At 49.2% G+C, this 288,358-nt stretch overlaps 2 protein-coding genes across 3 annotated transcripts; both read left to right on the top strand.

Annotated features, from left to right (window-relative positions):
• Window positions 1-91,199: 91,199 nt before the first annotated feature.
• LOC140425776 (sperm-associated microtubule inner protein 4) lies at window positions 91,200-199,536 on the top strand. Of its 2 annotated transcripts, none has more exons than XM_072510204.1 (9): window positions 91,200-91,403; window positions 128,232-128,411; window positions 139,486-139,557; window positions 141,521-141,550; window positions 148,002-148,192; window positions 149,205-149,287; window positions 151,472-151,643; window positions 151,952-152,043; window positions 198,582-199,536. In XM_072510204.1, exons 1-9 carry the CDS (start codon window positions 91,258-91,260, stop codon window positions 199,512-199,514), a joined length of 1,899 nt encoding a protein of 632 aa, XP_072366305.1. In that variant the 5' UTR covers window positions 91,200-91,257; the 3' UTR covers window positions 199,515-199,536. The 2 variants fall into 2 exon arrangements, with proteins under 2 accessions (XP_072366305.1, XP_072366306.1); XM_072510205.1 differs by lacking the exon at window positions 198,582-199,536 and adding an exon at window positions 152,749-153,047.
• Window positions 199,537-275,457: 75,921 nt separating this feature from the next.
• LOC140425308 (cytochrome c) lies at window positions 275,458-284,306 on the top strand. The gene is made up of 3 exons (XM_072509452.1): window positions 275,458-275,595; window positions 277,475-277,675; window positions 281,718-284,306. The coding sequence occupies exons 2-3, from the start codon at window positions 277,507-277,509 to the stop codon at window positions 281,864-281,866; spliced, it is 318 nt and encodes a 105-aa protein (XP_072365553.1). The 5' UTR covers window positions 275,458-275,595; window positions 277,475-277,506; the 3' UTR covers window positions 281,867-284,306.
• Window positions 284,307-288,358: the final 4,052 nt, after the last annotated feature.

Raw genomic sequence — 288,358 nt, forward strand, 5'->3', positions numbered from 1 at the left:
TTCACTAGTTCTACCTACCAGCTTTGTTTGAATCAGTAATACCCATACGTCCTGTGGCCATTTGATTTGTTTAGCTACCTTCTCAAATGAAATGAAAAAGGCTTCTACCTCCTTCTCGTCAAACCTTGGCAATGCTTGAACATATTTAAATAGATCCCCACCACGTCTTCGACTATGGCGCTCTATCTCACTAACCTCATCAATCACATCCAACTGTATGTTTCCCTTTGCTTGCGTCTGCCAATTTTAACTGATTTTCATGTTTCATAGCCATTTTATGACGTTCAAACGCTCTCTTTTTCCCTTTCCTCTCTATCTCTTTCTTTGTTTCTTTCTTCTCTCTCCTTTTCTTTTTCCTCTTTATCTCTATCTCTTTCCTTTGTTTCTTTCTTCTCTCTCCTTTTCTGTTTCTCTCATTGCATATTCAAGCTGCTTTGATTCTTTTTCATGTTCAAATTGCTTAATCTGCAACTGGGGCTTTGCCATTTCTAATGGGTCAGAATGGATCTCAGGCAAATTTAAATGCTCAGCTAATGCGGTACGTACCTCATCTTTTCGCATTTTGCCAGGCAATGTTAACTGCAATGCTTTTGCCAAAACTAACAGTCTGCTTTTAGTCTCTGTCTGTAAGGTATTGCGTGTTACCGTGTCCACCCCCAAAAACTCCTGAGCCTCTAAAAGAGCCATTGTCCCCAACACACTCCCCACTTAAACTAAAATACCACACCTGAAAAGCAACCACAATATGCTCACCCCTCACTGCCTTTAAGTTCGTTAAGCCAATCCAATCGATTGACTTTTATCCCGGACGAGCCCCCAATTGTTATGGGTCCGGGTTTACAGAACCCCAAAGTGTTTCATGGAGTTCAACCGACCCACAACTTTTAATAGATTGTGGTGTGGGAAGCATACGGCGTACTCTCCAGGTGTGGTACAGCAGAAATGGACTAGTGGCTTTTAAAACAAAACAATGTTTATTCTATGAACTCAAGTTAACCTTTTTAAAACAAACATTGAATATCTTAGCACCCATTGCTTCAAAGATAACCTCAAAAGACTACAACACTAAATAATCCTTCAAAATGTTCCTTTAAACATCCAAAAGACTTCAAACCTTCAAAAATAGGAGCACATTAGGTTACATTCAATATATTTATAGTCTTTGGATTTCAGAAATCAACAGACCAGCTGTGTTTCTTCATGCAGCTCACAGCAAAACACACAGACACTCCCAGCTGTGTTCTCAAACTGAAACTCAAAATGCTGAAGTGAGGTCAGCTTCCCGCACCCTCTGACATCACTTCATAATATGATCAGCTCCATTTCCTACAGGTACATTGCTTAAACATCCATTTCTTAAAGGTACTCTCAGATGACAAAATACCTTAATATACATTCTATTTGAATGGCATAATCATGTAATCTCTACAAAAATATAAAATTCTGTTACAAAGAATGCCCCTAACATTCATTATGGTAACCCGACCATTAATAATTTAATACTACAAAGAAATGCAATTCAATTTCCAGAAACTGAGAATAGATTAATATATGAAGCAAACAGAAGATTCATATCTATGATGCTTGACCTCTGTTTGAATTATTTCTAAAAACTTTGCAGTTCTGCAATCTGAGCAAGTAAATCCATCATTTACTTTATTGCATGAATTAGTAATTGTATTCGTGATACAGAAAATAGGGTGTCGGAACTGGTGATTTAATTGCAAATGCAATTTTGGTAATTTTTAACAAATACAAGCCATTTTCATTATTACCTTCTTATTCCCTTAAATTGGTCTATTCCTAACTCATTTATATCTAACAGATTTGTAAATGGAAACAGTCCTGATTATGTATGTACATCAGCTATCCTTCCAAAATCTTACTTCTGTTGATAAAATATCCAGTATGTTACAAAAATGTAAAATATGTGAGAGTTCTATAAAAAAAAGTCATGCTCTTAACAAGCAGCCCAGAGGCTGTGGGTTAAAATCCAGTTCTGAAATTGAATTCAGTAAACCTGGCAATTTGTGAGATTACATCATAAAAGATAGATTTCCTTCACTGACGGCCATTAAACAGCTCCATCAGATTTGCCCATGTATGACACCAGTGCAACAATCCATTGTTGACTCTGACTAACGTTAGAAGTAAGTTCTCAGGGCAGCACGGTGGCGCAGTGGTTAGCATTGCTGCCTCACGGCGCCGAGGTCCCAGGTTCGATCCCGGCTCTGGGTCACTGTCCGTGTGGAGTTTGCACATTCTTACCGTGTTTGTGTGGGTTTCACCCCCACAACCCAAAAGATGTGCCGGGTAGGTGGATTGATCACACTACATTGCACCTTAATTGGAAAAGATGAATTGGGTACTCTAAATTTATTTTAAAAAAGAAGTGAGTTCTCAATAATAATAATCTTTATTAGTGTCACAAGTAAGCTTATATTAACACTGCAAGGTGGTCACACTCCTTAGGTTAGGAAATCTTACAGGTCTGGTTAGTGGTCGGGGACAAGTATGCAACTGTCTCGAATACATCCCGTGAACCCATCCTCCAAATCACTTCTGATTTGTCCAGTCTGTATGAAGATTCAAACCCCCATGATTATTACATTAACTTTGTTACAAGTTCTTCTTATTTCTTGATTAATACTTCAACTGATTCTTCTTTATCTACCCTGCTAGTTACACCCTCAAAGCCACTAATGAATTTCCCTTCCTTCAAACCATGTTGACTTTGCCTAAATATACTAAATATAGTAAGTGCCCTATTATAATAATAATCTTTATCATTGTCACAAGTAGGCTTACAGTAACACTGCAATGAAGTTACTGTGAAAATCCCCGAGTTGCCACACACCGGCACCTGTTCAGGTACACAGAGGGAGAATTCAGAATGTCCAATTCACCTAACCGCACGTCTTTCGGGACTTGTGGGAGGAAACCGGAGCACCCGGAGGAAACCCACGCAGACACGGGGAGAACATGCAGACTCCGCATAGACGGTGACCCAAGCCGGGAATCGAACCTGGGTGCCTGCTGCTGTGAAGCAACAGTGCTAACCACTGTGCTGACAGATGCAGTTAAAGCAGATGACCTATTATCACCTTCCCACGGCAACAAAGATAGATACTAAATAATAAATAAATTATCAGCATCATACCCACCATTAATCCATTTCTAAGGCTTCACAAATTATTCAGCTTGAAGCAAATCAAGGAAATAGATGGCAGCAATCAATATAAAGAAAGGTTGCACTCTATGCATCAATGTTTCATAGTTATTTGAGAATGTGCAAAGCTCACTGCAAGATCTCGCAGTGGTTACAAAGGAGTCCAATACATAGACCTATATAGTGGTGTATAACTAATTTACAAAACCACAGGCTACAATAAAATGTATAGCAATTGCACAGCATCAAAGTGCTTGGGCCCAGATGGAATTGCTCTCCTGAACATACTGATTGATGTTACTGAGAATTTGGGCTGGACAGCACAGGAGTCTCTCGTGGTTGGATGAGAATTGAGCCAATGTGCTTCAGCAAGTGTAGGTATGGTGGGTGAATGGGATTTAATGAAAGTTAAGATATGGTCAGCAGAGCTTTGGATGAGCTCAAGGTTATAGAGTGGAAGCTGGGATGCTAGCCAGAAAAGCATTCGAATGGTCAAGTCTTGAAGAAACAAAGACCAGGGGCGTCATTCTCCGACCCCCCGCCGGGTTGGAGAATCGCCGGGGGCTGGCGTGAATCCCGCCCCCGCCGGTTGCCGAAGTCTCCGGCACCGGATATTCGACGGGGGCGGACATCGCGCCGTTTCGGGAGAATTTCGCCCCAGATCAGATCTTTGATCAAATTTAGCAGACAATGTAGTGACAAAGTTCTCAAATTTAAAATTCTTGCCAAAATCTCCCCATGACCTTGCTATTCCTTGCGTTGAATTCTCCCAAAACAGGGGCTATGTGTTTTTATTTTAATATTTTTTATTTTCCTCCTTTTTCACATTTTCTCCCAAATGTACACCCAACAATAAACAATAATCAGTAACGAATGCAATGTCAATCCCCATATCAATAACAACGATCCCATCCTCACACCAAACCCCAGACATTAGCCCGCATGTCAACATAATCAAATGACAAAAAGGAATCAGGAATCACCCATAGTCACCATTAAGACACACAGTCCCTCTCCCCCCAACCCTCCCAGTCCCTCCCCTCTAATGTTCGATGTGATCCAATTCGCGAAAGTGCATAATGAATAACGCCCATGAATTGTAGAACCCCCTCCATCCTTCCCCTCAGTTCAAATTTGACCGTTTCAAGCGTTAAGAATTCCAGCAGGTCCCCCCCGCCACGCCAGGGTACAGGGTGGAGAGGTTGATCTCCACCCTAACAGGATCATCCTTCGGGTGATCAATGTGGCGAAGGATACAACATCTGACTCCGCGCCCGTTTCCAACCCCGGCTGGTCCGACACCCTGAATATGGCCTCCGGGAGCCCGGGTCCAGTTTCACGTGCACCACTTTAGAGATTACCCTAGAAACCTCCTTCCAGTAATCCTCCAGCTTTGGACAGGACCAAAACATATGAACGTGGTTTGCGGGGCCTCCCGCACAACGTTCACAGACATCTTTTACCCCTCAAAGAGCCAGCTCATCCTCGCCCTTGTAAGGTGTGCTCTATACACCACATTCAGCTGTATCAGCCCCAACCTCACACTCAAGGTGGAGGTGTTCACCCTCCGGAGCACCTCACACCAGAACCCCTCCTCCATACCCTCTCCCAACTCTTCCTCCCACTTTGCCTTGATCCCTTCTAGCGGCGCCTTCTCCTCCTCCAAAATAGCCCTGTAAACCGCCGACACTACCCCCTTCTCCAGTCCCCCTGTCGTCAGCACCTCCTCCAGCAATGTGAAAGCCGGCTCTACTGGGAAGCTCTGTATCTCCTTTCTGGCAAAGTCTCGAACCTGCATGTATTTAAATATTTCCCCCTGCTCCAGCCCATACTTCGCTCCCAGCTCCTTCAATCCCGCAAAATGACCCCCAAGGAACATATGTTTTTGTGAAAACAGGAACTAAGTGTTGACGCCGTCGTGAAGACCATGGAGTTTCACAACAGTGTCGTCAGACCCCCAGGTGGAGCAATTCAACTGCCCACAAAGGGCAAGCACGGGCAGGTCATGCAGTGCGTGACGGACCGACCGCCGATTCCGTCATTGACGCGGAGCCACAGCCCCAGTTAAAAATTCTCCCCCACACACAGCCTTCGCAGGCAAGATGGCGGCGCGCAAAGCAGCGCCGTAACTTAGTGACAGGGAGCTCAAAACCCTCCTGGACACCGTGGAGGAGAGGAGGCAGGCGTTATACCCCAGACTGGGCCGCAGGACGGGTAGCGCGATTGTTCGCCGTGCGTGGGCGGAGGTGGCCAAGGCCGTCAGCGCCGTTGGAGCGGTGGCCAGGACAGCTGACCAGTGCCGGAAAAAGCTGCATGACCTCCTCAGGGCAGCCAGGGTGAGTACCCAGCACTGTGCCACTGGCACAAAACCCCTACCCCCCACACACATTGACTCCACTCACCAGGGGGACGGCCCCACTCCCACCCTGACCCACATGGCTGCACCAACCCATGCCAGGTGCAATGGCCGGTGCCCTGTGCACCAGTGCCATCAGAAATCAAACCCCTGGGCTGTATGCGCCGGGCCCGTCTAACACTGTTGCTGTTTCTGTTTCCCACAAAAGACCCCATCCAGACTTCGGGTCCGATGATGACACAGACTTTCCGTCACTGCTGTCTCCTCCACCCTCCACCATCTCAGAGACTGTCACCTGGGTGGGCAATTTTGTGGAGAGGCTTCTGGGACACTCACTTGTGCGCACCACACAGCCGTTCCAGTACAGCAGGTGGAGATAGGAGCAGCCGAGGGGGCCAAACGGTCGGAGGGCAGCTTGGCCCCAGCAACCAGCTGCCGCCCAGATGGGTCCCGGGCTCCTGGAAGATCCATTCCCACAAATAGTGCAGGCGCAGGCAGCAACCCAGGGGTTAGAGGAGGGGATGACAGCCAGCTTCCAGCATCTGTAGACGCAGGTGGAGGTGTCCAACTGCATGCAGGATCAGGGAGTGGGGCCGGTCATGCATGCCACTCAGGCCGAAACTGCACGGATGTGTTCCGCGGTGGAGACAATGGGGGGGGCAACGGTGTCGGACATGGGTCAGGTTTTGCAAGGCCTGGAGCATTCCGTGCAGACGGGAGCCGTGGCCCTGGAGAGGGCTACCCACTCACAGGCAGCGTGTGCCAGAGCCAGCTGCAGATTGCAGCGGCGTTCCTCAGCATGGTCCAGTCCCAGCAGACAATGGCTGAGAGCATCGGCGCCATTGCCCAGGTGCTGGCCAGCATTGCACAGTCCCAGAGGGAGGTGGCACAGTCCCAGAGGGAGGTGGCACAGTCTCAGTCAGGGATGGCCCACTCCCTGTGCTCGATGGCCTCGACCATACAGACGCTGGTCGATACCAGAGTGGGCCTCCAGGACTGGCTGCGCCAGGTGTCGGGGGGGCCTCGGAGTTTGTCTCTGCTCACACTCCCATCCCATGGAGAAGCCCAGGGCACCCCGAGAAGGAGGAGGTGCTGGGGCCCGTGCCAGTGACTCCTGCAGGGGAGGTCCCGGAACACCGCAGCATCTCGGTCTCCCCCCACTCCTGACCCTGCTGCATCAGGTGGGCAGTGGGTGGAATAGGTCGGCACCATGCCACCCGGAACGTCCGAGAGCAGCCGGCCTCATCCAGGCCTGGCCACAACAGAAAGCCTGCACCAACGGGTACCCTAGTCGCAGGGCAGGGTCACAACAGTCCACCCCCACTCCTGCTGTACCATCTGGGGAACCACCTAGGCATAGTGATAGGGCCCGTGAGGCCAGAAAATTAGATACCAGCTAGGGTGGTCTAGGTGCAGGGCACTTTTTAGTTATAGGGGCTAGGGCACAGACTGCAAATACCTCTTCACATTAAACACCGATTATCACTGTTGCAAGCTGCCTCTGTGCTCTGTCTGATGGGTGTGGGTGTGGGGGGTTCAGTGGTGGACACTGTGTTTGAGTGGTGGTGGACGGTTGACGATGACGCCCCCTCCCCCGACAGTGCCCATCACCCGCCCCCAGATATTCGACAGGGCTATGTGATGGACTGGCCAGCCCGCATGTGGTGCTCACCCTGGTGAGAGGTGCTACTGTGGGCATGGGTCTGACATTGTCTCATGAAGTGGAGCACAGGGCTCATCGCAGAGCGGGCTGTCATCATCCTCCATCCCATGGACCAGACCCACTGTCGCTGGCAACCCAGGGCCCCCCAGTTCGCTGTGCTGATGGTATATATAATGGACGGGGGTGTGCATGCCGGTGGTTTGGTGGTGTGGGAGGTGAGGGTGTTCGGTAGTGTGGGAGGTGAGGGTGCCTGGTGGTGAGATGGTGTGGTAATGTGATGTCTGTGCCCCTGCCGAGCAACCCCCCCTAGTTGGTGAGACGTGCGTCGCCTAAAGCGACCTGTGCTCGCTGGCCCTGCCAATGGCATAGTGTGGCGTCCCGTGCATGGCCGGCCCCCAGCAATTCTGGCAAGTTACGGATTACTGCTGGGTGGTTGAGACCAAAACGGTGCAAAATAGTTCCCGTGTTAACCTGCATTGAGCCTCCTAATGTCCACAAGGAAAGCATCTTTCTGAATGACCACTGCCACTGACAGCTAACTGAGCACTCCCATTGACAAAGGACCGGAAAAAAACTCCACTCGTTTGTCTGAAATCCCGTAAACCGTACTGCAACATGGTACAAACTTACTGCAGCTCCAATTCGCAATGGCGCACCTTCTTGGTTGACTACAAACATCACCAATCGCAAGCTAGTAACTGACCCGAGTGGTGAAATCCCAGGGTTCAACCTTCCATGGATAACCCTCAGCCACTCAAAGATGGGCCAGGTAAGATAGGGCTCCAAAACTGGAACAGAGGAACAGCTTAAATTGCGGCTGGCAAATTGTTTCAAACCATGACGCACGTGCGGAACCTCTGCCCTGCGAGATCCACTCCTAATGGTTTCACAACCATTCATACTGCATCAGCTGAAACCATTGAATGAATTGTTAAACTTGACATTTAACTATAACTGTTTCCCAGCCACACGAATAAATGGCAAGTGACAGAAATGTCATGGATAACATGACTGAGGGAGAGAAAAGCTTAGGTGGTTACTTTGAGTTAGATCAAGGACACAGAGCCAAGTCAGATTGAGATAATAATAGCACCAGATAATCAGGGAATGTATCACAAAAGCACCAGAGATAGTACAATGTTGATAATACTACTAACGTTTAGGGGTTTGTTGTTGGTCTGTGGCTTTAGCAACTCTATGTTTGAACAAATGGCTGAAAAGGTAGCTTTCTTAGGGTGACCTTATCTTTGAACAAAACCCATACAGTGATCTAAGTGATGAACAATATTTGTGGACAGAACATCTGCATTAGAGGGAAACTTTTCTGACATTATGGTAGGAAGTTGGTGGACTTTTCCCCCAAAATGACAAAGTGTCAGGTTCAGTCAGAAACCTGGCATGTTTCTCCATAGAGAAATGGGCAGGTTTCCTGACAAGATCTTCCCATGCTTTGCCATTTTTTTGAAGCGGGCATAATTTGCACCAGCAGTGTGAGGGATGGGGCCTAAACACGTCGGTTTTCCCAGCTTCACAGAGATCAGGGTGCCCTCCAGCATGGACATCGGGACCCACCCATCAATGATCACCGGCAAAAAACCCTTCCCCTTCAATGTAAACAAATAATCACTAACAGGTCCTATGAAGCAGGCAGCAGCAGTCTAAACCGCAAATGTTCCTAAATGTCAACGGGGCATGACATTGAATGTAAGCACAAAGGGACAAAAGCAGGCATACTGCAATAGTGAAACCACAGAGGCTCCTATAAAACAATGGGGCATGAAATTGAATGTAAACAAGAAAGTACAAAGGCATAAAAGAAGGCATACTACAACAGTGAAACCTCAGAACCCATTGAAACTTCAAGGGGACTGAAATGCTTCTCCAAGGGACAAGCTGCAAAATGGCTCAATTCAGTGAAGATTTTAGGACATACAGGTTGAGGTATGCTATGCGCTGTTATGAGGCGTTAAACATTAAAGGAAGCAGGCTTCAAGGCTTCGCAAACTCACTACTTCCCCCATTCCGGGGGAGACTCCTGACCTGACCCTCCCCTAGCCCAGTCTGAGCCCCCCCAACCCCCAGGCCCCTTGATAGGTCCCCCACGGCATTTGACCAATGGCTGGTGTGCCCTTGAGGTCCTTGGCAGTAACTGAAGAGTCGGTTCTCACCTCCTTCTTCCCTCTTGGAGTCCATCGCATTTGGTCAATGTTTGTAAGGACCAGTCGTAATTGGTGCCCAGCTTTCATCCTGCTGGTGGTGGGGGGAGGGCGGGGGGGTGGAATTGCGTGAGGCCAGAAGATCTGGCTTTAATTTCATTAATGAGATTTAAATTCATTCAAATACATTTAAAGCAGCTTCTCACCCTTTCTCAGGCGAGATCTGGTTTGCGGCAGTGGGAAGAGCCCAAGAAGGCCGCAAATTGTTCTGTGCCCGGCATCAATTTGGCCTCACGTTGAATTTCCCCAACATAGCGCTGGGCGCAACACAGCTGGAAAATCACCCACAGTGTTTTTAACATTTGTCCTTAATGATTTTAGTATTTGTGGGAATGGGATTGCATATGTTGGTGTGAATGTTTATGATATGGGGGTCAGTTTAGCTCAGTGGGCTAGACAGCTGGTTTGTGATACAGTGCAAAGCCAGCGGTGCTGGTTCAATTCCCTTACCTTCTGAGGTTATTCATTAAGTCTCCGCCTTCTCAACCTTGCCCCTCACCTGAGGTGTGGTGATCCTCAGGTTAAATCACCATTAGTCAGCTCTCCCTCTTAAAGGAGAAAGCAGCTTATGGTCATCTGGGAGAATGGCGACTTCACCTTACCTCACGATAGGTGTACTGATAGTAAGAGGATATGATATTGTTCATACATTTCTAACTTATATATGAATGGAATGTAAATTTTAGATGCCCAGAAAACAAGGAATACATTTGTCTTTAGTTTACCTGCCTTTACTTAGAACTGGAGTGACATCAGATGACATGCGTCCTAATGAAAGTGGTACATGTGGACTGTTCCCAAATAATGGATCCCAGAAAACTGAGAAATGGGGATAAAAGTTGGACAATTGGAATCTTAATTGGCACATTGTTACCATGGTTTCTGGGGTATGATTTTATGGACACAGTTCAACGTCACTTCAGAGATATGGGAAGAAAAAGACATTGGGCGGAATTCAACGTTAATTTGTGGCAGGTTTTTCAGGAATTTCCCACTGGCTCTGCTAGTGAGCTCCCCGGTGCTAGTCACTTTTTTGGGCCCTGGGGAGTTTCTCACCGGTTTAGCCCACACTTGGAATTTTTTTCAGCACTGGGGAGCTGAACTCAGAGATCGGGCTGCCATTTTGAAAGGGTGCCCCGATCTAAGTGTGCTTGGGGGTCCCCCACACTCCCCACCCATGGGTAATGTCACCCCCCACACACATGGGCACTACCCAACACCCCAAGTGAGCATACTCCGCTATGGGGCCCCTGAGGGTACCCATCTTCAGGACCCCCCACTCCCCTTTCCGCGACTCCTATCATCACCCCCTTCCTCCCAGAGACCCCAACCTACCTGCCATGAACACTCTCACCCTTGAAACACTCCTCCCTCCTCCTTTCATGATGGCCCCCTTGGCAATGTCACCCTGGCACCTGGGCAGTGCTCTTGCCAACTTGGCAGTGCTACATGGGCACTTTGACAGTGCCAGGGTGACATTGCTCCGGTGCTGGCTAAGCAGTGCCAAGGTGCATGTGTTCCAGGGGGAAGGGCAGGGAGCCACCCTGTGCTGACCCTGAACACCCAGGTGTCCCCAATGGCCTGGGAGACCCCCCGGTGCTGTTCCGCCTGGTCCATGTTTGTTGAACAGTGCTGAACAGTGCCCAGCTGCAGCCTCGCTGGGGAGGCCGGTAGATCCTGGGAGTCCGATAGTTCCAGGGTAAGCTCGCCGCAGTTATTTTAAAACCGACTTCGACAAGCACCGTTTGGCTTGCCCCTTTTGGGCATGATTCTGACTCCAACGCCTTGTTGGATTTGGGTTGATCCTGTGAGGTGTGAAGGCTGCCGGAAACCCGCAGGAGGCCTATCCTGGCATCCAACGGCCATACCGCACTCGGGCAAGAGCACAATATGGTCGGTGGACCGCGCCCATTGGATGCAATCATCCTAAAATTGCACATAGTGTTGGATCGGGTGAGAAAAGCTGTTTGAAACATGCTGGATTCACAGCGGCTTTTTATGCCTGATTTAACAGCAATTTCAAAGTGCTGGTGTGAATCACAACCAGTTGGAGGGTTGGGGCCATGTCAGGAACCTGAGAGGGCGCTCCAATGTCAAAGTTTAATTACAGGATCCCCATGTAGGGACATCGGATGCTCCCCCATGGACATTGGCCCATGGATATTGGCATCTCCCCCAACCCACCCTTCCACCGACATTGGAGCGCTCCCCCACCCCCCCCAAGGTGGATAAGGGGCACACCCCCCACTCCCCAGGTGGGACCGCCCAAATGGAAGAGAGTACTCCCCCCCCCCCCCCCCCCCCCCCCGCCCCCCCCCACCAATGTCCCCTGCCAGAAGCCCCTGGCATTGCCTGGATGCCAAGGAGCAATGCCCAGCCATCTCCCTCTACCTACAGGGGCCACAGGCACCTCTGCGCCCCCGGCATGGTCATGACGACTAGTTTTTGCATTTGAAAACCAGTAGTGATTTGCGTTGGCTTGACGTCACGCTGCCGGGGGTAGGTTACGCCATGGATGGACGTTATGGCATTAAGCCCGATAATTATATGGTAATATACTGAAATGATCATTTCACTGGCAGGGTGAGGGGAATATCTCAAACTCAGATCTCACCGACACAAATCCCATTTTGGGCCATTTGTGAGAATTAGCAGCCATAATGGGATTTGTGCCCGTGATCAACGAGGTCAGACAATTCCACCCACTGCCTGTGCTGGCAGCACCTAAGGAATCGAAGACACTTGAGGGATGAGGAACTTCCATGTTATCTTCACTCCGTTTATTAAGTATATGTAAAATCTTGCTTAATAAATAACATTGTATTCATACATACTAGATATTATACCTTATTAGGTCAAGCACAACTGAGGAGCGAGAATTTGGAGATTTTAATTAGAAGGATTTGATACCTGAAAACCCTCGGTGCGATTCTCCGCTCCCGCGACTAAGTGCCCACGCCGTCGTGAATGCCGTTGAGGTTTACGACGGCACTAAACGACCCCGATCCCGACCGAAAATGGGCTAGGATCGGGACCGCGAGAAACTCGGGGGGGGGCGTGTCGCGAAAGCCGCGTCGTCACCGTGCGACGCCCGAATGACGCAGCGCTGCGTCATAAATGGCGCGATCTGCGCACAGAGGACCCGGAGGAGAAGAGAGAGGAAGAGATGGCTGAGCCCCGACGAGACGCACCGAGGTTCTGGGACACGGACCTGGATGAGGTCGAGCACAGAAGGGACACCCTCTGCCCAAGACATGGGCATCGCCAGCCATCCAGTGTGGTGAGGCGCGGTTGGCGTGAGGTTGGCACCGCTGTGAATGGGTTTGGGGGGGTTCAGGGTGCCCAACGATTTACTTGACCCACATGAGCCCCGCGACCCCCCCCCCCCCACCAGAGCGATGCCATGGCGTGCTGTCTCCTGAACCAGCAGAAATGTAGTTTATACCTGCACGCCCTGATGATACCCACCTAATTGTGATGCTTTATCCAACCCCCACCCCCAGGACAAGACAGCTCACAACCAGCGTGAGCGTATGAGGACCGGAGGGGGTTCTCCTGTGCTGCACCCCCTAAACATTCACGGGCGGAGGGCCCTGGACCTCGCTGGGGGATCCGCCACCCGGGAAGTCGTGACATGCCAGCTCGGAGGCGCAGAAGCAAGTGAGACAACCCTGCATGTCCTCACCCACCCCCCAAAATCGTCATCGTCTCCCTCACACATTGCCCACTGCAGCCTCGATCCCCTCCCCCCTCACACTCATGCCACTGCACCCTCGCTCCCCTCCCCCCCTCATACTGTGCACCCACGACCATACACCCGGGCCACCGTGTCTAACGAACCCCGAATCTTTATGTTCCCCAGAGCCAGCCGCCGAACGTCCACGGACGTCTCGGCCAAGAGACAGCGGAACATCGCCAACCACAAGTGCACCCAGGGACGCACAGCAGACATTGGCAGTCGGTCGGACAGGAGGGCAAACCTCTCAGTATGGGACGCAGGACCGGGACGCTCACACCACCGAGAGAGACAATACTGAGGGGCACAGGGTAGACATTCAAGAAGAATCGCACATCACGGCCACACACTCGGTGGAATCACTTGGAGGTCAGCACGACATGGCCCGCATGGAGCATACGCCGGGCCATGAGTGGGAGGAGAACAGACCAGAATTCCTAACGGACGATGACCTCGAGCTTGCGGCACTGCTGTCTCCCACACCATACACCATCACAGAGACACCCACCTCGGTTGGGCAGGTAAGTGATGAGGCTCCCGGGTCACGGTCTGGTTCACACCACACAGCCGAGTGGAGTTTGGAGCAGCCGAGGGGCTGGACGGTCGGAGGGCAGCCCAGGCCCAGCAAACAGCTGCCACCCAGACGGTTCCCGGGTTCCTGGATGTACTTGACCCACCCGGACAACCGATGCATGTGGACACCCAGGGACTGAATAACGGGATGGGGGCCATCTTCCAGGACCTGCACATGCAGTTGGAGGAGTCCATCTGCGTTCAGGAGCAGGGAGTGGTGCCGCTCATCGCAGCCACCCAGGCCGACACCGCACGGGTGGTGTCCGCGGCGGAGGCAATGGGTGAAAGGGTTTCGGCCATGGGTCACGTTCTGCAAGGCGTTGGGCTTCACGTGCACGCGTCATCCATGGCCCAGGAGAGGGCTGCCCTCTCACAGGCAGCCATCTCACAGAGCCAACAGGACATTGCCACCGCTCTCCGGGCCCTGGCCGAGTCTCACCATGCCATGGCCCGGTCCCAGCAGGCCATGGAACAGTCCCAGCAGTCAGTCGCGGAGAGCATAGACCGCCTGGCGCACGTGATGGATGGCGTGGCGCACTCACAGGTTGAGATCACACAGTCCTTGGCAGGAATGTCGCCCTCCCTGGGCTCCGTCACGGCGAACATTCGGACCGTGGTCGATCACGCTGCAGGCCTCCAGGACTGGCAGCGGCAGGTGTCGGTGGGGAGACGGGGCATGTCTCTGATCGCATCTCCGTCCCACAGTGAGGCCCGCGGGCCACCGGGCTCCCCGAGGGAGGAGGAGGTGCTGGGGCCCGTCCCGGTAGCTCCATCAAGGGACGTCCCGGTACACTCGGCCTCCCCCTATTCCATCCCTGGCGCATCTGGTGGGCAGCGGGCAGGTCAGGGTGGCACAACGCCATCCAGCACGTCCGCCGAGCAGCCTGGTCCATTTAAGCCGGGCCGCCCAAGGAAACACGTGCCGATGGGGAGCCATGTCGAAGGGCGTGATTCTCAGCAGTCCACCTCCACTCCTGCTGTACCATCTGGGAACACACCTAGACGTAGTGGTAGGGCCCGTAAGGCAAAGAAGTTAGGCACGTAAGAAGTTGGCACGGGTGCAGGGCACAGTTTAGTTGTAGTGGGTAGGGCACCTATGTTAATCACACAAATAAACTCACTGTTGAATTTGACTTGTAAGACTGTGTGCTATGTCCGGTGCCAGGGGGTTCGTGAGGGTGCCCGATTGGCGTAGTGGTATACGAGCCGTTCAAGGTCTGTTCCGGATGTGCTGACCCTTTCCCCCCTGCCTCCCATAATCGGACACCGTTGTCCTCGGCACACCGACGCCAGCCACCCCACACGGGCATGTGGTGAAATATCCGTCACGAAGGCTGTGAACACCGGAGTGCATGGTTCAGCTATAGCCATGAGTCAGACCTTGGCTGGCGAATCTGAGCACACAGCTCATCGCAGAGCGGGCTGTCATCATTCAACATGGCACTGATCACACCCGCTTACACAATCATCACTGTTGTGCAATCCCGTAGTGCCGCAGTGGTAAGGTGATGTGGAATTGGTGCCGTGAACGCGGTGCGGGGGGAGGGGCGGGGGGGGGGGGGTGCTGTGTGGTACCCGTGTACAGGAGTGACGGTGCAAGTGGCAGTGTTCAGCGAATCCCACCCCCACAGTGCGTGAACCGTGCGGCCACCAACGCATCGCGTGCCCGCTGTCCGCGGCGGTGCCGTCGCGCAGCCTCCTGGACGTAACGAGCAGCCGGGCAGTGTGTGTGTCCTGCGCCCCTCCCCCCACCCTGATGCGGCCATCATCCCCCTCCTCCGCATCCTCCTCTTCCCCAATCCCCTCGTTTGCGTTGGCTCCGTTGCCGTCGGGTCCTCCCTCCGACTCCTCCACCAGGTCATCTCCCCTCTGCATGGCTATGTTGTGCATTGCACAGCAGACCACAACCATGCGACCGACCCTGTCAGGCCGGTACTGCAGGGCCCCTCCTGACCGGTCCAGGCATCTGAATCGCATCTTCAGCAGCCCGAAGCACCGCTCCACCACACCCCTGGTTGCTGCATGGGCCTCCTTGTATAGGCTCTCCGCGTTGGTCTGAGGCCTCCGTATTGGCGTCATCAGCCATGACCTCAATGGATAGCCCTTGTCGCCCAGCAACCAGCCCCTCAGCCGGGGGGGGGCATCCATCGAACATTGCGGGGATGAACGACTGTGCCAGAATGTAGGCGTCATGCACATTCCCGGGGTACTTTGCACACACGTGCATGATCTTTATGTGGGGGTCGCACACCACCTGAATGTTCATGGAGTATGCGCCCTTTCTGTTCAACTTCCCTGTTGTCTGCAGGCGGGCGCATGGGGACGTGCACACCATCGATGACACCCTGGACCATCGGTATCCCGGCCACCTTGGCGAATCCACGTGCCCGTGCTTCCTCTGTGCTCGGTCCTCGGGGAATTTTATGTACCTGTCCACGATGGCGTACAAGGCGTCGGTGACGGCCCTGATGCACCTGTGGACCGATGCCTGTGAGATCTCGGATAGGTCCCTGCTCGGCGCCTGGAAGGAACAGGTTGCATAAAGGTTTAGGGCCACCGTCACCTTGACAGAGACTGGTATCGCGTGTCCTCCTCCCATTCCACGTGGTGCGAGGTGCGCCATGAGGTGCCATATATGTGCGACCGTCTCCCTGCTGAACCGTAGTCTCCTCTTGCATGTGATGTCTGGTAGAGCCTCGAACGACATTCTGTCACGGTACACCCTCAGCCTTGCTGGATGCCTGTGGCGCCCTGGCACCAACATCTGTGGCTCCTCCTGCTCCTCCTCCTTCTCCTCCTGCTCCCCCCAAGCACTTCCTCTGCATTCCTCACTGTCAGGGGGTCAATGTTCCCCTCGGCATCCCCCTCGACATTCCAGGCCTGAGGGCCTGCGGCCTGTGCGGCGACGACGGGCCACTCCGCGGCCATCCCCTCTGCTGCACCGGCAACCGCTGCATCTGCAGCCACTGTGGGCCGTCCGACTCTACACTGCCGGATGGCCACCTGCAGAGCTGCGGCTCCAACCACGGCAGTGAACATCGCTGTCTGGTTGGCATACATGGTGACCTGCAGGAGGGTGGTGGGGGGCAGAGAAACGACATGTTACACGGAGGTTCTTCCACACCTCGCCAGCCGGGTTGCATGGGATACCTGTGTGCCCCGGTGGCTGGTCGCGCTGCAGATATGCAGCCAGCCTAACATCTGGTCACTGTCTGCGTCCAACGGTCAGTTCACAACATACTTCTCACCAGTGTGCCACTCGCCTGTGCTCATCAGCCACATGGCAACCTGCAGCCGTGTCCTCGTCACCGTCCTGCCATATCAGGGCTGCTGACATGTTGCATCCGCGGATGGACGATACAATCCACACTCTCCCTCACCCCCCCTCCCACCTGCACACTCTACCTCATCCCCCCTCCCACCTGCACACGCTCCCTCACCCCCTCCCACCTGCACACTCTCCCTCATCCCCCTCCCACCTGCACACTCTCCCTCATCCCCCCTCCCACCTGCACACTCTCCCTCACCCCCCTCCCACCTGCACACTCTCCCTCATCCCCCTCCCACCTGCACACTCTCCCTCATCCCCCTCCCACCTGCACACTCTCCCTCATCCCCCCTCCCACCTGCACACTCTCCCTCATCCCCCTCCCACCTGCACACTCTCCCTCACCCCCCTCCCACCTGCACACTCTCCCTCATTCCCCCCTCCCACCTACACACTCTCCCTCATCCCCCCTCCCACCTGCACACTCTCCCTCATCCCCCTCCCACCTGCACACTCTCCCTCATCCCCCCTCCCACCTGCACACTCTCCCTCATCCCCCTCCCACCTGCACACTCTCCCTCATTCCCCCCTCCCACCTGCACACTCTCCCTCATCCCCCTCCCACCTGCACACTCTCCCTCATCCCCCCTCCCACCTGCACACTCTCCCTCATCCCCCTCCCACCTGCACACTCTCCCTCATCCCCCCTCCCACCTGCACACTCTCCCTCATCCCCCCTCCCACCTGCACACTCTCCCTCATCCCCCCTCCCACCTGCACACTCTCCCTCATCCCCCCTCCCACCTGCACACTCTCCCACCCCCCCCCCCACCTGCACACTCTCCCTCATCCCCCCTCCCACCTGCACACTCTCCCTCATCCCCCCTCCCACCTGCACACTCTCCCTCATCCCCCCTCCCACCTGCACACTCTCCCACCCCCCCCCCCCCCCACCTGCACACTCTCCCACACCCCCCCTCCCACCTGCACACTCTCCCCCCCCCCCGCCCCCCCGTTGGCCGCAGCGTTCTCGGGGAAGCCGACCCGGTCTCCAGGAGCTGCGGAACAGTCCGCGCACCTCCTCCCTGCCCAGCATCAGCCAGCACGACTGGCTGACAACTTTAAATAGCAGGTGTGAACGGCGACGGCGTGAACTGGGGTCACGCCGTCGGGACTTCGGCCCATCCGGGCCTGAGAATAGCGGGGGTGGCGGAGAATCGCCATTTTGGGTGTTTCGGGCGATTCTCCGGCCTGCGCCACGCGGATCTCGACGGGGCTGTTCTCGCCGCTTGGGTGAATCGGAGTGCGTCGGACCGGCGTCGCGGGAAAATTTGGCGACTCAGGCGATTCTCCCAACCGGCGCGGGAGCGGAGAATCGTGCCCCCTATATCTCACCATTGTCACGAACAAGGGGCGAAATTCTCCTACCCGCCCCGCCACATTTCTGCGCCGACCGGCCGGCGGGAGTCTCCGTAACACCGGCCGGTCAATGGGGTTTCCCATTGTGGGGCACCCCCACGCCGTCGGGAAACCCCCGGGCGCCGGCAAAACGGAGACTCCCGCCGGCGGAGAATGACGCCCCAGGGGCTTGACATTAAGAAAGGCTAGAACCAAATGACTATTACTCAAATTAAGTTGGATCTTGGTTTAGTTAGTCTGGTCTATGCTTTAAATTCAGAAAAGGAAATCTGTAAGAGTGCCAGATACAGTTCCACTAGACTTGTGAATAAGATGTTATTTAAAATATGAGGTAATAATTATATAAAAGCATAGGAGTAATATCAGAAGATAAGAGGAATGATTTCGGGCGGGATTCTCCGTCGGCCGATGCCAGAATCAGGAAACGCGATTGGGCGGATAATTGGTTCCAACGGCGAATTTGTGGCGGGTATCGAATTCACGCCAAGTCGCAATTCTCCGTAGCCTCGACAGCAGCGTCAATGCTTTCCAGAACGCACATACATAAACGTCGTTAGCATATCATTAGCGGGCCCGGCCCAGTATTCTCCGGGGCCTCTGCGAATCTCCATCTCCAATGGGCCGAGTTCCCGGTGGAGCGGTTCACTTGTGCTTTTAAAAATTGTGAAACAGGCACTGTGGCTGCCGAGGGAGGAGAAGGGGTACGGAAAGTGTCCAACATCGCCATCGTTTGCTGACAGTTGTGATGCTGGCTGGGGGGGGCTTCAGCAAGGGCTGGGGCAAGCAGGGGGGGTTGGCCAGGAAGTGGGCTATGGGGTCAGGATGGATGGGCCTGGAAAACCATTGCCGCAGTTGGCAAAGCAGCCATGCAGCTGCGCACGCTGCTGACAGCCCACTGTGCACTTAGGGCCGCAGGTTATTTGGGTGTCCCCCAGGCAATCCCCCCTAGGTGCCCTCTGGCCACAGCTAACTCATCAACTGTATGGGCTCCAGTGTAACCAGTGCCATGTTGTTGGCTGGGTTGGTGTGTGTGGGGAGTGAAGTGTATATATGTGGCTGCAGCTTGTCAGCCTCCTGAATGTCAATCGCGAACACGGCAAATCCTGCACCGTGTCTCATTGGAATCGATTGTGTTACACGCGGCGCTGGTGCCAGCCCCTTAACAGTCGCTGAATCAGTCCAAGTGTGCCGCCAGTTTTGCTATTGTGAAAGTCCATGAGTCCTGCCCCGGCGTCAACACTTAGGACGCGATCTTCCGGCCTCGTTACACTTTGCTCAAGTGAAACGAGGCCGGTGAATAGCGGGAGAGGCTAAAAACAAGATCGACGGCAGGTGGCAAATGGTTTGGATGCAACCGGCCCATACCCATAGGCAAAATCGGGATCTTGCCGTAGCATGGCGAGAAACCAATTATCACCACTTAAGTCCCATTTCCAAACAATTAGCGAGAGCCATTGCATATCCAACGGTCTCTCTGATTAGTAAGTTTGCGGATGACCAAGGTTGGTGGAGTGGCAGATAGTGTTGAGGATTGTCAGAAGATACAGCAGGATATAGATAGGTTGGAGACTTGGGCAGAGAATGGAAAATGGAGTTTAATCCGGACAAATGTGAGGTAATGCATTTTGATAGGTCTAGCATAGAGGTAAATGGTAAAACTCTTAGGAATATGGAAAGTCAGAGAATTCTGAGCGTGCAGGTCCACAGATCTTTGAAAGTGGCAACACAAGTGGACAAGGTAGTCAAGAAAACATACAGAATGCTTGCCTTCATTGGACGGGGCATTGAGTATAAAAACTGGCAAGTCATGCCACAGTTGTGTAGAACCTTGGTAAGGCCGCACTTGGAATATTGCGCGCAATTCTGGTCGCCACACTACTAGAAGGATGTGGAGGCTTTGGAGAGGAGGTTTACCAGGATGTTGCCTGGTCTTAGCTATGTGGAGAGGCTGAATAGACTCAGACTGTTTTTATTAGAAAGACGGAGGCTGAGGGTGATCTGATAGAGGTCTACAAGATTATTGTGGTAAACCACGTCATTGTGTTCATTGTATTATATTCACTGTGCTGTGTTGTACAAGCCTGGACTTGACAAGGCTGGCTCCGCCTGTGGCTCCTCCCCTTGGGGCTTCTGTATAAAAGTGGCAAGTCTCCACCTCCGGACCCAGTTCGGGTCCGGAGGCAGGAGGCTTGCTGTTTAGTGTATTAAAGCCTCAGTTACGTTTATCATTCGTCATCTGTTATTGATGGTGTACCAATTTAATACACTAAACTTCTAAAGATGGACTCTTCACTCAGATGAACTCCTCACTCAAGCCTGATCGCTTGCAACTGGACCCACAAGCAACTGACGCTACAGAGACTTTTGAACACTGGCTTCGAGGCCTACCTCGCATCTTTCAACGAAGACTTCACAGACCTCCAGAAGAAGCAGGTCCTCCACGCACGGGTGAGCCCAAGAGTCTTTAACCTCATCAGGGATGCCCCCTCGTACGCGGAGGCGATAACGCTGCTAAAAGGACATTATGTGAAATCCGTTAACCAGGTATATGCTAGGCACCTCCTCGCCACGAGTCGCCAACGCCCTGGGGAATCACTCATGGAATTCCTGTGCGCCTTGCGTGTCCTCTGTCGAAACTGTGACTGCCGGGTGATATCGGCTACCCAGCACGCGGAGCTGCTGATCAGGGACGCCTATGTCGTGGGCATGCACTCGAACTATATCCGCCAGCGTTTATTAGAAGGGGGGACACTCGGCCTCCCAGAGACAGTCCAGCTCTCCAACTCACTGGAGGTGGCCTCCCAGAACATGGGGGCCTACACCTCCGACCGCACGGCATCCTCGGGGGCCTCCTGGGCGCAGCCATCAACCGGCCTGGGCGCGATGCAAGCTTGCGCCATGCAGCCGCCCGCCAGCGCCGGAGGCCCGATGTGCTACTTCTGCTGACAGGGTACTCACTCCCGACAACGCTGCCCGGCACGGAACGCTACTTGTAACGGCTGTGGGAAGAAGGGCCACTTCGCAAAAGCCTGCCAGGCCCGACCCCCTCCCCCCTAAATCTTCTAGCCCCAGCAGCACTGCCTGCTGCCGGTCTGGGCCCCCCCAGCTGCCTCGCCACCCGTCATGTGTGACCCGTGGGTGCCGCCATCTTTAATCTCAGCCGACGCGTGCGACCCACGGGGGCCACCATCTTGGACGCCATCTTGCACCTCGACTGCCACGTGTGATCCATGGGGGCCGCCATCTTGGACGCCATCTTGCACCTCGCCCGCCACGTGCGACTCATGGGTGCCGCCATCTTGGGACCCCTCCGCTGCCTCCCAAGAATCCAGCTTGCCCGACCGTACGCTGGCCGCCGCTACCGCCGACCGTCTTCCGACACTCGCCTCCGTCACACTGGACCAGTCCCGGCCGCACCACCTCGCAAAGTCTACAATGACCGTCCGGATCAACAGGCTCGAGGCGGCCTGCCTTTTCGACTCCAGGAGCACGGACAGTTTCATACACCCAAATATGGTAAGGCGCTGCTCCCTCCCCATCCTACCCGCGATCCAGAAAATCTCCCTGGCTTCCGGATCCCACGCAGTGGAGATCCGGGGGGACTGTGTCGCAACCCTCACTGTGCAAGGCGTAGAGTACACCAACTTTAGGCTCTACGTCCTCCCCCATCTCTGCACTGCCCTCTTACTGAGGTTCGACTTCCAGTGCCACCTCCAGAGCCTTACCCTAAAGTTCAATGAACCCCTGCCCCCCCCTCACCGTCTGTAGCCTCGCGACCCTTAAGGTCGTCCCACCCTCCCTCTTTGGAAACCTCACCCCGGACTGTAAGCCCGTCTACCAGAAGCAGACGCTACAGTGCCCAGGACAGGGCCTTCATCAGGCCAGAGGTCCAGCGACTCCTGCGAGAGGGGATCATTGAGGCTAGTAACAACCCCTGGAGAGCCCAAGTGGTGGTCGTCAAGAGTGGGGAGAAGCACCGGATGGTCATCGATTATAGCCAGACCATCAACCGGTACACACAGCTCGATGCGTATCCCCTCCCCCGCATATCTGACATGGTCAATCAGATTGTACAGTATCGAGTCTTCTCTACAGTCGACTTGAAGTCTGTGTACCACCAGCCCCCTATCCGCCCGAAGGACCGCCAATACACTGCGTTCGAGGCAGACGGCCGCCTCTACCACTTCCTCAGGGTTCCCTTCGGCGTCACCAACGGGGTCTCGGCCTTCCAAAGGGAAATGGACCGAATGGTTGACAAGTACCGGCTGTCGGCCAAGTTCCCGTACCTAGACAACGTCACCATATGCGGCCATGACCAGCAGGACCATGACGAGAACCTCCGGCGCTTCCTCCACCTCACTCCTGAACCTCACCTATAATAGAGAGAAATGCGTCTTTCGCACAACCCGCCTGGCCATCCACAGCTACGTCGTGGAACACGGAGTCCTCGGGCCCGACCCCGACCTCATGCGCCCCCTCCTGGAACTCCCCCTTCCCCACTGCCCCAAGGCCCTGAAGAGATGCCTGGGATTCTTCTCTTACTATGCCCAGTGGATCCCCAACTACACTGATCAAGTCCACCACGTTTCCCCTGGCGACTTAGGCCCGACTGGCCTTCGATCGCATCAAAGCAGACATCGCCAAATCCGCGATGCACGCTGTGGATGAGTCCATCCTTTTCCAAGTGGAGAGCGATGCGTCGGACTTTGCTCTGACTGCCACACTGAACCAGGCGGGCAGGCCCGTGGCTTTCTTCTCCCATACCCTCCATGCCTCCGAAATTCGACTCTCCTCCATCGAAAAAGAGGTCCAAGCCATAGTAGAAGCTATGAGACATTGGAGGCATTACCTGCCCAGAAGGCGATTCACTCTGCTCACTGACCAACGGTCGGTTGCCTTCATGTTTAACAATACACAGCGGGGCAAAATCAAGAACAAGAAGATTCTGAGTGGAGGATTGAGCTCTCCACCTACAGCTATGACATCTTGTATCGACCGGGGAAGCTCAATGAGCCCCCAGATGCCCTCTCCCACGGTACCCGTGCCAGCGCACAAGTAGACCGACTCAGGGCCCTCCACAACGACCTCTGTCACCCGGGGGTCTCCCACTTTTTTCACTTTATCAAGGCTCGCAACCTGCCCTACTCCATCGAGGAGGTCAGGACCGTGACCAGGGACTGCCAGGTCTGCGCGGAGTGCAAACCGCACTTCTATCGGCCAGACAGAGCACATCTGGTAACGGCCTCCCGCCCTTTGAGCGCCTCAGCATGGCCTTCAAAGGGCCTCTCCCCTCCATTGACCATAACATGTACTTCCTCAACATCATTGATGAGTACTCCAGATTCCCCTTCGCCATCCCCTGCCCTGACATGATCTCTGCCTCCGTTATCATGGCCCTGCATAGCCATTTCACCCAGTTCGGGTTCCCCGCCTATATCCACAGTGATGGGGGCTCCTCCTTTATGAGCGACGAGTTGCATCACTTGCTGCTCAGCAAAGGTATCGCCTCCAACAGGATGACCAGCTATAACCCCCGGGGCAACGGACAGGTGGAGAGGGAGAACGCAACGGTCTGGAAGGCAGTCCTTCTTGCCCTACGGTCGAAAAGTCTCCCAGTCTCCCGCTGACAGGAGGTCCTCCCCGGTGCGCTCCACTACATCCGGTCGTGTCTATGTACGGCCACTAACCAGACTCCTCATGAGCGTATGTTTGCCTTCCCCAGGTAGTCCACCTTTGTGGTCTCGCTTCCGTCCTGGCTGACAGTCCTGGGGCCCGTTCTTCTCCACAAACATGTGAGGAGCCATAAAACCGACCCCCTCATCGAGAAGATCCTGCTGCTTCATGCAAACCCCCAATATGCCTACGTGACACACCAGGATGGGCGGCAGGACACGGTCTCCCTTCGGGATTTGGCTCCTGCCGGCTCCCCGGCGACAATCACCACCACACCCCACCCATCTCCCCCCCCACCTCCCTCATGAACTGACTCCCGCAGGCCCACTGAGGACAAGCACCACCACCCCCGTCCATACACCGCCACCCCCCCCTTCGCTGTCTCAACATCTGGGTGAAGAAGATGGCAATACTCTAACGGACAAGCCGGACTCGACGCCGGAGCCAACACCACAGCCGGGATTGAGGTGGTCACAGCGAAAGGTCAAGGCCCCTGACAGACTTGACCTTTAACACCACTTCACCCCCGCCGGACTTTTGTTTTTAAACAGGGGGTGAATGTGGTAAACCGCGTTATTGTATTCATTGTATTATATTCACTGTGCTGTGTTGTACAAGCCTGGGCTTCTCCAGGCTGGCTCCGCCTGTGGCTCCTCCCCTCAGGCTTATGTATAAATGTGGCAAGACTCCGCCTCCGTCCCAGTTCAGGTCCAGAGGCAGGAGGCTTGCTGTTTAGTGTATTAAAGCTTCAGTTACGTTTATCACTCGTCGTCTGTTATTGATGGTGTATCAATCATGAGGGGCATGGGTAGAGTGGATGGGCAGGCACTCTTTCCCAGGGTGAAGGGGTCAGTCACCAGGGGGCATAGATTTGAGGTCCGTGGAGCAAAGTTTAGAGAAGATGTGCGAGGCAGGATTTTTCCGCAGAGGGTGGTGAGTGCCTGGAATGCGTTGCCAGGGGAGGTTGTGGAAACAGTTATGTTAACGGTGTTCACAAGGCATCTTGACAAACACATGGATAGGATGGGTATAGAGGGATAGGGCACAAGGAAGTGCTGAGAGTTTTGGCAAACGTTGGTATCATTACCGGTCCAGACTTGGAGGGCCGAAGGGCCTGTTCCTATGCTGCATTGTTCTTTGTTGTCATTCAGCGGCCTCCCCAGCAAGTGCTCATGCTGGCGCTGGTTAGCATTCCTTTTTAAAAAACATGCACTGGTGGAAGGGGTTCAACGGGGAATGGAGGAGGTGAGTAGCCATCTTTGCTCACAGGCAAAGAGCCCGGGTGTGCTGGGCTTGCTGCCCCAATGCTTGGTAGGGGGTGGGGGACTCTCCGCAGGGGTGGGCTGCCATGGGAGGGTGGGGGTATGCTGGGGGAGGGGCAACCGCTCACGGTTCCACCATGCCAACCCCTGGACTATGAGTATACATTCTGGGGGCAACCCTTGTCCCTGCCCGTCTGCCCCGATGACCACCCATAACACAACCGACCGCCCGAGGTCTCTGGCCATGCAGCTGAAGGCTATTGCTCATAGGGAATTGGCAATTGTGGTTAAGTGAGCACTTTACACAACCCAAGTGGATTCCCATGGGTGGGCGGGCCATGTAGCACATGTGAGTTATTGCCCAGCATCCCAATTATACATTGATGTCTGGACATTGCGCTTGAACACTGCGGGAGGCTACACCACACATGCAGCAGCCAACATCTGAACAGCCAGGGATGGGACACAGCTCTGGGGACATGTCCACGGCCAGAGGGTGGGTGAGTGCCACAGGGAGGGGGCTAGCGCCAGGTCCAGTTGTCGTTATAAGTGGATGTCCGGGGTACAGGGTCTGGGGTCTGGTGAGGGGGGCCCGCTGTGGCCGGATGTGCGGGGGCAGGGCATTCTGGGTAAGGGGGTGGGGGTGGGATCAGTGGAGGAATGGAGGATCCCGGGTTGGGAGCCACCGCTTTTGTCGGTCTAACACTGTCTCCCAATTCCTTATGGGTATTGAACACTGTGGCAGGGATGGTGGACGCAGAACTAGCCCGAGTGGTGCTGCTGCTACGCAATGTGGCCAGATACTGGAGAAGGCGGCAGCAGCAGCGTCTGCAGATGCTCGAACAGCGGCCCATTTGCCTGACCCCACCCCACACCCTGAGGACCCGGCCGCCCATCAGGCTAGGGAGGGACCCGAGAGTCCCGCGATGGCCCAGGTTGTCCCGGCATCGCTGGTCCTTTGAACAAATGACAGACAGCGCCTGCCGCAGGAGGCTCCATCTCAACAAGCAGATGGTGCGGCATCTATGCCATATCCTCTCGGACTTGGCACCATGTGGAGGAGGAGGGCACCCACTCCTGGTGACTGTCAAGGTCACTGCACCTCTGAATGTTTACGTCTCAGGATCATTCCAGGGTGCATCCAGCTGGTCACAGATGCCCTGTATGTGCGGGCAGAAGACTACATCACCTTTGACATGAGCAAAGCCCAGTTAGATGCCCAGGCAGCAGGTATCTCTGCCATCGCTGGGATATCCCAGGTCCAAGGGCTAATAGATGCCACGCATGTCACCCTGCGCTCACCGGATATCTGGGAGTGCCCTATGTTAACAGAAAAGGGTTCCACTCCCTCAACATACAGCTCATGTGCGACCAGCAGTTGCAGATAATGCATGTGTGCGCCCGTTCCCGGGGTGCATCCATGACAGCTACATCCTGACCAGTCGGTCATTCCTGCCCTCTTCGAGGAGCACCCCAGGATGGGCGGCTGGCTCTTGGGGATAAGGGGTATCCGCTGAGGATCTGGCTGATGACACCAATACGGAGGCTGGAGACAACATGGAGACCCGGTGCGACATGCAGCCACCTGGGCTGTGATTGAGCAGGGCATCGGACTCCTCAAGATGCGGTTCTGATGCCTCGGCCGCTCCGATGGTGTCCTGCAGTACACCGCCCTGAGGGTCGCCCACTTTGTTGTGGTCTGCTGTGTCCTCCACAATGTCCTCCACAACCTGGCACAGCAGCGGGCAGACTTGCTGGAGGTTGGTGACGAGGAACATGGGGCCACTTCCGAGGAGGAAGGGTACAAGGATGAGGAGGATGTGGTAATAGAGGTATTATGGTACCTGGCAATGCTGGAACACTATTGGTAGAAATTGTATGCTTCCTATTGGTCAAGCTGTAAGGTAGCTCCGCCTGCTAGGTGGGTTATAAGAGCCCGTGCCGCCCCAGCAGCTTTCATTCTGTACCTGAGATGCTGGGGGAAACATCTAGCTTATTTTAAAGACTTCAGTTGGACTACAACCTCGCTTTAGTCGTCATTGATCGTGCATCAATTTAATAGATTTAAAAGGATGGAGCTCCGAATCAAGCCGGAGTGTCTGCAACTCAGCCCCCACGTGGCGAACTCAGCGGCAATTTTCAAGCACTGGCTGGCGGGTTTTAAAGGATATCTCGGGACGGCCGAAAACACACCCACGGGAGAACAGAAAATGCAAGTCCTGCACTTGAAGGTGAGCCCGGAGATTTACATCCTTATCAAGGAAGCAGAAGACTTCGATGCTGCTATAGAGCTGCTTAAAGGACATTATATTTGCCCGGTAAACCGACATCTGCTAGCGACGAGGGTACAAATCCCTGGGGAGTCGCTGGAAGAATTCTACCGCGCACTCCTGGTGTTGGGGAGAAACTGCAGCTGCCCTCAGGTTTTGGCGAGCGAACACACTGAACTCTTGGTCCCGGACGCTTTCATGGCAGGTATGCTGTCCTCCCAAATCCGCCAGCGATTGCTGGAGAAAGAGACACTAGGTCTCAAGGAGGCACGGGCCCTTGCAGGCTCCCTGGATGTGGCCTCCAGAAACGCCCGCGCTTACGTTCCCGACCGCGTGCCAGCCCCCTGGGCAACATGGAACCCTTCCGCAGCCGACCCCGAGTCATCCCCCATCCCCCCACAGGCTTGTGCTGCAAGGCGGCCTGGCAACCCCGGGGCCCTGCTGCTACTTTTCCGGGCACGCCAAGCACCCCCGCCAGCGCTGCACGGCACGCGCATCCACCTGCAAGGGATGCAGTAAAAAGGGCCATTTCGTGGTGGTATGCCAGGCCCGTGCGGTTGCCGCGGTCTCCGGCGGCGAATGCGGACCTCCACCACAAACCGCTCCACGGTCCCCGTACGGCCAACGGGCGCCGCCATCTTCCTACTCCAGGGCCGCGTGCAGCCCGGGCGCCGCCATCTTGTCCCGCGGATGCCACATTAGATGGCTGGGCGCTGCCAGTTTGTGCACCCCCAGCCATGTGTGAACAATGGGAGCCGCCATCTTGGATGGACCCCCAGGACCCCAGCTCGGCTGACCACGCACTGCCCGAAAATAACACTCAACAGCTGCGATTAGCCTCGGTGACTCTGGGTCAGTCCCGGCCTCGAACACTCTCAACTGTTACAACGACTGTATTTATCAATGGGCACAAGACGTCCTGCCTTATCGACTCTGGGAGCACGGAGAGCTTCATACACCCCGACACGGTAAGGCGCTGTTCTTTCCTCGTCCACCCCGTTAATCAAAAAATCTCCCTGGCCTCCGGTTCCCACTCAGTAGAGATAAAGGGGTTTTGTATAGCAAACCTCACAGTCCAGGGAAGGGAGTTTAAAAATTACTGGCTCTACGTCCTTCCCGCCTCTGCGCGGCCACACTCTTAGGTTTAGACTTCCAGTGTAATCTCCAAAGTCTAACTTTCAAATTTATCGGCCCTATACCCCCGTCACTGTCTGCGGCCACGCGACCCTCAAGGTCGACCCGCCTTACCTGTTTGCGAACCTCACCCCGGATTGCAAACCCGTCGCCACCAGGAGCAGACGGTACAGTGCCCAGGACCGGATCTTTATTAGGTCAGAGGTCCAAAGGCTACTGAGGGAAGGAGTTATTGAAGCTAGCAACAGTCCCTGGAGAGCCCAAGTAGTGGTGGTAAAGACCGGGGAGAAGCATAGGATGGTCATCGACTACAGTCAGATCATCAACAGGTTTACGCAGCTGGACGCGTACCCTCTCCCCCGCATATCCGACCTGGTGAACAGGATCGCGCATTACAAGGTCTTCTCCATGGTGGATCTAAAGTCCGCCTACCACCAGCTCCCCATCCGCACTAGTGACCGCAAATACACTGCCTTTGAGGCAGATGGGCGGCTCTATCACTTCCTAAGGGTTCCCTTCGGTGTAACCAACGGGGTCTCGGTCTTCCAACGCGAGATGGACCGAATGGTTGACCGATACGGTTTACGGGCAACATTCCCGTATGTCGATAATGTCACCATCTGCGGCCATGACCAGCAGGACCACGACACCAACCTCCGAAAATTCCTCCAGACCGCAAAGATCCTTAACCTTACATACAAGGATAAATGCGTGTTTAGCACCGACCGGCTAGCCATCCTCGGCTACGTAGTGCGAAATGGAGTTATAGGGCCCGACCCGGTATGCATGTGCCCCCTTATGGAGTTCCCCCTCCCTCACTGCGCCAAGGCCCTGAAGCGCTGCCTGGGGTTTTTCAGTTACTACGCCCAGTGGGTCCCCAACTATGCAGACAAGGTCCGTCCCCTGATCCAATCCACAGCTTTTCCTCTGTCAATAGAGGCCTGCCAGGCCTTCAGCCGCATCAAAATGGACATTGCAAAGGCCACGATGCATGCCATCAACGAGTCCCTCCCCTTCCAGGTCGAGAGCGACATGACTGACGTAGCTCTGGCAGCCACCCTCAACCAAGCGGGCAGGCCCGTGACCTTCTTCTCACGTACCCTCCATGCTTCCGAAATCCGCCACTCCTCAGTAGAAAAGGAGGCCCAGGCCATAGTAGAAGCTGTGTGACATTGGAGGCATTACCTGACCGGCAGGAGATTCACTCTCTTCACAGACCCAACGGTCGTTGCTTTCATGTTCTATAATGCACAGCGGGGCAAGATAAAAAACAATAAGATCTTACAGTGGAGGATCGAACTCTCCACCTACAACTATGAGATCTTGTATCGTCCCGGGAAGCTAAACGAGCCTCCTGACGCCCCTCCATAAGGGGACACATGTGCCACCGCACAAGTGGACCGCCTCCGAGCCCTCCACAAGGACCTCTGCCACCCGGAGGTCACTCGCCTTTTCCACTTTATCAAGACCCGCAACCTGCCCTACCCTATCGAGGAGGTCAGGACAGCCACCAGGGACTGCCAAATCTGCGCGGAGTACAAACCGCACTTCTCCCGGCTAGAGAAAGCGCACCTGATAAAGGCTTCACCACCGAAGCTCCGACGATCACAGAGGACGACCAGGGCCCCCGATTGGCTGATTGCTTCATTTTAAATTGTAAATTTAAATCATAAATTGGAAATGGTTACTCGAATTGTAAATAGTTACAAAACGTTGTACTGAGGTATTACGGTACCTCCATAACTAATTCTACCACGTTGCCATGTTTGTAGTATCAGGCCACCATCCCCGCCGGACTCTTTTTTAACAGGGGGTGAATGTGGTAGTAGAGGTATTACGGTACCTGGTAATGCTGGAACATCATTGGTAGAAATTGTATGTTTCCTATTGGTCAAGCTGTATGGTTGCTCCGCCCTGCTAGGCGGGGTATAAGTGCCCGTGCCGCCCCAGCAGCCTTCATTTTGTACCTGAGCTGCTGGGGGAAACATCTAGCTTATTAAAGCCTTCAGTTGGACTACAACCTAGCTTTAGTGGTCATTGATCGTGCATCAGAGGACGAGGATGATAATGAGGCGCTGGACCAGCAGGGGCTGGAGGACAAGGACAGGGAGGAACCTGAGGCCCAGCCAGAGGCTGCAGGTCAGGCAGAAGTGGTGAGGATGGAGGCCCTCATACTTGCCCGCTTCACCTGATACGTAGCCTTGTCTGTTATTGAACTTTACTCACCCACCACACCATCTCCCACCCTCCCCAGGGTATTTGCTACATCACTCCAGGCTGCTGGGACAGTGTCGGCACAGTCAGCGGGTCACTATCAAGGGCAGGGGGGTGATGATAACTCGGAGCGTGCTGGGCGTTGGTGCTCCTCAATCTATGCCATAGTCTGACCGCTGCCTGTCTGCTGAGTGCTCGCTCATGCCCATCACCTGCACGCGGTGATGCATTGTGGAAGAAAGTTACAGAGGCATTCTACTGGTTGTGCACAAGGGTATTTATTGTTCAATACAGGTCCCCACTCCCCCGACGGTGCCGCCCCCCACTCCCCAACCCCCACCATCCATACCCCACCCTCACCCCCTAACTGCCCTGTACGCCCCTTCCCCTGTGCCCTCAGTGAGCCTCGACATGCCTGGCCCTCCTAGCTCTACCACTACGACTTGGTTTTCCCCAGGTGCAAATCTGAGGTGGACGCAGCCAGCTGCTTACCTCATCCCGTGGCCTCGATGCCTCTGGCAGGCTCCTCTGGGGCCGGAAGGCCCCGGCTCACTTGTCAATGGCACATGCACAGCCGTGCCTACCAGTCCCATGTGCTGACTCCGAGATGCCACTTCATCAGAGGAGTGGAACTTGGGGGAGCTGGTGGCCACCATCGCCGCCCCATCGGATGGGTCTTGGTTGACACTTAGCTCCCCCTCCTCCCAGTCAGTGCCCATAGGGCCCTGGGTCCACCTTGGGATGGAGGGGCAGCTGCCAATGCTGGTGGTTCCCCAATGTCTGCACCTAGGTATTGACCCCCTTGGTGATGCTCCTTAGTGACTGGGACAAATCCCCAGTGTCCGGCCATGCTGCGCAGCGCCTCGGCCATGCCCATCTGAGAGTGTGACATGTCCCACAGAACCTCATCAAGGTCGGCCTGGGACTGGATGACATCTCCCAGCTGGTCAGACATTCTATCAAGACTCTTGATCATGTCCGGCACTAACTGCACGACACCTTGGACACCTTCACTCATGGTGCTGATGCCATGGCTCCCAAGTGCCACCCTAGCAGTGCTGGCATCGGTGACACTCATTGCTGGCGCCACCTCCTGCAACCGTAACCTCTGCGACTCCTCCAATCAGCAATGGATCTGCTGGAGTGTTGCTGACATCTCCCTCTGAATGTCCCGGCCGTTCCCCTCGTCTCCATCAGCTCCAGGTAACCCTGTTCCTGAGGCTCAGCATCAAAATGGGATTCTGCTGGATCCTGGGATCCAGCAGCCCTCTCGACTGCTGTCTCGCCTGAGGTTCCTGCCTCCACCAGATGTGCGTCATCGGCAGTGTGGTGCTCACCAGATTGTGCCCCAGAAGCCTGTCCACTAACATTTCCCACCAAGATGTGTGCATCTGCACTGGTGGAGGGTGGGGACGACAGCTGTGACGCGACTATAATGGTTGCATCTTCAGAGCTCTCCTCCGAGCTGTTCTCCTTGGAGTCAGGAGAGGGAGAACCTGCGGGAGAATGAACATGTGGTCAGTGGGAAGGATGGGTCAGTCAGTAAGGAAATCACTAATCACGTTTGACAGGTCCTCCCGGTTGGGCCCGGTGGTTCCTCACCTCTGCGCCGTCCGCCAGCCTTCACTTGGGTGACCGCTCTGTTCTCGGCCACCCTAGTCACCTCTAGGGTCCGCTCCTCGAAGGAGGTGAGGATTATCAAGTCTGGCACTCCATCGCCAGTCTGGACCCTCTCCTCCTGCCGATTATGCGAGAGCCTTTCCTGAGGGCGACATAGAGAGGGCATCGTTAGCCACACACGTGGTTCATAGTTGCGGAGCGGAAGGTGTGAAGTGAGGGTTGGGGCGGCGGGAGGGTTGAAGGGGGAGGGAGGTGGATGCACCCCTGCGGGAGGGTGGGGGTGTGGTGTCTGCTCATTCTTCAGGCGCTGGAGGCCAGTCCTCCTGATCACACTCCCTGGCTGCCTTGTGGCTCACCCTATGGAACCCCCAAGAGAACAGGACATCCCTCGTGGCCTCCAACGCATCCAAGAGCCTCGCAGGTCAGCATCCCTGAATCTTGGGGCTGGTCTCCACGGCACCACTGTTGCGAGTTGGCTGGGATTGGCTGAGCAAGTGCAGCTTAAGTGCTGCTTGACCTTGTTAGCGGGGGGGCTGGTGGGCACGGTCCCGGCGAATCAGCTGGCAAGCCTACATTTGTGGCAAGAAGCCCATGAGGCCTCAAGTGGACCAATTAATGTTGAATCGCGTTGCCATCCTCTCTGGGCTGAGCGCCAGGAAGCTCGCAGCAATTCCCGCTCGCTACCACACTTAGAAAGCTTTCTGGAGAATCGTGCCCTTAGTCTCAGGAATGGAGAATCCAGCCGTTAGTATTTTTAACTTTCCAGGAAAAGATGGACAAGGTTTGTAAAGTTGATGAAGTCAAGGGACTCCTCAATATATGTACTACCGGTTCACACTCTGAGGTGCGAGTTCTGTCCAAGAACCTTTTGACATTCATTCAAACAAAATAAAGCATGATGTGTGTTAAAGTTTGACCAAGCGTTTAAACTGATCAGCTATGCAGCTGGGGATATTTTTTATGTACAAAAAGGTGAAAAATAGAAAAGACATTTGGGGTTAAAGAAAATGTTTTGGAGAAAGTATGTTAAGAAACTCAGTGTAAAGTTAAAATGCTGTGTGAAAAGGGAAACGTGTGTGTGAGTAAGCTTTCATCTCTGTGTTTTATTGCAGTGTTCTGTTTGATTTTTCTTGTGCGTTTGTGAGTCAGTGTTTAGTGTCTGTGTCACTGAATTAAATGAGTTAACCCTATGTGATCTGGTTGTTAGTTGTCTTAAAGTTGTTGCTTGTTTAATGTGTGTGTAGTTGATTTTAAATTGGTTTAAGTGAGGAGTAAGGTAAAAATCATAAAGTGGATGTTCAAATTAGTTTAAGCAGTTGCTTTTTTTCTCGCAGGAGAAAGGTGCTCAATTCTAGGGAGATAATGAGTAACAACCCTCTGAGGCAAATAAAATGCAAGCTTTGTCATAGACTTATATCGTCATAGAGTATTACAGCATGAAAAGAGGCCCTTCGGCCCAACGTGTCAGCGCCAAATATCAAGCTAATCCCATTTTCAGCACTTGATCTGTAGCCTTGTATGCAATGCCATTTCAAGTGCTCATCTAAATACTTCTTAAACGTTGTGAAGGTTCCCGCCTTTGCCACCCTTTCAGGTAGTGAGTTCCAGATTCCAACCACCCTCTGTTTTTCCTCACATATCCGCTAAACTTCCTGCCCACTAACTTAAATCTATGCCCCCTGGTTATTGGCCCCTCCACAAAGGGGAAAAGTACCTTCCTCCCATCCTATCTATGTTCTTCATAATATTATACACCTCAATCAGGTCCTCCCTCAGCCTTCTCTGCTCCAGGGAAAACACCAGGGAAAACTATCCAGTCTCTCTTGTTAGCTGAAACGATCCAGCCCAGGCAACATCCTGGTGAATCTCCTCTGCACCCTCTCCAGTGCAATCCCTTCCTTTCTATAGTGTGGTGACCAGAACGGTATACAGTACTCCACCTGGGGTCTAACCAACATTTTATACAGCTCCAGCATAATGCGCACACACAGAAAGCTTCCCATAATTATGCACATTGCCACAGTATTTAGCTTTGCTTTCTTTCAATCATAACAACTTGACACTGAAAACAAAATAGGATATTCAAAGAAAACAAAGGAAATATATTGTGTCAGCAGGCTTGATTCTTCTTTCTTCAAATACTGTATGCAAACTAAAAGAAAAAGATGAATTCTCACAAGAACGCTTCTGTCAAAAAAGCTTTTAAGCTAAACAATTGCCATTCACAGCCATATCGTTGTTTCATCTGCAACAATGATACAAATGACTTTGAAAAAGGGAAATGGCTGAAACCGAGCGTTCAAAACAACAGAACCCTAGTAAGTGCAGGAGGTTACTTAAGAAAGTAGGAGAGCAAAGAGGGGGCATGAAAATAGGGGCTGTTTAGCACAGGGCTAAATCGCTGGCTTTGAAAGCAGACCAAGGCAGGCCAGCAGCATGGTTCAATTCCCATAACAACCTCCCCGAACAGGCGCTGGAATGTGGCGACTAGGGGCTTTTCACAGTAACTTCATTGAAGCCTACTTATGACAATAAGCGATTTTCATTTCGTTTCATTTTCAAAAGCACTGGTGGGTAAAATAAAGGAAAATCTAAAGATGTTCTACAAATATATTAAGGGCAGCAGGTTGACCAGGGTATGAATAGGGCCCATTAGGGACCAACGTGGCAATTTGTGTATGGAACTGGAAGATATAGGTGAGGTTTTAAATGAGTACTTTGCATCTGTGTTCACTAAGGAGAAGGATTATGTAGGTATAGAAATCATGGGGGTTTACTTGTGATTTACTTGGACAAATTAACATTGAGAGGAAGGAGTTATTAACAGTTTTAACTGGCCTAAAAGTGGTTAAATCCCCGGAGCCAGGTGAGATGTATTGCAGGTTGCCCTGGGGGGGCAAGGGAGGAGATTGCAGGGGCTCTGACAAAAATTGTCAAATCTTCTCTGGCAAAAGAGAGGTGCCAGAGAACTGGAGGACAGCTAATGCGGTGCCATTATTCAAGAAGGGAAGTAGGGATGAACCAGAAAATTACAGGCCAGTGAGTCTAACTTCAGTGGCAGGGAAACTACTGGAAAAAAATTCTGAGGGACAGAATTAATCTCCACTTGGTGAGGTAAGGATTTGTCAAGGATAGTCAGCACAATTTTATCAAAGGAAGATCATGTCATACCAATTTGATTGAAGCTTTTGAGGAGGTGACTAGGTGTGTAGATGAGGTAGTGCAGTTGATGTAGTCTACATGGACATTAGAAAGGCTTTTGACAAAGTCCCACATGGGAGGCTGATGAAGAAGGTAAGAGCCCATAGTATCTAGGGCAATTAGGCAAACTGGATCCCAAACTGGCATATTGGTAGGAGGCAGAGGTGATGGTTGAAAGTTATTTTGGTGACTGGACGCGTGTGTCCAGTGGTGTTCCGCAGGGATTGGTGCTGGATACTTAGAGGGACAGTGTTATAACCTGCCTGCTTACCATTGGCTGGGGACTAATGACAATCCCACAATCCTGTGGGAGTATGAGCTTCCCCAATGAGGGGGGTGGAGAAATCATTAGCAGACTCCCTGTATAAATAAAGCTGGCCAGTTGGGAACCAGCAGGAAGGAGTAAGCAGCAAGTGAGGTTGCTGCTGTTGTGTATATATATATGTTATTGTAAATAAATGTTATTTCTTTGTATCCTGGAAACTCGTGCTGGATTCTTCGTGGCCCTCACAAAACTGGCGACGAGGGTTAAAGTGAATAGCTGTCTACACAGCTGAAGCCAACTCCCTGGATTTTTATTGGATACAGATTGGAAGTTGTTTTCTATTATACCATGCCTCTGTACGGACGTTTGGATGTTTTTGATGCTGCGCTGGAAAGCTGGAACCAGTATGCACAACGGATGTGTTACTATTTCCGGGCAAACAATATCACCGAAAAAGAGCGGCAGGTGGTCATATTGCTCACCGCCTGCGGCCCGCATACGTTTGGGGTGATTAGGAGCCTTACGTACCCAGCTGCGCCAGACACCAAAACGTTTGATGAACTTGTGAATTTAGTGGGGCAGCATTTTAACCCAACCCCGTCCACGATAGTCCAACGTTACCGGTTTAATACCGCTGAGAGGACCCCAGGAGAATCCCTTGCCAACTTTCTATCCAGGCTACGCAGGATTGCGGAGTACTATGGTGAGACCTTGTCAGAAATGTTACGCGACCGTTTGGTTTGTGGTATTAACAATGCGGCCACCCAGAGAAAGTTGTTAGCTCAGCCAATATTGACTTTTCAACAGGCCATTCAAATAGTATTATCCCGAGAGAGCGCAGAACGAGGAGTGTAGGAGATACAGGGAATGGAATTGCATGCCTTGGGGCACAACCCCTTCCGTCCGAAAACATCCTCCCACATACCTTGGGCGAGACGACGTCCGGATCGACGCCAGTGGCCGTCGGACATTCCTCCCCGAAGGGAGCCTTCTCCAGAACCAATGGATGAGGAGCCATGTCCGTGTCAGACTTCTAGGCGCCGACCCCGTCGCGGACGCCGGTCCTGGGGGCGCCAGAGGCGCCGTCGTTCTGACCGAAACTGGGACCAGCCCAGGGGCCGTACCTTCCATGTGGATGAACCTGCGGCGACTACTCCTGAGGACGTGGAGACGGAGGACGACTGCCTGCAGCTGCATTGTGTGGCAGCTCCCCGTGTGGCCCCCATTAAGGTGACAGTACGGGTCAATGGTCACCCGCTTGAGATGGAGTTGGACACTGGGGCAGCGGTCTCCGTGATCGCCCAGAGGATATTCGACCGCATCAAGCAGGGTACACAGACCCTTACATTAACCGACACACAGGCCAGGTTGGCCACCTACACGGGGGAACCATTGGACATTGCAGGAACTACGATGACCCCTGTTGTTTATGGACGCCAGGAGGGGCGTTTCCCACTTATCGTGGTGCGCGGCCATGGGCCCAGCCTGCTGGGTCGGGACTGGTTGCGCCATTTGCGGTTGCAGTGGCAGCACATCCTCCAAACAGTTTCTGGAGGGTTGACTGAGGTGCTAGGACGATATCCAGATGTATTCCAGCCCGGTTTGGGGAAAATAAAAGGTAGCCCGTAGCCCGTATCCAAGTCGAACCAGGAGCCACGCCGCGCTATTTCCGGGCGCCCGGTGCCTTTCGCCTTGCTCGAGAAGGTAGAAGGGGAGCTCACTCATTTGGAAACTTTGGGTATTATCAGGCCCGTCCGTTTTGCTGACTGGGCAGCACCAATTGTACCTGTAATGAAGCAAGATGCCACAGTTCGCTTGTGCGGTGACTATAAACTTACAGTGAATACGGCTTCCTGACTCGACCGATATCCAATGCCTCGCTTAGAGGATCTCTACGCAAAGCTTGCAGGTGGACTCTCGTTCACAAAATTAGATATGAGTCACGCCTACCTACAGTTGGAGCTGGACCCTGCCTCCCGACCATATGTAACGATTAATACACACCGGGGCCTGTATGAATATACACGTTTGCCCTTTGGAGTATCCTCTGCCTGTGCTATTTTTCAACGCGTTATGGAGGGCATTTTGAGAGGTTTACCGCGTGTCGCTGTCTACTTAGGTGACGTTTTGATCACAGGGACTTCGGAGCAGGAACATTTGGAAAATCTGGAGGCTGTCCTTAGATGCTTTTTGGAGTCTGGAGTCCGTTTACGTCACACAAAGTGCGTCTTTCAGGTGAAGGAATTAGTCTACCTGGGTTATCGGGTGGAGCGCGAAGGTTTGCACCCCGTCGCAGAGAAGGTGCGCGCGATTCAACAGGCCCCCGCTCCGACTGACACTTCGCATCTTCGTTCTTTTCTCAGCCTCGTAAACTATTATGGGAAGTTCCTCCCCAATCTGGCAACTACGCTGGCCCCGTTGCATCTTCTGCTAAAGAAAAATCACACCTGGGTTTGGGGTCAGCCGCAAGAAACCGCTTTCCGGTGGGTAAAACAACAATTGTCGTCGTCTGGGTTACTAACCCACTATGATCCTGGTAAGCCTTTGCTCGTCACATGTGATGCATCCCCGTATGGTATTGGGGCCGTCCTGTCCCATAAGATGGAGAAGGGGCCGAGCGGTCGATAGCTTTCGCCTCCCGCACATTGACTGCAGCGGGAAAAAAGTACGTGCAGATCGAGAAGGAGGGCCTGGCAGTGGTCTTTGCGGTGAAACGTTTCCACCAGTACGTGTATGGCCGCCACTTCAGTATCGTGACTGATCATAAGCCTCTGCTGGGACGTTTCAGAGAGGATAAGCCAATACCGCCCATTGCTTCCGCACGGATCCAGCGCTGGGCTTTGTTGCTCGCTGCATACGAGTATTCTCTGGAGCACAAACCAGGAACACAGATAGCGAATGCCGACGCACTGAGCCGATTGCCTTTATTGACCGGCCCCATGTCGACCCACACGACCGGTGAGGTGGTTGCAACCCTAAATTTTATGGACACCTTGCCTGTCACGGCATCACAGATCCGTGAGTGGACCCAAATGGAGCCAGTCCTGTCAAAGGTTCGACACATAGTCCTGTATGGTGGGCAGCATAGACAGCTCCCAGGCGAGTTGTGTGCATTTTCCTCCAAGCTGTCAGAATTCAGCGTGGAAGACGGCATCCTCTTGTGGGGGACGCTTGTGATTGTCCCGGAAAAAGGACAGGAGCTGATACTAAGAGACTTACACAATGGGCATCCAGGTGTGACCAAAATGAAAATGTTGGCCCTGAGTTATGTTTGGTGGCCAGGCCTCGACGACATTGAGACGGTGGCCCAAAACTGCTTCATTTGTCAGGAGCATCAGAAGCTTCCGCCGGCCGCGTCCCTACATCACTGGGAATGGCCAGGGCGGCCTTGGGCGTGCTTGCATGTGGATTTCGCCGACCCTTTTCAAGGATCCATGTTCCTTTTATTAATCAACGCCCAGTCTAAATGGCTAGAGGTGCATAAGATGCTAGGCACAACGTCCTGCGCAACAATTGAGAAGGTGCATTTGTCTTTTAGTACACATGGCCTCCCCGAGGTGCTGGTCACGGATAACGGCACTCCATTCACCAGTGAGGAGTTTGCGAAGTTGATGAAGATGACCGGCATACGCCATATCCGCACTGCCCCTTACCACCCGGCTTCAAATGGGTTGGCGGAGCGCGCAGTGCAGACATTCAAACGAGGCCTAAAGAAGCAGTCTTCCGGGTCAATGGACACGAGTCTGGCTCGCCTTTTGTTTTCGTGTAGGACCACACCCCATGCGGTGACTGGGGTGCCTCCCGCAGAACTCCTAACGGGCCGGAGACTTCGCACCCGCCTTAGTATGGTTTTCCTGGACATTGGCGCAAAAGTACGCCGCACACAAGAACAGCAGGGACAGGGTTTTTCTCGGCATCGGCCAATTCGGCAGTTTGCGCCCGGTGACCCAGTGTTCGTTCGCAATTTTGCTGGTGGTGCCAAGTGGGTCCCTGGTGTAATCTTTCCGTTTGGGAGGGAGGGATGTTATAACCTGCCTGCTTACCATTGGCTGGGGACTAATGACAATCCCACAATCCTGTGGGAGTATGAGCTTCGCCAATGAGGGGGGTGGAGAAATCATTAGCAGACTCCCTATATAAATAAAGCTGGCCAGTTGGGAACCAGCAGGAAGGAGTAAGCAGCAAGTGAGGTTGCTGCTGTTGTGTGTTATATATATATATATATATATATATATATGGTATTGTAAATAAATGTTATTTCTTTGTATCCTTGAAACTCGTGCTGGGTTCTTCGTGGCCCTCACAAAAGACAGGTAGTATTGAGGAAGCAAGGAGGCTGCAGAAGGACTTGGACAAGCTAGGAGAGTGGGCAATGAAGTGGCAAATTAAATACAATGTGGAAAAGTGTGAGGTTATGCACTTTGGAAGGAGGAATTTAGGCACAGACTATTTTCTAAATGGAGAAATGCTTAGGAAATCAGAAGCACAAAGGGACTTGTGAGTCCTTATTCACGATTCTCTTAAGGTTAACGTGCAGGTTCAGTCGGCAGTTAAGAAGGAAAATGCAATGAAAGGATTCATGTCAAGAGGGCTAGAATACATTTAATCATTTTGCTTGGTGTATTAATTACATGGGCGATAAACAAAAAGTATTTTCTATGATTGGGGAGCTGGCAAGCCACCTTATGGGTGCTTAGCTCCCCTGTTGCAGTTGGAATAAAGATCCTGAACTGAAAATCTAAGTGTTGTCTGGTCAGTTGAGGAGTGAGGGACACTATCGTTGCATAGGTGTGAAACTCCTGCAACAAGCTCACCACACATCCAGTTTGCTGAATGAAAGTTTATATAGATTGGAGATTGTGAATTTTACGTTTTTAAATTGACGGATGTATAAAGACTAAATTACCTCAGTGGATCCAAGCCAAATGGATCTTGTGTTCTTTGTTTTTAAAAATAGGTGGACCATTTGATTGCAGGCAATTCTAGCAGCTCCAAGAAAGTAATAGTGTTCATTACAGTATAGTGATAATTGAACTAAAGGCTTTGCCTAAAGAGTTGGTCTGAACTCATTCAGACCCATTTGTTATTATTTATTATCTTTTCAGCAAAAGTATTTGTAATTAGTTGCCGTTAATTTCCACACCAACGGTAGACACTACTCGTTCTTTAAATTGTTATTAAACCACTGTGCCGGGATGTAATTGCTCCTGATATTGAATTGATAAAATAAATCTATATGAGTTGCCATTCCATGCACCCAAAGGGAAAGTTAGCTGAAGTTTAAGAGGATTAATAGAAACATAGAAACTAGGAGCAGGGGTAGGCCATTCGACCCTTCGAGCCTCCTTAATTGTTGAAAAACATAGGGTAATGGAAAGAATCTCAAGGGAAAACCATTTTGTATCTGAAGAGAGATAAATTGAACATATTCTCACTATGCCACTATTTGAATTTGTGTCGGGGGTTGGGATTGAAGGCGCTAGCAACAGCGCCATTTTCGATGGCCCCGGGGAAATACTCAGGGAGTCCGGTAATAACAGCTTTATTGAGAATTTGGAGGCAGTTTCAGCAACACTTCGGGTTGGGGGCAGGGTCAAGGGAAATGCCAATTCGGGGGAACCACAGATTTGAACCAGGGAAGTGGGCCGGAAATTTTCGGAGATGGGAGGACAAGGGGATTAAGACACTAAAGATTTGTTTCTTGGGGGTCGGTTTGCAGGATTGAAGGAGCTGGGAGCGAAGTATGGACTGGAGCAGGGGGAAATGTTTAGATACATGCAGGTTCGAGATTTTGCCAGGAAGGAGATACAGAGCTTCCCGGTGGAGCCGGCCTCCACATTGCTGGAGGAGATGCTGACAACAGGAGGACTGGAGCAGGGGGTAGTGTCAGCGGTTTATGGGGCTATTTTGGAAGAGGAGAAGGCACCACTGAAGGGATCAAGGCAAAGTGGGAGGAAGAGTTGGGAGAGGATATGGAGGAGGGGTTCTGGTGTGAGGTGCTCCAGAGAGTGAACGCCTCCACCTCGTGCGCGAGGTTGGGGCTGATGGGGCTGATACAGCTGAAGGTGGTATATTGAGCACACCTCACAAGGGCGAGGATAAGCCAGCTCTTTGAGGGGGTAAAAGATGTGTGTGAATGTTGCGGGGGTGGGGGGATCATGTTCATATGTTTTAGTCCTGTCCAAAGCTGGAGGATTACTGGAAGGAGGTTTTTAGGGTTATCTCTAAAGCGGTGCACGTGAAACTGGACCCGGGCTCTTGGGAAGCCATATTCGGGGTGTCAGACCAGCCGGGGTTGGAAACGGGTGCGCAGGCAGATGTTGTAGCCTTCGTCTCGTTGATCGCTCGAAGGCGGATCCTGTTGGGATGGAAATCAACCTCTCCACCCTGTGCCCTCTTGAGAAGGTTAAGTTTGAACTGATGGGAAGGATGGAGGGGTTCTACAATTCATGGGTGTTATTCATGAAGCACTTTCAAGAATTGGATAACATCAAACATTAGGTTGGGGGGAGGGTTGGGGACTGTAAGTGTTAATGGTGACTATGGGTGATTCCTGATTTATTTTTGTTATTTATTTATGTTAACATGCAGGCTGCTGTTTGTGGGTTTGTGGGAGGATGGGATTGTTGTTGTTGATATGGGGATTAGCATTGTATCCGTTACTGATTATTGTTTATTGTTGGTGGGTTTAAATTTGGGAGAAAATGTGAAAAAGACGAGAATAAAAATATTAATTTTTTTAAAACCCAAAAAACAAAGGCTCCAGCAGGAGCCACCTACTGTGCGACCTCCACCTACATGTTGCCACCGGACGCCCTGGTTTGAAGGAAAGGGAAACACATTTGACAAATTTATTTTTACAGGATGTAATTTTCTTTTTTTTAAATTTAGAGTACCCAATTCATTTTTTCCAATTAAGAGGCAATTTAGTGTGGCCAATCCACCTCGCCTGCACATCTTTGTGTTGTGGGGGCGAAACTTACGCAAACACGGGGAGAATGTGCAAATTCCACACGGACAGTGACCCAGAGCCGGGGTCGAACCTGGGACTTCGGCGCCGTGGGGCAGCAATGCTAACCATTGTGCCACCGTGGTGCCCCTACAGGATGCAAATTAAGGGTAGATAAAGGGTAACCAGTAGATGACAGCTCTTGACCACACCAAAAGCAGTAAAGTTCTTTCTGCAGAGACCACTTAACTGCTCTTAATGTGGTCAAGAGTTGTCAATCATAGCTAGATGTTTATAAACATTGTGGTTAGCTGCACAGCAGGGTACTTGAGATCCATTCAAGCATGAAGGGAAATTCAATTAAACAATCCAGTCAGCTGGCTATGTGGAATATGTCAATCACAGCCTAGTACATGCAATTTCCCATTGATGTGAATGAAAGCCTTGCAGATCAAAGTTCTGAGGGGGTTTAAACCCTAGAGATGGGGGTTTTCCTTTCTAGGAATTTGCAGCTGTTACTTTCTCTGCCTGAGGCAGCAGGAATAGGGCACATGTGAGTTTTAAAGCAGTGATATTTTTCACTGTCTCTGTCTTGACTGCTTTCTGACTTCCAGACAGTGGTCTCTGTTATGAGGGATGTCTCAGGTGGGGGGGGCTTTCTGATGGGGGTGTCTGATGGGAGGTCTGGTGGGGGTGGGTGGGCAGAATTTGCATTGTGGGAGGGAAGGGGCCCTCCGATGGACTTTGGGGGCACCCCTTGAAGACTTACCCCTTGGCCAAACATGAGTTCCATCGTGTTAGGGCCACATTGGGAAATATCTGAATCAATCCACACCCGCGTGAATCCCAGCCCAGAGAGCTGGAGAATCACGGGGGGGGGGGGGGGGGGGGGGGGGGGGTGGGGAGAGAATTTGGTGCTTCCCTGTTAATATGTGCATATGGTTCAATTTAACCCATTTGCATCCTTCTGCTGTCGCGGAGCGTGAACCTCGATGCTGCCACCAGGACATCTGAAATGGATCTGGTGCTGAAATAGCGGGAACAAACTTCAGCAGGCACACTCGAAGACTGGGAGATACCAGAGAGTCCTTCATTAATGATTTATATTAATTGACTGAGAATTGTAAATATAGAGCCCTGAAAGACAAATTAATTTGGAATTGCATAGTTATAGGAGTCTTAGATATGATTTTCATCCACTTTCCTGCAGTCAAGGGAAGATTTAACCCGATTGAAGGCTATCAGATAGCAAACCAGCATATGTTAGAATAAAATAAAATGTTTATACGAGGCGAAAAATAAAAACTCGTGGAGAAGAACGGCTAATACAGTATAATTTGTAGCTTATAGAGGAAATAGCACACCTAATCCAAAACAAGGAAAAAGTGAAGAGGACACATTAGTTGTCATTATTCAGTGTTCTTGCTGTGGCAGGAAAAGGCCGCATTGGCAAGAAGAGTGCCCTGCCAAAAATACAGGGTGTCTTTCCTGCAAGAAGGGTGGCCATTTTTAAAAAACTCCTTCCACCAAAATTAAAGGTAAAAACTACTAAAGCCGTGAAGTTGAAAAAGAAAAGGATAATGATGTTCCATTCTTGGGAGGAATTACAGGATCAAATGGGAACTATTGGAGCACTATTATTATTGTCAATGGGAACAAAACAAGCTTCAAACTAGACACTGGAGGAAAGGTATTATTTATTTCAGACACAGAACAGTAGCTGAAGCCAGCATTCCTCCAGCCATTAACCATAAGACCTTAACTTCCAGGAGGCATTCAACTGAAGGTCATGGTTGATCACTACTAAACTCCAGCACAAAGGGGGATAAATCCCAGTAACTTTGAATGTGATCCACAACAAAGATATCTACTGTTAAGTTGGAAAGGATACACAAATCTACAACACATCTAGAACGCTGATTAATTAGAAAGCCCGGAAAAGTCAACAGAATTCAGGACAGAAATCCCAAAAATATTCACGGGTCTTGGGAAGACTCAAACAATACCCTGAAGCGAGAGCATTAAAACCTAATAGAATCAAGTAAAAACCTAGAGAAACGAAGGCAGAAGATTTCCCGTGAACACATGAAGGAACAAGTCCTTTACATGAAGAAGCAGCTTGCAGCAAGCAAGAAACTGAAAGATGAACATGTCCGAGACAAACAACAAACAACAGCAGATGCATTGTCACACATTTCCTGTTGAGGAGATTGAACAGGAGGACATACATTTCATCAAGGATGTACAGTCATATACCTCATTGACTACAAAATTCCTACCAGCAACAACATCGAGGTTGAATGAATTTTAAAGGAATTGCAAAATGCTGTGCTGGAACTCAAAATTCAGTATGGAAGCCAGGAATCTCAAAATCAACAGAGAAGATGAGTAAGAGTTGCATCACATGTACAATCCATCACCAAGAGCAAAATGAACCGGTGATGGAAGCCTCATTCCTGTCTAGACCACGGGAATGTCACAGAATGGACCTTTCTCGCACTCAAGGGGACGGCATTCCTCATATTTGTTGACTATTTTTCCAGATGTATTTAAGTTCAACAACTACAGAAGCAGTAATGAATTCACTATGCTAAATATTGTCACGCATGGCATTCAACATCTTGTTATTTCAGACAATGGGCCATCATTTGCGAATAAATGGTTAAAGAAATTTAGAGAAGATTATGGGATGGATGCTCCGCCACCCGACACGCGATTGCCGATGTGGTGGAGAATTGCGCATCAGGCAACATACAGAAACGGTACTGGGCGCTGATCCTGTTTTGAAACTCCAGTCCCTCGCCAGCGACAACAGCGAGGACTCAAATGGGTCATTTCAACCTATTTGCATCTGATTAACTGGCTGGACACCCGAATCTCTGCACCTCCGTGATCCTCCGGCCCTCTCACCTGGGATTCACGTGGGTGTGGATTGGTGCAAGTATTTTTAGGTGTGGCCCTGATGCAGTGGACCACACAAGGGGGTAAATATGCAATGTTAGTGCCCCCAAAGTCCATTGGAGGGCCTCCTCCCATCCAAAACACAGATCCTGCCCACCCCAGCCCCTCTATTAGAACCCCCAATCAGGCGCCCTCATCAGAGATCTCCCCATATCAGTGAGCCCCTCATATCAGAGACCCCCTCATATCAGAGACTCCCCCATATCAAAGACGCCCCATCAGTCACCCTTGCTTGGAAGCTAAAGACCAGTCCAGGCAGAAACAATGAAAAATCACTGTTTTTTACTTACCTGTCCCTTACCCCTGCTGTCTCGGGCAGGTGTAGAAAGCAGCAGATTTGTGAGGTGTTTCTAAAAACACATCACAAGGCTTTAAGCTTCCTGATATCCTTTGACCTGCTTTCATAGAGAAATAGCTTTTAGTAGGCTGTAATTGACAGGGTAATAGCTTGCAGACTGCCAGGTGCTTGGATTGTTTATTTACCTTCATACTTGAATCCATCTCATGTACAATGTTTATAAACATCAAGGAGACAAGTGCTTTCACTTTCTCTTTTTTTCTCTGCAGAAAGCACTTAACTGCTTTTGATGTGGTGTCAATCATTGCTAGATGTCTATAAACATTGTGGAGGTCAGTAGGGTGGATCAGGTCACTCTCATGTGTATGTGCTGTGGAGGGAGGGGGTGACCCAGTAATTACCGTGGCGGTTGTGGGGGTGGTGGAATTGTCCCTCAGTGTCACCGGGTGGGGGCAGGATTTGCATTGTGAAGGGACAGGGGCCAACCGTCGGAACTTGTTATCGGGCCTCCCGCTCAAAATGGCAGCTAAATCGCCATATTCAGAACAGAATCCTTGGAGCTCCCTGCCGTGCAGATATTTGTGAATTACTCCTGGGTAGCTCTTCTAGTGCCAGTGCAAACCAGAGATGTAAGAATGGTAAAAGCTTTGATGAAAAAGAAGGATGATATCAACGTAGTACTGTTGAGCTACTGTTCCATACCATTTCACAACAGGTTGGCTCTGTCAGAACCTGTGATGGGAAGAAGATTATGCTCTGAACTTCCAGTTTGTCCACATACAGTCCTGAATATCTAAAAGCAGAGGCGGGAGAGGTAGGAGAAATATTGCGAATATCAGGGCAGACATTACGATACATGATTTTCCAGATCAAAACAGATGAATCAGTCTCAATTAGAGACCAGAACAGAGAAGGCCAAATACTGGAAAAGACACAAAAACAGAGATCTGGTCTTGTTGAAACTACCAAAGGAATTGTGAGAAGAAACAGAAGCATACTTATCTCTATATGATGAAGACCATGTGATCAGGAAAACAAACTGAGAGTTTGAGAGAGAACATGGACGAATTAAATTCTAGGCAGCCTCCAAGAGCATTGAGAGTAAGGTTGGGGAGATTGGAGGAATAAAAAGAATAGCGGAAGCGCGGGTCCTAAGATGCAAAACATTCTGTCGTGTATGTGATAGGACACCGGCCCCAACGCAACTTTTATTAGGATACTAGACGAGAACCCTAACCAATGTTTTAGATTTGTAAGACTGTGAAGAAAAGAGACTTCACCCCAGGAATGATGACTCTGACCAATACATATTCTTTATATTAAAACAAACGTTAATTGAAACACATCATTAACCACATTAACATCAAAGAAATACAATTAACAGTTAAAAAGTTCTTAAATAAAAGGAAAAGCATTAACTATCTACACCTGCTACTTATTAAAATTAAGCAACCCAATACAGTTCAAATGTCACTCATAAATAAAGTTAACAAAACAGGTTACTTGATTATCTGAGCAGACCTTTGGAGAGAGACCCTTTTCAGGAACAACATGAAAAGCCTTCTGTCTTTTCAAATTCTTCTGCTCAACCTAACAGCATTTGGCAAAACTGCAAACAACAGACAGACCTGGCTCCTCCCTTTAATTACATCATCTGTATCCCACTAAAATGTCTAATCACCTGCTTAGCCAGGACTAAATACAATCCCTCATAAATCATCTACTATCCAGCAATCAAAACAATATCGCTTTAGCCATTTAGGGGCAGTTCAATGGCACAGTGATTAGCACTTGAGTCTTCCTTACTCCTAAATGACCCCCTACTGGAACTTCATGTGCTACCCACAAAACCTCCTTCCTATAACCCACTGGTAATACAACATGATGAATTTCTGCCCATTTCTCATCTGCCTGAATTTAAGCATTATTTTGAATGTAATAACATTCTGGTATACACAGAGATTCTATTTCTGTGTATACTTCCTGATACAACTGCTTCATCTTTGAATCCTTCTGCTGTAGTTCTACCAATTTTCCTGAACTAAAGATATCCACTTCATCCTCCAGATGCTCTTGCTCTTTATCAACCAACTGGTCAAAATTGTTTCTGATAATTGAACCTGAGCCTCCCGATCTTTACTCCTTGATTTCTCCTCCTCCTGTCTCACCCTACGATTTTGCGATCTTGTTGCCACACAATCTGAAAATATCCCAGGACATGCTTCATGCAACACCTCAGTTGTTTGACTTTCCATTGGATTTTCAACCACAGTAGGCATCACTCCCACCTGTGATCCAGCTATATCATTCCGCAAGATAAACTATACCCCTGAAAAAGGTTATTACTCCTACCATCACTTCATCACTTTTCACTGGACTCTCAAACTTTAACATACAGAACAGAATACCACTCACTTCACCAGTAATCCCACATATTACCACCTCTTCTGGCAATACTCCTTCTGAACTACATATCTCCCTATCTCTCACCATTAAAGATTGACTTGCTCCTGTATCCCTTAAAATCTTAACCTCCTTGTCCACTCCACCTTGTGCGCATAAGCGAACGGCACCATCACAAATAAAATCTTTAAAAAGATCTGACATCTTATTATCAACCAATCTCTGAACTGGCTGTACACTCTTTTGCACCTCTTCAGCTGCAACCATGGTTTATTTTGTCCTAATAAACCCCACTGGCTTATCCTGTTTTAACAAGTCTGTTTTCCTGGTACTTTTCTTAAGCCACCAACGCAGCAACTTTGTTTGTCCAACCTCATTACGAAGAAAATATTTTGATTTTCTTATTCCTTTTTAACCTGGGGCAAACTCTCTTCAATATCTCCAAACAGGCCTCCTTTGTCTAGACCACCTGTGGGTTTCTCATTTCTCCAGTTTCTATCCTTCACAGGCTGAAATTGATATCAAAACCAAACCTTGATTTATGAACTAATTCAAATTATCTGTTATTTCTGCTGCCCGTCTAGCAGTTTTAACCCTTTACTCTTTCACGAGTTCTCACTAGTGTGGGAAGTGAATCTCAAAATTCCTCCAAAATAACCATTTCCCTATGTTAGGTGTATTTTTTAATGCTCTTATTCATCTATCTAAATTATTTAGTTTTATTTTTTCAAAATCTATATACGTCTAACTGGGATCTTTCCTTGGATTTGCAAACTTCTGCCTGGAGGCTTCTGGCACTAATTCATATGCACTTAATATGGCCCTTCTCACTTCATAATAATCCCAAGATATTTCCTCTGATAATGATACAAACACTTCACTAGCTCCACCTTTGCTTGAACCAGCAATACCCACATGGTTTTTCGCCACTTGCTCAAATGAAATTAAAAAATAAGGCTTCCACGTCTTTCTCAACAAACTTTGATAGTGTTTCTATATGGTCAAACATATTCCCACTAGGCTTTTGAGAGGTTGCTCCTCACTCTAAACTTTCCTCAATTTCTGTAAACATTTTAAGTTGATGTTCTCCCTCTCTTTCCTTATCCTTTACTCCCTTTGCTAACGTTTCCATTTCCACCTCAAGTTACCTAATTTCAGTTGCCTTTTGAGAAGCTCTTTTTTTTCCTTTTCGTCTGCTATTGCCATTCTCTCCTTTTCATCTCTTTCCTTGCCTTTTTCTTGCATTTTTAAAGTATTTGGCTATATTTCTTTCTCTTATCGCTTTTCTGCATTTCGAATTGTTTCATTTGTAATTGAATTTTAGTTTATTTGAATGATTCAGACTGTCTCTAGCAAATTTAATCACTTTAATTATCTCCACCTTCCTCACCCCTTCAAGTAAAGTCAACTGTAGCATGTCCACCAAATCCAAAAGCTTTGTGTTCGCCATCGTTTGTAAAGCACCCATAGTGACCACTTCAACACCCAGGAAACTGTTAGCCACTGAGTCTTTTTACCTATCACTCCCTATTTAAACTGACAAAAGTAGCAACACCTGAAAGAAGGCACCAGTTCCTCACACATGCTGCCTTTAAATTCAATAATCCCAAGCCTAAATAGGAATTATACTTTTAAATCCCGGACGAGTCCCTGATCTTTGTTAGGAGACCGGTCCAGACCCCAACTTTTGTTAGGATATCAGACGAGAACCCCAAACATTTTTTTAACTTGCAAAACTATAAGGAAACAATACTTCATCCCAGGAGTGATGATTTTGACCAATCGATACCTTTTACGTTAAAACAAATTTTAATTTAAACACAAAATTAATCACATTACCATCAAAGAAATAGCTTTACAATGAACAATTAAATAATTCTTAAATAAAAGGGTAAAAAATTTAATTTACTATCTACATCTGCCACTAATTCAAATTAAGCAACCCAATGTAGTTCAAATGCCACTTATAAATAATGTTAACAATACAGGTTACTTGCTTATCTGTGCAGACCTTTAGAGAGAGATACCCTTTTCAGGAACAATCTGAAAATCATTCTGCTTTTCATACTCTTTTTCTCAACCTAACAGCAGTTGGCAAAACTACAAACTTTGTACATACTTGGCTCCTCCCATTAATTACATCATCTGTATCCCACTAAGATGTCCCATCACCTGCTTATGGAGGACTAAATGCAATCACTCATAAGTTATCTACTCTCCAGGGAATCTCCAGTAATCAAAACAAAATCCCATTATCTATCTCTCTGTAAACAAGTAAATGGTTAGCAGCAATGATGACCTCATGTTTACTACACCTTAATTACAACTTTAGTAGACACACTGTCTGTGTAATTTAAACTTGAGGTTTTAATAACATTGCTGCCACAATAGGAGATATAATATACAACAATTTCTACATTCATCACATATGGCTCCTCTGATCCTCCTCCAACATCTGCAAATAGAGATTATTTGGCACACAATGGTAATTGTTTTTTGAGAAAAAGGTACTGATTACAAATGGAATCCAACTTTTAAGAAGCTCTGACTAAGTTTAATTCGAAAATGCAGGAAAACAAAGAGGAATTGGACTTCAAGGGTTAAATTGTGGGGAGAGGTTACGCAAACCCAGCTTATATTCCTGGCAATTTAGAAGCCTAAGGGATGATTTGATCAAATTTTACAAGATATTGAAGACCATTAATAGGGCAGATAAAGACAAACTATTTCTGCTGGTTGGCCCGTCTCAGAATGGAGACATCGGCGGAGCCAATCCCTCAGGGACCAAAGATGAAAGTACTCTTTTACATGAAAAGAGTGGTAGAAGTCTGCAACTCCCTTCTGTAACTGGTAGGCGATATTAGGTCATTGTTAATTTCAGAGCTTAATAGATTTTTGTTAACCATAGGTATTTAAGGGCGACATGGTTGCACAATGGTTAGCACTGTTGCTTCTCAGCGCCAGCGTCCCAAGTTCGATTCCCGGCTTGGGTCACTGTCTGTGCGGAGTCTACACGTTCTGCGTGGGTTTCCTCTGGGTGCTCCGGTTTCCTCCCACAAGTCCTGAATACGTGCTGTTAGGTGAATTGGACATTCTGAATTCTCCCTCTGTGTACCCAAACAGGCGCCAGAGTGTGGTGACTAGGGGCTTTTAACAGTGGCTTCATTGCAGTGCTAATGTGAGCCTGCTTGTGACAATAAAGATTGTTATTAAGGATATGGGGCAAAGCAGGGCATGTGGTATGAGGTCACTGACCAGCAATGATCTCTTTGAAGGGCTGAATCGGCTCAAGGGACTAAAGGGCTCACTCCTATTCCTATGAAATCAATGGAACCAAAAGCAGCCGAGAGGCGCAAAGTGAAAAAAAACAAGGCATGGAATTTAAGGGAAAGCATGTAAGATGGCAACCACCATCCCTGACCTGTGCATATGTTAGATGGTCATGGAAAATCCAGAACCCTTTTCAGATATTCCAACCAAAATGACATTATTTACTTTGGTGCAGGCTCTCAATACCACAAGGGTTTGCAAATCAGATTTGAAAATATAACGTTCAACAGGTGCCAAACAAAGCTCAGTCCTCGAAAACAGGAACCTTTGGAGCCTGATTAGTAGAGCACTTGCAGACACTCAACATCACTAGCCCCACAGATAATTGGCAAAATGCTTAAATTTAAATAGTACTATTAAACTAAGTCTATTTGGCTTGCAGCCTTTGCAACTGTTGAATAAAGCATGAAGCAGGCTGCAAGCTAAATATTTCATTGATACAAGCATTTCTATGCATCTGGTGTGTTCATAAATATTTGATCACTGGTATGCTTTGTACAGTGGTACCACTAGAGGGAAAAACATCAATAAGACTAATATTATATTAAAATATTACATTAAATATTTATTATTCTGTATTATACAGTACGCAATTCCTCTATCTGACAGTGAAATAAAGCCCAGCAGCATTTCAGTTCAAATCATTTTATTTGATCACAAGAGCCTGTTGTCATTTCTCAGTCTGGCACAACGCCTTCCAGTCGCAAAAAGTACGATTGTTCAAAAGGGGAAAGAAAGCCGAACACCAGAAGCTGCAGAAGTGGAGCTTAACTTCCAAACTTTCCCTTCTCTAAACCTCCTACAGGTTCCAGACCAAAAATGTCAAGGACCATTTCTTCACACACAGGCAACTCCTTCAAATTGACAGGACCCTTGCATTCACATTTACTCTCAGCATCCTACTCCTGGAAGCACATACAAGTCATTAAGATATCAGTAATTTCGCAGAGCAACCAGATAGCCTCCCTTGTGGCTACACTGATCTCTGTGTGAGTATATTGTAATGCAGCATGCAGTGGTGACACTACCAGTTCTTTGGGCACCTCTTGAGATTTACAAGATGCTGTGAAAGCTATTTGCGTCCCCTGCAGCTTTTCTGCAGTAAAGGGGAGTAAGTAGAATTTTGAGTCTTTGGATCTGTGCCCTCTAGTTCTTGATGCTCTCTTTTGTGGGTCCAGTTTCTCACTATTTACCCTGTGCATGCCCCTCAGGATCTTGAAAACCCCCATCAATTCTCCTCTCATCCTTCTTTCCTCCGAGGCATACAGTCCAATCTCTCCAATCTGTCCTCAGAGCTGCAGTTCATCATCCCTGGAATTATTCTTGTTAATCACCTCTGCACTCTCTCCAATGCCTTCACATCCTTAGGTTGAGTGGATTAGAATGTGGAGCCAATGGACTTTCTCGCAATTGAAACTTATTAGTTTGTATTCCCCGAGATTCAAAAAGCTTTTGTGCCAAGTAACACAGCTGCAAGGTTCTAAATGAATAGTAAAAACAAGCTTAATCTTTTTAAATTATGGTACTGGTAATATGTAACCAGCTTTGTAATCTAAGTTACGTTTTGTAATCAGTTGGGACTTCCAGTGGCGACCATGGACTGGGTGGTCGCACATTTGGTGGCTCCCATTCAAGGTGGAGTTTTTCAGTCTTTTCCTGCCTGAAGGGTGAAGTATTTAAGGGCAAAGGGTGCAGGGGTGCCCAAGGAAGGCAATATTCCTCTGGTGTGGCTGGTGCGTGGATCAGCGGACAAGGAGCCACGAGAAAGAAACAGCATTTGGAGCAGGAGAGTTTTTGTGGTGCTCCGCCGGGAAATAGGGCAAGTGGGCGTGCTGCCCACCGAGTGTTTGACGGAGCAGCTGGTGGAGTTCTTGAATAACAAGTTCCAGCAGCAGAGGAAAGAGGCCCTGGAAGATCTGGCCAAGGTGGCGGAGCCGCTGAGATCTGGGATTAAGCGAACTGAGCAAAGGCTGGAGTCCCAGGGCCTGCCGATCTGGAAGGTGGAGGAGGAGGTGAGGGAATGTGAGGAGTAGTTGGCCATGTTGGCAGCGGAGTTCAGAGTGATGTGGAAAAGCCAGAAAAGGCTGAGGGAAAAGGTGGAGGACCTGGAGAACTGCTCCAGAAGGAAAAATGTGAGGATTGTCGGGATGCCTGAAGGCATTGAAGATACAGAGGCTGCTGTGTATGTGGCAAGTATGCTGGAGAGGTTGATGGGGAAGGGGGCCTTTGTTCGACCTCTTGAGGTGGACCGAATCCATAGGGCATAGAAGAAGGAGAAGGCCTCAGGTGGGGGGAGCTGTCGAGGGTGATGGTTGTGCGGCTGCATCGCTCTTTGGATAAAGAAAAGATCCTATGATGGACGTGGCAGGCCAAGAAGTATATCTGGGAAGCGAGTGAGCTGCGGGTCTACCAAGACCTGGGAGCGGAGTTGGCGAAGAGGAGGGACGGGTCCAACTGGATAAAGGCTGCCCTCTTTCAGAAGGGGTGAAGGATTATACCCGGCCCGCCTGGGTGGGTGACTTTCCAGAAACAGGAGCTTTATTTTGATACGCCAGAGGAGGCGACGGTCTTTATGAGGGACAATGGACTGGGAGGAGGGTGAGGACATTGGAGGTGCAAGTGACATGAGCCTGCTCAAAAAGGAGTATGGCTGATTGTCAGGAGAAGGGACCAGGGAGCCCCCCAACCAGGCTGGTCATGTGGAATGTGAGGGGGCTGAATGGGCTGGCCAAATGGTCACATTTGTTCACGCATCTGAGGTGTTTGAAGATGTACGTGGCATTTGTGCAAGAGACGTACCTGACTTTGGGGTTCAGACGAGGCTGAGAAAGGGATGGGTATGATACGAGGTGGGTGGCGATGTTAGTTAATAAGCGGGTTGCGTTAGAGGTGGGAAGCATTGTGGCCGATCCGGGGGGGCGGGGTGAGGTTTGTGATGGTTAGTGAGATGCTGGAGGGGATGCCGGTGGTTCTGGTAAATGTTTTTGACCAGAATTGGGATAACGTGGATTTTCTGAGGTGGCTGTTTGGGAAGATTCAGAATTTGGACTTGGATCAGTTGATTATTGCGGGGGGCGGATTTTAATACAGTCGTAGATCTGAGCTTGGACCGGTCGAGTCCCACGTCGTCGAGGATGTTGGCAGTGTATGGGTTGCCCAGGGGGAATGGCTTTAGGTTCCTGCAGATTCGGGATTTTGTGAGGAAGGAGGTACCGTCCTTTCCTGGGCTGCCACTCTGGAGTTGAAGGACAAGATTCTGCCGAAGGACGAAATAGAGGGAGGGGAAGGTGTCGGATATCGAAAGAGAATTGATGGAGTGGGAGGGAGACCTGTAGGGGACTTTAAGCGTAAATGGGGGGAGGAGCTGGAAGGGGAGGTGGGCAAAGATATGGGCGGAGACCCTCCGGAGGGTGAAAGCGTCCTCGTCATGTGCGAGGTTAAGCCTCATCCAGTTTAATGTGGTGCATAGGGCTCATATGACGATGGTGAGGATGAGTAGGTTCTTTGAGGGGGTAGAGGATCAGTGTGGGAGGTGCATGGGGAGGCCTGCGAATCATTTCCATGTGTTCTGAATGTATCCGAGATTGAGGGGGTTCTGGCAGGGGTTCTCAGACATGATGTCCGAGGTGCTAGATGTAGGGGTGGCTCTGAGTCCAGAGATGCTGATATTTGGGGTGTAGGAAGATCTGGGAGCCCAGGGGGTGAGAGAGGTGTAGTGATCTGTACATACATCTGCACATATACCATGGACTGCAGCAGAGATGTAACAGCCACAGCATCACTAGAGGGCAGCATCAGAGACCGGTGTAAAGGGTCGAGCCCAAGGCAGGATGCGCCTCTTTCAGAAGCACCTGGCTAGGGAGCAGCAGCACACAGAGACAGCTCAGCATAAGCAGTTTACCTTAGCTTCACTGATCATACCTCTTGACTGTATTATATCTAGTTAAGCGCTGGAAACAGAACAAACCCATTGAATAAAGTATTTGTGTTAACTGGAAGTCTACAATCTGATGGATACTCGACGACTAACTGATTTGATGGAACTTGTTGGAACTCCATGGCAGCTGGAAACAACCGGTAATTTAAGTTATAACTGGAAAATGTTTGAACAGCTCTTCCAAATATTTATCACAGATAATGATTTAAGCACTGCCTCTGACGCAACGAAAATAGCCCTACTACTCTCAACAGGAGGGCATGAAGCTAGAGAAATCTACAATTGCTTTAATTACTTAGAAGGTGAAGACAATACCAAAGTAGACGGTATACTCAAAAAATTTGCTAAACACTGTAACAGTCAGGCTGGTGAGATGCTGGAAAGATTTAACTCTTGTCAGAGAAACGGAGGGCCCACGCTGATTTTATCACAAATCTCAAGTTAATACCACAAGACTGTGATTATGCAGATTTCAGAGACACTGTGATAATGCATCAATTAATTTCTGGACTATCTGATAAAAATTTGAGGGAAGAACTATCACAAAATAAGCATCTAACTCTAGAAACTGCTACTCAAAAATGCCTTGCTTATGAACAAAAACAAAATCAATACTGTCAGTCTTTACAAACTCAGAATCAGTGTCTAGAAAAGGAAATCGGAAAAAACGGCACCAAATCTTACCACGAGGCAGAGGCAGGATTGAAGGAAGTTCTGAGCGGCAGCCATCTTGAGAAAGGAGCCGCACATAATCAGTTGCGAAAAGAGCGCACAGTACAGGAAACTCAGAGTGCGCATGGGCAATCGAGTCCTACGCATGACGTCATGAGCATCATGACATCAGAGGACCAGGACCACACCCACTTAAAAGGGAAATGCACGAAAATGAACAAAAAGAAATTTAAAGCTGCAAAACCAAATTTTCTTGCCTCAAAAGACAGAACAATGCCCAAACTTACGCCAGCAGTTGAAAATAACTGTTACAACACCCTGGAACAAGCAGTTAGCACCGCCCTTGAAGATGATATGGTCCTTGTAGACTATGACTCAGATGAAGATTTCATCTTGGGAGGTGGCTACCCCAGTACCAAATCCGAACCAACTAGAGGTGTTGTACCGTGAAGACCCCGACGATGAGTTCTTCGGATTGGGGAATCTTCAGCCAGCATATATGATATCCCGACTCGTGAGTGGAGGATGATGCTGCGGCCTGACGCCAAGAAACAGAGAGTGGTCCATGCACCACAAAGGGTCTCAGCCTCCACACAAGATGATTTGTTCACTGAACATGAAGAGAACGATCACAACTCCGAAACAGAAAGCAATGATTTGTCCAACGAACAATACACACAATACTACTCAGACATGGCTGAGTTATTCGGAGATCCTGATCACAGCATCAGCAACACGGTTGAAAAGCTCAATACGACTCTTCGCATGGTAGATGAATCCAACACCTTGATGCCATGGCAGATCGTCGGTACATTGGATGACAGCAATACCCAAAACGAAGACGACGCCACACAGAGAGCACAGAACGACTCCGTTGAGAGAGCACAGATCGACTCTACAGCGAGAACACTGCACGACTCCACAAAGAGAGCGATGATAGTCTCCACAGAGAGAGCTATGACAGACTCCACAGAGAGAGCGATGACAAGCTCCACAGAGAGATCGATGACAGACTCCACAGAGAGAGCGATGACAGACTCCACAGAGAGAGCGATGACAAGCTCCACAGAGAGAGCGATGACAGACTCCACAGAGAGAGCGATAACAGACTTCACAAAGAGAGTGATGACAGACTCCACAGAGAGAGCGATGACAAACTCCACAGAGAGAGCGATGACAAACTCCACAGAGAGAACGATAACAAACTCCACAAAGAGAGCAATGAAGGACTCCACAGAGAGAGCGGTGAAGGACTCCACAAAGAGAGCGACGCAAGCCTCCACAAAGAGAGTGACACAAGCCTCCACAGACAGCTCGGGTGACAGACTCAAAAATGGAAGCAAGCAAATACTCCATAGCGGACGCCATGCATGTACAAGACCATGAAGATCTATCAAGCTTATTTGAGCCACCAGGAGAAGACACTGAATGTCTACCCACTGTATGTGAGACAAGTGACTGTAGCCACCTGGGTTGGCCAATTCCCGACTTAAAATGGAGAACTGCAAAGACTAAAGGGAAATTCAGCCAACACAGGCAAAAACAAGCAAGTGCAGAAATCATGTATATTGGAACTTGCAAAAACCAGACAGCACTGAAACCAGCAGCCATCTGCATAGTAATGAGCGATTCCCAGGCACAATTGATACACTTCAGGTGAATAAGGCCAAGCCAGACTCCTCGGCGCCAGCAGGAGCCAAGACAAAGGAAGGGCAACGGACATTTAGGGACCGCCCAGTGATCAGGGAACAACTCCAGTATTTGAGAAATCGATCCAAGTGATCGGAACGCAGTCCAATCACTTAGAACCAGGTATGGGGTCCGCCCCGAAGGGTGGGAAGCCCCTGAGGACTATAAAGTAAAGCCCCCAACTTCAAATCGGTCTTTCTTGGCAGGGTCACTCAACAACGTGAATCAACCCCTGAGAGTGAACTGCCCAGCTGCCGCACCAACCAAGTAAGTCTCCAGTCAACGCTCGCTACGAGATAGGCACTCCTAGCTACAAGTCCATACCAGCTTTTGAATCCTGCAGACTCAGGATCTGAAGAAAAGGTCATTTGTTCCCCTGACCTGGTGGGCCAATTCCGAAGCTAAGTATAGGCCTTTTAGTGATAGAAATAGTCTAGAAAGTAGAGTTATATGCATAAGTAGTGATTTACTGTATATAATAAATGTGTTTTGATTTGAATCTTACTAATTGGTGTGTCGAGTTATTGATCAGTACTTGAACTTGAACCTTGTGGCGGTATCATAAAGATACCTGGTGACTCTAGAGCAAAGGTTAAACAAACAGAGCAAATTACGAATTAAGAGCCAACCAAAAGTTAGCAACATGACGAAGAAATCACAATTCCCATACAGGATGTGCAGGATCACAGCGAGACTGACATATCTCAGCTCGGCTGCACAGAAGCACTCAATAATCAGAGGATGGCCACCCATGAGTCCAGAGAGACCACGTCAATAGAAATCCTGAAGATTTTGACTCCAGAAGAGGAGCACCAAGAGTTCAGAGAGACCACGTTAATAGAAATCTTGAAGATTTTAACTCCAGAAAAGGAGCACCACAACCCACAACAAAATGAAATTGTGAAGATTTTGACTCTAGAAAAGGAGCACAAAGAGATCACAGATGATTCAAATGAACCTAAAATGACTCCGAAAGAGGAGCACCAAGAACTCAATGATAATTCAAGTGAACCAGAAATGACTCTAGAAGAGGAGTACCAAGTAAGCAAAGAAGAGGAATCGAATCCACCACAAATGACTGATGTCACCAACATCAGTGCAACATCAGATCATTCTCACAATTCTCAAGAAGAAACGCTCAATGTAGCAGATACCACAAAGGACACTGACACCAATAACTGTGACAATAACTCAAATCATCCAAATGGCACACTCATTGAGCGCAACAAGAACAACAAAAACCACAAGAAGCACAGCAGAAACAAGAATAACAATGAAAACAACATGCAGCGCAACAAGAACGACAAAATCAATAAGAAGCATCCCAGAAACAACAAGCACGACAAGAACAAGAACGGGAATAAAAGCGAAAACAACAACAGAATCAACAAGCGCGACAAAAAGAACAACAAGAACGACAACAACAAGAACACCAATGAAAACAACCAAGAGAGAAATGACAACAACAACAAGAACGACAACAAAAACAACAAAGACAAACGACAGAAACAACAACAATGAAAAAACGACCTGTACAACATGGTACAACTCTGTACATGAGGGACGATGTCACAGCACACTGCGAAACAATGACAAGACTACAAACATGCCATGGCATGATAAAGAATCTCACAAATTCACATCTGCTCGAGAACAAACAAGCAAAACAGCTTTCACGAACGATGACAGACAGAATCAATACCACAAACACAGGAAAAAGTCGAGGTCAGACAACGGTGCGACACAGAATCGCTACCCGCAATCAAATGGAACAAGGGAAAAAGGTGTCCACATCATCAAACGACTCATTTGCAAAGCAGCCGAGTCACGTTCCGACATCAACCTAGCTCTGTTATCGCACCGAGCAACCCCATTGAGCTCAGGACTGTCACCAGCGTAAATACTCTTCGGCAGACACATCCGGACAACCCTACCGGCAAAGCAATTCCGAGACCCCAGCAACATACCTGTTCTCGATGACATGGGGGCACTATGCTCCAAACAAAAACTATACTACGATCAACATTCGATCCCACTCAAGCCACTGACAATAAGTGACGCCATCAGAATCAGGGACCCAGAAGACGGATGGTCTGAGCTAGCCACGGTGATCAGGCAGGAGGCACCACGGTCCTACATTGTCAAATCATCTGCGGGAGTACGTTTTTGCCGTAACCGCCGGGATCTATTAGAGATTCGACCTACAACACCAGTGTTTCCCACACTGGACTTGACCGAGTCCCTTTGTCCACAGGACGTTCCTCGCCACACAACGCCAGACAGCACTTTTGATGACATCCCTACTACCACTGTTAAGACGCTCCAGCAGAAGCTGTAAGGCACCCGACCGATAGATTTGTAACGACACTTCAACACACCCACAAGACGAATGTGAACATTTCTCACGATGGACTCATAACACTGTTAATTGTTCCTGTATTACTTTATCATTTTCGCAGTGTGCAGATTTGCATATTCTCACCACTTGTTATGTACAGTTTTCTTGCGGCCAGTCTAGGAAACATATTACATCAAAGGGGGGGGGGATGTAGTGATCTGTACATCTGTACATACATCTGCACATACACCAGGGACTGCAGCACAGATGTAACAGACACAGCATCACTAGAGGGCAGCATCAGAGACGGGTATAAAGGGTCCAGCCCAAGGCAGGATCCTCCTCTTTCAGAAGCACAGGGCTAGTGAGCAGCAGCACACAGAGACAGCTCAGCATAGGCAGCTTACCTTAGCTTCACTGGTCATACCTCTTGACTGTATTATATCTAGTTAAGCCCTGGAAACAGAATGAACCCATTGAATAAAGTATTTGTGTTAACTGGAAGTCTACAATCTTTATTCAGACTTAGAGAATAACATAAGAGGCTGATGTTTTGGCGTTTGCCTCCCTAATAGCGTGGAGACGGATTTTGCTTGGGTGGCAGGACTCGGAGCCACCGAAAGCGGGAGTGTGGGTGGGCGACCTGGCAGAATTCCTGAGGCTTGAGGTTCGCTTTGTGGGGGTTGGCAGAGGGGTTCACCTGGAGGTGGATGCCGTTTATCGATTTCTTTAAGGAGGATTGAAGGGTCAGCGGGGGTGGGGGGGCAGTTAAGGGGGCTAAAATGGGAAGGTGAAATGTGGTGGGGTGTTGCTGTCGGGGGCAGGCCGGTAGTGGTTGCTTATGGAGTTATTTTGTTGTTCTTCTGATATTTTGTATATATATATATCTATATATGTGAAAATGCATTGAATAAAATATATTTTTTAAGTTGTATAATCAGTTTTCGTAATTATATAGTTCTTGTGAATTTTATTCTCTATTAACTTGTTAACACATTAGGCTGTAACTTGTATCTGTATCTTATTATCGTAACTTGGGGCCTTGTGACACAGTCATAGTGCCCCTACCTCTGGACCAGAAGCTCTGGGTTCGAGTGCAAAGCCAGGACTTGTTGGTCACAGACAGAGGCCGGGATTCTCCGCTATCCGGCGGGGTGTGCCGTACCGGCGTCGAGGAGTGGCATAAACCACTCCGGCGTCGGGGCTCCCGGAAGGTGTGGAATCCTCCGCACCTCCAGGGGCTAGGCTGGCGCCGGTGGGATTGGCGCTGCACCAACCGGCGCCGAAGGGCCTCCGCCGGCCGGCGCGAGTTGCCGCATGCGCGGGAGCGGCAGCGTATTCTGGCGTGATCCCAGTGCATGCGCAGGGGGATTCTTCTCCGCGCCAGCCTTGGCGGACCATTACAGCGGCTGGTGCAGGGGGAAAGAGTGCCCCCATGGCACATTCCCGCCCACAGATCGGTGGGTCCCGATTGCGGGTCAGGCCACCGTAGGGGCCCCCCCCCGGAGCCAGATCCCCCCGAGGCCTCCAGGCCACCCGCAGAGCCAGGTCCCGCTGGTAAGGACGTTGTTTGATTTACGCCGGCGGGACTGGCTGAAAACGGGCAGCCACTCGGCCCATCGCGGAGCGGAGGATCGCCGGGGGCCCACTGCCAACGGCTCCCGACCGGCGCGACGCTATTCACGCCCCTGCCAAAACAACGGTGCTGCAGAATCTGGCAGCTGGCACCGGGGCGGGATCCACGCCACCCCCGGGCCCGGCAGGGGTTCGGAGACTCCCACCCATTGTGTTCAACATGGTTCAAAGGGCTGATAGTCATCTCAGGAATCCTGACACCCACTATTCCCCAAAGCGTAATAAACAATATCCATGTGAAGATATGCTGAAAGAGAACATTAGCAGACCTGTCATCGCTATGTGGTGATTTTATATGCATTTATGTAGACTTTATGTAACCTCTATAACTTTGTCTTTTCTGTAAGGTTTATGCACCACTCTGCACTGTTTACTATTTTTAAATTAATTTGGACCAAGCACAGGCAGAAAAGAATTCTACAGGACACATAGACATCAATTAAACATTTGGGTTACTGAGGCTAAACATTAACCAGTAGTGTTAGACAGTATGCTCCCTTATCTTGTATAAGCAAACACTGAAACTAAAAGCATACACTAAAACTACCTTCAGGCCCATTATCTCAGTGGGATGTCACAACATTTAATAAGTCAACAGGAAATACTGTAATGAGAGAGATGGTCCTACCAGTGCTTAACACAGCAGATGATCAGACACCACCTAAACTAATCAGAGATTGATCATGCACTGAGACAATCAGAATCCAAAAACAGGAGCAATCATGCACATGGGTTATAGTTTGGAAAGTGTTAAAAAGCACCAGCCATCAGGCACAGTGAATTTGAAGAGGGAACCGAAGACTGCTTTCCAGCTGGGAGCTGGAAGGTCCCTTGAGCTCACGAGACAGTGAAAAAGAGAAGTCCATCCCTGTTTTTTGGGGGGAAGCGCAGTTTTGGGCAGGAAAAGCAATGATTAGCCACTGGGTGGCCGTCAGTGCTAGGCTTTCACGCCATATTTTTAGCCACTATGGAGAAAAAAAGTCTTTGCACAATATTCACACTACCTCTGTGGTGGGCGCCCTCTGATTCGCCCACTGGCCGCCGTCAGCCGAGCACTACAGTTAAAGGCCATCCAGCACTCCCCTTGGTACAAAGCAGAGGATGGTTACTAAGAAGTCTGTGTGGTAGTATGCATTAGGGGTCATGTGGGACTGTGAAGCCATGATGTCATTGGCTGACAGATCCCGGGTCCTGGTTGGACGTTGACCTCTAGCTCCGCCCTGAAGGCGGAGTATAAGTACCTGGAGTCCTTCCCCCGCAGGCAGTCTACTACTGAACTGCGGGGGAAACAGTCACGCTTAATAAAGCCTCATCGACTTCACTCTATTCGTCTCTCGGAGTCTTTGTGCGCTACAATTTATTAAGCGTGACTAAAGGACTATGGAGCTCAGGATCATCCCGGAATGCCTGAGGATCAGCCCCCACGCAGTGAACGCGGCAGCAGCTTTCAAGCACTGGCAGACTTGTTTTGAGGCCTACCTCAGAACGGCCACCGGCTGGGTCACAGAAGACCAAAAACTACAGGTCCTGCACTCGAGGTTAAGCACGGAGATTTTCTCTTTCATCGAAGACGCAGAGGATTTCCAGACGGCGTTCGCAGCACTAAAAAGTCTCTATGTCCGCCCAGTAAACCAGATCTACGCTCGCTATCAACTCGCAACGCGACGGCAAAGTCCCGGAGAATCGATAGATGAATTCTACGCCGCGCTACTAATTTTGGGACGAGCCTGCAGCTGCCCGTCGGTGAACGCAAATGAACACACGGACATGTTAATGCGCTATGCTTTTGTGGCAGGTATGAACTCCTCCCAAATCCGCCAAAGACTTCTAGAAAAAGAGTCGCTAGGACTCTCAGAGGCACGGGCCCTAGCAGCCTCCCTAGACGGGGCCGCGCGAAATACCCGCGCCTACGGCCCCGACCGCGCGGCAGCCCATTGGGCTCCGTACGTACCCGTCGCGACAAACCCACCCCCCCCCCGGACACCCCACAGGCTTGCGCGGTCCAAACGCCAAGTCGCACCAGGGGCGCCCGCTGCTATTTCTGCGGCCAGGCGAAACACCCCCGGCAGCGCTGCCCGGCCCGCGCAGCGATCTGCAAGAGCTGCGGAAAAAAGGGCCATTTCGCGATTATGTGCCGGTCCCGCGAGGTCGCCGCTGTCCCGGGAGAACAGGGAGCCCTGCACGCCGCTTACGCTCCCCAACCCCCCCAGCACCCCATGTAGGACCCGCAGGCGGCAGCCACTCTGGGTCCCGACCACCACGGTCCCGGGACAACAGGGAGCCCTGCACGCCGCTTACGCTCCCCAACCCCCCCCCCCCCGCGCCCCATGTATGACCCGCCGGCGCTACCACTTTGGGTCCCGACCACCGCTCTCCCCGGAGAAGAGGGAGTTCTGCGCGTCTCTAACGCTCCCCAAACCCCCCCCCCGCGCCCCACGTATGACCCGCCGGCGCTACCAATTTGGGTCCCGACCACCGCTGTCCCCAGAGATGAGGGAGCCCCGCGCGTTCCTAACGCTCCCCAACCCCCCCAGCGCCCCATGTGCGACCCACAGACGCCGCCATTTTGGGTCCCGGCCACCATGAGGGGAGGAAGGGCGCTGCCATCTTGTGACCCCCCAGCCATGTGCGATGCATGGGGGCAGCCATTTTGTTCACCCCCGACGCCATCTTGGACGGCAACAACGGACCCCAGTGTCGACGGCTCCACGGGGTTCGAAGAAGACGCTCAACTACTACAACCACGTCTCGCTTCAATAACGCTGGACCAAGCTCGGCCCCGGACACTCCAGACGACGACGACAACGGTGCTGATAAACGGGCACGAGACACCATGCCTAGTCGACTCCGGGAGCACGGAGAGCTTTATCCACCCCGACACTGTAAGACGCTGTTCTTTGACCACCCATCCCAGCGCACAAAAGATTTCCCTAGCTGCAGGATCCCACTCCGTACAGATCAAAGGCTTCTGCATAGTTACCCTAACGGTGCAGGAGAGGGAGTTCAAAAACTACAGGCTCTACGTCCTTCCCCAACTCTGCGCCCCCACATTACTGGGATTAGACTTCCAGTGCAATCTACAGAGCCTTACCTTCAAATTCGGCGGCCCAATACCCCCACTCACTATCTGCGGCCTCGCAACCCTCAAGGTGCAACCCCCGTCCTTGTTTGCAAACCTCACCCCGGATTGCAAACCCGTCGCCACTAGGAGCAGACGGTACAGCGCCCAGGACCGGACCTTCATTCGGTCCGAAGTCCAGTGGCTACTAAAGGAAGGCATAATCCAGGCCAGCAATAGTCCCTGGAGAGCACAGGTGGTAGTAGTAAAGACAGGGGAGAAGCAAAGGATGGTCATAGACTATAGCCAGACCATCAACAGGTACACACAACTAGACGTGTACCCTCTCCCCCGCATATCTGACATGGTCAATCGGATTGCCCAATATAAAGTCTTCTCCACCGTGGACCTCAAGTCCGCCTACCATCAGCTCCCCATCCGCCCAAGTGACCGCAAGTACACAGCCTTCGAGGCAGACGGGCGATTATACCATTTCCTAAGGGTCCCATTTGGCGTCACAAACGGGGTCTCGGTCTTCCAACGAGAGATGGACCGAATGGTTGATCAACACGGGTTGCGGGCCACGTTCCCGTATCTCGACAATGTAACCATCTGCGGCCACGATCAGCAGGACAAACCTCCAAAAATTCCTCCAGACCGCTAAAGCCTTGAACCTCACGTACAACGAGGACAAGTGCGTTTTCAGCACAAACAGGCTGGCCATCCTGGGCTACGTAGTGCGCAATGGGATAATAGGCCCCGACCCCGAACGTATGCGCGCCCTCATGGAATTTCCCCTCCCGCACTGCTCAAAAGCCCTGAAACGCTGCCTGGGGTTCTTTTCATACTACGCCCAGTGGGTCCCCCAGTACGCAGACAAGGCCCGCCCCCCTAATACAGACCACGACCTTCCCTCTGTCGACAGAGGCTTGCCAGGCCTTCAGCCGCATCAAAGCGGATATCGCAAAGGCCACGATGCGCGCCATCGACAAGTCCCATCCCTTCCAGGTCGAGAGCGACGCCTCCGACGTAGCTCTAGCGGCAACCCTTAACCAAGCAGGCAGACCCGTGACCTTTTTCTCCCGAACCCTCTACGCTTCAGAAATCCGCCACTCCTCAGTGTAAAAGGAAGCCCAAGCCATAGTGGAAGCTGTGCGACATTGGAGGCATTACCTGGCCGGCAGGAGATTCACTCTCCTCACGGACCAACGGTCGGTAGCCTTCATGTTCGATAATGCACAGCGGGGCAAAATCAAAAACGACAAGATCTTAAGGTGGAGGATCGAGCTCTCCACCTTCAACTACGAGATCTTGTATCGTCCCGGAAAGCTGAACGAGCCGTCCGATGCCCTATCCCGCGGCACATGTGCCAACGCACAAATTAACCGCCTCCGAACCCTCCACGAGGACCTCTGCCACCCGGGGGTCACTCGGTTTTACCACTTTATCAAGTCCCGCAACCTCCCATACTCCTTAGAGGAGGTCCGTACAGTCACAAGGAACTGCCACATCTGCGCAGAGTGCAAACCGCATTTTTTCAGGCCAGATGGTGCGCACCTGATTAAGGCTTCCCGCCCCTTTGAACGCCTTAGTCTGGATTTCAAAGGACCCCTCCCCTCCACCGACCGCAACATATACTTCCTTAATGTGGTGGACGAGTACTCCCGCTTCCCATTCGCCATCCCCTGTTCTGACATGACCGCGGCCACAGTCATTAAAGCCCTGAACACCATCTTCACACTGTTCGGTTGCCCCGCATACGTCCACAGCGACAGGGGGTCCTCCTTCATGAGTGACGAGCTGCGCCAGTTCCTGCTCAGCAACGGGATAGCCTCGAGCAGGACGACAAGCTACAACCCCCGGGGGAACGGGCAAGTAGAGAGGGAGAACGGCACGGTCTGGAAGACCGTCCTACTGGCCCTACGGTCCAGGGACCTCCCAGTTTCACGGTGGCAGGAGGTCCTTCCGGACGCCCTCCACTCCATCCGGTCACTACTGTGTACTAGCACTAACCAAACGCCTCATGAGCGCCTCCTTGTCTTCCCCAGGAAGTCCTCCTCTGGAATGTCGCTGCCGACCTGGCTGGCGGCCCCAGGACCCATCTTGCTCCGAAAGCACGTGCGGGCGCATAAGTCGGACCCGTTGGTCGAAAGGGTTCACCTCCTTCACGCGAACCCGCAGTACACTTACGTGGAGTACCCCGACGGCCGACAGGACACGGTCTCTCTGCGAGATCTGGCGCCCGCCGGCAACACACCCCCCCCCCCCCCGACATCAATCACCCAACCCCCCCCCTTCCTGCCACCGCCGCACCCCGCGACCGCCCCCTTCCCAGGAGGATCAGTCCTCCTCCCAGGCCCGACCAGGAGTGAAGCCCAAGCTGAAACCGTAAGGCTCCCGGAGACGACAACACCGGAACAAGCACCACCACCACCACCGGGGCCGAGGCGATCGACACGGACGACCAGACCGCCCGACCGACTCGTGGCGTCGATCTAACAGTACAATGTGGACTTTTTACGAGAACATTTTGTCTTTTCCTGACGATTACTGTGAATAGTTTGAAACAAAAAAAAACCTTGTACATACTGTTATAACATGTGAAAGTTTTCCTCCCAGGACCAGCCTTGTAAACCCTTACCACCATGCGAAGCATCACCCCGCCGGGTTCATTTTTAACAAGGGGTGAATGTGGTAGTATGCATTAGGGGTCATGTGGGACTTTGAAGCCATGATGTCATTGGCTGACAGATCCCGGGTCCTGGTTGGACGTTGACCTCTAGCTCCGCCCTGAAGGCAGAGTATAAGTACCTGGAGTCCTCCCCCGCAGGCAGTCTACTACTGAACTGCGGGGGAAACAGTCACGCTTAATAAAGCCTCATCGACTTCACTCTATTCGTCTCTCGGAGTCTTTGTGCGCTACAGTCTGCTACTTCACTTTCAGAAGTTTTCCTTGGCAGACTGCTGGATACTGTGGAGGAGCATCGATAAATCCTGTACCTATGAACAGGGGGGTGACCCTCAAATAAAGTCATCAACCCTTCATTGGAAGTTGTGGCAACGCTGATGAGCACCAGCTCTCTGCAGAGGAATGCCGCAAGGGGATGAATGATCTCCTCCATTCTGCAAGCAGAACTCGATCTTCACATCACTCTCCACTTACATACCCATCACACATCCACAGGGAGCTCTCTCACTGCCACCTCAGAGGGCACCACCACTCTTCGACCAAGCAATTCATCTCCTCATCACCTTCATGCTCCCCCTCACCAACCACACATGCCAGACATCCTTACCATCTATCCTGGTACACGGCCTGCTTACATTCTCCCTATCTGTTCTGATGTAGGGCAAGCTGGCACATAATAAAAGAGAGAGATCCACGATGGGTAGAGGAATGCCCGTGTTTAAAATCATCTCACAGTTTGAGAAGAAAGCCCTTCAGCTGGTCAGGGAGGAAGACGGACCACTCCTGTGCTGAGGGTGAGGTGGGTGCCAAAAACCCAAGTGAGAGCCCATAACACCATCATCCATCACAGCAAGCTAATGTGAGCCCTGCCTCTTCTATTGTTGTGCCTCTGCCAAGCACTAATGGCCCCTCGCTTCTCATGCAGTCACAGCAGGAGAGGAGCCCAGTGCCTCCACCAGCCAGTCTACACCAGACACCAGCAAGGATGAAGTCTCAAACGTGAAGATTGAAGAGGCATCACAGCTTTCATCCACGTCCTCCACCAGCACAGAGACACACTCCTCGGTCACACACCAGACATCCTCCATCCCATTGGCCAGACCACTGCATGGTCCAGGAGGCATTAAACTGAAGATCAAGGAACAATTGACTGCTAAACTCCTGTACACAGGAAGATAAGTCCCAGAAACTTTGGGGTCAATTTTCTGGTCCATCCCGCCATGGGAATCGTAACAGATGGGACAGACAATTTGACAAATCACAGAAAGGTGCATGAACCTTGGGCAGGAATTTCTGGTGGGGACAGGCAAGATCAAAACTCCTGCTCTATGTATGTGATCCGCAATCAAGAATGTTCAAGTTGGAAAGTTTACAACCCATCTACAAAGCTGATGAATTGCAAAAACTGTCGCAAACCAGACAGGAGATTTCCCTGGAACAGCAGGTGAAGAAACCGGACAAACGTGGCCAAGGCAAACAACAGATGCATACATCTGTTGAGAGGTGGATAAATATCGCTGAGGATGTTGAGTCATTCATATGCTTCATTGGCTACAAAAATTCCTACCAGCAACAATACGGAGGTTGAATGCATTCCAGATTTTGTAATTTCAGACAATTTGTGAATGACGGTGAGAGAATTTACATAAAATTATGGATTTGTTAAAACAACTAGTTCAACCAGGTATCCACCAGCAAATGGAGAGGCCGAAAGAGGTGAAAGAACGGTAAAACTTTGTTGAAAAGGAGCTACCTCAACTTGGCAGTGTTGAGCTACCATTCCACATCACTTCAGAATGGTTTGGCGCCATCAGAAATTCTGATTGGACGAAGACTAAGGACTCAACTTCATGCCCATCCACGTATGCTCATGCAATGTCTAAAAGCAACTGATATAGAGTGAGGAAGGAGGAGGAGGATGAGTTTCATTCAGACCAGAAACTACAATCAACACCATACACTGCATGATTTACCAGAACTCGAATGAAGTAAATCCATTTGGATTAGAGACCAGGGGCGAGATTCTCCGACCCCCCCCCCGCCGGCACCGGAGATTCGGCGGGGGTGGGAATCGCGCGCGCCGGTTGGCGGGCCCCCCCCCGCGCGATTCTCCGGCCCGGATGGGCCGAAGTCCCGTTGCTAGGATGCCTGTCCCGCCGGCGTGGATTAAACCACCTACCTTACCGGCGGGACAAGGCGGCGCGGGCGGGCTCCGGGGTCCTGGGGGGGGGCCCGGGACGATCTGGCCCCGGGGGGTGGCCCCACGGTGGCCTGGCCCACGATCGGGGCCCACCGATCCGCGGGCGGGCCTGTGCTGTGGGGGCACTCGTTTCCTTCTGCCTTCGCCACGGTCTCCACCATGGCGGAGGCGGAAGAGACTCCCTCCACAGCGCATGCGCGGGGATGCCGTGAGCAGCCGCTAACTCCCCCGCGCATGCGCTGCCGGGAGATGTCATTTCCGCGCCAGCTGGCGGGGCACCAAAGGCCTTTCCCGCCAGCTGGCGTGGCGGAAATCAGTCCGACGCAGGCCTAGCCCCTCAAGGTTGGGGCTCGGCCCCCCAAGGTGCGGAGGGTTCCGCACCTTTGGGGCGGCGCGATGCCCGACTGATTTGCGCCGTTTTTGGCGCCGGTCGGCGGACTTCGCGCCGATACCGGAGAATTTCGCCCCAGAATCCAGAAGGCTAAGTACCAGGAAAGATAGAAAATCCAAGAACCTATGGGACAGTGAAAAGAAATAGAAGTGCACATATCTCTCCAATAAGAAGACCATCGATGAACAGGGAGACAACCTGAACAGAGAACTAATAGTGCCTAAAGATTCACATATTATTCTATAGAGTTCGAGAGAGAACATGGTGAACTTGAATCCTTTGCAACCTCCAAGGGAGATGAGAACAAGGTCAGGAAGATTGGTGATATGGTATAAAGGATTAATGATGAACATGTAGGGTGGGATCTACTGGTGGGACCCCCGTGGGAGAGTATGAACAAAGGGAAACCCTGTTGACAGCAGGGGGACAGGAAGTGCCCACCATCCACTAATGGTGGGCCATCTCTGCCGCCACAAAACATGCTGTGGTGGTTTGGAAAATCCCATCCATAGGCTACATCATTAGTGATGTAAGATTACTTGATTGCAGAGAATGGAAAGTGAGCGTTCTACGTAGAGTCTCGTGCCGAGTCTATATTGTACATTGTTCATCTAATATTCACGGCACGACGGCATAGCAATTAGCACTGCTGCCTCACAGTGCCAGGGACCCAGGTTCAATTCAGCCTTGCGTGACTGTGTAGAATTTGCACTTTCTCCCCATGTCTGTGTGGGTTTCCTCCGGGTGATCTGGTTTCCTCCACAGTCCAAAGATGTGCAGATTAGGTAGGCTGGCATCATCAACACCAATACTTTGACATTTAACAGGATTGGTTGTATTGTTTTACTGTAATCACAAGCTTAACATAATATGACCTATGCTCTGAGTAATAAATATGTAAAAACAAATTGGTTTAATCTTCTCCTACATGGTCTGGATATGACCAACTTTCACAGGTAGAGAACTTTGTCAAGAAATGGGGGCATTTAGATGGTTGGTAGTAGCCATGGTAATGGTAACATCTACATTTCTAAGATAGGGCTTTAGCTGCTGTGTCTTGGATCTCGCTGAAATTCAGTAGACCTCCCTCCCCAGCTCAGGAAAAGAACTACCCTGCTATCTGTAACTCTCTCTTTCTGCCATTTCCATAGCTATGGCCTTATTGCAGACCTCCTTCTCCATCTTTGCCGAGATTTTATTATTCTAATAACTCCTACAAAACTGTCCCTAAAGTTGATTTTTAAGTTTGAGCCATACTGGTAGCGATAGGAGAGTTTAATTCTGAATGAAACCTGCAACTGTCTCACTTGGCAACTGCTTCCTTTGAACGCATCTCCCAGTGCCATTTCATTCGTGGTCATACCATAATATGACTTCTGAATCTCATTCATTTCAGCATATTCCATGGTACTGGGATCTCGCAGGCAACAAAGGTTAGACACAACAAAGACACTACATTAAAAGCACCTGGTCTTATTCTGGTGAGGAAAACATTTGCTTTACCCTCATCGCCTATTTCACTTGCTTTCAGCTAAGTTTGAAATGTTTGTTCATAATGATACCAGTCTTCTTAGTTCGGGTTGAATTATCCCATTCTCCTGGGCGGCACGGTGGTTAGCACTGCTGCCTCACCACGCCAGGGACCCGGATTTGATTCCGACCTTGGGTGACTGTCTGGGTGGAGTTGACACATTCTTCCCATGTCTGCGCCTAGGTGGGGTTCTGGAGATAGGGTGGGGGATTGGACCTAGGTGGAGTGCTCTTTTGGAGGGTTGGTACAGACTCGATGGGCCGAATGGCCTCCTTCCGCACTATAGGGATTCTATGATTATGCCTTCAGTGCCATTTTTTTATTCATTCAGTTACGTACCATGTTGATTCACTTAGCTGTTTATGAACACCACATTTACATACAGAGTAATCTTTCAAACCATTCTAGCTTCCTCAAAATCAACTATCGGAATTTCAAAAATGTTACAATGTTCTGCAGTCCATAATTTTTCAAATGAAGTATCAATAAAAATTCCATCCTAGCCTCATCGCCATCTTTCTGTACTGAGAAAAGTGGACTTGTAGTAAGTAGTCATTATTGAACAAACCTTATATCTCCCCAAAAGAAAGAGAGGCAGCTGTACAATATACTATGCTCATCTATATTATCATCCTGATATACTTCCTTTCTACCCTCCCTGGGACCTTGATATCCTTCCTAAAGTCTCTGTCTAAAATTTTACACAATACTCCAGCTGAGGCCTAACCAATGATTTGTAAAGATTGGCAAAATTCCCTCAATTTTCATTCATACCCCTATTTGAAAAGTAAAGTATCCCATCCACTGTATTAAGTTGCCCTGCTTCCTTCCTGAATTTAAGTATGTGCATCCCCAGGTTCCACTGCTTTTGCTCAAAATCGTAGCATGTAGATTTTACTGCCCCTTGATGTTTTTCCTCTGAAATGTATCACTTCACATTTATCTGCATTAAATTACTTCTACCATGCGCATGCTCTCTCCACCAGTCCATCCATCTGCTCCTGCAGTCGGCTACTATTCTTTTCACTAATTACTATGTTGACAATTTTTGTATCATCAACCAACATTGAAATTGCTCCTCCTATTCCTAAATCCAGTTCATTTATAGTATGAAAAATATCCACCCACCATTACTTGCTGTTGCTTAGCATGAGGTTACCATGAACCTTGTTCCTCATCTGAGGTGAGTCAACCCTCAGGTTAAATCACCACCAGTCAGCTCTCTCTCTCAAAGGGGAAAGCAGCCTATGGTCCTCTGGGACTAAGAAGATTTTCATTATGTACCCAAGTTACCATTGTCCCGTTAATACCATGTGCTTCTAGTTTCTGAATAAGGCTTTTATGTGGTACTTTATTAAATGCCTTTTAAAAGTTGATGTAGCCAACATTGACAGCAATACATTCTTGAATCCTCTCTGTTAAAGAACTCAGTCAGATTAATCAGACAAATCTTAACACATCTGTACTGACTCTCTTAACACAAGCTTCTCCAAACAAGAATTAATTTTGTCCTTAAAATTCGGTCTCTTTCAGTTTTCCTACAACTGCATTAAATTGTTTGGCCTGCAGTTACTAGATTTAGAGCGGTGTAACATCTGCAATTTGAAGAGGAGTGTAACATCAGCAATCCTCCAGTCCTCTGGCAGCACTGCCGTACCAAAAGATTGAAAGATTGTAATCAGAGCTTCTTCTATCTTCTCACTAGCTTCCCTCAGCAATGCCTGTTGCTACAAATTAAGACATGGACAGCAGTTTTGGATTAAGCTCAAACTTATTGAGGGGAGAAGAGGAGCAACTGATCTGGGGCGCATTGGAATAGTTCTTTAAAAATATATTTTTATTTAAACAAGAGCATTCCTAAAGGGATTCTGTTATGTCCCCCAGCCACGTTGACGACCTCCACTCCAGTAAATTCGCCAGCAGGCGATCAGAGTGGTGAAGGCCACCACATTGGCCCCATTCCCTTCCAACAGCTCAGACACCCCAGAAACCATCACTAGAGGGCCCAGCTAAATCTCCACTCCCACGATTTTCGATATTGCTTCAAATATTGGGCCCAAAATCCCACCAATCTTGGGCATGATCAAAACATATGGGTATGATTTTCTGGCCCCTTCCACATCTCTCACACTTATCCCCTATCTCTAGAAAGAACCTACTCTTCTGAGCATGTGTCATTTGAGCCCAATGCACCACTTTGAACTGTACCAAACTCATCTGAACATAACATAAGAACATAAGAACTAGGAGCAGGAGTAGGCCATCTGGCCCCCCGAGCCTGCTCCACCATTCAATGAGATCATGGCTGATCTTTTGTGGACTCAGCTCCACTTTCCGGCCCGAACACCATAACCCTTAATCCCTTTATTCTTCAAAAAACTATCTATCTTTATCTTAAAAACATTGAATGAAGGAGCCTCTACTGCTTCATTGGGCAAGGAATTCCATAGATTCAGAACCCTTTGGGTGAAGAAGTTCCTCCTAAACTCAGTCCTAAATCTACTTCCCCTTATTTTGAGGCTATGCCCCTTGGTTCTGCTTTCACCCGCCAGTGGAAACAACCTGCCCGCATCTATCCTATCTATTCCCTTCATAATCTTATATGTTTCTATAAGATCCCCCCTCATCCTTCTAAATTCCAACGAGTACAGTCCCAGTCTACTCAACCTCTTCTCGTAATCCAACCCCTTCAGCTCTGGGATTAACCTAGTGAATCTCCTCTGCACACCCTCCAGTGCCAGTACGTCCTTTCTCAAGTAAGGAGACCAAAACTGAACACAATACTCCAGGTGTGGCCTCACTAACACCTTATACAATTGCAGCAGAACCTCCCTAGTCTTAAACTCCATCCCTCTAGCAATGAAGGACAAAATTCCATTTGCCTTCTTAATCACCTGTTGCACCTGTAAACCAACTTTTTGCGACTCATGCACTAGCACACCCAGGTCTCTCTGCACAGCAGCATGTTTTGATATTTTATCATTTAAATAATAATCCCTTTTGCTGTTATTCCTACCAAAATGGATAACCTCACATTTGTCAACATTGTATTCCATCTGCCAGACCCTAGCCCATTCACTTAGCTTATCCAAATCCCTCTGCAGACTTCCAGTATCCTCTGCACTTTTTGCTTTACCACTTATCTTAGTGTCGTCTGCAAACTTGGACACATTGCCCTTGGTCCCCAACTCCAAATCATCTATGTAAATTGTGAACAGTTGTGGGCCCAACACTGATTCCTGAGGGACACCACTAGCTACTGATTGCCAACCAGAGAAACACCCATTAATCCCCACTCTTTGCTTTCTATTAATTAACCAATCCTCTATCCATGCTACTACATTCCCCTTAATGCATGCATCTTTATCTTATGCAACAACCTTTTGTGTGGCACCTTGTCAAAGGCTTTCTGGAAATCCAGATATACCACATCCATTGGCTCCCCGTTATCTACCGCACTGTTAATGTCCTCAAGAAATTCCACTAAATTAGTTAAGCACGACCTGCCGTTTATGAACCCATGCTGCGTCTGCCCAATGGGACAATTTTAGCACAGGACGACGTTGCATTCACCTGGTGCATCATTTTTCAAAATTATTTGTTCATGGGATGTGGGCGTTGTAGTGATCTGTACATCTGTACATACATCTGCACATACACCAGGGACTGCAGACAGATGTAACAGCCACAGCATCACTAGAGGGCATCAGAGACGGGTATAAAGGGTCCAGCCCAAGGTAGGATCCGCCTCTTTCAGAAGCACAGGGCTAGTGAGCAGCAGTTCAGCATTGGCAGCTTACCTTCACTGGTAATACCTCTTGACTGTATTATGTCTAGTTAGGCTCTGGAAACAGAATGAACCTACTGAATAAAGTATTTGTGTTAACTGGAAGTCTACAATCTTTATTCAGACTTAGAGAATAACATAGGCATCGCTGGCTGGGACAGCATTTATTTCTCATCCCTGACGGCAGTTAAGAGTCAACCACATTGCTGTGGGTCTGGAGTCACATGTAGGCCAACCTCATTCCAAACCCCTCATCCCAACTCCATGCCCAAATCCTTCTCCCACATCCGCTTAATTTCCTCAATTGGTGCTTTCTCTGTGCTCACCAGCCATCTGTGAATATCCGTGATCATCCCATTCCCCCAACTCATCCGGCGATAACAACCTGTCCAACAGGGTGTGCTCTGGTAACTGAGGGAACGAGACATTGGGATAGTTAAGTCTGGAGGTAACCAAAGCATGCTTGCAAAAGAAAACCTGAATTAGGAAATGCATATGGAGGTTTATTCATCCACAGAATGTGGGCATTGCTGGAAAACCCAGCATTAGTGTTATAGAAGAAGAATCATAGAATCCCTACAGTGCTGAAGGAGGCCATTCTGCCCATCGTGTCTGCACGACCCTCTGAAAGAGCACTCTACCTCGCCCACTCCCCCACAATCCCACCTAACCGTTGGATACTAAGGGGCAATTTAGCATGGCCAATCCACCTAAGCTGTACATCTTTGGACTGTGGGAGGAAACCAGAGCACCCGGAGGAAACCCATGCACACACGGGGAGGACGTGCAGACTCCGCACAGACAGTGACCCAAGTTGGAATCGAACCTGGAATCCTGGCGCTGTGAAGCAATAGTGCTAATAGTAATGAGTTTATTTCTTGAACTGCTGCAGTCTGTGTAGTGAAGGTACTCCAAAAACCTTGTTAGAGGGATTGGGGGTTTCTATCATTTTGACCTAGCGATTATGAAGCAATGCTGATCCATATTCCTGACAGGATTGTGTGTGGTTTGGCAGTGGTGGTGTTCCCATGCATTTGCTGTTCTTGATCTCCCAGATGGTGAGGTCATGGTTTGGGGAGATGCTCCAGAAGAAACGCCAGCACAATTCTCCAGTTTATCTTGTAGATGGTCACATTGCACAGGTGATGGAGGGACTGATTGTTTAAGGCAGTGGATAGAGTGACAATCAAGCGGACTCTTTCATCCAGAATGGTGTGGAGCTTCCTGACAGTTATTGCTCTCCTCCAGACACATGGAAAGTATTCCATTACACTCCTGGTTTGTATCTTGTGGAATGTGGAAAGGCATTAGGAGACTAGCAGTGAGTCACTTGCCACAGAATATTCAGCTTTTGGCCTGCTCTTGTCGCCACAGTATTTATGTGGCTGGCCCAGTTCAGTTTCAGGCCTATGGTGCCCCTTAGGATGTTGATGGCAGCGGATTTGATGATTGTGACTGAATGTTAAGGAAGGTGGTTTGACTTCTTCTTGGGGGACAAGTGTCAGCTCAAGTCTGGTTATTGCCCAAGTCCTGCTGCATGTGGGAATGGAGTGCATACTGTCAAACTATCAGCAAAACATCAATTCACCACTGCTCAATAAAGATTTTTATTATTACTTGGCCAACACGGTGGTGCAGTGGTTAGCACTGCTGCCTCACGGCGCAGAGGACCTGGCTTTGATTCCAGTCCTGGGTCACTGTCCATGTGGAGTTTACATTCTCCCTGTGTCTTCATGGGTTCCACCCCACATCCAAAAAGATGTGCAGGATAAGTAGATTGGCCATGCTAATTGGAAAAAAATAATTGGGTACTCTTAAGATTTTTAAAAATCACCACTACTCTCTGTCTCCTTTACCATAGCCAATTATGTACCCAAGCTGTAATCAGATTTTTTATTTTTTAGCACTGCCAATGGATAATAATAATAATCACTTATTGTCACGAGTAGTCTTCAATGAAGTTACTGTGAAAAGACCCTAGTCGCCACATTCCGGCGCCTGTTCAGGGAGGCTGGTACGGGAATTGAACCCGCGCTGCTGGCATTGTTCTGCATTACAAGGCAGCTGTTTAGTCCACTGTGCTAAACCAGCAATGCATGCATGTGTTCCACGGGATTTATATAAATTACAATAATGGGGTAAAAAATTTCCACAGGCATGCACCTGAAGACAAAAGCTCTTCACCAGTATTGTAATAAACTTAGAAGTGATCTCTCAAATCACAGCAGCAAAACTCATTTCTCTGCAAACATATTGGGCCATGTCGTCGAGGCTTCCCAACATTGGGTTGGGGAAGGTACCCCAAAGATGCACTGGGGAATCTCGCTCAGAATGTTACAGGTAAACATTTGCATGGCAATTGCCCAGAAGTGCAAACTTCCTCTGAACAATTGCTCTGGGAACCATCTGAAAATGTGATTTAAATTGCAAATTTGAGGGGCTGGATTCTCCGGTCTCTGATGCTGAAGTCGCATTCGGCGATCGGCCAGAGAATCCCCGTTTACACGTAAACTGGGGGCTGCGCCACTTTTGTGATGCTCTGCCCCTCCAAAACGGCGTACTCACAGAGTACGCCACACGCCGTCGGGACGGCCACATGATGTCACCTGAGGCCCACCACCAATGGGCCGAAGTCCCAACGGCGTGGAACACTTATCCTTTTTTTCGTAAATCTGGCGTGGCGGCTACAGACTGAGTCCAGCGCCGCCACAGTCGGGTGGGAGCTGTTCCGCGGTGCAGGGGGGAGGGGGCTTTGGCATGGGCTGGGGGCACTGTCGGGGGGGTATTCCGGAGGTGGTGAGCCAGGTGAAAAGAGATGCAGTTTTTGGCAGGCTGGGTACATGCGCGGCGCTGCAGGCCGCCGCCGTGCGCATGCACGGCCATGGACCCGGCAATTCTCCAGCCGTATCTGCAGCTAAAGCTGAGGGCTTTACGCTGCGTGGCTCCGAGCCACCCAACAGACGGAGGATCGGTGGAGGTTTTGCACCATTTTTTTGGCTGTAAAACGCCACTGTTCCCACGTCGGCATCGGCAATTAGTCTTCAAATCGGAGAATCCAGCCCCAGATGTTTCCAGCTGTGTTACACGAATAGTTAACCAGAAAAAGTTGCAAGACTAAAACCTCTTCTAAGTTCTGCGTAAGTATTATAAAGACACAGAATGATGCCCACCCCACCCCCGCGCCCCCAACTCCCCCTGGCCAACCAACCTCCCCCCCTCCACACACAGTAATCCCCAACCGCAAACCCCTTGGGATTCCCACACGCGACTCCCACCCAACCCGCGGACCCGACTCTCATTCCCAACCCACAACATGCAACCTCGAACTTCCACCCAACTGACCTGACCTGACCCCACTGACCAGATCTCTAGACCCCCGATCCAAATCAACTCCCCTGCCCTATCACCCCCCTGATGTCCAACACCCCCCCCCCCCCCCACCCCCCACAACTCCTCCCAACATCCAATTCCCCAAAGCCCCAAATCCTATCCACTTATCTTGAGCACTTACTTGCTCCCTGGCCTGTCAACTACAATGTCAATGTACGCGGTTTACAGGAGCTAATGCTGTAAAACAAAGACCACGTCCTCCTTCAATCTGACTATGCTGGACTTTAATGCTGGAACGCAATGACTGCTGCACAACCTTAAACTTGTTGCCCTGAGTTGGAAGATTGGAATAGAGAGGCATGGAAGACGTTTGGCAAAGGTTGGGCAGAGTGGCCCATTATGCAAAGTGATGGTCTCAGCCAGCAGGATGTTGGTGCACCAGCTGAGGAAACAAGAGGCGGCGAGAGAGATTGGGAAAGTAAAAGATACAGGGGGGAAGTTGTGGATCCAGCAAGGGTGAATAATGTGTTTCGGGGGTTTTACGGTAGATTGTACAAATTGGAATCCCCAGCCGGGGTGAAGGGTATGAAGCGATTCCTAGGAGGGTTGGAGTTCTCAAGGATAGATGAGGAGCTGGTGGAGGTTTTGGGAGCCCCAATTGGGCTGCGGGAGGTGATAGACGGGTTGGGGGCGATGCAATTGGGTAAGGCCCCTGGACCTGATGGACACCCGGTTGAGTTTTATGAAAAGTTCTCCGGCTTGCTAGGGCCGCTCCTGGTCAAGGCTTTTAATGAGTCCACGGAGATGGGCGTGCTCCCTCCCAACGTTATTGTAGGCATTGATCTCTCTTATTTTGAAGCGGGATAAGGATCCGGAGAGTTGTGGGTCGTATAGACTGATCTCCCTGTTGAATATAGATGCCAAATTGCTGGCAAAGATCTTGGCCATGCGCATAGAGGATTGTGTCCTGAAGGTAATTGGGGAGGACCAGTAGAGATTTGTGAAGGGACGACACCTGACATCCAATATTAGGCGGCTCCTAAATGTAATAATGATGCCAGCGGAGGGGCGCGAGGTCGAGGTGGTGGTGGCCATGGATGCAGAAAAGGCCTTTGATCGGGTGGAGTGGAGGTACCTGTGGGATGTCCTGGGAAGGTTTGGGTTCGGGCAGGGATTTGTGCATTGGGTCCGGTTGCTTTGTCAGGCACCAGTGGCGAATGTAAGGACCAACCAGGTCCGGTCAGAGTATTTTAGTCTGTGCAGGGGAACAAGGCAGGGGTGCCCACTCTCCCCACTACTGTTTGCCCTGGCCACAGAGCCTTTGGCAATGGTGCTGAGGGCATCGAACATTTGGCAGGGTGATTGAGCAAATGAAAGGGAACTTTCGCAGGTGGGACTTGCTCCCGCTGTCATTGGCGGGGAGGGTACAGACTGTGAAAATGACAGTCCTCCCGAGATTGCTGTTTGTGTTTCAGTGTCTCCCAATCTTTATGCCCAAGGCATTTTTTAGGAAAATGAACGCAGCGATCTTGGGTTTTATATGGGCTGGGAAAGCTCCGAGGGTGAAGAAGGTCCTTCTTGAGCAGGGGCACGGCGAGGGAGGCTTGGCCCTTCCGAACTTTATTAATTACTACTGGGCGGCTAATATTTTGATGGTTATGAAGTGGGTAGTGGGGGAGGGGTCGGTGTGGGAGCGGGTAGAGGCGGCATCATGTATGGGCAGGAGTCTGAAGGCTCTATTGACGGCACCTCTGCCATTCTCGCCGGCTCGATACTCCACAAGCCCAGTGGTAGTAGCAGCGCTGAGAGTGTAGGGGTAGTAGCAGTGCTGAGAGTGTAGGGGTAATGGAGGCAGCATATGAGACTGGATGGGGCGTCGGTGTGGTCACCGATCTGTGATAATCACAGGTTTGCTCCGGGGGGGCTGGACAGGGGCTTTAGGAGGTGGCAGAGGGCAAGGATTGAGAGATTTGGGGATCTTTTCATTGAGGAGGGTTTCCCGAGCCTGAAGGAGCTAGAGGAGTAGTTTGAGTTACCAGGTGGGAACGGATTTTGGTACCTGCAGGTACGAGACTTTGTCCAGAGGAAGGTTCCAAGCTTCCCTCGCTTCCCTCTAAGGGGATTACAGGATAAGGTGATGTCAAAAACAGGGGTTGGGGAGGGGAAGGTCTCGGAAATATATAAGGAACTGATGGAGTGGGAAGCGGTCCCAATCGAGGAGGTGAAGAGGAAGTGGAAGACGGGCTTTGGGGGGGGGGGGGGGGGGGGGGGGGGGGGGGGCTGAGTTGGAAGTCGGGCTATGGGAGAAGGCCCTGAAAAGAATCAATGCATCCTCGTCATGTGCCAGGCTCAGCTGATCTAGTTCAAGGTGGTCCACAGGGCTCACATGACTGTGGCCCGGATGAGTAGGTATTTTGTGGAGTTGGAGGACAGGTGTGGGAGGTGCGGGGGAAGTCCGGCGAATCATGTACATATGTTTTGGGCGTGTCCGAAGCTGAGGGGATTTTGGCAGGGATTCTCAGAAGTCATGGAAGGAAGGGTGACTCCGAGTCCAGAGGTGGCAATATTTGGAGTGTCGGAAGATCCGGGAGCACAGGGGGTGGAGAAAGGCTGATATCTTGGCCTTTGCCTCCCTGGTGGCCCGGAGATGGATTTTGCTGGGATGGAGGGACTCGGAGCCTCCAAAGTCGGGGGTGTGGGTCAGCGACATGGCCGAGTTTCTCAGGCTGGAGAAGATTACGTTCGCCTTAAGGGGTTCAATACAGGGGTTCACTCTGAGGTGGCAGCCGTTCATCGACTTCTTCAAGGAAAATTGACCATCAGCAAAAAGGGGGGGGGGGGAAGGGGAGGCATGGAAGTGGAGAATAAGGGCAGGGAATCTAATATATGGGTAGTTGGGAGTTAAGGCAGGGTGAAGTTGGGTATGTTACTGTGGGTTTTTTGCGTGTGTCGGACATTCTGTTATTTAGAATGTTAATATGTTAAATGTTAAAATTATAAATGCCTCAATAAAATGCTCCCTAAAAATAAGTGATGGTCTCACTGCTGACCTTGAAGAAAACCGTCCACAAAGACCCCCATAGCCTGCATTTCACTTTTCCCAGTGTTAATTTAATTTCAGTGTCACCTACAGGCGATCTCCAGTGCCCAGCAAGGTGACGTTCACCAAGCAGGCTAAGCAGTCATTCTCCTTGAAGAATTCTGACTGGCAGAAAACACATTGATTAACCTTTAGTTTTCACTAATTTTACAGAAAGTGAAGTAAAGATTAGGAAGCACACATGATTAAGGCAGCTGTTGAAATAGCATAAACATTTTGTATAATACATTACTTTCAGAATGTATAGAATTTACCATAATGGAAAAATTTGACATTCAATAAGTATCAAATTAGTTTTTCAGGGCCAGAGGGATCATTCCGAAATAATTATGAATTTAATATGCTGCCCAAAAACTCAATTACACCTCATTCAAGAAAGCATAACATTTTAAAGATTGCGTAAAAGTTGTAGTTCATGGCCAATCAAATAATGTTTTCTAAATGGATCAGACAACGGTGCCCTCTGACACTACCCTATAATTGTCTGCGTCCTTTAAATCTCATTCGGGTGATTTGACACTATTAGTGCGTTCCTGAAGAAATGTGCACCTCAAGCTGCGCATAATTATTATAAATAGCCTATTTGGCCTTAAACATCACATTAGGCTACAGGTCAGCCTATTTCAGATTGTTCTGTCCTAAGCTTCAACCAGTGGCTGCTGCCACAACTGGTTGCTTTCTGTGATCAGTGACAACACATGATACTATTACCCTGATGTTTGCTCATAAAGCAAGCTTCTGTATGTCACTGCTCCTAATTTTTATGGATGCTTTCAATGGGAAGCACTCAAATGCACCATTGTGGGGTTGGACTTTTGCAAATTCACTATGTTTCTGTGTTTCCTGTACCAGATTGATTCCTGGGATGAAAGAATTTCCAATGAGAAGAGATTAAGTAGAACATAGAACATAGAACATTACAGCGCAGTACAGGCCCTTCAGCCCTCGATGTTGCGCCGACCTGTGAAACCACTCTAAAGCCCATCTACACTATTCGCTTATCGTCCATATGTCTATCCAATGGCCATTTGAATGCCCTTAGTGTTGGCGAGTCCACTACTGTTGCAGGCAAGGCATTCCACGCCCTTTCTACTCACTGAGTAAAGAACCTACCTCTGACATCTGTCTTATATCTATCTCCCCTCAATTTAAAGCTATGTCCCCTCATGCTAGACATCACCATCCGAGGAAAAAGGCTCTCACTGTCCACCCTATCCAATCCTCTGATCATCTTGTATGCCTCAATTAAGTCACCTCTTAACCTTCTTCTCTCAAATGAAAACAGCCTCATGTCCCTCAGCCTTTCCTCATAAGATCTTCCCTCCATACCAGGTAACGTTCTAGTAAATCTCCTCTGCACCCTTTCCAATGCTTCCACATCCTTCCTATAATGCGGCGACCAGAATTGCACGCAATACTCCAAATGCGGCCGCACTCGAGTTTTGTACAGCTGCAACATGACCTCATGGCTCCGAAACTCAATCCCTCTACCAATAAAAGCTAACACACCGTACGCCTTCTTAACAACCCTCGCAACCTGGGTGGCAACTTTCAGGGATCTATGTACATGGACACCGAGATCTCTCTGCTCATCCACACGGCCAAGAATCTTACCATTAGCCCAGTACTCTGTCTTCCTGTTATTCCTTCCAAAATGAATCACCTCACACTTTTCTGCATTAAACTCCATTTGCCACCTCTCAGCCCAGCGCTGCAGATTATCTATGTCCCTCTGTAACTTATAACATCCGTCCGCACTGTCCACAACTCCACCGACTTTAGTGTCATCTGCAAATTTACTCACCCATCCTTCTACAGCAGTGGCCCCAAAACAGGTCCTTGTGGTACACCACTAGTAACTGGACTCCAGTCAGAACATTTCCCATCAACCACCGCCCTTTGTCTTCTTCCAGCTAGCCAATTTCTGATCCAAACCGCTAAATCACCCTGAATCCCATGCCTCCGTATTTTCTGCAGTGGCCTACCGTGGGGATCCATATCAAACGTTTTACTGAAATCCATATACACATCAACTGCTTTACCCTCATCCACCTGTTTGGTCACCTTTGTGAGGCACAACCTACCCTTCACAAAACCGTGTTGACTATCTCTAATCAAATTATTCCTTTCCAGATGATTATAAATCCTATCTCTTATAAACCGTTCCAAGATTTTGCCCACAACAGAAGTAACGCTCACTGGTCTATAGTTACCTGGGTTGTCTCTACTCCCCTTCTTGAACAAGGGACAACATTTGCTATCCTCCAGTCTTCTGGCACTATTCCTGTAGACAAAGATGACTTAAAAATCAAAGCCAAAGGCTCAGCAATTTCCTCCCTAGCTTCCCAGAGAATCCTAGGATAAATCCCATCCGGCCCAGGGGACTTATCTATTTTTACACTTTCCAGAATTGCGAACACCTCCTCCTTATGAACCTCAAGCCCTTCTCGTCTAGTAGCCTGAATCTCAGTATTCTCCTCAACAACATTGTCTTTTTCCTGTGTGAATACTGACGAAAAATATTCATTTAGCACCTCTCCTATCTCCTTGGACTCCAAGCACAACTTCCCACTACTGTCCTTGACTGGCCCTACTCATACCCTAGACATTTGTTTATTCCTGACATATCTATAGAAAGCTTTAGGGTTATTCTTGATCCTACTTGCCAAAGACTTCTCATGTCCCCTCCTGGCTCTTCGTAGCTCTCTCTTTAGGTCCTTCCTAGCTAACTTGTAACTCTCAAGCGCCCGAACTGAACTTTCATGTCGCATCTTTACATTAGCCGCCTTCTTCCTCTTGACAAGTGTTTTGACTGCTTTAGTAAACCACGGTTCCCTTGCTCGACCACATCCTCCCTGCCTGACAGGTACATACTTATCAAGGACACGCAGTAGCTGTTCCTTGAACAAGCTCCACATTTCCATTGTGCCCATCCCCTGCAGTTTTCCTCTCCATCTGATGCATCCTAAGTCTTGTCTCATCGCATCATAATTGCCTTTCCCCCAGATATAACTCTTGCCCTGCGGTATATACCTATCCCTTTCCATCACTAAAGTAAACGTAATCGAATTGTGGTCACTATCACCAAAGCGCTCACCTACCTCCAAATCTAACACCTGTCCTGGTTCATTACCAAGTACCAAATCCAATATGGCCTCGCCTCTCATTGGCCTATCTACATACTGTGTCAGGAAACCCTCCTGCACACATTGGACAAAAACAGACCCATCTAAAGTACTCGAACTATAGCGTTTCCAGTCAATATTTGGAAAGTTAAAGTCCTATCCAGCTTTCGCTCCTATCCAGAATCATCTTTGCAATCCTTTCCTCTACATCTCTGGAACTTTTCGGAGGCCTATAGAAAACCCCTAACAGGGTGACCCTTCCTTTCCTGTTTCTAACCTCAGCCCATACTACCTCAGTAGACGAGTCCTCATCAAAAGTCCTTTCTGCCACCGTAATACTGTCCTTGACTAATAATGTCACCCCTCCCCCTCTTTTACCACCTTCCCTGAGCTTACTGAAATATCCCGGCACCAGCAACAACCATTCCTGTCCCTGCTCTATCCATGTCTCCGAAATGGCTACAACATCGAAGTCCCAGGTACCAACCCATGCTGCAAGTTCACCCACCTTATTCCGGATGCTCCTGGCATTGAAGAAGACACACTTTAAACCACCTTCCTGCCTGCCGGTACACTATGACCTCACTACTCTCAACCTCAATACTGAGATTCAGGGCAGCACGGTAGCATTGTAGGGCAGCACGGTAGCATTGTGGATAGCACAATTGCTTCACAGCTGCAGGGTCCCAGGTTCGATTTCGGCTTGGGTCACTGTCTGTGCGGAGTCTGCACATCCTCCCCGTGTCTGCGTGGGTTTCCTCCGGGTGCTCCGGTTTCCTCCCACAGTCTAAAGATGTGCAGGTTAGGTGAATTGGCCATGATAAATTGCCCTTAGTGTCCAAATTGCCCTTAGTGTTGGGTGGGGTTACTGGGTTATGGGGATAGGGTGGAGGTGTTGACCTTGGGTAGGGTGCTCTTTCCAAGAGCCGGTGCAGACTCGATGGGCCGAATGGCCTCCTTCTGCACTGTAAATTCTATGATAACCTCCTGTATACTGGAGCTACAATTCAGGTTCCCAAGCCCCTGCTGAACTAGTTTAAACCCTCCCAAAGTGCATTAACAAATTTCCTCCCCCAGGGTATTGGTACCCCTCTGGTCCAGGTGTGGACCATCCCGTTTGTAGTGGTCCCACCTGTTGCTAACTTTTGGTTGGTTCAATTGGCTCTGTTTTATAACCTTTGCTCTAGAGTCGCCAGGTATCTTTATGATACCGCCACGAGGTTCAAGTTCAAGTAATGATCAATACCTCAGCACACCAATTAGTAAGATTCAAATCAAAACACATTTATTATACACAGTAAATCGCTACTCATGCATAAACTCTACTTTCTCGGCTATTTCTATAACTAACAGGCCTATACTTAGCTTCGGACTGGCCCACCCGGTCAGGGGAACAAATGGCCTTTCGTTCGGGTCCTGAATCTGCGGGATTCAAAAGCTGGTATGGACTGGTAGCTAGGAGCCCCTATCTCATAGCGAGCGTTGACTTGAGACTTACTTGCTTGGAGGCAACAAGACAGGTCACTGTCAAGGGTTGGTTCAAGTTGCTGAGTGACCCTGCCAAGAAGGACGATTTGAACTTGGGGGCTTTACTTTATAGTCCCCAGGGGCTTCCCGCCCTTTGGGGCGGACCCCGTATCTGGTTCCAAGTGATTGTACTACTTTCCGATCACTTGGATCGATTTCTCCAATGCTGCAGCGGTTCCCTGATCGCGAGGCGGTCCTAAGTGTCCATTGGCCTTTCTTTGTCTTGGCTCCTGCTGGCGCCGAGGAGTCTGGCTTGGCTTTGTTTGCCTTTACTGTTGCCATTGTGCCTGGGAATCGCACATTACTATGTAGCTGGCTGCTACATTGCTATGCAGATGGCTGCTGGTTTCGGTGCTGTCTGGTTGTTTTGCAGGTTCCAATATACATGATTTCTGTATTTGCTAGTCTTTGCCTGTGTTGGCTGAATTTCCCTTCAGCCTTTACGGTTCTCCATTTTAAGTCGGGAAGTGGCCAACTCAGGTGGTACACGCCGACCCCAGAATGAGCCCCAATTATCCAGAAATCTGAAACCCTCCCTCCTGCACCATCCCTGTAGCCACGTGTTCAACTCCTCTCTCTCCCTATTCCTCGTCTCGCTATCACTTGGCACGGGTAACAACCCAGAGATAATAACTGTTTGTCCTAGATCTAAGTTTCCAACCCTAGCTTACATCCCTATCCCTTTTCCTACCTATGTCGTTGGTACCTATGTGGACCATGACTTGGGGCTGCTCCCCCTCCCCCTTAAGGATTCCGAACACACGATCTGAGACATCACGCACCCTGGAACCTGGGAGGCAACACACCAACCGCGAGTCTCTCTCGTTCCCACAGAATCTCCTATCTTTCCCCCTAACTATGGAGTCTCCAATGACTAATGCTCTACTCCTCTTCCCCCTTCCCTTCTGAGCAACAGGGACAGACTCGGTGCCAGAGACCTGTACCCCATGGCTTACCCCTGGTAAGTTGTCCCCCCCAACAGTATCCAAAGCGGTATACTTGTTACTAAGGGGAATGACCACAGGGGATCCCTGTACTGACTGCTTCCTCCCAGCCCCTCTCACCATCACCCATCTATCTTTATTCTTCGAGTAACTACATCCCTGAAGCTTCTATCTATGACCACTTCTGCCTCCCGAATGATCCGAAGTTCATCCAGCTCCAGCTCCAGTTTCCTAACGCGGTTTCTGAGGAGCTGGCGATGGGTGCACTTCCCACAGATGAAATCAGCAGGGACACTGACGGCGTCCCTCACCTCAAACATTCTGCAGGAAGAACATTGCACTACCTTCCCTGCCATCCCCTCTAGATAAAAAAAGAGCTTACCTGTTAGTCACTCCCTTTCTCAGCAAGCACGCACTCAGCAACCTCTGCGCCCCGCACAATAACACCTGAGGGAAAATAAAAGAAAAACTACTTACCAGTCACCAGCTAATCCCTTACGTGCAGGCTGTGATGTCACGGTTCAACTTCTTTCTACTTCTACCTGCCCTCGAGCCGTCCTCTTGATCTTTACAGCGGTTGGTTTTTTTGGGGGTTAGAGGAGGGTGTAGAGAGGGAAACACTGAAGAAGTGTTTCGGGTTTAAGTGTCACTTGAGAACAGCTCCTCCACAAACCACCTTCAAGTTAGGGTGAGCACAACGGCGTATGCAAATTTCCCCCGCAACAGCCAATCAGCAGCTCTGCTAACTGCCCTCTGCTGGATTTATATGAAGGGGTTTATATTCTCTGAAGTTTAGAAGAATGAGAGGTGATCTCATTGAAACATAAAACATATAGGCCCAGGTCTTCTGGTCAGCGGTGGACCACATTAGAAACTGCGGTCTTACCATTTTTAACCTGGAGCCTTTGAACCTCCTATCCTGGCTGCAGCTTGACTCCAGCAGTGAGTTGAGTTTAAAGGTCCGGTGGCGATACGCTGTTTCAGCGATACCACATCCCCATTCATGTCAAGAATTGAAGACAGGCCTCTTGAGGTCTACATTCAATTCAGTGAATGTCCCTGCTGTTGGGTGAACCTGTTAAACCCGATATTGCTCACCCCCTTCCTGACACTGCTCATAACACTCCCAACCCTACTCACCAACTCCGACACTGCTTATCCACTTGTCAATACTGCTGACCACCCTCACACCCCTGGGAGGGTTGAGCAGTGTCAGGAGGAGGGGACTGTGTCAGAAGGGGTCAGTAGTATTGGAAGGGGTGGACTGTGTTGGCAGAGGGTGAATCATGTTTGAAGGGGATAATCAGTATCAGAGATATGGGAGGGGGTGAGCAATGTTGGGAGGCGAGTGAGCAGAACGGGGAGGTACAAACAGCATTGAAGATGCGAGGAGGTAAGCAACACCAGGAAGAGGGTGAGCCGTGTTAGGTGTGGGGAGGTGCTGGAATGCTTTGACACTCCTCTTGATTTAAAGGGCAGCATACCTAGCAGGCACTAATAAATGAAGTTATAAAACTTGACAAGGATCGGGTAAACAGTTCCTGAGTGACCATCAGAAAGGGATCCCAAGGAGACTTTTCTGGCAAGGCAGATGTTTGGGGTTCTGATATAAATTATCTCCCCATAACTTCTGATGCAAATTGCAGCCCTCAACAGCAGGGATCATCTCAGCATTCACACTATAGGGATCAGAAGATCTAGGCCACTAAATTCATAGGGGGCTTGATAGGATGGAACTGAGTGGCTTGGCTTGCTAGGCCATTTTAGCAGAGGGAGTGGGGGGGGGGGTTACAGCTCAGAGTCAACCACATTGTTGCATGGGTAAGGTCAGCAGATTTCCTTCCCTGAAGGACATTAGTGAATCGGATGGGTTCTTATAACAATTCGGTAATAGTTTCATGATCATTGTTGTGTTATTCACCCTGGGGTAACACGGACTGCAACTGGATGCAGTTGTACTGGAAAGCAGACACTAAACTTAGACGTGGTTCAATACGATTTATTGAACTTCTGTAACAGTGCACACAGCTTGCTGTGGGTTGACACTCTACTATTCTAAGTGTACTAACTCTAACTAACTAGACCAGACTAGCTCTGAGCCACGTGTAGAAGGTGCTAACTGATTATATACACCCTGTCACTACAGTTGTCACCAGTGTAAAGAGGCGGAATGCTGATGCCTGGTGTGTTTTATAGTAGGAAAGCCCCCTCTAGTGTTCTGTCTGGTGATTGGTTGTGTTCTGTCCTGTGTGTTGATTGGTTAACCAGGGTGTCTGTCGCTTCCTGTCTTTACCTCATTATGTGAATGAGTGCATATTATGACAGTCATCATTAGACTTTTAATCCCAGAGTTTTATTGAATTTCACCATCTGCTGTGGTGGGATCTCTGGATGACTAGTCCGGTGCAATACCACTACACCACCATCTCCCCCAATGTCAGTTGATGAGTACAAGACTGAGATGAATAGAATTTGGGCACTCGGGGAATCGAGGGATCCAGCGAGGAAGTGTAAATAATGTAAAAGTTCAGCTAAGGTCTGGCTGGATAGTAGGTCTAGCTGGATGGCGTTTAAAGGGACCATGTGGACTATTCCTGCCCCTGCTTAGGTTCCATACCAATGTCCATTACCTTGCACTTATACAGGTGAAGATTCATTCTTTATCCATCTCTGAAGTTTGTCTTGTTCTTTGAAACCTATCAATGCACATGCCCGATAATTGACCTAATCAAATTAGTTCCCTTTGATCTTTCCAGCCATAAGTCAGGCGGCATCTCATACAGACAGTAAATAGTAAATGGAAAAAGTTGGTTCAAAACATTACAAATCAAACTGCAGGAAGAGAACAGGTTAAAATTGTTAAGCTGGTACATTGGGGGCTGGTGTCAGAAGGTCCTTCACATGTCGGAGGGACCGGCGGAGCTGGGTAATCATCACTGGGAGGGGATCAGTGAACCAAGGCGGGAAGATGGGCCGAATGGCGCCTTGTTCCATTGACCTCCCTGGAAACCATGCTCGAGCAGTGGGCAGGCCCGCTGGGGCTGGAGGGTTTGGTTCTGTGCTGAAGTTGCTCCTTCCCCAGGTGGCACAGCAGCAGATGTCGCTCCCTCGCCGCCGGCGGTGCCGCTCATTATTGAGGCTGTGAATCAGACTCATTGTCATGGATTGCCGTCATCCCCCACGGGCCAATGCCATCAGGCCGGGGTGTGTCCTGTTTCCTTGGCACAGGTAGCCGGTGGCCACATTGTTTCCCTGTTCACCTCGCCCATTCTCCCAGTCCATTTTGTTAAAGTCGCCCCACAGACTCGCCCTCCCGTTCTCACCATGGAGGTCGATCGGTTGGACACCGGCGACCCTTTCTTCTACTACAAACAAACTGAAGGGCACGACGTCCTGCGCCCTACCTTTCAGTCCAGTGAGCAGATAACTCCAATGCAGTTCCCTCAACGCCACACTGTATCTGCCGGCAGGTGAGAGACAAGTCTGCAGAGTCCACTTGGAATCAATGAGAGAGGGCAAAATGGTGTCAAGAAACATTTTTCTTCAAACTAATTACTAGTGTTACAATGGTTATATCTAGAAATGATACCTGTTTAATAACTTGCATTTATATAGCACCTTTCTTATGTCTCAAGGTGCTCCATGAATTGGATTGGATGGGGGCGGGGATTGGAGACAGGAAATCTAGTCCGGAGAGGTGGAAAATGACCCAAAGCTTGGTCAAGACACGTGTTTGGAAACCTAGATGGATAGGAGAGAATGTTTGGGGAGCGAGTTCCAAAGAGTAGAACTCGGGCAGCTGAAGGATTTGTTGCTGAAACTAGAATAGTGAGTGGTGAGTTGCATGGGACGACAAGAGTCCAGAGGTTGCAGTGGGTAGTTGGTATCAGGATGAAATAGTCTGCAGAGGTATGGTGAGTTGAGGCACTGAATGGATTGTAAATGAGAGTCTAGATTTTAAATGCAATCGTTTGGAGGGGAGGAGGTGGTGGGAAATGAACATGGCATAGTGTGGGAGGTGGAATTTTTACATAGATAATGTACAATGTACAGCACAGAAATAGGTCATTTGGCTCAACCAGTTCGTGCTGGTGTTAATGCTTCATTCAAGTGTCATTCCCTCCTTTCTCATCAAACTCCATCAGCATAACCCTCTATTTTCTTTCCTGTAGAATTCTCTAGCATCTATACTATTCACCTCAACAACTCCATGAAGTGGCAAGTTCTACATTCTCATTGTTCTCTGCGGAAAGAGTATTTTTCTGAGTTTCCTCTTAATTTTTTTGCTGACCTCTCGTTTGGCTCTTCCGTAAGAATAGAAACATTGGCTGGTGGACCTGCCCACCACTGAAAGGTCAGGGCAACTTCCGGTGGCGGCCATGAGCAGATCGGTGGTGGCTCCTGATTGAAGGCTTTGGGTTTGGCCCTTTCTGCCCGGTTAATGAGCACTTTGCTTGTAAAAAGTACAGAATAAGTGGAGGGAGTTAGTGTCTCCTCCAAAGTGGAGTGTCGGTGGGCTACAACACCCAGCAAAGTTGAGAAAAGCCTTTGCTCCAAGAGGTGGAGGATCCGCGTGGTGCAGCAACTGAAAGAATGATGGAGTTGGGTGCATCATCATTGCCTACACCGCTCCCCTTTATCAAGAGGGAGTTTCAGCATCATTAGCTAGAGGTGCATGGGGACTGATCCAGGGCGATTGAGGAAGCAGTAGCTCCTCTGTGGGATTGGAGCTGGTGGAGAAGCACCTGGAATTGCAAGGTGTGACAATGCGAGAGGTGGAAAGGGTGGTGTCGGATCACAGTGACCGGGTTGTGTGGTTGGAGGCTGAGGTGGTGATGCTGGGGAGGCCTGCAAGGTGCTGTGGGCGAAGGTGGACAACAAGGAGAATCTGTCCAGGCGGCAGAATCGACAAATTGTACGGCTACTGGAGGGGGCAGAGGGAACGAATGACATAGACTATGTATCGAAAATATTCGCAAAGGAGTTCAAGGTGGGGGTCTTCGAAAAGGCCTCAGATGTGGATCGTGTCCACTGGTCATTATGACAGAGACTGAGAGCTGGCGAGCCACCATGGGCGGTGATCATCCAGATATACAAGTTCCAGGGGAAGGAAAGGATTCTGAGGTGGGAGAAGTCAACACGAGACTGTAGCTGGGAAGGGAATCAGATCCGGATTTACCAGAACATTGGGGCCGACCTGGCCGAATGGCTGGCGGTTTTAACAAGGCCAAGCCGATGCTCTTTTGGAGCAAGGTCCGGTTTGTGGTGCTGTACCAGGTCAAACTCTAGGTGATTTTCACAGACAAAAAACATTGGCCGGGATTCTCCGCGGTCCACTGGCCGGGTTCCCACAGGCGTGGTTTTCGTATGGTTCTACCCGGCGGAAGCTCGGCGTCACGGCTGCGGTGGCGTCCTGATGGGGGGATGGGGCATTCCGTCTCCGGGGGGACCCTCCACGATGGCCAGGCCTGTGATCGGGGGCCACCGATCGGCGGGCGCGCGCGATCTGAGGGGGATCTACCTTCTTCCGCGCCAGTCCGCTGTGTGGGTCCGCCATGTCGCGTGGGGCCGGCGTCGCAGGCGGCAGCTGTGTGCATGCATGGACCCGTGGTGGAAGTGCAGGGCCCCCGTATCGGCAGCAGGAACTGCACGGCGCATGCCGGGACCTCGCAAGCCCCTTTAAAAATGGAGAATCACCCCGGATTTTTCAGAAAAAATTCCAGATTGATTCGCGCCCGTTTTCTGGCGGGTGTGGGGGGATAGCTCAATTATTTTACGATGCCGGACGAGGCAAATTACTTTGTCAAAGAACATGAGTTGGGGGAGGGATAATGGCGGGAACTTTTCTGTTTTTTGTTCGTTATGTGTATATATAAGTTTTGTAATTGTTATGTTGTTTTTTGCACATGTTGGTTTTGCTTTTGTTTGGTTCGATGAGGGGATGGTTCCGAATATGGGTCTCTTTCACCTGCTGGAGCGAGGGGAGGACAGTTTCTGGTAGGGGGGGGCCTGGGTAGCAGCTTTTTGAGGTCGCGAGTGGGAGAAGCAGAGTGGGGGAAGAGATGGTTTGGGTGAGGTCCTTTGTGTAGATTTCCAGGTGCAAGTTGCCATTCTAGCAGTAGATGCTAGTAAACGGAAGCTGTGTGGGGGAGGGGGCTCCGGGGGTGGGTGGGGGGTGGGGGAGGGGGAGGAGTGGTGGTGTTAGGTGGATGGTTTGGGGGGCAGGGGGAGAGGGGGAGGTACTTTGGGGCAGGGGGAGGGGATGGGGGGAGGGAAATGTGCTGATGACGCAGGTGATTTTTTTGGCCTGGGTTCAGGAGAGCGTGGAGGGAGTGGCAATTTTGGGTATGCCCGGACTAGAGAGGAGCTTGGTGGTTGAGCGAGATCTGAGTTAGGCGGGGATGGAAGACCTAATAGCGGGTTTGGGAGTGAGGGGGGTTCAGAAACCCCAATGAGGATAGTAACATGGAACATGCAGGGGCTGAACTTTAGGGTTGAATTGTCCTGGGTGTTCGCACATTTAAAAGGTTTGATGATGTGGTCTACCTACACCTGTGGGTGAAGGGCCAGATGAGGTTAAGAAAGCGATGGGTGGGGCAGACGTTCCACTCAGATTTTGACTCCAAGTCAAGAGGGGTTGCAATCCTGTTAAGTGAAAGGGTGGTATGTGTGATGGCTAGGGAGGTGTGGGCCCCGGGAGGGAGGTTCGTGATGGTGAGTGTAGTCTTGGCGGGGGCACCGGTTGTCTTAGTAAATGTCTATGCACCCAACTGGGGCTTTGTGGACTTTGTCAAGAAGATGTTAGCATCCATCCTGGACTTGAATTCACATCAGGCCCAAGTCAATGGCCGTGTCAGGTATGGCGAAGGAGCTGGGTGTATTTATGGACCAGATGGGTGGGGTGGGGCAGGGGATGGACCCATGATGGTTTAGGCATCTGGGAGAGAGGGAGTTTTCCTTCTCCCATGTACATTGGGTATACCGTATTGATGTTTTTGTGGTGGGGAAGTTGGTATTCTCGGAGATTGTGGGAGTGCAATACGCAGCGACCCTACTATGTGGACGTGGAGTTGGAAACGGGCTGGGCTCAGAGACGCAGGTAGAGGTTTGATTCAGCACTCCTGACAGATGGGAAGTTCTGTGAGAAGGTAGCCTTGGTGATAAAGAACTATGTGGAGCTTAATCCGAATGCTTAGGTTTCGCCCTCCACGTTTTGGGAGGCATTGAAGGTGGTGGTCCGGGGGGAATGTTATATCTTACAAGGCCCACAAGGATGAAGTTGAGAGGATGGAGAGACAGAGGTTGGTGGATGCCATTGTTAAAGTGGATTGATGATACTTGCTGGCCCCAACTAGGGGAGCTATAGGCTGAGCGAAAGAAACCACAGGGGGACTTTGTCAGATTTGTCATTCGAGGATGGTGCTTTATGAATATGGGGAGAAGGCTAGTCGGCTGCTCACCCATCAGTTGAGGCAACAGACGGCTACACACAAGATTGTGCAGGTGAGGGAGGAGGGTTGGAGGCGATGCCAGAAAAATTAATGAGGCATTCAAACCCAAACCGGCCAAGCCACCCCTTCCTTCCCGCAGACCCTGGGGGGAGGATGCAGAGAAGGAGCATTTCTTTGATGGGTTGGTGTTCCTGGAGGTGCAGAGAGGGAAGGGACAGGGATTGGAGGTGCCGTTGGGGTTGCAGGAGATAATGGATTGTGTCGGGTGGCTTTCCGGGAGAATTTGATAAGGAGTTTTTGGGAGACTTGGCATCCCATCTCCTGGGAGTGTATAATGATTCGCTGGCGGGTGGGGTGGGGGGGAGGTGGGGGGGGGTAGTTGCCAGTCACGCTTACGCAAGCATCAATTTCTTTGATCCCAAAGAAGGATAAGGACCAGACAGCGTGTGGGTTTATAGTCCCATTTTCTTGTTAATACTGATGTGAAGTTGCTGGCTAAGGTGTTGGCGAGGCAGTTGGAGGGGCTTGTGTAAGAGGTGGTCTCGGAGGATCAGACGGGGAATGTTATATCTTACAAGGCCCACTAGGATGAAGTTGAGAGGGGCGGCCGTTGTGAAGCAACATCAGGAGGCTGTTGAATGTGGTAATGACTCCGTCAATGGGGCAAAGTGCTGGACCTTATTATATCAATGGACGTGAAGAAGGCTTTTGACCAGGTAGAATCTCTTTTGAGATCTTGGGTTTGGGCTGAAGTTAATTTTGTGGTGTGGTTGCTGTATGGTGACCCTATGGAAAGTGTGAGGATGAATTTGGGATATTTTAGGCTGTAGATGGGCGCAAGACCAGGATGCCCACTGTAAGCAAAGTACTGTACACACCCCTGTCAGCATCAACGGGGCTGAGGTGGAGATGGTTAGCAGTTCCAAATTCCTAGGGGTGCACATCTCCAAAAATCTGTCCTTGTCCACCCACGTCGACGCTACCACCAAGAAAGCACAACAGCGCCTATACTTCCTCAGGAAACTAAGGAAATTCAGCATGTCCACATTAACCCTTACCAACTTTTACAGATTCACCATAGAAAGCATCCTATCGGGCTGCATCACAGCCTGGTATGGCAGCTGCTCGGCCCAGGACCACAAGAAACTTCAGAGAGTCGTGAACACCGCCCAGTCCATCACACAAACCTGCCTCCCATCCATTGACTCCATCTATACCTCCCGCTGCCTGGGGAAAGCGGGCAGCATAAGAAAAGACTCCTCCCACCCGGCTTACTCACTCTTCCAACTTCTTCCATCGGGCAGGAGATACAGAATTCTGAGAACACGCATGAACAGACTCAAAAACAGCTTCTTCCCCGTTGTTACCAGACTCCTAAATCACCCTCTTATGGGCTGACCTCATTAACACTACACCCTGTTTACTTCATCCGATGCCGGTGCTTATGTAGTTACATTGTATACCTTGTGTTGCCCTATTATGTATTTTCTTTTATTCCCTTTTCTTCCCATGTTCTTAATGATCTGTTGAGCTGCTCGCAGAAAAATACTTTTCCCTGTACCTCGGTACACATGACAATAAACAAATCCAATCTATTCCCTGCTGTTGTTTGCATTGCCTATTGAAACTTTGGCTATTGCGCTTCTGACTGTCAAGAGAGTGGAAGGGCATTGAAAGAGGTAGGGAGCACAGGTACGCTGATGATTTGTTGCTATATGTTTCGAATCAGTTGGATTGTATGGGGAAAATAGTGGATCTACTACGGAAGTTTTGTGCGTTTTCTGGATACAAACTGAAGTAATTCTGGTGAACTCCCAGGAGATGAGTGCAAATTTGGGTGCCTTGCATTTGTGCTGGCCAAAATAATTTCAGTATCTGGGTATTCAGGTGGCCCAAGACTGGGCCATGATGCATAAGTGGAACTTGGCCAATTTGGTGGAGAGGTTTAAAAGGGATTTGAAGAGATGGGATGCCCAGCTGCTGTCCTTGGCAGAACGGCGGTAGGGGGAGGGGAATGGGGGAGGGGGGGGGGGGGTACAGTCCAGAAAAATAAACATTTTGCCGAGGTTATTATTTGTCTTTCAGTCCCTTCTGATATTCCTTTCAAAGGCATTCTTCCAGAGGGTGGATAAATTAGTTTTAGAATTTGTATGGACAGGTAAGAGGCCTATGACCCGGAAGGCTTATTTGGAGAGAGCACGGTGGGTGGGTGGGTTGGCACTCCCAAATCTGCTGTATTACTATTGGGTGGCAAATCTGCAGAAGGTGTGACACTGGTGGGGAGAGGGGGGATCAGAATGAATGCAGTTGGAGGAGGCCTCCTGTGTGGTGGGTGTGCTCAAGGCCCCTGGCATTGGCCCCCCTCCCGTTCTCCCCGGGTAGCTACACCAACAGTGTCGTCGTGGTTTCATCCCTGAAGATATAGAAGCAGCTGAGGTGGCAGTTTGGTGTCGGGGTGTGTTAGTATTGGCCCCAATATGTGGGAATCATCAGTTTTTACCAGCAGGGATACTGGAGCTGGCATAGGGAAGAGGTAGAGTAGGTAAGTGGCCTGTTTGTCGAGGAGGTTCGCGAGGCTAGAGGAGTTGCAGGGGAAGTTCCAGTTGCAGAGGGTGAGTGAATTCAGTACATGCAGGTCCGGGATTTTGTTCATAAGGAGCTTCCCTCGTTCCCTCAACTGCCAAAGTATACGCAATTGGATAAATTGCTAACTCAGGATGATCTGTGGGAAGGGAGGATTGCAGACATTAATAAGTGGATGTTGGAAACGGAGAAGGCCCCTGTGGAGGAAATAAGACAAAAATGGGAGGAGGAATTGGAGATAGAGCCTGAGAAAGGGGGGGGGGGGGGGGCGGGGGCTGCCTGGAGTGAAATTTTTCACCAGATAAATTCGACTTCATCCTGTGCCAGGATGAGCCTTATACAGTTTAAGGTGGTGCACAGGCCCCATATGACTCGGGCTTGTATGAGTGGGTTTTTGACGAGATGAGAGGTGCGGGAGGGGGCCTGTGAATCATGTGCATATATTTTGGGTATGCCCGAAGTTGAGGGGAGTCTTGGCATCGATTTCCGAGACCCTGTCAGAAATTGTGGGGGTGAAGATGACGCTGTGCAATTTGCCGATGTTCTGTGGCCAGAGCTGCTAGAGGGGAAGGGGGCCGATGTCGTGGCCTTCGCCTCCCTGATTGCCCAGTGGCGAGTCTTACTGGGTTGGAGGTCGGCCACGCCACGTTATCAGCATCATTAGGGGATTTGGTGGAATTTGTACAATTGACGAAGATTAAGTTCGCTCTCAGAGGGTCAGAAAAGGCTCTTTTTGTCTATATTTGAGGATCTATTTGTCGCCAGCGGGACAAGGGGGCAGGGGGGATGCGTTGGGAAGGGAATGTTGGGGTAGTTTAGGGGATATAAGGGGAAAATGACAAACTGTTTGATACTTGATCATATTTGCTTGTTGATTGTGTTTGGAATTAAATATATTTGAAAAAAAGTCAGAGACAAGCCCGCCTCTGCATGCCATGGAAGCCACAAATTAATGTTACATTGTTCAGGGAATTAGTTGCCTGAAGTTGTGGCTCAAACACGCACTCCCCTCCACTCCCCCACCCACCCAGAGTGAGAAAGTCATCACCTCTAAGAGCTGACAGATAATCAGAGGGCCGGAAGCTCTTCAGTCCCAGCAGCTCAATTGGGGGTGCATTACATCCAAAACTAGAAACCATCAATGAGCCCAAGAGTTGAGGTAAGTGGGGTCAGAAATCATCAGGGCCAATCAGGCAGCCCCCCCCCCTAATCTCAATATGGTGTGGATGCTTGGCATGCCAGCTCCGGTGAGCATCTCGGTGCCTGCTCTTTTTCCTGCCATCTGACCTTCAGGAGCTTTCAAACACAGCTCAAGCGAAAGTATTTGATTGGGGCAGCACGGTGGCACAGTGGTTAGCACTGCTGCCTGTGGCACTGAGGACGCAGGTTCGGTCCCGGCTCTGGGTCACTGTCCGTGTGGAGTTTGCACATTCTCCCCATGTTTGCGTGGGTCTCACCCCCACAACCCAAAGATGTGCAGGGTAGGGATTGGCCACAATAAATTGCCCCTTAATTGGAAAAAAATAATTGGGTACTCTAAATTTATTTTTTAAAAGTGACAGTGTTAGAGCTCCTTGGCATAATGCTGGTACATGGTTCATAGCTTTGCTTGCACAGAGCAGAGTGATCAGGACTATTCTCCAGACTTTCAGTTTGGTAGGCAGACTTACACCTTTCTGTTCCCAGACTGATGTTCAAATCTGCCGAAGGCTACTCTTGCTTTGGCAATTCTTGCATGTGTCTCATTGTCAATACAGGTGGCCCGAGAGAGGGCTGAGATAGGTAAACGTATCCACTGCTGACAGGTTCTGGTCATAGACCGAAACTTTGAGTTTAATATAGGCATTTCCTGGAGCAGGCTGGTACATTATTTCAGTTTCTTTGTGCTGAAGCCAATGTTGTTGCATGCATTGCAGAACAAGTCTATTCTCCATTGCTCATCCAATTCTGAATCAGCATCTAGTATGGAGTCATCCGCAAACAGGAAATCACGAAGTATGTCCTTGGAGACATTGGGCTTTGCTGAGTCATCTCAGATGACTGCCGTACCAGCCTCCCCGAACAGGCGCCGGAATGTGGTGACTAGGGGCTTTTCACAGTAACTTTATTTGTAGCCTACTTGTGACAATAAGCGATTTTCATTTCATTTTCATTTCATTTGATTTTTCAGATTGAGTAGCTTCCTGTCCAACATTATTGGTCAAGTCAATAAACATGATGTCGAGACCCAATTTCTGTTTTTGACATTTCTCCTGGAGCTGCCTAACTCTCTGGCAGCAGATCTTGGTTGAGTTGTTGCATGAAGCGGTTCAGAAGGACTGTGGCAAAGGTTTTGTGGCAATGGAGAGGACTGAGATTCCTCTGTAATTGTAACAAATTCCTTTCTACTTGTACTGGTGGATAATGGAGGCATCTCTGCAATCTTGCAGGATGGTTCCTTGTTCCATATAGACTGAAAGAGTTCAGTGAGCATCTTGATCAGTCATTGACCTTGTAGATTTCAGCTGGGATAACATCAGCTCCCGGAGCTTTGCTGCTAGATCGGAGTTTGATAGCTTTCATCATTTCTCACAATGTCTCATGAAGAAAGCAATTGATGGCAACCTAGATGATGGCTTCTAGACTTTCATGCTCCGAGAGCCTCTAGCGGGGAAAGTTCTGATGTTTAGCTTTGAGATGATAAGCAGTGGTCAGTCCAGCAATCAGTTCATAAGCAAGAAGCCTTTTTGTCAAGCTAGTGGTAACTCTTCACTGGTTTATGTGTCTGTAAAGATATTGCTGGGGTAAAATAATAGTGGGAATTTGAATCATCTTCTTGTGTTTGATTCGAAATCTTTCCAACCTTTTTGCCTGGTGTAATATAATTCATTTTTCTAGCTTTAATAAATACTTTATTCTTTGTATTAACATTTCATCAGCAGATTCTTGTGAATGTGTTCAGTAATTCACTTCCATAGTTTCCAAAGAAAACTTAGGATATCAAGCCAGGTTTCACTCCGGCATCTGACTTATCCCAGTATTAATATCAGCTGGAATCAATACAAAATGGGGTCAAAAACCCTCAAGTTTAAGTGGGATCAGTGAATCCTTCAATAAAAGAGTATGTGATAGTACTGGACAAAAAAACAGCATTTGCTGTGAAGTATATTACACTGGTTTGAACTGAAAAATGACTTTGACTGTTGCTAAAAGTTTCCTGGGAGTCGGAAAAATAACAGTGGATTATTTGAGATCCCTGAGTAAGGCTGTACCAGGAGTTTTTGCAGATAAATTGAAGGTATAAATGAAAGCAGGATGGCGTAAGGATAATATAATTAAAGAAATTGACAATATTTAAAATTCAAAGCTAACCACTGTGCTACTGTGCCGCTTGAATTTGAACTTGGAAAAATAAATTAATGAACCTGAACTTGAAAGGGAAAAATAAATGGAAATGAGAAAGCTCAAGTTGGAAAATGAAGAAAAAGAAAGAATGAAAAGATTAGAATTGGAAGAAAAAGAAAGATGGAAAGAAATGGAAATGCATAAGCTCAAGCTCAAATTTCAAAGAGGGAAAGGAATCAGACAGCATGAGCTGGCTGGAGAAAAGCTTATGGTATGTAGCAGAAGAGCAGCTAGTAGCTCAGATGACCACTTTGGTGTAGCAAAGAGTCTGTACTTCGTGCCTCAATTACAGAAGATGGGGCTGAAAATATTTCACCTCATTTGAAAAAATAGCTGCGAAGCTGGATAGGCCGAAAGATGCTTGGACCTTAATGCTACAAAGTGTCCTGATAGGTACGGCTGTGAATGTGTACACTAATCTGTCAGGAAAGCAATCTGCAGACTGTGAAGTGGCAATTGTCAATGCTTAAGAGCTTGTCCCTGAAGTTTATCGATAGAAATTTAGGACTACCACAAAAAAGCCAAATCAGATATTTGTTGAATTCACATGGGAAAAGGAAATGCTGTGGGATCAATGGTTTCACTCCGAACTGATTTTGATTAACGTGAGAGAAATTATGATTATGGAAGAATCCCGAAGTGGCATTCCAGAAACAATTGAGACTTATTTAGATGAGCGACAAGAATCAAAGATCTGAGAAGTGACAGTTTTGGCTGACACCCATGATATTTCACAGAGGCTGTTCCACGTGGGGAAATGGTCATATGGGAATCAACAAGAAAATTGGAGGAACAGGAAGTCTGATGTTGGAAAATGTACTAGTTCGAGGGAACGGACAGAAGAATCTCAAAATAATAAAGGGAAATAGTCTGGAATGAAAATAAATGTGTATGCTTCCATTGTAATAAAACAAGACGTAATGAAGCTAATTTCTGGAAAGTAATTGGGAGACCTATTGCAGCAATAGAAATGCAAAAAGAATCTAAAACAAACCAATTTAGGGAAGGGAACAAGTGACAAAATAGGAGCCATAGTGAAAGTACAATGTGAAGGCTCGGAATCTATCAAAAGGGGTAGAGATAATCCTTCAGACTTGTTAAGTAAATTCAGAAAAACAAATTATGGAAGGTTTAACAATTTTGTTTATAGAGGAACGGTATTCTCTTATTCTTCAAATCAAGGTGGTGTACCAATAAAGATATTGAGAGACATTGGAGCCAGTGAGTCATTTATGTTGGCTGATAATATAATTTGTCTTCCAGCGGAGTTAGTGAAGGAAAAAGTACTATTTGGAGATATCTATGGATTTTCTAGACCAGTTCCATTGTACAGAGTTGGATTAAAGAGTGATGTAGTAAATGGGATTGTTACAGGTGGAATTGTTCCTAGTTTACCTAGGAAGAGTCAGACCTCTTGGGGGGTAATGATTCGGTTAGTGAAGTCAGTAACAAGGCATTGACAGTAGTGCAGCTGACGCTTGTTTGTGCTGATTTTATCAAACTCATTAAAATTTACCGTGGCCAACAAGAGGCCATAACAAGCAATTGAAGGAAAACCTGGGTTGGATTCTCCCAAAATGGGACTATGTCCCCACGCTGGCGTAAAAACGCTAGCGTTTTGCTCTGGAGATTTCTGCAAAAACGATGAGCTGATTCAATGCCCTGCAGGGGGCTAGCAGGGACCCAGAGTAAATCTCACAGATTTAGCTGTGGATACGGGCCCCCGCACTTCCAGTTTTGAGTCCACTCATTGGTACGATGCGGGCCTCCAGCGACCACGGCGAGCGCCATGGTGGACTCGGACCGCAGAGCCACACACAGAACCCCCCGATCGGCCATGTGCCCAAGCATCTAACCGTGCGGATCTGTCCCCCGGCTGCCTATAAGGTCACCCCCGGTGTCCAATCCTCCCCGCGCCCCACCAGGACTGAGTCTGCAGCCACCAGGCGAGCATCCCAACCGGCAATAGCAGGTTAGTTCCACGCCATCGGGTACTTGGCCGGTCAGGAGTGGAGGATCGCTGGACTGGCCTCTGTCAATGGGCCCCCAGCCGCGCAGCGTACTCCGCGATCACGTCGATTCTAGGGTCCCGGAGAATCGCCGGACCGGCGCCAGGCCCGATTTCGGCGTGAAATTGGATTCTCCGCAGCCCTGCGCCGAAATCATGTTCTGCGCGGGGCTGAGGAGAATTCTGCGCGGGGCTGAGGAGAATCCAGCCCCTGATTGGTGTAGAGAACCAATTTTCACGTGCAAAATATGATTTTGCGAATTGAAAATGAGAATCGATTAGAACAATTTAGTATCAGTTACAGGAGGTAAAACACTTGAATAAAGACTTGAAATATCTAAATGATAAACTTGTAGAAGCAAATTCCAAAAAGGTAGATCTTCAATTAAAATGTGATGAACTTCAAGCTGGAGAAGTGTAGGCCTGAGACTGTAGCTACTAACTTTTCCAATTCTGTATTTTTGCCTTTCATTTCTGCTTTGCTCTTGTTTTTAAGCCTATATTGAATATTTAAAGCTATCTTGTATTGAAACTTCCTTTATAGACATTTATTGAAACTTGGATGCGATTGTGCTTTGATTATTGATCAATTATGTAATCAGTAATTTTTCTAATTGTAGATTTGGACTTTTTTCCAAGGAGTTTTCTTGCACATCATATTCACAGCTTCTGTTTTGGCTGAACATTGTAGGTGTGTCGAGACCACTAAAAAAAAGTTACATATTGTCCTAAAAAGAGGAACTATTCTTACTATATTGACCCCAATGACCCTTGGACTACAAGTCAGGACGAGAGTGGCCTTACGTAGGGTGGGCAGCTGGTGTGGTCATCAGGAGATGGAGTTTGATTGATGGATATAACACCTGATGAATGGCAGATGAGAGGACACCATCAAAAAATGGGTAAACAACTTGGATGTTGCGAAGCCTGCATGGCCTTGCAGAGCCTGTTAGGACAATTGATCAGACTTGTTTTGAGAATGTGTGCACCAGGCCTCGAGAGGCTGAGATGGAGCCAGAAATTTGGCTTAAAGTGACCCTGTTTCCAGGACTCGCTGCTACAGCCAGAGTGGAACAGACAGACACTGGAGACGATAGGAGGAAGGGATGGAGTGACGGAACGTAGTGCCCACCGCCCTTTGTAATGTTATTCGGAGACTGGGTGAAATAGACCAATTTGGGGTTCTCCATTTTTGGGAGCTGCCTTGAACAGAATAACTTGGGGTTAATATTTGTAACATAATATTAAATATATAAAGTGCTTTCTCCTTTTAATAAAGTTGCCTTTCTTCTTATTTATTACTATATTATCAATTGTAATTTTACATACTGCTTATCGTTATTCAATAAAATTGTTGTTTTAACACATTACTTGGAATTGTGACTCATTCCTGTTACATTCAGAGTGTGGCTCCGAGTCAAAGTGAGACTCCGAAGTGACTCTCACACCCCTTACAGAAGGCTCATGAAAATGCATTGAACAGGAAAAGGATTTGGTTGAGCGCAGAATTAAAAACTAAAACTGATGAACAGTTAGAAGTCCGTCATGAAAAGAACAATGTGAACTCCAACATGATTTGGAGAACTAAATGAATGAAATGTTTGATGTGGAAGAGCAGAGACCTCGGAGACCTCTGGTGAGCCCACAAATGGGGGCCAAATGGAATGGCACTCGTGGGGGATCTCCCAGGGGATCAGAGACCCCAACTGCATGCCCTTTGGGCAGGGTAGAGCCCTGGTACTGCTGGTGCCACCTGGGCTCCCTGGCAGAGCCACCTTGGTGCCAGCCTGGCACTGCCAAGGTGCCACACTGGTATTTCTTTGCGCATGTGTAATCGGGCCAGGGTGCTTTGTGTGGATGTTGCGGGGGTGCAAGCATAGGGCCAGGGAGCCTCCCATAGTGCGTTTGGGCTGAGGGGAGGTCGAGCGTCGATTGCGGGCCTTGGAGATCAGGATACCATTTTAAAATGGCATCCTGATCTCTTGCTATACTGGGGAGTCTGACGGGTGGAGCTCCCCAATGTACTAAACGGGGCTGTGTGCAGCCTTGGCCGTGCATTCCTCGCCGAGTCCCTTCTTCAACGCTGCGATCGCCGGGAAACACGCAGCTAAACGCACTCGCTATGAGACTTTGTTCCCAATTAGTTGAATCGAGGTCTTAGTCATTTCTGGGGGAGAATTCCGCCCAATCAGTGAATTGGAAATGTTTAAGGAGCAATCAGCAGCCATGGAAGAAAGATTCTGAAATGAATTGAATGCCCGTGGGAAGTTATTAAGCTTGTTTCAGAGTTTTGTGAATGACTATGAAACAAAGACAACTGAAGTGACCAGAGCAGTTGCTGAACTGAATGAAAAGATAAACAAAGTTGGGAAAGAATTGGCCAAGAGGAGAGTCAACAAACACTTGGATAACATTGTGACATAAATTGAGACCAAGGTACCGTATTTGAAATGTCGAGGGGAATATATGAGCGTGTTCAGAAGGGTGTAGCATGTACCTTGGATAAAATAGAACATGGTGTGAGTCAAGCGAGGAAAAGTCCCTCGGTGCAAATCTTTTTCACCTGATGGTAATCAAATGATGAAAAAGGAAAATCTGTTATGGTAGAAATTAATGAGGAACATCATTTTGATGTTGAAGATGTCCGACATAACCGTAAAGGACTCATTGAAGGCATGTTTCCGTGAACAGAGGTGTAAAAGTAAGAAAAATCCATTTTCATCTGTCTTAAAGTTTATATGCATCCATATCTGAAGAGGGTAAGACCACCAGAGTATTAGGTTGCAGTCACACCATCAAGATGAAAACCCGAGTACAAAATAGAAATACCAGTTGATCAAGATATTACAAAAGATGGATGCTATTTAACCAAAAGGTTTCTAAGTGTGGTAGTGAGCAGGAACTGCCGCTTCCCGCCGCTCGGACCGGCGAGCCTGTCACCGCTGTAAAATGTGAATTGGTCCACTTAACAAGGTCCCATGGGCTTCACTTCACAAATTATGATCCTGCCAGCTGATTCGCCGGGACTGCACTTGACAGCTCCCCGCTAACAAGGGAGAGCAGCACTTAAACCGTTCCTGTACAGCCAACCCCACTCAGCTCGCAGCCATGCCACCGAGGAGACTAGCCACACTATTCAGGGATGCCGGCCTGAACAGATTGTTGCACGCGATAGAGGCCCATACTCTCCACCCCCCTTCTCCCCATACCCCCCACCCCTCTTCTCCTCCATCTCTCCATCACCCCCACCCAAACCCCTTCCTCCATAACCGGGTGCAACTCACGATGCCCCCCTGGGTCCCTGCAAAAAAAGTTGGCCCACAACAGACGGGAGAGGGCCCATGATGGCGAACATCAGAATCCCCACCCCTTATGAGGAACAGGCCCTGGAGGATGGCCGAGGACAGATATGTCACTGACATAGACGTTGGCGCATGGCGCTGAGGTGAGGACCCAGCGGCCCCCACCGAGATGACCTGTCATTCGTAGGTTGTTAATGTCATCCAAACCCAAACTGACCTATCCCTGCCATTGACCACATGTCCATTCTCCCGCAGGATCCTCATCCAACGGTGCCAGCCTATCTAGGGTGGTTCTTTCCCGCCCCCCCACCCCCGCCCCCTTGCAGGACATCACGGTATTCGCCGCACAGCTGCCATCCCATTTCCACCAGTGCAGAGACACACACCTCGGGGGCGACAATATTGGCCAGGCTTCTGGGGCACAATCTGGTGAGCAGCACACAGTTGCTGATGGACATAAGGTGGAGACAGGAACGCCCAGGCGCAACAGCAGTCAGAGGTCTGCTGGGTCCCAGTCAGGTGCTGAGCCTCTGAACCAGGTTGACCTGGAGCTGATGAAGACGCTAGGGTGCGGCCGAGAGATTCAGAGGGAGATGTCAGCGACACTCCACAGGTTCATAGCCGATTGGAGGAGTCCCAGAGCCTATGGGCACAGGAGATGGCACCAGCAATGCGTGCGTGACGACCACAGTGGAGAGCCTGCTGTACGATATTGGCACCATGAGTGGTGGTGTCCAAGGCGTGGTTCAATCAGTGACTGCCATGTCTGAGCACCTCAACAGCATGTCTCAGTCGCTGGAGACATCGCCTAGTACCAGGTGGACCTTAATGAGGCACTGCAGGACATGTCCCAGTCTGAGGTTGGCATTCCTGTGGTGCTGCGGGATGTGTCCCAGTCTCAGATGGACATAGCTGAGATGCCGCGGAGCTTGTCTCAGTCACAGGTGGACATTACCTGGAGCACTCCACAGCATATTCCAGTCACTGAGGAGCATCGCTGGGGCATCAACACTGTGCTTCAGACACTGGAGAGCCGCCAGGGCTGGCAGAGCTAGATGACGCAGAGACAGCCGGGGCTTGATCCAGCTGCCCCTCATCTTCAGGGACCCCAGAGCCCTATGGGCACCGACCGGGAGGAGAGAGCGCTGGGTGCCAACCTGGAGCTACTCTACAGAATGGCGATGATGCCTACCAGTTCCCGCTGACAACCACATGTCTGAGTCAGCACGCGGAACAGAGACGTGTGCCGCCAGCAAGTGGCCCTGGGCCCTCCCATTCCTGTGTCCCCAGAGGATGCTCACCAGGGGCACCAAAGGCCACATGACGCGGAAAGCTGGCTGCCTCCACCTCTGATGTGCATCCTGGGGCAACAGCTAAACGCATGTGTCGAGCTTGGAAGGCTAAGCAGATCGAGGATCACTGAGAGGGCACTGGGGGTGAGGGGGGTAGAGGGATGAGGGTGCTTTGGGGAATGAGAGGTGGGGGGGGGGGAAGGGTTGGGAGAGTGGGTAGCACCATCAAGGGATTGGGGCAGTTGGGGACATGTGTACGGAATTTAGAAAAATAGACCTTGGTCAATTTGACACCTCTGCCACTTTCTTCTGCAATGTGGGCTGAGCACCAATCCCATGCCCCAGCTCCCCAGGGCATGGAGGGCCTGGATGCCACCATTTTCCACCCCCCCCCCCCCCCCCTCCCCTGCACTCCCCCCTACCCCTACCCCTCTAGGCTTGTTGCAACCTCGCCATTGCCGCCTGTCCTCCATCCACCGGCTGGTCCTGCTGGTTCTTCCTGGGCTGGTCCTTCAGCCCTTCCTGATCCAGAGCCTCCCCATCCTCTAAGGTGGCCACATGTTCCTCCTCCCCACCTCCACCTTATTGTTGCTCTGCTGCTGTGTCCTCCACAAACTGGGCAACCCTCTGGCGGGTGTACTGCAGGGCACCACCAGTGCAGCTGAGGCATCAAAACCGCATCATGAGGAGACCAGTGCACCGCTCAATGATAGCCCAGGTGGCTGCATGGGCCTCGTTCTTTCGGATCTCCGCATCGGTTACCGGTGGTGTTATTAGCCAGATCCTCAGCGGGTACCCCTTATCGCCAAAGACCCAATCGGCCAAACTGGGGTGGTCCTCATAGAGGCCGGGAATGACTGACTGCCTCAAGATGTAGCTGTCGGGCACACAGCCTAGAAAGCTTGCACACACTTGCGTGATCTTCATGTGGTGGTCGCACTCGAGCTGGATGTTCTGGGAGTGGAACACGGCCTGTTGCTATAGGGCACTCCTACTCCGTAGTATATAACATGTGTATTGTGGTAAACTGCCACTGTATTATATGTAATGTGGTAAACCACTGCCTGCTGGCTCTGCCTCCCCTCGGGTTCGGTATAAAGGTGGCTGGTCTCCGCTGCTGCCTCAGTTCGGGATCCGAGGCCAGGAGGCTTTCTGTTTAGTTTATTAAAATCTCAGTTATGTTCACTACTCATCTCATGTTCGTTGATGGCACATCAATTTAATAAGCTAAACATCTAAGATGAATTGATCGCTCAAGCCTGATCGCCTGGAGCTGGACCCACAGGCAGCCGACGCCACTGCAACGTTCGAGCACTGGCTAAGCTGCTTCGAAGCGTACCTCGGATTCTCCACCGAAGACTTCATCGACCTCCAGAAGCAGCAGATCCTCAATGCACGGGTGAGCCTGCAAGTTTTCCTTCTCATCAGGGACGCCCCCTTGTATACAGAGGCGATAATGCTGCTGAAGGGACAGTATGTAAAGTCTGTAAATGAGGTGTATGCTAGGCAAGTTCTTGCCACGAGGCAACAACGCCCTGGGGAATCACTAGCCGAATTCTTGTGTGCCTTGCGGGTACTCGGCCGGAACTGTGCTTTCAAGGCGGTATCGGCTACCCAACACGCGGAACTGTTGATCAGGGACGCCTATGTGGCAGGCATGAAATCGGACTACATCCACCAGCAATTACTGGAAGGGGCTACACTCGGCCTCCTAGAGACAGTGCAGATCTCAAACACGCTGGAGGTGGTGTTCCAGAACATGGAGGCCTACACCTCCGACCACGCGGCACCCTCGTGGACCTCGTGGTTGCCGCCATCGTCCGACACGAGTGCGGCGCAGGCCTGTGCCGCGCAGCAGCCCGCCAATGCCGGAGGTCCGCAGTGCTACTTTTGCAGCCAGGGTAAGCATCCCAGACAATGCTGCCCTGCACGCAATGCAACTTGCAACGGGTGTGGGAGGAAGGGCCACTTTGCGAAAGCCTACCAGGCCAGATTATCCCTAAAACTCTTAGGTTCAACAGCGCTGCCTGCTGCCTGTCGGGGCCGCCCCCAGCTGCCGCGCCACCCGCCATGTGCAACCCATGGCGCCACCATCTTTGACGTCATCTTATACTCCACCCTCGACCCATGGGGGCCGCTATCTTTGATGCCATCTCCGATGCCACCTGCCACGCGCGACCCATGGGGGCTACCATTTTGGGACCACTCTGCAGCCTCCCGAGAGCCCTGCTCACCCAGTCATACGCTGGCCGCCGCTACCGCCGACCGGCTTACCCATCACCTTCCGAAGCTCACCTCCATCACGCTCGACCAGTCCCGGCCACATCACCTCGCAAAATCTACGATGACCGTCCAGATCAACGAGCACGAGACGGCCTGCCTTTTCGACTCCGGGAGCACAGACAGCTTCATTCACCCAGATCCAGTACGGCGCTGTTCCCTCCCAACCTGCGACCCAGAAAATCTCCCTGGCTTCCGGATCACATTCAGTAGAAATCCGGGGATACTGTGTCGCGACCCTTACTATTCAAGGCTAACTTTAAGCTCTACATCCTTCCCCATCTCTGCGCTGCCCTATTACTGGGGCTCGACTTCCAGTGCCACCTCCAAAGCCTTACTTTAAAGTTTGGTGGACCCCTGTCCCCCCCCCTCACCGTCTGTGGCCTCGCGACACTTAAGGTCGCTCCACCCTCGCTCTTTGCTAACCTCACCCCGGACTGTAAGCCTGTCGCTACTAGGAGCAGACGATACAGTTCCCGGGACAGGGCCTTTATCAGGTCGGAGGTCCAGCAACTCTTACAAGAGGGGATCATTGAGGCTAGTACCAGCCCCTGGAGAGCCCAAGTGGTGGTCGTCAAGACTGGGGAGAAGCACCGGATGGTCATCGACTACAGTCAGACCATCAACCGATACACGCAGCTCGATGCGTACCCCCTCCCCCGCATATCTGACATGGTCAACCAGATTGCGCAGTATCGAGTCTTCTCCGCAGTTGACTTGAAGCCCGCGTACCACCAGCTCCCTATCCACCCGGAGGGCCGCCAATACACTTCCTTCGAGGCAGATGGCCGCCTCTACCACTTCCTCAGGGTTCCCTTCGGCGTCACCAATGGGGTCTCGGTCTTCGTTGTGGAAAATGGAGTCCTAGGGCCCGACCCCGACCACATGCGCCCCCTCATGGAACTCCCCCTCCCCTATTGCCCCAAGACCCTGAAGAGATGCCTGGGGTTCTTCTCTTACTTTACCCAGTGGGTCCCTAATTATGCAGACAAGGCCCGTCCACTTATTAAATCCACAATTTTTCCCCTGGCGGCTGAGGCCTGCCTGGCCTTCAACCGCATCAAGACAGATATTGCCAAAGCCGCGATGCACGCTGTGGACGAGTCCATTCCGTTCTAGGTGGAGAGCGATGCGTCGGACTTTGCTCTGGCCACTACCCTCAACCAGGCGGGTAGGCCCGTGGCATTCTTCTCCCGCACCCTCCATGCCTCCGAAATTCGACACTCCTTCGTCGAAAAGAAAGCCCAAGCCATTGTAGAAGCTGTGCCTCATTGGAGGCATTACCTGGCTGGCAGGCGATTCACTCTCCTCACTGACCAACGGTCGGTTGCCTTCATGTTTAACAATACACAGCGGGCCAAAATCAAGAACGACAAGATTCTGAGGTGGAAGATCGAGCTCTCCATCTACAACTACGAGATCTTGTACCGACCGGGGAAGCTCAATGAGCCCCCAAAGGCCCTATCCCGCGGTACATGTGCCAGCGCACAAGTGGACCGACTCCGGGCCCTCCACAGTGACATCTGTCACCCGAGGGGGTCACCCGTTTTTTTCATTTTGTCAAGGCTCGCAACCTGCCTTACTCCATCGAGGAGGTCAGGACCATGACCAGGATATGACAGGTCTGCGCGGAGTGCAAACCGCACTTCTATTGGCCAGACAGAGCGCACCTGGTAAAGGCCTCTCGCCCCTTTGAGCGCCTCAGCATCGATTTCAAAGGGCCCCTTCCTTCCACTGACCGTAACGTGTACTTCCTCAACACTGTTGATGAATACTCGAAGATTCCCCTTTGCCATCCCATGCCCTGACATGACCTCTGCCATCGTCATCAAGGCCCTGACAGTCTTTTCACCCTGTTCGGGTTTCCCGCCTACATCCACAGTGATCGGGGCTCCGCCTTCATGAGCGACGAGTTGCGTCAGTTCCTGCTTTGCAAGGGCATTGCCTCCAGCAGGACGACCAGTTACAACTCCCGGGGCAACGGACAGGTGGAGAGGGAGACCGCAACAGTCTGGAAGGCCGTCCTCCTGGCTCTACGGTCTAGAAGTCTCTCAGTCTCCCACTGGCAGGAGGTCCTCTCCGATGCGCTCCACTCCATCCGGTCGCTCCTGTGTACTGCCACCAACGAGACCCCTCACGAACGTATGTTTGCCTTCCCCAGGAAGTCCACCTCCAGAAGTCTTGCTTCCGTCCTGGCTGACAGTCCTAGGGCCCGTCCTCTTCCAGAAGCATGGGAAGAGTCATAAATCAGACCCCCTCGTCGAGAAGGTCATGCTCCTCCATGCCAATCCACAATATGCCTACATGGCACATCATGACGGGCGACAGGACGGTCTCCCTCTGGGATTTGGCACCTGCAGGTTCCCCAGCGGCCATCACCACCACCCCCGACCCGACACCGCCTTCCGCCACCTCTACCCACCTACCTCAAGATCTGGCACCTGCAGGCCCACCGGCGGCCATTATCACCCCCCCCCCCTCCCCTAACCGACGGAAGGTCAAGGCCACCGATAGATTTGATCTTTAAATCCACTCCACCTCGCTGGACACTCTTTTTTAACAGAGGGTGAATGTGGTAAACCACTGTATTGTATTGTACTGTTGTCTTGTTACATGCCTGGGCTTGTCCCTGCTGGCTCCGAACCACTGTAGTATATTATATGTAATGTGGTAAACCACTGCCTGCTGGCCCCGCCTCCCCTCGGGCTTGGTATAAAGGTGGCTGGTCTCCACCGCTGCCTCAGTTCGGGATCCGAGGCCAGGAGGCTTTCTGTTTAGTTTATTAAAGCCTCAGTTACGTTCACTACTCGTCTCGTGTTCGTTGATGGCACATCACGACCCAAAGATGTGCAGGGTAGGTGGATTGGCTATGCTATATTGCCCTTTAATTGGAAAAAATGAATTGAATACTCTAAAAAAAAAATTTTTAAGTACTTGTGGGCTGTAGCTTGTGAGATGCCGCGCGGACATGTCCCAGCTCGAGCCCTGGAATGATCCAGAGACGTAGAGATTCACGGCTGCAGTGACCTTGATGGTCCCGGGAGCGGGTATCCTCCTCCTCTATGTAGTGCCAAGTCTGCGAAGACATGGTACAGGTGCCACAGCATCCCCTTGTTGAGGTGGAGCCTTCTGCAGCATGCGCTGTCTGTCATCTGTTCGAAAGACCGCAAAGCCTGTACACCTTGGGCCGTTGCCGGTCCCACCCTCTGAGTCCCTCCCTGGCCTGACGGGTGGCCGGGTCCTCACGCTGTGAGGCGGGGGCCTGCACATGGGCTGCTGCCTCGAGTCTCTGTCGATCCTGCTGCCGCTGCATCTTCTGCTGCATGGCCTGCCAGCAGCACCACAAGGGCAGCTTCCACGGGGTCCAAGATATCGTCCCTTGCATGTAATATCTTTAATGAATTAGGAGAGGGTAAGAGACTGACAATCAGCAGTGCCGCCTCACCCTGGAATCCTCCATTCCCCCATTTCTGCCACCCCCTCATTCCCCCCTCCTCCCATTGCTTCCCCTCCCCTATTCCCCGATTGCTCCCCCCTCACCACATTCCCTATTTCTCCCCCTGCCAGCTGACGCTCCCTGCCCACGCATCCCTGGCTGCAGCGGGGGCCCCTGCTTACCAGACCCCACACCCTGTACCCCAGACACCCGCATGTTACGTTATGTGGACCGGGCACTGGTCCCCTCCCTGGTAAACACGCCCACTCTCTGGTCGCCGAAACTTTCCCAGTGCTGGGGCCCAGCCCCTGGGTATTCGGATGTTGGCCACTGCGTCCATGGTGTTGCCTCCCTCAGTGTTCAGGCACAGTGTCCAGGCATCATGGTCTGATTGGGACGCTAGGCAATAACTCCCAAAGCCACATGACACGCTTACCAAAGGGCATCCACTTGTGATGTGTGAAGTGCCCGCTTATCAACAATTGGCAATTCTCAATTAGCAATAGCCTTCAGCTGCATGGTCAGAGGCCTCTGCAGTCAAGTGTGAGTTATGGGTAGCCGGTGGGGCTCAGGGCTGAGTTCGAGGTTGGCCCCAGCATCGGGAACAATGATCCAGGGGTGACATGGCAGACCCGCAAGCGCTGAGACACCCCCCCCCCCCTCCCAGCACCCCCCCCCCCCCCCCCCCGCCCAGCCGAGGTCATGGGCATTCACCCCGCTGCTCCGCAGGCCCCCCCGCCCCGCCCCCATGGCGGCCCACCCTTGTTAGACGTTTAGCTGCTGTTGTTTAATGAGTCAAAGGTTCTGCTCCGTTTCTCAAACACCTTTATTTCACTTTAACCGACTCTGGACAAAACTCTATCATCACATCATCTGACACCAAGGCCACCTGAAGCCCCTTTACATATCAGTGTCAATTATTAGATACTGAACATAAATGCGACAACTAATTGGAATGTCTCTTAACCCATTACTTAACAGTCCCCCCTTCCTTGGCGAAAAACAAAATTAGGTGAAAACAAAATTACAAGATACTCAAAAGCACACACGCAAATTCCCCTTTTTCTTTTTCATTTTTGGAAGAAAAAAAAACAGTCACAGAAACAGGCGCCCTTCATTAACAATATCCAAAAGTTTCTGTGAGCTAGCCCCTCTTTTTGTAAAACAGTCTGACAATTTTTTGCTACTGTCAATTGATTTAATTTTTGCTATTTCCCCTCTGTCCAACCTTGTGATGTCTATCCTCAACCTTTTTTCATTGACACTTTTTGTAGGGTGCACATTTTTCCACCGGGATTTATTGTCAATGTGACATTCAATGGGTATAGTACCCAAATCCCCTAATCCCAAAATTTCTGTCAATATCTGAGATATATAAGAGGCCATATCCACTGCTTCTACAAGGCTTAACATCTCAGCCGCCAAAGTGCTTTTGACCACTCTCATTATTTTCTTTGTTTCCCACACAAGAGGGCAACATTTATCATTGTTCCCCAAAAGGAAAATTATAAAACCTCCTGCGCTTTAAACCCCATCACTTAAATTTGCGTAGGACGCATCACTATAAACTATGAGTTTCAAGTGCCTATGGTCACCTAAAACCGGGAACCTCAAAACACACTCCCCCATTTTTAGTTTGACCAACGCTTTATTTGCTCTTATTATGTCATCCACTTTGGGATCATTCATTTTTGTACTCCACTCTAAGACATCAAAACTCATGTTTGGTCTCGTCTGTCTTCCTAACCAATTAATTTGCCCAATTAAACTTCGCAGTTGCTTTTTTTCCATCTTTGAAACCATTGCGTCTTTTTGTGAAACCCGGCCACGACTAATTGCTATTGGGCTGATGCTTTCCAAATAAGATTGCTGACATAAAGTTGCCCCTAACTTAGTCTGTCCAATTTCCAGTCCAACATATTTAAATGCACCGGAAGCCTGACTTCCAACCCTGAATTCTTTCCTCAAAGCAGAGATTACAATTGCTTCAAAATCACTAGTCCCCCACCCCACAAAAAATCATCAACATGCATCATAAAGATGCCAGAAAGATTTCCTTTATAGTGCCAGTAAAACATTGCCGGATGTGCTTTCAACTGGCAACAGCCTAACTTTAACAAAACTGACGTTATTGAAAAATACCAGACTCTAGACGCATCATTCAATCCATATACACATTTGTTCAACTTTCAGAGTACCCCTTCTGTGTTAGCTGCCTCTTTAGGAGAACGGGGAAAAATGTCTCTCTGGAGCTGATGCCCCTGCAAAAAGGCAGCTTTTATATCTATAGATTTGCATTCCCATGCCTTTGTGGCTAATAGAGCCAAGAAGATCTTTAAAATAACCTTTCCTGCCGTAGGTGAATCTACCCTTAAATCCTGATCTTCTAAGTTTTCTTCAAATCCCCTTGCCACAAGCCTGGCCTTTGCCTTCTAAGTTCCATCCAGAAGAACCTTTTCCATGCAAATCCATCTGTGTGATAGAGCTCTTTGTCCCCTATCCGGTACTTCCTTGTATACCCCAAATTCACTCCAACTATGCGGTTCTTGCTGTTTGGCATCTTTGATAACCTTTTCATCTAATTTATTGGAAGCCACCAAAATCTCACGTGCATGTGGGCTTCTACTCCTATTAGTATTCGTAGTCTTACTCATGTTCCGAGACCTTGATAAACTACGTCCCCTTTCCCGTCTGGTATCTCGTTCTGTACTGCTACTGCTTGATCTTTCCCTTCTGCTGTGGGATGTCCTTTCAATAGTTCTCGACCTTTTCCTGCAGACCTATTCACTATCCGATGTACTATCTGAACTGGCACTGCATTTCTGTGCCCTCCATTTTTGAATTTCATGTTCCCAATCCATTGTCTTGATTCCCTCCCCTGACTGCTGTACATTCAACCAATGTTCATACTTTGCAGTGGCCTTCCATGCTCTACTAATAAGAGTTGCATCCTTCCATTGACTGGACCCTTCTGGCAAGTATGTCACTTTTGTACCAACTTTTGGCAGTTGTCCTTTTGGAAAAATGGCCTGTTCTAATTCATCAGAAGTGTTGTGTTCCTCTAGAGAAACCCTGTCTATATCAGTTAACTGTTCCTCATAGTTCTGTAACACGTGCATACCAGATGACTCTGGTTCCTCGTCATGTCTGTCTGCTCTGTCTAAATTTGAAGTCTGTGCCCATTATCATTGATGAATGTACCCTAACAGTTTGATTGCCGTGTTGCAAAATAATTGTTTTGCCATCTATGCCTATGATCTTCCCTGGGCCTTTCCATTCATTAAAATTGTCTCTCTTATAGTATACTATGTCTCCTTGCTGAAAAATGGTATTTGATGGCCGTACATTATGCCTTAAAGCTCTGCGAATTCTTTCAGAGACTTCTGCTTCCAAAAAGGCTTTTCTACTGCTATGTAATGCATTCAAATGCCCAGCAAAGGCAGAGCTAATTGTAGTCCCTTCCCAAGCTGGAGGTTGGTCACCCAAAATGGACGGAATTTTAGGATTTCTACCAAACACTAATTGATAGGGATTATAGCCCCCAACCATCTGCAATGAATTATTTGCATGTACTGCCCATGCTAAAGCTGAATTTAGCCTGCAATTCGGTCTATCTACCAAAATTTTCCAGAGCATGTCATCTATTACTGCATGGTTTCTTTCACAGACACCATTACTAAATGGGCTTTCCACAGCCATATTCATAACTGTGATATTCACGTTTTCACACATATCCCTAAACTCATCATTAGCAAATTCTCCCCCAAGGAATTTTGCCAGTGGGCCCATTCCTGTCCCTATCCATTTTTCCACGATTTGATCCAGAATTACTCTCTTTTCTTTACTTCGTACAATCATCAATTGACTAAATCTGGTTGCTAAATCTACAAAATGCAAAATAAATTATTTATTGGCTTTATCCCAGATCTGAAAGTCCATGGCCACAATGTCGTTAAAATGCCTGGCCAAAGGTAGGGTTACTATCGGTCGTGCTGGTGTCCTTCTGTACTTCCTACAACTTCACAGCGATCACTAACCTGTTCTATCAGTTTAGTATAGTCTTCATCCCGTAGCCCTGCATCCTTTAATAAATTTTTCAGCCTCCGAGGAGACGGATGCGCAAATTGCCTATGCAGTTTTAATACAACAAGCTTTTTATCAGCTATAGGCCCATTTTCAACTGCCATTAACACATCCTTAACAACTGTACTTGAAATATTATTTGTCAGTAATGGAATACAATAGTGTCCTGACTGTGTAAATTGTAAGTCCACCGTCTTTCCAAAAACTGTTGCCTTATCCTGTTCCATATCCAGTTTCAGGTGTATTTTATTCATTGACGGCCTACTCAGAAACAAAGGTATCTCACTTGATACAACATCCGTGCTAATGAAATGATTCACTCTGGCAATATTGCGAGGGATCGCCACTTCAGAGTATTATCATCCCCAAACCTGAAACTTGTGGAACTTTCAAATTCCTTAACCTTGTTACGATTTTCAGCATTCAAGGAGTCCAGGTAACATTTTAACCAGTCAATTCCACACACAGTAGATGTGCAGCCACTGTCCAATACAGCACAACTGAAGGATTCTGCAACCAACACCCTCATTACCGGCATAAAACTGCTTGTTAATAGGACAATGCCTTCTTTCTGGTCACTATCTTTTTCCTCTTCTGACTCTTCCGTGTCATGTGTCGCTTCAAACACTTTATTATAACGTGTTGGACAGTTGAAAGCGTAATGGTATTGAGAGTCACATCGAAAACATCGATTTATCGTGCCCCGTGCGTTTCTGGGGTTCATCTTCCTATTGTAGGTTCTAACTGGGTTTCTGTCTTCATAATTTCCGGGTCCCAATCTCCTTCTATAGTCTTGGAACCTGTTCGTAGCCATATGATTTCACCATCATGTAGCAGTGTATCTTCTATATTCTGCTTTATTGCAGGCTGACCTATTTGGGTCATCAGAGCCATCAGAATCGAATGTTTCCCCAGAAACTTTTTTTTAAAGCTTCTGTCATCTGATCGAATGAGGTATCCTTATCGGCAAACCGAACTCCTGTCAAAACCAGGAGCTTATCCATGTTGCTCACTCTAGCACAGTCAAGTAATTTAAAGACCAACAGAGACTGTGGAAATTCCAGTTTGTGTTCCTGCAGCCTTTTATATAGTCTGCCAAATTCCATTATATAGTCTTCAATGGAGAAATCCTCTATTCTCCGAAACCTATCACAATCCGACCATGCTTCATATGCACTTAACAAGTCATCCTTTTTATAAATCTTATCCATATAACGTAATAGAGTCTGCAGACCTTCTTCTGAGTCTAACTCTTCCAATTCCAGCTCAGAAAACACTTTGCTTCGGATTTTACTGTCATAAGGTAGAGAAAGAGCCAATGCCATACCTTGTTTTCTCTTTCCCAAAGCAGTTACTTTAGTCCACATAACTACTGCACTTCCCCATTGGTCGTACGATTCCCTTTCAGAAAATAAGGTGGGGGGGGGGGGGGGGGTAGTCTTATCCGGCCATCTTTATCCTAGGTTCAGCCACATATCTTCTTTTTTTTTCTTCTCACTCTCTCCTTGGTTTGGTCTGGAAAAGTTGCATCTTTCAACCCTTCACATTTACACAGCAACCATCTTCTGCTACCATTTGTTAGACTTTTAGCTGCTGTTGTATAAAGAGTCAAAGGTTCTGCTCCTTTTCTATAACACCTTTATTTCACTTCAACAGACTCTGGACAAAACTCTATCATCACATCACCTGACACAAAGGCCACCTGAAGCCCCTTTACATATCAGTGTCAATTATTAGATACTTAACATAAATGAGACAACAAATTGGAATGTCTCTTAACCCATTACTTAACAACCCTGGCCAGGGCTGGCCTCCCTGGGGGCTCCCCCACTTCCCCACCCCCCTCTGAGCACCGAGGCAGCAACCTCAGTGCCCCCGGGCTCATTGCCTGTGAACGAAGATGGCTCCTCACCTCCTTGTGTCCCTGCAGCAGCCATTCCGCCAGCTTCACCTTTTAAAAGGAGTACTAATCGGCGCCCGTGTGACCACACGCTGGGGAGGATGTTAAGTCACGGTGGGGGGGGGGGGGGGGCCTTCGATAGGCGGTGGCTTCAGTTAATTGTATGGAAATTGGACTTAAGTGGTGATTATTGGTTTCTCGCCATGCTGTGGCGGAATCCTGATTTTTCCAACGGGTTAGATCGCAAACAGATTGGCGTAAAGCACGGTTCTCAAATTTGGCCTCTCCCGCGATCTGACGGCCTTGCCACACTCTCGCTTAAGTGCAACGCGGCCATTGGCGGGATTCTCCGATAGCCGATGCCAAAATCGTGTTCAGCGATCAGCCGGAGAATCCCCGTTAACGCTGGAATAGGGGGCGGTGCCGTTTTTGCGATGCTCCACCCCCTAAATACGGCATACTTGTGGAGTACGAGACACGCCGAATGGACGGCCTCAGGATGTCACCTGAGGCCTTTCCCCGATGCTGTCCCCCCAATGGGCCGAGTCCCCGACGGCATGGGACACGTGTTCTCACACCGTTCGGGGCCTTCGCGTGGCAGCTGTTGACTGAGTTTTTGGCAGGAAGACTCCGCGCGCGGCCGGCGCCATGTCGCACGGCACAGCCGCGAGCCCCCCCACCGGACAGAGGATTGGTGCGGGGGAGGCGCCAACTTTCTGATCGTAAGACCAGGCGGATCCTGCGGCTGTGTCCGCAGGATCAGAGAATCCAGCTGCATATCTTCACCACATTTCACCATGATACATTATGGCAAAAAAAACATAATTGATGGCGTTCTATTCAAAGTTCAAAGAAAGGGTTTGGGGGAAAAAGGTAAATGAGGAATTATGATAATTCCATGGTGTTTGAATTCTGCTAATCCTGTTTGTTATATATAGTGACATTTGTTTTGGTTAAGCCTTTATAAATTGTACAATACAACATATGTAGTTGTGAAACTAAAGGAAATGTTGATCAGTATGGTATCTAATATGCTATTTGGTGGAGGTTTATGGTTTTAAGTTCTTGTAAAGAAAGTGTAAAGCCATTGTAAAAAAAACCTTCATTGTGGTGAAGCTTTTGTTCTCCCAAGGGAAAAAGTGTGATAAAACCCAAATAATTATCTTAAACTGAAGGTGGAAGTTGAGAACTGCAGTTTCCAATGAGCCTTGGGCCTTTTGTGCATGCGGCGGAAACAACTGCACATGCTCAGTTCATTTATTTTTCCTTCTTCAGGCTGGGAATCGGTCCTGCGTGTCTGTGCAAAAGCAAGGTAGGGCGGACAACTTGAAAAGCAGGTCAGATAACCTGAACCAGAGTGCCATTACCAAATAAGTGCCTCAGGGAGCAGGGCACGGGAGGGTGACATGGAGAATGTCCAAAATCCACGGAGGGTACAAGGAAAGGCTCCAGAAGGAAGTCCTATGTAAGGGACAAAGACAGAGATCAGGAATAGGTTGTATTATGTTAAGCTGAAAGTAGGAACTGAGAAATAGGCTCCAAGTTTAAGAAATCGCTGCAGTGAGCAGATATAAAGTGACGTGGACTTGAAAGAAGCCCTGCAGATCCGAGAAGGCAGCTGGAGGTTGGTGAACCCATGTTGTAGGCCACTGGGGCAAAGGTACCCCTTTGGAGCAGTGGGACTCTACTTGACCAAGCTGAAGATCTGAAATTGTGCTTGGAAGGAGATATTTGAATGTACTCGTAAAAGGTATCTCTGAAGACGAGAGTGAAACCCTGTTAGGATGCCACCTAATTGGGAGCGACATTTGGAAAGAATTCCAAGGTGAGATCTTTAACTACAGAGATTTGAAACACTCATGCGAAAGACATTTGTTTCACTGATATTGCTTAGCTCACACTGTGACAAACATCTGGCTGGCTTGTGAAGAAATTCATGGAATCTGTTTTGGTTGCGCCAGCATTTATTGTGGAGTGTTCAGTGTGTGTGTCAGAGAGAGAAGACAGGGATTTTTAGCTGTCTGAACAGCTACAAGGCTACAAGAACTACAAGAACAACTACAAGGCTATTGGGACAGTTGTTACCTGAATAATCAGTTATAGGACTCAGTAAAGTCATCAGTTTAGTAGAGATTCTATTCCAAGACTAAGTTTAGGGAACTAATTTGTTTGCCCTGCACTTGAGGAAATGGTGGGTTGCATTTTCCAGTCTTTCGCGCCAGCAGGATCTTCTGGCCTTGCTGAAGTCAACCCCAATGACAAGTTCCTGGCAGTGGGGAAGGCGAGCCATACTCAACTTTGTCGGGACTAGAAGATTCCACCAGCAGTTAATGGCTCACTGCATTTGCTGTGGGAAACCAGACCTATGAGGCAGGAATATCCCAGCGATGAGTTAAGAGTAGGTTTTTTGGGTATCTCCAGGAGGGATACAAGTTGGATGAGAAGCATTAAGTGAATGCATATGATTACTTGAAGGATACCATTTGCAATTGTGGCAAGAAATCTTTGTGTCAAGCTATTGATAACTCTTTGCTTGTGTGTGTGCCTGGAAAGATTTTGCTAGTGTAAAGGAATAATGGAAATTTTATTCATCTACTTACATTTGTACTGACATCTTTCCAACTTTCTTGTCTGTGTAATATAATTCAGTTTTCAGATTTGAATAAATATTTTATTCTTTGTATTAAGAGTTCATTAGCAATCTCCTATGAATTTGTTCAGTTACTTACCTCCATGTTTTCTTGTCCAGTGTTAACATCAGCTGGGATCGTAACACTATTGAACCATCTAATATTACAGTTAATCAGCCTTAGATAAAACTTTCTGTAGTTCTGGAAATAGAAGTCTCTGTACATACTAAGCCTGGACCAATGTGAAATGTGTGCATCTCCGTCTCTGAATATGGGTGTGTGAGTACTGCCAAGTGAGCGCAGGAACTGCTGGTGCACTTTCACTTTCACATATCTGCCATCCCTTTGCTTGTCCCCCTGCAAAACACACTGATGGAAGAAGACTAACACTGAGAAACTCAAACATTCCACTAATGCTAGGGCACAGAAAAGAGAGGCTTCAGAACAATTGGCACAGGTGCAGTATAAAGGATTAACCGAAGGGAAATGCTAATATGTCACATCATTATGTATCGCTGACATCAATCAGTCATGTTTTAGACTCTCCCCTGAGAGTGAGAGTGGTTTGCACATCATGCTCAGGAGCAAAATGCCTAAACCTGTTCAGATATGTTACTTTTTAAAAATATATTTTTATTGAATGTTACATTTGTACACTGCACAGCAGTGATTGAGACAATTATTATGTACAATTTACATGTTTTTCTTCCATCAGCCTCCCCCTCCCTTTTCGTTTTTCAAGCTCCGTCTTGGGCCCTTTCTTATGCCGTAGATGTTAAGTCAATTTTTCAACTTATATTTGTTATTGTACCTATGGCTTTGTGAGGGGGCCCTCTGGTCCTCTTTCCCTGTGTCCCCTTCTGATATTTCCCTGGGTTCCTCCCTTGCTGCCCCCCCCCTTTGTTCCTGTCGGCTTTGTGTGGTCCTGTTGGCACCTATTGGTTCCCCCGTCCTCCCTCCCTTCCTATCCGCTATTGGCCTCTAACAGGTCTTGGAACAGGCTGGTAAATTGTCCCCATGCTTTGTGGAAGCCCGCGTCCAATCCTCGGATGGTATATTGGATCTCCTCCAAATGGAGAAGTTCCGACAGGTCTGCCAGCCAGTCTGCAGCTGTGGGTGGTGCTGCTGATCACCAGGTGAGCAGGATTCTCCGTTTGTTGTTCTGGCGGGTCCAATAGCCCGAAGACTGACACTCTCGGGCATGGCTCCACCCTCATCCCCACAACCTTGGACATCGCCTCAAAGAAGGCTGTCCAGAATCCGCCAAGTTTGGGGCACGCCCAGAACATGTGGGTGTGGTTGGCCGGGTCTCTCTGACACTGTTCACACTTGTCCTCCACCTCCGTGAAGAACCTGCTCATTCGGGTTCTGGTCAGGTGCGCTCTGTGCACCACTTTGAGCTGCATTAGGCTGAGCCTTGCGCAGAAGCATGTGGAGTTGGCCCTGCTCAGTGCTTCGCTCCAGAGTCCCCACCCTACTTCTGTCCCTAGTTCGCCCTCCCATTTCTGTCTGGTCTCGCCCAGTGGTGTTCGAGCTCTACCCAGTAGCTGTCCATACATTTTCCCACATAGCCCCCCGTCTTTGCATAGTTACAACTGTAAATCAGATTACCTAACCTGTACCCTGTTTGGGCTTGGAATTCAAGACCAAGCTGAACTGATCCAATTTGAAAAGATTTTTTGCCAATTGACAGAATGATTTCCCTGCTCCACAAACTAGCAGTGGATCTTCACTGCACACACCTCAACCAATGTAATATTCAGAGGGATTCGCCCACAAGTGTATGCACTTGCGTAAGCCTTTTTAGGTTTCGAAAGGCACTCATAGCTTCCAAAAGACAGGTTGTAATTTGGTTTATATACTATGGTGTTCAGTGTTTGGTTTGCTTTTGCAGCCTAGTAACCTGCAGCAGGACAAAAACACCTTGTGAATAATGAAACAGTACTATAGAGTTTCCCATCCAATGTGATGAGATATCATAGCTATTGTACTGCTGTCCCATTCTGCTATTGCACTAATAAAAGAGTCAATCAAACGATGACTGAATGAATTTAAGTCAGCTTAGATGAGGTAAAGATCTGTCGGTAGGTTTGCTGCTAATATCGACATTAATATCCAAACATTAAAAATTGAAATCCAGATAAAATGTATGAATTCTTTGACACCATCTAAATTACAATTAAATCATTCCTCTTGTCCATATTTTGTTAACACGCATGCACCAATTTCTACCGAATTGTAAACATAACTGTTCCATTACACCCAGTACTGAACAACAAAAACACAAATGAATTAATTTAATCTTTTATGAATTCGCATTCCTGATGAGTTTCATCGTACTCACTACCCACTCCCCAGCCACCATTACCACCCTCCCCAACCACCTCCACCCCGCACTAAGCCTCTGTCTACCCACAGAGCACACATCGAGATTTAAGTACGCAGCTCACCTGCAGAATTTCCCATCCACGAATGAGAAATCCTAACTGATCTCATTGCCTGAATTTCTGATCTGTGCTGCGATTGAAGTTCCCCACTGGGAACATCAATTTGTGAGATTGCGTCTGAAGCTGTTTCGATTTCTTTCAAAGAGTTTTGATACTAGCACCAGCTTTAAAAAAGAATAAACCAGCTAATGCTTCAGAAAATCTCTACTTTTTTTTTGCTGCCGCGAAATGTAAGATGAGATCACAGGGGTGATTATGTGATCTTGTGCTCCCAGCGCAGAGCTTTAACATGACAGGGAGCGGAGGAGCAAAGTCAGCATGTGCACTGAATAATCTGAGAGATTTTAGCTCCAATAATTTCGATCTCTTATCACAGTTGCACCAAAAGAGGAGATGGAGAAAGCTGGGATCTGATCTAGGTATATAAAACACCAAAAGGGATTGATAAAGTAAACGTAGACCAAATGTTCCCCCATGTGGGGAAATCTAGAATGAGAGGTCACGTATATAGGCTGAGAGGTGGTAGATTTAGAACTGAGATGAGGAGGAATTACTGCTCGCAGAGGGTGGTGAATTTGTGGAACTCGCTGCCCCATAGTACGGTGGAATCAGAGTTATTAAACGGTTTCAAGAATAGATAGATATATTTTTGATTAAAAATAACCGGCTGAAGGGATATGGGCAACAGGTAGAGAGATGTATTTGAGACCAGGAAGAGATTAGCGATGACCTGATTGACTTGCGGAGCAGGCTCAGAGGGCTGAACTGCCTTTTTCTGTTCCTAGTTCCTATGGAATGGTCTAAATCTTCTGATTATGAGTCGGCGGTGAGGAATGTTACCCAAGCAGACTGAGAAAATTAACAGTAATGATTCCCACACCTTTTTTAAAATTGAAAAATTATGTAATTGTGTCAGAAGGTTGGCTCAACTCATTCCGATGATGAGGGGCTTTTATATTATGAAGAAAGATTGGACAGATTGGGCCTATACATATTGGAGTTTAGAAGAATGAGAGGTGATCTTATTTACACATACAAGATCCTGAAGGGATTTGATAGGGCAGATACCAGGAGGATGTTTCTACTTATCGGACAGACTAGAACCAGGGGACACAGATGACGAATAAGAGGTCCACCGTTTAAAAGTGAGGTGGGAGATTCTTTTTTTCTCTCAAAGGGTTTTCGTCTGTGGAATTCCTTTCCCCAGACAGCAGCAGAGGCTGAATCATTGAATTGATTCAAGGCAGAGTTATACAGATTTTTGATGGATAAGACAGTCAAAGGCTATGGGGGGCAGACAGCAAAGTCTGAATCAAGACACAACCAGATCAGCCATGATCTTATTGAATGGCGGAGGATGCTCGAAGGGCTGAATGGCCTACTCCTGCTCCTCAGTTCAATATTCCTCTAACTTTTTAATACATGCTAACTGTGGCAAGGTTCCTTGTCATTGATGTGTATTTGGAAGTTTAAGACTCCCCACAGTGCAGAAGGAGACAATTCGGCCCATCAAGTCTGCACCGACCCTCTGAATGAGCACCCCACGCAGGGCAACTCCCCTGCCCTATCCCTGTAACCCCACCTTAACCTGCACATCTTTTGGACTGTGGGAGGAAAGCGGAGCACCCGGAGGAAACCCATGCAGACATGGGGAGAACATGCAAACTCCACAGAGTCACCCAAGGCTGGAATTGAACCCGGGTCCCTGGCGCTGAGGCAGCAGTGCAAGCCACTATGCCACTGTGCCGCCTTGTGCCGCCTTGTGCCTCTGTGCCGCCCTTATTATCGTAGAATTATCCTCAGCATAGAATCATTTTGTCGATAATTTTAAGGTTACTCTGTTTGCCTTTTAATACGTACCTGACAAGGTGTACAGCAGAATATTTCACTGGTAATGCTGCATTGCTGGGTTTACTTAGTGCATCAGAATACCTGTTAATTCCCCAATTTTGCAGGATTGGAAAATGATGTGCTCTTTGCAATGGAGAAAATAAATTCAGTTCTGCATTGGAGTAGTGCAACATTTATTATTTCTTTAAAATAAATAATGTCTACCTATTATATGTTTCTGTAAGTTTTTTAAACGAGTTTCCTTGGCAATACTACTGTTATCTCTTTGAGGATGGCAATTTCTTGAAAAAAGCTGCTCTATTGAATATTGTGAAGCAAATATGCATTCATGCTCCAATATACAAACACAAATTGAAACAACTGTAACAAACTATACTCATGAACTGTATAAATGTTGGAATCTTATCAGTAAGAAATGAGTAAGGCAAAAACACTTGAATGCAAAGGAGTTTATGCACCCTAAATGTTATACCTTAGAGTGTCCACTAGGTGGTGGTGATGATACATCATTGGATGCAGTTTGATCGTCTATTTGTCGTATAAAATCATGTAAAAGTTCAGTTTCTGAGATTACGTTTTTAGAGGGTTGACTTTTACACAAGTAATAGCTTTTGAGGGGTTGAAATCTAATTTGCAGAATTAGAACCATAGAATTCCTACAGTGCAGTAGGAGGGCATTCAGCCCATCGAGTCTGCAATGATCTTCTGAAAGAGCATCCTGTCGAGGCCCATCCCCGCAGCCCCACCTAACCTTTGGACACTAAGGGATAATTTATCACGGCCAATCCACCTAACCTGCACATCTTTGGACTGTGGGAGGAAACCGGAGCACCTGGAGGAAACCCACGCAGACATGGGAGAGTGCAAGCTCCACACAGCCAGTCACCCAAGTTCGGAATCAAACCCGGGTCCCTGGTGCTGTGAGGCAGCAGTGCTAACCACTGTGCCACCCGTGCCAGGTCGGAGACTGTTCCCGCCAATTCCGCCCCCAAATGTAGCTGAAAGGGAGCCACAAGCGATTTTCATGACAGGTTAATCTATGCAGACATGAGGGGCTGAAAACCCACCTCCGATAATGTGCGATTCTATGATTCGATCAAGTTTGACTTCGGCTAATGGATTAAGTACAAAGAGTTCAAATCTTTAGGCCAAAGTTGGTGGTTGACATTTACACATAATTGACCATTACTTGTGTTTGTATGGTCGGTGGAAATGCTCAAACATTGAGTCAATCTGTTTTCTTTCAGTCTGTCTGTCTAAAGCAAAATTTAAATTATCAGTCAAAGGACAGATTACTATATCAATTTACAGTAAAAGGCCAAATTGCAAAATATGAAAACAATCTTGCTTTGCTTCATTAAATAAACCTGTCAAAGTTGTGAATAGATAGAATCACATTCGAGAGAATAATGACAGCATATAAAAGCGATGCTTCTTAATTACAATGTTGCTTAATTTCAGTCATTTGCATATCTAAAAAGCAGTCCATTAAAGATGTACACACATGCATTTTCCATCTACAAGTGGATAATAATCTGAAATCCCCTTATAAAACCTGACATTAATTTACTTTTGGTTATGTTAATTTAAAGAAGTCCGACATTACATCGTTCTAATACACTGAACAGACTATATTTTTTCTTTGTCACAGGTATGAACAATATTTGGAAACTGCTCCAAAGGTTCCGCGGACTCCTTGGGGCATTGAAAGAGAATATGGAGGTACCGGAACGTTAAATCTACCTGATGATCACAGGCCAAAGGCTGAGCCTCCTACATTAATGGGGAAGGGGCACAGACATTTTGGTTACGGCGGATACACTCTTCCTGGGTTAGTAGCCTATTTAAATTTTTATGGTTAATTAAATGTTTTAATCAATTTTTTTGGGGGGGGGTTACCTCAAAGATGCGTTGGGCAATCACTCTCAGAACTTCCCTGGTAAGGGTTTACGCGGCAATTGTCCAGGTCGCTAACTTCTCCGGATGATTGAGCTGCTCTGGGAATGACCCTGTCATAATATCCACTCATGTATATAATGAGATGCAGACAGGTAGAGATTGACACACATGATAACCAATGAACACACACGACACATACCAACCAATCACCAGACAGGACACCACCACTATAAAGCCCACAGAGCATTAAGACTCTCTCTCCCTCCACAGGACACAGCTACTGAGATAGCAGGAGTGCACAAGCCAGTGAGCACTATCACCATGAGGTAGAGAGTTAGTCTGGTCAAGCCAGTAGGAGGTTATCAGTTAGATTGATAGAGTGTCAACTCACAGCAGACTATGTACAGCAATCAGGAAGTTCAATAAAACAGTGTTGGACCATCTCCTGTGTCAGAAGCCTGTTTCTAGTTTCACTGCATCCAGTTGCAGTCAACGTTGAACCAACTTACTTAACATATCACACCCCACAAAGCAATTTAAATGGCTAACATCGCATGGTTCTTCCAGTGTCACATTAATAGTTACTCTGAAAAAGTTAGAAATAATAAAACCTCTTCGAACTTCAACATAGTGTTCTAAATAGCCAGACCAATTTTCACATGGGACTGCCTCCACAGACGCTACCCCACAGGAAACTCTCTCTCTCCCCCTCCCCCCTCAACCCTCCACATTAGGCAGCTCCCATGGTATTCCACGCCCTCAACCCCCACTCGCTCGAGATTACCCCCCCCCCCACCAACTTGACCGCCATGACCCAATTAGATTGCACCCCTCAGCTCAACCTGAGCCGCCTCCTAACCTGACCCCTCCGGCCTGAATCGACTGCCCCCACCCTACATCCTGATTTGGACCCCATGGCGCGACCTGACCCCCCCTCACCATACCCGGCCTGACCCCCAGCTGGATGCAAACCCCTCCAGCTGGATGCCCATTCTGATTGCGATGCAGGACCCCAGGGTACACTGCAGTGCCTGAATCTCATCCGGCATGAGTCGGAAGGGCGGGCGAGACAGGCAACTTAGAAATTTGGTGCAGTTAAGTGGGTAAGGAGAAGCAATCCAACGCTGATTGACATTCCAATTAAGTTATGGCTCCTTATTTTTTTCATGATAACCAAGGCCTGTAGTTATGTTTTATTTTCTTCTATTTTTTTGATTTATTTTTCTAATCCATATATTTCTGGAGGACGAGAAAAATGCCTGAGTGCTGAGTTAGTCTGCAAACTGAACAAGAGCCCAGCTCATCTTCCAGATTTGGTTCATTTCCGACACCTTTACCTTGGCAGGTGTCAAATGATTTTTTTTTGTGGAATTTTTAAAATAAAAATTTCAACATTTTATACAGAAGTTACCAAAGACCAAAATACCAACCCCACTCCCCCCAATCTCCCCCCCCCACCAAACTGACAAACCTAACCCCCGCCCCCCCACACCCCCTCTAACAGCTAAATGTGACCAATTCTCTAAAGTACAATATAAACGATCGCCATCTCGTTAGAACCCCTCAATTGACTCCCTTCATGGTATTATTGGCCTTCTCGAGATGCAAAACCTCCACCAAGACCCTTAGCCACACCGAAGCACTTGGCGGTGTCACCCACCTCCATGCCACCAACGAAGCGAAGGCCAGGATACCCGCCCCTGCCCGCAGCTCCAGACCATCAGCGACCCCAAAAATCTCTGCCACTGGCAGGGTTCCAACCCCATATTCAGGATCGGCAACAAAGTGTGAAGAAAGGACCTCCAGAAGCCCACCAGCTTGGAACATGATCAGAACATGTGCGTGTGGTGCATGGGCTTGCACCGGTCTTCCACCCTTTCAAAAAAGCAGTTCATTCTCGCTTTCGTGAGGTGCGCTCGAAATGCCACCTCCACTGAATAAGGCTCAGTCTTGCACAGGACGATGTCGCATTGGCACCCTCAGTGCCTCACTCCACACCTCTTCCTCCAGTATCGGCCCTAATTCCTCCACCCATTCCGCCTTCACCCTCTCCACCAAACTCAACTTTTCTCCCACTTTGCAGGTCCATGCTGGATGTCTATCCTCCTCTGACCCTGAACAGGATAGAATCAGCTCCAATAAGATAAATAGTTGCACCACCAGGGAAGCCGGGAAAACTCCTTAACTCAGCCCCAGCACCCGGAGGTATCTAAACATGACGGTGGGGTCTTTGTCCTTCATCAAGGGTAGCAAGATGGACGCCTGCCTCAATTTCTCTGGGAGGACACCTCACTCCAAGGAGCCCAAAAACAAAAGACTCGACTGATCCATGATAAGACCACCGGGAACCCATCCAGCCCCAGTGTTCCCGTGCTTGCATCTGGTTCAGCGCTATCTGAAACTCCGCCAAACCTAGCGAGGCCTCCCAACTCCTCCCATATCTCCTCCTCCACCTTGGAAATTTCCAGATGCCCCAAAATTCTGCTATCCCCAGCGGCTCCAAACTATAGAACGCCTTGTAGAAGGCCCTGAACATCCCATTCACCTTCTGCACAGCGGAGACCAGCCTATCCTGCTGGTCCGTAACCTCAACAATCTCCCTGACTGCCTTCCGCTGCTTCAGTTAATGAACCAAGAGCCGATTCGCCTTCTCCCCGTACTGCCCCTTTTCCCCACCTCAATTGCCTCACTGCCTTGTCCATGGACATCAAGTCAAACTGCGTTTGCAGTTTTGTCCCACATGCCCAAAGTTCTGGGGTCAGGTCCCTCGCACACCTGCGATCTCACTTAAGATCTCATTCACAAATTTCTGTCGCTCCTCCTTAGCCTCCACGTTCACATGGGCCTTAAACACTATGATCTCTCCCCTGATCACCTCCACAAAATGCCTGCCACAAAATCGAGGGTGAAACCTTCCCACTATCACTATTTGCAATGTACCCCTGTATGGCCCTTGAGATCCTCACAAACAACCCCAAATCCGGTAACAACCCAACGTCCAGCCACCACTCCCTGCAGCGCTCTTCACCAACCTCCAGCACCAGGCCCACCCAATGCGGGGCGTGGTTGGAGATCACCACTGCTGAATATTCAACTTCTCTCACCTCCCCCAGAAGAGTCCAACTTATAATAAAGTAATAAACAGCAACTACACTTTGTGTACGGTGGAAACAGATTAAAACTTTCCCCCACCCCGGTGCATGAACCTCCACGGGTCCACCCCTCCCACCTCCTCCATGAACGCAGACAATGATCTTGCCACCTTAACCGGGGCCTGAGATTTCAGCCTAGATCGATCCGCCTTCAGGTCCAGCACACATTTCATATCACACCCCATAATAGGTTGATGGGTATCCAGGTCTGGAAGCGACACCAACAGTTGTTTCATGAACAACACATTGCCCAATTCGAGGCATATATGTTCACTAGAACCACTTGTTTCCCCTCTAACATCCGTACTACCATCATGTATCACCCCCCTGGATCTGGCATCACCCTCTCCATGTGAAACTTGAACCCTCTTATTAATGAGGACCATCCCCCCCGGGCCCTACTGCCACAGCCCACGTGGAACACCTGGCTCAGTCAGGCCTTCTACACACAGCATGTCGCCTCTCAGACTTTTTAGATGGGCAAAATCCCTCGCTCTTTTAACGCCCCCCCCCCCCCTCCCCAGGCCCCGCACGTTCCAGGTGACCAACCGTGTTGGGGGCTTCCCACCCCCCCATCAATCTCGAGTCAGCCATTACCACCGTGATAATAGGTTATACAAACCTATTATCAAACCATTCCCAGTCCTTATTCCTTGATTAAGCCCTCGCCCTGCTCTGTCAAGTTGAAATAATGGTCCTTCGAATCTAACATGACTCAGCTTCGCTGGGTACACCACTCTGAATCGCACATCCTTGTTGTACACCTCTGCCTTCACTCTGTTAAAGGCTGCCCTTCGCTTCGCCTGTTCAGTACCAATGTCCTGATATATGCGCACCATAGATCTATCCCTGCTCCTTCCTCTGATAGTTGTGAAACCGGATGATCACCATGTGCGGTGGCTCGTTCGGTCTTGGCTTCTATTACAAGGCCCGTTGCGCCCTGTCCAACTCCAGTGGTGCAAACACTTAATCTCTGCCCACCAGCTGAGAGAAAATGTCCGAGAAACACTCATTCGGCCTCGAGCGTTCCACTCACTCCGGCAAGCCCACCACTCTGAGACTCATATGCCTCGTTCACTTTGGCTTTTAGGCCTTTGTTTCTGTCTGCCATAAGTAGCATTTCAGCTTCCAATGAGACCAGCCTCCTTCACTCCCTTCAATGCCTCTCCCTGCTCCATCACGGCCTTGGCGGTTATGCCAAGCTGCTCCTGTATCGGGCCCAATGCCTCCTCAACAGTAGCTTTAAACAATCCTTTTAGTTCCTTGCCTTGTCGCTCGAATCAGCCATCCATCTGCTTTCCAAACTCCTCTAATTCCTGCACTATCACCCCCGCCAAGGTTTCCAATGTGATTGGTGCAGCCGCTTCCTCCACCCTTATCTCTTCCAAATTCCTTTGTCGGGCTCCCAGCCTGGGATCTCTTTCCTGCAGTCTTCTTTGATGCAAATTTCGACATCCCCCAACCGCCTTATCTGACCTCCATACCAAACTGCTGGGTTAGAACCCAAGATTTGCCAACCAAAATGGGGAAAAAAATGATCGAAATACCAGGACCTTAGCGGGAGCCACCTTTTGTGTGACCCGCTTTCACAGGTCATCACTGGATACCCCCAAGTGATCTTGTTTTAAGTGTTGCCCAGATGGATGCCTATATGCACAGCTTAAGGAGGAATTTTTCCTTACTGACAGCCTGGGAGTTGTGTGAATGTGAGAGGGGTTTGATAGAGCACGGGAAACCTGCTGCTTCTGCATTCCCCACATGCTGTGCAGTTACGGGGAGACTGTCTTCTGGTGGGAGAAATTGGGGAAGTGGATGGAAGCACTTGTGCTCCCCTTGGCCCAAAAGAAATGCCACAGGCTGGGGAAACCTGGGTGGCCACAATTAAATCCGAAAAGCAGGTTGAATCCAAGGCCTCGTTATCGTATTTAAAATGTCAACCCCGACCTTTGGTCTCCGAGGAATGGGATGGCCACCCTCCCTTATCCTGCCTCAGTAAAATCTGGAAGTCAATGGATTGGAACCCTCAAAGTTTTTGCCAGTTTAGCACCCCCCACCCCCTACACACACCTGATCCCACTTCTCAATATTAAAATGTAACTTAAGCTGTACTGTTCACAATTTCCCTACCACAATTACAAACTTTGTGTCAGTGCAGCTGAATGACACTGTCCCCTTTATTCCATGGGCTTTACTGTGGCTGACAGGCCTGTTATGTGGGACTTCATCAGATAGAACATAGAACGATACAGCGCAGTACAGGCCCTTCGGCCCACGATGTTGCACCGACATGGGAAGTCAAAAAACAAAAGCCATCTAACCTGCACTATGCCATTATCATCCATATGCTTATCCAATAAACGTTTAAATGCCCTCAATGTTGGCGAGTTCACTACTGTTGCAGGTAGGGCATTCCACGGCCTCACCACTCTTTGCGTAAAGAACCTACCTCTGACCTCTGTCCTATATCTATTACCCCTCAGTTTAAGGCTATGTCCCCTCGTGCTAGCCATTTCCATCCGCGGGAGAAGGCTCTCACTGTCCACCCTATCTAACCCCCTGATCATTTTGTATGCCTCTATTAAGTCTCCTCTTAACCTTCTTCTCTCTAACGAAAACAACCTCAAGTCCATCAGCCTTTCCTCATACGATTTTCCCTCCATACCAGGCAACATCCTGGTAAATCACCTCTGCACCCGCTCCAAAGCTTCCACATCCTTCCTATAATGCGGTGACCAGAACTGTACGCAATACTCCAAATGCGGCCGTACCAGAGTTTTGTACAGCTGCAACATGACCTCATGACTCCAGAACTCAATCCCTCTACCAATAAAGGCAAACACTCCATAGGCCTTCTTCACAACCCTATCAACCTGGGTGGCAACTTTCAGGGATCTATATACATGGACACCTAGATCCCTCTGCTCATCTACACTTCCAAGAACTTTACCATTAGCCAAATATTCCGCATTCCTGTTATTCCTTCCAAAGTGAATCACCTCACACTTCTCTACATTAAACTCCATTTGCCACCTCTCAGCCCAGCTCTGCAGCTTATCTATGTCCCTCTGTAACCTGCTACATCCTTCCGCACTGTCGACAACACCACCGACTTTAGTGTCGTCTGCAAATTTACTCACCCACCCTTCTGCGCCCACCTCTAGGTCATTGATAAAAAATGACAAACAGCAACGGCCCCAGAACAGATCCTTGTGGTACGCCACTTGTAACTGAACTCCATTCTGAACATTTCCCATCAACCACCACCCTCTGTCTTCTTTCAGCTAGCCAATTTCTAATCCACGTCTCTAAATCACCCTCAATCCCCAGCCTCCGTATTTTCTGCAATAGCCTACCGTGGGGAACCTTATCAAACGCTTTACTGAAATCCATATACACCACATCAACTGCTCTACCCTCGTCTACCTGTTCAGTCACCTTCTCAAAGAACTCAATAAGGTTTGTGAGGCATGACCTACCCTTCACAAAGCCATGCTGACTATCCCTAATCATATTATTCCTATCTAGATGATTATAAATCTTGTCTCTTATAATCCCCTCCAAGACTTTACCCACAACAGACGTGAGGCTCACCGGTCTATAGTTGCCGGGGTTGTCTCTACCCCCCTTCTTGAACAAAGGGACCACATTTGCTATCCTCCAGCCCTCTGACACTATTCCTGTAGCCAATGATGACATAAAAATCAAAGCCAAAGGCCCAGCAATCTCTTCCCTGGCTTCCCAGAGAATCCTAGGATAAATCCCATCAGGCCCCGGGGACTTATCTATTTTCAGCCTGTCCAGAATTGCCAACACCTCTTCCCTACGTACCTCAATACCATCTATTCTAATAGCCTGGGTCTCAGCATTCTCCTCCACAACATTCTCTTTTTCCTGAGTGAATACTGACAAAAAATATTCATTTAGTATCTCGCCTATCTCTTCAGACTCCACACACAACTTCCCATCCCTGTCCTTGACTGGTGCTACTCTTTCCCTAGTCATTCTTTTATTCCTGACATACCTATAGAAAGCTTTTGGGTTTTCCTTGATTCTACCTGCCAAATACTTCTCATGTCCCCTCCTTGCTCGTCTTAGCTCTCTCTTTAGATCCTTCCTCGCTACCTTGTAACTATCAAGCGCCCCAACTGAAACTTCACACCTCATCTTCACATAGGCCCCCTTCTTCCTCTTAACAAGAGATTCCACTTCTTTGGTAAACCACGGTTCCCTCGCTCGACGCCTCAATGTCGTTTGGATGTCCACTACAGCACATCAACCATATTACCCTCATCAACCCTCTCTGTTACCTCATTGAAATACTCACATCAAGTTAGTTAAACATCATTTGTCTTCTCAAAAGTGGCTTTCTTTAATAAATCCACACTTGTCCAAGTGACTATTAATCTTATACTGGATTATCATTTCTAAAAGCTTTCCTGCCGCCATGGTTAAACTGCCTGGGCTATAGTAATTGGGCTTATCCTTACACACCTCTTTTTGAACAAGAGTGTAACATTTGCAATTCAGCAGTGCTCTGGCACCACCCTTGTCTCTAAGGAGGATTGGACGATTATGACCAGGGATTGCACAATGTCCAGCCGTACTCACCTCAGTATCCTCAAATGCCTCTCATCCAGCCCTGATGACTTATTAACTTTAAGTGTAGCCACCCAGCCTTTCCAATATTTCCTCTTCATCAAATTTTATCCCATCCAATGTTTCAACCACCTCCTTATTCATTATGATATTGACACCATATTTGTCCTTGGTAGTCAGCTACAAAGTACTCATTTGATACCTAATTCATGTTCTCTGCTTCTATGTGTAAATTCACTTTTTGTTCCATAAGTGGCCCCACTCCTCCTCGCACTGGCTTTATGATTTTTATGATTTCTTTTTTGTTATGATCTTTTTTTTGTTAGTTGCCAAACTTTCCTCACACGCTCCATTGTCTCAACTTTCTTTTTAATTTCCCCTCTGAACTTAATATTTGGTCAAATTCTCCATCTATTATCAACCTGAGAGCTGTCATAGGCACCCTTGTTCTGCTTCATCTTCCTCTCTATCTCTTTCACAGCCTCTGAACTCCTGCTTTCTTTGGCCCATCTTTCCCCTTCTTGGGAGTGTAGCTCGACTATCCCTGAACTATCTCCTCTTTAAAGAAAGCCCATTGTTCTGTCACAATTGTCCCAGTCAATCCATGATTCCAATTTACCTGGGCCAACCCCTTTTCTTATCCCATTGAAATTGGCCACTCCCAATTATTTATCTTTATCTCCAGATTGCTCCAAGTCCTATTCCATTGCTAACCTAAATTTTATAATACTATGATCATTGCCCCCTAAATTTTCTCCCACTGACACTTGATCACCTTATTCCGAACCATGGATCCAGCAGTGCATCTTTCCTTGTTGACTCAGTAACATTAGATCTCGGCAATCTCCCAAGCATCCTTCAGTAGCTCTTCCCCTCTCCGTCCTTTAAATTGTGATTATCGCATTGTATGTTAGGATAATTGATGTTCCTCATTAAAACCACAATGTATATTTGCACCTCACTGTTATTCCCTTGCAAATTTGCTCCTCTTTTTCCTTCTCACTAGTTGGTGGTTCATAGGATACACTCAGTAGTGTATTAGTACCTCTATTATTTCTAACTTCTAACCAAATAGATCCTGTCCTTGACCCCTCTCTTTCCAGCACAGTAATATTCTTCCTAATCAATACTGCCACCCCTCTTCCTTTCCCTATCTTTCCAAAATCCCTTGTGTTGAGGAATATTTAGTCCTAAGGCCTGACATTTTTTGAGTCATTATTGCCATGCTGACATATTCCCACATGGTTATCTGTGCCACAGCTCAACAATCTTATTTATCACCCTCCCCGTGTTCACTTGCATGAACTCCAAGGACCATGGTAGCAGGAGTAGGTTACTTGGCCCCTCTAGTCTGCTGTGCCATTTGACGAGATCAGAGTTCTTCAAACTTGTTTTCTGGGGACTCATATTTTCCAACTGGCAGAACTTCGGGATCCACGCCGGCCGACCTTGGGGCTCAACTTATTCCAAATGCTTGTGCATTAAGACACAAATCCTTTGGCTTGACTTTTTGCCATTTTCAATGGGCCTAACTTTTCTTTGTACTGTGACCCTATTTACCACTCGCCCTTGATTACCCTGTCTACCGTTTTTTGCATTTTACTGTTCTTTCTTTCATTACTGCCCTTGTTTCTCTTTCCCTTGTCACCCTGCTTAAGTTCCCAACCTCCTGCCATTCGAGTGGGATGGTGGAAATATTGAATTCCCTCCCACAAACAATTGTTAAAGCTGGGGGTGAACAGGAAATTTCCAAATTATAGCTTTTGTCTTTTAAGGATGATAAAACAATGGTGAGGAGATGGAGTTAAAATACAGACCAGCTCAGATTGACCACCCTCTGACTGAAGAAATTCCTCCTCATCTCAGTCCTAAATGGCCCACCTCAATCAAAGATTCTCCTCTGTTTCTAGGCCCCACAACCAGGGAAAGCATCCTTCCTGTATCTACTCTTTTGATCCATGTAAGAATTTTCAACAATTTAGCGAAGTCATTTCTCATTCTTCTAAACTCTGAGAATACCGGCCCAGACTTAACAATCTCTCCTCATAGGACAATCCCGCTATCCTAGGGAAAATGTGGTAAACCTTCATTGCTCTCCCTCAATGGCTAGTATATCCTTCTTTAGGTAAAGAGACCAAAACTGTACACAATCCTCCATGGACAGAATTTAACGCCCCCCCCCCCCCCCCCCCCCCCCACCTCCCCAAGGGGATGAGGTATAAAATTGAATGGATGCGCGGGAACCCACTGCCCAAACTCAGACGCAATTTCACGCTTGGGCGGGCAGGCCTCGGGTGGGAAAACCACCCTGTCACCTATTAAAGCACTTAAATGGCCATCATGGCCACTTAAGACCCTTTTCCCAACCAGCCTCCATTTTTAAGCTGGCGGGAGCAGGTAGCGTGGAAAACAGAGAAAAATGTTTTTCTCCATCTGGGGTGGGAAGGCCTCACTCTGAAGGACTCCTCAAAGTTGGGCTGCCCTCCCCTCCGTGACCTTTGAGCTCCAGGCCTCCCTTCCCCCTGCACTATCCGCTCACACTGTGATCAGCCCCCCCTCCTCCCAGCGTCCCTTACCATCCCGTCCCAGGGGCCCCTGGGAGTTACCTTCCCAATGGTCCCGGGACTAGTTCCAAGCAGAACGTTGATGTACCACTTCTGGCCACTGCAGCGCTGAACTATCGACCAACCTAATTGGCCAACAGCTTTTATGGGCAGGGCTTCCTCCCAAAGATGGATGAAGTCCCACCCACTGCCAATCAACGCTGAAGTGAGGGCAGCACGGTAGCACAGTGGTTAGCACTGTTGCTTCACAGCTTCAGGCTCCCAGTTTCGATTCCCCGCTGGGTCATATGCTGAGGTCCCTCCAATAGACTTAACACTCTTTTATAAATAAGTTTACTTTGTTCATGCTGACGTCCTACAGACTGATATTGTGAGAAAGAACCTATTGATTGATGGTCCGTCATCAGCTGCTACTCCCTAGCAGTGGCCTGTCTCTTGCTGATATTTTTGGAACTACGAGTTCAGATTTCAGGGGGGGTTGAAACTCCAATAAGTAGGACAAAAAACCTCTGCCATGTTTATTAGCTTGGTGGTAGCCATCCAATTTACATAAAGATATTATTGACTGCAGTAGAATTGGAGCAATTTCTATTTTGTGTACTTGAATCAGTTTGCAAAAAGTAATCAACCAAATTTACAGAGCATCCATGTGGAAGCATTTGCTAATTATCTGCTTAACTGTTTTTTTATGTAGTGATGTTGTTATCGATCAATATTATGATCTCACCCAACTGAAGAAGAGTCAACTTCGCTCCACTGATCAGCTGTAAGTTTCACTGTTTTGTTATGTAATATGGTTCCATTGGCTATAAATTGGCTATTGTCCCTCTTTGATGGAGGGACTGATGAATTATCCAACATCCAATTGTTACATCAGCATGATGCGTTTATAGGTTACCTACGTTTGAGTTAATTGGAAAGGGAACAATTTCCTGCCCTATTCCAAGAATTACTTCATTACAAGCTCAAAAGAGCACCACCTACTCCACAGTGTCTTATTTACACTTCTCAGGGAAGCCACTATTGCAACAGCTTCATGCGAGACTAACAATGAAGGGCAGATTTTCCATTGCGTTTTGCCTACCAGAAGCACATATCGAGAATTTAGGTTTGTGCCCTTCAATTCTCTAACCACAATAAGTAAAAATTTGTGATGGGTTACGGGCCTCAAGTACTCATATAATAATAACAACAACTAATAAAACTTAATGCTCCTAAAATTTTTTCGAGATTCTCTCAGTCTACGGTGGACAAATATCAATGTATTTTTCCACATGTAGTAAATTCAAGAAATAATTAGTTTCATCTGAAGTAGTGAATGTAAAGCTGATCCAAAATTCTGAGACTGGGGTATTGCTGATCTCCAATAAACAGGAAACTGGAGGGACCCGGAGAGAAGTTGGATGAATAAACGTTTTAGTCCACAGTGGAAGACTAGAGGAAAGACTGAAGAATTTCAGGTTGGCATCTGACCCTGAGTCCCTTACAGCCAGAAAATGTCTTGATGTATACTATAGTAAAGCAAAGTCGCCATAGTCCCAGATGACCATAGGCTACTTTCCCCTTTTGGGAGGGAGAGCTGACTGGTGGTGATTTAACCTGAGGATCACCACACCTCAGGCAAGGGGCAAGGTTGAGAAGATGGGTCTTCATGAATAATATACTATTACAGTAAACAAAAACAAAAAATCGGTCACCATGTTTTCTTAAATGATTATTGATTTACTTCAATACTAGTCATTAGTAAGGTTAATTTGGGGGCATTGAATGAGTGACATACAGATACATTGAGACTTAGATTGACAATTCTCGCTTCTTCGACTAGTTGGTAGGTTATCAATTATTTATAATGTAATCTTTATTGTCACAAGTAGGCTTACATTAACACTGCAGTGAAGTTACTGTGAAAAGCCCCACATCCGGCACCTGTTCGGGAACACAGAGGGAGAATTCAGAATGTTCAATTCACCTAACAAGCACGTCTTTCAGGACTTGTAGGAGGAAACCCATGCAGACACTGGGAGAACGCGCAGACTCTGCACAGACAGTGACCAAGCCAGGAATCGAACCTGGCGCTGCAAAGCAACAGTGCTAATCACTGTGCTACCATGTGTGCTCCCCTGTTCACTGCTTCTGTCGTACAAATGGAACCGCCTGTTTGCAAAAATGTGAAACATTGCAGTTTTAATATGCAGAATGCAAACAATGAGAAATACTGTACATAATAATGTAAATATCTTCAGATTACTCAACAGCACATTGGAGATCAAACAGGAGTCTGCACTTGACACTGTTGAACATTATGCTGTTTCTGTACAACTAACAATAAGAAACGGCTTTAATTTTAAAGTTTAAAATAAAAGGCCACACGATAAGATGTATTGGTTGGTTATCAGCTGATTGCTTCTTTTCATGTAATGCACCCTTACAAGTGTCAACTTGTCCTGGATATTGATTTTCCTTGCTTTGTCGCAAGATGATGTTACCAAGTTGTGAGTTGCAATTTTACTCTCGGCAGATTTTGACCAGGAACCCGAGCGTAAAGATCGGCAGGCCCTGCAGGGTTCTTCATCCATTAAAACCTTGCTGACCTGAACACTTTAACAATGCAAGTTCTCAGCATATCAAGTATGGCATTGTTACACTGCTCCATGCATTTACATTGAACCTACCTCCTTCACTTGCAGACCTGACATTTAAAATTGCATTTCTATTTGTTTCTGTTTCAGACTCCCATCTGCTGCAGAGTTTGCGCTGGAGTAAGTAAATTGAGCTGGTCTAAGTTTTATATTGCTCAAGGACATTTCTACATATAGCTTTAATTACAACTTTAAGAACTGTCTCTCTGTTCACTTAATAAGTGATGAATGCACTGATTCATTATTTTACATGAAAAACAGTTGAATGATCCAATCATTTAAACAATGTAATTAACACCACAAAGTGGAAATTTGGTATGAAATTTAGTATTCCTACTTTCATGGGATTTTGGCATCGCTGGCAAGACCAACATTTGTTGCCCATCTCTAATTGCCCTTGAACTGAGCGGTTGCTAGGCCATTTCAAAAGGCAGTTAAGAGTCAACGACATTTCTATGGATATGGACTCGCATGTAGTTCAGACCAGGTAAGGATGGCAGATTTCCTCCCCTAAAGGGTATTGGTTAACCATGGTCGTGGATACCGTTACTGAGACTAGCTTTCAGTTCCAGATTTATTAATTGAATTTAAATTCGACCAGCTGCCATGGTGGGATTTGAACCCATGTCCCCAGAGCATTCGTTTGAGCCATTGGATTACCAGTCTAGTGACATTACCAGCACACCACAGGTATCCACATCCTATTTCCTTCCTCATTACGTCGACTAAAATTTAGCACTTCACACTTTTAAAATTTTATCTGCCATGTGTCTGCCCATTTCATCAGCATGTCTCTGTCCTCCTGAACAGTTTACAACATTTTGGTTTTTTTTGTCTTCTGAACAGTTTGAAATTGTGCCCCAAATATTCAATTCCTGATCATTAATATCTATCAAGAAGATCAGTGGTCCAGAACTTCCGGTGGCGGCTATGAGGGAGTAAGCCACGCATTTGGTGGCTCTCGCTCCGGTCAGACTTTTAGACCTTTTCCCCCGACTTTTTCGAACTTTTGAGCGCTGGAGGGGAAAACAGCAGCACTGTAGATCTGGATCCATACAGAGTTGTATGGACTTAAGGAGTAGAAGGGAGCGTAAACAGGTGAAGAAGGGGCTGAACAAAGGTGGTGTGGATGTTCAAGTGGGAGGACAGATGGCCAACAAACGGACCACGGAACGGACGGTCCAGACAGCACTGGACAACATGCTGAAGGTCATGTAGGAGAGGTTCGCAGCGCTGAAGCGGGATAATTTGGAACCGCTTCAGAAAGTGGTGGAGCGACTGGACCAAAGGCTGGACGCCCAGGATAAGAAGGTCCAGGCATTGGCGAAGACAGTGGAGGAGCAGGCAGATTTCCAAACGGTAGCAGACGTGGAAATTAGAAAGTTGAAGGAGCAACAATCAAGGCTGATGGACAGGCTGGAGGACCTGGAAAATAGGTCTCACCGGCAGAATCTGAGAATCATTGGGCTCCCGGAGGGGGCCGAGGGAGTGGATGCCACGGTGTATGTGGCAGACATGCTGCAGAAGCTGGTGGGGGAGGATTTCTTCCCGCGTCCGTTGGAGCTGGACAGGGCACACAGAGTGCAGGCGAGGCAGCCGCGAGGGGGGCCCCCCGGGCGATGGTGATCAGGTTCCATAGGTTCGTGGACAAGGAGCGGGTCCTACAGTGGGCCAAGAACACGAAGAGCTGCTTATGGAACAACAGTGTCCTGCACATCTCTCAGGATCTGAGCCAGGTGGTGGCCAGAAGGAGGGCAGCCTACAGACAAATTAAAGAGATCCTGTTTAAAAAGAAGGTCATGTTCGGGCTACTTTCTCCGGCGCGGCTTTGGGTCACAGTCCGGGAACAGCAGCATTATTTTGGCGACCCGGAGGAAGCGATGGACTTCGCTAAGGGTCATGGACTGGTGCCGAACTCAGGACCCATGGACTCAAGAGTGTTTCAAGGGATGTTTGCATTTGTTTGTGGATTGCCCTTCGTGTTAGTGATGTCGTTCGGCATGTTCTTTTACTTAAAATTTGGGGTGTTCTTGTAGTTTTATTTGCCTGTTTGAACGTTTTAAAGTTAAAGCCAAAGTCGTAGTTAAAAGTTAAGTTATTGGGTGCTGGGGGGGCTGTACGGGTTCTTTTTGCTATTTCTCTGGTAATGTTGGGAGGGGGGTGGGTGGTAGCGCCCACCTCATTACACAGTTTGAATTGCACTATTGTGGGGGCGAGCTTTGTTCTTTGTCTGTTTTCTCCATGTTTCGGTCCCAGAGTGATTGCTCGAACAGGGCTGTTCTGGGGAAGTGGTGTTGATTGGCGGGGGGGAGGGGAGCGGGGAGACAATAGGTGGGAGACATGGTGGCGCCGGAGTTGAGTCACCAGGCCAGCTGCTTTGAGCTAGTCAACGGGAGCGAGGTGGGAGGGGGTGTATACAGCCAGTATATGGCAGGGGTTAGGTTACAGGGGGTTGTTGCTGGGGCTGGGGGTGGGGGGGTGGGGGGGGGAGATGACCTGCTGACGAGGGAGTGAACTGAACCAGGTAACAGGGAAGAGGTTGGGGGTGGGAGCTGCCAAGAGGCGGGCCAGGGGAGGCACGGCACATGGGCAGGGGCTGCGCCTAAGAAGGGGGATGGCTGATCGGCGCAGGGGGGGGGGGGGCAGGGTGCCCTCCAACCAGGCTGATCACCTGGAATTCGAGGGTTGAACTGGCCGGTCAAGAGGGCACGTGTGTTCGCGCACTTACGGACTCTGAAGGCAGATGTAATGTTTGTGCAGGAGACATATTTGAGAGTGGCGGACCAGATTAGATTACGGGAGGGCTGGGTTAGCCAGGTCTTCCATTCGGGGCTTGACGCTAAGACCAGAGGGGTCGCGATCATGATTAACAAACGGGTTCAATTTGAGTCGGACAGCACAGTTGCGGATGGGGGTGGTAGATTTCTCATGGTCTGGGGTAAGATTGAGGGGGTGCGGGTGGTCCTAGTGAATGTTTACGCTCCAAACTGGGATGATGTCGATTTCATCAAAAGGCTGCTGGGGAAAATCCCCGACTTGGATTTGCACAAGCTGATTATGGGTGGAGACTTTAATACAGTCCTTGATCCCGACCTGGATCGGTCGTGTTCCAGAACGGGCAGGGTCCCGGCAATGGCAAGGGAACTGAGGGGGTTCATGGAACAAATGGGGGGGTAGACCCCTGGAGAATCAGTCGGCCGACGGGGAAGGAGTTCTCGTTCTATTCACATGTTCACAAGGTTTATTCTCGTATTGACTTCTTTATTATGAGTAGGGACTTTTTGGAGGGGGTGAGGGATACAGAATATTCGGCGGTCACTATTTCAGACCATGCTCCACATTGGGTCGACCTGCAGGTCTGCAAAGAAAGTTACCAGCGCCCACAATGGAGGTTAGAGGTGGCATTGTTGGCAGATGAGGGTGTGTGTGAGAGAGTGGGGAAATGCATGCAGAACTACCTGCAGGGCAACGATACAGGGGAAGTCTCGGCAGCGGAGCTCTGGGAGGCGCTGAAGGCAGTGGTGAGAGGGGAACTGATCTCAATCCGAGCCCATAGGGACAGACGGACAGGGAATATGCGGAGTTTCCGAGGGCAGAGCTACCTAGGGAACAACGGAGACTGCAGGTGGAGCTGGGGGCGCTATCCACTGGGAAGGCCGTAGAGCAGCTCAGAAAGGCAAGGGGCGCGGTGTATGAGTATGGGGAGAAAGCCAGCAGAATGCTTGCACAGGAACTTAGGAAGAGGGAGGCGGCCAGGGAAATAAGGACGGTAGTGGACGGGGCAGAGAACCGGGTTGGAGACCCGGCAGGATTGAACAGGGTATTCAGGGACTTTTACAGCAAGCTGTATACCTCGGAACCCCCCACGGGGGGGCCAATAATTTTGTCCAGGATTATAAAGGTTTCCCGACTACTGACTGAGTTGCTGGATTAATACCTCACCCCTTTTTTGGACACAGGTGTAACATTTGCAAACCTCTCGTGCTGGCATCACTCTCAGATGAGAAGATTGCGGCTAGAGTCGTTGCAATTTCCACCCTTATTCAACAACCTAGATTGATCACATCAGGTGATTTTTCTACTTGGAATGTGATCATCCCATTTTGTGCCTCTTCATTTTTATCTTATCCAATTTCTCCAGTACCTCCTCCTTTCCTGTGATATTGACAGGGTCGTCATCTTTAGTGAGGATGGATACAAAGAACTAATTTAGTCTTAACAACACATGCTCTCTGCCTCCCAAAGATCTCCTTTTTGATCCCGTATCAACCTCACATTTTTATTACTTATGTTTCTAAAAGACTTGTGTTCCCTTTTATATGATGCACCAAACATTCTCATTTCCATTTTCAATTGCTCTTTAAATGCTTTATATTCAGCTCGGTTCTCTGCTGAATTATGAATCTGATACTTTATCATAAGCCTCCTTTCTCTGTTTCATTTTATTCTTTGGTTATGGAAGAAGCTCTACCTTTGTCTGCTCCATTGTGGGAATGTGTATTGCTGAACATTGATTTTTTTAAAAACTTGTTCCACTATAAAATTAGATTCTGTACCTCAATTCCATCCGTTCTGTATCCCTTGGTAACCTTACCTAACAAAGCATTATCAACCAGTGTCCTTAAAATTTCAATTGACTCAATGGGCAGGATTTTTCATCTACCCGTGGCAAATTTGGCAGTGGTGGAGGCAGCCTACCATTGGTTGTCACCGGGATCTTCCAGTCTCGCCGCTGTGAATGGCATTTCCCATCATTTGCTTATCTACCGCTAGGAAACCCGCAGTGCGGTGCTGCTGTCTGCAGGATGGGAAGATCCAGTTAGCGGCTACGGCCAGAAAATTTCGGCCAGTATCTACAGCCTTTTGGGAGGGAGAATGTTGCTGTTTCTCTACCCTTTGTGTGAAGAAGCATTTCCTGCTTGCACTCCGAAATGGCTTAGCTCTAATTTTAGGAATATGCCCCTTATTTAAGATTCTGGCACCAGAGAAAATAGATTCTCGCAATCTGTCCTATCAAATCCCTTAATCATTTTAAATTCCATGACTGATTTACTCCTCAATCTACAATACTCAAGAGAACACAGCCAAAATTTGTGCAACCTATCCTGATAATGTAAGATCCATAGTCTCATTCTGCAAAAGATTCTGGATAGAGCAGTGAGTGAAAGCGATAGCAAAGAGCTGAGCATAAGTTGTGAAAAAATCAAAATGTCCAGTACTGTCCAAAAAGAAAATCATACCAGAATGTAAGATAACAGTGATGAAAAGATCAGACAGGTACACAAATTGAGTTACCTGGGAAGTATGTCAACATCAGTCAGAAATTGTGACCAAGAAATAAGATGAAGGATTGGAATGGCCAAAGATGCATTTCAAAAAATGAAAAAGGTTATGGTCGACTCAAAAGCAGCCATGAAAATAAAAATAGTAATAATTTTTATTAGTGTCACAAGTAGGCTTACATCAACACTGCAATGAAGTTGCTGTGAAAATCTCCTGGTCGCCACATTCCGGCACCTGTTCAGGTACACAGAGTGAGAATTCAGAATTTCCAATTCACCTCACACCACATCTTTCGGGACTTGTGAAAGGAAACCGGAGCACCCGGGGGGAACCCACACAGACACAGGGAGAACATGCAGACTCCGCACAGACAGTTAACCAAGCCGGGAATTGATCCCGGGTCCCTGGCGCTGTGAAGCAATAGTGCTAACCACTGTGCTACCATACCGTGAAGCTGAGAATCCTCGAAAGCTATGTGACACCAATTTTGACATACGGAAGAGCGTGCTGGGTGATCAGCGAAGCAACTCAGAGAAAAATTGAAGCTGCAGAGTTATAGTTTTGAGGTGAATAATGAGGATTTTGTGAACAGGTCACACTGCCAATGAGAGGTGCTGGTAAAATCTGAGACCAAAAGAACTCTGCTGACCAAGATCAGGAATTACTTGGGCACTTAATAAGAAATCATGATTTAGAAAGTCTGATGCTGATGGGAAAGATCGAGGGTGCCAGGTGCCCTGATGGCACTAGCAGTACCAGGATGCCACCCTACCCAGAGGGCAAGCACCTGGGGGCTTCCAATCCCTAGGCGATCCCCACGAATGCCGTTCCATCTTGTCCCCATTTGTGGCGATCAACACTGAATGGCACTTGCCAAGGTCTCCAAGGCCTCGGTTAGATCCAAGGTTAGATCCCACGCGTAGGTTAGATCTCAGGAATGCATATTAGAGTGAGACTAGCTGTCTCACACTAATATGCAGGTTTGCCAGAAAGTGATCCCACCCACAATAGGCGAGATTCACATCTCGACATCTCACGAGATCGTATTAGATCTTGAGGTGTGGCGAGCTGGGTAGATCCAAGAAGAGGAATATCCTGGCATCTACTGGCCAAGCCTCGCTGCTTTTCGGGCGTAACGCAACCGGTAGATCTTGCCCAAAAGCTTCCTCTTACTCTTTCAGAAGCTAACCAACTTGAGCAGTTCCAGCATTTTTATGTTTGTTCAAAACTCTTGTGTATTCTTTCTTTTTATTTCTTCATAGGATATGTTGTATCTTTATATTTTTAGCCAGAAACAGATACAGGTGCCATTTCCGACTGAGCACCCCTACTATTCCCACATTTCCAAGTTTGCAGTATTTCCGAACTTCCTTTCACCTAATGATCCACATACCGGGGTACGAGCAGGACAGCTGCTGCCCATTAATCCTGATATGCCAGCAAGAAGTCATGATGTGACTGTGACTAAGAAAATCAAAGGTAACATATTTATTCATGAAAGTAGTTCATGCTAAAATAAGTCATGCTTTTAATTATCTTCCTAATAAATTTACCTCTATAAATGTTTGAGTTAATTTTCTGATAACAGGCCACAGAATTTATTTTTAGTCATTCTAGCATGATCCCAGCTTTTATTAGCCACTGGAATAGACTCCGATCATTAGCTGAAAGAATTGTGAGGCAACATTGTCCCAGATTTCTTGGCGCAATCACATATGACTTAATTAGAAAAAATGAATTGGGTACTCTAAATTTATTTTTAAAAGTGAAATGTTTGTCCACAATGAGCACAATTAATTGTCAGATGATTGGTGCACTCTTTCCATTAATGGTAAATATTACACAGATGCTCAGAAGTCACAACTTTCTTCCCCTGAGTAGCTGCCTGCCCCTTTCAAGCTCAGGACCTAATAAACTCCAACAGCAGCGAGAGTCTGCTTAACACCACTGCCCACCTAGAATCCTATCTAACATGGGCAACAAGTCTTGCCGGGAGTCTGCCAATAAATAATTTAATTAATCCGGCGCCAAGGCCTTCACTGGGCCTTAAAGGGCCTTTGTTAAGTCAAATTTTTGGCCAGAATATTGCATGTGGCCGGGGCGTGGCAGAAATGGATTAATATTCCATTCCCAGAACTCTCATCCTTTCACTAAACGAGCATGTAAACATTAATGAGTTGTTTATTTTTATAAATGTTGGGAATGAAAACAACATTGGGTTGGATGACTTACTGAACTCAGCATTATTAATGAAATTGAGCTAATATCAAATGACCCTTGCGTTAACAGCAGCTGTTTAAGTTTTAGGTATTTTCCTTTAATTCCCTCAATTTTTCCCAATTAAACCATTGGCACTAAGCTAAACTTGAAAGCGCTTTAACCAACTGATTGTCCAAAGAAGCCCTAAAGACGAGATTCTTTTTTAATTATACAGCTTAGTTTTATAAACGTCCATGGAATTAATTCTAAATTCTTTGCTGCCAAATCGCAGGATTTCCATATAGACATGAAATCCAGAAAATAGCTACTCAACCAAAAGGTATAGCTTGGCCAGGACAAGAAGGATATTCTCAAGTAAGTGCCTCTGCTCTAAGAAAGTATTTTCTGGGGGGGGAAAAATCTAAATGCCTTTCAGTTGTTCACATATAATGGTGGCTCAATCTTAATACTAGTTAAATCAAAATGTGCTTCCATTAGCATTCCTTGTCCTTTTGTGTAATAAACTCAGTCCCACCAAATTATCCCAATTTATAGACTTGCATTATAATTATTCTCCAGCTTTGAGTTTATTGATTCAACCAGTGCCCCTCAAATCTTCAATCTTCAAGGAACATCCCAGGGAATATTGCAAGTCTCCTCATGCTTTCATAACATCACTGGATAGAAATGATGGGTAGATGACCATCCTAGATCATCTATCCTGACCAATGTACAGTAATCCTGTTGAGATTATCCAGGTTATCGTAGATTCAGATTATCTATGATTAAATAATCGTAGAGCGTTCCCTCCATTACTTTACCCTGACGTCCAGTCAGCGGATTTATAACATTGAAGAGGAAATTCCTAACCTAAATTCTAGCCCACCATTCTAGACTGCCCTTTACATTTACCTTGAACTGTCTTGTTGCTGTTTTAGAATTAAACATTGTGTGATGATTGAACATCACATTCAGTCTTTGCAATTCCACGAAAATAGCAGCAATAAGAATTTTGAACCAAATATTTTAACAATCTGACATATTGGACTGGATTTAATACAGCCCATTGTAGGAGGAAACATGGAGGCTCGGCCTATTTAACCATGGAAGAGGCCCAGTGTCAGTCTCCTGGCAGCAGCAAAACCTCCTCCGATTAAGTCAGAAGGTGGATGGGGCTGACGCGGGATTCCCTGCCAGCAGCAACGGTTTGGAAATTAGCCTTATTATTCGGCCAATTCGCACTCTGAACCCAGTGCAATTTAGTGGTGGCTTAGGGGTGATATGGAGGCTGCAAAACTTTCCTGTGGCCTTGGGAGGCCGCCCAAAAAACCTTGTTGGATTGCCTTGCACCTTTTCTTTGAATTATCTAGATGTGTGGGAGCCCATAGTTCTCATTTGCTTCCTCCATGCCAACATATCTACCAATCAGAGTCAACATGCCACAAATCAGCATTCTCTTCTCCTCCAGTATAAATTGTTGCAATTGTTTGAAATTTCACTATCTTGGGCGAAATTCTCCCCCAACGGCACGATGTCCGCTGACTGGCGCCAAAAACGGCGGCAATCAGACGGGCATCGCGCCGGCCCAAAGGTGCGGAATGCTCCACATCTTTGGCGGCCTAGCCCCAACATTGAGGGGCTAGGCCGACGCCGGAGGGATTTCCGCCCCGCCAGCTGGCGGAAATGGCGTTTGTTGCCCCGCCAGCTGGCGCGGAAATGCGGCGCATGCGCGGGCGCGTTAGCGGCCGCTGACAGTTTCCCGGCGCATGCGCGGGAGCGTCAGCGGCCGCTGAAAGTTTCCTGCGCATGCGCAGTGGGGAGAGTCTCTTCCGCCTCCGCCATGGTGGAGGCCATGGCGGAGGCGGAAGGGAAAGAGTGCCCCCACGGCACAGGCCCGCCCGCGGATCGGTGGGCCCCGATCGCAGGCCAGGCCACCGTGGGGGCACCCCCCCGGGGTCAGATCGCCCCGCGCCCCCCCCCCCCCAGGACCCCAGAGCCCGCCCACGCCACCTGGTCCCGCTGGTAAATACCAGGTTTGATTTACGCCGGCGGGACAGGCAATTTCTGGGCGGGACTTCGGCCCATCCGGGCCGGAGAATTGAGCGGGGGGTCCCGCCAACCGGCGCGGCCCGATTCCCGCCCCCGCCCAATCTCCGGTACCGGAGACTTCGGCGGGGGCGGGATTCACGGCGGCCAACGGCCATTCTCCGACCCGGCGGGGGGGGGTCGGAGAATGACGCCCCTTGTGTTTGCCCTGAAGAGTGCAAGACAAAAATCTTCGGCAACATGTCTCCTTATTCAGTGAAATGCAAATGCTAAATGAATTTAAACTTTTATTTATGAGAACTGTGCCATTCACCTTTATGGGTTCAGATGAATACAATGGGTATTCTGACCAAATTCAGTGTAAGTATGCATTTGTACGTGGAACCTGCAAAAACTAGCAGGCCCTTGTAGGGGAATTACAAAATCAATAAAACAATTCATTTTATAGTTTTTTCCCCCAAAACTGGATCTCTTTAAATGCAGCCTGGTAGCCTCTCTTCTCTTTCATTGCAGTATCCTAAATCAGCAAAAGAACAGAAGCAAGTCTATCCAATACCACCAAAGCTTATTGCCCCCAACAGGTCAGAGCGATCCATTGAAAATATTATTTCGGAGAGAAGTGCCAATATCCTGAAAAATCTAGAGAAATCTCATTGGCTAACCACATACAAGAGGGAGTTCACAGGTAGGAAACAACCTGAACTGAAAGGTCAATTCATTCTGCTAGTTCCTGCAACAAATAGATTTTAATTATTACTATATTTTGATGACTGACCTCATGCATTTCTACACAAATGAGAAAAGAGCATCTGAAATGTTATACCTTGACTTTTTTTTTGCTAGGGTTGCTGGCTAAGCTACAGTTTATTCACAGCACCGACAGTCTTTTATCTTTATTTTCATCAATGAATGATTTATCAGCTTCAGACTGCAACATTTCTAGAGACTTGGCATTCACTGTTTCACTGAATCTTTATTTATTTTTATAATTAGGCAGTGGACCAATGAATCCCGTTCAGTTAGATGATTATGTTGACAAAACAATAGCAAAAGTGACAGGAAAGTCCGACTACTTCACAGAGCTGGTGAGTAACCTGCTAAATCCAGGGAACGGTCATTAAGATAATCATGTATGTTCACAGCAACAACTTGCATTTAAAATCCCTTTAATGTAGTTAAAACATCCCAAAATACTTTACAGGGGCATTACCCGAGAACAATTGATACCAAGCAAAGAAGGACAGGGGGCTAAAGGTTTGGTCAAAGAGTTTAGTTTTTAAAGAATGTCTTAACAGAGCAGAAGGAATTAAAGAGGTGGAGAGATTTAGGAAAGAAATTCTGGTAGTTATGGCCAATGCAGCTAAAAACACAGCTGCCAGTAGTGGAGTGAAAAAAGTAAGGATAGACAAGGGCCCAAAGTTGCTGGTGCTCAGATTTTTCAAAGGATTGTAGGATTGGAGACGATTATGAAAATTGGGGATGGGTTCTCCGGTCCCCCAGCCGCGTGTTTTCCGGCGGTGTACTGTTTGCTGGCGTCGGGATTCTATCCTCCCGCTGCTTATCAATGGGATTTGCTTTGAAGCTAACCCACGCCGCCGGGAAACCTGTCAATCCCAATGGCCAGAGAATTCTGTCCCAAGGAGGGATTTACGCACAAGAATGAGAATTTCTATAATTGAGGCATTTGGACGCTGGGAGGTAATGTCGGTCAGCATACACATGGGGATTGGGTGAATCAGGATCAGTGCAATTTATAATATGATAATAGTAATCTTTATTGTCACACGTAGGCTTCCATTAACACTGCAAATGAAGTTACTGTGAAGAGCCTCTAATCGCCACATTTCGCCGCCTGTTCGAGTACACAGAGGGAAAATTCAGAATGTCCAATTCACCTAAGAAGCACGTCTTTTGGGAATTGTGGGAGGAAACCAGAGCACCCGGAGTAAACCCACGCAGACACACGGAGAATGTGCTGACGCTGCACAGACAGTGACCCAAGCCTGGAATCGAACCAGGGACCCTGGAGCTGTGAAGCAACAGTGCTACCCATTGTGCTATCGTGCTGCCCTATAATAATCTTTATTGTCACAAGTAGGCTTACATTGCAGTCAATTGCACTTTATATGCTTTATATTCAGCTTGTGCCAAGGTGCCCGGTAGGCAACAGCAGTGCTACAATCCATCTGGGATCCTCTGATCACCTGGGTGACCTCCCCCAAGTGCCATCCGCATGGTCGCTGTTTGTGAGGACCAGTGTTGAAAGGCGCTCAGCTGGAGTCTCCTCAGCGAGGATGGTATGTCCCGGGAGCCAGTTTGATCTGGCGTCAGCAGAGTTAAGTAAGCTTTTAAACTCACTTAACACTGCAAGTCTGGGTCCTGCCCATTGTAAGCGGGATCCAGATTACAATGTCTCGTGAGATCTCATTAGATCTTGTGAGGCATAATGGCCACCAGGAATCCCAGGAGAGGCCTCTTCCGAGATCTACCAACCATGTCCCGTTCCAATTCCGGCGGGATTTTGCGCTCTTAAGTGTCACTTTGGGCAGGTTTGGTGTGGTGTTTCGTGCGGGCTGTGACAGAGACATCGCGACCTGTATTCACCCGCACCTAGTGCAAAAAATGAGCTCCCACATGAATCTTGCTATGCCTGACTCTCTTGCCATTTGTTTCACCCAACTCGTACCTTAGCTGCTCGCTGCTAACAACGGGAGACTGCTTTTCAATGCTCCCTCAGTACTCACTCCTTGTCAAGACAAGGATGGCAGTGCGAAGACCTGCTCCTCATGTTGGGGATGCCGACCTGCCAGGCTTCTCATTGCCATGGATGAGAGGCGGGACATCCTGTTCTCCCGAGGGGGACAGAGAACCAGCGCAGGGTCAGCAATGCCACCTGGAAGGCAGTGGCAGCTGCAGTGAGTTTGGGTAGCATGACCAGGAGGACCACCGTCCAATGTAGTAAGAAGATGAATGACCTCCTACGAGCTACGAGGGAAAGTTACCACCTCCTGGCATCAGTCCCACCTGCCACCCCTCAAATTCTCAAATCGCCCCAATTTACTTGCTGACAGCTCCCACCCTCCCAACGTCCGATCTCCAAGCTTGTTCCTCAGAACCTACTGGCATCCATCAGCACAACCCCTTCATGTAAGGTCGCGACCCACGGGTGGGTTGCGGACGGGTGTTGGGAGCGTCACGGTGTGATCGGTTACGGCATTCCAATGGCATTCCCGATCACGGGAGAAGTGCCCAACGGCCGCAACTGGCTTTTAAATTGAGAATGCCGGCCGCGACCGGCTTCCATATGGAACAATGCAGTCTGCTGGCCAGAAGCAGCGGCAGAGAGCATGTCAGGCGCCCGACAGTGCACTGACGTCACACGCCCTGTACATCCATGCTTCTGGAGCGAAATCACAGAGCGGAGATTCCTCCATTTTCCAGCTGCAAGCAAGCAAGGCAAGAAACTGTAAAGAGCTGAAGATGAATTGTTTTGTTATCAGGGTCAGAGACACAAACAGGTAATGTACCTGCTGGCTAGGAACTCACAATTGAATCTGCTGGAGAGAGCTGCCAGGAGAGTCCATAGTGGAACAAAACAGTGCTAGAGTTAGCTCTGTATCGAGCTACAGTGCCTCTGGTGAACAGACAACAAAGAAAACACTGAAATCGGGAACAAAGATGATTTTTTGACGTAAGGCTTTGTCAATTGTGCAATGCAAATCAGGGGTGAAATTCTCCCGAAACGGCGCGATGTCCGCCGACTGGCGCCCAAAACGGCGCCTATCAGGCGGGCATCGCGCCGCCCCAAAGGTGCGGAATGCTCCGCCTCTTTGGGGGCCAAGCCCCAACATTGAGGGGCTAGGCCGGCGCCGGAGGAATTTCCGCCCCGCCAGCTGGCGGAAATGGCCTTTGTTGCCCCGCCAGCTGGCGCGGAAATGACATCCCCGGGCGGCGCATGCGCGGGAGCGTCAGCGGCCGCTGACAGTTTCCCACGCATGCGCAGTGGAGGGAGTCTCTTCCGCCTCCGCCATGGTGGAGACCGTGGCGGAGGCGGAAGGGAAAGAGTGCCCCCATGGCACAGGCCCGCCCGCGGATCGGTGGGCCCCGATCGCGGGCCAGGCCACCGTGGGGGCATCCCCCGGGTTCGGATCGCCCTGCGGCCCCCCCCAGGACCCCGGAGCCCGCCCACGCCGCCTTGTCCCGCCGTTCAAAAGGTGGTTTAATCCACGCCGGCGGGACAGGCAATTTATCAGCGGGACTTCGGCCCATCCGGGCCGGAGAATCGAGCGGGGGGCCCGCCAACCGGTGCGGCGCGATTCCCACCCCCGCCGAATCTCCGGTGCCAGGGGGTCGGAGAATGACGCCCCAGGATGCAAAGCCCAATCAGCGGAATTCTCCATTCCTGAGACTAAGCGTTGGTGCTGGGTCAGGTTTCACGGAGTTCTACGAGTTCTACAAATCTGTTGCCGCACCCTGGACCGATTCAATGACCGTTGAGGGGCTAGCAGTGGCGCCACGTGGAACACAATCGATTCCAATGTTGGTACAGGATTCGCCGGGTCTGTGATTGACACTTGGGAGGCTGACAAGCTGCAGTCGTATATTCACACTACACTCCCCACACACACTCAACCCAGCCAACAACGTGGCACTGGTTACACTCGAGCACGCTCATCCTGCTGATGGGTCGGCTGGGGCCACATGGTGCCTAGGGGGTGACCTGGGGGTGACACCCATACGACCTGTGGCCCTTAGTTCACAGTGGACAGCCAGCCGCGTGCATAGCAGCATGGCTGCCTTGCAGGCTGTGGCAATGATTTCCATGCCTGTCCACCCCGACCCCACAGCCCACCTCCTGCCCAGCACCCGCTACTCTCCCAGGTCCTGGCAGAAGCCTCCCGGCCAGCGGCACAACTGCCAGCACACTATGGCGATGTTGGACACTTTCTGTAACCCCTCTCTCTCCCTCATCAACCACGGCACCGGTTTCATGGATTATTAAAAGGACAAGTGAACTTCGCTGTCAGGAATTCCCCCGGTTGAGGCGGAGCATCACGGAGGCTCCAGAGAATACTGGGTCACGCCCGCTAATGATATGCCAACGCCGTTTACTGTACATGCAGAGTGTAAAGCTTCGACGCCGCTGTCGAGGCAGCGGAGAATTGTGATTTGGAGTAAAACCGGCGTTCGCCACAATGTTGGCGCCAAAACCAATTCTCTGCCCAATCGCGTTTCCTGTTTCCAGCGATGGCAGACGGAGAATCCCGCCCCATGTGTGTCATATGCAGGGAAATACTGTCAAATGAGAGTTTAAAGCCGTCAAAACTTCAAAGGCATTCGAAGATGAAGCATGGCGAGTTCAAGGACAAACCCCTTGATTTTTTTCAATGAATGCAGCGAGAGCTTAAACCCTCAGCTGAAGTCCTTGGCAGAAATGTAACATTGAATGACAAAGCAAGTGAGGTTGTGAGGACCAAGCAGGCTCACCTGTCACATTAAAGGTAAGTGAAAATAGTGTGCTCTGTTTGTCCCCACAGGAGAAGATAGCCCATAATAAGAGGGAAAGAGTGAAGGCCAGAGACCCAATTCGTCACCCCCTATGAGGAACAGGCCCTGGAGATCACAGGTTGCCCCAGGAGAGAGCAGTGATCAGCAGCAAGGTGGGCCTGCACCAGAGAGGTGAGGACCCACTGTCCCTTCACCCAGATGATCTGTCTCAACTAAGTTGTTCATGTCCCACAAAATTATCCTTTTCTCTCACTGACTACATGTCCATTGTCTCGCAGGATCTCCATCTGATGGGGCCGGGCCATCTGGAGTCGTACCCCCCTACCCCCCGCCACCCAAGAGAACAGCTCGGAGAAGAGCTCCGAGGAGAACATTGGCAATGCATCACAAATGTCGCCTGCACATTCCATCAGTGCAGAGGCACACACTTCAGTGGACAGGCTTCGGGGGCACGACCGAACACCACACAACTGCTGATGCACATCAGATGGAGGCAGGAACATCCAAAGGAGACAGCAGTCGGAGATCTGCCGAATCCCAGGACTCAGTTGGGTCCCAAACAAATGGCGAGCCTCTGGACGAGGTTATCCCAGTGCTGATGCAGATGATAGGTCACAGCCATAACATTCAGTGACTGCCAGGCCGATTGGAGGAGCCTCGAAGCCTTCAGGTGCAGGAGGTGATGCTGCAATGCGTGGCACCCAGGCCAACACTGCTAGGGTGGTGACCGCAGTGGAAAACCTGGAGCACGACGTCGGCTTCTTGAGTGGTGGTATCCAAGGCATGGCTCAGCCTGTGGCGACCATGGCCAATGGCCTTGACATCATGAGCAATTCGCTGAGGGACATGTCACAGGCACAGGTGGACATTGCGTGGCCCAGTCACTGAGGCACATCGCTGAGGGTGTTGACACCACAGTGCAGACAATGGGGGCCTCCAGGACTGACAGCACCAGATGACTCAGAAGCTTTTGAAGCTCATTCCAGCTGCCACTCCATCCCGTGTAGTCACCAATGGCTCTAAAAGCACTCTCCGGGAGGAGGAAGCACTGGAGTCCATCCCGGGGACTTCCACCAAGGAGTCTGAGGCAGTCTCCAGTTCTTCTGAATACCCCCCTCCTGACACCAGCAGACCTCAAGGGCATAATAATCATAATCAAAAACCTAATAATCAAAGACCTCTCCCACCCGGCTGACTCACTCTTCCAACTTCTTCCATCGGGCAGGAGATACAAAAGTCTGAGAACGCGCAGATCCAAAAGCAGCTTCTTCCCCGCTGTTACCAGACTCCTAAACGACTCTCTTATGGACTGACCTGATTAACACTACACCCCTGTATGCTTCACCCGATGCCGGTGTCTAGGTATTTACATTGTGTACTTTGTGTCACCCTATTATGTATTTTCTTTTCTTTTCATGTACTAAATGATCTGTTTGAACTACACGCAGAAAAATACTTTTCACTGTACCTCGGTACACGTGACAATAAACCAATCCAAATCCAGTGGGCGGCATAGCGATGCCTGAGACACCGGTAAGTCGGCCCGGGCACTCCGGCTCCAGGCCCTCCAGAGGCATCAAAGGCCACAGAGTGTTGAAGGCAGCAGGCTGTCTGCACCTCTGCTCTGCATCCTGGGGGGACACCTAGATGTAGCACTAGAACACGGAGGATCAAGAAGTGTGAGGAACACTGAGTGGGCACTGGTGAGGTCATTGTCTGTACCTGGGGGAATGGAAATTTGCCATTAAAATGTTCACTGTTAAAACATTTTACACTTGTTACATCTGAAGCCTTTGTCACTTTAGTCTTCACAACAGACCTGCACGCACCCCCACCCCCTGATCCCCCGCTCCCCCCACCCCAATATTCGCCTCGGCCTAGTGGTCCAAGATCAAAAGCCCCGATGCAGACGTCATCCTGAGGATGAGTGTGAGCGTGCCGTCAGCAGAAAGACAGGAGTCAGACTTTAACAGATCCTGATGAGCACCAGAGCTTGCCTCCCAGCGAGTGGTCATCACTTTCCTTCATTGTATGGTTACCCGCTGACAGTGCCAACAAAGGCACAACATTCTGTTCTGATGTTATATAGACACTTGGAGGGGAGAACAGGGATGGGGCAGTGTGATGGGGTAAGGGGGGGAGGGGTGTTGTTGTGCAGATGGACACAGCCTTGTCTCACAAGAATCTGCAGAGGATGAGGGCCTCCCTGATCCTCCTTGGATGTCGGACTCTTGCTGCCGCCTGTCTTCCATCCTCTGGCTCCTCCTCGGGCCCATCCTCCAGCCTTTCCTGATCATCCTCCTCCTCTGATGAGGCCGCATGACCCTCCTCCTTCTCCTACTCCTCCTCCTCCTCGTCCAGCATGTTGTCCCGCTGCTCTGCCAGATTGTGGAGGGCACAGCAGACCACCACAAAGCCGGAAACCCTCTAGAGTCCAGCCAGAGTGGTCCAGGCAGCAGAACTGCATTTTCTGCAGCCCGATGCACCACTCAGAGACAGCATGGGTGGCAATGTGGGCCTCACTGTATTAGGTCTCGGCTTCGGTCTCAGGCCTCCACACCGATGTCATCAGCCATGACCTCAGTGGGTATCCTTGTCCATCACGAGCCAACCGGTCATCCTGGGGTGGTCCTTGAAGAAACCGGGGATCTCCAAGTTTCCCAGGATAGCGGGCATACGTGAATGATCCTCAGGACGTGGTCGCACACGATCTGACAATTCAGGGAATGGAACACCTTCCTGTTAATGTAGGGCAGTCATTTGTTCGCAGGGTGACTTGCGTGCCATTGATGGCTCCCTGGACGTGGAGCATTCCGGCGCTGGTGACAATTCCTGCATCCCGGGTATCTTGGTGGACCTGGTCCAGGTTGAAGGTGATATAATTGGATGCCCGGACAGAAAGAGCCTCCGTCACCTCCAGGATAAACCTGTGGGCTGAAAACAGTGAAATGCCACACAGGTCCCCGCTCGAACCCAGGAATGACCCAGTGGCAAAGTGCTGCAGTGACCTTCACGGCCTCCGGGAGTGGGTGTCCTCCTGCTCCATGGGGTGCCATGTCCACAGGTGCTGCACTGTCTCTCTGTGAGACGCAGTCTTCTGCACCACATGCTGTCCTTCAGCTCATTGAAGGACCGATGAAACCTGTACACCCTGGAATGTCGCTGGCCTCCCCTTTGGGTCCCTCCTCAGCCTGATGAGCGGCCGGGTCTTGAGGGTGGGTGTGTGACAACCACCTGAACATTTGGTGCCGCCTCCAGCCTACGTTGGTTTTGCAGTCTTCTTCAGTGAATGCCTGCCTCAGCTGCGCGAGCACCACGAGAGCAGCCTTCACGAGATCAACTCCAAACATTTATATCTCTGGGAGGAATTGGAGAAGGGGCGAGATTGACAATCGTTTCGGTCTTCCATCCTGGGACCCTCATATCACCCTTACCATGACTGTCCTGTCTTCTCTTAGAGTGCCATCCAGCGAGCCAGTTCTGCTGACAAACCTCACTCAGCACACTCACTCCCGGCCAGATCAGGAACCCCGAGACCCCAGACCTCTGCCAGCAACATGAGGGTGGCCGTGCTTAGCTGTCCTCCGCTCATCCACACACTTACCTGTGGTGTTGGGTGCTCTGAGGTACAGATGAACCAACACGGTTGCAATTGGTACAACGCAGTTTTATTCCAACTTGTTATTTACAGATCTGTCTTGGTACTCCGCATGTGGTGATCTCTGAGTGTCTTGTTAATCAGGCAATTCCTTAAACGTGGTCTTTCCTGACATAATAATTTGTCTTCCTTCAGGCTCTTTGACTACATGCGGCAACCCCTACACTCTCTCTTTCACAGCTCTGCGGTTTCTCTGGTCTTTGTTTAATTCTGGGATATTCTGTGAGTTCAAAAGATTAGGTGGGGTTACAGTGTTAGGGATAGGGCGGAGGAGTGGGCTTAAGTCGGGTGCTCTTTCCAAGGTGGATGCAGACTCGATGGGCTGAATGGCCTCCTTCTGCACTGTAAATTCTACGATTCTATGATTCTTTGAAGCAGTGGCTTATTTCACAGCCCCTCAGTTTTGGTGCAATCTCATTTTCTATTTAAAAACTCCACAGCAAACTCCAGATAGGATGAACTCAAAGGGTTAGCTTATTTACACACACTCGAGACACAAAAAGAGTGGTTGTAATGTTCCCCTCACCTTCCAAAATAAAGAAAGAGAGTAGGGAAAAGAAAGATTCATAGTATAGAGACCTCAGACGAAATAAAGATTGTTTCATGCGGGTTCCAGAGTCCAGAATCAAGTCCAATGAGGTATTCCTTCGTGGAGATCGGTGGGCTCAAAAGTTAATGCTGGATGATTCACGTTTTCATGGTATTGACGTCACATGTTAAGATAGACAAGCAGAGATAATCAGTTTGTAGGTGATGGTATAGAATTTCCAACAGAAACAGCGTAGATGAAGCCAGGTGTCGAAACAGGGCAGAGTCCCTTTTGTGAGAGGCTGCCAGTCAGATGGAAATAGCAGATGAGATTTTGGAGTTCAGCCGGGAAATATTACTGGTCCCATAAGCCAGAGGCCCATAACACATGACTCCCACCTCCCCACCATCTTAGACAAAGGATATGTGTCGATCATTTGGATTCTAACAACTGATAAATTTCTTAGCCATTAGGATTAAAAGGAAGAAAGCTGGAGCTCATGGAGAGGAGGAAGGCCGATGTCTTGGCCTTCGCCTCTTTGATTGCACAGCGGTGAATTTTGCTGGAGTGGCGGTCAGCTTGGTTGGGTGATCTGTATGACTTCCTGCGGTTAGAGAAGATAAAGTATAAGTTAAGGGGCTCAGCAGGGGAGTTTGAGGAAAGGTGGGGATGTTTGTGACCGTGTTCGTCGCGGGGGAGGGGGGTGTTGAAAGAGGGGGGGAAATCTGTATAGTTGATTGTGGGGAAGTATGTTTCCCGGGGTGTTTATTCACTGTAACCTGTTTTGATACATATTTGTAATAAAATACATTTTTTTAAAAAGGAATTAAAAGGAAGATTTTGTCGACTTTTTTGTGGTGGGGAAGGCTTTGCTGGCTGGGGTTAAGGGGTCGGAATACTCGGCAATTGCAGTGTCAGATCATGCTCCGCATTGGGTGGATATGGTACTGGAGAAGGGGGCAGCGCAGAGACCGGGGTGGAAATTAGATGTGGGGGCTTTTGGGGGACCAAGGGTTCTGTGACAAAATTGAAAAGGTAATTGAGGAATATGTAGGTTTCAACTGTACGGGTGAGGTGTCGAAGGCAGTTGTCTGGGAGACTCTAAAGGTGGTGGTGAGGGGTGAGGTGATTTTGTTTAAGGCCAGGGTGAGCAAAGAGGAGAGGTTGGAGTGACAGAGTGTAATAGATGAGATGTTGGAGGTAGATAGGAGTTATGCAGAAGATGGGTACCCGGCGAAGTTGGAAAAGAGGAAGGATCTACAGGCGAGCTTTGACCGACTATCTACCAGGAAGGCGGTGCGCCAACTGAGACGAGCTGGGGTGCAGTTTACGAACATGGAGATAAGGCAGGTCATGTTAGCAGCTCAGCTCCAGAGGGAGACAGCGGTAAGGGAAATTGTTCAGGTGAGGGATAGGGCAGGGAATTTGGTGGTGGCTCCGGATCTGATTAACAAGGTTTTTGAGGAATTTTATGAGAGGTTGACAGGTCAGAGCCACCTGGGGGAGACCGGGAGATGCAGGAATGTCTAGATGGGTTGGAGTACCCGAGGTTAGGGGAGGGGGACAGGGCTACATTAGAAGGAGCGATAGTGGAGCAGGAGATACAAGATGCGATTGGGAGGATGCAGTCGGGGAAGGTGGCAGGGCCGGATGGGTTTACGGTGGAATATTACAAAAAATTCAAGGAAAAGCTGGCACCCCTGATGGTGGGGATGTTTGAAGAGGCGATAGGGAAGGGGCTGTTGCCACAAACTTTGGGGCAGGCATCGATTCCCCTGTTGCTAAAAAACGATAAGGATCCGACGGAGTGTGGGTCGTTTAGGCCGATATCACTTCTGAATGTGGACGCAAAAATATTGGCGAAGGTACTGGCGGGTAGGCTGGTGGAGTGCCTCCGGAAGGTGATAGGTGAAGATCAGACGGGGTTCGTGAGAGGGAGGCAGCTCTTTTCGAACATTAGGAGTGTTTTGAACGTCGTTATGGCACCGGCAGAGGGAAAGGAAACAGAGGTGGTTGTGGCATTGGACGCTGAGAAGGCGTTTGACCGGTTAGAGTCAGAATGGGGGTACTTGATGGCAGTTCTGGTTTGGGATTGGACCAAGATTTGTGAACTGGGTAAAGCTACTATATAAGGAGCCGAGGTCGAGTGTCCGCACAAACATCAGCTCAAGATACTTTTCTCTCCACCGTGGGACTAGGCAGGGATGTCCTATGCCCCCCCTGCTGTTTGCACTCGCCATTGAGCCGTTGGCCATCGCTTTAAGAAATTTGGGGGATGGAAAGGAATAGTGCGGGGGTGGGTAGAGCATAGAGTGTCCTTATATGCCGATGACTTGCTGTTATACGTGTCGGAACCGAGTGTGTCGATAGGTGGAATATTGGAGCTGCTTCGAGTGTTTCGGTCTTTCTCGGGGTACAAACTAAATCTAAACAAGAGTGAGTATTTTGTAGTGTCTCGGCCGGGGGTGGGGGGGGCTGCCATTCCGTAGGGCAGGGACGCAGGTACCTGGGGATGCAGGTTGCCCGGGAGTGGGAGGGGCGGGGGGGGGGGGCTCTGCAGGTGCAACATTTCTAGTTTGGTGGGGAGAGTGAAAGCTCATCTGGCAAGGTGGGATGGTCTTCCTCTGCCACTGGCGGGTCGGGTACAGGCGGTTAAAATGAACGTGTTGCCGCGATTTCTGTTTATTTTTCAATGCCTGCTGATTTTCCTGCCAAAGGCTTTTTTCAGAGAGATTGAGGGAAGGATTACTTTGTTCATATGGGGAGGGAAGGTGGCCAGAGTTAGAAAGGTGCTGCTGCAGAGAGGAAGGCAGGCAGGGGGTTTGGGTCTTCCGAACCTGATGTATTACTACTGGGCAGCGAATGTGGAAAAGGTGTGGAGCTGGGTAAGAGGGGTTGATTCGCAGTGGGTCAGAATGGAGGAGAGTCTGTGCAGGGGGTCGGGACTGAAAGCACTAGCAACAGCGCTGCTCCCGATGGCCCCGGGGAAATACTCAGGGAGTCCGGTAATAATAGCTTCATTGAGAATTTGGAGGCAGTTTCGCCAACACTTCGGGTTGGGGGCAGGGTCAAGGGAAATGCCGATTCGGGGGAACCACAGATTTGAGCCTGGGAAGTGGGATGGAAATTTTTGGAAATGACACTAAAAGATTTGTTTCTTATGGGTCGGTTTGCAGGATTGAAGGAGCTGGAAGCGAAGTAAGGGCTGGAGCAGGGGGAAATGTTTAGATACATGGAGGTTTGAGATTTTGCCAGAAAGGAGATACAGAGCTTCCCAGTGGAGCCAACCCCTACATTGCTGGAGGAGGTGCTGACAACGGGGGGACTGGAGAAGGGGGTAGTGTCGGCAATTTACGGAGCTATTTTGGAAGAGGAGAAGGCACCACTGGAAGGGATCAAAGCAAAGTGGGAGGAAGAGTTGGGAGCGGATATGGAGGAGGGGTTCTGGTGTGAGGGGCTCCAGAGAGTAAATACTTCCACCTTGTGCGTGAGGTTGGGGCTGATACAGCTGAAGGTGGTATACAGAGCACACCTTACGAGGGCGAGGATGAGCCGATTCTTTGAAGGAGTAGAAGATGTGTGTGAACGTTGCGGGGGGGGGGGGTGCTAATCACGTTCATATGTTTTGGTTCTGTCCAAAGCTAGAGGATTACTGGAAGGAGGTTTTTAAGGTAATTTCTAAAGTGGTACACGTGAAACTGGACCCGGACCCCCAGGAGGCCATATTCGGGGTGTCGGACCAGCCAGGGTTGGAAACGGGTGTGGAGGCAGATGTTGTAGCCTTCACCTCGTTGATCGCCCGAAGGCAGATCTTGATAGGTTGGAGAGCAACCTTTCCACCCTGTGCCCTGGCGTGGCGGGGGGACCTGTTGGAATTCTTGACTCTTGAGAAGGTTAAGTTTGAACTGAGGGAAAGGATGGAGGGGTTCTACAATTCATGGGCATTATTCATTATGCACTTTCAAGAACTGGGTAACATCGAACATTAGTTGGGGTGGGTGGGTGGGGGGAAGGGGGCTGTGTGTGTTGATGGCGACTATGGGTGATCCCTAATTCCTTTCTGTCATTTGTGTGAACATGCGGGCTGATGTTTGGGGTTTGGTGGGAGGATGGGATCGTTGTTATTGATATGGGGATTGACATATTTGTTACTGATTATTGTTTATTGTTGGTGTAAATTTGGGAGAAAATGTGAAAAAGGAGGAGAATAAAAAATATTTTTTTTAAAAAAGGAAGATTTCAAGGATTTTGCCTTCGCAGACAAACCATCTCCTCCTGACCAGTCTGGGTTATGAAATGCAGATGACCTTTGTACAGCTCTCCTTGGAGTTGCGCTGTAAAGTTGACAGGTGTTCTTAGAGACCCCTCAGAGATCGTGAATGTTTGTTCTCGGGCCTCAGACAGACAGTTTCAGCCATTTTAGGATGTTTGTTGAATCTTTTTTAACTTTAGAAATAACCACCAGGCTATCTATATATGTTTTCTAAATTATAACATGTGAGGTCCCTCACATGGGGATCCAGAAGAACTCATCCCACTCCTTGATCAAACCTGTGGAATTCCAGGGTGAAGATTTGTCAAAAAGGATGAACTTCACTTGGCAAATGGCCATTTCTTTTACTGCAACACTGAGCATAATCTTTGGTTTATGTCGAAAGCAGGGCTGGAGTCAGGAGAGCGGAAAAATAGGCCTCTGTGTGGAATACCCGCTTGCTAGCACATTACTTCCTTTGGACCATTTTACAACTGGATAGTTGGTTGCGGGGGGACTGATGCTAAATGCCCATGAGTAAACAATTAAGGCCCTTAAAGAGCCTACTCAGGATTCTGGGATGGCACCAAACAGAAATTCCAATTGTCAGTCAGGACCAGTGGCAGTCAAAGCATGGAAACTCCTTATGACGGCAGACTGGGGAGCATTCATTGTTCTCACCTCACCCTGCCATCATCCACCCTTACAACCCCCCCTTCCCACCAGGCAACCCTGTAGCTACATCCATGAGATGGCCACAGCTGCAGGTGAAGGCTAGACAGTATGAGGATTCCCTCTTCAGAGAAGCAGTCTGGCACCTGTGACGAGGACAAATTTAGTCTTTATCAACAAGTCTGAAAAGATATCTCCATCGAGAAGCATCTTGTCTCAAACTTACATTAACATCTTCCACCTCTGACAATGCGGCTGCCAATCTCTCAGGGCCTGCTATTGGCCCTCCAGCCTCAATATTCAATCTTTACAAATGGAACAAAAAGGAATGAAACCAGACAGACCACCCGCCATCGACCTAGACACCAGAACTGACAACGGCAAACCCAGCCCTGTCAACCTAGGGGCATTTGCCAAAATTGGGAGAGATGTCTCCGAGACTAGTCAAGCAACAGTCATGCTCATGGAATCATACCACCCTATCAGTCGACTCTCTATCATCAGTAAAGTGGTGGATTTGATATGTAAAATGTGCCACAATAACAGAACCCTAGAAATGGGCTGAGGGTTGTCATTTTTCAGTATAGCCATAAGGTGGCAGGCTTAACCACAATCTCAGGAAAATTCCCATTCAGGTTTGTCTCATATGTTAATATGGATATCATGACACTCCTGCCAGCGGGAGACTGGGAGACCTCTAGACCGTAGGGCCAGGAGGGCGGCCTTCCAGACCGTCGCGTTCTCCCTCTCCACCTGATCGTTTCCCCGGGGGTTATAGCTGGTCGCCCTGCTGGAGGCGATGCCCTTGCTGAGCAGGAACTGACACAACTCGTCGCCCATGAAGGAGGATCCCCGATCACTATGGATGTAAGTGAGGAACCCGAACAAGGTGAAAAGACTGTGCAGGGCCTTGATGATGATGGCAGAGGTCATGTCAGGGGAGGGGATGGCGAAGGGGAATCTTGAGTACTCGTCAACGATGTTGAGGAAGTACACGTTACGATCTGTGGAGGGGAGGGGCCCTTTGAAATTGATGCTGAGGCGCTCAAAGGGGTGAGAGGCCTTTACCAGGTGCGCTCTGTCTGGCCAATAGAAGTGCGGCTTGCACTCCGTGCAGACCTGGCAGTCCCTGGTCACGGTTCTGACCTCCTCGATGGAGTGAGGCAGGTTGCGAGCCTTGATGAAGTGAAAAAAACGGGTGACCCCCAGGTGACAGAGGTCATTGTGGAGGGCCCGGAGTCGGCCTACTTGTGCGCTGGTACATGCACCGCGGGACAGGGCATCTGGGGGCTCATTGAGCTTCCCAGGTCGATACAAGATATCGTAGTTGTACGTGGGGAGCTCGATCCTCCACCTCAAAATCTTGTCATTCTTGATCTTACCCCACTGTGTGTTATTGAACATGAAGGCAACCGACCGTTGGTCAGTGAGGAGAGTGAATCGCCTGCCGACTAGGTAATGCCTCTAATGTCGCACAGCTTCTACGATGGCTTTGGCTTCCATTTTGCCGGAGGAGTGTCGAATTTCGGAGGCATGGAGGGTACGGGAGAAGAAAGCCACGGGCCTGCCCGCCTGGTTGAGGGTAGCGGCCAGAGCAAAGACCGACGCATCGCTCTCCACATGGAATGGATGGACTCATCTACAGCATGCATCGTGGCTTTGGCAATATCTGCCTTGATGCGATTGAAGGCCAGTCGGGCCTCAGCCTTCAGGGGAATAATGGTGGATTTGATAAGTGAACGAGCCTTGTCCGCATAATTGGGGACCCACTGGGCATAGTACGAGAAGAATCGCAGGCATCTCTTCAGGGCCTTGGGGCAGTGGGGTCGGACCCTAGGACTCCGTGTTCCACGACGTAGCCGAGGATGGCTAGGCAGGTTGTGCGGAAAAAGCATTTTTCCTTATTATAGGTGAGGGTCAGGAGTTTAGCGGTGTGGAGGAAGTGCCGGAGGTATTCATCATGGTCCTGCTGGTCATGGCCGCAGATGGTGACATTGTCTAAGTACGGGAATGTGGCCCGCAGCCCGTACTGGTCAACCATTCGGTCCATTTCTCTTTGGAAGACCGAGACCCCTTTGGTGACGCTGAAGGGGACCCTGAGGAAGTGACAGAGGCGGCGATCTGCCTCAAGGGCAGTGTATTGGCGGTCCTCCGGGCAGATAGGGAGCTGGTGGTACGCGGACTTCAAGTCAACTGTGGAGAAGACTCGATACTGCGCAATCTGGTTGACCATGTCAGATATGCGGGGGAGGGGATCCGCATCGAGCTGCATGTACCGGTTGATGGTCTGACTGTAATCGGTGACCATCCAGTGCTTCTCCCCAGTCTTGACGATCACCACTTGGGCTCTCCAGGGGCTGGTACTAGCCTCAATGATCCCCTCTTGTAAGAGTTGCTGGACCTCCGACCTGATAAAGGCCCTGTCCCGGGAACTGTATCGTCTGCTCCAAGTAGCGACGGACTTACAGTCCGGGGTGAGATTTGCGAAGAGCGAGGGTGGGGTGACCTTAAGGGTCGCGAGGCTACAGGCGGTGAGGGGGGGCAGGGGGTCCACCAAACTTTAAAGTAAGGCTTTGGAGGTGGCACTGGAAGTCGAGCCCCAGTAATAGGGCAGCGCAGAGATGGGGAAGGACGTAAAGTTTGAAGTTAGCATACTCTACGCCTTGTACAGTAAGGGTCGCGACACAGTACCCCCGGATTTCTACTGCATGGGATCCAGAAGCCAGGGAGATTTTCTGGGTCGCGGGTAAAATTGGGAGGGAGCAGCACCTTACCGTATCTGGGTGAGTGAAGCTGTCTGTGCTCCCGGAGTCGAAAAGACCAGTCGTCTCGTGCCCGTTGATCCGGACGGTCATCGTAGACTTCGTGAGGTGATGAGGCCGGGACTGGTCGAGCGTGATGGAGGCGAGCTTCGGAAGGCAGTTGGTAGGCCAGACCGGAGGTAGCGGCGGCCAGCGTACGGTCGGGTGAGCCGGGACCCGGGAGGCTGCAGAGTGGTCCTAAGGTGGCGGCCCCCATGAGTCGAGCGTGGCGGGAGGCATGGGCGATGGCGTCCAAGATGGCGGCCCCCATGGGTCGTGCGTAGCAGGTGGCATCGGCGATGGCGTCCAAGATGGCGGCTACCATGGGTCGCGCGTGGCAGGTGGAGAATAAAAGTGCCCCCATGGGTTGCACGTGGCGGCCGAAGTTGAAGATGGCGGCGCCCACGGGTCGCACATGGTGGGTGGTGCGGCAGCTGGGGGCGGCCCCGACAGGCAGCAGGCAGCGCTGCTGGGCCTAGAAGTTTTAGGGAGAGATCGGGCCTGGCAGGCTTTTGCAAAGTGGCCCTTCCGCACCCGTTCCAAGTCGCGTTCCATGCAGGGCAGCGTTGGCTGGTGTGATTACCCTGGCTGCAAAAGTAGCACCTCGGGCTTCCGGCGTTGGCGGGCTGCTGCGCGGCACAGGGTGCATCGCACCCGGGTCGGATGATGGTGGCGCCCACGAGTTCCACGAGGGTGCCACGCGGTCGGAGGTGTAGGCCTCCATGTTCTGGGAGGCCACCTCCAGCGATTTTGAGAGTTGCACTGTCTCTGGGAGGCTGAGTGTACCCCCTTCTAGCAATCGCTGGCAGATTTAGATCGACTTCATGCCTGCGACATAAGTGTCCCTGATCAGCAGCTCTGTGTGCTGGGTAGCCGATATCGCCTGGCAATTACAGTTCCGGCAGAGTACACGCAAGGCATGCAGGAATTCTGCTAGTGATTCCCCAGGACGTTGTCGTCTCGTGGCAAGGAAGTGCCTAGCATACACCTTGTTAACGGGCTTCACATATTGTCCCTTCAGCAGCATTATTGCCTCCGCATACGAAGGGGCGTCCCTGATGAGAAGAAAGCTCGTGGGCTCACCCGTGCGTGGAGGATCTGCTTCTTCTGGAGGTCTGTGAAGTCTTCGATGAAGGAACCAAGGTACGCTTCGAAGCAGCTTAGCCAGTGCTCGAATGTTGCTGTGGCGTCGGCTGCCTGTGGGTCCAGCTCTAGGTGATGTGGCTTGAGTGATGAGTTCATCTTAGAAGTTTAGTGTAATAAATTGATATGCCATCAATAAACACACGACGAGTGATGAACGTAACTGAGGCTTTATTACACTAAACAGCAAGCCTCCAGGCCTTTGATCCCGAAATTGATCGGAGGCGGAGACTAGCCACCTTTATACATGAGCCCGAGGGGAGGAGCCACAGGCGGAGCCAGACGGGACAAGCCCAGGCATGTACAACACAACACATTGCAATACAGTGGTTTACCACAACCTGTAAGAGTGAAAACTCATCTCTGCAATCCTTCCTCCCTCTAAGCCAATAAAAGTTAAGATAATGTACTGTAGAACTTAGCTACTCATTTGAATAGAAAGTTAAATCAATGAGGATGGGGGGTGTAGGGAACTTTGAAGATTTGGACAAATTAGAAGAGAAATGAATCTCTAAGGAGTAAAATGGCTTTACTGCATAGAGATGTAATTTTTGAATTATACAACAAGTTTATACACCCAACTGTTCTCCCATTGGATACCATGGGCAGGATTCTTCAAAATATTTAATTTTTTTAAAACATATTTTATTACAAACTTGTATCAAAGCAGGTTACAGCAAGTAAACACCCCGGGAAACAAACTTCCCAACAATCAACTCTACAGTCTGTACAGATTTTACCCCTTTTTCACAACACCCCACCCCCCTCCTCATCACCCACCTCCCACCCCCCTGCGACGAATAGCTCCTCAAACACAGTCACAAACATTCCCCCCCACCTTTTCACAAACTTCAAAATATTTCGAAGTGTGTGTTTTTTTGCTCTGTTCCTCTGGTTCTAAATATGGCGGTTAATATGGTCGCCTTCCTTAATCCTAATTATGTTTATGCTTTAGAGTCGCCAGGTATCTCTCGATACCGCCACAAGGTTCAAACACGAATATTGATCAAAGAGCCAATACACCAGTTAGTTAGTTCAAAGTCAATACTATTTATTTACACACACAGTAATATCTACTCAGCACAAAATAGAACAAACTAAACTCTCTCTAACACTAACGCCTATACTTAGCTTTGGGTGCCCACTCAGTCAGAGGAACAATGGCCGTTGTTCGGATCTGAGGCTGTTGGGTTCAAGGTAGTACAGGAGAACAGCTAAGGTCGTCCGTCTGGTAGCGAGCGTTGACCTTGGACTTACTTGCTTCTGGTGCAGCTGGTGGACGGGTCTCTCCACTTTGAGAGCCAAGTCCAAGAGAGAGATTTTTTCTCGGGGGTTTCTTCTTATACCCCGAGGGGCTTCGCGCCCTTTTAGGCGGGCCTTAAACTTGTCCCCAATTAATTGGGCCGCATCTTGATCACTGGTATTGATCTTGACCAATAAAGGGGTGGACACCCTGATGGCTGGGCATGTCTTTGGTGGCCGTTGGCCTTGCTTTGTTTGTGCTTTCAGTTTGGGGAACTGGCGCCGGGATATCTGGAGCAGTGTCGGTTGCTTGAGTGTCTTTCCTTTGTTCCCGGAGATGGGCCATCAATATGTTAATTGACCTATAGTTTCAGTTCCGTCTGGGAGCTGTTTCTTCAATACGCATACAGGCTCTGTGCCTGCTTGCTTTCCTAACATTGTCCATAATTCCCTACATTCATTGCGAGCATCCATTTTGTATTCTGGAAGTGGCCATCCCAGATGACTACACACCCTCCTTGTGATCCTCAATGCGAAGCATGAAGGATCAAATTACTGCATCTTCTTTGCTCTCCTCTTGAGTCGGGCACCCATAAGCAATGATAGGCCCTACACTACTCTGTCCTATGGATTGGAACTTTTACCTAAATTACTTTACGTACACACATCATTATAAAATTCTACGGGGTGCTATGACATCCAGGCATGCATTACAAAACAAAAAACTGGAACCTCTAACTGTCCTTAGCTAAACTATCCTTAAACAATCAAAAGAATTTACAACATTTTAAACTGTAAAATGTTTAAATTTACTCCGGGGGAGTAAATTTTCTTTTAAAAAATTACTGTTGGGAGTGTAAAAATGGCAGGAGATCCCAGACCCGTGTTATGCTCCTCTTGCTCAATGTGGGAGTTCAGGGACGCTGCTGATGCCTTTGACTCCTTCATGTGCGGGAAGTGTGTCCCGCTGCAGCTCCTGATAAACCGCATGACGGCTCTGGAGCTGCGGATGGACTCACTTTGGAGCATCCGCGATGCTGAGGAGGTCGTGGAGAGCACGTTCAGTGAGTTGGTCACACCGCAGATTAGGATTGGTAAGGGAGACAGGGAATGGATGACCAAAAGGCAGAGAAAGAGCAGGAAGGCAGTGCAGATGTCCCCTGCGGTCATCTCCCTCCAAAACAGGTATACCATTTTGGATACTGTTGGGGGAGATGACTTACCAGGGGAAGGCAGTAGTAGCCAGGCTCATGGCACCGTGGCTGGCTCTGCTGCACAGAAGGGCGGGAAAAAGACTGGCAGGGCTATAGTCATAGGGGAGTAGACGGGCATTTCTTTTTTTTTTAAATATTTTTATTAAGGTTTTTTAACAACACAATTTTTTCCCCTTACAAACAATTTTTCCTATGTCGTTAATCCAGGCCTCCAGGCTAGGGGGCTTCGCCTCCTTCCACAATAGCAAGACCCTTCGCCGGGCTACTAGGGACGCAAAGGCCAGAATTCCGGCCTCTTTCGCCTTCTGCACTCCCGGCTCATCCACTACTCCAAATATTGCTAGCCCCCAGCTTGGCTTGACCCGGACTTTCACCACCTGGGATATTACTCCCGCCACACCTCTCCAGAACCCCTCCAATGCCGGGCATGACCAAAACATATGGACATGGTTCGCCGGGCTCCCTGAACATCTTTCACATCTATCCTCTACCCCAAAGAACCTACTCAGCCTCGCCCTCGTCAAATGCGCTCTGTGAACCACCTTAAATTGTATCAGACTGAGCCTGGCACACGAGGAGGAGGTATTAACCCTACCCAGGGCGTCGGCCCATAGCCCTTCCTCAATCTCCTCCCCCAGCTCCTCCTCCCATTTACCTTTCAGTTCTTCTACTAGCGCTTCCCCCTCTTCTTTCATCTCTTGGTATATTTCCGACACCTTGCCCTCCCCGACCCATACCCCCAATATCACCCTATCTTGAACTTCTTGTGCCGGGAGCAACGGAAATTCCCTCACCTGTCGCCTCACAAAAGCCCTCACCTGCATATATCTAAATGCATTTCCCGGGGGTAACTCAAATTTCTCCTCCAGTGCCCCTAGGCTCGCAAATGTCCCGTCAATGAACAGGTCCCCCATTCTTCTTATCCCCGCCCGATGCCAGCCTTGGAGCCCCCCATCCATCTTCCCCGGGACAAACCGGTGGTTACCCCTGATCGGGGACCACACCGATGCTCCCATTGCACCCCTGTGTCTTCTCCACTGGCCCCAGATCCTTAGCGTTGCCGCCACCACCGGGCTTGTGGTATACTTTGTCGGCGAGAGCGGCAGCGGTGCCGTTACCAACGCCCCCAGGCTCGTTCCTTTACAGGACGCCATCTCCATCCTCTTCCATGCCGCCCCCTCTCCCTCCATAACCCACTTACAGATCATCGCCACATTTGCTGCCCAGTAGTAACTCTCTAGGTTTGGCAAAGCCAACCCTCCTCGGTCCCTGTTGCGTTCCAAGAACCCTCTCCTAACCCTCGGGGTCTTATTTGCCCACACATACCCCATGATACTCCTACCTACTCTCTTGAAAAAGCCCTTGGTGATCACGATGGGGAGGCACTGAAACACGAACAAAAACCTCGGAAGGACCGTGGGGGGCAGCACGGTAGCATTGTGGATAGCACAATTGCTTCACAGCTCCAGGGCCCCAGGTTCGATTCTGGCTTGGGTCACTGTCTGTGCGGAGTCTGCACATCCTCCTCGTGTGTGCGTGGGTTTCCTCTGGGTGCTCCGGTTTCCTCCCACAGTCCAAAGATGTGCAGGTTAGGTTGATTGGCCATGATAAATTGCCCTTAGTGTCCAAAATTGCCCTTAGTGTTGGGTGGGGTTACTGGGTTATGGGGATAGGGTGGAGGTGTTGACCTTGGGTAGGGTGCTCTTTCCAAGAGCTGGTGCAGACTCGATGGGCCGAATGGCCTCCTTCTGCACTGTAAATTCTATGATAATCTATGACCACCATTTTCACCGACTGCACCCTACCCGCCAACGAGAGCGGGAGCATGTCCCATCTTTTAAAATCCTCCTCCATTTGCTCCACCACCCTCGTCAAATTCAGTTTATGTAGGGCCCTCCAACATCTGGCTATCTGGATCCCCAGATACCGAAAACTCCTCTCTGCCCTCCTCAGCGGTAGGTCCCCTGCCTGTAATACAAAAAGCTCACTCTTCTCTACATTAAGCTTGTAGCCCGAGAACTCTCCAAACTCCTTCAGAGTCTGCATGACCCTCCATTGGGTCCGCCACGTATAGCAGCAGGTCATCCGCATATAGCGATACCCGATGCTTCTCTCCCCCGCCGTCTATCCCCCTCCATTTCTGAGACTCCCTAAGTGATATGGCCAAGGGTTCGAGCGCCAATGCAAACAACAGGGGGGACAGGGGGCACCCCTGTCTCATCCCTCGGTACAGCCGAAAGTACTCCGACCTCCGCCGGTTTATCACTACGCTCGCCACCGGGGCGCTGTAAAGGAGCTTAACCCATCTAATAAACCCTCCCCTGAACCCAAACCTGCGCAATACCTCCCAGAGGTACTCCCACTCTACTCGGTCAAAGGTTTTTTCCGCGTCCATAGCTGCCACTATCTCCGCCTCTCCCTCCTCCAATGTCATCGTTATCACGTTTAAGAGCCGCCGCACATTGGTATTTAACTGCCTGCCCTTTACGAATCCCGTTTGGTCCTCGTGAATCACCCCCGGGACACAGTCCTCAATCCTAGTGGCCAGTACCTTCGCCAATAGGTTAGCATCCACATTGAGGAGCGAAATTGGCCTGTACGATCCACATTGCAGTGGATCCTTGTCTCGCTTTAGAATCAGGGAGACTGTCGCCTCCGACATTGTCTGGGGCAGGGTTCCCTCCTCTCTTGCCTCGTTGAAGGTCCTCACTAGTAGCGGGGCCAGCAGGTCCACATATTTTTTATAGAATTCCACCGGGAACCCGTCCGGCCCCGGGGCCTTCCCCACCTGCAGGCTCCCCAAACCCTTACTCAACTCCTCCAACCCAGACAGACATTTCTGTGGTCGAAAACGAGACTCCCGAATGGTATGTTGCCTCCCGGGTGCACGGGTCAGGGATGTCTCAGATCGGCTGCAGGACATACTGAAGGGGGAGGGTGAACAGCCAGTTGTCGCGGTGCATATAGGCACCAACGATATAGGTAAAAAAACGGGATGAGATCCTGCAATCAGAATTTAGGGAGTAAGGAGATAAGTTAAAAAGTAGGACCTCAAAGGTAGTAATCTCAGGATTGCTACCAGTGCCATGAGACAGTCAGAGTAGAAATTCAAGAATAGTCAGAATGAATACGTGGCTTGAGAAATGGTGCAGGAGGGAGGGGTTCAGACTTTTGGGATATTGGAACCGGTTCTGGGGGAGATGGGACCATTACAAATCGGACGGTCTACACTTGGGGGTGACTGGAACCAATGTCCTAGGGGGTGCTTTTGCTAACACTGTTGGGGAGGTTTTAAACTAATGTGGCAGGGGGATGGGAACCAGATTAGGAAGTTAGAGGTCAGTAAAGAGGCAGCAACTAAAGCCAGTAAGGTACTAGATAATAAACTCAATGTGACTAAGGGGAAGAGTAGACAGGGAAGAGATGATGAACGCAAAGGGACAGGTGGTCTGAGGTGCATTTGTTTCAATGCGAGAAGTGTAGCAGGTAAGGCAGATGAACGTAGGGCTTGGATTAGTACCTGGGAATATGATGTTATTGGTATTACTGAGACTTGGTTGAGGGAAGGGCAAGACTGGCAACTAAATATCCCAGGGTATAGATGCTTCAGGAGGGACAGAGAGGGAGGTAAAAGGGGTGGAGGAGTTGGATTACTGGTCAGAGATGATATCACAGTTATGATTAAGGAGGGCACGATGGAGGATTCGAGCACTGAGGCAATATGGGTAGAGATAAGAAATAGGAAGGGTGCAGTAACATTGTTGGGACTTTACTACAGGCCTCCCAAAAGCGAGCGTGAAGTAGAGGTACAAATATGTAGACAGATTATAGAAAAATGTAGGAGCAATAGGGTGGTCGTGATGGGAGATTTTAACTTCCCCAACATTGAATGGGACTCGTGTAGTGTTGGAGGCGTAGATGGAGCAGAATTTGTAAGGAGCATCCAGGAGAGTTCTTCAGAGCAGTATGTAAATAGTCCAACTCGGGAAGGGGCCATACTGGACCTGGTATTGGGGAATGATCCCGGCCAGGTGGTTGAAGTTTCAGTCGGTGATTACTTTGGGAATAGCGATCACAATTCCGTAAGTTTTAGAATACTCATGGACAAAGATGAGAGATAGTAACCGATACACCGACCTGGTGTGACAAGTTCATCACCTGGTATTCCCTGTCCTATGTTGAAGAAGCACTATTTGTACTTGCGATACTCTGCAGTGTCGTTCAGACACTAAGACTCAGGAAATGGCGGAGGAAAGCCTCCCGCACTCCGGTATACACATTCAGATCCCCTATTTTCAGACTTCAACAAACCCCCCACCCCCTTTAAGTGAATTAAAGGGCATCTGGGTTTTTTTGTGTTTGTTTGTTCTAATAAAAGAAATGTAAAGCTCTGTGCTTGACTGCCAAGCCAGAGAGACCTGTATTGCTGCTATTGTACCAGTGTATGGCAGGGGTGGGAAACATTCACGGCCTGTGTGGTAGGGGTCAGGGGGGTCGCGTCCGCGCGCAACTGGAGGGATCCCGCTAAGATCCAACTGTAGAGCATGATGGTTGTCTTCATCTTTTCTTCTTCTTTCATCTTCTTGAGGCTTCTGTGGTTCCGGAGTTCTATGGACACAAGCATAATTTCTGTTATTATCTTGTTTAAGATCTCATATGTCTGTCTGTCTGTCCTTTTATTGCCAATTACCCATTATAATTGGTCACCATCTGTGACTCCCTCATTTTCTTTTTAACCCAAATATTTGGGACAAGACATCCGAGAAGGAAATACTGACACAGCATGAGCCGTCTCGCAGCCTGTGTGATTGATGCAGAGAATGTACCATCCCAGTGTTTGAGGATGTAAATAGCATCTGGAAAGCAACCTAAGGGTCACCATAAAACAAACAAAAAAGTTTTGAACTCAAAGTGCCAAATGGGGTGCGTATGGGCCGCGGCAGGTAAGAATGGGTGGAATCCCTGGGTAGGACGGTGACCAGTGCTGTATGTGCTCTACCTGAGTGTGGCTGACCAGATGGGGGTCCTCAGGCAGGGCGGGGACCAGTGCCGTTTCTCCACTGCCTGAGTAACCGGCAAGAATGGTAAGAATTTGTGATCGCCTTGGGGGTTGCATTTGTGGCTAACTTCTACCTTCAAAGCAGAAGAGTAGCTATGATCGCTTGTCTGTGGACAAACTAGTTCCATTAACTGCCAGTGGGCGTTAAAAGAGTGGTGGCGTGGGGCCATGAAAACCTTGAGTTAACAAACAACATTTAACATTCACAGTAACAAACAAATATACATTAAAAACATGGTGCAGGTTCCATCAGAAAGGACACCGTAACTCTCCATCGGTTCCTTTTTACCATCATCTGGACACCTCATTGCTCTAAAGCGAACAGAGTCGCAAAGGAATTTGTTTGGTGGGAGTCAGACTCTAAGTCATCATCTTCTCCCGGTTGCCATACTCCTGACTGGAGTAGGTGCGTAAAAGCTGCTTGGGGTCCATCTCATCATTCCGGATGAGCCTGAACGGATTGTCTCGGTGCCAGTGTTTTGTATCGAGGTTGGAGCTGCTAGGGTGTAATCCATAATCGTCGGGCGGTGGGTCTGGATCAGGGGCTTTAATATACATTATTTCAAAGGGGTCGCTGGAATCATCTTGGGAGTCGCTGGGAGTGGGGCCTGGTGCAGGGGTGTAATTGTAGCGTGGTGTGCTGGGGCTGTCGCTATCGCTGTCGCTGCTGGTTGGAGGAAGGGAGAGGCGGAGTCATTCCTCTGGGGGTGGAGTCATAGTCGTGTCTGAGGATGGGCTGGACAGGTTCGGGGAGGGTAGGTATACATTTGTGGGTGGGGGTGCTCATGGGGCGTCCGGTCATGAGGGTGTGGGGTGGTGTATCCTGTCGACGTGAATACCGTGTTTAGTATGAACATTCGTGCAAACGGGAGAACTGTGTCCCAGGTGCTGTTGTGTTGTTGCACCATTTTTCTGAGGGTCGCTTTTAAAGTTCTGTTCATTCCTTCTACTATGCCGCTTGATTGCGGGTGGTATGCAATATGGAATTTTTGTTTTATTCTGAAAATTGTAATGACGTTTTCATCACTCGTCCTGTAAAATGGGAGCCTTGATCGGACTCTATACTGCGTGCAAGTCCCCATCTTGTAAAGATGTGCTGAGTGAGGATTTTAGCTGTCGTTTTTGCAGTGTTTGTTCTGGATGGAAAAACTTCCACCCATTTTGTGAAGGTGTCGATGACCACCAACACATACTTGAAACTATTCCTGCAGGGGGGTAGGGGTCCTATATAATCCATTTGCAAATTCGTCCAGGGGCCATTAACGGGACGGGTGTGACTTAGCTGACCTTTCTTTGCATATCTGTCCGGATTGTTCTGGGCACAGATTAAGCAGTTCTCAATGTAGTGCATGACATTGGCTTTTAAATCGGGCCACCAGCAGAGAGGTCTGAGGTGGACGAGGGTAGCTTCTATGCCTTGATGTCCATGGTTGTCATGGAATTGACAAATAATCTGATTCCTGTCCTGGCTGGGGACTACATAAATTCCGTCTTTTAAAACAACACCGTCATGTGTTGTCAACGCGTTTTTGTACTTATCGTAGGGGGCTGGGAAGTTGCCTTTTAAAACTTCCCTGAGCTGTGTGTCTTCTTTTTGGGCCTTTGCTAAATCCTGAATGTTGGTATGTGAGACCTGAACTTCGTATACTGGGGAACTCTCGGGGGGGTTCCAAAAATGACTGGAACATGCCTTTGCTAGAGCATCTGCCTTAACGTTACCAGGGGGGAAGAAAGATGGTGGCTACGAACTTTAATAATTCCATATTTCCGGTCCTTGGCTGCCTTTAGGATATGCCGGAGTAATGGGGCTGAGGGTAGGGGCTTTCTGTCTGCGGAAACAAATCCTCTAGATTCCCACAGGGGTAGGAATTTGGTCAAACTGTTGCAGACATATAAACTGTCAGAATATATGTCAGCTGGGGTCGGGAACGAGTCGGGGTGCTCTACAATGTAAGCTACAGCTGCTAGTTCTGCTGCCTGTGAGCCTAAATGTCCTGGCAATTTTAAAGAAATCTCTTCTAGGGCACGTCCCTGCGCGTCCTCTACATAAATACCGTAATCCATTTTCCGTTGAAAACTGTGGAGGAGCCATCCACATAGATCCTGAGGGGTGCGCATGTGTCTGTGGACTGGGGTCAGAGGGGTGTAGTACCTGGTTTCGGGGGAGCTGACTTTGGTACAAAGGGTACTGTATTGTGTTTAGCGGATATTATTTCACACTCGCGTGGGGTGCCTACACAATGTAAATTATCAGTGAGGAAAGTGTGGGTCTTGGTCCTCTTTACTGTTGTGTCCCGTCCCTGTAAGAGAAGGGTCCCACGGGCTGCGTGGATCTGACTGACTGTGCCATCCTTAAGTCTACCATCAAGTAGGAGTTGTGTTGAGGTGTGTTCAGTTAGAATGGTGCTGGGGTTTAATCCTGTAATGTAGGCGAAGTATTGTACTGCCCAAAAAACTGCGAGCAGGTGCCTTTCGCAGGCAGAAAATCCTTGCTCGACTGAATCTAATACACGTGAGGCGTATGCCATGGGGCCTAATCGATCATGTCGTTCTTGGAGGAGCACAGCCGAAAGGGTTCGGTCAGTGGTTGCAACCTCAATTGCGTACGGGGAAAGTGGATCTGGGACCTGTAATACAGGGGCTGTGCTGAGGGCTCTTTTTAAAGCATCCACGGCACCCGTTTGCTGTGGAAACCATTCCCAAGGTGCTTGCTTCTTGAGAAGTTCGGATAGGGGCGCTGCCTTTGTGGCAAAACCCTCGATGTGGTTTCTACAGTAGCCAACCAGTCCTATAAATGACCGGAGGGCTGTGACGTTGTGGGGCAGGGATAATTTGACTGTCGAGTCGATTTGTTTCTGCTCGATCTCACGTTTGCCATGCGTGATTACTGTTCCTAAGTAAATCATCTTTTCCTATAAAATCTGGGCCTTCTTGGAGTTCACTTTACAGCCAATTTGTTGTAGAAGTCAAGATAGTTCGGCGAGAAGCGAAATGTGCTCTCCCTTTGTGTCCGTCTGTAAAAGCAGATCATCTACATATTGGACCAGACAATCGGGTCGGGAAAATTTAGCCAATCCATTTGCCAGCTGTCGGTGGAAAATGGAGGGGGAATTGTGGAAGCCTTGTGGAAGGCACATCCACGTATATTGCTGTCCCTGGAATGTGAATGCAAATTTATATTGGCATGCTTTATCCAATGGAATGGACCAAAAGCCGTTGCTAATGTCCAAAACCCAAAAATATTTTGACTGTAGTCTCTGTTTGAGCATGGTCTCGGGACTCGTGGCTATGGTGGGGGCTGCTACGGGGGTTACTTTGTTCAGTTCCCGGTAATCAAGGGTCAGTCGCCATGATCCATCGGGTTTCCTGACGGGCCAAATTGGTGCATTATTCGTGGAGGCTACTGATCGAAGTACACCTTGATCAAGCAGACTCTGTATAACTTTTGAGATTTCTCCCTCTGCTTCTTGGGGAAAACCGTACTGCTTTTGGGGTCTGGGGACGGGACCTGTTATGTTCACCAAGCCAGCGATCTTGCCACAGTCATGTTTGTGCTGTGCAAATGCCGCTTTGTGTTGCTGCAGGACATCCCTAACTGCTAGTTTCTCTGCTGCTTCTGGGGCGCATTGCACTCTCGTGCATAGTGTCCTAATTGTCCACAATTATAACACTCTTGGGATTTGGTCTGCTGTGGGCTGTTCCTTCCCTCATTTACCCATGCGGGGTTCTGTTGCGTCATAATTGGATGCATGTTCGCATCTGCCTGCTCTTCCTCTGCTTTACCATAAACTGTTTTACCTTGGATGGATTGTTCCCAAGCGCTGGACAATCTCTTTAAAACCCATTTCTCATTGTGGGCCTCGTCTGAGGGGTCGTAATTTGCGCAAGCTCTCTGTCCTGCTTCTGTCGCATGAGAGACTAGGATGCGGGTCCATTTGGCCAAATTATCTGGGGACAAATAGGCACGGGCTAACTCTCCAAACACCACAGTAAAATGTATCCACAAGCGTCCAGCAAACGCTGTGGGGTGCTCTGTCTTCTTTTGCCTGCACTTGTTTAGGCCTTCTACGGGGTCTCCTTTGTTATAGCCGACCGCGTCTAGGATCGCTGTGTGCATTTCTTGGAGTGTGCCTCCTCCTACATTTTGTGGGTCGGGTAGGGCTGCCACGACTGAAGGGTCGAGGCTTAAAATGTGAGCTTCACTTGCTCCTTTTCATCCAGGCCGTACATGGTCGCCTGTTGTTTTACTCTTGCAAAGAACTGGTGGGAGTCCGCGCGTTGCGTGTCTTGGTAGGCTTTGTCGTATTGCGACTGAAAACTGCTCAAATGGGCGAGACAAGATTGGTGTGCCCGCTTGGCATCAGCCATCTCCTTATCTCTCACCGCTAACTGCTCTCTCAGTTTCCTGTTCTCTCTCATATCCACTCACATCTCCTTCACTACTCTTGTCTCTCTCCTCAATCTCTCTATGGAGCGTCCTAACGACCTCCTCTGTGCCTCGCAATTGTGCCAAGCAGGACACGATTGCCATCGGTTTGCGAGCTTTCCCTAAGCTCTTCCTATGGATCTCTGTCAGGTTCTCCCACCAAGTATGCACTATACTTCTGGGACCTGTTTCGTCATTCGCACAGAATTTGCTCCAAAGGGGCCATCCTTTCCCTTGGAGATATTTTCTGATTTCCTCTTTCCATATGGGACACTGTCCTACTCTACTGGTCGCTGCGACCTCGTATTCTTGGGGGTTCATAAGGAGTTCCAGTGCCTTCATTGCCATTTTTATCGCTATCTCTGGGGTCCCTACCGAATTTGGAACAGGGGGTGATAAAGTAGTGATGTAAACACGGGTACGGCTTACGCTAATTTCCAGCCTACAAAACTCCCGACAGTTTTGCGCAACAAAATCTCTCAGGTTTGCCTTATATCCCTGTTAGTACGCATTCAAGTAACACACTTCCGAATCTTAGTGGTTTGGTCATAGATTTCATAGAATTTACAGTACAGAAGGAGGCCATTCGGCCCATCGAGTCTGCACCGGCTCTTGGAAAGAGCACCCTACCCAAGGTCAACACCACCACCCTAGCCCCATAACCCAGTAACCCCACCCAACACTAAGGGCAATTTTGGACACTAAGGGCAATTTATCATGGCCAATCCACCTAACCTGCACATCTTTGGACTGTGGGAGGAAACCGGAGCACCCGGAGGAAACCCACGCACACACGGGGAGGATGTGCAGACTCCGAACAGACAGTGACCCAAGCCGGAATCGAACCTGGGACCCTGGAGCTGTGAAGCAATTGTGCTATCCACAAGGCTACCCTGCTGCCCCAGTCAGTATTGTTCTTACACTTGTGGGGGGGTTTCTGTTTCCAATTGCATTCTAATTCAAATTTTGGGTTCTCTCGGAGTGACTAGGCCACTTCTAGGTCGAGTCCCGTCAGATGTCGCCAGTAATGTTGCTCTGTTTCTTAATATTGCGGTTAATATGGTCGCCTTCCTTAATCCTAATTATGTTTGCTTTAGAGCCGCCAGGTATCTCTCGATACCGCCACAAGGTTCAAACCCGAATACTGATCAAAGAGTCAGCACCCCAGTTAGTTAGTTCAAACTCAATACTATTTATTTACACACACCGTAATATCTACTCATGCACAAAATACTACAAACTAAACTATCTCTCGCGCTAACGCCTATACTTAGCTTCAGGTGCCCACTCAGTCAGAGGAACAATGGCCGTTGTTTGGATCTGAGGCTGTTGGGTTCGAAGGGGTGCAGGAGAACAGCTAAGGTCGTCCGTCTGGTAGCGAGCGTTGACCTTGGACTTACTTGCTTCTGGTGCAGCTGGTGGAAGGATCTCTCCGCTTTGAGAGCCGATTCCAAGAGAGCGATTCTCTCTCGGGGATTTCTTCTTATACCCGGAAGGGCTTCGCGCGCTTTTGGGCGGGCCTTAAACTTGGCCCCAATTAATTGGGCCGCACCTTGATCACTGGTATTGATCTTGACCAATAAAGGGATAGGTGCCCTGATGGCTGGGCGTGTCTTTGGTGGCTGTAGGCCTGGCTTTATTTGCGCTTTCAGTTTAGGGAACTGGTGCCGGGATATCTGGAGCAGTGTCGGTTGCTTGAGTGTCTTTCCTTTGTTCCCGGAGATGGGCCATCAATATGTTAATTGACCTACAGTTTCAGATCCGTCTGGGAGCTGCTGTCCCAATATGCATACAGGCTCTGTGCCTGTTTGCTTTCTAACATTGTCCATAGTTCCCTCCATTCATTGCGAGCATCCATTTTGTATTCTGGAAGTGGCCATCCCAGATGGCAACAGTTTCCCGCTGGGGATCAGCACAATCCAGATCGCAATCCACCCACACTTAGGGTGCGATTCTTCGGAAAGATTTCGAAATGTGGTAGCGAGCGGTAACTGCCGCGAGCTTCCCGGTGCTCGGCCCAGCGAGGCCGGCAATGATATACAACGTTAATTGGTCCAATTAACGAGGCCCCATGGGCTTCACACACAAATGAAGGCTCGCCAGCAAAATCGCCGGGACCACGCTCGCCAGCTCTCCCGCAAACACGATCGAGAAGCACTTAAGCAGCACTTGCACAGGCAACCCCACTCAGCTCACAACTATGGCACCAAGTCAACAGGCCTCAAGTTTCGGAGATGAAGATCTGGGGAGGCTCCTAGATGTGTTCGAGGCCAGGAGGGATCTCCTGTTCCCCTGAGGATCCCGGAAGGTGAGCCACAGGGCAAAAGAGCTGCCTTGTATGACGTGGCAGCTGCATTCAGCTCAGGAAGCGTGACCAGGAGGACTGACCTCCAGTGCCGCAAGGAGATTACTGACCTACACCAGCCCCCACACAACCAGCCGCCCCCCAAACCTCCATTTGCTCCTCAATCCACCGTTCACCCCCTCCCTTCATCCCCTTCCCCCCCCTCCCTTCACCACCCCCTCAAACCTTCCTTCACACCACCATTCCCCACCACCCCCCCCCCCCCAACAAACAATGTGATACCAATGTGTGACTAACAAAGACCTTTCTGTCTCCACATGAGAAGCTGTCCCACAATCATCGGGACAGGGCCCAGACTGGCAGTGGGGTGCCGGACATAAGAATCCTAACGACATTTGAGTAAAGGACCCCAGAGGTTACAGGGTTGGCCGAAGACAGAGCAGTCAGCAAGCGGAGGTCGGCACATACTGCTCAGGTGAGGATCCACCGGGACCCACCCGAAAGACCTGTCAAACGTAAATTGTCAATGAGTCAGAGTACAAGAGAGACATAGAGAACCTAGTGGCCTGGTGTAACGACAACAATCTCTCCCTCAACATGGGTAAAACAAAAGAGCTGGTCATTGACTTCAGGAAGCGAAATGCCGTACACACCTGGCTGCATCGGTGGTGCCGAGGTGGAGATGGTTGACAGCTTCAAATTCTTAGGTGCGCACATCTGTCCTAGTCCACCCACATCGATGCTACGCTGGTGCCACCCCACTATCCCCGACTTCCAGCTGTCAGTGTGTTGAGGGGGGGAGGAGGCGCAGCATTCTACTTCTATCTCGCTAATGAGCTCTGATCAGGTTGTTGCCATTTCTGATCTCGTTGGGGGAGTGGGCCGGGAGATCCACAACGGGTTTCATGCCCAGCGAGAATCCCGTTTTGCACCTCACGTCCGATTCAACGGGCCAGTGGGAATCCTGGCTAGGGCTAAAGCCCCAGAGAATTGCCCCCACCCCCCCCCTTTGTCATTAATTTCCAGAAGCAGAATCGGTGAATATACTTGGTGATGGTGAGATCATGCTGCCTATTTGTTCTCCATCCACTAAGGAATCCTCTCTTTAAGAAGCCCAGTATGGTCAACCTAATTCCTTTAACTTTTTATTACCAAGCGGGATAGTTGATGCCCCTATAAGTCACCTTCCTTCTGAGGCAGTCTCCAGTCTCTTGGGATCGAGGATGACTTGCTTCCACTCCAATTTGATATATTCTGAAGTGGCTGATAGCTTGATAAGCAAACTGTAGACTCTGCCACATGTGGAGCAGGTGGTCCTTGAAGGATTGGATAGATGGGTTGTTTGGAGGTTTCTGAGCTCCCTCTGTCATCTCAACTTCATCTCTTCACATTCCTAATGAAGTGTTAAGTCACCATATCAATCTCCAATTCTGCAGATCTTCAAACAAGATTCAATATTTCTTGGTGTTTTATCTCTGTTTTTGAACTGGTCAGTGAAATGTGCTTAAACTACAGGTACTTCACAAGGACAATCAATCTCCTAGCAGACAAATATAAACCCTGGGCTGAATTTTTAGATGGCGGAGTGTCGTCTCCTGCCATCTGTAAAGTCAACGGGCCTGTTGCCATCTAACACTAAATGAGAGTTGATTGGCAACAGGTGGGGACCTCCGTTTGCACTTGGGAGGAAGTCCCGCCTTGGAGAGCTCTCAGCCCATCAGATTGGCCAACAACTCTCCAGCCTATCCAGACACAGCACTGCGGTGGCTAGAAGGGGCACTGCAGTGCCATGCCTGAGGCTAAGTGAAGGGAGCCAGTGTGAGGTAAGTGACAGGGGAGGGAGGGTAGGGGATGCCCTGGGGTGTTGTGGGGGGTGGCAGGGTGCGAGTGGGTAATCAGGGGACAGGATAAGGGAGGGGAGGACCAGGGGTGTCCAATCTGTGAGAGGAGGGCACCCCAATCAATAGGGGGCTTCTAATGGAGGCCCTGCCCCCTTCCAACTGAGATTGAGACCAGTGATTTTTTTCTACTTCTCACCTTCAGCTATCTGGCGGCCACCAGCCTGCAAATTGAGGCTAGGCCGAAAAGGCCATAAGTGGCCATAAAGTGGCCATGTAAGGGCTTTAATTGGAGCAAGGGCATGCTTCTCATCTGAGGCCCTGCCTGTTTCACAGTAAAATCGCGTCCAGGTTCGGAAGGGAATCCCATTCATGCAATTTCCTGCTCCCCCCACCCTGTCTGAGTCCCATCAGAGGAAGTATAAAATTCAGTCCCATATAGAATATTTTGCCCAATCATTGCCACCACACTTTTGGATGAAAATCAAGACTTTGCAGGTTGTAGAGTGGAGATTTACTGGAATGAAAGGCTTCAGTTATGTTGGTGGACCAGAGAGGCTATGGTTGTTCTCCTTATAGAAGAGAATGAGATGTGATTTGATAGAGATCTACAAAATTATGAAGAGGTAAGTACAGTGAAAGTGGAGAGACTGTTGTTATTAACGGGAGGGTCAGTAGTCAGAGGACACAGAAAACCCCGGGGTAACATGAGAATGTTTTATGCAGCGCGTTAATTTGCACTGCCTGAAATGTGGTGGAAGCAGACTCAAACTTTCAAAATCTGTAAGTCATTTTGTTTTAAAACCCACACCAAGGTTTGTAGTTTGTTATGAACGGCAGAATACAAGAGAACAAACTGATGATTCACTGAAGAAGTTGTTGCGCTGAATGAAGTTAGTTTGTACTCATGACAAGAGATTCAAAATGGGCACAGCATTAAAATTATTACAGAAAATAATTACAGATTTTCCAGGTTGGGGAAAAAGAAAATAATTTAAACTTCTTTGTCACTTTCCTCATAGTAATTAAGTGCTTCATCAATATCTGGCATCAGAATGCTCAAATACATTTGAGGCTCACAAAAGGTCTCTGGTGTGCTTCCCACATACTCCCTGGCCTCGGGTGTGCTTTCTCTATAATTCCTGGTTTCTGTTGTGCTTCCTCTTTAATCCCTGATCTCTGGTGTGCTTCCCCTATAATCCTTGGTCTCTGGTGTGCTTCCCCTATAATCCCGGTCTCTGATGTGCTTCCTCTATAATCCCTGGTCTCTGGTGTGCTTCCCCTATAATCCCTGGTCTCTGGTGTGCTTCCTCTATCTTCCCTAGTCTCTAGTGTGCTTCCTCTATAATCCTGGCCTCTGGTGTGCTTCCTCTATAATCTTGGTCTATGGTGTGCTTCCTCTATACTCCCTGGTCTCTGGTGTGCTTCCTCTATAATCCCTGGTCTCTGGTGTGCTTCCCCTATATTTCCTGGCCTCTGATGTGCTTCCTCTGTAATCCTGGTCTCTGGTGTGCTTCCTCTATAATCCCTGGTCTCTGGTGTGCTTCCTCTGTAATCCTGGTCTCTGGTGTGCTTCCTCTATAATCCCTGGTCTCTAGTCTGCTTCCTCTATAATCCTGGTCTCTGGTGTGCTTCCTCTATAATCCTGGTCTCTGGTGTGCTTCCTCTATAATCCTGGTCTCTGGTGTGCTTCCTCTATAACCCCTGGTCTCTGTGTGCTTCCTCTATAATCCCTGGTCTCTGGTGTGGTTCCTCTAAAATCCCTGGTCTCTGGTGTGCTTCCTCTATAATCCCTGGTCTCTGGTGTGCTTCCTCTATAATCCCTGGTCTCTGGTGTGCTTCCTCTATAATCCTGGTCTCTGGTGTGCTTCCTCTATAATCCTGGTCTCTGGTGTGCTTCCTCTATAATCCTGGTCTCTGGTGTGCTTCCTCTATAACCCCTGGTCTCTGTGTGCTTCCTCTATAATCCCTGGTCTCTGGTGTGCTTCCTCTATAATCCCTGGTCGCTGGTGTGCTTCCTCTATAATCCCTGGTCTCTGGTGTGCTTCCTCTATAATCCCTGGTCTCTGGTGTGCTTCCTCTATAATCCATGGTCTCTGGTGTGCTTCCTCTATAATCCCTGGTCTCTGGTGTGCTTCCTCTATAATCCATGGTCTCTGGTGTGCTTCCTCTATAATCCATGGGTGAGGGGGCTGGCCTCCACTTTTCTTGCCACTGCTAAAATGGCCTGGTGGTTGGAAGACAAGCATGCCATTCCCCATCTTCCTCGCCTTTTATCGGACTTCCCCTCACCCATCCTGTCCTCAGAGGACTGCCTAATCACAGCAAGTTCAATTTTAAAACAGTGAAAAACAAGCATTTTGTCCATCAGCACTATTTCCAGCTTGCCCAGGCAGAGTGGTAGAATGTTAAGCCTAGAATGTCTGATTACTGGGCAGTCGTACCAAGCAGGTATCCCAAACTGTTGTTCCCCTGAGGTTCCCCTGGAAGTCCCTATGAGAATTCGCTATTCTCAGTCCGGATGAAATGATCAATTGAACACCAAGTCACTTCAACGTACGTTTATTCACGGAAGGGGCTGCACCACTGTACTTCGGGGGAGCACAGCAGCAAGCCAATATTAGTACATTTGACAGTAGCTTATATACAGTATGACACGGTCCCTTTTCTGAGGACGACCCCCTTAGAGGCCCAAGTTAGGGACACATTCTGTTGTTCTCAGCTAAATTATTATCTTTAATATGAGGAACCCATTCCCTCAGCTGCGTCCTGTTATTGCAGACTGTCTAGTGCAAAAGCAGAAGCATTTCATCTCGAAAGTCACGTACACATTTTACACAAAACTTTGACATTCCATTTCCCATCAAGCTCTATTTGACATTCCATTTCCCATCAAGCTCCGATTCTATCTTGAGCCAAACTCTCACCTACACAAGGACTGAATGGGAATTGCCCAGGAAGTTCAAACCCTGCAGTGCACTAGGAAACATCTGATCCTCCCACCAATCGGAGACCTCGGATGGTTCCGACTCTTCACAGAACATTCACCGAGGAAAAGTTAGAAGAATTAAAACCATTTCTAGCTCCTAGCTAATTCTAGTACTGACCCATTGGCCTCCCAATTGGACTCCCTGACTACTCCCCCAGCCCCTCAACCTGCACGCTCCACCCTGTCCCGAACTATCCCTCCACCTCCCAACTACCATAGAATCTCTACTTGCTCTGTAGGGAAGTCGGACATTTGGCCCGTCGGGTCTGCACTCACCCTCTGAAAGAGTACCCTGCCTTGGCCACCCCCAACCCATCTACGAACCTCGCACAACCCGCACATCTTTTGGACACTAATGGGCAATTTTACCGTGCCCAATCCACTTAACCTGCATATCCATGGACCATGCCAACCCATCAGCTATCCCCACCTTTGATTAGCCCCCACCGTCCACTCAACTACCCTCCTGACCACCTGACTACCCTCCCAACTCCCTCACAAGTTGCTAACTTACTACCACCCCAGATGAACTTGCCAACACCGCGATCATTCCCCCCTCCACCTCCCGACTACCCTCACAATGCCACTGGACCCCAACTAACAACCCCACCCATTACTACCCGCATGGCATTCTGTTTTCCAGCAAGCTCAGGGAACTTATGTGGAATTGTGTTTTAACCCATGAACTCACAAAGTCCATGTGCTTGGCAGCTTGGAAGCAATATTGAATTTAAGGGATACACTTATGCCATCCTGTGATCTGCTCCCAAAGGGGAGCCAACATGGCAGAGAGTTCTTTCATGCAGAACCATAAAAATGCATCCACAGCGAGAAGCAGCACTATTTCCAGCTTGCCAAGGCATCGTGGTTGATCGTTAAGCTATGGCCCAAAACCTCCATCACTTGAGATTTGGTCCTTTGAGATTGCTCTGATGCACGATCAATGACCACTAAAGCGAGGTTGTAGTCCAACTGAAGGCTTTAATAAGCTAGATGTTTCTCCCAGCAGCTCAGGTACAGAATGAAGGCTGCTGGGGCGGCACGGGTTCTTATACCCCACCTAGCAGGGCGGAGCTACCATACATGCTAACCAATAGAAAGCATACAGTTTCCACCAGTGGTGCTCCAGCCTATCAGGTACCGTCATACCTATAATACCACATTCACCCCCTGTTAAAAAAGAGTCCGGCGGGGTGGTGGCCTGATACTACAAAGATGGCAACGTGGTAGAATTAGTTATGGAGGTACCGTAATACCTCTGTACAGTGTTTTGTAACTATTTACAATTCTGATAGCTATGTACATTTGATGGTTTACATTTACAGTTTACAATTTAAAATGGAGCAATCAGTTTCAGTTTACAGTCTACAATTTAAAATGAAGCAATGAGTCGATCGGGGGCCCTGGTCGTCCTCTGTGATCGTCGGAGCTTCGGTGGTGACTCTGGTGGAGGCTCGGGCGTCTGTGACTCCGGGAGCGTGGCTTCGATCTCCATGGCAGCTTCGGCACCCGTAGACGGCGCTGCTGGGGAAAACAGTTGACCTGGGAAGGGGGCGCTGCGGGGAGCGTCGGTGGGTGGGGGGGCCGAGACGGGGCCGGCGGAAGGACCAATTCTCCTGTAAGGTGTCCCGGTGGAGGGGAGGGTGGGACTGCTGGCTGGGGTGTGCATGAGATTCCGGTGGGCGCCAGGTCTTGTAGGGAGACCGTATGTTGTCGGCCGTCGGGGTACGCCACGTAGGTGTACTGGGGGTTAGCATGGAGCAGATGGACCCTCTCGACCAACGGGTCCGACTTGTGCGCCTGCACGTGTTTTTGGAGCAGGATGGGTCCGGGAGCTGCCAGCCAGGTCAGGAACGAGGTCCCAGAGGAGGACTTCCTGCGGAAGAAAAGAAGACGTTCGTGAGATGTCTGGTTGGTTGTCGTACAAAGCAGTGACCGGATGGAGTGGAGGGCATCCGAGAGGACTTCTTGCCAGCGGGAGACTGGGAGGTTCCTGGACCGTAGGGCCAGTAGGACGGTCTTCCAGACCGTTCCGTTCTCCCTCTCTACCTGTCTGTTACCCCGGGGGTTGTAACTGGTCGTCCTGCTCGAGACGATACCCTTGCTGAGCAGGAATTGACGCAGTTCATCGCTCATAAAGAGGACCCCCTATCACTATGTATGTAAGCGGGGAACCCGAACAGTGCAAAGATGCTGTGGAGGGCCTTGATGACAGTGGTTGCGGTCATGTCGGGGCAGGGGATGGCGAATGGGAGCCGGGAGTACTCATCAATCACGTTCAGGAAGTACGTGTTGCGGTCGGTAGAGGGGAGGGGGCCTTTGAAGTCCATGCTGAGGTGTTCAAAGGGACGGGAATCCTTTATCAGATGCGCTTTCTCTGGTCGGTAGAAGTGCGGTGTGTACTCCGTGCAGATTTGGCAGTCCTTGGTGGCTGTCCTGACCTCCTCGATGGAGTAGGGCAGGTTGCGGGTCTTGACAAAGTGGAAAAAGCGAGTGACCCCCGGGTGGCAGAGGTCCTCGTGGAGGGCTCGGAGGCGATCCACTTGTGCAGTGGCACATGTGCCGCAGGGACAGGGTGTCAGGAAGCTCATTTAGCTTCCCGGGACGATACAAGATCTCGTAATTGTAGGTGGAGGGTTCGATCCTCCACCGCAATATCTTGTTCTTTTTTATCTTGCCCCGCTGTGCATTATCGAACATGAACGCCACCGACCGTTGGTCCGTGAGGAGAGTGAATCTCCTGCCGGCCAGGTAATGCCTCCAATGTCGCACAGCTTCTACTATGGCCTGGGCCTCCTTTTCGACTGAGGAGTGGCGGATTTTGGAAGCATGGAGGGTACGGGAGAAGAAGGCCACCGGTCTGCCCGCTTGGTTGAGGGTGGCCGCCAGAGCTACGTCGGATGCATCGCTCTCGACCTGGAAGGGGAGAGACCCGTCGATGGCATGCATCGTGGCCTTTGCAATGTCTGCTTTGATGCGGCTGAAGGCCTGGCGTGCCTCTATTGACAGGGGAAAAGCTGTGGATTGGATCAGGGGACGTGCCTTGTCCGCATAGTTGGAGACCCACTGGGCGTAGTAGCTGAAAAACCCTAGGCAACGCTTCAGGGCCTTGGAGCAGTGAGGGAGGAGGAACTCCATAAGTGGGCGCATGCGTTCAGGGTCAGGGCATATAACTCCATTTCGCACTACGTAGCCGAGGATGGCTAGGCGGTCGGTGCTAAACACGCATTTATCCTTGTTGTATGTAAGGTTAAGGATTTTTGCGGTCTGGAGGAATTTTCGGACGTTGGTGTCGTGGTTCTGCTGGTCGTAGCCGCAGGTGCTGACATTATCGAGATACGGGAATGTTGCCCGTAAACTGTACGAGTCAACCATTCGGTCCATCTCACGCTGGAAGACCGAGGCCCCGTTGGTGACACCAAAGGGAACCCTTAAGAAGTGATAGAGCCGCCCGTCTGCCTCGAAGACAGTGTATTTGCGGTCACTAGTGTGGATGGGGAGCTGATGGTAGGCAGACTTGAGATCCACTGTGGAGAAGACCTTATAATGCGCGATCCTGTTTACCAGGTCGGATATGCGGGGGAGAGGGTACAAGTCCAGCTGCGTAAACCTGTTGATGGTCTGACTGTAGTCGATGACCATCCTATGCTTCTCCTCGGTCTTTACCACCACTACTTGAGCTCTCCAAGGGCTGTTACTGGCTTCAATGACCCCTTCCCTCAGTAGCCTTTGGACCTCTGACCCAATAAAGATCTGGGGCGAGATTCTCCGACCCCCCGCCGGGTCGGAGAATCGCCGGGGGCTGGCGTGAATCCCGCCCCCGCCGGTTGCCGAATTCTCCGGCACCGGAGATTCGGCGGGGGCGGGAATCGCGCCGCGCCGGTTGGCGGGCCCCCCCCCGCAATTCTCCGGCCCGAATGGGCCGAAGTCCTGCTGCTAGAATGCCTGTCCCGCCGGCGTGGATTAAACCACCTCTCTTACCGGCGGGGCAAGGCGGCGCGGGCGGGCTCCGGGGTCCAGGGGGGGGCGCGGGGCAATCTGGCCCCGGGGGGTGCCCCCACGGTGGCCTGACCCACGATCGGGGCCCACCGATCTGCGGGCGGGCCTGTGCCGTGGGGGCACTCTTTTCCTTCCGCCTTCGCCACGGTCTCCACCATGGCAGAGGCGGAAGAGACTCCCTCCACAGCGCATGCGCGGGGATGCCGTGAGCGGCCGCTAACGCTCCCGCGCATGCGCCGCCCGGCAATGTCATTTCCGTGCCAGCTGGCGGGGCACCAAAGGCTTTTTCCGCCAGCTGGCGGGGCGGAAATCAGTCCGGCTCGGGCCTAGCCCCTCAAGGTTAGGGCTCTGCCCCCCAAGATGCGGAGGATTCCGCACCTTTGGGGCGGCGCGATGCCGGACTGATTTGCGACGTTTTTGGCACCGGTCGGCGGACATCGCGCCGATACCGGAGAATTTCGCCCCCGGTCCTGGGCACTGTGCCGTCTGCTTCTGGTGGCGAAGGGTTTGCAATCCGGGGTGAGGTTCGCAAACAGGGAAGGCGGGTCGACCTTAAGGGTTGCGAGGCCGCAGACAGTAAGAACAAAGAAAATGACAGCACAGGAACAGGCCCTTCGGCCCTCCCAGCCTGCGCCGATCCAGATCCTTTATCTAAACCTGTCACCTATTTTCCAAGGATCTACTTCCCTATGTTCCCCGCCCGTTCAGATATCTGTCTAGGTGCATCTTAAATGATGCTATCGTGCCCGCCTGTACCACCTCCGCTGGCAAAGCGTTCCAGGCACCCACCACCCTCTGCGTAAAAAACTTTCCACGCACATCTCCCTTAAGCTTTCCCCCTCTCACCTTGAAATCATGACCCCTTGTAATTGACACCCCCACTCTTGGAAAAAGCTTGTTGCTATCCACCCTGTCCATACCCTTCATAATTTTGTAGACCTCAATCAGGTCCCCCCTCAACCTCCGTCTTTCCAATGAAAACAATTCTAATCTATTCAACCTTTCTTCATAGCTAGCACCTTCCATACCAGGCAACATCATGGTGAACCTCCTCTGCACCCTCTCTAAAGCATCCACATCCTTCTGGTAATGTGGCGACCAGAACTGCACGCAGCATTCCAAATGTGGCCTAACCAAAGTCCTATACAACTGTAACATGACCTGCCGACTCTTGTATTCAGTACCCCGTCCGATGAAGGCAAGCATGCTGTATGCCTTCTTGACCACTCTATCGACCTGCGCAGCCACCTTCAGGGTACAATGGACCTGAACTCCCAGATCTCTCTGTACATCAATTTTCCCCAGGACTCTTCCATTAACCGTATAGTCCGCTCTTGAATTAGATCTTCCAAAATGCATCACCTCACATTTGCCTGGATGGAACTCCATCTGCCATTTCTCTGCCCAACTCTCCAATCTATTTATATTTTACTGTATTTTCTGGCAGTCCACCTCGCTATCTGCAACTCCACCAATCTTAGTATCATCTGCAAATTTGCTAATCAGACCACCTATACCTTCGTCCAGATCATTTATGTATATCACAAACAACAGTGGTCCGAGCACGGATCCCTGTGGAACACCACTAGTCACCTTTCTCCATTTTGAGACACTCCCTTCCACCACTACTCTCTGTCTCCTGTTGCCCAGCCAGTAAGGGGGGGTATAGGCCCGCCGAATTTGAAGGTTAGACTTTGGAGGCTACACTGGAAGTCTAAACCCAGGAGTGTAGCCGTGCAGAGGTGGGGAAGGATGTAGAGACGGACATTTTGGAACTCCCTTCCCTGGACTGTGAGGTTTGCTACACAAAACCCTTTTATCTCCACTGAGTGTGAACCGGAGGCCAGGGAGATTTTTTGATTAACGGGGTGGATGAGGAGAGAACAGCGCCTTACCGTGTTGGGGTGTATGAAGCTCTCTGTGCTCCCAGAGTCGATTAGGCAGGATGTCTTGTGCCGTTGATGAATACGGTCGTTGTAGCAGTTGAGAGTGTTCGAGGCCGGGACTGATCCAGGGTCACCGAGGCTAATCGCAGCAGTTGAGAGTTCTCTTCGGGCAGTGCGTGGTCAGCCGAGCTGGGGTCCTGGGGGTTCATCCAAGATGGTGGCTCCCATTGGTCACACATGGCTAGCGGTGCACAAAATGGCGGCGCCCATCCCTCCAACGTGGCGTCCACGGAATGATGCAAATATGGGATTATTGCATAATCACTACATTGATGATGTTGGAAAACTGAACCTTTGGGAGTTCCTCATCGGACGCTGATGGAACCTCACATTCCAAACCCTTAAATGCCAAAACCATTGAAGCAACGAGCAGCAGGATTGAATCCAGGAGACTGGCAAACTGTGAAAGAATATATATACAAGAATACAAACTATATACAATGCTCAAATCTTCCAGCCCTTTCCGGCAGTGGGATCTTCTGGGCCTGCTGAAGAGGACTTCCTGCATTGAGCTCCCCAATGGTGAGACGGGCGAGCCACACAAAATGCCACAGACGTGGGTGGGACCAGAGGCTTATGAGCTGCCTCTGCCACCTGAAAACACACAACAGGGAGGGGGGAGCAGAAAATCCCACCCAATGAGTGAGCATCTGTGCCCCTGTGTGCCTCAATACTACTTATTTTTTCTTCCCCTAACGTTACATCGCAGGCCTGAAATCCGCAGCTTTTGGCATGTAGCCTGCTAACTGCAATGCCCTGTTGACTGGAAGGATTTTGGCGGATGGCATCTGGTATCCTGAGGCCTTGAGGGCTCTGGCTTGTAAAGCGTCTCCTGTTCAGCACCTTACTTGACCTCGCCTGCTGGACATGATGGGAATCAGTGGCAGAGGGATGGTGGAGTGGCAGGACACATTTTGAGTGCCCTGGCTTGGGCTGCCTGACTGGTGCTCTTCTTCCCAGTGGGTGCCTGATGACACCTCTCTGACTCCTTGAGGAGAAGCGACATCCAGAGGGAGATCGATGTACCCCATCCCGCTCTTACCTAACGATCAAGACCAAAGATGTGCAAGTTAGATGGATTGACCATGCTAAATTGCACCTTAGTGTCCAAAGATGTGTAGATTAGGTGGAGTTACAAGGATAGGGTGGGGAAAGTGGGCCTAGGTAGGGTACTCTTTCACAGAGTCGGTAGACTCAATGGACTGAATGACCTCCTTCTGTACTGTAGGAATTCTGCAGGAATTCTATGATTCTATGACTGCTTCACTGCATCAATGCCTAGAGTAATGCAGTGCTCGTCCAAACACATATGCAGCAACAGTTGTGTATTCTGTTGGATTTGGGTCTCCAAGGTGGATGCCACCTTTTACATGGTGGCAGCCAAGCGTTCGCATGCCAGAGCCAGAACAGCAGATAGAATCTGGGCGGCCTTCACCAGTCTTCAGTCCAGACTGCACATGGCCTCTGCTATCTCAACCTGGTTTTTCCCTGCCTGTCTCTGCATTTCCAAGGCCGAGTCCAGAGGCCCGTCATCTGCATGGGCTCACCTGAGCCAGATGTGCTCATGATTGTGACCTGTGCCTACTCTAGAACATGCACCCACCAAGGTGAATGTCTCTGCATTGGTGGAGGGTGCAGTGATGGTGCAGTGAACGCAGTGATGGTGCATAATGAGGCTTCCTCCTCAGAGGTGTGTTTGAGGCTGGGGCTGGTCTGGGATTGCAATCCTACCCTGTTTCTTGCTGGTACCTGGAATAAAGAAAAGAAAGATTCAGTGATTGATTAAGCAGGCTCATAAATGTAGTCATTGTGCGGAGGTGGCAACTGCAGACTGGAGGCATCCTCACCGGCTTCTTGGGGTGTATTATCTTGCCCTCAGCACAGGCACAGTGTCCGGCAAGGCTAGCTTGGCTGCTGTCATAATATACACCAGTATATCATGGTGCAGACACACACTGATGGACACACAGTGGGACCAATCAGCATACACAACACCACAGCCAATCACCAGTGAGAGCACACGCACTATAAAGACAGGGGACATCAGAGTTCCCGCTCATTCGAGTAGCAGCTAGCTAGGAGCACAGAGCTCACAGCCTGCAACACAGACATTCACCATGTGCTGAGTGCATCAACTGGTTAGGACAAGGCAAAGGTCTTTAGTTAAAGCTGGTATTGTATTTACCCACAGTTCAAGTATGTTTAAATAGTTAACCTTTTAATAAAATAGTGTTGCACTACTTCAAGTGTTGGTGACCTGTATGTGATCCAGAACACCCAACACGTCAGCTGCCATCTCTTCATACTGGGTCGAGACTCTGATATCAGCCATTCCTGGTCTTGGCCCACTCATGTTTGTTGTGGGTTTTCTTCTCCTGCAGAAAGACAGAAGGATTGATTTATGCCAATGGTTGTATGGACAGTTCAGAAGCATGTATATCCATGGCAGCTACTGAGGCTTGCCCAGTACGTGATTCAGAAGGCATTGGCCCTGCAACTGTTTTGAGATTGAGAGCTGGTCACAGGATTGTTACGGTGCAGAAGGAGGCCATTTGGCCCATTGTGTCTGCACCAGCTCTCTGAATGAGCATCATAACTTTGTGCCATTCTCCTGCTATTTCCCCATACCCCTCCACATTGCTTCTATTCAGATAATCACCCAATGCCCTCTTGAATGCCTCCATTGTACCTGCCTCCACCACAGTTCTAGATAGTGCATTCTCAACCCGAACTACTCGTTATGTGAAAAAGTTTTTCTCACATCACATTTGCTTCTCTTGAAAATCATTTTAAATCTGTGCTATCTCGTTCTTAATCCTTTTACAAGCAGGAATAGTTTCTCCCCATCTACTCTGTACAGCCCCCTCATGATTTTGAATATCTTTGTCAAATCTCCTCTTCGTCTTCTTCTCTCCAAGGAGAATAGGCCCCGATGTCCCAACTGCTTGTCGCGTGTGCCATCCCTATGCAGTTGAACACTTACTGCCTGATGGCCATATGAGAGTGTCATTTTGCAGTGAGTAGACTATGCTGTTGACCCTGGTGGAGTGCAGCATTTTATTCATACTCTTCCTACACTACTGGGCAATTCTCCTGTGGGCCACATGAACAGCAACCTTTGCTGTGACCTCTGCCCAGGCCGCTAGTCAGACAGAAGGACCTTCTGCTGCCACCATTAGGATACAATCCTGTCTTTCCTGGACGGCTTGGAGAGTCTTCAACGAGGTATCGCTGATTCCTGGGCCTGCAGATTGCTGGCTTCTATCGGACATGTTTGTGGATGCAGAATCCTGAGCCCCTGGCCTGAAGTGAGTGACTGGTTGTCCAGATGCCCCTTAAACATGACACCTGCGCCCTCGGCCTCAAGAGGTAATGGCCAGGACTGCAACTTCCTGCTTACCCCCGCCATACGATTGGATGCATGGATAAATCAGGAATGAGATGAACTCCACAAGATTGGACATGGTCAACTATCCCACCCCGCAGCAGGAATCACTCTCACTACAACCCCATCGCCAAGCTTCAACTTCAGAATGGAAGATTCCACCCCAGGTGTACATAAAACTGGTGAAATGGGCAGAAAAATGACTGGTGAGATTTAATGTTGATTGGAATTTTCAGATGATTATCAGATTGGGATTGAGGTTTCCTGCTGATGATCACTTTGCGATTGAAATTTCCTGTTGATTTCCAGTTTCGGATGAGCAATTTTGCGATATAAAAAAAACTTGCGATCTAATTGTGCTTTTCTACTTTCTCTGGTTTACTTGTTCTTCATTGATACCATTAACTAAATTCATCAATATTGGATTTCTTCACATACACTTTGTTAAATATTTGATTGAGTTAACAAGCATCACCTAATTTTGGATGGATGCTAATTTTGCTGTCCATATGTATAAAAACCTAACGTTCAGTCCATTTAAAGTGCACTAGAAGCCCAGTTAAATTGATAGGTATGAATGGGAGGAACTGGTTTCTTAGTGCCTCGGCATTGGGTATTGAGTTTTGCTGTCTAACTCTGCTTCACATTTTTCAACAGAAAGAACAGTCTCATCCAGCCTTTATACCTAATCCACCCTTACGGCCCTTGAAGGACAAGGTGAGCTGCAAGAAGGTTTTCACAGACGATGACATTGACTATCAATATGCTGTTGTGCCCCCTACTTCCCCAATTGAACCAGCGCACGATTCATTTCATGCCAAGTCACAGGTGCCCATATGTGAAACTGATCCAAAACCCAGCATTGAACCAGTTACGTGTAAAGATAAAGAAAATCTCAAAAGTTGGCAAAATAGGCGCTGCCAGACCGCTATGTCAGCAAGCACTTCCCACCCTGATTATGACATGCATCTGTTAAGATACAAGGTTCAACAAATGAAGGATTATGACAAACCCTGTGCATTTTACCAACATCAGGCAGAAAGGATGATGGATTGTTGGGCAACTCCAGTTCTTAGCGTAGACCCGGCTTGCAGAATAACAGACTTTGAGCATGCTCAGTCACTTTGGAAGAGACCAAAGTCAGTGCAAGATGAGATATATAGTTATATAGATTTACCACAGAGTAAGTTGTTCGGTTTTACATCAAATGAGAAGCACATGGCTCTGAGCAAACCAGCTCCGTCAAGGGTTGAAAACGATGAAGAAAATGCAAAATGTCGTAAAGAAGTCAACCTTGCATCTGGTGATACAAGGGCCAATTGTATATCTTATGCTTCAGGAAATGAAGAAATGTTTGAATCAATCCAGCAGCCACAAGTGGGGAAGACTGACATGCTGATTTGTGATGATCCTAAACTTCAGGTTTCAAAACTAAAATTCCCTTATGGATTCAATAAAACAGAAGTACATAAGCACCTTGATGAGATAGCTCCTGAAAAAAACATGGATTATCGGGAGAACATCTTCTCGGGGAGGAGACACACATTCTTTGGTCTAAATTCTTCTTATTTCCACAATGGAACTTTATAATTAACCATGGCTTTTCAGAACCTTTGATAACATTAAAGCTAACAATGATTTACCTTTTAATTTATTGTGCTTTATGACTCAACAGTTCGGAGAATTTTGGAATACAGACTGTATTGGATCAATCAAGAGAATTAATCTTCACTTTATGATTCAACAGTAACTCTTCATTCTCTGTGGTTTCAATCTTCTTCTCATCTCACTTTACTCTCCTTCCTCGGAATTCACTGGCCTTCTTTGATCCCTAAACCTGTCCTCCAGTTATACTCTCCTGACGCTGATATCATGTTGCACAGTCATGTTTTGTACTTACCATCTCCCATGGCATTCCTGCTCCAATGAGCTTGGAGATTGCCTATCACTAACAACACCATCTTTAACCAATTTCATGTATCTGTTAAAACCCACATCTTCGCAACACCACTTCCTTCTGTATCGTCCCTGAAAAAGATTTCTTTAAATCACTTCCAACTACGTTTTCTAAAAAAGCAATTATTAGGCTTTCACCCTCCACTTGCCTGTGATTGACTATCTATCTGCTTAACCATTCCACTTTGACCCTACCCTCTATATTTTCTCCATTATCAGCTATACATACTGATGTTTCCTGCACATCCAGAGTCACAGCTAACTTTAAATCTGAAGAGTTCATGAACTACTTCGTCAAAGATTGAGATCATTAATTTAATTGTCTCTGAGTTTTTTTACCCTTTACCCTTACCCTCAAGCTAATAATAATAATAATCTTTATTATTGTCACAAGTAGGCTTACATTAACACTGCAATGAAGTTACTGTTAAAATCCCCTAGTTGCCACACTCCAGCGCCTGTTTGGGTACACAGAGGGAGTATTCAGAATGTCCAATTCACCTAACAGCACGTATTCAGGACTTGTGGGAGGAAACCGGAGCACTCGGAGGAAACCCATGAAGACACGGGGAGAACGTGCAGACTCCACACAGACAGTGACCCAAGCCGGGAATTGAACCTGGGATCCTGGCGTGGTGAAGCAACAGTGCTACCCACTGTGCGACCGTGCTGCCCTCCTCACAAGCTGCTTTTTATTGACAGGACATATCTGGGAAACTTTCCATATTATTGCAATATAGATGCAATATAGAATTATAGAATTCCTACAGTGCAGAAGGAGGCCATTCAGCCCATCGATTCTCCACCGACCCTGTGAGACCACCCCACCTAGGTTCCCTCCCCCACCCTATCCCCGTAACCACATGACCCCACCTAACTTGCACATCTTTAGACAGTGGGAGGAAACTGGAGCACCCAGAGGAAACCCACGCCGACACAGAGAGAATGTACAAACGCCAAGGCCGGAATTGAACCCGGATCCCTGGCACTGTGAGACAACAGTGCTGCCCACTGTGCCACCATTCGGTCCCTTACAATATTGTAGCTATACTGGAATGGCTTGGAGAGAGGCATTGCTAGCTCTGCAGAACAAGTCTTCAGCATTACTGTTGGAGCCATAGCCTTTGTTGAATCCAGTGCACTCAAACCTTTCTTGATTTCACATGGAGTGAGTCAAACTGGGTGAAGACTGGCATCTGTGATGTTGGGGATTTCAGGAGGAGACCAAGATGGATCATCACTTCTGACTGAAGATGGTTGCAAATTGTTCAGTGTTGTCTTTTCCACTCATGCTGGGTTCTGCAATCACTGAGGATGAGGATGGTCATGGAACCTTCTCCTCCCATTAGTTGTTCCCGTTCCTCCAATGTCTCCAGTTCACTTTCTCATCCTCAGGTTTAAAGGATTGCACCTGCCAATCTTTGTAACTTGCTCCAACCACCCACACCAAACTCACCATTTCTCTGGCCTCTTGTGTATCACCCATTCACTTTACATGACCATTGATTTTGTTGCGATTGAACATCTGGGCCCCACTCACTCCAAACCATCTACCTCCCTCTCATTCTTCCAGGTCCTTCTTAAAACCGACTTCTTTTACCGAGCTCTTGAGCATTCTTCCTAAAATGTCCTGTTTGTCAGTTTCCATTTTCAATCTAATTATGACTCTGTCAAGGTGCCCTTTGGCACTAGATAAAAGCATGGTTTGTTATGATGCAATGAAAATAATTTCTGCTGATGTACTGTCACTAATTCTGCAACCTAGAATAACACATAACAGCAGTCTGGAATATTTGTTTTGCAATGCAAAGTACCAAATTGTGTAAAATGTAATACTTTGGTTTGAATTTCATGTATGAAAATTGGTCAGCATTTTTGATATTTTGAATCCGTTAGCGACAGAAAAATAATGATTGAAGAAAAATGTGGATCTACCAGATTGTTTAATGATACCTGTAGAGGAGCTATCTGCACTCACAATCTCAACTTCACCAATTACAGCCACATTTAGTATATTGAAATCACAGAAAGAGGCATGATGGGAATTTTGTGTCAGCTGCCCTTCTGATATAGCCTGAAGTTCTGGGTACACTGATATAATAGTTTGGAAGTGGGGGGGAAGAGGCGTCTGTAATTTGTGAACTCCCCTTTCAATGACTTTACAACTCTTATTCTCTAGCCATAACTTCAGTGGGAGATTGGAAGAAAGTGTGAATATGCATTTAATTATTTACACCTTTTCTCCTGACGTTCTTGCTGGTGCAGGCACGATAGGTCAATTGGCCCCTTTCTGCACCGTAACATTCTGTGATTCTGTCTGGCTAAATTCCATGTGATAATTCCTTTATGCTTATCAAAGGCATGAATACAGTAATATAAATTTTATTTTTCAGCACCCTTAGGGAGACAGTATCCAAAGAATGCAGAAAACATTAACCCTTTATTCTTCATGTAACTGCTACTATAACTGATGCACCTCATTCACAGCAGCTTAAAGTTCAATTATAACAATATTACCAAGAATATTAGTATATCGGCCAAATTTGAAAAGGCTTGTTATAAGGACGGTGGAGAGCTTTATGCACGAGCAGTGGGAGAGACCACACCCGGAGTAAGACACAGCCAGACTGAGTGTGGTTAGTGGGAATTTTAAACAGAGTGGGAATTCGGTGCCGGAATGTGGCGACTAGGGGCTTTTCACAGTAACTTCATTGAAGCCTACTTGTGACAATAAGCGATTTTCATTTCATTTCAAAGAGGGAAGAGTTGTTTTTTGCTTTTTATCCTTGCTTTGTAACTTTTCAAATCTTCAGAGAGTGGTCTTGCTCTGCTGCAGCAGTTGAGGCTATAAGGGACAGAGCTCATTGTTAAGGTTGGGTAAGTCTTGACTACTTTTATCACTCAGTTTGAAAATACATTTTGTGGTTTATAATCTGTAAGGGCTATAATTGCTGGTAACAAGGAACAGGAAAGAAGGGTCCTAGAGAATTGGATCTAATCTGATTTCAAGCATCTTCCAAAAGTTTAATTTAAAGGTGTAAGCCATGGCGGGCGAGCTCAAAGCCATTGTTTGCTCCTCTTGCTGTATGTGGGAACCCGGGAACATTTCTAGTACCCGTAGCCAGCATATGTGCAGGACGTATCTCCAGCTACAACTCCTGGAAGTCCAGGATTTTGAAGCTTGAGCGGCGGCTGGTGACTCTGTGGAGGATCCGCAAGGCGGAGAGTGCCATGGATATCACACACAGAGAGGTGGTCACACCGCAGGCTCAGACTCCACAGGCAGGAAGGGAATGGGTGACAACCAGGCAGAGCAAAAGAGCTAGGCAGGCAGTGCAGGAACATCCTGTGGTTATTTCCCTGCATAACAGATATACCGTTTTGGATACTTTTGAGGGGATTGACCTCTGAGGGCAAAGCAGTAACAGCCCAATTTGTTGCACCATGCTTGGTTCTTCTGCAGAGGGGAGGAATAAAATGTGTGGAAATGCGTTTGTTATACGGGATTCAATTATAAGGGAAATAGATAGGTGTTTCTGTGGCCACAAACGAGACTCCAGGATGGTATGTTGCCTCCCCGGTGCAAGGGTCAAGGCTGTCTCAGAGCGGTTGTAGGACATTTTGGAGGGGGAGGGTGAACAGCCAGTGGCTGTGGTACACATCAGTACCAATGACATAGGTTAAAAAATGGGATGAGTTCCTGAAAGCAGAATATAGGGAGTTAGGAAGAAAATTAAGAAGTCAGATCTCAAAGGTAGTGATGTTAGGATTACTGCCAGTGTGACGTGCTAGTCAGAGTAGAAATAGTAGGATATATCGGATGAATACGTGGCTGAGGAGATGATGTAAGTGGGAGGTTTTCAGCTTCCTGAGGCATTGGGACTGGTTGTGGTAGAGGTTGAACCAGTACAAACTGGACGGGGAACACCTGGGCAGAACCGGGACTGATGTCCTAGGGGGAGTATTTGCCAGAGTGGCTATGGAGAGTTTAAACTAAAAAGGCAGCGGGATAGGAGCCTATGCAAGGAGTTAGAGGAAGGGGAAACAAAGACAATAACAAAAGACAGAAGGGGAAAAAGAAAAGTGTCAGGCAGAGAAGCCAAGGGCCAGATTCAAAGAGAGCCACAGTGAAACATATTGGGAACGGGACAAGTAATGTTTTTTAAAATATTTTTATTCTCCTTTTTCACATTTTCTCCCAAATTTACACCCAACAATAATCAATAACAAATGCAATGTCAATCCCCATATAAATAACAACGATCCCATCCTTCCACCAAACCCCCAAACATTAGCCCGCATGTTAACATCAACAAATAACTAAAAGGAATCAGGAATCACCCGTATTCACCATTAACACATACAGGTATGATATAATCTGGATTACAGAGACACGGCTGCAGGGTGACCAAGGATGGGAACAGAATGTTTAGGGATAATTAGTATTTAGTAAAGACAGACAAAAGGGAAAAGACGGTGTAATTGCAGTGCTCATTAAAGAGGAAATTAATGCAATAGTAAAGAAGGATATCAGCTCCGTCTATGTAGAATCTATATGGGTCCAGGTGAGAAACACTAAGGGGTAAAAAATGTTAGTGGGTGTTGTATATAGACCCCCAAGCCATAGTGGCGATGTTGGGAATGGCATTAAACAGGAAGTTAGAGATACATGTGATAAAGGAACATCTGTGAGGGTGATTTTAATCTGCATATAGATTGGGCAAATCAAATTAGTCACAATGCCATAGAGAAGGAATTCCTGTGTGTGTATGGGATGGTTGTGGTGGCATGGTGGTTCGATCCCAGCCCCGGGTCACTGTCTGTGTGGAGTTTGCATACCCTCCCCGTGTTTGTGTGGGTGTCACCCCCACAACCCAAAGATGTGCAGGTTAGCTGGATTGGCCACACTAAATTGCCCATAATTAGAAAATAAATAATTGGGTATTCTAAATTTATTTTTAAAACGTATACGGGATGGTTTTGAGGAATCAACTAGATCCTAGTTGAACAGGCCATCCTAGACTGGGTATTGTGTAATGAGAACAGAATCATTGGCAATCTAGTTATGCAAGACCCCTTAGGGATGAGCGAGCATAATATGACAGAATTTTTCAACAAGATGGGGATTGAAGTAGTTAATTCTGAGACTAGCGTCCTGAATTTTGATAAAGGAAACTACAATGATATGAGGCACAAGTTGGCTCTGATCAATTGGGAAACATTATTTCAAGGGATGACTGTGGATAGGTAATGGCAAAAGTTCAAGGAGTGCATTGGGGGGAACTGCAAAAATTGTTAATTCCTGCCTGGCACAAAGGTAAAACGGGTAAGGTCGCAAAACCATGGCTTCCAAGTGAAGTTAGAGACAGTATTCGATCCAAGGAAGAAATCTATAAATTGGCAAAGGAAAACAACAGGTCTGAGGATTGGGAGCAGTTCAAAATTCAGCAAAGAAGGACCAAGGGATTGATTAAGCAGGGGAAAATAGAGTACGAGACTAAGCTTGCAGGGGACATAAAAACTGACTTTCATGGTTTCTATAGGTATGTGAAGAGAAAAAGATTGATGAAGACAAATGTAGGTCTCTTACAGTCAGAAACAATGGAATTTATAATGAGAACAAAGAAATGGTTGAGCAACTAAATACATACTTTGGTTCTGTCTTCACAAATGAGGGGATAAATAAGATACCAGAAGGGTTGGCAAACGCAGGGTTTAGGAACAAAAGGAGTAGAGAATTAGTAGAGAAATGGTGTTGGGGAAATTGATGGGATTGAAAGTTGATAAATCCCCAGGGCCTGATAATCTAAATCCTAGACTCTTAAAGAACTGACTCGAGACTTAGTGGATGCATTGGTGGTTACCTTCCAGGATTCTATAGATTCTGGAACAGTCCCTACAGACTGGAGGGTAGCTTATGTAACCCTACTATTTAAAAAGTGGGGTAAAGAGAAAATAGGCAGCTGGATTCTCCGTTCCTGAGACTAAGTGTTGACACCGGGGCAGGATTCATGGACATTCATGACAGCAAAGGGGGCAGCATGGTGGCGCAGTGGATTAGCCCTGCAGCCTCACGGCGCCGAGGTCCCAGGTTCGATCCCGGCTCTGGGTCACTGTCCGTGTGGAGTTTGCACATTCTCCCCGTGTTTGCGTGGGTTTCGCCCCCACAACCCAAAGATGTGCAGGCTAGGTGGATTGGCCATGCTAAATTGCCCCTTAATTGGAAAAAAATGAATTCGGTACGCTAAATTATTATTTGTTTAAATCCATGACAGCCAATCTGGCGCCGCACCTCGACCCATTCTGCTACTGTTAAGGGGCTGGCACCGGCACCAATGGAACACAATCGATTCCAATGAGAAACGGTGCCGGATTCGCCAGGTTCATGATTAACACTCAGGAGGCTGACAAGCTACAGCCGCACATACACACTGCACTCCCCACATGCACCATCCCAGCCAACAAGATGGCAGCAAGATATGACCAAGGGTCACCGAGCTCGAGACCTTCTTGGACACGGTAGAGAAGCGGCTGGCCCTCCTGTACCCCAGCCCAGGAAGGAGGCTGCAAGTCGCTGCCGTTCACCAAGCCTGGGCGCAGGTAGCAGAGGCGGTCAGCGTCACGAGCAACACCGTCCAGACAGGCCAGCGGTGCCATAAAAAACTGCATGATCTCCTCAGGACGGCCAGGGTGAGTAGGCAACACTGTGCCCATGGCACTAACCCCCGTCCCACACACCCATAACAACCAACCACCCCACCAGGAGATTGGCCGAATCCCCACCCTGCACCATATGTCGGCACCAATACAGGCTGCCATGGCCGGGTGCCCTGGCGAATGTGGCCACCAGCTACTCATGCCCTGGACTGCATGCATCGTTGGACTGTCTAACACTGTCGTTTTCTGTTCCCCCCACCCCCCCCAGGAGAAGGTCGGCCATGACCGTCGGGAGCGTGAGAAAACTGGAGGGAGGCCACTGGACATGCGGCCCCTCACTCTGGTTGAGCAGAGGGACCTGGAAGAAAAGCAGGCCCGGTAGAAAAGGAAGTCGCCGGGTTGGAGGTCGGCCTTGGGCAAGGAATCGCTTAGCTGTCATCCCCCACCAACATCACCCTCACACTATCCTGGGTTTCCCCCGGGTGCTCCGGTTTCCTCCCACAGTCCAAAGATGTGCAGGTTAGGTGGATTGGCCAAGATAAATTGCCCTCAGTGTCCAAAAGGGTTGCGGGGGTTATTGGGTTGCGGGGATGGGGTGGATGTGAGGGCTTAGGTGGGTTGGTGCAGACTCGATGGGCTAGGTGGCCTCCTTCTATACTGTATATTCTATGACCTATCTTCACCTCCACACCTTGCTTACCCCCATGCCACCCTCAACCCACACTACCCTCACCCCCAACACGTGTTTGGGAAACACACTGACTTCCCGTCACAGCTGTCTCCAACACCCTCCACCATCCCAGAGATACTCACCTTGGTTGGGCACTTCTGTGAAGAGGCTCCTGGGACACACACTGGTGCTCACCACAAAGCTGCACTGTTAAATCAGGTGGAGGTAGGAATACCCGAGGGGCCGGACGATCGGAAGGCGGGCCAACCCCAGGGACTAACTGCCGTCCAGCCAGGTTTGGGGCTTCTGGAACGGAGAATCTCATCAATGATGGAGAAGCAGCCGCAGAGCCAGGGACTACATGAAGGGATGTTGGCGAGCATTCAGCACCTGCAGGCACAGGTGGAGGAGTCCAACCCGTTAAGGAGCAGGAGATGGTGCCAACCATGTGTGTCACCCAGGCGAACACGGCACGGGTGACGTCCGGGGTGGAGGCATTGGGGGGGGGGGCAGGTCTGGCTATGAATCAGCATGTCCAAGGCAGGGGGCATTCTGGCAGAGGCCCAGGACAGGGCTGCACTCTTGCAGGCAGCCAAGTGCCAGAGCCGCCTGGACATTGCAGCAGCACCTCTGAGAGTGGCCCAGTCACAGCGGGCATGGCTGAGAACATTGGAGGTATTGTCCAGGCGCTGACACAGAGGGAGGTGGTCCCATCCCAGATGGAGATGGCGCAATCACTGGCTGACGTGTCATCGTCCTAGAAGGTGGTCGCACAGTCACAGCGTGATGTGGCGCAGTCCCAGACGGAGATGGTCCACTCCCTGTGCTCCATGGTCGTGAGCATGCAAACCCTGGGCAAGACGGCAGGGGGCCTCCCGGACTGGCTGCGCCAGGTGGTGGTGAAGCCTCAGGGGTTAGCTCCGCTCGCACCTCCATGCCATGGAGTAGCCCGTGTGCCATCGGGCATCCCGAAGGAGGAGGCGGTGATGGGGCCCGTGCCCGTGCCTCCCGCAGGGAAGGTGTCGGAACACCCAGCATCTCTGACGGCCCCCCTCCTGTTCCAAGTGCATCTGGTGGATGGTGGGCAGAACAGGGGGAGAGCATGTAACCTGGCACACCTTAGCAGTAACCGGGCCCATCTAGGCCGGGTCGCCCCAGAAGACGTCTGCCAATGGGCTCCGAGGTCACAGGGCGGGAATCACAGCAGGCCGCCTCTACTGTTGATGTACCATCTGGGGATCCACCTAGATGTAGCGTTAGGCCCGAAAGGTCAGAAAGTTGAACAACAGTTAAGTTGGCATGGGTGCAGGACATAGTTTAGCGATAGAGGCTAGGGCATAACTCTGTATGTATACATTTTGTTTATAAATTTAGAATATCCGATTATTTTTTCCAGTTAAGGGGCAATTTAGCGTGTTCAATCCACCCAGCCTGCACATCTTTGGGTTGTGGGGGTGAAACCCACGCAAACGCGGGGAGATTGTGCAAATTCCACACAGACAGTGACCCAGAGCTGGGAGCGAACCTGGGACCTCGGGGCCATGAGGCAGCAGTGCTAATCACTGTGCCACCGTGCTGCCCTATATGTATACTTAACATCACTTTAAACACCTGTTCACTCTGTTACAAGCTGCTTCGGTGCTCTGTCAGATGGGTATGAGGGGTGGTCTGGCCTGGCCAGAGAGGGGGCACAGGGGAGGGTGATGGGTGGACGTTGTGGTTGGGGGTCTGGCCCCCCCCCCCGCGACCTTCCCCATCGCTGGCACTCCAGAAATCCGATGGCACCGTGTGATGGAATGGCCAGCTCGTATGCAGGGATCACCCATGTGTATGGTGCTACCATGGGCAGGAGTCAGACATTGTCAAATGATGCAGGACACCAGTGTTCATCGCAGAGCAGGTAGTCACCATCCTCCATCCCGTGGATCAGACTCGCTGTTACTAGCAACCCAGGGCCCACACCACATAGTGCAGCAGGTATGTATCACAGAGGGAGTTGCAGACGTGGAGGTGGCTGGGAAAGCGGGGGGGGGGGGGGGGGGGGGGAGGCGGTGGTGGTGGAGGGGGGAGACGATGGGGGGGGGGTGAGGGTGGGATGCGGTGTCCATGTCTCTGACCAGCTCCCCCTCCATAGTCAGTGAAGCGATCAGAGCATCCCGTGCGCATTACCCCTAGCGCACATGTTCTGCGGCCACCCGTGCATGCCTGGGCCCCATGTCCGGCCCATCCTCATCCTCTGCCACATTCACCTCCTCCAGCACGTCACCCCTCTGCAGTGCAATGTTGTGGAGGACTCAGCAGACCGTCACGATGCGGGCGACTCTCTCAGCGTCATACTGGAGGATCCCTCCAGAGCGGTCCAGGCACCTGAACCGCATCTTCAGGCAACCAAAGCACTGCTCGATCATGCCCCTGGTCGCTGCATGGCGTCGTTGTAGCGGGTTTTGCCGTCGGTCTGTGGCCTCTGGCATTGTCAGCCACGACCGCAATGGATAGCCCCTGTCACACAGGAGCTAACCCCGCAGCTGGGGGGGGGCGTCTCAAATGTGTCAGGAATCAACTTGTATCCCAGGATGAAGGCACCCTGGTGGGGTCAGTCCACATTAAAATGGATGTATTGTGCTGTCTGGGCATATAGGGCCGCCATGACTGCATGGATGCATCTGTGCACTGAGCTCTGTGACATCCCAGACAGGTCCCTACTTGGCGCCTGGGAGGACCCCATGGCATAAAAGTTCAGGGCGACCGTCACCTTGACAGTCGCTGCCAGCTTTTAAATTGAAAATGGTCGCCACTACTGGCTTATAAATGAGAACAAAATGAGGCTGCATGCCATCTTCTGACCATAAATGGTAGCAGTGAGTAGGTCACACACCCTGCACGTATTCTTAACGTCAAGCACCTGTACGTACATGCTTTTGGTTCCAAATCACCAAATCTATGTAATGAGAGCTTGTTCCATTTTCTGCTAGCAAGCAAGGCAAGAGGACTATCAAGGATTGTTTTGTTACAAGGATGAGATGGCCAGAGACACAACCTATTGCCAGGATCTCACATCTGAATCTGCTGGAGAGAGCTGATCAGGAGAATCCTCGCAGGACAGAGCAGTACTCGTCTTAGATCTGTACAGTGCTCTAGGGCCTCTGATAAACAGCCTCCAAAAAATAAACTTAACTCGGGATCAAAGCAGTATAAAGATGATTTCTTGAGCTATGGTTTTGTCAATTGTACCAATGAAAATAAGGATGCATAGCCCATGTTATATGCAGGGAGGTACTTGCAAATGAGAGGAGAAGTTTCAGATTTTGAAAGGGAAGTGGCAGCTGACTCCAAATGAAAAGACTACGCTGCTGTATATGACCTGAGATAGTACATTAAAAACAGGGCAAAGGTCCATGATGGTGCCTCCATTCTGGTGTAGCATTTCCCAGGAGTATTCAGTGCTGAGTAAAACAAGCATTTTGTTGGTATTGCCCTTCACGCCAAACTACATGTGCTAGGTTGGATTTTCTATTCTTACTAAGATGAAGAAGACACCAAGGAACCGGCTGAATTCTGTACCTGATGCACATTGCCCACTCCTCCTATGAACTTGATTGGAGTGAGATCATGAGGACCAAGCAGGATCCTCTTTCGGATTCAAGGTAAGTGTGTCGTGAAGGTCAGCCAGCGTGGGTCGTGAAGGTCAGGCGGCATGGGTCGTGAAGGTCTGCCGGTGTGGGTCTTGAAGGTCAGCCAACATGGGTCGTGAAGGTCAGCCGGCTTGGGTCTTGAAGGTCAGCCGGCGTGAGTCATGAAGGTCAGGCGGCGTGGGTCTTGAAGGTCAGGCGGCATGGGTCGTGAAGGTCTGCCGGTGTGGGTCTTGAAGGTCAGCCAACGTGGGTCTTGAAGGTCAGGCGGCGTGGGTCTTGAAGGTCAGGCGGCTGGCAAAAAGTGGGTCCCGGGAAAAAAAGTTTTAAAAACACTAGCTTAAAAGATAATAGAATTTTGTACATCTGCTGGACAGTATGGAGAGTTGAATATTGGACACGTTAGGGAGTTAAAGGTTAATAGTCGAACTTCTTTGTACTGTGGAGTAACAGACTTTCCAGTATTAAACTTTGAATTATTGTGTGAGGAAAATAGCTTTTCTCCTGATATGAAAAGTACTTTGGAAGGAAATAAGTGACATTAATTATTCAACTGTGAGTGATTGGAGTGTAACGTCAGTGGCTGACAATGACAACTTGTATTCATCTGATGGCAAGAGGAGTACTGGAAAAGGAGCCTGAGAAAGGAGTACCAGTGATCTAGAGTCCAAGGACCGATCCCATTTCCCGGAAACACCTGCCAAGTGTGCAGTTGAAGATGTACATTGAGCTCAACAGCCACAGAACCCATGACCGGTAACACGGAGTGTCTTCGGTGGAAAATCATACTCATTAACAAGTGACCACCAAAGAAGAAGGTGGCATAATAAAATGTCTCAAGGCACATTATAAAATAAAATTCAACACCAAACCGCACAGGGAGATATTAGGGCAGATCGGCAAGATGGTCAAAGAGGTTGGTTTTTCAAAATCAGCTTAAAGCCGGAGAGGATCAGGGAGAGAATTGCCATTTTTAAGGCCTACACAGATGAAGTCATGGCCATGAATGATGTTGCATTTAAAATCATGGCTGGCTAAGAGTTTATCCCTTGGAAAATTTCTGATTGAATTAAAAGCTCATAATCATATGGGCTGGGGTGTACAGTGGGAATGGGTTCCCTGCACCCCAGAGTAAATTTGGGGGTGAGCTTGCCTCTGTTTGGCCCGCTCGCTTTCACCTTTCAGACGACGGCCCTTTAAGTCTTAGGCAGGACCTCCGTTCATCCCCAGGAGGAAGTCCCGCCTCGTAGAACTGCCAGCCAATCAAAGGCCTGCAGCTCTGAGCCACATCAGGATTGGCGGTGACTGTCAGTGTTGCAGGAAGCCCTGGGGGAAGAGGGACCACGGATGCCCCCAAAACAGGTAAAACAGGGACTTCACCAGGCCCAGGTTAGCACACACTGGTGAGGGAGGTGGGGTGCATATTGGACAGGATACAGTGGGTTGGTGGGATGGAGGGGGGAACGGAGAACGTGTGTGCCAAAGCTTTTGTGGGATGAGGTCTGTTTGGCACAGGGGGCCGAGAAGGAGGCTCCCCCTCGCCCTCACACTTTCACTGACCAGCAGCTCGCAAGGTTAAATCTCCCAGGCTGCATGTTGGGTTCAGGCCTCTATCGCCGCCTGTTAAATTGGAGAGGTGGCATGATAGGGCCTTTAATTAGGCACTAATTGCCGATTTAGAAGCCGCAATTGTTCCACGGGCAGGCCACCATCTAATACTTGCCCCACCACCCATAAAATCCTAATGGGTCAGGATTGGGCTTGCTCGAGCGATGGTACAGCACCCTAAAATTTACTGATCTACCGGTCTATTTTCTTACCAGTAAAATTCAGCCCTTTAGTTTTTTTAAGGAGTGGGAACTGGGTGTAAGTTGAGAAGGTGACGAATGTCTGCAGAAACAAGACGAAACAGGTAGAAATTATCCATATTTCAGTGGAAATGAAAAGGAGCAAGACAGGATTTGCCTATTGCAAGAGATCTGCCTGGGAAAAGTGGTAAGGTTATGGCTGATGATAAATGCTGAGTTATTCCAAATTTCAGGAGGTAAACATGAAATAACTGTCCTCAACTGTATTTTTGCAATTTGATATATTGTGCGGAAAGGTTTGACATCCAAGGAATGGTGTCACACACATTTTATAATGAATTTAAATAAACAAATGTTAATTAAGCGATGAAATAAGCAATAATAAAATAAAATAAAAATACCCTAAACTAAGACAATGGCAAACACAGTGGGCGGGAACCTCCGTCCTGCTAGCTCCGTTTTCCCAAGCCGTCGGGAAACACACGGGCGTGGGTCTGCTGCCGGCGGGGCAGAGGATTCCGCTGATGGAGAATCCTACAGAGAATCTCGATCTTTTCCCAGTTCCAAACACTTATTTCATTATGTTCAAAGCTAATTCTCCTCAAAGGTTGCACAAAATTTTACAGATTTAAAATACTACAACAGAAATCCAGTAACTGTTACCATACCAGGCAGTTCCAACTCTTTGGGATTTTCTTCTGAGTCAAAACAAACAACTGGCATCTCAAGAGAGGCTTTGTCACAGACATGACTTGCTGGGAGTTAAACAGCTATCCTGCTGAGGCTGAGGTCGGTAGCAGCTACCCTTTGTATAGGTTTTTCATCTCCTGATACACAGTTTTTCTGTTTTGAACTTCCCTTATCTGAATGAAACTCTTCAGAAATAAAATTAATTATCCTCATTTCAAGAGTCCGCTTTTTGAATGTAAATGCAAAATTCACTTTTCTCTTACTTTGAACCTCCAGCCCTTTATTCAGAACCGTTTATGTTTTGTTCCCCATTGTTATCAGTTTGCATTAGGTAAACACCTGTTACTAAGCTCATCAATATATCAACTTTGCAGAGGAGCAGCAAGGCGGCGCAGTGGTTAGCACTGCTGCTTCATGTCGCCGAGGTCCCAAGTTCGATCCCGGCTCTGGGTCACTGTCCGTGTGGAGTTTGCACATTCTCCTCGTGTTGCGTGGGTTTCGCACCCACAACCCAAAGATGTACAGGGTAGGTGAATTGGCCTCGCTAAATTGCCCCTTAATTGGAAAAAAATAACTTTGCACAACAAACTTTTCCCTGCCTTCAACAGCTTTAATTTTCCAATAGTTTTAAAGAGTATACAACCAGCAGAAAGCAATCCAATTTCATTGGATTTCCCAAATATTTTCATGTCATCACTATTTTTCCAGATAACATACATTGAAAAGTATTATCAGGAACACGCTGAAAATAGAACCTTGAAGGCAAAATGCTGTACTAGCTATCAATTCCTTCCTGGCTAGTGACAAATGCTATGAAGCAACTGCATAATGAGAGAGGAGTTGGGAAATAATCCAGGCATTTTCAAAGTCGGGGTCACAACCTGCAGATGGGCTGTAGGCGTGTGTCGGGAGGGTTGCGGAGCTGTCCGGCACGGCGCTCCCGATTGCGCAAATTCGAGTGCAACAGTCGCAGCAGCCAGCTTTTAACAATGCCGGATGCAAGCGGCCTACAAAATGACAGCCGTGACTACATAAAAAAATGCGAGCACACTGCGCATGCGCACCCGTTCACTGATGCTAGGTTATCCCGCTTCATGTCTTCAAAACTTCCTTTTATGACCTGCAGCATATTGTCCAGCGCTGCTTGGATCGTCTGGTTCGCGGTCCGGTCAGCCATCTTTGGTCCCGGGTCAGCCCCCACACCACTTTGTCTCTGCCCCTTCTTTTCCTGCTTTCGCTGCTTTCTGCTCTTCTTTGTTTCCAAACAGCAGCGCACACTTCAATCAGCAACTTTGTGGCCGTCTATTCTCGCGCTCAAAAGTTACGAAAAGTCGGGAATCCAGGTCCAAAAGGTCAGCCGGAGTGAGAGCCACCGAATGGGGCAGCACGGTAGCATTGTGGAGAGCACAATTGCTTCACAGCTCCAGGGTCCCAGGTTCGATTCCCGTCTTGGGTCACTGTCTGTGCGGAGTCTGCACATTCTCCCCATGTGTGTGTGGGTTTCCTCCGGGTGCTCCGGTTTCCTTCCACAGTCCAAAGATGTGCAGGTTAGGTGAATTGGCCACGCTAAATTGCCTTTAGTGTCCAAAATTGCCCTTAGTGTTGGGTGGGGTTACTGGGTTATGGGGACAGGGTGGAGGTGTGGACCTCTGGTAGGGTGCTCTTTCCAAGAGCTGGTGCAGACTCGATGGGCCGAATGGCCTCCTTCTGCATTGTAGATTCTATGAATGTGCGACTCACTCCCTCATAACCGCCACCGGAAGTCCCAAGGAAAGTAGATTTCTAACTCCACATGATCATTCTTCAGGGCATAGAGAGCCACAGAGTGCTTTCATTTGCAGATGTGTGCAGAGAATTGGACTAAGTATCTGATATTGCTTCTGGCATCCTTGAAGATTCTAGTAGCATAAAAATTAAATGCTGCTATGCCAATGACTACCACAGTTATTACAGCTGCTGTATCTTCTTTCCCAAAATCACAGATCTCTGTGATGAACTCCTTGGAAAAGCACAGATTCTTTATACATTGGGCTTGTGTTGTGTGAATGTCGGCGTTGTGTTCTCTGAAGACACTGGGCCGATCAGGCTCTCGCTGAGAGTCCACCTGTCTCTCCTGCCTCCATTCCTGCAGCAGCTAATGCTGCTCCGCCTAGCCTCATCTTGTCCCCCGTTCTCCACCCAGACATCCAAACCTAGCTAGATCAACAATCGCTTTTAACATCTCCAATAAGGTAGAATTATATAGCATTGGCTCCTTCAGCTTGATGTCCTCACAGAATTTCCATAATAAATATTAGTAGAGTTGGTGAAGTCTTGACAACGCGTGCCAGAAAGTCTCCCAATGTGCAGAAAAGTCCTTTTCAATCAGCAAGTGTACAGTGAAGTTAATCGTGGCTTTAAGTAAAGCTTGCAATTCTCACCAATGACTAGTCCTGGTTAGATGGCCACTGTGAGGAAGAGTTGATAATTACATTGCTAGGCAGAAAAATAGAGTGTATCCTCTTTAATGAGTATAAGGGGCCAAGTTAATAGTTTTAGCAGAAATGTAATCATCCTCGGGGTGATTGTTCTTCGTGCAAGCTTAAACTGATTTACCAAGGTGGTAGATTGAGCAAATCAGACGTTACCGCTGTCATGGTATTCAAACACACATCACAACACACACATCATGATAGACAGACCAACAGACCAATTAGCACACATAACACGACAGCCAATCACAGACAAGAGCAGACACAGTATAAGACAAGAAACACGACACCTGCTGGCCAGTCCATCTGGAGACAGGACAAGGCCAGGACCTCATTAACAAGACACTCACACAGTCACCACGTGCTGAGTACCAAGTCAGATGTGTAAATAACTAGTTGGAATAAAACCGCGTTGTACCAATCGCAACCATGTTGGTTCGTCTGTACCTCAGAGCAACCAACACCACATGGTACCAGTGAGTGAATCGATACTTACCGGCATATCTGCCATCCTGAGCCATGGACACCCACAACAAACCACAGCCGTTGCAAGTCACTGGGAACCTGGGCACCAATTGGAAGCTCTTCAAGCAGCGATTCGAACTGTTCATGCGAGCCAACGAAAAACAGGGCACCTCGGACGAAACAAAGATTGCCATGCTCCTCACTACCGCAGGTCAGCACGCCATCGATGTATACAACTCCTTGGTGTTCGTGGAAGGCGAGAACAAATCTAAATATGACACGGTCCTCCTCAAGCTCAACCAGCACTTCAACGTTGAGGTCAATGAAAGCTTTGAGAGGTATATCTTTCAGCAGCGCCTACAAGGTAAGGATGAGCTCTTTCAGCCCTTCCTGACTCACCACCGCATACTCGCGCAGTCCTGCGGTTACAGCACCACCTCAGAGTCCATGATCCGGGACTAGATCGTTTTTGGCGTTGCCTCCAGTGGCCTACGCCAGCAGCTTCTCAAAATTAAAGGCCTGACCTTAGCATCTGCAGTTGAAGCCTGTGTCCTGCATGAAAATGCGACCAGCCGCTATGCCCAATTTCAGGCGACCGAATCGGCACGGAGGGGGTCCCAAGCGATCGAATCGGCAAGCCAGGCCGCCCACGAGGCCAAACGCATCCAGGCAATCGAGTTTCTCCCGGCCCGCGGCCTGGACGAGGGCGGCCATTTCGCGCGCTTTTTGAGGCATCCCGCGTTTGTGCGCGCCAAAATCTATGGCAACACTGAGGGACGTGCTGCGCAGGCGCGCCCGACGCAAGACCGAACTGCGCATGCGCAGTGGCGTAACGAACGCCATGACGTCATGACGTGCGGCAACTGTGGAGCTGCACATTTAAAAGGGCAATGTCCTGCAAAAACCCGACAATGCCTACGCTGTGGCAAGATGGGCCACTACGCTGCCTACTGTCGAGCGGCTCAACCTGTGGATCTTCCACATCTCCGACAACCTCGCAGATACGTGCGGACCATCCAGCCTCCACATCACGACATCCAAACCGACGACACAGATGACCAAGACGCCTTCCGGGTTGCGGTCATTGATGTGAACCGGGTCAACACCATCAATCCGGCCGATGAATGGAGTGCCACCCTGACGGTCAACCGATCGCCGATCACTTTCTGCCTGGACACTGGCGCCTCCGCCAACCTCATAGCATGGTCAGCATTCTATGCCATGAAGGTCAGCCCACCAATCCAGCCATCCTGGTGCAAGATGGTCGACTACAACGGGAACGTTATCCCGGCCATGGGATCCTGCCAGCTCCAGATGACATACGAAACACACACGGCCACACTCTCGTTCGAGATAGTTGGCTCATCGAAGGACTCCCTGCTGGGCGCACAGGCATGTAAGGCTCTTCACCTCGTGCAACGAGTCCACTCTCTCTCTCTCCAGACGGCACGTCTGACTTCCCGGATGCAGAGTTCAACGCACAGCTCGAATCGCTCCTCGCCCACAACCAGGAGGTATTCGAAGGCATGGGAACACTGTCATACACCTACTGAATTCGCCTCAAACCGGACGCCATCCCGGTCGTTCACGCACCTCGCAGGGTTCCTGCGCCACCTAAAGACCACCTCACGCTGCAGCTGCAGGATCTCCAGGACCAAGGGGTCCTACCCAGGGTCACGGAGCCCACGCCATGGGTCAGCTCCATGGTGTGTATCAAGAAGCCCTCTGGCGAGCTCCGCATCTGTATAGACCCCAAAGACCTCAATAATAACATTATGCGGGAACATTATCCCATACCCAAACGGGAGGAGATCACCAGTGAAATGGCCCAAGCGAAGATATTCACGAAACTGGATGCTTCTAAAGGATTTTGGCAGATCCAACTGGACCCGTCCAGCCGAAAGCTATGTACCTTCAACACACCTTTCGGCAGATTCTGCTACAACCGGATGCCATTTGGCATCATCTCGGTATCCGAGGTCTTCCACAGAATCATGGAGCAGATGATGGAAGGCATTGAAGGGGTGCGCGTATATGTGGACGATGTCATCATCTGGTCCACCACACCGCAGGAGCACATACATCGTCTCCAACGCGTTTTTGCCCGCATACGGGAAAACGGCCTGCGCCTCAACCGAGCCAAGTGCGCCTTTGGCCAGACCGAATTGAAGTTCCTGGGGGACCACATCTCCCGGTCAGGGGTCCGTCCGGATGCAGACAAGGTGAGCGCCATCACAGCCATGCCGCAGCCGGCCGACAAGAAGGCTGTCCTACACTTCCTTGGCATGGTCAACTTCCTAGGGAAATTCATTCCCAACCTTGCCTCCCACACAACGACTCTGCGCCACTTCGTCAAAAAATCTACAGAGTTCCAGTGGCAACACACACACCAGCTGGAATGGGAAGAGCTCAAACGCAAACTCACCACGGCACCAGTGTTGGCGTTCTTCGACACGTCTCGTCCCACCAAAATCTCAACTGATGCCAGCCAATCCGGCATTGGAGCAGTGCTCCTGCAGAGGGATGACACGTCGTCATGGGCCCCGGTTGCCTATGCGTCGCGGGCCATGACCCCCACAGAGCAGCGCTACGCGCAAATCGAAAAAGAATGCCTGGGCTTGCTAACCGGTTTAGACAAGTTCCACGATTACGTCTATGGTCTTCCACGGTTCACGGTCGAAACTGACCACCGCCCCCTGGTCATCATAATAAACCATGACCTGAACGAGATGACCCCTCGCCTCCAGCGCATCCTACTTAAACTCAGGAGGTACGACTTCCAACTAGTCTACACTCCAGGGAAGGACCTCATCGTGGCGGATGCCCTATCCAGAGCAGTGAGCACGCCGCCAGATGCGGAGGGTTTCGTATGTCAGGTCGAGGCACAGGTGGCCTTGACAGCGGCAAATCTGCCGGCTGACGACTCCAGTCTGGCCCGCATCCGCCGAGAGACAGCGGCCGGCCCCCTTTTACAGCGAGTGATGCGCCAGATGACGGGAGGATGGCTCAAAGGGCAGTGCCTGCAGTTCTATAATGTACGAGACGACCTAGCCATCATTGATGGGATCCTTCTGAAGCTGGACCGGATTGTGATTCCGCACAGTATGCGCCAGCTGGTTCTCGATCAAATACACGAAGGCCACTTGGGGGTCGAGAACTGCAGACGGAGGGCCTGAGAGGCGGTATACTGGCCGGGCACCAGTGATGATATTGCCAACATGGTGATCAACTGTACAACCTACCAAAGGTTTCAGCCGGCGCAACCTCCTGAGACGCTTCTGCCCCATGAGCTGGTGACGTCCCCCTGGGTGAAGGTGGGTGTCGACCTATTTCACGCGCTTGGCATGGACTATGTTATCATAGTGGACTACTTCTCCAATTACCCAGAAGTCATACACCTGCACGATCTGACGTCGTCTGCTGTCATCAGGGCCTGCAAAGACACCTTTACTCGCCACGGCATTCCGATGACTGTCATGTCGGACAACGGGCCCTGTTTTGCCAGCCATGAATGGTCGTCCTTTGCAGCCTCGTATGGCTTCACACACCTGCCGAAGTTCTCCGACGCATGGCTCCCCGCTCGTTCCTGGTACACATGCCGGATGGATCCGTGCGTAGGCGCAATCGCCGAGCCCTTCGCCTACTTCCACGCTCGCAACGGAACCATGCACAGACGCCGTGTCCTCCACCGGTTCCTGATAGCGACTTCGTGGAGCTGCCATATACCATGCCCCTTCTATCGCCGTCCGTGGCCAGGCTCGCACCACAGCCGGTGGTTCTCAACCCACCCTTGAGGCGGTCAACCCGAATTCGTCGCCCACCTACTAGACTGGACTTATGAGACTGTTCACACGTCATATTTTAGCAACTACTGTATTGTAACATGTCACTGTTTTATCGATCCAGGCCTCGTTTGATCGGTCCAAATTTCAACGTTCTTCTTCTTTTGTTATGGTACAACCTCGTTAGCATGTCACACCTGACATCGCCCCTTGTATATAGTTACGCCACATGTACATGCTGTAAATATCACGCACACACACCTTTAGCTGCACTCAGGACACATTTATATTTATAACAACGTAGGCACATAATCTTGTAAAAAAAGGGGAGGATGTCATGATATTCAAACACACATCACAACACACACATCATGATAGACAGACCAACAGACCAATTAGCACACATAACACGACAGCCAATCACAGACAAGAGCAGACACAGTATAAGACAAGAAACACAACACTTGCTGGCCAGTCCATCTGGAGACAGGACAAGGCCAAGACCTCATTAACAAGACACGCACACAGTCACTACGTGCTGAGTACCAAGTCAGATGTGTAAATAACTAGTTGGAATAAAACTGCGTTGTACCAATCGCAACCGTGTTGGTTCGTCTGTACCTCAGAGCACCCAACACCACAACCGCATCAAGGACCACCTGGGCCACCTCAGAGGTATTTTAACCCTTAAACTACCGATGCTGCAGTGGAATGTAGCCCTGAACGACTTTACAATATTAACAGAGTTTGGTTTTCATTTTGTTTGGCAAATGTATTTTTTTAAATTACCGAGAAGTTGTGTGACACAAATTGACACTGAATGATCATGTCTGGGCTTGACTTGTTTTGAAATGCAAAACCAAGAAGTTCATTTTCTTCCCTAGGGGCTGTGTGTGTTTCTTTGCTTTCGATTAAAGTTAACTGTTTTTAATTCATAGATTATCATAGAATTTACAGTGCAGAAGGACGCCATTCGGCCCATCGAGTCTGCACCGGCTCTTGGAAAGAGCACCCTACCCAAGGTCAACACCTCCACCCTATCCCCATAACCCAGTAACCCCACCCAACACTAAGGGCAATTTTGGACACTAAGGGCAATTTATCATGGCCAGTCCACCTCACCTGCACATCTTTGGACTGTGGGAGGAAACCGGAGCACCCGGAGGAAACCCACGCACACACGGGGAGGATGTGCAGACTCCGCACAGACAGTGACCCAAGCCGGAATCGAACCTGGGACCCTGGAGCTGTGAAGCAATTGTGCTATCCACAATGCTACCGTGCTGCCCCTAATTCACCAAGCAAAAACCTCAGCATTGCTGTATGCAAATATATTTAGGGCAGCATCATATTTTAAGTTTCTTAACATAACAAAATACTTCCTCACATTGACAAATAGAATAAAAAATTGACATATTAGCTCTTTGGGCTTGTAGTCAGAACCACAATGGAGTTTCTGTTTTGATTCTTTTAAGCAGGACTATTTGGGTGCGTTTTTTTGCACCTACAGCGTATCTCTTAGGCGGCCCTCAAGCTCCCCCTCACCCCACCTTTCAATGGCAGGGTGGCACTGCCAGGGTGCCCAGGTGGCAGTGCCAAGGTGCCTGTCTGGTAGCGTGAGTGCCAGGGTACCACCTTGCCCAGAGCCTGACCACCCAGGGCCTTCAATGGCCTGAGAGACACCCCCCCATCAGGTGCCGTTACGCCTGGTCCACGTTTGTGTGGACCACTGCTAAACTGTGCCCAGGAGCGGGTATTCGTTCCCAGGCCTCGGAAGAATTGGGCACCAACATATTTAAATGAGCCTAATGGCTCACTTTAATATGTAAATCTGGATCTCGCCCAATGAGGGTGTGATCCTGATCGCAAAGTCTCCCGAGATCGTGTTAGATTTTGTGAGGTGTTCCAAGTGTCGCAAATCTGATGAAAGGCCTTTGCGAGATTTAACGACCTTGTCGCATCACCGAGTTGGGCGTGACGAGGCTGTTCGATTGCGCCCTATATGTCTTACATAGAACATAGAACATAGAACAATACAGCGCAGTACAGGCCCTTCGGCCCACGATGTTGCACCGAAACAAAAGCCATCTAACCTACACTATGCCATTATCATCCATATGTTTATCCAATAAACTTTTAAATGCCCTCAATGTTGGCGAGTTCACTACTGTAGCAGGTAGGGCATTCCACGGCCTCACTACTCTTTGCGTAAAGAACCTACCTCTGACCTCTGTCCTATATCTATTACCCCTCAGTTTAAAGTTATGTCCCCTCGTGCCAGCCATATCCATCCGCGGGAGAAGGCTCTCACTGTCCACCCTATCCAACCCCCTGATCATTTTGTATGCCTCTATTAAGTCTCCTCTTAACCTTCTTCTCTCCAACGAAAACAACCTCAAGTCCATCAGCCTTTCCTCATAAGATTTTCCCTCCATACCAGGCAACATCCTGGTAAATCTCCTCTGCACCCGCTCCAAAGCCTCCACGTCCTTCCTATAATGCGGTGACCAGAACTGTACGCAATACTCCAAATGCGGCCGGACCAGAGTTCTGTACAGCTGCAACATGACCTCCCGACTCCGGAACTCAATCCCTCTACCAATAAAGGCCAACACTCCATAGGCCTTCTTCACAACCCTATCAACCTGGGTGGCAACTTTCAGGGATCTATGTACATGGACACCTAGATCCCTCTGCTCATCCACACTTTCAAGAACTTTACCATTAGCCAAATATTCCGCATTCCTGTTATTCCTTCCAAAGTGAATCACCTCACACTTCTCTACATTAAACTCCATTTGCCACCTCTCAGCCCAGCTCTGCAGCTTATCTATATCCCTCTGTAACCTGCTACATCCTTCCACACTATCGACAACACCACCGACTTTAGTATCGTCTGCAAATTTACTCACCCACCCTTCTGCGCCTTCCTCTAGGTCATTGATAAAAATGACAAATTGTGTCTTGATTGTGAAAGATTACCAAAAGTAGTTCTCTTACTTCCACTTCACCTTAATCCCGTCCATAGACACCCGGTCCTCCTCGAGAATCCTCACATAAATCGCTGCGATGACCCCCCCCCCCACCCACCCTCCAGCCCCTCCACTGACAGCACCACTTCCATCAGCGATGAGGCAGGCACCATCAGGAAGGTCAGGGAAACTTTTCTCGCAAAGTCCCACACCTGCATATACCTAAAACATTCCCCCCAGACCAGCCCATAGTTCTCGCCAAACTCCTCCAAACTCACAAATCTCACCCCCCCCCCGGAACAGATCCTTCATTTCCTTAATCCCCCTCTCTTCCCATCCCCGAAACAGGGCAATGATTCTCCCCAGCTCAAAACCATGATTCTCCCTAATCGGTATCCCATCTGACATGGTCCTCAGCCTAAAGTGCTGTCTAAACAGCCTCCAAATCTTCAATGTGGCCACCACCACCGGACTCACCGAATACTTCCCTGGGCCATTTGGAGCGGTGCCATTGCCAGCGTCCACAATCCTAATCTCTTACAAGTGCCCGCTTCCATCTTTACAAACAGAGACCCCCACCCCCATCTCTGCTCCGCTTCCATCTTTACAAACAGAGACCCCCACCCCCATCTCTGCTCCAGACCTGCACCTTCTCTGCATTCGCCGCCCAATAATAATACAACAAGTTTGGGAAGCCTAACCCCCCCCTGCCTGTCGTCCCCTCTGCAACCACCTAATCCTGGCCACCTTCAACCCCACCCCCCCCCACCTCCAAACAAATGAGGAGATCAACATGTCCACTTAAGGCAGAAAGACCGACAGACGTTGAAATAAAAACAAGAATCGCGGCAAAACATTTATTGTAACTGCCCGCACCCGGCCCGCCAACGACAGAGGGAGATTGTTCCACCTCAGCAAATCGCCTTCCACCCCCCACCAAACTAGTGACGTTAAGCTTCCGAAGCTCTGCCCAATCCCAGGCCACCTGCACCCCCAAATATCTAAAATGAGATGCTGCCAGGCGAAATGGCAGCCCCCCCACCTCCACTTGCATTCCCACAGGAGAGACCATAAAGTACTCACTTTCCCCTAAATTCAGCTTGTACCCCGAAAACATTTTGAATCTCTGGAGCAGCCCCACTGATCAGCTCGGCTCCGATATATACAACAGCAGATCATCTACATATAGGGACAGCCTATGTTCCACCCCGCCGGCCCTCCCCCCGCCGCCCCCCCCCCCCCCCATTATCCCCTTCCACAACCTCAAGCTCCTCAGCACAATGGCCAAGGGCTCGCTAGCCAGTGTAAACAGAAGGGGGGAATGGGGCATCCCTGTCTCGTACCCCCATGTAATGCAAACTACCCTGAGTTCATACTGTTTATGCGCTCGCTCGCCATTGGTTCCTTGTAGAACAGCTGCACCCTCTCCACAACATCTGGCCCCATCTGGAATTTCTCCAGTACCGCCATCAAATAACTCCACTCCTTTTCCACATCCAACTCCACCACCACCTCCGACACCCTACCCTCTAATGGAGTGAGCACCACATTCAACAAACCCCTCAAATTCAAGAACAACTGTTTTCTCTTTACGAACCCCGTCTGGTCCTCCTAGATCATCTTTGGGAAACACTCTTCCAACCTTAACACCGGTAATCGTTCTTCAAGGCGACCTTCATGACGCGCGGCAACGCAGAATCGCCGAGCAGAAACTTATAGTCAAGTTCTGCACACGAGTATGGCCTCAGCCGGGACCTTGGATTCATGTCGCATTACATTCACTCCCCACGGCAGCACGGTAGCACAGTGGTTAGCACAGTTGCTTCACAGCTCCAGGGTCCCAGGTTCAATTCCGGCTTGGGTCACTGTCTGTGCGGAGTCTGCACGTTCTCCCCGCGTCTGCATGGGTTTCCTCCGGATGCTCCGGTTTCCTCCCACAGTCCAAAGATGTGCAGGTTAGGTGGATTGGCCATGAAAAATTGCCCTCAGTGTCCAAAAAATGTTGGGTGGAGTTACTGGGTTATGGGCATAGTGTGGAGGGCTTAAGTGGAGTGCTCTTTATAAGGGCCGGTGCAGACTTGATGGGCTCAATGGCCTCCTTCCGCACTGTACATTCTATGAAATTCTATGAAATTGCCCACCATCTGGCCTGGGCTTGCGAAATCCTACCAACTGCCCTGGTTTGAGACAATTGACACCTCTTTAACCTGTGATTATCCCTCTCTCCAGTTGCTCCATCTGGACCTGTAAAGACTTAATTACCTGCAAAGACTTGCATTCAAAGTATCGTCTTGCATCATTGACTTTGTCTATATATATATGTTTCTGCAACCCATCTCTTCATTCACCTGAGGAAGGAGCCGCGCTCCGAAAGCTAGTGAATTGGAACAAACCTGTTGGACTTTAACCTGGTGTTGTAAGACTTCTTCTGTGCTAATCTTAACACGAACGCCTTTGCCAATATTTTGGCATCTACATTCAACAGGGATATGGGCCTGTACGACCCACACTCCACCAGATCCTTGTCCTTTTTTAACACCAGCAAGGTGGAAGCCTGCCCCATTGTTTGCAGCAAGACACCCCTGCCTATTGCATCCTCAAACATTCCGACCATCAGCGGTGCAAACCTATCCTTAATTTCTTTTTCAAATTCGATTGGGAACTCATCGGGCGCCGCTGCATTCCCTGCCTGCATCATCCCAATCTCCACTTTCACCTCCTGCTCCCCACCGGCTCCTCCAATTCTGCCCTCTCCTTTTCTCCCAACCTCGGGCACTCCAGCCCATCTAGAAACTCCCTCATGTCCTGCTCCTCCTCCGGTGGCTCCAACCTATACAGGTCCCTATAAAATTCTTCGAACACTTTATCAATCTGATCCAGAACCACCACCAACTTCCCCTCCTTGTCCCGCACCCGAACTATCTCCCTTGCCGCGGCCTCCCTCCAGAGTTGGCCAGCCAACAGACATCCTGCCTTCTCCCCAAACTCATAGACAGCTCCCCTCACCCTTCTCAACTGACGCAATGCTTTACCCGTGGACAATAATTCGAACCTCGCCTGCAACCCCTTCCTCTTTGCCAGGAGCCCCGGGTCCGGGTTCCCCGCGTACCTCCCATCTACCCCCAAAATCTCTTCTATCAATCATTGTCATTCCTCCCTTTCCTCCCTAACCACCTTAGCCTTAAATAAGATCATCTCCTCCCTCACCACCACTTTCAGAGGCTGCCAGACCACCTCTGCACAATTAAACACCACAAATTTCTCAAACACCTTCCCAATCTTGTCTCAGAAGCTCAGGTCTGCTATTAACACCACATCCATTCTCCAGCCCGGCCTTGGGTGTGAAAACCTCCACGGGTCCACTCCCACCATCTCCCTCATGAGCCCAGCCAATGCCTTCCTCCCCCCCCCCCCCCCCCCACCCCCCGAATGGGTCAGCAAGCGGGGCTGGGACCTGCCCATCTATGGTTCCAATACTACGTTCCAGTCCCCCTCAGCTCATGGGTATCCAAATTGCAGGATGGCACCCAGCGCCCTCTTCACAAACTGCTTACCGTCCCATTTGGGGATATACACACTTGCCAGCACCACCAACCTCCCCTCCAGCGCACCCATCACTACCACATACCTGCCCCCTCTGATCAGTCACCACCTTCTCCATCCCATATCGCTACCCCCTGAACCTTACTATCAAACCTGAAATGAAACACTTGACTCCGCCAACCCTTCCTAAAGCTCACCTGATCCTTAGCCATCAGATGGGTCCTGCAACATCATCACGTCGGCCTTCAAACTCTTCAAGTGTGCGAAAACTCTTGATCTCTCCACCGGTCCCCCTAACCCCCTCACGTTACACGTCACTATTCTGACCAGGGGTCTCTCACCCCCCCTTGCCCCTCCTATCCGCCATTAAAGTGTCTGGCACTGCCCCTCTAGCCAAGCCTGCCCCATCCTTTTGTTACTGTCAAACCCCTCCCCTCCCCATTCTCCCAGAATCCCCCAATCCACTTCCTCTTGCAAACACCTCTCCCAGTATCGATCCCATCCCCCTACCTTCCACCCCTCCCAGGCCCATCCTAACCTTTTCGATCAGGCTTCAACAACCATGCCCCTCCCCCCCACCATACTCTTGTTCACTAGCCAACCTTCAATTGCCAGTGCGGTGACCCTGCGCACACCCCCCTTCTCCCATCCCCCTCCTCATTAACCCGGCCCCACATACCCCAACAATCCCCCACCTCTCTCATATTAAAGATCAGTACAAATGTGTTCCCACAGAAAAAAGACATAAATCCAAAACCCAACAAGTATAAAAAAGGTAAACTTCACCCCCATTCAAAAGACAGGAAAAAAAAACATCAAATAGAAAAGAACTTCCATAAACAAAAACACAATCCCCATCCCCTCAAACCAAGTCCAAGTCCCAACTCTCATTTCAGTCCCAGTCCTTCGGCCTTCACGAACGCTCTCGAAATAGAAGTCCCTCGAGTTGTGCCTCACTCTCAACTTTGCAGGGTAGACTACTCCGAACATCATGCCATTGCTATACAATGCCGCCAAAGTCCGCTCACCTTCCCGCCAGCTCCACTGTCAAGTCTTGCTATATTTGTATACCAATGCCTTCCCACTTCACCTCTCGTCTCTGCTTCGCCCAACTCAAGACGTGGAACTTATGAAAGCGGATTTTAACCGCCCTTGGTGGCTCATTTGCTTTAGGCTTTGTCCTGAGCAGCTGATGTGCCCTGTCCAACTCGTAGGGAAGAGGTTCTTCCCCCTCCCCCATCAATTCCACCAGCATCTTTGTGAAGTACTTGGTCAGCTTTGGGCGCTCCACCCCCTCAGGCAGGCCCATGTTCCACATATTTTGCCCTCTTGACCTGTTCTCCAGGTCCTCCAACTTAGCTATGAGTCCTTTGTTGGCCTCCGCCAGCCTCCGCATTTCCTCACCTCATCGAGGTGAACTGGTCGCTAGGTTGCGACAATGCTTCCTCCACCCCTTTCAACTTCTCTCCTTGCTTCCGCACCTCAACCAACAACTTCATTACTGCTGCCTTTAATGGGGCAATTGCCTTCTCCACCCACTCTTTCATCGCTGCCATCATCTCCCTCCGCATCACCTTCATATGCTTGCCGAACAGCCTCTCGACTCCCCCGACATCACCTCGGTTAGAGATGGCGGTGTGAGGGGAGTAGCCCCACCCAGCGACCCTGCCCCCACCATCTTTATTCCTGCAGGACTCACAACCTCACCTGACGATGGACTTTCGCTCACCGCCTTCTTTCCAGTGCTCCTTCTTCTGGGTCTTTGACATCTCACACCTTCCTTATAACTTCCCACACCAACTAATTCACAAACTATCTCTGAAACCGAGAATAAAAGTCCAAAAACCAGAGACGCTAGCAGGAGCCACCTAGGTGCGACCTCCATCTACATGTCGCCACCAGATCGGTGAAGCGTGTTCATTCCAATTATTGTATGTTGAGGAAAAATGAGTCTGATGCTCGCCTGTAACTAAAACAAATGTATTTACAAGTCAGCAAAGTAAAGTCACGAACACTCCCAATTCCTCCCAGACACCCAGAGTGAGCTGGTTCATGTACTCTTGCAATGGTTCCCTAATCTTTCCCCAGTTGGGGAAAGCTGTGTTTAATGACCGGTTTAAAGCATGCATTCTATTGCAGCATAACTTCAACATTAACAGAGAGAGCACTCAGTCAAGCGCAAATCTCCACCAAGCTGTATTAACTCAATGTTATTAATATTATGCAGCTGTTCTTTGAGACTTTCCCTACATGGTTGGTACTCTGCAATTACAAAGTTGAAAAGAAAACATTATATTAAGAGGGTCTATCTCACAGAGGAGGCTTTAGGCCAATCCATATCCACCAACTTGCTCTGAAAACTCTGCTCACATTTTGACAACGGTGACAATTTCTATTGCAGCAGCTGAGTCAATTCACAACATTCTAAATGCTCTATCTCCAAGGACCACGTGACCAGCTCAGAGCCGATTGCGCAGGACCACAACAGGGTTGCACCCATTGGAAGAAAAGGTCAAGGCCTTAGGAGATGTCCCTGCACGTAAAAATATCAGCGAGCTTGGTATGGTCCATTATTCTGGAAGGTTTATTTTAAATAAAGCCGCAACATTGGCACCATTACACTATCTTTAAAGAATAATCAGCAGTGGCAATGGAGAGAGCCACAGGTGGAAGCTTTCCGAGTTGTGAAGCAAACAAACCAATCCTCAAGCCTATTGGTCCATTTTGACTCAGGAAAACCAATCGTGCTCACATGTGAGGTGTCCCCTTATGGTATGGGGGCCATTTTATCCCACAAAATGGTAGATGATTCAGAACGCTCTATCGCTTTTGCCTCAAGAACCCTTTCTGAAACAGAACGAAATGATGCCCAGATTGAGAAAGAGGGTTTATAATAATAACAATAATAATAATCTTTATTATTGTCACAAGTAGGCTTATATTAAGACTGCAATGAAGTTATTGTGAAGCAACAGTGCTAACGACTGTGCTAACGAGCCGCCCACAGCGGTTATATGCTGTGTGAAGGAATTCCACCAGTATGTGTATGGTCGACGGTTCAACATAGTGACTGACCACAAGCCATTATTGGGCCTGTTAAGGGAAGATAAGCCCATATGGCCGATCGAATGGGTGAGCGTGCAGCATTGGGTCCTGCTGTTGATGGCTTACAGCTATGCTTTTCATCATCGCCCTAGGGCGCAAATTGCTAATGCAAATGCACAAAGTCGCCTTCCCCTACCCAAGAGCATTTAGCCACCATTGGTACTCCAGGAAATCATTGTAGCTTGAAACTTCCGAGCCACTCTGCCGGTGTCTGTAGGGCACATCTGCAGCTGGACACATATTCTTTCAAAGGTCAAACGAATGATACAGTCCAGCTGGTGTTACAAGAAGTCTGAACATATGTGGCCCTACTTCACTCATCAAGGCTAGTTGACATGTGAAGACTGTGGGGATCACGGGTAGTCGTCCCACCTCAGGCCAGGAAGCCCCTCCTTCAAGAGTTAGAGAGTGCCCACCCAGAGCAGACAAAGATGAGGATGTTGGCATGCAGTTAGGTCTGGTGGCCAGATATAGGTAAAGCTATTGAAGAACTTTTAGAACAGTGGCACTCTTGCCAAATGTAGCAATCTCTGCCACTCTTCACCCAGGGGAAAGGCCAGGTCACCCATGGACCAGGGTCCACGTTGATCATGTGGGCCGGATCCTGGGCAAAATGTTTTGATGCTGGTAGATGCCCACTTGAAGTTGCGATCGGGACCATGGTAAATGCCTTGAGCCAAGTGTTTGCTATTCATGGACTTTCCGAGACAATTGTTTCGGACAATGGCACCCCTTTAACCAGGGATGATTTCCAACATTTTGTAAGAGCAAATACCATTCGACACATGAGAACAACACCCTGACACCCAGTGTCGAATGGCCTGGCTGAGAGGGTCGTTCAAACTTTCAAGGATGTCATGAAAAAGCAATCCGGTAAACGATAAACCACTTTACCAGGGGTTGGCTAATTTGTTCTTGTTGTACAATTCAACCCCTCATTCATCCATGGAGGTCGCACCAGCTGAGCCAGACAGTATCCCATGATGGGCAGGCAAGGCAAGTGAGGCGGACCTCAACAAAGTTTGTGAGAAACTATTCGGTGTTGTGCTTAATATTGGGACAGGAGGATATCGTGAATACCTGCCATTTTGATCCACAGGTGACTGCTGTGCCATATTTGTGGCTACAAACAAGGAATCTGAAATAGATGCAGGGAAATGGTGGGTGTCAGGTTTATCATCAGAAAGTGAGTTAGATTGCAACCATTCTCTATTCTGGGTACGTAACATTGTGGTGAGGTTAGTCACTCAGAAACCTGGACAAATGTTCCAGAGACATGGAGCTGGATTTTACCGTCTCCCTAGGTATGGGCTGGTATGTGGGAGGGTGGAGTGCCCATTGGCTTCCCATCATGATGCCATCTTGGCAGCAGCTGAGAAGGTGGCATGCGGCCTTCCCTCAGAGCCCAATTTAAGCCACGTATTTGTGGTAAACACCACTGGTAACACACTACACGTATTACGGTACTGCCATTGTACTACAGGTAACACAATAAATCCCAGCCTGCTGGCTCCTCCCAGCAGGCGATGTATAAAAGTGTATGCTCTCCTCGCTGCTCCCATTCTGGTTCCAGCTGCAAGAGGCTCAACATCCTGTGCAATAAAGCCTCAATAGTTTCACCATTTTTGTCTCATGGTCATTGATGGAACATCAATTTATTGCACAAGAATTTTATGATGAACATCTTAATCGAGCCTGATCGCCTGGAGCTGAACCCTCACACAGCCGATGCCACAGCCACCTTCGAGCACTGGCTAGCCTGCTTTGAAGGATACGTTGGAGCATCTACGGAAGCCCTCTCAGATCCGCAGAAGCTCCAGATCCTCTACTCATGGGTGAGCCCAAAAGTTTTCCCCCTCATTCGGGATGCGCCCATCTACACGGAAGCGGTGGCGCTACTGAAAGGACAGTACATCAGGTTTGTGAATCAAGTGTTCACCAGGCACATCCTGGCCACGAGACGGCAACTCCTGGGGGAGTCTCAAGACGATTTCTTCCGTGCTCTGCGGATACTGGGTAGGAACTGTAATTGCCAGGCAGTGTCAGCAGTCCAGCACACAGAACTGCTAATCAGAGACGCTTATGTAACGGGCATTAAGTCAAATTACATTTGCCAGCGGCTATTGGAAGGGGGAACGCTCGAGCTTACAGAGACTGTGCAGTTCGCTAAGTCTCTAGAAGTGGCCTCCCGAAATCTGGAGTCCTACACCACCGACTGTGCGGCACCCTCGTGGGCATAGAACATAGAACAATACAGCGCAGTACAGGCCCTTCGGCCCACGATGTTGCACCGAAACAAAAGCCATCTAACCTACACTATACCATTATCATCCATATGTTTATCCAATAAACTTTTAAATGCCCTTAATGTTGGCGAGTTCACTACTGTAGCAGGTAGGGCATTCCACGGCCTCACTACTCTTTGCGTAAAGAACCTACCCCTGACCTCTGTCCTATATCTATTACCCCTCAGTTTAAGGCTATGTCCCCTCGTGCTAGCCATTTCCATCCGCGGGAGAAGGCTCTCACTGTCCACCCTATCTAACCCTCTGATCATTTTGTATGCCTCTATTAAGTCTCCTCTTAACCTTCTTCTCTCTAACGAAAACAACCTCAAGTCCATCAGCCTTTCCTCATAAGATTTTCCCTCCATACCAGGCAACATCCTGGTAAATCTCCTCTGCACCCGTTCCAAAGCCTCCACGTCCTTCCTATAATGCGGTGACCAGAACTGTACGCAATACTCCAAATGCGGCCGTACCAGAGTTCTGTACAGCTGCAACATGACCTCCTGACTCCGGAACTCAATCCCTCTACCAATAAAGGCCAACACTCCATAGGCCTTCTTCACCACCCTATCAACCTGGGTGGCAACTTTCAGGGATCTATGTACATGGACACCTAGATCCCTCTGCTCATCCACACTTTCAAGAACTTTTCCATTAGCCACATATTCCACATTCCTGTTTTTCCTTCCAAAGTGAATCACCTCACACTTCTCTACATTAAACTCCATTTGCCACCTCTCAGCCCAGCACTGCAGCTTATCTATATCCCTCTGTAACCTGCTACTTCCTTCCTCACTATCGACAACACCACCGACTTTAGTATCGTCTGCAAATTTACTCACCCACCCTTCTGCGCCTTCCTCTAGGTCATTGATAAAAATGACAAACAGCAACGGCCCCAGAACAGATCCTTGTGGTACTCCACTTGTGACAGAACTCCATTCTGAACATTTCCCATCAACCACCACCCTCTGTCTTCTTTCAGCTAGCCAATTTCTGATCCACATCTCTAAATCACCCTCAATCCCCAGCCTCCGTATTTTCTGCAATAGCCTACCGTGGGGAACCTTATCAAACGCTCTCTCGCTGGAAGACCAAGACCCCATTGGTGACGCCAAAGGGGACTCTAAGGAAGTGATAGAGGCAGCCATCTGCTTTGAATGCAGTGTATTGGCGGGCCCCACCATCTTCCGACCCGGGTACACCGTAAGCCTGCGCCGCGCGGCAGCCAGCCAACTCCGGAGGGCCCAAATGTTATTTTTGTGGCCAGAACAAACATCCCAGGCAGCGCTTCCCGGCGTGGAGCGCAACCTGCAACGGGTGTGGAAAGAAGGGTCACTTCATCTCCGTTTGTCAGGCCCGATCAGTTGCTGCCGTTTCCAGGCCCAACATCGCTGCACCCCCCACGTGCGATCCAGGGGTGCCGCCATCTTCTCAGCCACCCGCCACGTGCGGCCCGTGGGCGCCACCATCTTGGATGTCGTCCGCCTTGGGCGCCGCCATCTTCAGCGCCATCTTGGACCGCGCCTCAGGGCTCCTGCTCGCCCGGCCGTTCGCGGCCTGCCGATACCTCCGCCACCGCTGATCAGCCCAGTGACTCACAACATCTTCTGCAGCTCGCCTCCATCACCTTCAGCCCTGCAACTTCGCGATCGCTACGACGACGGTAAAGATCAACGGGCATGAGACGTCCTGCCCTTTGACTCCGGGAGCACAGAGTTTCATCCACCCTGCTACGGTCAGGCGCTGCTCCCTCCCGGTCCTCCCTGTCACCCAGAAAATCTCCCTGGCCTCCGGATCCCATTCCGTGCAAATCCGGGGGTACTGCGTCGCGACCCTCTCCGTTCAGGGCGTAGAGTTCAGCAACTGCAGACTCTACATCCTCCCCCATCTCTGCGCTGCCCTGTTACTAGGTCTCGATTTTCAGTGCCACCTCCAAAGCTTAACCTTAAAATTTGGCGGACCCCCCCCCCCCTCACCGTTTGTGTCCTCACGACCCTTAAGGTCGAGCCGCCTTCACTTTTTACAAACCTCACCCTGGACTGTAAGCCCGTTGCTACAAGGAGCAGACAGTATAGTGCGCAGGACAGGACCTTTATCAGGTCGGAATTCCAACGGCTTCTGCAGGAGGGGGTCATTGAGGCCAGTAACAGCCCCTGGAGAGCTCAAGTGGTGGTAGTTAAGACTGGGGAGAAACACAAGATGGTCATCGACTACAATAGACCATCAACCGGTACACGCAGCTCGATGCGTACCCCTCCCACGCATATCTGACATGGTCAATCAGATTGCACAGTATCACGTCTTCTCCACAGCTGACTTGAAGTCCGCCTACCTCCAGCTCCCCATCCGCCCGGAGGACCGCCAATACACTGCATTCAAAGCAGATGGCTGCCTCTATCACTTCCTTAGAGTCCCCTTTGGCGTCACCAATGGGGTCTTGGTCTTCCAGCGAGAGATGGGCCAAATGGTTGACCAGTACGAGTTGTGGGCCACGTTCCCGTACCTAGGTAATGTCACCATCTGCTGCCACGATCAGCAGGACCACGACGTACATACATAGATTACATAGATTACATAGAACATACAGTGCAGAAGGAGGCCATTCGGCCCATCGAGTCTGCACCGACCCACATTAATCCCTCACTTCCACCTTTTCCCCGCAACCCAATAACCCCTCCCAACCCTTATGGACACTACGGGTAATTTAGCATGGCCAATCCACCTAACCTGCACGTCTTTGGACTGTGGGAGGAAACCGGAGCACCCGGAGAAAACCCACGCACACACGGGGAGAACGTGCAAACTCCGCACAGACAGTGACCCAGCGGGGTCCAAAAATTCCTCCATACCGCCAAACTCCATAACCTCACCTACAATAAGGAGAAATGCATTTTCCGCACCAACCGCTTAGCCATCCTTGGCTACGTTGTGGAAAATGGAGTCCTAGGGCCCTTCCTCGACTGCATGCGCCCCTCCTGGAACTCCCCCTCTCCCACTGCCCCAAGGCCCTGAAACGATGCCTGGGGTTTTTCTCATAATACGCCCAGTGGGTCCCTAATTATGCGGACAAGGCCCGCCCACTGATCACGTCCTCAGTTTTTCCCCTGATGGCTGAGGCCCGCCGGGCTGTCAACCACATCAAGGCGGATATCACCAAGGCCACGATGCACGCGGTTGACGAGTCCCTCCCCTTTCAGGTGGAGAGCGATGCATCGGACGTGGCCCTAGCTGCCACCCTCAACCAGGCGGGCAGACCCGTGGGTTTCTCCTCCCGCACCCTTCATGCCTCCGAAATTCGGCACTCCTCTGTCGAAAAGGAGGCCCAAGTCATTGTGGAAGCTGTGCGACATTGGCGGCATTACCTGGCCGGCAGGAGATTCACTCTCCTCACTGACCAACGGTCGGTTGCTTTCATGTTTAGCAATACACAGCGGGGCAAGATCAAGAATGACAAGATCTTGAGGTGGAGGATCGAGCTCTCCACCTATAACTATGAGATCTTGTATCGTCCGGGGAAGCTCAATGAGCCCCCAGACGCCCTATCCCTCGGTACATGTGCCAGTGCACAAATGGACCGACTCCGGGCTCTCCACAATGACCTCTGCCACCCAGGGGTCACCCGGTTCTTCCATTTTATCAATGCTAGCAACCTGCCCTACTCCATCGAGGAGGTCAGGACCGTGACCAGGGACTGCCCAGTCTGCGCGGAGTGCAAGCCACACTTCTACCGGCCAGATGGAGCGCATCTGATGAAGGCCTTCCGTCCCTAAGAGTGCCTCAGCATGGACTTCAAAGGGCCCCTCTCCTCCACCGACCACAACGTGTACTTTCTCAATGTTACTGATGAGTACTCCCGTTTCCCTTTCGCCATCCCATGCCCTGACATGACTTCTGCCGTGGTCATCAAGGCCCTGCACAGCATCTTCACCCTGTTCGGTTTCCCCACCTACATCCATAGCGATCGGGGATCCTCTTTCATGAGTGATGAGCTGCGTCAATTCCTGCTCTGCAAGGGCATCGCCTCGAGCAGGACGACCAGCTACAACCCCCGGGAAAACGGACAGATGGAGAGGGAGATTGGGACGGTCTGGAAGGCCGTCCTACTGGCCCTTCAGTCTAGGAATCTCCCGGTCTCCCGCTGGCAAGAGGTCCTCCCCGATGCGCTCCACTCCATCCGGTCGCTTCTGTGCACTGCTACTAATGAGACCCCCCACGAACATGTGTTTGCCTTCCCTAGGAAGTCCACCTCCGGGGTCTTGCTCCCAACCTGGCTGATGGTTCCTGGGCCCGTCCTCCTCCGGAAGCATGTGAGGAGCCATAAATCTGATCCCTTGGTTGTGAAAGTCCACCTCCTCCATGCAAACCCACAGTACGCCTACGTGGCACACCATGACGGGCGACAGGACACAGCCTCCCTCCGGGACCTGGCACCCGCTGGGTCCCGATCCACAACCACCACCACCCTCGACCTGGCACCGTCCCTTCCCCCTCCGGTTGCCTCCCTCGCCCCTGCGCCGCCCACCCTCCCACCAGCGACTCTCACCACAACCCCCACCCCAGCAACATCCATCCCCTCACCGGATCCACTACTGGGTGAAGAAGGAGAGGACAACACGCTCCCGGAGTCGCAGGTGACCACATTGGCGCCCACACCACCACCAGGCCTGAGACGATCGCGGCGGAGGGTCAAAGCCCCCCACAGACTCAATCTGTAATGTTGTTTTTCACCCACGCTGGACTTTTTTTTAAACAGGGGGTGAATGTGGTAAACACCACTGGTAACACACTACACGTATTACGGTACTGCCACTGTACTACAGGTAACACAGTAAATCCCAGCCTGCTGGCTCCTCCCAGCAGACGAATTATAAAAGTGTATGCTCTCCTGCGCTGCTCCCATTCTGGTTCCAGCTGCAAGAATCTCAACATCTTGTGCAATAAAGCCTCAATTGTTTTACCATTTTCGTCTCGTGGTCATTGATGGTACTATATCAACTCCAGCCTCTCACTCCCGTACTTCCTCACTGCAGACTGCTTGAAAATACTCAATTCGTCCAGACTCCAAGTACTTGGTAGTGAAGGCACACATCCAGCAATCCGAGCTCTTCCTGCAGGTGCAGTCCCGGCAGTGGGCTCATAGGCATTGCTGCTGCTGAAATGTTGACCCTCTGCTTGTCCGAATGCTCTTGGGGGCAGGTAGCCATCCTGAATAGGGATGTGGCCATGGGCCCCACAGACTGCCAAACTGGGCTCACCTCCTGCTTTCAGGCCCATTGCTGAGACGCCTGCCTTTAGCGCTAAATCCAGCCCATGAGTTCAAATCTCAGAACAGCTGCTGAGGAATTTTAAATTTTAATATCGAAATCTGGGATTGAAAAAAAACTGCCGTCAGTCAGTATGAGGAAACATGAAAGTACAAAATGGTCGTTAAAATCCCATCTGGTTCACTGATAGAGAGGGAAATCTACCATCCTTATCAAGTCTTTTACAGATGCACCATAGAAAGCAACCTATCGGGCTGCATCACAGCCTGGTATGGCAGCTGCTCGACCCAAGAGCGCAAGAAACTTCAGAGAGTCGTGAACACAGCCCAGTCCATCACACAAACCTGCCTCCCATCCATTGACTCCATCTACACCTCCCGCTGCCTGGGGAAAGCGGGCAGCATAATCAAAGACCCCTCCCACCCGGCTTACTCACTCTTCCAACTTCTTCCATCTGGTAGGAGATACAAAAGTCTGAGAACACACAAACAGATTAAAAAGCAGCTTCTTCCCCGCTGTCACCAGACTCCTAAACAACCCTCTTATGGACTGACCTCATTAACACTACACCCTGTATGCTTCATCCGATGTCGGTGTTATGTAGTTAAATTGTGTACCTTGTGTTGCCCTATTATGTATTTTCGTTTTCTTTTATTTTATTTTCATGTACTTAATGATCTGTTGAGCTGCTCGCAGAAAAATACTTTTCACTGTACCTCGGTACACATGGCAATAAACAAATCCAATCCGAAGCCTGGCCTATATGTGACTCCAGGCCCATAACAATGTGATTGATTCTTAACTGTACTCTGAAAATGACCTGGCAAGCCACTCAGTTGTTAAAAAGGTTACCACCTTCTCAAGGGCAATTAGAGATGGGTATAAAGAGTGATACCTACAATTCTAAATAAATAATAATCTTTATTTTTTTAAATAATATTTTATTAAGGTATTTGAAAATTTTTATAACAGTAACAAAAACAATGACATCAACAAGTAGGCTTACATTAACAATGCAATGAAGTTACTGTGAAAATCCCCTAGTTGCCACATTCCGGCGCCTGTTCGAGTACACAGAGAGAGAATTCAGAATTCTCAGCTGGTACGGGAATTGAACCCGTGCTGCTGGACTTGTTCTGCGACACAAACCAGTTGTCTAGCCCACTGAGCTATACCAGGCCTGTGAACTGGTAACAAAAAACATGAAGCATATTTAATTATCAATGACATTCACAGGAAGTCACATGTTTAAACCAACATGAATGACTCACTGCCAACGCATGAGATTCCCAGGTTCTTGTTTTCATTATAAAAAAAAACTTAATTTTCTTTCCACAATTTAGATTTTACATCTTTTGATTTCCTTCTGTAAAGTTCCGCTGCATAATCTTTCCTAGGGAGGGGCGAGATTATTGTGCTTTTAAGATTCCACATGCAATATCGCTTCTCGGCCTTTTGGCTAAGATGAGCGTGAGATCAGGTGTAATGCCTGGATCTGGTATGTCTCTCTTGTGGGGACCATGAATTGGATTCAATTTGAATTGGTTTTAGGAGCAGGCAAGGAGCTGGATTAGGGATTTGCCCCTGTCCCCACTCTGAGCTCTGGCTTTGTAACTCTGATAAAGTAATAAACATAGAACATACAGTGCAGAAGGAGGCCATTCAGCCCATCGAGTCTTCACCGACCCACTTAAGCCTCACTTCCACCCTATCCCCGTAACCCAATAACCCCTCCAACCTTTTTGGACACTAAGGGCAATTTATCATGGCCAATCCACCTACCTGCACATCTTTGGACCGTGGGAGGAAACCGGAGCACCCGGAGGAAACCCACGCAGACACGGGGAGAACGTGCAGACTAAAATAAATAGATTCCACATGCAAGCAGGTATATACATAAAAGCAAAATACTGCAGATGCTGGAAAAAATATCACGTTGTGTAACAGAGGTTCCATGGAATTATTTTTTAATATGGAGATGTCCTCAGAAGCAAAATGGTTGAGAAATCATGCATTAGATAAGCAAATGGATTAAACTAGTTATGTAATGCTAATAAGATTAAAAGCTTAAATGATCCCAGGAGGGGTCACCAAGGGCCTTTGGAGATTAATATTGAGATGTAGCTAAGGTAACAATTATCTTGGATTACTTCTGTAGATTAAAGACATGGGGCGGGATTCTCCATTTCTGAGACTAAGTGTTGACCCCAACGCAGAATTTGTGGACCTGCACGACAGAAAAACTGGTGTCGCCCCAGCACCGATTCTATTACTATTAAGGGTCTAGCACTGGCGCCGCATGGAACACAATCGATTCCAATGACAAATGGTGCCGGATTCGCCGGGTCCATGATTGACACTTAGGAGGCTGACAAGCTGCAGCCGTACATACACAGTACAATCCCCACATACCATCCCAGCCAACAAGATAGCACTGGTTGTGCTGGAGCGCGTCCTTACAACTGGTGGGTTGGTTGGGACCAGATGGCACCCAGGGAGGTGGCCTGGGGGGGGCATCTATATGACCTGAACCCTAAGTTCACAGTGGGCAGTCAGCAGCATGCACAGCTGCATGGCTGCCTTGCCAACTGCAGCAATGGTGTTCCTTGCCCGTCCATCCTGACCCCATAGCCCACCTCCTGGCCATCCCCCACTACTCCCCCAGTCCTGGGAGAAGCCCCCTGGCGAGCGGCACAAATGTCAGCAAACTATGGTGATATTGGACACTTTCCGTACCCCCTCTCTCTCCCTCAGCAGCCGCCACGCCGGTTTCAAGATTTGTAAAAGCACAAGTGAACCTCGCCGTCGGGAACTCGGCCCATCGGAGGCGGAGGATCATGGAGGGCCCTTGGAATTCCAGGTCAGGCCCGCTACTGACATGGAAACGGTTTTCATTGTATGCGCGTTCCAGAATGCATTGGCGCCGCTGTTGAGGTGACGGGTAATCACAATTTGGCATCAAATCAGCGCCTGCCGCGATTTCGCCGTCGGAACTGATTCTCCACTCAATCGGGTTCCGCGATCTCAGCGTCGGCCAACGAGAATCCTGCCCATGAACATTAAATGCCTGACAGATTATAAGAAACAGCATAATGCTAATGTTGGAAAGGAAAATTTACCGGGATGATCACGAATGGTGAAAGACAATTCGAAATGTAGGGCAGCACCCGTGAAGTGGAATTATACCGAATACGAGGTCAACTTTACTATTTGGTGTGCATTGGAAGGAAGTAGAAAAGTGCTGGATATATTGGCCATCTTGGCACACTGGGAACAGCAGCACAGTGGTTACGTTGCTGGGCTAGTAATCCAGACACCAAATCCAATGTTGTGGAGGTATAACTTCAAGTTGCATCAAAGCAGATGGGGAATTTAAATTCAATTAAATAAATCTGTAGTTAAAAGCTAACCTCAATAATGGTTATCATGAAACCGCTGGATTATCTTAAAAACCCATCTGCATCACTCAGGTCATTTAGGGAAGGAAGACTGTCACTTTTACCTGGTCAAGTCCACATGTGACTGAATACCACAACTTTCATTGAGATGTCCTCTCTGTGACTCAATGGACGGGGTCCCGTCTCCCCAGCCCGCTGGGCGTGTTTTGCGGTGGTGGAGGCCGCCTGCCCGCTGCTGGCCAGCGGCAGGACCTTCTGGTCCCGCAGATGTCAGCAGGGTTTCCTGTTGTTGGCACCTTCTGCTGCTCGGGAACCCGCGAGAGGGAGTCACCATCGGCAGGACCACAAGACCCCACTGGCGGAAAAGACTGGAAAACCCTGCACGTTCTATCGAACTACCAAGTAAAGGCCAAATAAGGTCGAAACCAGACAGATCAACCGGCATGTGACAAAGCACAGCCAATTCAACAACATCTGGGGAGTTTAGTCAAAATTGGGAGAGCTGACTTCCGGGTGCGGCGATGACCAGCTGAGTCGCACGTTTCGGCAGCTCCCGGTGAAATGGACTTTTGGGCTCTTGATAGGAGCCCCAACGGCAATTTTAACGGCTAAAAACACCGTGCGGTAAACCAGAAGGGAATTCCCCCTGGACACGGATGGAAAAAGGAGAGGAAAGTGGCCGGATTGCAGCGGATCCTTTGGAACAGCGGCAAGGAAGGCAAGCAAAAACCAAGATGGCGTCGGAAGGTGGCAGTTTCACATGGGGCCCTGAACAACAAGAGTTCTTGAAATGCTGCGTGGAAGAGATAAAAAAGGAAATGAAGAAAGAGCTGTTGGCCCCGATACTACAGGCGATTGAAGGGCTAAAGGAGGAACAAAAGACCCAGGAGCGGGAGCTACGGGTCGTGAAGGCGAAGGCAGCCGAGAATGAGGACGATATACAGGGCCTGGTGGTGAAGACGGAGATACAGGAGGCACATCAGAAACGATGTGTGGAGAGGTTGGAGGCACTGGAAAACAACGCAAGGAGGAACAACCTGAGGATTCTTGGTCTTCCCGAAGGTGTGGAGGGTGCGGACGTCGGGGCATATGTGAGCACGATGTTGCACTCGTTAATGGGAGCGGAGGCCCCGGCGGGTCCGTTGGAGGTGGAGGGAGCATACCGAGTTATGGCGCGAGGACCGAGAGCAGGAGAAACTCCCAGAGCCATAGTGGTGAGATTCCTCCGTTTTAAGGATAGAGAAATGGTCCTTAGATGGGCGAAGAAAACTCGGAGTAGTAAATGGGAGAACGCGGTGATCCGCGTTTATCAAGACTGGAGTGCGGAGGTGGCGAGAAGGAGGGCGAGCTTTAATCGGGCCAAGGCGGTGCTTCATAAAAGGAAGATAAAATTTGGAATGCTGCAACCGGCAAGACTGTGGGTCACATATCAAGGGAGGCACCACTACTTTGAGATGGCGGATGAAGCGTGGACTTTTATTGTAGAAGAAAAACTGGAATGAGTGGATTATTAAAAAGAACGTTTGGACAAAGTGGTGGGGCGAATGGGGGGGGGGCGAAGAGGGGTTTTATGTTCTAATCCTGCGGTGTGGTAACTTTTCTCTCTCCCACAGGGGGTGATGGGGGGAGGTGGGGAGGGAGAGGAGATGGGGCGTTGGCCATGGGGGGCGGGGCCAAGGGAGAAGCGCGGGCTTGGCTCCCGCGCTATGATAATTATGGCGGGAATAGAGAAGCAGGAAGGAGGGGGCGTCGCACGGTGCGAGCCGTGGTCACGGGGGGAAGCCGAGGTCAGCCAGAGTTTGCTGACTTCTGGGAGCAACATGGGGGGAGTAATTACGCTAGCGGGGGGTCTAGCGGGGGGGGTGGGAGGGGGGAATTACTGGGTTGCTGCTGCTGGGGAAAGGGGGGAGCGGGTACGGGAGAGGATGGGCGGGGGGGCACCGCCTGGGGGAGATACAGCTGCGTGGGAACTGGGTGAGAAGCTGGAAAAAGATGATGGCTAATCGGCAAGGGGGGGGGGTGGGAAGCCCCCCAACTCGGCTGATCACGTGGAACGTGAGAGGGCTCAACGGGCCGATAAAGAGGTCACGGGTACTCGCACACCTTAAGAAACTTAAAGCAGATGTGGTTATGTTACAGGAAACGCACCTGAAACTGATAGACCAGGTTAGGCTGCGCAAAGGATGGGTGGGGCAGGTGTTCCATTCGGGGCTAGATGCGAAAAACAGGGGGGTGGCTATATTAGTGGGGAAGCGGGTTATGTTCGAGGCAAAGACTATAGTGGCGGATAACGGGGGCAGATACGTGATGGTGAGTGGCAAACTACAGGGAGAGACGGTGGTTTTGGTAAACGTGTATGCCCCGAACTGGGATGATGCCAATTTTATGAGGCGGATGCTAGGACGCATTCCGGACCTGGAGACGGGACAGCTGATAATGGGGGGAGACTTTAACACGGTGTTGGAACCAGGGCTGGATAGGTCGAAGTCCAGGACTGGAAGGAGGCCGGCAGCAGCCAAGGTGCTTAAAGATTTTATGGAGCAGATGGGAGGTGTGGACCCGTGGAGATTCAGTAGACCTAGGAGTAAGGAGTTCTCGTTTTTCTCCTATGTCCATAAAGTCTATTCGCGCATAGACTTTTTCGTGCTGGGTAGGGCATTGATCCCGAAGGTGAGGGGAACGGAGTATACGGCTATAGCCATTTCGGATCACGCCCCACACTGGGTGGACTTGGAGATAGGGGAGGAAACAGGAGGGCGCCCACCCTGGAGAATGGACATGGGACTAATGGCGGATGAGGGGGTGTGTCTAAGGGTGAGGGGATGTATTGAAAAGTACTTGGAACTCAATGACAATGGGGAGGTCCAGGTGGGAGTGGTCTGGGAGGCGTTGAAGGCGGTGGTTAGGGGGAGCTGATATCAATAAGGGCACATAAAGGGAAGCAGGAGAGTAAGGAACGGGAGCGGTTGCTGCAAGAACTTTTGAGGGTGGACAGACAATATGCGGAAGCACCGGAGGAGGGATTGTACAGGGAAAGGCAAAGGCTGCATGTGGAATTTGACTTGCTGACTACAGGCAAGAGGCAGAGGCACAATGGAGGAAGGCACAGGGTGTACAGTATGAATATGGGGAGAAGGCGAGCAGGTTGCTGGCACACCAACTGAGGAAAAGGGGAGCAGCGAGGGAAATAGGGGGAGGGAGGGACGAGGAAGGAGAGATGGAGCGGGGAGCGGAGAGAGTGAATGAAGTGTTCAAGACATTTTATAAAAAATTATATGAAGCTCAACCCCCGGATGGGAGGGAGAGAATGATGGACTTTTTGGATCGGCTGGAAATTCCCAAGGTGAAAGAGCAGGAAAGGGTGGGACTGGGAGCACAGATCGAGGTAGAAGAAGTGGTGAAAGGAATTAGGAGCATGCAGACGGGAAAGGCCCCGGGACCGGACGGATTCCCAGTCGAATTTTATAGAAAATATTTGGACTTGCTCGCCCCGGTACTGACGAGGACCTTTAATGAGGCAAAGGAAAGGGGACAACTGCCCCCGACTATGTCTGAAGCAACGATATCGCTTCTCTTAAAGAAGGAAAAGGACCCGCTACAATGCGGGTCCTACAGACCAATTTCCCTCCTAAATGTGGATGCCAAGGTCCTGGCCAAGGTAATGGCAATGAGAATAGAGGAATGTGTCCCGGGGGTGGTTCACGAGGACCAAACTGGGTTTGTGAAGGGGAGACAGCTGAACACGAATATACGGAGGCTGTTAGGGGTAATGATGATGGCCCCACCAGAGGGTGAAACAGAGATAGTAGTGGCGATGGATGCCGAGAAAGCATTTGATAGAGTGGAATGGGATTATTTGTGGGAGGTGTTGAGGAGATTTGGTTTTGGAGAGGGGTATGTTAGATGGGTGCAGCTATTGTATAGCGCCCCAGTGGCGAGTGTGGTCACGAATGGACGGGGATCGGCATATTTTCGGCTCCATAGAGGGACAAGGCAGGGATGCCCTCTGTCCCCATTACTGTTTGCACTGGCGATTGAGCCCCTGGCGATAGCGCTGAGGGGTTCCAAGAAGTGGAGGGGAGTAATTAGGGGAGGAGAAGAACACCGGGTATCTTTGTATGCGGACGATTTGCTACTATATGTGGCGGATCCGGCGGAGGGGATGCCAGAAATAATGCGGATACTTGGGGAGTTTGGGGATTTTTCAGGGTATAAATTGAACATGGGGAAGAGTGAGCTGTTTGTGGTGCATCCTGGGGAGCAGAGTAGAGAAATAGAGGACCTACCGTTGAAGAAGGTAACAAGAGACTTTCGTTACCTGGGGATCCAGATAGCTAAGAATTGGGGCACACTGCACAGGTTAAATTTAACGCGGTTGGTGGAACAGATGGAGGAAGATTTCAAGAGATGGGATATGGTAGCCCTGTCAATGGCAGGGAGGGTGCAGGCGGTTAAGATGGTGGTCCTCCCGAGATTCCTCTTTGTGTTTCAGTGCCTCCCGGTGGTGATCACGAAGGCTTTTTTTAAAAGGATTGAAAAGAGCATCATGGGTTTTGTTTGGGCCGGGAAGACTCCGAGAGTGAGGAAGGGATTCTTACAGCGTAGCAGGGATAGGGGGGGGCTGGCACTACCGAGCCTAAGTGAGTACTATTGGGCCGCTAATATTTCAATGGTGAGTAAGTGGATGGGAGAGGAGGAGGGAGCGGCGTGGAAGAGATTAGAGAGGGCGTCCTGTAGGGGGACTAGCCTGCAGGCTATGGTGACAGCCCCATTGCCGTTCTCACCGAGGAACTACACCACAAGCCCGGCGGTGGTAGCTACACTGAAGATTTGGGGACAGTGGAGACGGCATAGGGGAAAGACTGGAGCTTTGGGGGGGTCCCCGATAAGAAACAACCATAGGTTTGCCCCGGGGGGAATGGATGGGGGATATGGAATGTGGCAAAGAGCAGGAATAACGCAACTGAAAGATCTATTTGTGGATGGGAAGTTTGCGAGTCTGGGAACGCTGACCGAGAAATATGGGTTGCCCCAAGGGAATGCATTCAGGTATATGCAACTGAGGGCTTTTGCGAGGCAACAGGTGAGGGATTTTCCGCAGCTCCCGACACAAGAGGTGCAGGACAGAGTGATCTCAAAGACATGGGTGGGGGATGGTAAGATGTCAGATATATATAGGGAAATGAGGGACGAAGGGGAGACTATGGTAGATGAACTAAAAGGGAAATGGGAACAAGAGCTGGGGGAGGAGATCGAGGAGGGGCTGTGGGCGGATGCCCTGAGTAGGGTAAACTCGTCGTCCTCGTGTGCCAGGCTAAGCCTGATTCAGTTTAAGGTATTACACAGGGCGCATATGACTGGAGCGCGGCTCAGTAAATTTTTTGGGGTGGAGGATAGGTGTGCGAGGTGCTCGAGAAGCCCAGCGAATCATACCCATATGTTTTGGTCATGCCCGGCACTACGGGGGTTTTGGATGGGGGTGACAAAGGTGCTTTCAAAAGTAGTGGGGGTCCGGGTCGAACCAAGCTGGGGGTTGGCTATATTTGGGGTAGCACAAGAGCCGGGAGTGCAGGAGGCGAGAGAGGCCGATGTTTTGGCCTTTGCGTCCCTAGTAGCCCGGCGCAGGATATTGCTAATGTGGAAGGAAGCCAAGCCCCCGGGGGTGGAGACCTGGATAAATGACATGGCGGGGTTTATAAAGCTAGAGCGGATTAAGTTCGTCCTAAGGGGGTCGGCTCAAGGGTTCACCAGGCGGTGGCAACCGTTCGTCGAATACCTTGCGGATAGATAGATGGAAGGGGAAAAAGAAGGCAGCAGCAGCAGCCCAGGATTTGGGGGGGGGGGGGGGTGGGGGGGGGGGGGGGGGTGCGGGGGGGTGTAACTTGTGACAAGGCAGTTGCCAATTAGGGCTAGTTTTCATTTTTGTTATTTAATATTTATTCATTTTTTGTTTTTTGCTTATATAAAATAGGTCATTGTTATTTGTGCTGTTATAATATTGTGTAAAGGATGCACAATGTACTGTATTGGTTGACCAAAAATTTTCAATAAAATATTTATTAAAAAAAAAAAAAAATTGGGAGAGCTGTTCCCCAGACAGCAGCCTGATATAGTCACCCTCACTCACCAAGTCATGTTCAGCCCATGTCTCAGACTCCTCCATCACTGTCCTGTTCCACTGGCAGGGCAGACCCAATCAAGGTTTATGATTGGAATGACTCTGGGAGTGCTCAACATTGACTCCCATGAAGCATCAGGTTAAACATGGGCAACTTCTTGATGATTACTAGGTACTGCATTTCCTCAGCTAGTGAATCAATAACCCTCTACGTTGAAAACCACTTGGAATAAGCACTGAGGGTAGCAAGAAAACAGAACGTACTCTGGGTAAGGGGCCGTCACTAAGAATCACTCAACAACGCCACCACAAGTCCGGAAGGATCTATTTGCCAGACTAGGCCTGCTTCAGTACATTCCAATGTCTAAGTATATTCCAATCACTCAAGTGTTGATTGCAATGCACTTACCGCTTGTTAATGTTTGTAAACATTGGGATTTCAGCACTTAGAGTCACTCATCCATGAAGGGAGATGAATGAATCAAGGCTGCAGCTGCTTTGTGGAAGCTGTCAATCACAGCCCACTAGTAGAAATGAATGAATGGCTATTTTACCCCAGTGCATTGTCAATAGAAATAACCAGCAAAGCATTTTTTGTGGGTTTAAATAAAGAGAATTATTTATTCTATAATAAATAACACCATTATTAGTCTATAATAAAAAAGGGCGGCAAGGCAGCACAGTGGTTAGCACTGTTGCCTCACAGCTCCAGGTTTGATTCTCAGCTTGGGTCACTGACTGTGCGGAGTCTGCACATTGCCCCTTGTCTGCATGGGTTTTCTCCGGGTGCTCCGATTTCCTCCCACAGTCCAAAGATGTGCAGGGTAGGTGGATTGGCCATGATAAATTGTCCTTCGTGTCCAAAAAATTGGATGGGGTTATTGGGTTACGGAGATAGGGTGGAGGCGTGGGCTTAGGTCGGGTGCTCTTTCCAAGGGCCGGTGCAGACTCAATGGGCCGAATGGCCTCCTTCTGCATTGTAAATTCTATGACTATGACTAATAATAATCTTTATTAGTGTCACAGGTAGGCTTACATTAACAATGCAATGAAGTTACTGTGAAAATCCCCTAGTCACCACACTCCGGCGCCTGTTCGGATACACTGAGAGAGAATTCATAATGTCCAATTCACCGAACCAGCTCGTCTTTCGGGAGGAAACCGATGCAGACGCGGGGAGAATGTGCAGACCCCGCACAGACAGTGACCAAGCTGGGAATCGACCTGGGTCCCTGCCGCTGTGAAGCAACAGTGCTACTGTGCAGCCCTACAAACCTTCACCCTGAAAATCTAATATTGCAACAATCATTCAGACACAAGTACACACACATATTGTTGAGGAAAGTAGTTAAAGAGGATAGTGCACTTTTACAAGTTATAAACAGATGACTAGTTTGGAAGTCACAGGATTTACTTGTGTCAGTGCAGACCTGGTGAAGAAATGCAGCTATGTGAATTCAATAACCAAAATCATATATCAAATACATTACAGGATTCCCTTGAAGAGGTGGATTTTGTCAATGAGTCACAAAGTTAGTTGCTTGTAGCCTTATTACTAGGAGGTTGGTTTTACGAACTAGTGGACCTGAAAGGGTCCTTAGATACAACCTTAGATACTTTACGATATTGCAGCCTCCAATGTTAAGGCATAAATATTATTGCTGCTATTTCTTGCTGTGTTGTTTGTAGCATTATTGGTTTCTCCCTGGTGCTTCTACTAGGTTTCTGAAGACAGTTTCAACCAGGTGACCACATGATCAATACTTCTATTGTTCACCCAGGATGCTTTGCAATTCAAAGCTTTTGCTACAGAATAGGGGGTGGGTGTTGACCATTCATGGCTAATTATTATGAAATGGGCTCTCCACAGCTCTCTTTGTAAAGTTTCAAGTTCAGTGACAATGAATCTCGGAGTCCATAGATGTATGTTTTGGGTAATTTCACCAACAATAGGAGGTGTGAATTCCACAAAAGGATTTGGCTTGGTATGCCAATTAAGAGGGACCCTGCCCATGGTCATTCAATTAGGAACTTTCCAGAAACTTGAGATATTTGTGAGTCTATGCAGAAAATATGAAAGTTGCCTGTATTTGCCAGTGCATTTAGCAATTTTTCAGTGCCCATATTTAAAACAAAAGACAGTTCCAGAAAATTCCACTTTGAATACAGTCCATATTTAAAGTTATTAATATGACTTTTTTACTGAGCCTGTCATTCCTCATGTATCACAATATTTTCAACTTTCGTATCATCTGAAAATGTTGAAATTGTGCCCTGTACATTAAGGTCTAGGTTATGAATATATATAAGGAAAACCCCAAAGGAACTTCACTATAAAGCTTCCTCTGGCCTGAAAATTATCTGTTCACCACTTTGTTTCCTGACACTTATCCAATTTTATACCTATGCTGCTACTGTCCCTTTTATTCCATGAGCTCTACCTTAGTCTGTCCTGAGACTAAGGGCGTGATTCTCCGTTTCAGCGACTAAGTGCCGGCTGAAACGGAGAACTCACGGGTGTTTTACAACACCAAAATCGGCGCCAAACCCTCAATGATTCTGGGACCGGTGAGGGGCTAGCAGCGGCGCCGGGTGAAACTCCCGGCTCCCGCGACGAAAACAGCTGGAGAATGGCCGGGTCCCTGGCCGAACATGTGCACGGCAACGAACTGCAGTGGTCGCGCCGTACAACATAATAATAATCGCTGAATTCCGGTGGTGGCAATGAGTGAGTGAGCCGCACATTTGGGGGCTCTCACTCTGGCGGGATTTGTGGACCTGGTTCCCCAGTTTTGCAGGACTGTGGAGCGCTGAAAGGACGGCCACGGGGGGCTAAGGAGCGAGCAGAGTTGCATGGAACTGCGGGAGAGCAGAAAGCAGCGCAAACGGGAGAGGAAGGGACAAAGGCAAGGTGCAGGGGAAGCTGACCTGGGAGCAAAGATGGCGAACCTGCGGACCTCGGACCCAGCGATCCAGCAGGCGCTGGAAAACATGCTGCAGGTGATAAAGAGCAGTTTTGAGTCGTTGAAGCGGGATAACTTGGACCCACTTCAGAAGGCAGTGGATCAGCTGAACCAGAGACTGGATGCCCAGGACGAAAAAGTTAGGGAGCTGGGGGAGGCGGTGGAGGAGCAGGCGGACGCACATACGATTGCTGTGCTAGAAGTCGACGGGTTGAAGGAGAGACAGAGAAGACTGCTGGACAGAGTAGAGGCGCTGGAAAATAGAGCCCGTAGACACAATCTCAGGATCATCGGCCTCCCGGAGGGGGCGGAGGGAGCTGATGCCACAGCGTTCGTGGCGGAACTGTTGATGCAGCTGAAGCCTTTCAACGACTGATGTGTTGGGTGCTCTGGATCCATGGAACACATACAGGCCACCAACACTTAAAATAGTACAACACTATTTTATTAAGTTAGAAACTGTTGAACATACTTTCACTGTGGGTTAACACGATGTTAGATTAAACTAAAGACCTATGCCTGTCCTACCCAGTCTATGCACTCAGCACATGGTGAAGATCTGTGCTGTAAGCTGTAAACTCTGTCCGTTTAAGAGGCTGCATCCTGAATGAGCGGGAACTCTGATGCCCCCTGTCTTTATAGTGAGTGTGCTCTAACTGGTGATTGGCTGCGGTGTTGTGTGTGTTGATTGGTCTTGCTGTGTGTCCATCAGTGTGTGTGTCTGCACCATGATATACTGGTGTATATTATGACATCCCCCTTTTATCAAAAAAATGCATGTGTGTGGCAATAAATAATGTATGGTGAGAATGTTCCTAACTACGTGTGGGGTGTGAGAGACATATTTACAGGACTATGTACATGAGAACTAAGCTGTTTACATGGGAAGTGCCTGGTGCAGAGAAGCAGTATGCAGCAAGAGTAACGAGATCAACACTATATACAAACCAGGGAAACGATCAAACAAAGCAATAAAACAATTCAGAGAGTCCATAAGTTCGCAAAGTTCATAAATTTAGTCTCTGAGGTGGGCGACAAATTCTGGTTGACCGCCTCAAGGGTGGGTCGAGAGCCGCCGGTTCAGGAGCGGGCTGGACGGCATCAAAGTCAGGGGGGTGCAGAGTGACAGGGAGCTCTGCACAGTCCGTGGCAGGGTCAGCAGGAGGGCGAGGCGACACTGGAGGATCACGTGACGAGCGTGGAACGAGACGAAGGGCGCGTCGATTGCGGCGCTGAATAGAGCCATCCGGTAGACGAACCAGGAACGAGCGGGGGGCCACCTGCCGAAGGACAACAGCGGTTGCAGACCAGCCACCATCCGGTAGATGGACGCGGACGTTGTCATCTGGAGCCAGAGCAGGGAGATCAGCTGCACGGGAGTCATGAGCCGCCTTGTGCTGTGCACGAGACAGCTGCATCCGGCGAAGGGCAGGAATGTGGTCGAGGTCTGGGACATGGATGGACGGCACCGTCGTCCTCAGGGTGCGACCCATGAGTAACTGGGCTGGCGACAGGCCAGTGGACAGTGGGGCGGAGCGATAGGCCAGCAGGGTAAGGTAGAAATTGGACCCAGCATCGGCAGCCTTGCATAGGAGCCATTTGACGATATGTACTCCCTTCTCTGCTTTGCCGTTGGATTGGGGGTGCAAGGGACTGGACGTCACAGGGGCCATTGTCCGACATAATCATGAGTGGGATTCCGTGTCGAGCAAAGATTTCTTTACATGCATGAATGACTGCAGATGACGTGAGGTCATGCAACTGTATCACCTCCGGGTAATTCGAAAAGTAGTCCACGATCAGTACATAGTCTCTACCCAGCGTGTGGAAGAGGTTGATGCCCACCTTGGTCCATGGTGATGTGACCAACTCATGGGACTGCAGGGTCTCACGTGGTTGGGCCGGCTGGAAGTGCTGACAAGTGGGGCAGTTGAGCACTGTGTTGGCTATGTCCTCATTAATGCCAGGCCAGTACACTGCCTCTCGAGCCCGTCGGCGGCACTTTTCCACGCCAAGGTGGTCCTCGTGTAGTTGTTCCAGGACAAGCTGGCGCATGCTATGCGCGATGACAATGCGGTCCAGTTTTAGAAGAACCCCATCTACTACCGCCAGATCATCTCTGACATTATAGAATTGAGGGCATTGGCCCTTGAGCCACCCATCCGTTAGGTGGCGCCTGACACGCTGTAGCACGGGGTCAGCCGCCGTCTCGCGGCGAATTTGGATGAGGCGTTCATCCGAGGCAGGTAGATTGGAGGCCGTGAATGCCACATGGGCGTCAACCTGGCAGACAAATCCCGCTGGGTCACATGGAGTGTTGACTGCCCTGGAGAGAGCATCAGCAATGATGAGGTCTTTGCCTGGGGTGTAGACCAGCTGGAAGTCGTATCGTCGGAGCTTGAGAAGAATATGCTGGAGGCGAGGCGTCATGTCGTTCAAGTATTTCTGTATTATATTGACCAGCGGGCGATGGTCGGTCTTGACGGTGAATTGAGGAAGTCCGTAGACATAATCGTGAAACTCAACCACACCGGTCAGAAGGTCCAGGCACTCCTTTTCTATCTGCGCATAGCGCTGCTCCCTGGGGGTCAACGGGGGCCCATGATGAGGCCTCATCACGTTGCAGGAGCACTGCCCCAATGCCGGATTGACTGGCATCGGTCGAAATTTTGGTCTCCTTTGCTGGATCAAAGAAAGGTAAGACCGGGGCCGTGGTCAGTTTTGTTTTGAGTTCTCTCCATTCGCGCTCGTGGGCAGGGAGCCATTGGAAGTCTGTCGTCTTCCTGACCAGGTTCCTGAGAGCCGTAGTATGAGAGGCAAGGTTAGGGATGAATTTCCCTAAAACATTGACCATGCCCAGAAATCGGAGGACCGCCTCCTTGTCCTCTGGTGTTTTCATAGCTGTGGTGGCAGCTACCTTGTCCGCACCCTGCTGCACACCCAATTGGGAGATGTGGTCCCCGAGGAACTCGAGTTCCGTCTGACCAAAAGAGCATTTGGCCCTGTTGAGGCGGAGGCCATGCTCATGTATACGTCTGAATACGCGGTGGAGGCGACTAACATGCTCCTGCAGGGTGGTGGACCAAATGATTATGTCATCGACATAGACGCGAACACCTTCAATGCCTTCCATCATTTGTTCCATAATCCTATGGAACACTTCTGATGCAGATATGATCCCAAACGGCATCCTGTTGTAACAATATCTGCCAAAGGCGGTGTTAAATGTGCAACGTTTCCTGCTGGATTTATCGAGCTGGATTTGCCAGAATCCTTTAGAGGCATCGAGTTTGGTGAAGAGTTTGGCGCGAGCCATCTCACATGTGAGCTCTCCGCGCTTGGGAATTAGATAGTGCTCCCTCATGATATTGCGATTTTGATCCTTGGGATCAATGCAAATTCTCAATTCGCCGGAAGGCTTTTTTACACATACCATGGAACTGACCCAGTCGGTTGGTTCCGTGACTTTGGAAATCACTCCTTGGTTCTGGAGGTCCTGCAGCTGCTGCTTGAGGCGGTTCTTAAGGGGTGCTGGGACCCTGCAAGGTGCGCGCACCACAGGCGTGGCATTCGGTTTTAATAAAATCTTGTAGGTGTACGGGAGCGTGCCCATGCCCTCAAAGACGTCGTGGTACTGGTTGATAATGGCATTGAGCTGCGCCCTGAAGTCGGTGTCCTGAAAGGCAGACGCGTCAGCAGGAGAGAGAGTGAACTCTCTGAACTAGGTTCAACAGCTTGCATGCCTGCGCGCCAAGCAGGGAGGCTTTCAAGGAGCCCACGATTTCAAAGGGAAGGATGGCTTTGCGTGACCTGTGCGTCACTTCAAGTTGGCATGACCTGCTGGCAGCAATGGCATTGCCATTATAATCTAATAGCTGGCAGGCTGATGGGAGGATGGCTGGTTTGACTCGAAGGCTTTGGAGGTCAGACCGCGCAATGAGATTGGCAGAGGCACCAGTGCCCAGGCGGAATCGTATTTGGGACTGGTTGATCGTAAGGGTGGCACACCACTCATCATCTGGCTCGATGCTGTATACCGATAGAGGCTGCATTCTTTGCTTCGGGGACACCCTGTTTTTTGTAACAATACCGATTTGAAAAGGTGTCTTCGGGTCCTCGGTGTCAATATCGGGTAGCAGGTCCGCATCGGACTCGGTGACCGTGGGTTGAATGGCCCGGACATTCCTGAGAGGCTGGCTGGAGCGATAAGAGTTGGCAGGCTGAGCTGATCTGCATAAAGCAGCATAGTGGCCAAGTTTGCCACATCTCAGGCATCGTCGGGATTTGGCAGGGCATTGCCACTTTAAGTGGGCGGAGCAACAGTTGCCGCACGTTGTCGCGTCAGAACGTTCGCTGCACCACTGCGCATGCGCGGTGCGGTCGTATGTGGTGCGCGCCTGCGGAGTATGTTCGTCGACGTCGCCGTCCCCTCGTTCGGTGCGCACAAGAGCGGGAGTCCATGAAAAGCGCGCAAAATGGCCGCCCTCATCCAGGCTGAGGCCCTGGGGTTGCTCGATTGCTTGGACCCGTTCTGCCTCGTGGGGAACTTGCCGCGCCGTTTCAGCCGCTTGGATATGGGAATACCGACTAGTGGCGTGTTTGTGTAGCACGCAGATCTCGATGGCAATCGCTGGGGTGAGCTGCTTTACCTTGAGAGCTGCTGGTGTAGGGGGTTTGACTGAACACCGAAAACGATCTGGACGCGTATCATGGAGTCGGAGGTGGGCCCGTAATTACAGGAGTGCGCAAGGATGCGGAGGTGGGTGAGAAAGGACTGGAAAGGTTCATCCTTACCCTGCAAACGCTGATGGAACACATAGCGCTCGAAACTTTCATTCACCTCGATGTTGCAGTGACTGTCAAATTTGAGGAGGACCGTCTTGAATTTTGATTTATCTTCATCATCAGCAAAGGTGAGCGAATTGAAAATGTGGATGGCATGTTCCCCGGCCGTGGATAGGAAGAGAGCGATCTTCCTGGTATCTGAGGCAGCTTCCCGGTCTGTAGCTTCAAGGTAGAGCTGGAAGCGTTGTTTGAATATCTTCCAGTTAGCCCCTAGGTTACCGGTGATGCGGAGCAGCGGCGGCGGGCGGACGCTGTCCATTTTGCAGGATGTATGCTGGTGGAAGGCAGATCACTTGCAGGTAGGTCTCAGAAGTTCTAATAACCCTCAACTCCTGGTATCATGATGTGTTGGGTGTTCTGGATCCGTGAAACACATATAGGCCACCAACACTTAAAATAGAACAACACTATTTTATTAAGTTAGAAACTGTTGAACATACTTTCACTGTGGGTTAACACTATGTTAGATTAAACTAAAGACCTATGCCTGTCCTAACCAGTCAATGCACTCGGCACATGGTGAAGATCTGTGCTGTAAGCTGTGAGCTCTGTCCTTCTGAGAGGCTGCATCCTGAATGAGCGGGAACTCTGATGCCCTCTGTCTATATAGTGAGTGTGCTCTAATTGGTGATTGGCTGCGGTGTTGTGTGTGTTGATTGGTCTTGGCGTGTGTCCATGAGTGTGTGTGTCTGCACCATGATATACTGGTGTATATTATGACAGCGACCGCCGGAGCTGGAGGGTGCACACAGAGTAGAGGCGAGACAGGTGCGTCCGGGGGGGGGGGTGTCCCCCCCCCGTCCGATGGTGGTTAGGTTCCACAGGTTTGGGGAAAAGGAGCGGGTGCTGCAGTGGGCAAAGAGCGCTAAGAGCAGCACGCGGAATAACCGTGTCCTTTGCATTTACCAGGACCCAAGCCAGGAGGTGGCCAGGCGGCGAGCAGCCTTTAAACAAGTTAAGGAGGTGTTGTTCAAAAAGCACGTGAAGTTTGGTCTGCTCTTCCCGGCCTGTCTTTGGGTTACGCATCAGGGCCAACACCACTACTTCTCCGAGCCCGAAGAAGCGATGGACTTTGTGAGGGATCAGGGGCTGGTCTCGAAAAAAGGACCCACGGACGCAAGCTAGGGTCCGAGAATTACTGTTTGAAGGGACGCCTACTGGGCCTGGACTGCTGGTTGACTGTTTATTGCTTTAAAGGTGCCTTGTGGTGTCTTTTTGTGGGAAGTTTTCGTATGGTCTTTTTCCTTTTTTCTGTAGCTTTTTTTCACTCTCTTTTTCTTTCTGTTGTGGTGTGTACCTTTTGTTGGGCTCTCTGAGTGCGCTGGAGCCTGTATTGTAACAAAATATTGGCCGGTCAGCAATGGGGATTAAAGATGTTGGTGGGGGCTTTTGTTTCATTTATGTCTATGGTTTTTATGTTTGTTTCGGATGGGGGATGTACGGGTACTGGGTTATTGCGGTGTTATATATATGTATATATTTTTAGTGCTCAGAAAGGGACGTGGGTTAACACTTTTCTGTGTACACCGCTGGAACTGTATTGTACCTGCAGCAGCCTCGCGATGCTGTTTGATGTTTACATCTTTCCCATCTTAGTGAGACTGTTCCAGTGGGTCGGAGTGAGGGATGGTGTGCTGGGGAGGGGGAGATGAGGTCGGGGAAACAATGGGAGTGAGACAAGGGGGCGCCGGAACGATGAGTCACCGGGCTAGCAGATTGGCTAGTCAAGGGAGCCAGTTGGGGGGGGGGGGGGGGGGATACAGCCAGTGGATGGCAGTGGTGGGGATATCGGGAGATGTTGCTGGGGGTGGGGGGGGGGGGCGCATGGGCCGGGGGCGGGCCCAAGAAAGGTTATGGCTGACTGGCAAGGTGGGGGGGGTTGTGCCCCCCAACCAGGCTGATCACCTGGAATGTCAGGGGACTAAATGGGCCAGTTAAAAGGGCACGTGTGTTTGCGCATTTGCGGGCTCTGAAGGCGGACGTAATTATGTTGCAGGAGACACATCTGAAAGTGTCTGACCAGACTAGGCTAAGGAAGGGCTGGATCAGCCAGGTCTTCCACTCGGACTTGGATTCTAAGTCCAGGGGGTTAGCAATTATGATCAATAAGCGGGTTCAATTTGAGGCGGAGGGCATAGTCGCAGACGGCGGGGACAGATTCCTTATGGTAAGGGGCAAGCTGGAGGGGAGAAGAGTGGTGCTGGTGAACATATATGCGCCGAACTGGGACGACATTGACTTTATCAAAAGAGTGCTGGGGAAGATCCCGGACCTAGACTCACGTAAGTTGATAATGGGGGGGGGACGACTTTAATACGGTCCTTGACCTGGGGCTGGACCAGTCATGTCCCAGATCGGGTAGGCTCCCAGCAACGGCAAGGGAGCTGAAAGGGTTCATGGAGCAAATGGGGGCTGTGGACCCATGGAGAGCCAGACAGCCGACGGGAAGGGGCTACTCCTTTTATTCGCATGTTCATAAAGTATATTCTAGGATTGATTTTTTTATCTTGAGCAGGGACTCTGTAGGGGAGGTAAAGAATACGGAATACTCGGCAATCACTATCTCGGACCATGCCCTGCACTGGGTGGACCCGCAGGTCGAGGGGCGAATTACCAACGCCCGCAATGGAGGTTAGACGTAGGACTGTTGTCGGAGGAGGGGATATGTGAGAGACTTCGGAAGTGTATGCAAAATTACTTGCAGGTGAACGATACGGGGGAGGTTTCAGCAGCGACCCTGTGGGAGGCGCTGAAGGCAGGAGTGAGGGGGGAGCTGATCTCAATTCGGGCTCACAGGGTCAGGGCGGACAGAGCAGAATTGGACAGATTGGTTAGGGAAATTCACCGGATAGACGAGGAGCATGCGGGGTCCCCGGGGGAGGACCTACTCAGGGAGAGACGGAGGTTGCAGGCGGAACTGGACGGGTGGATGTTTTGGACTGTATATTGAGTGGGGTGCGGTTTGTGTGTAGGGGATTGTTATTGTATTTGGTTTTGTTTCTTTTTTCTTTGGTTGTTTATTGATGAAAATGTGGAAAATAAAAACAACAAAATTGGCGCTGAACCTGGACCAATTAAGTGACTGGCGGGTGCGAACACCGGCGCCATGTGGAACGCAATCGATTCCAATGAGAAACGGTGCCGGATTTGCCAGTTTCTCAATTGACGCACAGGAGGCTGACAAGCTCTGCCACATATACACATTCGCCAACACACCTTCCCAGCCAACAAGATGGCAGCAAGGAGAGCAGCTCCACGATTTGCGGATGCCGAGGTGGAGACCATCATAGACGCGGTGGAGGAGAGGTCGGTGACCCTGCACCAGGTCTGGGAAAGATGTTGCCAGCCGCCACCATTCGGCATGCCTGGGTGCAGGCGGCAGAGGGGGTGAGCACCGTGCGCAACATAATCCAAACCAACCTGCAGTGCCATAAAAAACTGCATGACATCCTCAGGGCGGCCAGGATGAGTAGGCAGCACTGTGCTCCTGACACCCCCCCCAAACCGGAGGGCAGCCAAACCCCCACCCTGCACCATATGTCAGCACCCATACCGGCTGCCCTGGCCGGGTGCCCTGGCCACTGAGGCCACCAGCTACCCACCCCCTGGGCTGCATGTGTCGGACTAACGCGTTGCTTTTTCTGCTTCCCCTCCCCCCAGGAGAAGACCACCCATAACCGCCAGGAGCGGGATAAAACTGGAGGGGACCGCCAGACCTCACAGTGGCAGAGGGCCCTGAACGTGATTGGCAGCCCAGAAGAAAGGGAGGGTACCGGGATGGAGATCGCGGGCGAGGAAGTGAGGCCCCGCTTAGTTGCGGTTCCCCGTGACATGTGTGTCAACACCCCCCAACACCACCCTCACCATCACGCCCACCCTCATCCCCACACCACCACCACCCTCACGCCCACCCTCACCCCCGCCACCACACTCCATCTGGCCTGCGATCTTGTCTTGTGTCTTGCAGGACCTGCTGGTGAAGGACAGGTCCATCTGATGGACCGCCCCCAGCCAGTGTCACAGCCAAGGTCCTGGGTGCCGAGCAGTGAAGCGGAGAGCAGCATGGACATGAGCCATGGACATGAGACCCAAGACACCCCAGAGCTCGAGTCTGAGGATGATACTGATTTCCCGTCACAGCTGTCTCCAACACCCTCCACCATCCCAGGGACACTCACATCGGTTGCGCACTTTAGTGAAGAGGCTCCTGGGGCACTATCCGGTGCACACCACACAGCTAGTCCTCCACCCAGGTTGGTGAACCAGGAGACGATCAGAGCGTCCCATGTGCATTGGCCCTGACACACACATCATGAAGTCTCCGGTGCCTGCCTGGGCGACATGTCCTGCCCATCTTCGACCTCCCCGCATCCTCATTGTCGGACAAGGACTGGTGTTCATCCTCCTCCTCCAGCACTTCGCCACTCTACTGCGCGATATTGTAGAGGGTGCAGCAGGCCGCCATGATGCGGGCGACCCTCTCAGCATTATACTGGAGGGCCCCTCCAGAGCAGTCCAGGCACCTGAACCGCATCGTCAGGAGGCCGAAGCACAACTCGATCACGGGCGTGGTTGCTGTATGGGCGTCGTAATGTGTTTTACAGTCAGTCTGTGGCCTTCAGATAGACGTCATCAGCCACAACTGCAGCAGATAACCCGTGTCGCCCAGGAGCCAACCTCCAAGCTGGGAGGGTGTTTCGAACATGTCAGAAATCGTTGAGTGTGCCAGGATGAAGCTGTCAAGCACACTGCCTGGGTATCAGGCCCAGATGTGTATGATGCACAGCTGATGGTCACATATCAACTGCACATTCATCCAGTGGAACCCCTTTCAGTTTGTGTGGAGTGACCTGTCATCTGCAGGTAGAGGGGCATGCATCCCGTCGATCACCCCCTGTAACAGGGGCATTTTGGTGATGACGGTGAACCCTGCTGCCTGGGCATCCTGGGGGGCTCGGTCCACATTGAAGTAGATGTATTGTCCTGACTGGGCGTACAGGGCCTCCGTTACAGCGCAGATGCACCTGTGCAAGTGAGATCCCAGACAGGTCACCACTTGCCGCCTGGAAGGACCCCATGGCATAAAAGTTCAGGGCGACCGTCACCTTGACAGCCACCAGGAGCAGGTGCCTCCCCCGCCCCCATTCCATCGCAGTGCCAGGTGGGCTATATGTCTCACTGAATCCTTGCTCAGCTGGAGTCTTCGATGGCATACCCGGTCCTGCATGTCATAGAAACTTTGAATTTACAGCACAGAAGGAGGCCATTTGGCCCATCGAGTCTGCACCCACCCACTGAAAGAGCACCCTAAAGCCCATACTTCCACCATATCCCCGTAACCCAGTAAACCCATCTAACCTTTTGGACACTAAGGGCCTATTTAGCATGGGCCATCCACCTAATCTGCACATCCTTGGACAGTGTGAGGAAACCGGAGCACCCGGAGAAAATCCACACAGATGCAGGGAGAAGGTGTAAACTCCAACAGGCAGTCACCTGAGGCCAGAATTGAACCCAGGTCCCTGGAGTTATGAGGCAGCAGTGCTAACCACTGTGCCACCAAGCCAACCTTGAATGACAGAAACTGCCGGTACACACGAGGCTTCATGCAGCGCTTCATTTGCACCTCCTGCTCTCGAACCTGGGCAGCTGCTTCCTCTAGTGCTGGTTCTGCTGCTGCACGCTGCAGCTTCCTCCTCCTCGAGCAGCGCTAGCTCCTACAGCCAAAGGGAATCCTCCAGGGCAGTGGCAACTAGCAGGAAGGCCACCATTGAATTTTAATATACATTGTCTGCAGGGGGGTGAATGGCCAACATGTTAGCATGGTGCTTGCTCCTGTGCTCAACTAGTTCAACGGGCTACACGTTGGCTCCAGTTGGCACTGCGGGCTCTGCCCTCCCATGCCCCACCATCTTCGCATCCCTGGCCCCATCGGCTGGACTGCCCTTGCCAGCGGTATGCTCTGCGGTCCCCATCTGGCACCCCCGCAGAGACTACATTGGGCTTGATACCCCGCTGGTGAGTGCCAGCCGTTTGGGTGGTGGGGGGTGTGGCAGAGGGTGGGGTGCAGGGGTGGGAGCTGGGGTGTGAGGGTGGTGAGGCCGGTGTTACTCTTCAGAACCAGGGACCAAGGTGGCTGGTCGGGGGGGGGGGGGGGGTGCAGTCTGGACACTGCCCCCCTCCCATGGGGGTCACCCCGGCTGCTCAGCCCACATGTCTAGCCATGGTAGGGCTCCCCACCCCAGCAAGCCCGGCCAGAGACCGGCCTGGCAGCCCACAGTCGCTCCTCTCCACGTCTTACCTCTTCTTTCTCCCTCATCAGCCACGACACCAGGTACATGATTTTTAAAAGCACAAGTTCACCTTGTGAACGCCTATGATAACTTGGCCCATCGAAGGTGGAGAATAATGGAGGCCTCGGACAATACCGGGTCAGGCCCGCTAATGATATGCAAACGATGTTTACTGTATGTGCATTCTGGACCATATTGGCGGCGCTGTCGAGGTAACGGAGAATTGCAATTTGGCATCAGAACTGATTCTCCGTCCAGTGTTTCCCGATTCTGGCGTCAGCCGATGGAGAATCATGCACGTGTTGTATGGCACTTTATCAAATGTCATCAAAATAACTCAAACAAGTTAGCTAAGAGCAATGGAGTTGAGCAGGTAAGTTTTGGTAATGATGCATTTAGTAAGTTGAGGAAGCCAGCGGTAGTGAAACAACGATTTATTGAGTTATGTCCAATACTCTTCCCACGGCACTCTCTCCCAATCCATACCTTGTTGGGAACACTTTTACGAGATCCAGCTTCCGCCCCGTACCTTGGAATCCCATTCGACATGAGTGCTACGGGGAGATCGACCATGCTTTCCCCGTGGTCCTCATGAGAGTTACGACAATGCAGATCCGCTCTGTTTGACCAGGTGGTTCCTCTACTGCGCACCATTAGCTGCTGCATTGTCAGCTGACAGTGGGTTTGACCACTGAAAAGCTTCCCGTGCCTCCTGTGCACACCATCAGCACTTTATTTTTCAGTTGCAATCAATGGGAGAAAGCAAGAAAACAGAAGCAACACACGTTTTCAGTTCTGTTGTCAGGAACAGCACACCACTAAGTAAGTCAATGGGATGAGTCAGAGATTGTGCTCACAGTAAACTAGAAAACCTGTCTGTGGGTAAAACGATAGATCAGTGGGAGGTATCGCATAAGCATCTATAATGATACAGAACCATTTTGTACCCATAAGGGGCTGGAGGTCCTCTTGCTTAAAAAAAACAAAGGTGGATGACTGAAGGTGTAGGAGACGAAAACTGCAAAGAGTGACGAAGCAGGTAGCAAGAGCTACAAAAAGGGAATAAGAAAGAGAATTTGCAAAGATATCAAAACCAGCACTATATACTTTACAATTATACTGGAAAAATCAATGCGGTCAGGACCAATGTGGATCCCCTAGAATGACAACAATGATATCGTTCGTGACAATAGCAATCTCTGTGATATGGTTTGTCCTTTATTCTGACTGCAGTTCAACACTAGCGCCAGGTCTTGACATACAGCAGGAATGAAAGCAGCAAGCAGGCAAGGAACCAGTCACGATGAAGCATTCATACAGAACAAACCAAAAAATTATAAGTCCTCGATTTTCTTCACTTCCATTTTAAATCGTCAGATAGTGAAATAATTTATGATTGAATTAAAATGAAAGCTAAAACAAAGACATACACAACTCTTTAAAAATTGAAAAATGTGAACGATTGTATCATCGTGGAGAAATTTGACATTTCTACAATTTTACAATTAGCCTGTCAAGGCCAGAGTGATTGGCAGTAATTGTGATTATTTGGTGAAGCATCACCACAAATCAATCCTGTGGACTGGGCAATGGTTTTGAAACTTCACACTTTAGTGCATTATAAATAGAAATCCTTTGTGTTAAATTGATTAGACTGTCACAGAAGACAGGAGATCTGGAAACCAAAGCAACAGATGACAATTTCTGCCCATCAGAGTATTATATTTTTTGATTGTTACAGCTGAGCTGCATTTTTGTTTCAGCCGATGTTTTATTATAATCTGGAAAATTAGTAGTATTTCTTACTTTGAACCAGTGTAATGCAGTGATATTGAATCAACTGACTGTTGGCCATCTCTCCCAGGTTTCGCTTCAACGGAGAACAAATCTAAATTTTTCCTCTCAGACCCCCTCCCACCACCTTTCCCTCCCCCACAAACCCCCCACCAAAAATATACACAATACTCAAGACATGGGCGGAATTCTCCGCAACTGCCCTGGTGGGTTTGGTGGCAGTCGGGGGCGGTAAATCCGGTGAGAGTCAAAATGTTGAAACTCACCAATGTAAAATTACATTGCAATTCTCCCAATGGCGGATCAGTCATCCCGCTGCCGGGTGCCATGAATACTATTTGCAATCATTTACATCTAATGAATGCTCATTAAAACAACTGCCCGCAGGTATCCCATCAGGAATTCCAATTTTGTGTCACGCCAACGGGAAATCACATCGGTATCAAACGCGACGGCTAAAGAGTGGAGTGCACAAGGTGATCCTCAGTTTGCTAGAAACTTGGGAGGTGAGTGCAACATAAGCCTTTCTGCCATGGTGCAGTGCTGTTCCTGATACACTGTTCACAACTCTGCCAGGGCAGACCGGTTCCTGTCCTCCATCTCCATGCCAAGCTGGATTTCATGAATAGTACCATGCTGCTGGACCTATGGATCTTCCAGTGTCATCATCTCTGCCCCTGGGGTTGGGAAGTACAGTGGTCTCCATCCCCCCGGTGCCACACACCACTGTCTATTTGAACAGCACTCTGCTATGGGACTCATGCGCCAACGCAGCAAAGGTCGGAGTTCAACTGGGGGATGAGTGTGAGGTGAGGGGAGCAGGGTGGTGTTGAATCGGTGGCCTAATGAAGACAAGGGGGCCAATGTGGAAAGAGGCTTATGCAACGAGGGTGGGGTAGGCTGGGAACTCACAATGGGAGGCAAGGAGGTGGATGATGAAGACTAACAGTGGAAGGCAGATGGAAGACCGAGGGGAGAGGAGCTGAACCCTGACAAAGCTGCATGAAAAACCACAAACAGGGCTCAAAGGGATACCACATTGTTTACTGAAAGGGGATACACAAAGATGACTCCAGAGTCGGTGGATAGAGGTCAAAGTATATTTATTCTATTCTTAAAATTTGTAGAAGTACATTCCAAAACATTTTAACTTTAAAGTTATAGAAAATGTAATAAAATGCAACTTTCTTCCATACATCATGTTCCTCTCTGTGGTGCCTCAATACAATTTCAAAACTTTTGTATTCGCAAAGTACATTCAACGTCAGGCGTACAGCCTGTAATAACCCTCACAAGACCCATGGGGATAACTCGATTGATCTCCCCAAGGGGTTTGTGGAGCTCCCCTGCTAAAGGTGGAGGCTCATCAGCTGGGACTTATGGAATCACCTCTAAAAAGTTGGCTTGAATTGGGACCGCCTGATTGGTAGTCCCGGTTGGAATTTTTGTGATGTATGCCACGTTGCGGCCTTTTCTTTTGGCTGAAAATAAATTGCCATTTGGATTTACCTTACCTGGTCTCCTGAGCTTTTATACAACCCATCAGTGTACTTTGGCTGAAAGGCCTTGGACAGTGACCTTCCCCCCATTGTGACTCTGCAGCAACTGCCCCAAGAGTAATTTACTGCGTCCCTCAGGGCACAGCCCTGGACTTTGGATTGTGCCAGTCTGAAACATTCGGCAGAGGGCAACACTTGGTACTGGGAGACCAGCAAGTTTCGGACAGACCAAAAGAGCATTTTTCACAATGTTGATGGTCTTCCAGTCACAGTTGATGTTTATCTTGGCGTGCATTGTGGGAATAACCCATAGAGCACAAAGCCGGGCATCACAGAGCTGCTCAGGATGAACATTGACAAGAACTACTGCATGTCTCTCCAGACCTTCATTGTAAAGGCACATTCCCATTTAGGTACAGCATATCATTCGTGTTAGAACCCTCATGAGGGCCATGAGGAAACAATCATTGATCTCGAACCGTGGAAAACGAGCTCCCTAAGTAGGGAGCGGAGGCCAACCACCTGGTGCTCATTAGTAGAAAAATATAAAAGCAGGCCCAACTCAGGGCCTGACAGGACAACTCCTCACAGCTCAGATTGCACTGAGAGTGAGATGCTGCATTAGGCAGACGTGTGTAAATAAATTCACCTTTGTTGACAACAGCTTCCTTTTTTTAAATAAATTTAGAGTACCCAATTATTTTTTTCCAATTAAGGGGCAATTTAGCGTGGCCAGTCCACCTACCCTGCACATCTTTGGGTTGTGGGGGTGAGACCCACGCAGACATGGGGAAAATGTGCAAACTCCACAGGGGCAGTGACCCATGGCCGGGTCCTCAGCGCCGTGAGGCAGCATTGCTAACCACTGCACCACCCTACTGCACTGACAACAGTTTCCTTACGAGTTATTATAATTGGACTTACTACACTGCTGTTGTGATGTCACTCAACGTGCGATTCAATCCATGTGATGTCATGAAACAAATGAACAAAAGTGGCACGGTAGCACAGTAGTTAGCACTGTTGCTTCACAACACTGTCATGATATCCAAATCAGCATATCATGGTGCAATCAGACACACACTGATGGACGGGCAGTTGGACCAACCAGCACACACATAACATCGTAGCCAATCACCAGTGAGAGCACACGCACTATAAAACAGGGACCACCACAGTTCCCGCTCATTCTACCAGGAGATAGCTCAGAGCTCACAGCGCGCCACTCAGACATAGACCATGTGCTGAGTGCCTCACTAGGATAGTGATAGGGCTGGGTCCACAGGTTAGCTAGTGAAGCACGTACCCAAGCCAGTAGTTAGTTGTTACCATTGATTAGACAATAAAACAGAGTTGTACCATCTACAGCCGTGTTGGATCATTTGTGCATTATAGGAAGGATGTGGAAGCATTGGAAAGGGTGCAAAGGAGATTTACTAGGATGCTGCCTGGTTTGCAGGATAGGTCTTATGAGGAAAGGTTGAGGGAGCTCGGGCTTTTCTCTTTGGAGCGGAGGAGGATGAGAGGCGACTTAATAGAGGTTTATAAGATAATGAGGGGGATAGATAGAGTGGACGTTCAGAGACTACTTCCGCGGGTGGATGTAGCTGTTACAAGGGGGCATAACAATAAAATTCAGGGTGGGAGATATAGGAGGGATGTCCGAGGTAGGTTCTTCACTCAGAGAATGGTTAGGGTGTGGAATGGACTGCCTGCTGTGATAGTGGAGTCGGACACTTTTGGAACTTTCAAGCAGTTATTGGATAGGCACATGGAGCACACCAGAATGACAGGGAATGGGATAGCTTGATCTTGGTTTCGGACAATGCTCGGCACAACATTTGAGGGCCGAAGGGCCTGTTCTGTGCTGTAATGTTCTATGTTCTATGTAGAATTCGGCATGACTATTTCAAATATGTACATCATGTGATAAAACTCCAAAGAATCAATTACCATTTCAGTGTAAAACCAAGCTGTGCTATAGTAATGAGAAGCATTTTCACTGAAGGTCACGCACTGAGCAAGGGATATAGTCCCTTCTACATGATTTGATTCCGAACAATGTGAACAAATAAAATAATTTACGTTTGCTGCGCCAGATTCAAACATATTAAACATACATGTAGATAAATGTTACTATATTTGCGATATTTTAAACAAGCACTGAACTACAATCCAAACTCACTCCGGATTGATGACATCACTGCTACGAAGGTGGGGAATCCCAGTTAACGCCATCTGATTTCAGGTCAGGTGATGAAAACTTCAGGGATAGAATCTCCAATAGTGATGAACTCCACAGTGTTACATATTCCCCTAGTATCTCTAATACTGATGTTAAATCTCACTCCGCGATGTTACATACTCCCCTAGTATCTCTAATACTGATGTTAAATCTCACTCCGCGATGTTACATACTCCCCTAGTATCTCCAATATTAATGTTAAATCTCACTCCACGATGTTACATACTCCCCTAGTATCTCCAATATTGATGTTAAATCTCACTCCGCGATGTTACATACTCCCCTAGTATCTCCAATATTAATGTTAAATCTCACTCCACGATGTTACATACTCCCCTAGTATCTCCAGTATTGATGTTAAATCTCACTCCGGGATGTTACATACTCCCCTAGTATCTCCAATATTGATGTTAAATCTCACTCCGCGATGTTACATACTCCCCTAGTATCTCTAATACTGATGTTAAATCTCACTCCGCGATGTTACATACTCCCCTAGTATCTCTAATATTGATGTTAAATCTCACTCCACGATGTTACATACTCCCCTAGTATCTCCAATATTGATGTTAAATCTCACTCCACAATGTTACATACTCTCCTAGTATCTCCAATATTGATGTTAAATCACACTCCACGATGTTAAATACTCCCCTAGTATTTCCAGTATTGATGTTAAATCTCACACTACGATGTTACATACTCCCCTAGTATCTCCAGTATTGATGTTAAATCTCACTCCACGATGTTACATACTCTCCTAGTATCTCCAATATTGATGTTAAATCACACTCCACGATGTTAAATACTCCCCTAGTATTTCCAGTATTGATGTTAAATCTCACACCACGATGTTACATACTCCCCTAGTATCTCCAATATTGATGTTAAATCTCACTCCACAATTTTACATACTCTCCTAGTATCTCCAGTATTGATGTTAAATCTCACACCACAATGTTACATACTCCCCTAGTATCTCCAGTATTGATGTTAAATCTCACTCCACGATGTTACATACTCCCCTAGTATCTCCAATATTGATGTTAAATATCACTCCACGATGTTACATACTCCCCTAGTATCTCCAGTATTGATGTTAAATCTCACTCCACGATGTTACATACTCCCCTAGTATCTCCAATATTGATGTTAAATCTCACTCCGCGATGTGACATACTCTCCTAGTATCTCCAATATTGATGTTAAATCTCACTCCACAATGTTACATACTCCCCTAGTATCTCCAATATTGATGTTAAATCTCACTCCACGATGTTACATCCTCCCCTAGTAACTCCAAACGTGTATTTAATAGGTTACATTAGCTCTTGAGAGTTAATGTGTGGGTTACAGTATGAAGGTCTGTGGGTTAATGTGGAGACCACAGTGTGACGCTCTGAGGATTAACGTGGCAGTCACCATACGACATAGGAGCAGAATTAGGCCACTCGGCCCATTGAGTCTGCACCGTCATTCAATCATGGCTGATATTTTCTTATCCCCATTCTCCTGCCTTCTCCACATAACTCCTAATCCCCTTATTAATCAAGAACCTATCTAACTCTGTCTTAAAGACACTCAATGATTTGGCCTCCACAGTCTTCTGTGGTAGAGTTCCACAGATTCACCATCTTCTGGCTGAAGAAATTCCTCCTCATCTCTGTTTTAAAGGATCGTCCCTTTAGTCTGACATTGTGTCCTCTGGTTCTAGTTTTTCCTACAAGTGGAAACATCCTCTCCACGTCCACTCTATCCAGGCCTCGCAGTATCCTATAAGTTTCAATCAGATCCCCCCTCATCCTTCCAAACTCCAACGAGTTCAGTTCCAGAGTCCTCAACCGTTCCTCATATGACAAGTTCTTCATTCGAGTGATCATTCTTGTGAATCTCCTCTGGACCCTTTCCAAGGCCAGCACATCCTTCCTTAGGTACGGGGCCCAAAACTGCTCACAACACTCCAAATGGGGTCTGACCAGAGCCTTATACAACCTCAGAAGTACATCCCTGGTCTTATATTCTAGCCGTCTTGACATGAATGCTAACATTGCATTTGCCTTCCTAACTGCCGACTGAACCTGCACATTAACCTTAAGAGAATCGTGAACAAGGACTCCCAAGTCCCTTTGTGCTTCTGATAGCCTAAGCATTTCCCCATTTTGAAAATAGTCCATGCTTAAATTCCTCCCTCCAAAGTGCATAACCTCATACTTTTCCACGTTGTATTTCATTTGCCAATTCATTGCCCACTCTCCTAGCCTGTCCAAATCCTTCCGCAGCCCCCTTGTTTCCTCAATACTAACTGTCCCTCTGCAGATCTTTGTATCATCTGCAAACTTAGCAACAGTGCCTTCAGTTCCTTCTTCCAGATCATTTATGTATATTGTGAAAAGTTGTGGTCCCCGCACAGACCCCTGAGGCACACCACTAGTCATCGGCTGCCATCCAGGGGCTGGTTTAGAACAATGGACTAAATAGCTGGCTTGCAATGCAAAACAATGCCAGCTGTGCGGGTTCAATTCCCGTACCGGCCTACCCGAACAGGTGCCGGAACGTGGCGACTAGGGGCTTTTCACAGTAACTTCATTGAAGCCTACTTGTGACAATAAGCAATTATTATTATTATCCTGAAAAAGACCCCTTTATCCCCACTCTCTGCCTTCTGCCAGTCAGCCAATCCTCTATCCATGCCAGGATCTTACTGTTAACTGGACTGAAAGGACTTATTTCACCTTGTCAAAGGTCTTCTGGAAATCTAAATAAATCACATCCACTGGTTCTCCTTTGTCTAACTTTCTTGTTACCTCCTCAAGAACTCGAACAGATTTGTCAGACACAACCTCCCTTTGAGAAAGCCATGCTGACTCAGTCCTATTTTGCCATGCATTTCCAAGTACTTCGAAATCTCATCTCATTAACAGGCTCTAAAATCTTCCCAATGACCGAAGTCAGGCGAACCGGCCTATAATTTCCTATCTCTGCCTCCCTCCCTTCTTAAACAGTGGTGTTGCATTAGTCACTTTCCAGTCCTCTGGGACTGTTCCTGCCTCCAGTGATTCCTGAAAGATCATCACCAATGCCTCCACAATTTCCTCAGCTATCTCTTTTAGGACCCTGGAGTGTAGTCCATCCGGTCCAGGTGACTTATCCACCTACAGACCTTTCAGTTTCCCCAGAATCCTCTCCTTAGTAATGGTCACTGCACCCTGGTTCTCCTGGAGCTCTGGCATCTCACTGCTGTCTTCCATCAGTGAAGACTGATGCAAAGTAACTATTCAGTTTGTCTGCCATTTCTTTGTTTCCTATTATTACTTCTCCAGACACATTTTCCAGTGGTCCAATGTCTATTTTTGTATCTCTCTTACTTTTATTCCTATTTTCCTTTATATTATTAGCTAGCTTGAACTCATACTTCACCTTCTGCCCCCTTATTGCATTTTTAGTTGTCCTCTGCTTGCCTTTAAAGGTTTCCCAATCCTCTAGCTTCCCACTATACCTGGCCACTTTGTATGTTTTTTATTTAGCTTTTATGCAGACCTTGATATCCCTCGGCAGCCATGGATGCCTTGTCCTCCCCTTAGCATGTTTCCTCCTCCTTGGGATGAATTTCTGTTGTGCCTCCCTAATAACCCCAAAAAAATCCTGCCATTGCTTTTCCACTGTCTTCCCTGCTAGGCTCCTTTTCCAAACTACTCTGGCCAGCTCCTCCCTCATGTCTTTGTGGTTACCTTTATTTAATTACAATAGCGTTACGATCAGTGTAAAACTCTGAGGGTTAATGTGAGGGTTACCATGTGAGGCCCTGGTATTTAATATGTGGGTTACAGTGTGAAGCTCTGAGGGTTAATGTGGGGTTACAATGTGAAGGTCTGTGTTAATGTGAGGTTACAGTGTGAAGCTCTGTGAATTAATGTGGGGGTCACAGTGTGAAGCTCTGTGGGTTAATCCCCACACCCCCACTACTTGCCTTCAAACAACCGCGCAACCTCAAACAAACCATTGTTTGCAGCAAACTACTCAGCCTTCAGAACAGTGACCACAACACCTCACAACCCTGCCATAGCAATCTCTGCAAGACGTGCCAGATCATCGACATGGATACCACCATTACACGTGAGAACACCACCCACCAGGTACGCGGTACATACTCGTGCGACTCGGCCAACATTGTCTACCTCATACGCTGCAGGAAAGGATGTCCCGAAGCATGGTACATTGGCGAGACCATGCAGACGCTGCAACAACGAATGAACGGACATCGTGCGACAATCACCAGGCAGGAATGTTCCCTTCCAGTCGGGGAAGACTTCAGCAGTCAAGGGCATTCAGCCTCTGATCTCCGGGTAAGCGTTCTCCAAGGCGGCCTTCAGGACGCGCGACAACGCAGAATCGCCGAGCAGAAGCTTATAGCCAAGTTCCGAACACATGAGTGCGGCCTCAACTGGGACCTGGGATTCATGTTGCATTACATTCATCCCCCACCATCTGGCCTGCGAAATCCTACCAACTGTCCTGGCTTGATACAGTTCACACCTCTTTAACCTGGTGTTACCCCATCTCTGGATCTGTAAAGATTTAATCACCTGCTAATGCTCACATTCCAAGCATTGTCTGGCATCTTTGAATCTGTCTATATATATGTTTTTGGAACATACCTCTTCATTCACCTGAGGAAGGAGCAGCGCTCCGAAAGCTAGTGACATCGAAACAAACCTGTTGGACTTTAACCTGGTGTTGTAAAACTTCTTACTGGGTTAATATGGGGTCACAGTGTGAAGCTCTGAGGGTTAATGTGGGGGTCACAGTGTGAAGCTCTGAGGGTTAATGTGGGGTCACAGTGTGAAGCTCTGAGGGTTAATGTGGGGGTCACAGTGTGAAGCTCTGAGGGTTATTGTGGGGGTCAGTGTGAAGCTCTGTGGGTTAATGTGGGGGTCACAGTGTGAAGCTCTGAGGGTTAATGTGGGGGTCACAGTGTGAAGCTCTGAGGGTTAATGTGGGGGTCACAGTGTGAAGCTCTGAGGGTTATTGTGGGGGTCAGTGTGAAGCTCTGTGGGTTAATGTGGGGGTCACAGTGTGAAGCTCTGAGGGTTAATGTGGGGGTCACAGTGTGAAGCTCTGAGGGTTAATGTGGGGTCACAGTGTGAAGCTCTGAGGGTTAATGTGGGGGTCACAGTGTGAAGTTCTGAGGATAAATGTGGGGGTCACAATGTGAAGTTCTGAGGGTTAATTGGGGCATCTTGACAAATATATGAATAGGATGGGAATAGAAGGATACGGACCCAGGAAGTGTAGAAGATTGTAGTTGAGTCGGGCAGTATGGTCGGCACGGGCTTGGAGGGCCGAAGGGCCTGTTCCTGTGCTGTACATTTCTTTGTTCTTTGTTCTAATGTGGGGATGACAGTGTGAGGCTCTGAGGGTTAATGTGGGGATCAGTGTGAAGCTCTGAGGGTTAACGTGGGGATCAGTGTAGAGCTCTGAGGGCTAATGTGGGGGTTGCAGTCTGAAGCTCTGAGGGTTAACAGTGTGAGCTCTGAGGGTTAACAGTGTGAGCTCAGAGGGTTAATGTGGGGGTTACAGTGTGGAGCTCGAAAGGCAACACAGTGGTCAGCACTGCTGCTTCAAGAAGAGCACCATCATACCGGTACCAAAGAAGAACCAGGCAACGTGCCTCAATGACTACCGTCCAGTGGAACTGACTTCAGTCGTATTGAAGTGCTTCGAGAGGTTGATCATGAAGCGCATCACCGCCATACTCCCAGAATGCCTTGATCCACTGCAATTCGCATACCGCTGCAACCGGTCCACATCAGTCGCCATTTCCCTTGCTCTACACTCATCCCTGGAGCATCTCGAAAACAAGGACTCCGACATCAGACTCCTATTTATTGACTACAGCTCCGCCTTCAACACCATAATCCCAGCCAGGCTCATATCAAAGCTCCAAAGCCTAGGACTTGGCTCCCCACTCTGCAACTGGATCCTCGGTTTTCTGTCCAACAGACCACAATCAGTAAGAATGAACAACACATCCTCCACAATAGTCCTCAAAACCGGGGCCCCGCAAAGCTGCGTACTTGGCCCTCTACTCCCTGTACACAGGGGCTGGTTTAGCTCACTGGGCTAAATCGCTGGCTTTTAAAGCAGACCAAGGCAGGCCAGCAGCACGGTTCAATTCCCGTACCAGCCTCCCCGAACAGGTGCCGGGAATGTGGCAACTAGGGGCTTTTCAGTAACTTCATTGAAGCCTACTCGTGACAATAAGTGATTTTCATTTTCACACGACTGCGTGGCAAAATTTGGTTCCAACTCCATCTCCAAGTTTGCTGACGATACGACCGTAGTGGGCCAGATCTCAAATAACGACGAGTCAGAATACAGGCAGAAGATAGAGAACCTAGTGGAGTGGTGTAGCGACAACAATCTCTACCTCAATGCCAGCAAAACTAAAGAGTTGGTCATTGACTTCAGGAAGCAAAGTACTATACACACCCCTGTCAGCATCAACGGGGCCGAGGTGGAGATGGTCAGCAGTTTCAAATTCCTAGGGGTGCACATCTCCAAAAATCTGTCCTGGTCCACCCACGTCAACGCTACCACCAAGAAAGCACAACAGCAACTATACTTCCTCAGGAAACTAAGGAACTTCGACGTGCCCAGATTAACCCTGACCAACTTTTACAGATGCACCATCGAAAGCATCCTATCGGGCTGCATCACAGCCTGGTATGGCAACTGCTCGGCCCAGGACCGCAAGAAACTTCAGAGAGTCGTGAACACCGCCCAGTCCATCACACGAACCTGCCTCCCATCCATTGACTCCATCTACACCTCCCGCTGCCTGGGGAAAGCGGGCAGCATAATCAAAGATCCCTCCCACCCAGCTTACTCACTCTTCCAACTTCTTCCATCGGGCAGGAGATACAGGAGTCTGAGAACACGCACGAACAGACTCAAAAACAGCTTCTTCCCCACTGTCACCAGACTCCTAAATGACCCTCTTATGGACTGGCCTCATTAACACTGCACCCTGTATGCTTCATCCGATGCCAGTGCTTATGTAGTTACATTGTATATGTTATGTTGCCCTATTATGTATTTACTTTTATTTCCTTTTCATGTATTTAATGATCTGTTGAGCTGCTCGCAGAAAAATACTTTTCACTGTACCTCGGTACACGTGACAACAAACAAATCCAATCCAATCCAATCTACAGCGGCAGGGATCATAGAATTTACAGTGAAGGAGGCCATTTGGCCCATCGAGTCTGCACCAGCCCTTGGAAAGAGCACCCAAGCCCACGCTCCACCCTATCTCTGTAACCCAGCAACCCCACCTAAGCTTTTTGGTCACCTCTGCATTTTGCTTTACCACAAGCCCACGGATTACTTCATGATGCTCCACTTCTCCAGCTTCCACCCCAAACACATTAAAGAAGCCATCCCCTATGGACAAGCCCTCCGTATACACAGGATTTGCTCAGACGAGGAGGAGCGTAACAGACGCTGAAAGATGCCCTCGCACGAACGGGATATGGCGCTCAACTAATCAATCGACAGTTCCAACGCGCCACAGCAAAAAAACGCATGACCTCCTCAGAAGACAAACACGGGACACAACTGACAAGAGTACCGTTCATCATCCAGTACTTCCCCGGAGCGGAGAAACTAGGACATCATCTTCGCAGATCTTCAACAAGTCATCGATGAAGACGAACATCTTGCCACGCTCATCCCGACACCCCCACTGCCTTCAAACCGCACAACCTCAAACCATTGTTTGCAGCAAACTACCCCGCCTTCAGAACAGCGACCACGACACCACACAACCTTGCCACGGCAATCTCTGCAAGACATGCCAGATCATCAACATGGGGACGACCATTACACGTCAGAACACCACCCACCAGGTACGTGGTGCATACTCGTGCGACTCGGCCAACGATGTCTACTCATACGCTGCAGGAAAGGATGTCCCGAAGCGTGGTACATTGGCGAGGCTGTGCAGACGCTGCGACAACGGATGAACGGACATCGCGCGACAATCGCCAGGCAGGAATTGCCCTTCCAGTTGGGGAACACTTCAACAGTCAAGGGCATTCAGCCTCAGACCTTCGGGTAAGCGTTCTCCAAGGCGGCCTACAGGACACACAACGCAGAATCGCCGAGCAGAAACTTGTAACCAAGTTTCACACACATAAGTACAACCTCAACCGAGACCTTGGATTCATGTCACATTACATTCACCCCCCACCATCTTGCCTGGGTTTGTGAAATCCTACAAACTGTCCTGGCTTGAGACAATTCACACCTCTTTAACATGTGATTATCTCTCTCTCCAGTTGCTCCATCTGGACCTGTAGACTTAATTACCTGCAAAGGCTTGCATTCAAAGTATCGTATTGCATCTTTGACTTCATCTATGTATATGTTTCTGGAACACACCTCTTCATTCACCTGAGGAAGGAGCAGTGCTCCGAAAGTTAGTGATTCAAAACAAACCTGTTGGACTTTAACCTAGTGTTGTAAGACTTCTTACTAAACCTTTTTGGACACCAAGGGCAATTTATCATGGCCAAGCCACCTAACCTGCACATCTTTGAACTGTGGGAGTAAACTGGAGCACCCGGAGGAAACCCACGCACACACGGGGAGACTGTGCAGACTCCGCACAGTGACCCAAGCCGGGAATCGAACCTGGGATCCTGGAGCTGTGAAGCAACTGTGCTAACCACTGTGCTGCAGGCCTTGTGTGACTGTCCAAAGGTGAGCCGGTCAGGTGAGGCTTTCAGGATAGGCTGGGAGAGTGAACCTAGGTAGGGGACTCTTTATGAGGGTCAGTACAGACGAGATGGGTCTAATGGCCTCCTGCTGCTGCTGCACTGAGGGGATTCACTGCTTCGAATAACCTCCCTCTAGTTCACCCCAGATTGTTCCTGACTCATTTGACGTCATTGCGCGCGATGCATTCTGGCCTGGATTTATTTCCGGATCATCCGAACCTGATGGCCGGAAGGGGTGGATCACGTGCCTTCCGATTGACAGCACTGTCCAATAAGTGTCCAGAGCCCTTGGTGACGTGTTTCCAATGGACCAATAGCAATGCTGTAGGGGCGGGATCTCATGTGCTCTCTCATACACACTTATCGCTGCGAATAAAACCGCGGGGACGGCCGGCCTTGGCAGTGTCAAACGACCTTGAGTGCGGACGGCCAGGTGAGGACACGGGTGCCGGTTGCTTCCGCGTGGACTCCTCGGGCGGGGAGTGGGTTCCCAACACTCGACTTGCAGTCTGGGTTCGTCTTTTCGCTCCGAGCCGGTTCTTGCTGCCGGCTCCGGGCGCCGCTCTGATATTCACTTCACTTGAGCTCTCCTTCCGGGAGGCTCCGTGAAATCCCGGCCCCTCGCCCAGCGCCAGTTTGCTTTTCGTTGATTCTAGTTTTGAGCGGGCAATGTAATCCGGAGGAATTAATGGACGTCTCCAGTCCGGAGGCGTGATTTCTCTCCCCCTGCCTTAGAAAGGGCCCCGCTGCCCCGACAAGGTGGCTGGATTTGGGGCAGGGGGAGTGAAGGGCAGAGATAGGCCGAATGGCATTAACATTTTCCTGTAAACTGTGTTAACCGGAGAAATGTCCAACCTCCCATAATGGTCATATTCCAGTCTCCGGTTTCACTCTGGTGGAATCGGCTGGTCTGCCTGATGTAGTATCAGTTTCACCATTTGTGCCTTGCTGCCTTCAGAAAACCTCAGAACCGGTGGGACTGCCTCTCGTTCCACTCCTGTGACTGGTTCACTGTCTCATTTCCGCCCTTCCGTTCTGTTTGCGGTTTGAGGGCTTTCTTTTTAATGTTTAAAAACATTTAATTATTGGGCATTTTCCACCGTTTAAAGTTTTCGAATGACCTTCAGTCTGTCCTTGAATTTGGCGCCTCCACATTTCAAGCTGCGAAAGGAGCATCCTTTGAAACTGAAAGCTGATGAATCAAAAATGGGTCAGCAACTTTCAGTGAAGACAATATCATGACTTCACAAATTAGTCTTGAGGATGAATCAGCCAACCTCCAGAAACCCTGCTGTGATGTTGAATGGGCCTGTACCAGTTGTAGGACATTACTGCTGAAATATCTCTTGTGCTTTTCCGTCTTGACTTTTAACACCTACTCAAATTCCTCTTCTCTGGTTGGTAGTCTGCCCTTGTGTGGTTTCATTATCAGTCAGCAAATCCCCTGCAATGACTTTCCTTCCTGCTCTTCTCCACCCTCACCATCTTTCCTCTCAGCCATGGGCATAGGGTGGGGATGTGGGCAATGATTTGCTGTCTGATTTATTGTGCTGCCCATCTGACACCTGAGGAAGGAGCTGTGCTCTGAAAGCTAGTGATTTGAAACCAACCTGTTGGACTTTAACCTGGTGTTGTAAGACTTCTTACTGATCTGACATCCAGTAATAGATGAGCAACAATTTCCCCACCACAAAATCTGTTCCCTGGCTACCATCTCTGGCTGAACCAGGCTGTTGACAAACTGGCTGTTCTCTTTGACTTGATGTGTTCCAGTTTTGTGTAATGCATCACCAAAACCATGTGCCTTCACTGATGTAATATTGCCTATTTCCAACCCTGGCACAACTGCTGAAGCCTTCATTGTTGCTTTTGTTGCACTAGATTTTGCTGTTCTTAACCACCCTCCCATTTTCCCTCTTGTCATAAACTGAATTCATCTAGATCTCTGCTAGTGGGTTCCTATCCCCCTTGTGCATAATAATGACTCTAGATCCAACAGTGCTTTCACTTTAAAATTCTTAGCACTTTCCTGATCTCCCTCTGCATTAAACTCTGCTTTCATATTAGATTTAAACTTGTTCAGCAACTGTAGAAACATTTTTGCACCAATGCTAAGCTTGTGGGCAGTAAATCTACTTATCTACTTCAAAAGCCTGAAATGTTGGTGAAGTAAATAAGTTCCTTGGATAATTTGGTGAGGAGTCTGGTATCTAAATGATCTTTAAATGCAGTACTTAGTGCCTTTGACGGTTCAACTTCTACAATTGAAGGCAGAGCTCTTGTAATGTTGGTGTGTTATGGTACATTTTCAGACTAATTCCCCCTCAAGGAATTGCACAGCAAAATGGGTGATATAGAGAAGGGTGCGAAGATCTTCAAACAGAAGTGTGCGCAGTGTCACACTGTTGAAAGTGGAGGCAAGCACAAGACTGGGCCAAACCTGTATGGTTTGTTTGGACGCAAGACTGGGCAGGCTGAAGGATTTTCTTACACTGAAGCAAACAAAAACAAAGGTATGTTTAGCAACTATTGGATCTATAATTGTTACATAAGGTTTCTTGAGTGAGGCCTCGGGCTCTTTGTTCTACTTCAGCTTTTGAGCAAGAATAAGTAGCTTTTATGTTAAACATAATGGGGGGGGGGGTTCTAAATCCCACTCTCTAAGACACGAACAAACTGTAAAATTGAATAATTGTGTGAGTATTAACTGCTCACTAGCTGAAAGTTATTCTGCTTTTGGTGTGACAATTAATCTGAATTCAGACTTGGTGCTGTGGGTAGGTAATTGTTTCAAGGTTGATTTTTTTCAAAAGCATTTATGCACATGAGGAACTGAATTAATGGCTCTTGATGAAAATGGGATGAAGATGTGGTGCTACAAGTGTTTAAAAGACTGCATCAAATGAAAATTGCAAATTAAATTTTTGCTGCTAATGAAATTTAACATGATAAATGTCATCTGGATATCTTAACTTGTTCCAATGAGTCTTTTTGTCTTGAGCTTTCCTCTACATTTAACTGCCTAGATTTAGCTAGTTTGAATTCCACTGATTTAAATGTCAAACACACAATTTTGGCATGCTAAACAGTTGCATCTCTTGAGTAAGCAAATGCTTATTCATCTAAGTAACTCAATCTTTTGGTGGCTTGACTAAATATTAACTAGTAAAACATTTGTTTGGGACTTGTACTTGATGAGCAACTTGGCTTTTCTTAAGGTTTGGAAGATGTCAATCCTGCCTCCAACCTAGTTCTCACTTTGAAACTGCACACCCTGTGCATGGGGTCAGATTGTGCATGCTGACAAATGGGGAGTTGACAATCAGTTAAGATTAAAGGTTGCTCTTAAGCAATTTTCACTGATCAGTGTGATTCATATTAGATATCTTTACAGTGGTTTGATTTTTATTTGGCTTTTAAGATGTGCTCTAAAGGAATGAGAAGCAATGTTGTATGGTTTCACTCTTGTTTGAGACTAGCATCAATATTGTGTTTGTGTGAAACCAAATGCCCACATATACTTCCCTAGAAACATGTACTATTTGTATTTATGAAGTTATTCAGTCATTACATGAAATTAATAATTATAGCATCAGATGTTTTATTCAAATTGAACAATTTGGGATGCTTATTAATTAAGGCTCTTTAATAAGAACTTGCTTTTACAGAAATGAAATTAAGATAGTCACATCTTGCAGAAATGGAATGCATCCTAGAATGCTGAGGAAATCAACTGATAGTGGAAGTTCTGACCTATCTTTGCATTAGGAAGTTTTACTAGAGGACAGGAGGGTTCACGTACAAAAATCACTAAACCTACTGGACAGGTACAGAAGTTTAGAAAATGATGGAATGTTGCCCTTCAATTTGTGGGGTTTTGGGTTGCACTGGTCTCTGATTAGATGATGCTTTTGAATACAACATCTTTCCTTCGCAGTGCACTGTGCACCCCAGGAAGGATATCTTAGCCTTGGAGTGATTACAGTGTAGTTAATCAGAACAAGTAAAAAGGGTTCAAATCTGAATATAGCAGATTGAGGGAGCATCTAACTGAAGCCCTTTAAGACGAGTAAAGGATTTCATGGGAGAGGTGGAGAGGACTAAATTTCCTCTAGGAGACCAGGCTAAGGGGCCAAACTTTAATATTTAGTTGTCTGTCACAATTGATCTCGGATAGTGCTGTTTTTGTGTGGAATTAAATTTGAAATAGAATAGTCGAGCACTGACTGCGGGCAGTCAGCCCATCACTTAATCTCGCCCCTGATTCTTTTCTCAAATGCCTACAATTTATCTTGCTTTCAAATATTTATCCAATAACTTGTCAAGGCTACTATTGAACCTGTTTCAACCACTGTCAGAAACATAATCACTATTTCTGGGCTCAGGAGCACCTACACCCACAGCACCTCGGACATTACGTCTGTGTACCCTTGCCAGAACCCCTTCAATTTCGGACATGCTCAAAACATGTGAACATGATTCGTGGGCCTCCCACACCTGTCTTCCACCTCCTCAAAAATCCTGCTCATCTGAGCTGCTGTCATGTGTGCCCTATGAGCAACCTTAAATTAGATAAGGCTGAACCTTGCATGTTCAGGATGTGTTCACTGTCAGGGCATCTTCAGACATCTCTGCCCCCCTCCCATTCCTCCTCGCATTTCTGTTTCACTTCCCCTGCATTTCTGTTTCACTTCCCCTATCAGGGCTCCTTCCCAGTCCATCAGCTCCTTATAAATCTTGGGCACCTTGCCCTCTCTCACACCTTCCCTTGATATCACCTTATCCTGTAATCTACCACCACTGGGTTTGTAGAGTACCTGGCTGGGAAGAACAGCAGAGGCGGTGTCAAAATTGCCCCAAAACATGTGCCCCTGCAAAAGGCCACCTCCATCTGGCTGACCCCTCCACCACCAGCCACTTCCTCACCATAGTGATGTTTGCTGCCTGGTAATTTATTCTGTTTGGCAAGGCAAAACCCCCCCCCTTTACAACTGCACCTTTTTAACCTGTGGGTTTTCCCCTGCCCACAAACCCCAAGATCAAAGTATTGACTTTCTTAAAGAATGATTTTGGGACAAAGATCGGGAGGCACTGAAAGGCAAATGAGTGCCTTGGCAGCACCGTCGTTTTCACTGTCTGCACCTGCCCTGCCAGTGACAGTGGCAACATGTCCCACCTCTTAAAATCCCCCATCTGTTCCACCAAATGAGCCAGATTAACCTTCTGCAGCTGCTCCCATTGCTGGATTCCCAAGTATCTGAAGTTCGCCCCCAACACCTTGAACAGCAGCTCTCCCAACCTGCCCCTGGCCTCGATCGGGAACACCTCACTCTTTTTAGCCTGTACCCCAAAAAACTGGCGAAACTCCTCCAGAATACTTGCTATTCCCCCAATACCTCAGTGGGTCTGAAATATACAGCAGCAGGTTGTCCACATAGACCTCCTATGCTCAACCCCCACCCCTGCACAATCTGTCTCCAACTCCTTGACACTCAAGGTGCCATTGCCAGTGGCTCTATTGCCAAGGCAAAAAGCAACTGTTGGAGGGTATCCCTGCCTTGTCCCACTGTGTAGCCTGAAGTACCCCCAAGCTCACCCGATTGGTCCGCATGCTCTCTCTGGTGCCCTGTACGGCAGCTGAACCCAAACCATCCCAACACCTCCCACTGGTACTCTCACTCCACTTAATCAAAAGCCTTCTGTGTCCACTGCAACCTCTATGTTCTGTCCCTCTGGGGGCATCATCACATTTAGTAATCTCTTAAGATTCACTGGCAATTGCCTCTCTTTACAACCCCTTCAGATCGTCCCCTATCACTCCCAGTGCATAGTCTCTACATGAGGCCAGGATTTTTGCCGTTTAATAGTGGTATTGGGTGGTAGGACTCTCGCTGCTCTGGATCCTTGGCCTCCTCCAGTATCGGGGATCAGTGATAATGTAGCCCACACACGCTGGTGGCTCCAAGTCATAAAGCCTCCTGTGGAACATGTATCCCATTCACCACCACTGAATCCAGTACCACACTTCGACTCCCGTCCTTCACTCTTCCAGTCTGCCTCGCTGCCTGCTGCTTATTGAGTTGGTGGGTCAGTATCCTACTAGCCTTCTCCCTGTACTCTGCACTGGCCCTCTGCAACTGCCTTCCCTGTGGACACCAGCCCGACGCCGGCTGAACTTTTCTTTTAAGTGGCACCTGCCAAATGTGCGACCACTCACTCCATGGTCGCCACTGGAAGTCGACAGTAATCAACTCTTAACTGCTCTCTGATATGGCCTAATGAGCACCGCAGTTCATTGGGAATGGGCAACAAATGCTGACCTAGCCAGTGATGCCCACATCCCAAGAAAATATAAATAAAAAGCCAGGCCAATTGCAATGCCTCTTACACTCAATCCCATTGCGAATGAAAAACCGGATTATGTCTGACTCATTTGCCTACTATCTGGCCAATTAGGACAGCGTTCCAATTCTTGGCCAGCTGTTTTTATTCTGAGCAATTGACTTTTCCTACTTGAAAGAGAAGACTTGTGCTCATTGTCTTTGTTTTTTGTAGGTATCATCTGGGGTGAGGACACTCTCATGGTTTACCTGGAGAATCCGAAGAAATATATCCCAGGAACAAAAATGGTCTTCGCAGGTATCAAGAAGGAGAAGGAGCGTCTAGACTTGATAGCCTTTCTCAAATCTGCCACAGCCAAATAACTGAGGGACAGAAACTGCTGCCTTATTTATTCATGGGTAGATTTGACTCAATTGTGCAACCTCAAAAATAATTGTACCATTAATGTTGCAGTTGACTTTTTAAACTATCTGTGGTTTTTATCCATGTGTCCTGTTCACAGCATTCTCTGCCACCTGTAATACTGTACCATTAAATTTTAAACTTTGAAATCACTCACCCTTTCAATAAGAATAAAAGGGAATGTCAATCACTCACATTGTTTCAGTTCATTGCACTATCACTAGTGGTGTGATCTATTCAGCTATGGTGATGGGGAAGATTGTAAATATACTAACTTTTTTTATTTGGGTTCTCTGATTTCCTCACTCATTAAATTCCCAACTAAAATTATTGGAGTAGAAACCATTAATTGGGAGATTGGTTCAGTGGGGGTATTTTCCCTTGGAAATGGACAATTTAATGGACTGGAGAAAAATATTTCCAATAGTACAGTTGTATATCGGGTTATCTTGTATTGTTTAGTGCCCTGAGAGCTGTTGCAACATGAAATTCAATGCTGTTAGCATTTGTTTGCATGGTGAGTTCTACAGGAAGTTACTCCACAAATAATAAACTGCAGTTCAATTACATAATCACTGGAAAAATTGAATTCATTTAAGGTGCAAGTGTTAAATCTTATTAAAGTTGTATTTGATGTGAATACTATATTCTTGACCCTGAAATCGGTGATTTCTAATACTATAGCTATCTTCCAATCAAATACTTGAATGATCGATGCCTTGTCAATATCTGTGTATACATATATAAATATAAAACCCTGTCCACCTCCCACTTCAGTGTGAGTGGCTAATGACTTTAGCAGCAGCAACTAGATTTGTATTTTTTTTATGCTGGGAAAATGTTACGTTATCTTTTTGTAAGCATTTTTAAGAGTTGTGCTGTACAGCAATAGTTACAAAAGTTAAATCGGGTATCGAGATCATGGACACTCTGAAGTTGTGTACATCAGTTGGGTTTTCCACCCACTGCATTACCAGGCATCTGTAACCAGAGTAAGCATGATTACTGCTGCTATACCATTAAATGATGGTGCTCTTTCTAACTGATTGGCTTTCATGTGAGTTAATCTCATTTATGGTACAATGATATATTAACTTTTTAACAAATGCTACTGTCTGAGGTGGTGAAAACCTAGATATCATTCTAATGGATTTTTCCTACAACCTCTGTCCTAGGGTAGCAGTGATAGCTAACATTGGACTTGGCTGAATGTTAATGTGATATAACCCAGCTTTTCGGTCACTGTTTTGATCACAGGTCATTTAACAGTAGAAGTACACTTTTTTTTTTTTCAATTCGCCTTCAAATGTTGTAATTCCGAACCGATTTGCTATATTGTAGTTTGTCACTTTGGAGCAATATAGCCTGCACACTCTGAGAGTGAAACTAAAATAGCCACTGTCTTGTGGGAGTAGACAACATTTTGTAACTGGCTGATCTGCACAGTTGAATTCCCAGTAAAATCGTGGCTAGCTCTCTGGATGCAAGAGGTGGAGACGAAAGTACTATCTTTCCTACAATAGCAGTGATTTTGGGGGGGGGGGGGGGGAAATCCTTCACTTGAGTTCTCTGACAGGTCCCGAGGCTCAGGTCTGCCTATTTTCACTGGCTAGTTTTTAGCCTTTTAGTGTTGTGATGGAGACTTGCTCTCTAGATTATGGAAAATTCTACTACTTTCTATGTACTTTCTCAGTATAGAATGAGGTGGTAGAAACAGGATGAGGTGGTAGAAGCAGGTGATGATTTGGACAGTGACTGTAAAAGGAACTTTAAAAAACTAGTCTGATTACCTAAAAGAATTGGCTGAACAATTGTTGTGATTCACTGAACTTCAATACCCAATAATTTGAATTGTAGCATTAAATTTAAAACTCTTAAACTGAAGTTAATAAAATCTGATTTATGGTAGTTTCATTGGATTAAGAGTAGAAGATTTACAAGACAAAATGATAATTACTTCTGGTTTGTTACCTGGAATGGTCTTGATGGGACCATACAAGAGCAAGCCCAGTGAAGGAGCTGTGATAGTGCATGAGCTAGTGGGCCAAATGGCTACTGCCTACTTGTAATTCTCGTGAATGAATTAATATACAGTAAACATAGCCAACCTCTTTCTCCCCCTCCCTCCCAAACGTCAACCTCTGAACCTTGTAAATTTGTGTTTTCCTGATGCTTTGAATCAAAAGCAGACTTGCACCACCTGCTGGCAGTTGGGGTTCAGTGGACTTTGTCCTCCAGATTGTATTCTAACTAATTGCTTGTGGACTCATTTATCTACAATGTGACTATTGCACACTTTCAATACTGTAATACAAGGTGTCTATTTACTAATTATTTCTTCCTCCATTTCCACTTCAATTTTTTCCATGGTGATTGGACATTAAAAGTGGTTCAAATTTGCTATTTGTTGTTTTTTATTTAAAGGCTAACGAGTCAAAAATCCTTAAATCAGTCCAAATGATCTCTACCTTACCACTATTATGTCCTGCAGCTAAGGTCTGGTATATTTGCTTTAAATGTCTTTTGGGCCTGAAGTGTAATAACCATAAATCAGATGAGGAGAGGGCCATGATCAAAATTAAGGAAAGCTGCTAGAAAAATCTGTTTTAAAAGCATCAATCCTGAAGAGCCTGTGCCTAAACACAGACCAATTAAGTTTTAGGACAATGTTGGGTGATGTTGCCTCATTTTGTGGTTCATCCAGAAATGTTTCTGTTTTGGGGCTTAGTAGATCCTCAACAAAAGTTGACTTGTTGCTCAAGCAAGTTTATGGAACTCTAAAAGCTGCTGACAAATATCTAGCAATCTCTCGTGGGTTAAGCCTCTTCCCAATGTCAGTTTCTGGTGCCAAGTGAAGGAGGTGTCCAACAGCAGTCATGCAGTTGAGCACCAATCCTGTATAGCAAGCCCAGATTGTCCATCACTTTTTAATTCCATTTAGAAGGCAAAATAACATTATGGGGGCATACATGAAAGTAATTTTTTTTTTTTTTTTTTTTTCTCCAAGTAACTACCAGAATGAAGAAATTAGTTTCTCCAGCAGTGGACTAATAATGTGATTTTTAACGTTATTGGGATATGGGTTCTGGGATAGCTTTAACAGAACACTGGGGAAGATTAGATTAGAATGCTCTAGCCTTTCGGAATAGGGTCAGAGGCTTTGGGCATGGGGACATATAAAATCGGGGCCAAGGCCTGGAAATCCAAAGTCTTAAGTTCTCCATTTTCCCAATGGCAGTCAACACACCCAAAATGACCAGCTTGTTGCCCTGGAGGCAGAAATAACCAGGTTGATGGTGGCCTAAGGAAGGTTGCGAACCAGTCAAGGTGCCAGAACCTCGAGATAGACAGGGCCCTCCAGTCACTCCAGCCAAAACCAAAGGCAAGGGAAAAGCCAAGGGCAATTATCGTGTAGATGCACTGCTACCAAGGCCGGGAGAGAATCCTGAGAAGGCCAGGCAGACAAGAACTTGGGACTGACTGATCGGATTTATCAAGGCTTTGGGGTCGGGGCAGCATGGTGGTGCAGTGGGTTAGCACTGCAGCCTCACGGTGCCGAGATCCCAGATACAATCCCGGCTCTGGGTCACTGTCCATGTGGCGTTTGCACATTCTCCCCGTGTTTGCGTGGGTTTTGCCCCCATAACCCAAAGATGTGCAGGCTGGGTGGATTGGCCATGCTAAATTGCCCCTTAATTAGAAAAAATTAAATGGGTACTCTAAATTCTTTTTAAAAAGAGCCATTGTGGTAGACCTGGCCAAGCGCCGGGCTGAATTAAGCAAGACTGAAGCTGGCCATGTTCAAGAGTGGGGTGAAATTTGGGATGCTCAACCCAGCCAAGCTGTGGGAAACCTACCAGGGCAGGGAGCACTATTGTACAGCCCCTGCAGAAGCAGATTAGCTCATCCAAAAGAACAGGCTGGGAAAGTAAAAACAGAGGTGAAACTGTCACCCTGAGGAACTGAAAGACATTTCGTGTGGGACTGTACCACCTCATTCTGAATCCAAAAGCTAAGGCACAAAGGAGGGGGTGAGGGCAGCAGAGCACAGGATAAAGGGAGCAGGGGAGGGAAGAAAAACAGCAGGCGAAGGATCGGATCAGCTGACCTCGGGGGCGGGCACCACACTAGCAGGAAAGCTAGCGCCAGGAAGTACAAGTGAAGGGTGGGGTGCGTGCATCTCCCATGGAGGAGAGAATGCCTGGCGACGTGAGGGGAAGCACCACTAGAGGGGGTACAAGTAGTGGGGGGGGGGGAGGGGAGCGGAAGGGGCAGAACCATAGGAGGAACAAAGGAGGGGGGGGGGAGAGGGGAGCGGAAGGGGCAGAACCATAGGAGGAACAAAGGAGGGGGGAAGGGCTCTAGGCTGGCTACAACAGGCCACACATGGTGACAGGGAACAAGATGGTGCCGAAAGCAGCCACTTTGGCAGGTTTCCAAATAAAGGGAAACCCAGAGTGCAGAGGCTCACCCTCATGGCCTTCATGCAGCTGGTGGCCCCTGGACAAAAGGAAAACCTGGGGCGCAGGAGCTCTGCCTCATGGCTGGTATGGTGACCGTGGCCATTTTGGACAGGCCCCTAACCAAGGGAAACCCTGGAGTGCAGAGGCGCATCCACAAGGTGAGTATGGTTGATCCTGCAGGAAGGAGTACAGAAACCCCCATCAAGATAGTCACCTGGAACATCAGGGGTCTTAAGGCCCAGTGAAAAGATCCAAAGTCTTCACCCACCCGAAAAGTATGAAAGCCGACATTGTCTTCCTCCGAGAGATGCACCTGAGGGAGAAGGACCGACTGCGGGTAAGAAAATGCTGGGTGGGACAGACCTATTCTTGCTGTGGGTGAGCAATGCTGCTTCGTAAGAGGACTGCATTTACCGCGACGGGGATGGTTATGGACCTAGGGGTCTTGTTTAAAAAAAAAAATTTAGAGTGCCCAATTCATTTTTTCCAATGAAGGGGCAATTTAGCGTGGCCGATCCACCTAGCCTGCACAACTTTGGGTTGTGGGGGCGAAACCCACGCAAACATGGGGAGAATGTGAAAACTCCACACAGACAGTGAGCCAGAGCAGGGATCGAACCTGGGACCTCAGCGCCATGAGGCAGCAGAGCTAATCCACTGCGCCACTGTGCTGCCCATTGTGGTCTTGGTTAACGTGTATGCACCCAATTGGGATGACACTGAGTTCATAAAGACCATGGCGGAAATCCCTGGCACAGGCACGCACTGACACATCATGAGAGGGGACTGTATTGAGGACCCACGGACAGACAGGTTGAACCCCAAAACAGAGAAGACCTCCAGCATAGCAAACAAAATCAGCACATTTATGGAGCAGGTGGGGGCAGTGGACCCATGGAGGCTCGCACACCCAGGGGAGAAGGAGTTCCTCAATGGTTTGGACATGTCAGTCGTGGGGAGGACAGAAAGGGGCTGGTTTAGCACAGTGGGCTAAATTGCTGGCTGGTAAAGCAGGCCAGCAGCATGGTTCAATTCCCGTACCAGCTACCCCGAACGGGCACCGGAATGTGGCGACTAGGGGCTTTTCACAGTAACTTCATTTGAAGCCTACTTGTGACAATAAGCAATTTTCATTTCATTTCCTTTCAAGAGGGGGCTGGAAGCACCATTAGAACTGGGAGAAGTCATGGAGGGCATCAGGCAGTGAAGGTGCCGGGACCAGACGGATTCCCGGCGGGCCTCTACAAAGAGTTCGCGACAGCACTGGCCCTGCACCTGTGAGAGATGTTCACAGACTCGCTGGCAAGGGGCACCTTGCTGCTTATGTTAGCATAAGCCTCAATCTCACTGATACTCAAAAAAAGACAAAGTGCCAACAGAATGCAGGTCCTACAGACCCAAGAATGTGGACTCAAAAATACTGGCCACAATCCTAGCCAGGCGACCGGAGAACTGTGTACCAGAGGTGGGGGCAGAGGACCAGGCGGGCTTTAAGGATGGGCAGCTAACATTGAACATCAGGCGGCTGCTAAACTTGATAATGGCCCCATCCGAGGAGAGAACACCAGAGGTGATCATCTCCCTGGATGCAGAAAAGGCCTTCAACAGAGTCGAGTGGAAATATCTCATAGAGGTGCTGGAACGGTTTGGGTTTGGAGCAAGGTTTACGTTACAGGTGAAGCCTCTGTATAGCTTTCCCATGGTGAGCGTGTGGACCAACACCACCAGCTCTAAGTACTTCCAAATGCACAGAGGCACGAGGCAGGGATGCCTGTTTTCCCCTCTGCTATCTGCCCTGGCGATCGCACTCAGTGGTGAAAAACTGGAAGGGGATCCGGAGAGCAGAGTTCCACTCTATGCGGATGACCCGCTCCAATCCATCTCTGACCCACAAAGCAGCATTGAATGGATCATGGCGCTTTTGAAAGAGTTTGAAACCTTCTTGGGCACAACTCAACCTGAGCAAAAGCGAAATCTTCTTGGTGAACC

This window comes from Scyliorhinus torazame, chromosome 6 (genome assembly GCF_047496885.1).
Source record: "Scyliorhinus torazame isolate Kashiwa2021f chromosome 6, sScyTor2.1, whole genome shotgun sequence".
In the NCBI taxonomy this organism is placed as follows: Eukaryota; Metazoa; Chordata; class Chondrichthyes; order Carcharhiniformes; family Scyliorhinidae; genus Scyliorhinus; species Scyliorhinus torazame.

What these genes read in the sequence shown, in the direction of transcription:
- LOC140425776 (XM_072510204.1), top strand. Translation starts at nt 91,258, where the DNA reads ATGGAGGTCGATCGGTTGGACACCGGCGACCCTTTCTTCTACTACAAA. An exon ending in TGTGACTAAGAAAATCAAAG is followed by an intron (nt 148,193 to 149,204) that starts GTAACATATTTA and finishes GCCAAATCGCAG; the next exon opens with GATTTCCATATAGACATGAA. An exon ending in GACAAGAAGGATATTCTCAA is followed by an intron (nt 149,288 to 151,471) that starts GTAAGTGCCTCT and finishes CTTTCATTGCAG; the next exon opens with TATCCTAAATCAGCAAAAGA.
- LOC140425308 (XM_072509452.1), top strand. Translation starts at nt 277,507, where the DNA reads ATGGGTGATATAGAGAAGGGTGCGAAGATCTTCAAACAGAAGTGTGCG. An exon ending in TGAAGCAAACAAAAACAAAG is followed by an intron (nt 277,676 to 281,717) that starts GTATGTTTAGCA and finishes TGTTTTTTGTAG; the next exon opens with GTATCATCTGGGGTGAGGAC.